We start from the raw sequence: 288,358 nt of genomic DNA, 5'->3' as shown, positions 1-288,358 counted from the left end.
CATAATTCCTTCAGAGTCGATTCCTTCACAGTCACATGATGGTAGACGCAGTTGTCTCGGGGGAGACCAAAAGGGTAACTTTGGCCAATTTCACAGTGGTGTTTGCACAGCTAGCCGTGGATTTGTAGGCTGTGGCTGTGCCTTTTACGCTCCTGCTGTGGCAATCGGACTCAGCACTGTTGTCCAGTAGTTGAGAAGTACCCCTGCATGTCTGACAGATGTTAAGAAAGGCCAGGCGCAGGTCCTTACTCCTCAGGGCGTAGATGATGGGGTTGATGGAGGAGTTGAGCAGGCAGAGCATGCTGCAGAAGGCAAAAACCGTCTTGATAAAGTTGTTCATCTTCCAGAACAGGTCGTAGACCATGATGGCCAGCACAGGGCCCCAGCAGATGACGAGGACCACCAGAATCATCACTAAGGTCTTGGCCAGGCGGATGTCCATGCGGGCCTGCTCGGGTCGCATTGTCTGTACCTTGGTGCCATGCGCTGTGTAGACGATGATGCTCTTCTGGGAGTGGCGGCTCATCATGCGCACGGCGTGGTGGTGGGCCTTCCACAGGATGAACATGTAGGCATAGATGATAAACAGCAGCAGCACACTGGTCATCCCTATCCAGAACATCAGGTACTTCACATCGATGAGTGGGAAAATGTCAGAGCACACTGAGTTCAGTTGCTTACAGTTCCAGCCCAGTAGGGGGAGCACCGCGATGACGATTGAGATAGTCCACATCATGCAGAAGGCGATGACAGCCTTTGTCTTGGTGACGATCCGCTTGTAAGCCATGGGCCTGTGGATGGAGATGTAGCGGTCTATGGCTGTGAGAAAGAGACTGCCCACAGAGGCACTGAAAGAGGCGATGACCCCACCAAGCTTAAAGAGAAACACATTGGGGCTGTCCTTCCGGTGTAGCACATGGAAGTCCAAGAAACTGTACACAAATATGACACTGCCCAGAAGGTCGGCCACAGCCAGGCTTCCTATGAAGTGGTAGGAGGGCCGACAGCGCAGGGTGCTGGAGTAGAGGATCACACACAGTACGATAAGGTTCTCCAGCACTGTGAAGGTTCCCAGGGTGAGTGCCATGATCGCTACTACCAACTGCTGGCTGGGGGTCAGAATCATGAAGCACTCCATGTCCACAGAGTTCTCCCCGCATTGGATAGAATCCCCGCTGTCCACAAAGGTCCCATTGCCAACCAGATCAGAGAAGTTGGTCTGGTAAATGGAGTTGCCATTAAAGATGAGCTCCTCGTCTCTAGCTACTCGAGGAAAGTAGTTTCTAAGTGGGGCAGAGTGAGCCTTCTGTAAATGGAATCCAGTCTTGGCAAAGCCAGACTCTATGGATGGGTCACTGTAGCTCACATCGTTGGAGCCAAGGTATTGCAAACCATTAGTTATTGTTCGGAAAGTGGTGTCAGCTATTCCATCCAGAGCAGACTTCATGGCTGTCCAGTTGGAAGGTAAATTATGTAACATAAGATGAGTATCTAGAGAAAAAAGTTCCAGACAATTTAGAAATGATCAATACTTTTTATTATTTAGTTTAATTGTGACGTGGGGGATGGCAAACGTGTATGTATTTAACTGTGGGTGATGTGGGTAGGTTGCTGGGTGACATTATTGACATCCCTGCTGTATCAGCCAGCTGACTCTCCAGCAGATGCGTCTCAGACAATAATGAGAGAATTAACAGTCGATGACAAATTAATGAGACCCATATCTAACCTTCTGTGCTGCCCCCAGGATAAAAACATTGCATTAAGTAGCCTATGTAGGTCAATCTTTCCTTTCAATTAGGGGGTAATTACGTTTCAAAATTACGATTCAATTAATTATGCATCAAGGTAGTTATATTCTCTCAAGACAAGATTGATTTGTTGAATCAATCTGTAGAACTGTAAATGACTATGTTTTGCTCTCATAGATAAACAGTACATAACCCTTCCATTTGATAATTAATATATCTGTACATTTAGTAAAAAAATTACAATAATCTAACAATTTTTTCAGAATGGCACAAATTCCCCGATATCAGGGTACTCATGTCAACATGTTTGCTTTCAGAGCATATTTGATCCCAAATTATAAGGGGGAGAGATACCCATGCCTATTCGACATGTTTATTTTTCATTAATAAAAAAGTACAGGCTATTGAGAATAATTGTGATAACATTTTCATGCAGATGTTTATAGATAAGCAAACCATTTACTGGTTGTGATATAGAATATACAACAATGTGACGATGCCCCTTGTCCCACTCATGAACGAATAAGAAAGACCAACAATAAGTAGGGTTGTAGAGAGGCTGCAGGCAAGTAATTAGACTCACATAAGAATATACACTATCATAAGGTTATAGCGAAATCAATGAAGTAACACATTTGACTATGCATTAATGCAACATTTGATTTTATTAAAACAAAATGTGTTTTTACCTTCACATTCTTTGCACAAATAACTTGCGTCGATCCATATGCCAGATTTAATTTATTACATGAAGACAAGAGAAAGTGTATCCACATATCCACTCTCAGGAATCGTAGCCTATTGATGTCAACAGTTGCTTTTTCAAAGTGCATCAAAAGTAGTTTTTATTTCGAATTTTCGTCATGATGAGCCTCGCATCATTGTTTAGTAAAGCCAAGAGACAGCGATGTGTCTGTCTGAGGTATGGGATTATTATTTATAAGGAAGGGGTCGCTTTGTGCGCTTCTGTGTCACGTGCTCCGAGGTGCCACAACGCCTTGGACCAGTATAGTGCGCTCGCATCGCATCCCAACATCCACGCTCGCTCAATAATGAGACACTCCATCATTTTGATCACCCACCCAACCATTATCGATGTGTTGAGGAAAACGAAAGCATGAGTACCGTTGTTGTAATTAATGTTAAAACACTAACATTTACTTGGCAAACCACTTTTTTATTACTATTGTGTTTAGATTCTCACTTCAACCTATAAGAAATGATGACATCCTCTTTTCTTGGGTAATATGTCTGTATGATGTGTTCTTGTATGTATGCAACCATCACTAATGGTAGAGTGTGCCATTTATTGTGACTGGAAAAAAGGCATGATGTGTTCTATAGCCTGGAAGGAAGAGTGGGTAAATAAAAAATATCCAGCCAAGTGTGATATATTTAACCACAGGTAGCAGTGTGTTGAAAAATATATAATATCAGGAGCTGCAGAGGTGTTAAAATGAGGTTGTGGGCGTGTAGTGGGACAACTGCAGAGAATAGGCTATATGTCTCTGGTAAGTGGGCTATTAGAGTCAGCTGCCCATCATGTGAATTCAGTCTGAGGATTACTTCGCATTGAGGAAGTTAATTATTTATTCTTTATTTATTCAGGGAAAAACCAATTGAGACCAGGGTCTCATTCACAAGTGTGCCCTGATCCCAGTAACATAACAATCAAATACAATATGAAAAAAAAACTGCGATCAATACAATGTAAAATAAAAATACAGCACAACACAACATTAAAAAAAAATGGTTACATGTCCTCAATCAAAAACTTTAAATTACCTGAGTGGCACCAGAATATTTGGCTGCCTCTGATCTAGTCTCGAAAATCGAACCATAGGCAACAATGACTAGGGTCTGGTTTCAATAGAAAGCAATAGTAGGCTAAAGGCATCTTTTTGTAGGCACAAACTCTGCCACGGCTCGTTGGGCAAAGCCTAAGGGGAAATTCACGTTTTTTTTGTTGTTGTATTTTTGGATAAACGCCCAAAAAAGGTATGTGGTAAACACAGGCTTTATACCTTTTCTTTATACGTTTTGTTTCCCTAACCCCAACGAAAATTATCCCTGTAATTCTCCTTTGTTGTTATGACGTAGCAAGCAACCTGGTCTCAATATAAGACGTATAATACTATACCCCCTCGGAAGGCATATGATAAATTACATCATCCAATTCGTATGTTATTGTACGACCGGGTAAGATGTATGATACTATACGTCCTACAATTTCTATGATATTGTACTATTCCTTTCATAATGTAACCTAACATTACATCATGGCGCCAGAGAAAATGGCTGGTTTTACATGCTCCTAACCAAATATGTTTTTTGTTCGTTTTTTTGCGTTGTTTAACTTATTTTTGAACTTATTCTCTACATAATGTTGCTGCTACTATCTCTTATGACTGAAAATAACTTCTGGACATCAGAACAGCGATTACTCACCACGAACTGGCAGAAGCTTTTTTTTTCTTTAACGAGTCCGACGAGCCCTACGTGAAAGACATACTGCCCGATCCCTGTCATTTGCGTGACGAGAAGACGGAGAAAAAGAGGACAGAGGTCAGGCTGCCTTCTGAGAATTTCATAGGCGAATAAACCCCCACTGCCTTCCGTTCTACTAGCTAACATGCAATCATTGGAAAATAAAAACAAAGACCTACGAGGAAGATGAAACTACCACCAGGACTTTCAAAACTGCAATATCTTATGCTTCACGGAGTAGTGGCTGAACGACGACATTATCAGCATACAGTTGGCTGGTTATACGCTGTATCGGCAGGATAGAACAGCGGAGTCTGGTAAGACAATGGTGGGCGGACTATGTATATTTGTGAACAACAGCTGGTGTACGATATCTAAGGAAGTCTCAAGGTTTTGCTCGCCTGAGATGGAGAATCTCATGATAAGCTATCTACCAACAGAGTTTTCATCTGTATTTTTCGTAGTTGTCTACATACCACAACAGACCGATGCTGGCACTAAGACACTCAAAGAGCTGTATTCCGCCATAAGCAAATAGAATAACGCTCATCCAGAGGCGGCGCTTCGAGTGGCCGGGGACTTTAATGCAGGGAAACTTAAATCCTTTTTTACCAAATTTCTATCAGCATGTTAAATGTGCAACCAGAGGGAAAAAAACTCTAGACCACCTTTACTCCACACACAGAGACGCCCTCCATTTGGCAAATCTGACCATAATTCTATCCTCCGGATTCCTGCTTACAAGCAAAAATCTAAGCAGGAAGCACCAGTGACCCGGTCAATAAAAAAGTGGTCAGATGAAGCAGATGCTAAGGTACAGGACTGTTTTGCTAGCACAGACTGGAATATGTTCCGGGATTCTTCCGAGGGCATTGAGGAGTACACCACATCAGTCACTGGCTTCATCAATAAGTGCATCGATGACGTCGTCCTCACAGTGACCTACATACCCCAACCAGAAGCCATGGATTACAGGCAGCACCCACACTGAGCTAAAGGCTAGAGCTGCCGCTTTCAAGGAGTGGGACTCTAACCCGGAAGCCTATAAGAAATCCTGCTATGCCCTCCGACGAACCATCAAACAGGGAAAGGGTCAATACAGGACTAAGCTCAAATCGTACTACCATGACTCCGATGCTCGTCAGATGTGGCAGGGCTTGTGAAATATTACAGACTACAAAGGGAAGCACAGCCGAGAGCTGCCCAGTGACACGAGCCTACCAGATGAGCTAAACTACTTCCATACTCGCTTCGAGGCAAATAACACTGAAACATGCATATTCCGGACGACTGTGTGATCACGCTCTCCGCAGCTGAGACTTTTAAACAGGTCAACATTCACAAGGCCAGACTGATTTTTGTTTTGTTTTGAATTTTACCCCTTTTTCTCCCCAATTTTGTGGTATCCAATTGTTGTAGCAATGAGACAAGATAGTAGCTACTACAACTCCCGTACGGGCTCGGGAGAGACGAAGGCTGAATGTCATGCGTCCTCCGATACACAACCCAACCAGCCGTACTGCTTCTTAACACAGCGCGCATCCAACCCGGAAGCCAGCCGCACCAATGTGTCGGAGGCTACACCGTGCACCTAGCAACCTTGGCTAGCGCGCACTGCGCCCGGCCCGCCACAGGAGTCGCTGGTGCGCGATGAGACAAGGAGATCCTTACCGACCAATCCCTCCCTAACGACGCTAGGCCAATTGTGCGTCGCCCCACGGACCTCCCAGTCGCGGCCGATTACGACAGAGCCTGGGCGTGAACCCAGGGACTCTGATGGCACAGCTGGCGCTGCAGTACAGCGCCCTTAACCACTGCGCCACCCATTACCAGGACGTGTAATGCGAGCATGCGCTGATCAACTGGCAAGTGTCTTCACTGACATTTTCAACCACTCCCTGTCCGAGTCCGTAATACCAACATATTTCAAGCAGACCACCATAGTCCCTGTTCCCAAGAACACTAAGGTAATCTGCCTAAATGACTACCGACCCGTAGCACTCACGTCTGTAGCCATTAAGTGATTTGAAAGGCTGGTCATGGCTCACATCAACAACCCAGAAACCCTAGACCCTAGACTTATCCCAGAAACCCTAGACCCACTCCAATTTGCATATCACCCTAACAGATCCACAGGTGATGCAATCTCTATTGCACTCCACACTGCCCTTTCCCACCTGGACAAAAGGAACACCTATCTGAAGAATGCTATTCATTATCTACCACTCAGTGTTCAACACCATAGTACCTTCAAAGCTCAACAATAAACAATAAGGATTCTGGGACTGAACACCTCCCTCTGCAACTGGATCCTGAACTTCCTGATGGGCCGCCCCCAGGTGGTAGGGGTAGGTAACAACACATCCGCCACCAACAGAATAATATAAATTGCCCTGAGACCACATTGCTTTTGCCTAGGGTTGGGTTTTGAGACTGACTTTGAACAGACAAGTCTATGGGGGTTTATGAGGGTGACAGGGTTTGTGAGGCTGGCTATTTTTGCCAGCATTATTTGTGTGGTGTGAGTGTGCCTTTTACCACTTTTTTTGCCCATAAATATTATGAAATAATATGTAAAGATTGAAGTAGTTCCTCTCTGTGTTGCACAGCTGCAAAATTACTTCCACCGTGAACTCTGACACCAAACACCCCCACCGCCAAATGAAAAACAACTTTTCAGGATAATAACATACTATTTTTAGATGCGGCATTTTGGAAAATGTTCGGACACTTTTCATTGTGTATGTGACCTCTACAATATAGCAAAGATGGAATTCAGCACTTACTCTTGGACTGTCACAGAAACTGTGTCCAAAAGCAACACCGTATTTAAATGCCAATGAGAATGTATTCATAACACTTTATCAGGCCCATTAAGTATAATCTGTTCCATGTCTCTGCATTTGTAAGACTGCATTCATTTGTTTCTGCGTGTCTTTTCTGCCTCACAAATGTAGCCTATGAGACATGGACAAAACAGAGTAACATAGCATTGATGAAAATGCTGTCTCTCCCGTCATATGAAACAATATGAAAGAAAACATTAGTCTTTCCATCCAGCTCTATTACGGCCATACATTTGAAGTGTCATTACCAAGGAAAAGCACCATCAATGCAAACGGACATCCAGGGACGGACTGGGACAAAAATGTAGACCCCTGGCATTTCAGCAACACCAGCCCACATCACCACGCGCCAGGGGTGAAAGTAGATTTAATTTCTTACAGGTACCCATGCAGGCACGCAAACTTTTTTTATAACCTAGGTTTAATCAAACAATTACATATAGAACCCAAATAAATGTAATATGATCTCTGTGGGCCTAGTAGCCTATTACCTTTTTAATGTGGCATAAACACGACCAGTCATCCTGTTTTCATTTAATTGTCAAACAATCACCTCCAAAGGCGCTCCTGTAAGCTACCTGCACATGTTGGTCCACTCAAAATAATTATAGCATTCAAACAGTGCACTGTGTACCCGCAATTTGATGAATGGAAAGAGACATCTGTTAAAAAATAATTAAACGTGTATTGTAATGACATTCTGCGGTTGTTGTCTGCCTGTGTCTCGGTCTCGACCACTCATCTCTGCTTGGAATAATATAAGTGTTCTCTTTGAACCACAATGCAATTTGTAGCATTTGCCATTTTTCATTTGGCTGATATGAGGTAATGTTAAATAATAAATAGCCTCAATTTTTCTTGGCATTTTGTGTTAATTATTGTGATAGGTTCACTATTTTGCCGGACCGGACCGGCTTACTTTCATCCCTGTCGCGTTCAAACAGTAATGACACACCCATTGACTTTTTCCACATTTTGTTGTGCTACAGCCTGAATTAAAAATGGACGAAATTGGATTTTTTTTGGTCACTGGCCTACAGACAATACCCCATAAGGTCAAAGTGTAATTATGTTTTTCAACATTCTTACAAATTTAATAAAAATGCAAAACTGAAATGTCTTGGGTCAGTACGTATTCAACCTCTTTGTTACAGAGTGAAAAGAAGGAAGCTTGTACAGAATAAAAATATTCCAAAACATGCATCCTGTTTGCAACAAGGCGCTAAAGTTTACTGCAAAGAATGTGGCAAAGCAATTCACTTTTTTGTCCTGAATACAAAGTCTCATGTTTGGGACAAATCCAATACAAAACATCACTGGTTACCACTCTCCAGATTGTCAAGCATAGTGGTGGCTGAATCATGTTATGGTTATGCTTGGCAAGGACTAGGGAGTTTTTCTTAGGATGAAAAGATACGGAATGAAGCTAAGCACAGGCAAAATCCTAGAGGAAAACCAGACACTGGGAGATGAATGCACCTTTCAGCAGGACAGTAACCTAAAACACGAGGCCAAATCTACATTGGAGTTGTTTACCAAGAAGACAGTGAATGTTCCTGAGTGGCCGAGTTACAGTTTTGACTTAACTCTACTTGAAAATCTATGGCAAGACCTAAAAATGGTTGTCTATCTACCAATGATCAACAACCAATTTCACAGACCTTGAATAATTTATGAATACTTGTATGAATACTTTCTGAAGGCACTGCAATTGTCTTCATAGTCCTCCGAATATGAATGCTTAAGGACTTTTTAAGGCATTTTTTTTGTCCTCAAGTTTGCCTTTGACGCCCATTCTGTGTATATCATAGCTATCATATTTGTGACTGGCTCGTATTCTTTGTACGGCAATTGGAAACAGGCAGCGCAAACAAAGATGATTGATGATTATTGTCATGAAAACGGCTGTCTTCAGCTAGTAGGCTAATGGTTCCAGTTGCAGGCTGTTTGTGGGAGGCTAGGGGACAAAAGGAAGAAATGAGGCCTATCTCTGCATATACTGTGTGTTGTGGTGATAAGGTCGCCAGGGGACTTTGGGCTTCTATACGCAATATAAAAAGCCCACAGCAGAAAATGTATAATTCATTTTGTGGTCTCACATTACAATAAATCTCTGTGCACACCAAACCGACATGATCTCCATGGGCTAAGAGGTGACAGAGACGGGTACAGTTTGTGAATGGTGATTCGTGGTCCTATGCAGGGTCCACATTGTGAGTTATGTTTCACCTGAGGGTTTTCATCTTCCCAGTCATTTTGGCCAAATGTAAGCAAATGGGTAAACGTCACAAGTTTTTGAAATTAAGGGGTTATACTTAAAAACATACCAGCAGTGTGTCTTGAATGGCATAATTCTGCGTCATTCTGCCCTGTAAAAGGTCTTGAAAACACTTTGGTTATGTGACAATATCACAATGAAATACATGTTTTCAAGACTTACTTTTATTTCAAGACCTACTTTCTATTTTTAAAAGACCTACTTCCAAGACATTTTCTTCTTTCCTGGAAAGTGCCCTATGCCCTGCCAAGTCATCTCCAGCGACCGCAGTCTGTATGACCAGAGATGACCCTCATACATCACTCATCAGTGGTTGACCTCACATAAGGTGAAAGGCTGTTCCATATGTATACATCCTGGGAAACAGAGGTATCAGCTCTCCTTGACCACAGACTGAACTGAATGACTCTGAAGTAAAGCATGATATTCTTGGAGTCATATCACTCCTGGGATGAATCCATGCCTCCCAGAGGAAACAAACCCCCCCCCCCCCCGCGACATGGCACTAGATCTTTACCCTTATCCCTTTTTCCCATACCAGCAGAATAGTACTGTTGATGTTTAAGATAAGTAGCTAAAGGATAATTGCTTTTCCTACATAGATTATTTATCTTCACCCATAGTAATGGAAGATCCACGTGGAGACAGACTGGGATAGGGGAGTACAGTCTTACCTCAGAGAGGTAGAGATGGCATACAGGTGCCTACATGCAAGCAGTGAGAAAGTGATTCCGTTGTTAGTATCTTACTGTACAGCATTACTGCTCTCTCACATACCCCGCAGAACATCAGATATGTACGCATTCTTGTGTAAATCCCCTCGTGTTTTCATGAGGTGTCCCCAAATCACACCATTTTGATGTCGGGTTCTTACTGTACATCTGGGTATAGTATGTGTAACAAGTATGCAACATGTGTGCAGATGTGTGGCAGAAACACAATCTTTCCATCTTCATACAAAAATAATGAAATGAATGCAACTTGACAATGTCATAATGGGTCGTTCTTGAATCGCGGGGGCATTTGCCTCCCTTGCCTTTGCAACTATCAATAACACAATGACAAATTGTTACACATCATACATGTTTTTGTTTATATTGAACTGTTGATAATTGATAAAACATAATGCCAGTCCTTTAAACTGCAAAACGTTATGTTTATGCATTGTTTAAAGTACTTAGGGTCAAATTGGCTTGTCTCAGTAGTAGTAGTATGTGATGACATGCTTTGGGGTTTTTGAGATATCTATTATTTGGAATGCCAGAAAGTGAACAAAAGTATTTCATGTATTTTATAAACCAATAAAAGCAAAGGCCATTTAAACAGTGACCATGGCAAGTCTACTTTGAACTTGAACTTGAACTTTTTTCACATTTTGTTGTGTCAGTGCCTCGGAGTTTCATACATTTAAATAAGGATTTTTCCCCCCCCAAACACACCATACTCCACACTTTAAGGATGTTTTTTTTATTATTGTGAAAAAAACAATATATTCAAAGCACAAAGCTTAAATATCATACTTGTATAAGTTGCAATCACCCTGAGTAAAAACTTGGTGGAAGCACCAATGGCAGCAATTATAGCTGTGAGTCTGTTGGGATAGGTCTCTACCAACTTTGCACACCTAGATTTGACAATATTTGACCATTCTTCTTTACAAAATTGTCAAAGCTCTGTCAAATTCTTTGTGGAGCATTGATGGACAGCAATCTTCAAGTCATGCCACAAATCTTCGATTGGATTTAGGTCGGGGCTCTGACTGGGCTGACAAGGATGTTTATATTTTTATTCGTTAGCCACTCCACTGTAGCTTTGGCTGTGTGCTTCAGGTGGTAGTCATGCTGAAAGGTGAACTTCCGTCACAGTTTCAGCTTTCTTTCTTGATCTAGGTATGGTCTTAGTGGTGCCATACACCTTCCACTTCTTAGTCTTAACTGTGCTCCAAGGGATATCCAAGGCCTTAGAAATCTTTTTATACTCATCCCCTGATCTGTGTCTTTTCACAACGCAGAGTTCTTTTGAAAGCTCATTGGTGCTCATGGTTGACTGTTTGCTTTGCATTTCATTACCCAGCAGAGGGAACCTATAGGAACTGCTAAATTCATTCTGAAATCATCTGAATCGATACATTTTAATACAGGTGTTTAATACAGGCCAAATCACTTGGTGTGTGATTTTGAAAGTGATTGGTTACACCTGAGCTAATTTAGGATTGCTATTAAAAGGGGGTGGACACTTATCCAAGGAAGCTATTTCAGTTTCGTTAACTTTTAGATTTTCAAAAAAAAGAAGGGCCTTGGTCAGGGAGCTGACTTATTTACTTAAGGTATTTCTGTTTTCGCTTTGTCATTATGGGGTATTGTGTGTAGATTGATGAGGGAAATGCTTTACCCATTTTAGAATAAGGCTGTAACATAAAATGTGGAAAAAGTCAAAGGGTCTGAATAATTTTCGAATGCACTGTATGTGTATTAAAGCAGTAAAAAGTTAAGTATTTGGTCCCCGTATTTATAGCACGTAATGACAACATCAAGCTTGTGATTATTTTGTGACGAATAGAAATTAATGATCTTTTTTATTTATTTTTTATTGTGAATATAATATGTTTATAAACACTTTTATATTAATGTGGATGCTACCATGATGTCCCAATACTTTTGGAGCTCACTGTATGACCTTCGGTGGGCCACAAATTAATGTGAGGCACCCCGCACTGCCTGTGTCAGATAGTGACAGACAGTGTGAAAGCCGGCTGTGGGGTGATATTGCTGGCCTGCTTAACAGAGCTGCATGATAACACATATATGCCAAAAATATCCAAAATCCATTTTAGCAGTGTCCATTCCTTGAATCAACCTTATTGATGTGTTTTTTTCTAAAGAGAGGTCTCCACATCGCTCTATCTGGGATATTCTCCTGTCCTACACTGTGCCGACATCAATGATTTTCCCCATGACTACTCTCGCTCAGTTCAGCTAAGCGACACACTATCTTTAAGTCCCTAAAACACTGGAAGTGTATCACAGGCTACGGGCAAACAGCAGATGACTAAGGAGATATAGGAATGTAAACAGTAGGAGATGTCTGTGTAGCTTCGAGGAGAGAGTGCTCCTCACAGGACCTGAGTTCAGAGAGGAAGTGTTAGGCATATAGAATGTTCTAGACATTTTGTTAGAATCCCCTCCAGAGAGAAAGCACTTTGAACATACAGGGCAGTAAGGAGAAAAATGGACAGTACATTTGTATATCTCTAGTTTCAGGTTGGAGGGGATACTCTGTGTCAAATGTAAGCAGAGAGGCACATCATACGAAATACTTACAGTACCAGTCAAAAGTTTGGACACAGCTACACATTCATGGGTTTTTCTTTATTTAGACTATTTTCTACATTGTAGAATAATAGTGAAGACATCACAACTATGACAAGTGCTCAGCATATGTGGGAACTCCTTCAAGACTGTTGGAAAAGCATTCCAGGTGAAGCTTGTTGAGAGAGTGCCAATGTGTTTAACACTTGTTTTTACACGATTCCATGTGTTATTTCGTAGTTTTGATAGCATGCAGTTTATTAGGCTCTAGATTAAATACGTTTTGATGAATTTCACAGGGTGGTGAAAGTGCATGATAATTGATGCTCCTTTGAATATCGAGGGTCTTATTCTGGTGACATCATGATCGATGCTTGGCTGCCTTCTGACAACAAAAAAAACATCTTGCTCTTTTGTCCATAATCATCTCATTATGTTGGCAAGCCTTCCTGCACTGTCTGCCATGGCGATTTTAGCATGTAAATCTTGGTGGGGCAAACTCACTTAAAAAATATGTTGCATGCCAGCAAAGCCACTACACAACACTAACCAATACATGAATTGCGCTATAACGGTGACAAACTGAGCCTACAACCTGTTAGGGCCTTCATAAAGCTGTCCCAAACAGCAGAGTTTTCTTTTCAGCCCAATGGAGTGTCCTTACCACCGCTACACCTGGCTATCAGCGGAGCCTTGTCTGGCAGTGAAACAGTTCATTCAGCCTGATTTACTGCCTTTTTAAGAAACATAGATGATTTGGCTGACTTGCTTAACAAATGCGGTTTCTACTGACTATTGAGATGTACAAACTATGGCATGAGGGAACAATGAGTGGATAAGAGGCAATCCATAATTTTGATTAAGAAATGAATGACCGAGCTAAGACGGACATAGTAAATATAACTATTTGTTCAGCACTTTTGAAATGGACAGCGACAGGATTCAGAACATGGTATTCAGTATTCTCAGTAATCTTCCTGTACACCAAGTTAGAACCATAGGATACATAAAGGGGGCTTATAAGCACACAATGAAAGCTCTTACAAAATTCAATGATGACATTTCTCTAAAACAGGCTATAGGCTACATGTGCACCACCAAGTCCGAACAGTAGGCTAAGTTATGAGGGGGAAAGGGACAAAATTATCAGCTTAATACACAACATACACTTAGTATTACTTTCTTATCTCCCTGGCATATTACATCATTTATGCAGCATCATGCAAGACATTTTTGGACTCACCGTGTTGTGCTGTGCTCTCTTGAACAGGAAGGTGGTGCAGCGGTTCTTATGTGGGAAAATTTTGTTATCAAACTTCATCATCAAAGTTTTGGCATTCTCTGGATTTATGGTGCTTTCAAGACAACTGAGAACTCGGGGAAAAAAACAGGTCGAAACATGGCATCAGTGATCTTCAGGTCGGAATTCAGAGTTGGATGACCATTCAAAACGTATTTTCCCAGTCGGAACTAGTTTTTCTCAGAGTTCCCAGTTGTCTTGAACTCACTGAAGTCGGAGATTTCCCAGTTCCGAGTTACCAGTTGTTTTTAACGCGGCAGAAGTCATGCTGGATTGACAGCATGGCCAATGTATTCAACTTTTTCTGGCCCATGGTGTTGCATGTGAATGTTTATCCTTTTAAAAAGGAAAATAATTGTACCACACACCCACTCTACTGAATAGCAGGCTAGTGATTGCTTTGCAACGCTTGCAGTTAGTCACTGATTCCAATGGCCGATGTTTATGTCCAATGGCCGATGAGCACCGATACCTTTTTATCTATAATTTCTCTTCATATGACAAGGATTGATAATTAAAAACAGGTTCAGCCCCTGGTTCGACCGTGATCTTGCAGAGTTACTCCACCTCAACAATTGCATTTGGCGAATGGCTCGGCACACGCATACTCAGGCTGACTGGCTATCGTTCAGGCAAATGAGAAATAAGTGCACTCAGGTTATCCGGAAGGCCAAAGTTAGTTACTTTAAGGAGCAGTTCTCTCTCTGTGGCTCTAACCCCAAGAACGGGTAAAGACCTGGAGAATAAACCCTCCTCACACTTGCCCATGTGTGAAAGACCTGGAGAATAAACCCTCCTCACACTTGCCCATGTCCCTTAATGTTGATGATGTGGTTGTTACTGACAAGAAGCACATGGCTGAGCTCCTTAATCACCACTTCATTAAGTCTGGATTCCTATTTGACTCAGCCATGCCTCCTTGCTCGTCCAACATTTCCTCATATCCCACCCCTTCTAATGCGACTATCCCCAATGCTTCTCCCTCTTTTTCCCCTGCCCAGCTACAAAGTTTGTCCCTGCAGGCAGTCACTGAGTCCGAGGTGCTAAAGGAGCTCCTTAAACTTGACCCCAAAAAACATCTGGGTCAGATGGTTTAGACCCTTTCTTCTTTAAGGTTGCTGCCCCTATCATCGCAAAGCCTAACTCCAACCTTTCTTACCCGTCTCTTCTTTCTGGGGAGGTTTCCATTGCTTGGAAGGCAGCCACAGTTCATCCTTTATTTAAAGGGGGAGATCAAGCTGATCCTAACTGTTATAGGCCTATTTCTATTTTGTCCTGTTTATCAAAAGTGTTGGAAAAACTTGTCTAATCAACTGACTGGCTTTCTTGATGTCTATAGTATTCGCTCTGTTTTGCAATCTGGTTTCATCTCAGGTTATGGATGTGCTACTGCAACCTTAAAGGTCCTCAATGATGTCACCATTGCCCTTGATTCTAAGCAATATTGTGCTGCTATTTTTATTGACTTGGCCAAAGCTTTTGAAAAGGCAGAGCACTCCATTCTTGTGGGCCGGCTAAGGAATATTGGTGTCTCAGAGGGGTCTTTGGTCTGGTTTGCTAACTACCTCTCTCAAAGAGTGCAGTGTATGAAGTCAGAAGATCTGCTGTCTCAGCCACTGTCTGTCACCAAGGGAGTACCCCAAGGCTCAATCCTAGGCCCCACGCTCTTCTCAATTTACATCAACATCATAGCTCAGGCAGTAGGAAGCTCTCTCATCCATTTATATGCAGATGATACAGTCTTATACTCAGCTGGCCCGTCCCCGGATTTTGTGTTAAATGCTCTACAACAAAGCTTTCTTAGTGTCCAACAAGCTTTTTCTACCTTTAACCTTGTTCTGAACACCTCCAAAACAAAGGTCATGTGGTTTGGTAAGAAGAATGCCCCTCTTCCCACAGGTGTTATTTCTACCTCTGAGGGTTTTAGAGCTTGAGGTAGTCACCTCATACAAGTACTTGGGAGTATGGCTAGACGGTGCACTGTCCTTCTCTCAGCACATATCAAAGCTGCAGGCTAAAGTTAAATCTAGACTTGGTTTCCTCCATTGTAATCGTTCCTCTTTCACCCCAGCAGCTAAACTAACCTTAATTCAGATGACCATCCTACGCATGCGAGATTACGGAGACATAATTTATAGATCGGCAGGTAAGGGTGCTCTCGAGCAGCTAGATGTTCTTTACCATTCGGCCATCAGATTTGCCACCAATGCTACTTATAGGACACATCACTGCACTCTATACTCTTCTGTAAACTGGTCATCTCTGTATACCCGTCGCAAGACCCACTTGTTGATGCTTATTTATAAAGGCCTCACTCCCCCCTATCTGAGATATCTACTGAAGCCCTCATTCTCCACATACAAGTTCTGCCTGTCACATTCTGTTAAATGTCCCCAAAGCACACACATTCCTGGGTCGCTCCTCTTTTCAGTTCGCTGCAGCTAGCGACTGGAACGAGCTGCACAAAACACTCAAACTGGGCAGTTTTATCTCAATTTCTTCATTCAAAGACTCAATCATAGACACTCTTACTGACAATTGTGGCTGCTTTGTATGTTGTATTGTTCTCACTACCTTCTTGACCTTGTGCTGTTGACTTTGCCCAGTAATGTTTGTACCATGTTGTGTTGCTACCATGTTGTTATCATGTTTTGCTGTTATGTTGTCTTCAGTCTCTCTTTATGTAGTGTTTTGTCTCTCTTGTTGTGATGTGTGTTTTGTCCTATATTTATATTGGATTTAAAAAATAATATTTTTTTTGTCCCAGGCCCCTGTCCCCGCAGGAAGCCTTTTGGTAGGCCGCCTGACTTGTCTAGTTAAACAAAGGTTAATAAAATAAAATAAAAATTGAAAAGGATTTGCCAGTAGATTGTCAACTTGATTCATGATGATTACTGCTTGTTAGCTTGCTAGCTAATATATTGAAAGTATGATGTTGATATGATCAGTCCAATCAAAGCTATATAAAGTGATTTGATGTAATTTTATCTTTGGCCAATGACCTTGGGCCTTCTTGGATGTGCACTTCTAATGTAAATCTAAGCCCTAAGGGGCTTGATCTTTCAAGCTGTCCCCATGAGTGACAGAACACTGAGCCAATCACAGCGCAACTAGAGAACATTACCAACCCTTACACTGTATTTTCCGCTGGCTGCCCCACCACCACAGAAAGCACTGAGCTAGGCTGAAACACCTGCATTGTGGAGTTGCCTTACTCAAGAAAGAAAAAATGAGACCATGTTTTATGTGGCTTTATTAATTCAAGGATTTACATTGATTGCTAAACAGTTAGTAATCCATCCAATTGGTGCTCCAACTAGTTTAATGATTTATAAACCTGTGGAAAGTACTAGCTATGTACAAAGACCATTCGATTTTTGGAGAGAACAGAAGTTTTGAATTAGTAATTAGCAGCTTGGTTTTGAAATCTGTTTTCTAATATCTAATTCTTTCAGTGTTTTGAGCAGTAAACAGCAGCACAAATACTATATCACAAGCAGTTGAGAGGGAAATGAGATTAGTTGTGAGACAGTTCTAAACTTTTGCCTGGTGTCTGAGGATTGAATGTACACTGGCTGTACCATTTGACCGTTTCTAGGCATAAGCGACATAAGTGGCCGTTGTATTCGATTTACCCTAAATAACACAATGTATTCAGGACAAAAAGTAGCAATGTTGATCCATCCTCAGTTTTCTCCTATCACAACCTTTAAACTATGTAACTGTATTAAAGTCGCTATTCGCCTCATGGTGAAATTCTTAAGCAGTTTCCTTCCTCTCCGGCAACTAATTTAGAAGGGACACCTGTATCTTTGTAGTGACTGGGTATATTGGTACACCATCCAAAGTGTAATTAATAACTTCACCATGCTCAAAGGGATATAATGTTTTTTTTACCCATCTACCAATTGGTGCCCTTCTTTACAAGGCATTGGAAAACCTCCCTGGTATTTGTGGTTGAATCTGTGTTTGAAATTCACTGCTTGACTGAGGGACCTTACAGATAATTGTATGTGTGGGGTACAGAGATAAGGTAGTCATTAAAAAATTGTTAAACACTATTATTGAGGGCCTCGAGTGGCAGGGATGTCCTTGTCCCATCGCGCACTCACGACTCCTGTGGCGGGCCGGGCGCAGTGCACGCTGACATAGTCGCCAGGTGCACTGTTTCCTCCCGACACATTGGTGCGGCTGGCTTCTGGGTTAAGTGGGCTTTGTGTCAAGAAGCAGTGCGGCCTGGTTGGGTTGTGTTTCGGAGGATGCACGGCTTGATACCTTCACCTCTCCCGAGTTGCAGCGATGAGACAAGACTGTAACTACCAATTGGATACCACAAAATTGGGGTGAAAAAGGGGTAAAAAAATCTCTATTTTTATAACAATTTTAAAAACGCTATTATTGCACCTAGAGTGAGTCACTGCAACTTATGTGACTTGTTAAGCACATTTCTACTCCTGAACTGTTTTATACTTGTAACGGCTTTCTTCGGTAGAAGGAGAGTCGGACCAAAATGCGGCGTGGCTATTGAGATTCATGTTTAATGAAAAAACACACTAAACACAAACACTACCAAAACAATAAACGTAATGAACGAAAACCGAAACAGCCTATACTTGCGTAAACTAACACAGAACAAGGACATCAGGACACTAAGGACAATCACCCACAAAACACCCAAAGAATATGGCTGCCTAAATATGGTTCCCAATCAGAGACAACGATAAACACCTGCCTCTGATTGAGAACCACTTCAGACAGCCATAGACTTCACTAGAACACCCCACTAAGCTACAATCCCAACACACCACATACAAAAACCCATGCCACATCCTGGCCTGACCAAAATAAATGAAGATAAACACAAAATACTTTGACCAGGGCGTGACAATGCTTGCCATAACAAAGGGTTGAATACTTGTTGGCTCATGACATTTCAGCTTTTCACTTTTTAATTAATTTGTCAAAATGTCTAAAAACAATAATTCCACTTTCACATTATGGGGAATGTGTAGGCCAGTGACACAACATCTCAATTTAATCCATCTTTAGTTCAGGCTTTAACGCAACCGAATGTAGAAACAGTCACCCCCCCCCCCCCCAATCCGCCCCAGTCCAGTACCTCTGATCAGCTCACTGCATGTAACATATTTGTTTTCATGAGAGTGATGGGGGTGAATGTGTTGACCTTTCTTGCTGTATTGAGCCTGGTCAAAAGAAGACGACAAAAGGTCAAAAGGAGTTCAAATCTTCAAATAGTCTTAACCTTTCTGTGATGATTACCATCATCATATTATCCAATGTGTCTGTATAGCTGTCCCAGTGCTGTAGTAATTCACACATTCCTACTGTTTCTATCCCTCTGGCAATTGGCTCTGACTACTATCCATGTCCCCAATCAAATAACATCTAGACAAATGCAATTATCAATCCCCATTTGAAATTACATTTAGGGAGATAATGAGGAGGACTAATACAATTTTACCTGCATTGGAGGGCAAATCACCATAGCAACTTCACCAAGACTCTTTGACCATATTGTACCAGACACTCTGATACTCATTATGTCACGTGTGTAAATCTTCCCAAGAGGCATACAGTATACAGTACAGAGCTATAGCAGTCATTGGCTGAGGTAGTATTTTCATACAGTACCATGGTAGATGTCAAGATGAGGGCAGAGCTTCTCCAGTGAAGGCCAATGCCACATGTCTTGTCAGGAGACGAAACTGATCTCCCATTGTCTTCTATCCAGCCCATACGTCTAAATGGTTTACCTTTTAACTACATTGAATCTCTCTCACTCCAACTTGTGTCCATGCCCAAGGTCAAGGGAGTTCATTGTTAGGTTTTGATTGATTAATGGCACTGTCAAACAAGGACACCTGTTCACACAGGAAGATCAGCATATTATACTTTTCATCAAGCCCGAATGTGAAATTGATGTCTCAATATATTGTTTAAACGTGGCCTCTGGAGCACATGGTCATTATCAGCCTCCCTTCATTCTGTTTGAGGAAGCAGGGGTTTCAGAATGGGAACATTGATTATGTCATTGATGAATGAGCTTTAAATATATCCCTGATAGACAAGACTTGGTTCCGACTGGCTGGGACAAAGTCAGTGTAATGTCACAGGAGGTAGACATCGGGGGATCTCTATCTATAATCATAGGATATTACAGTGTTTTGTCTTCTGCTTTTCATCTGATCTGTGCCATTATTTTCCATCCACTGTCCCTTTCTATTCTTTCAAAGAAGATAAATCCCTCTTCATCAACGGAGACTGTTTCATTTTCATCGTTTGATGCTTTAAGGACATTGCTTAATAGAAACGCAATCTTCCCATGTTTAGAATACTGATACAGGATGTTCTAAAGCTAACAAACATCTCTTGAGTATGGGTGCAGACTCTGCAGAGTGATATACCGTTTGGATTCAGTATTGACATTTAATTTGGGATGATGCCATTCCATCAACGATGTCATGCTCCGAAATAGTGTATTAGGAACCAATATTATCTGGTCATGTTGAACAGAACCATTATAGAAGGGGAAATAGTAGGTTCTTCTGATTAATTTGTGTCTGTACTATCATGGATGGCATTTTCTTTGGCAAACATCTCATCCACTAACATGTTTCTGATTGGAAGTAGTGCTGTTGATTATAGTAGGGGTGAAGTCTGCATTTTGCATTCCTTTAGTCAGAGCATGGAGTGAAGCCATCATTAATTAAGCTTTTTTTTTTTTAGAAATGACTGATTGCAGAAAGTGAAGATACTCTTTATCATTTCCTGTGAAATTATTTTCAGATTTTGTGATAGTATACATTTTATAATAGTAATCAAATCTGAGCTGATTGGATCTCCATATGGAAAAAAATGAGTCTTTGTAAAGCAACCATGGCAGATATTTAGATTTTCCCAATTTCTCCTCCACCAATAATTAATGAACAATCCTGTGAGAACACTTGTATTACTGTAGAAAATGTCATGACAGGCCTAATGGAAAAATACAATTTGTCTGCTAACTTTGTCGACTAAATAAAATACGCTAGACAATATATTTTTGTGTCGATGAGATTAATTATGTGACAAATGTTGCTGGAAATGCATTTATGCACAATATTGATATAAAACCATTGCATCGAAATTAACTTGGGAGTCATGCGATGACATGTTGTGTGGCCCTCCCACTAAAATGTCTTGAAAGCAGGGTTGCCAGGTCAAACAATTGATAGTCCAATGACCACTCAAAACCCGCCCAATAGGCCTGAAAACTAGCCCAAACCCCGGGGGTGCCTTATTGCTATTATAAACTGGTTACCAACGTAATTACAACAGTAAAAAGTAATGTCTTGTCATACCCGTGGTATATGGTCTGATATACCACAGCTTTCAGCCAATCAGCATTCAGGGCTCGAACCAGGTTGATAATTGTAAATAAATCCCCTTTGCGCATGTGCATAACTATAGATAAACCCGACAGGAGAGTTTGAGGGATGAAAATTGGACAGAATATTTCGAAATCTCTGATCAAGAAAAACTTGAATCAACATAAAAACTAATGTTAGGCTATTTTCTGGCAATTGTGCTGTTATGTGCCAAATATTAAGATTACAAATGACCCATTTCAATAGTCATAGGCTGCAGACTCAAATCTAGGTTTTTGATTGTAATTCAAATTTGCCATGGTTTGCTTGGATAAAGGCAAGTATTCTATTGCCCCTGATAGGCCTACATCTAATTTCCGATAGTATACAGTAGCCTAGACAAGATGTAGGCAAGATGTAAACTGAACGATTTAGCAACTTGCTTATTTCAAATTATCAGATTAATTTATTCAACATGAATAGCGAGGCTATTAAGAGGTAAGAAGTGTTTCCCAATAGCCTGCTGGAATAGGCTACTGAGGATGGGGTCATAATTTGAATCACTGAATTAAATATAAAACATATGTATATGAACCGAATATGCTTGTCAGATTTTTTAGAATTTGTTTTACCTGTAGCCTAATCTCCTCTCGCTCACATGACTCAGCGAAGAGCTGTGTTGCTCTCTCACACCAGATAACACGGTAAACTGAGTTTGTTTCTAGTAATCTCTCCTCCTTCAGGCTTCTTAGGACTTTATATGGTGGTTGGCAACCAACTTTAAGGTGCATTACCACTCCGACTGGACTGGAGTGTGGATCTCAGTTCATCTTTCAATCCCCCATGTGGGTATATGCTCCTAAAAACCATTGAGATGGGAGCGGCGGGACTTGCAGCACGTCACACGTCATAAATAGAACCAAGTTCTATTTTAGCGCCTGGTTACGTGCGCAAGCAGTGTGGGTGCAAAGATTGAAAAACGTGTTTACATTTATTTTGCAACAAATACATTTTCACCCGTGACATCATTTTCAAAGTAGCCCAATTTCACAGGAAAGCCGTGAACATGGCAACACTGCAGGAAAGCATGCAATTTATTAGTCTACAGATTAAATAAATTATGATGAACTTCACAGGGTGGTGAAAGTGCAAGGTGATGGAATGATGCTACTTTCCAATAAATATTGAGTGTCTTATTCTGGTGACATGATCATCAATGCCTGTCTGCCGTTTGACAGTTAAGCAATAAGGCAGAGGGGTTGTGGTATATGGCCAATATACCATTGCTAAGGGCTGTTTTTATGCACGCATCACAGCTTGCCTGTACTCAGCCATTAGCCATCGTATATTGGCCATATTCCACAACCCCCGAGGTGCTTTATTTAAACTGGTTACCAATGTAATTAGAGCAGTAAAAATAACTGTTTTGTCATACCCATGGTATAAGGTCTGATGTACTACGGCTATCAGTGTCACGGTCGTCGTAAGGAGGAGACCAAGGCGCAGCGTGATATGCGTACATACTTCTTTAATTAAAGACAGAACACTGAACAAACTAACAAAAACAACAAAACGAACCGTGAACCTAATATGGCTAGTGCAGACAGGCAACTAAACATAGAATAACAACCCACAAAATACCCAAGGAAAATGGCTACCTAAATATGGTCCCCAATCAGAGACAACGATAAACAGCTGCCTCTGATTGGTTCTCAATCTAGGCAACCATAGACATAAACACCTAGACTAGCAAAACCCCTAGACATACAAAAACTAAACAAACCACCCTTGTCACACCCTGACCTAACCAAAATAATAAAGAAAACAAATATAACTAAGGTCAGGGCGTGACAGTACCTCCCCCCCAAAGGTGCGAACTCTTGGCCGCAAACCTAAACCTATATGTGGGCATCTAACCTCGGTTCTGGTTCTGGTTCTGGATGCCGCCCCCCCTTCTTTACCCTGAGTCCGCTCTTGTAGCACTGACCCGTGGATCATCGCCGGAGGCTCTGGCCTGCGGATCCTCGCCGTAGGCCCCGGGCTGAGGCCCGTCGCTGGAGACCCCGGACTGTGGCCCGTCGCTGGAGGTTCCGGACTGTGGCCCGTGGCTGGAGGTTCCGGACTGTGGCCCGTCGCTCTGGACTGGGCGCTGTCGCCGGACGCTCTGGACTGCCAAGGCGCACTGTAGGCCTGGTGCGTGGTGCCGGCATTGGTGGTCCTGGCTGGTGACACGCACCTCAGGGCGAGTGCGGGGAGGAGGAACAGGACGTACCTGACTGTGGAGGCGCACTGGATGTCTGGAGTGTAGAGCTGTCACAACCCGTCCTGGCTGGATGTTTATTCTCGCCCTGCAAATGGAGGGCACTGGCACAGGACGCACTGGGCTGTGCAGACTCACCGGAGACACAGTAGGCAGAGCCAGTGCAGGATATCCTGGTCCAAGGAGGTAGACTGGAGACCAGGAGCGCTGAGCCGGCACCCTCCTTCCTGGCTGGATGCCCATTCTAGCCCGGCCAATGCGAGGAGCTGGAATAGAGCGCACCGGGATAGAATCTGCGTTTCACTGCATAACAAGATGCCTGACCAGTAACATACAGTGCCTTGCGAAAGTATTCGGCCCCATTGAACTTTGCGAGTTTAGACAAAATAAAAAGACATTTGTCCATAAAAATCTCATCATGTAGGCTGGCCTGCCTGCACTCTTATCTGCAAACTGTTGTCTAGAGCGTATGTGTCAATACCAGAGTGGGCACACTTGCTATATCACGCTACATGTTTTTGTTGTTGTGAGAAAACCATCGGAGTTGAAAATGCCATGGAAACCCATTTAATTTGTATGTGCATTATGTCAACCTTTTACAGTATCTGCAACAAATCAATTTGATGGAAACACATCTCTGATGTGAAAATGCGCATATTGTTTTTATGTGGATTTGGACACGTTTGCATGAAAATCTGTTGCCAATTGGATGAAAACACAGCTACTAATACAAATAAGAGTTGAATATGAAATGTAATCACACCCTACTTATTATGTAAATATTATACTGTTGAAGGGCCAAATGTGACCTAATGGGTATGATGCATTGTGCATTAAATCATCCAAAATGTATGTGCATTTTGTGATGTGAATACTGATGTTTGGCTGATCAATACAGTCAAATCCATCAAGTAATTTAATCATGACTCTGGTTCAGTTGCTATTAATAATGAGTAGCTCCTTTTAATTTCCTATTCATGATATTATGGTATCATTCTTGTATGACTGTGTCCATGAGCAGAAGACAAACCATGTAGAGACAACATTATTCTTCAGTCAGAAAAATAATTGCGTCATCACTAGAGGTTACAATTTAAGTGATCAAGCACATGACATTCATTACATTTAATTAGTTCTGCGGGACATTTCAGTAGTATACATAGTAATTGAATCAAAGTAAATAATTTTACTCATACTCATACTTTTTCATACTATAGAAACATTACCTAACAACATTTATCACACTAACAGCCAGGGAATGCACAAAGTAAATGCATCAGTAAACACTTGCAATAAATCAAATCACACACTAACAAGTAACCATGTGGACATGGTCTCTAGTGTGTAACAACAATACATATTCAAAATGTGTCAGGTCTTGATTTAAACACCCACTTCTATTTTCTATGGACAACAGGTCATGATAAAACCCTTTCTTTAAAGAGCGAATGTTAAGTATGTGCGTTATTCAAGGAGTGTGAATCCAAGGCAGCCGTGGCCAATCACATTAGCTCATGAACACCAAGGACAAGGAAGATGCCCCAGAGTTCCCATAGGAGAGTTACCAATTACTCTAGCTCTCTGGCTGATGCGTTGGAGTGAGTGAGTGCGTGCCTGAATGCGTAAGTGTGGGCATGTATGCACGTTTGTAACTGTGAAGTTAGAGATCCAACCAAAAATGAAAGAAATAAGTTTGAAATCCCCAGATGGTCATATTTGATTTGTTTCTTTAAACCTTCTTAGATAACATTTTCGACATATAACTTGGACAAAAACAAAACCTAATGTTACCTCTGAGAGACCCTGTTTATGACTCACATCTACTTGTATCCTCCAAGTGGCTGTGACCAGTCCACACTGAGGTAGTGGATATGACCATTTGTGACTGCAGGTGTCTCAGAGAGAGAGAGTTCACCTGAGGACAATGACACTCCTATCTGATCCTCACCCTCCCCCCACACCTCACGCCTACTACGCTAAATCACAGCAGATCCATTTCATGGCAACAGCTTGACTTTTGAGCTACAGTTTCACCTTTTTTAATTGAACCACTGTGAGGAGAATACACCAGCGTTCTTAGTATTCAGAGTGAGGCAACGCAGCATTTGTGATATCGATATGTTTTCATACTCGACAGATGCACTCCAGTCCACAGGGGGCTGGTGAGGGGAGGACGGCTCTTCATAATGGCTGGAATGGAGTGAGTGGAACTGTAATAGCGTGTGTGTAGGTGGCAGGGAAGTCAGTCGCAGGAGAATCGAACTTGGTATAAATGGAGTCGTTTAATAGACTTAACAAAACTCCAGAACCAAAATTACAAGATAAATAAAAGTGGGTACAAGAACCCGTCGCGCACCAATACATAATACACAAACATACAAACAAACAATCTCCGACAAGGAGATGGGAAACAGAGAGTTAAATACACAACATCTAATTGATGGGATTGGAACCAGGTGTGAAGGAAGACAAGACAAAACCAATGGAAAATGAAAAATGGATCAGTGATGGCTAGAAGATCGGTGACATCGACCGCCGAACACCGCCCGAACAAGGAGAGGGACCGACTTTGGCGGAAGTCGTGACAGGAACGTTATCGAACACATGGAAACCATGTTTTTGATGTGTTTGATACTATAATCCATTAGCTCCGTCCCAGCCATTACTATGAACCCATCCTCCTCAATTAAGGTGACACCAGCCACCTGTGCTCAAGTCTCTCGTCACCAGACCATGTTTTATTTATCCCGCTTTTCAAAGACCTATAACCCATCATCTCAACAATGAATGCACCAGAGGAACCATGTCATGATGAATCTATCTGTGAGGTCAAATGGACTATCTTCCTTAGTGATAAGTCAACTGCTGTAATTCAAAGGTCATGGCAAAGAACATGTTAAACTGGTGAACTAAATCAATAATAAAGATATGTGGCATCATTATGATGAAAATAGCAGTGGAAGGATGCACAGATACGAGATAAATTAATCACGGACCCAAAATAAAAAGCTAATCTTCAAAATATTAATAGATCCAAATATCTTTGTCCTTACCAAGTGGGAAATATCCAACAAAGATCTTTCCATTGGGGAATGCACTGCGGTTGTAGCTTCTGTAGCTTTCACGTCTCTGTGAATACACATGCAGGGTTCAGTGTTTGAACTTTCAAGCCAGTAGAAGACATTCTAGTTGTAATAAGCTCTCACTGAGAGGAGGTATTGTAGGTCCTCTACCAAAATGTAAAATGTTTGTAAAGCCACGGTTGAACTCTGTGAACGCTCCACCAACACGGACTTATTTAGAAAATGTGTTTGCCTGCTGGATTATTGTCGTCTGTATGTATTAGTTTACACTTTGTCGCTTAGTATTGGGGACTATAGGTTTGATACAGACAGACACACAGACCAGTTCCAACCTTAGTTCCAATCTCATTGTTGGTACTTTTGTAGCATTGGATGCATTTGTTTGAGAAATGTCTGATGTCCTAATGTCTAATGATTATTTTTCTCCTCATGACCAGGATGTAGTTGTCTCTGCACTGCACTCAGACGGTATACTACAATGCCGTTTTAGCCTCTCAACAGACTTAAGCACAGCATGCGGTCAACCTTCTGTGGACAGAAAAACCATGAGACTGTGCTAACCTTTGATTCTCTAGACCTCTCCACCCACCCTGCTGATAGGCTATTCTGCGGTAGGAGGAACAGCTCACTCGCAACAAAGGCTGACATTATTCAGACTGGCAGCAGCCTTTTCTGTGGTGTCACAAAGGAACTATAAGCTCCTCCAGTGGAATATTGGGGAGTAGCTGGGCAGTTGTATGGGCTCTCTGTGTGAATCTTGAGAATCACAATCCACTGACTGACAGAACTGAAGTAGGCAGAAGAATAGAACCCCCGTGCATAATTTATCTAAGGAGAGAAATGCATTACAACATTGTTTTGTATTACAATGCTGGGGAAGAGCTTTTAGAGGGAATATTTGTGTTTTAGCAAGCATTTATATACTGTATTATGTTTTACCTAATAGACAAAAAAGTACCTGGACAATATTTTGTAACAGTTTTTGTCATTCGGTCTTCACAAAACCAGGACCATCACTGAGAGAATCCCACCCAACCTCCTCCTAGACCTACAGGAAGAAAAAACAATTGCATTGAAGGTGTCTACCACAGCAGGAGTGCTGTGATTGTGTGTGCAGTGTGACATAAATGACAAGAAGGGCTGTCAAGCAGCATGCGAACAGACACCCTCAAGAGGCCCTGCGGCCTCTCCTCCAATTAACAGAGCTCTTGGCCTGAGGAGCAGTGCATGCTGGGGTGTGCTTTTTTTTCGATAGTGGTATTGAGATCCCATCTTTCCAGAAATAATGACAGAATGACAGTTCACCTCAGTCGACTGAAACCTCATGTTTTAAAACCGTCTGATCAGTACTGTCTGAGTGTGTCTCTGAGGACATCACTGGTTGTGATGAGAGTCAATGACACACACACACACACACACACACACACACAACAGAGGTAGCACACAACACATGCGACGCAGTAAACACAGGTCTTTGTTATCCAATCACTAATTTCATTGAAATGAGGAGCACATTTATTCTGCCTAGCAACACACTATTCCCTAAGGAATTCCTGTTGTTGTGATGCCTGTATGTGCACATTACATCACTCTACTTTGGATTGATGCCAATTCGCTGACGGATTGCACTGATCAAGTCATCACGTCAAGGGTTTACTTGAAATATTGAACATAGGAAATGTCTCTATGTTGCCGCAAGAGAAAACTTTATGGATTTGGCAAGGATTCCTGGCACCTTTATTTCATATGAAGACACGAGTTGAAATGTATTCTACACTATTGAGCTGATATCGTACCGTCTGTTTTAGTAGTGCAATAACATAGATATTATGTTTTATCCACCACTGAGAAACAGAGGGAAAGCTGACGGAAATGGTTTGGCATGGAACAGTCTTGATCCTCTCAGGGTAGATATTAAAGGGTAGGAAGCACTACTAGGTAATCAGGTGGAATTAAACAGCGGTCCACAAACTAAATCAGTGATTAAGAAAATAGGAAAGCAAAAAGGTTATTTCCCTCATGTCAGTTAATTGACAGACAATAGAGAGTGACACCGGTGGTGTGTAAAGTAAACTGAGTGACAGGCCCTGTCAGAGAGGGGTACTGGTGACAGCGTGCTCTGCACTGTCCAACAACATCTCCTCCTGTGGCTGACAAAGACCCCAATTAACCCCCCAACTCCTACACGGCAGCCCCTCTATACACACGCGCGCATGAAGAGTGCGCACACACATACACACAGCGCATGCACACAATTGCTCTCTCTAACACACACACACACACACACACAGACGCACACACACTTGAGTCCTCTGTCGTAGCGTGACAGCCATATGGCCTTGTCTTTATTCATTTGGCAGTAATTGAGCTCGCTCCGCTGGGTCAGACCTTGCTCGCAGTTGTGTAGCCCCATCCCAAGGTACTTCCTTGTTTCCTGCATGAGTGTTTTATTATTCAAGTGACCATGAAAAAAGTATCTTGACATTCGAAAAAGGAGGGGGGAATCATTTATTCCTTCTACGCTTTTATTATTAATTCAAGGTGAGAGACAAATGTTGTATTCAATACAGTGTAGTGTCTTTTTCACAAAATGGATTCTGAAATAATTGTTGCTAAACCCTCATTCTGTCAAATAATAGGATTTTAAGTGCTGTAGGATTTGATATATAATACAGTAATAACAACCATGAAGCGTGTTGCTTGCATCGGCACAAACATATTACTTTGGGTCCCTCTAGTGTAGTAAGAGTGAAAAACAACCTCTTCATATTAATTGAAATGCAGGAGGTTGATGGACTTCACTCGATTCGCTTCTCGTTTAGCCTACATATGTGAGATTGCAAAAAGGACACAATTCAAAACAGTCTCAGCCTTGCTTATGACCATCTATAGATGAAAACAAATGCTTTTCAGGCCTACTTAAATTTCAGGCCTAGTTAATTTCAGAATGGTTTAAATTATAGCCCCATAATAATTACAGCCTTCCTCAGATACCTCACATTGAATACGTGCACATTCTTACTCCAGACAGTAGATGGCAACCTCTGCCTATCTGAAAATCAGTCTGCCACAGAGAAATAAAAAACATAAACAACTTTTACTACGCAAGACTATTACGAGTTTGCTGGACTGCAAACAAAAAAAAAGATTATGGCACTAGGCTCTCAATCGCATGAAAATCGAATGCAGTTGAAACACAATATTGGAACCTGCATAGACACAATTCAAGACAAGCTGTTCATTCTAAGCCAAGACATATGGAGGTGTCCAGAGCTTGCATATGGGGAGAAACAGTCACACGACAGGCTCGTTCGTTTTCTCTCTGATGATAACTTATGGGAGGTTGAAAGTCACTACAAACTGCCTACCGCAGTTAGGGCGACATGGGGCCCATTTGGTGGCAAAGACGGCGACAGAGTTTTGAATGTGGGATTCCTATGCGAGTACGACGCGTTGCCAGGTATTGGCCATGCATGTGGACACAACCTTATAGCAGAAGTCGGTGTGGCTGCTGCACTAGGGCTGACGGGTGCATTAGGATTAGTAAGAGAACCAACAGACTGTCTGACTCCTCTCCGTGTAAAGGTACATTTTTCCAGCAGCGAGTGCATATATTGTGGCATTAAAGGTGTGTCCATTTGTCCACTTACTAATTTATTGTGCATGGATAAAATGTCACCATCTGCCATTTGAATAAATTATCGATTGACCTACTGATTGATTACATTGCCTCAGTAAACACAGCCATGTGTCATTGCCATAGGTGACAGTTCTTGGGACCCCAGCAGAAGAGGATGGAGGAGGGAAGGTTGACCTCATCCTGGCTGGGGCATTTGAAGACATGGATGTTGTCTTCATGGCTCACCCTGCTCAGCAGGATGTTGCCTTCCTACCCTGTGTATCCATCACAGAGTGAGATTCTGTTTCTGCCGTCTGTATCCGGTTCCAGTTTTACAACATTTTAACTGACCGTTATATATGCTTCCATTTTGGGTTCCATCTCTGTTAATCTATTCTCAGTGTGACAGTGAAGTACCATGGGAAGGCGTCACATGCTGCAGCGTACCCCTGGGAGGGGGTCAATGCCCTGGATGCAGCAGTGCTGGCGTACAACAGCCTGTCAGTTCTGAGGCAGCAGCTGAAGCCAGACTGGAGACTCCATGGTAAGTGACGAATGAGAGATGCTCCTACTGTCATGTGCCTGCATGCAGAGGCGCCAACTTTCACTGGGGACGGGAGGTGTACAGTTGAAGTCGGAAGTTTACATACACTCAGGTTGGAGTCATTAAAACTCGGTTTTTCGACCACTCTGCAAATTTCTTGTTAACAAACTATAGTTTTGGCAAGTCGGTTAGGACATCTACTTTGTGCAGTGATTTTTCCAGCAATTGTTTTCAGACAGATTATTTCACCTATAATTCACTGTATCACAATTCCAGTGGGTCATAAGTTTACATACACTAAGTTGACTGTGCCTTTAACAGCTTGGAAAATTCCAGAAAATGATGTCATGGCTTTAGAGGCTTCTGATAGGCGAATTAACATAATTTGAGTCAATTGGAGGTGTACCTGTGGATGTATTTCATGGTCTACCTTCAAACTCAGTGCCTCTTTGCTTGACATCATGGGAAAATCAAAAGAAATCAACCAAGACCTAAATGTCTACAATGTTTTATTTTTTTACCTCCACAAGTCTGGTCAATCCTTGGGAGCAATTTAAAAAAACCTGAAGGTACCACGTTCATCTGTACAAACAATAGTACACAAGTATAAACACCATGGGACCACGCAGCCGTCATACCGCTCAGGAAGGAGACGCATTCTGTCTCCTGGAGATGAACGTACTTAGGGGCAAATCAATCACAGAACAACTGCAAAGGACCTTGTGGAGATGCTGGAGGAAACAGATACAAAAGTATCTATATCCACAGTAAAACAAGTCCTATATCGACATAACCAGAAAGGCCGCAAAGCAAGGAAGAAGCCACTGCTCCAAAACCGCCATAAAAAAGCCAGACTACGGTTTGCAACTGCACATGGGGACAAAGATTGTACTTTGTGGAGAAATGTCCTCTGGTCTGATGAAACAAAAATAGAACGGTTTGGCCATAATGACCATTGTTATGTTTGGAGGAAAAAGGGTGAGGCTTGCAAGCCAAAGAGCACCATCCTAACCGTGAAGCACGGGGGTGGCAGCATCATGTTGTGGGGATGCTTTGCTGCAGGAGGGACTGGTGCATTTCACAAAATAGATGGCATCATGACGAAAGAAAAATTCTGTGGATATATTGAAGCAACATCTCAAGACATCAGTCAGGAAGTTAAAGCTTGGTCGCAAATGGGTCTTCCAAATGGACAATGACCCCAAGCATACTTCCATAGTTGTGGCAAAATGGCTTAAGGACAACAAAGTCAAGGTATTGGAGTGGCCATCACAAAGCCCTGACCTCAATCCTATAGAACACTTGTGGGCAGAACTGAAAAAAGCGTGTGCGATCAACGAGGGCCTACAAAATCTTACTCAGTTACACCAGCTCTGTCAGGAGGAATGGGCCAAAATTCACCCAACTTATTGTGGGAAGCTTGTTTTGGCTACCCAACACGTTTGACCCAAGTTAAACAATTTAAAGGCAATGCTACCAAATACTAATTGAGTGTATGTAAACTTCTGACCCAGTGGGAATGTGATTAAATAAATAAAAGCTGAAATAAATCATTCTCTCTACTATTATTCTGACATTTCACATTCTTAAAATAAAGTGGTGATCCTAACTGACCTAAGACAGGGAATTTTTACTAAGATTAAATGTCAGGAATTGTGAAAACTGAGTTTAAATGTATTTGGCTAAGGTGTATGTAAACTTCCGACTTCAACTGTGATATACATATATATATATACAGTGCCTTGCGAAAGTATTCGGCCCACTTGAACTTTGCAACCTTTTGCCACATTTCAGGCTTCAAACATAAAGATATAAAACTGTATTTTTTTGTGAAGAATCAACAACAAGTGGGACACAATCATGAAGTGGAACGACATTTATTGGATATTTCAAACTTTTTTAACAAATCAAAAAATGAAAAATTGGGTGTGCAAAATTATTCAGCCCACTTTCTTTCAGTGCTGCAAACTCTCTCCAGAAGTTCAGTGAGGATCTCTGAATGATCCAATGTTGACCTAAATGACTAATGATGATAAATACAATCCACCTGTGTGTAATCAAGTCTCCGTATAAATGCACCTGCACTGTGATAGTCTCAGAGGTCCGTTAAAAGCGCAGAGAGCATCATAAAGAACAAGGAACACACCAGGCAGGTCCGAGATACTGTTGTGAAGAAGTTTAAAGCCGGATTTGGATACAAAAAGATTTCCCAAGCTTTAAAAATCCCAAGGAGCATTGTGCAAGCGATAATATTGAAATGGAAGGAGTATCAGACCACTGCAAATCTACCAAGACCTGGCCGTCCCTCTAAACTTTCAGCTCATACAAGGAGAATACTGATCAGAGATGCAGCCAAGAGGCCCATGATCACTCTGGATGAACTGCAGAGATCTACAGCTGAGGTGGGAGACTCTGTCCATAGGACAACAATCAGTCGTATATTGCACAAATCTGGCCTTTATGGAAGAGTGGCAAGAAGAAAGCCATTTCTTAAAGATATCCATAAAAAGTGTTGTTTAAAGTTTGCCACAAGCCACCTGGGAGACACACCAAACATGTGGAAGAAGGTGCTCTGGTCAGATGAAACCAAAATTGAACTTTTTGGCAACAATGCAAAACGTTATGTTTGGCGTAAAAGCAACACAGCTGAACACACCATCCCCACTGTCAAACATGGTGGTGGCAGCATCATGGTTTGGGCCTGCTTTTCTTCAGCAGGGACAGGGAAGATGGTTAAAATTGATGGGAAGATGGATGGAGCCAAATACAGGACCATTCTGCAAAAGACCTGAGACTGGGACGGAGATTTGTCTTCCAACAAGACAATGATCCAAAACATAAAGCAAAATCTACAATGGAATGGTTAAAAAATAAACATATCCAGGTGTTAGAATGGCCAAGTCAAAGTCCAGACCTGAATCCAATCGAGAATCTGTGGAAAGAACTGAAAACTGCTGTTCACAAATGCTCTCCATCCAACCTCACTGAGCTCGAGCTGTTTTGCAAGGAGGAATGGGAAAAAATTTCAGTCTCTCGATGTGCAAAACTGCTAGAGACATACCCCAAGCGACTTACAGCTGTAATCGCAGCAAAAGGTGGCGCTACAAAGTATTAACTTAAGGGGGCTGAATCATTTTGCACGCCCAATTTTTCAGTTTTTGATTTGTTAAAAAAGTTTGAAATATCCAATAAATGTCGTTCCACTTCATGATTGTGTCCCACTTGTTGTTGATTCTTCACAAAAAAATAGTTTTATATCTTTATGTTTGAAGCCTGAAATGTGGCAAAAGGTCGCAAAGTTCAAGGGGACCGAATACTTTCGCAAGGCACTGTATATAATGTCCCCACCCCACACTTCTAAAACCAAAGTTGTGCCCCTGCCTGCATGTGTGGGCATAACCATTGAAAGTAAAGTGATATTTTGGTATTCACCTGTTGCGCCTGTGCAGTAATGTATCAAGTCTTTGTGTACACCATTGATGGCTTCATACTGTAACAGCTGTTGAGCAAACCACCATACCTGGCTGATCCACAGTCTCTGTGTACACCTCTTCCTTATCGGACATAAAGGTTCAATTGGTTTCTTCTTTGTTTTCTTCCACAGGCATCATCAAACATGGTGGAGTGAAGCCTAACATCATCCCAGCCTACACCGAGCTGGAGTATTACTTGCGCACTCCACTGGTCACGGACCTGTCTGACCTCAAAGCCAAGGCAGAGGCCTGCTTCAGGTCAGCTGCCATGGCAACTGGTTGTCAAGTAAGCATGCTCAAAATAGCATTTTCTTCCGTTGTCCCTTGTTTACCATCAAGGTTGAGGGAAAATATGTTGGTGGTTAAGTCGTGTAAGTTTATTTCCCATAGGTGGAGATAACTTATCCAAACCACACATATTCCAACATCCTTCCCAACACCACCCTTGCACAGCTCTACGAAGAAAATGGTAGAGCCTTGGGGATTGAGTTTGTGGAAGTGCAGAACAATTTCTCAGGTAGCAAAAATGAAATAATAATAATAATTGTAGAGGGAGTAATATTACTGGAGATGAGCACATGTCTTCATAGTCTTGTCTATGTCTTGGCAGGTTCCACTGACTTTGGCAACGTGTCATTTGTCGTCCCTGGGATACACCCTTTCTTTTACATTGGCACCGATGCACTGAACCACACTGAGGAGTACACCGCAGCCGCAGGTAGGATCCAGTAATAAAAAGAGATGGGTACTGCTCAACTTGATTTCAGCCTATTTTAAGCTCTATAAAATGGATACAAAATGGACCCTGGTACAGACTGATTTTCTGACCATTATGACATTATTCACATCAGTGGAGGCTGTTGAGGGGAGGATGGCTTATGAGCCATCCTCCCCTCAGCAGCCTCCACTGATTCACATATGCCTATTCCATTGAACGGTCCAGGTGCAGAAAAGGCCCAGTTTTACACACTCCGGACGGCCAAGGCCCTGGCCATGACAGCTGTGGATGTGCTGTGCTGCCCTGAGCTGTTTCACAAGATGAGGGTGGAATTCTCTGAGGCCAAACTGAAGCAGGAGCAAGGACCGAAAGACAAGGACACTACTGGCTCCACACATTCATGAAAAAAAAAACATTGATGACCTCGTGATTAACAAGTATTGATTCAAACTACCTCTAGTCTGCAATCAGTGCCAAGTTGCTCATGATTTTCGAAGAATGGTAATCATTGTTATCAATGAAGCAATTCTAATACACCATAAAGCAAAGTTTCTGAGACGCTGCAGCATTGCAATTACTGTAATATGTCAATTTCCATGTCTTTAGGCTAGTTCAAAACATGTTCTTCCATTTCAGATGCAATGACTTCCTCTTTCTCAGAAAACAGCACATTTATTAAATATGTTTAACAATGATCACAACATAGCTTTTACATAGGTGTGTTGAGTGATTTCTGCTCATATTGATTATAAAAAAGAAGGGGTATTTGGAGACAATCTCTCCTAGTAAGACAATAATATATCCATCCTGTAGCTATATATGAGGTCATCTACGAGGTTATTTATTCAAACGGATTCAAAGGGGAATCAACTCTAAAACCCGAAACAACTAATACAGTGAATCTCACATAGATAATAATATACACGAAGAGACATTAACTTCAAAAGTCTCAAAATAGAGGAAAAGAAAACAGCCTAAAGTGATTTGTACATTTTGGCTTCAAATAACCTAACCGGTTTGTTTCTTATCTATTCGTGTCACATGTAGTTGTGCTATTGCTGTGAAAATTAGCACAAAGGTCAAATGGTTGCTTATTACCAACAAACTAGTGTTTAAGATCAGAAGCAACGATACATAACATCCAAATAGTGTGTTCATATTTTAGAACTGCAAATACGAAAATGTAAAGATATCACCTGAAATTCAGGCTTTAGAGTTTAAAGGGATAGCACTCTCCGGGGCACTGTCTAGTCATAGTCATGCTAAGTCACTAATATATACACACGTCATGTCAAGGCCCTTCACCCAGTGGGCAAGCATTCAGATCTAAAACCTATCAATGTTGTTTTTCAGTTGCTTAGTTGTCCATTGGTCACAATCAATATGACACAATCCCAAAAAGTTTGAATTAATGGTGACCATAATAAAAAAAAACATCTCAATGTCAAACATATAATCAACAAGGGGCTATACGTTCTATGGAAAATAATTCACATGTGTAAACAACATTGTATTTCAAAATTTGACACTCCCAGAACATTGCAATCAAAAATAGTTTTTCAACCCCGATGCGCCAGTTATCAATATTAATTAGTCTGATGTTTGAGAAACCATATTGTAACTGAACATTTTCAGTGGATGTTTAAATAAAAATACTGCACCCAATTTTGTAATGCTTGACCCGGTGGCTCAGTGGAAATGACGATAAACCCTTATAACTGTTTTCTTGAATACACATGGAAAGAGTACATATTTAAATAAGTCCATTTAAGAGGCTCGGTCAAGAAGGCAATGTTCCTTGCATTTTATGAGCCATATCTCAATCTCTTTCGCTGTCTTGAAAAACAGACAAAAACATGTTCTCTCTGTGGCCACTATCCCTGTTAATAGAGTCACAGTGGAGTCCTGGGTCATATTCATTAGGGCACACTCTAAAAATCGACAAGTTCATGTAGTCCCACTCCCTCCCTGTTTGAGTCAGTTCTCTGCCCATTTAGTGCTTAATAAATATGACCATGTTGTGCTCTAACTGCAGCATGTGAGTGTGATAGGGTAGAAGGGTCCTTCCCCATTTGTGGCACAGGCCAGGCGTTAGGAGTAGATAGACCAGTAGATGATGTTGAACAGGGCATAGGAACCAGGGAATAGGACCCGTGAGTACTTGTCTATGGCGTGGGTGTCTATCCAAATGTTCACATAGCCTGGCCTCTTTACCTGGCCCGTGAGCTGGGGATCCCCCAGAACCACCTGGGCCAACATCCTCTCCTGCCTGCCGCCGTTCTCTGGCATCCCATAGTTCCCTGCTGTGCCATAGTTCGCTGTGCGGTTGACGTCCATGGTGGTGTAGCCGGAGATCTGGGGGTCGCACGTCATGTCGTCCGGGTTGCCAATGCCACAGGTACAGGGCAACTGCAAGTAGGCGGAGGTAAAAGGTGAATTAACGGACAAGACTTAAACTACAAAACCGAAGTATTTGAAGTGGCTTTATAGACACTAATATGTAACTTATTTTGCATAGGGCTTCTAAAGAAGGTTGTTTGAGGCAAGAAAAGTTTTCGGGGACTTCCTCCTAAGGCTACTTATGCAGTTTAAGCTCCATATGCCACAACATTTGGCATATGGAGCGATATGAGCAATGCACCAGATGTTGCCCCTAAAACTAAATGAATACAGAGAAGCAGAAAAACATTTCATGTTATTGAAATTAAACAAAATGTACCCTTTCTCTTAGCTTCCTCTCTTTCCGTTCCTGCACGGTCGAGAGGTAGTTGACCGCTGCATACTCTATGACCGAGAGGAAGACAAACACAAAACTGACCCACAGGTAGATGTCTACTGCTTTGATGTAGGACACTCTGGGCATGGAGGCGTTGACTCCAGTGATGATGGTGGACATGGTGAGCACCGTGGTGATACCTGGACAGAGTCAAAACAGAGGGTTCAGCAACCTAGGTGACTTGACACCGCTCTCCATTGAAATAGCTTTTTAGTTTACAGTTCATTTTAAGCCTCATTGGGGCCACCATTGAGAGCAAACATCACAATCAAACACATGAGCATCAAGACTGTACTACATCTCAAATAGAAAACTGAAATATCCATTAAACCTAGAGCTAGAAACTTTCTTGTCCTTCTGGCAAGGGCCTTTCCTACCCAAGGGGACCCTAGCGGGGACAGCCCTGCGGTCAATCCAGAAGGAGACCCAGGACAGCATGACCATGAGGGTGGCAGGGAAGTAGGTCTGGAGCAGGAAGAAGAAGACGTGGCGTCGTAGAGTGAAGTGGATGTACAGACGGTTGTACCAGCCTGGGAAGGAAAAAGAACACAGTTGATATTCTACGCAGATCCTGTCCCTTTCATTTGTTTCCATTCCCACAGTGGAGAGGTCTGAAACTCACGGACCCGCTGGCTAAATGCGGCCCGCATGGCAGTTTAATGTGGCCCATCTGGTTGTCTTAGTAAATATGTGACTTCAGGGTTACCTGTACTGCTATAAAAGGCCAGCTTTGTAGTGGTGTGGAACTTCTGGATGAGGAACTGAGATAAAGATATCCTCTCGTCTGTGTTCAGTGACTCGTTGCCTTTCTTCCAGTACAGCATGAGGTCATCGTCCGTGTACGCGTCTGATGAGAGAACGTTAAAACCCCCCCAATGAATACCTCACATGATTGCGATAAAACTGGATCAAATGTCATCAGAGATGTGTAGGTAAATGGTGAAGTTGAGAGATGCACTCACAGCTTTCTATCTCCAGCGAGCAGGTCTGTGTGTCCAGAGGGAAGCGACTCAGGTCCATGTTGCACATGGCCGTGACTGTGATTCTGTTAGAACAAAAGTGACACCATAGCCTGACTTATGTCAATTTAACGTCTAGTTTTGATTTACATTTGGTTGAGTTTTCAACTAACGTGAATTCAATCCAAAAAATGTCACTATGTCATTGGGTGAAAAAAAGACGACAAAATGCGATTACTATTTGCAAAGCCAATCAGTTTTCCACATTGATTCAACGTCATGACATGATTTTTTGGGATGATATTATGTGGAAACAGTGTTGAGTCAACCAGTTTTTGCCCAGTGGGATGTCACTGAAGGACTTATGTATAACATGGGTTACATGAGGTCTCTATTTGGCTGGGGAAGGGAAAGTGTGTAGCATCCATTTCAGTGTTGTCCATCTGTCTCATAAAATGGAAAAATTATGTCACGCACTGTATATCTTTCAATGTACATAATTTATTCAATGGACAAAATACGTGTTAAGATAACTCATTCAAGTGTCCCAGGTTGTCCAATTCAACAACCCAGGAAGGTTTCTCGCACCTGATCAAACCTTTCCCATATGGTAACATTACATGCTTACTAAGTAGCATTTTCAATAACTTTGTTTAGCAGTACAACAAATTGGCCTTCTTCATATACCTTGATAAATCAGTTTGAACATGAGCTCAGCGCTAAATCCAATACCCTTGAGGGTAAGTCATGTACCGAGGGGAGGGTCGTGTTCAGCTAGCATGAAAACGTTCGGAAACGGGTGTACTATCGGAACCTGTCCAATAAGAAACGCTTGTTTTAGTGTTCCGTTCCGTTGTGTCCGTGCCCTAATGGACACGGACACGGCTCAGTTCTCATCATTCTAATACAGGAGAGCTGAGCAGCTACCTTAGACTGTAGAGCACGTTTCCGTCAGGGTGCACCCTCAGCATGACGTTGTCCGTGGTTGTGTCGTGGATGAAGGACCTCTTGGAGTGGACGAAGAACATGTCAGGAACCCAGATCTTCTTGGCCAGCCTGCTGTCGAAGGTCATGCTCTGGTTATTGGTGCTGGGGAAGGACAGGCGCTCGTCTTTCCAGTAGTGCCGCAGGTACAGGGTCATGGTGAAGTCCTGAAACAACACAACAGGGGCATGTTATGGCGGTGGTGGTGCCCTCTGTTGGGGGACAATGACACCTATCGATGAAGCTGCTTTTTTGTATTGAATGTAGGTACAGCATGTGTTGGAGGATTCCACATATGAGATATCTGATTTGAGTGAGCTTCATTTTTTGTGCTTACGTAATATTCATGAAAGGCTTCTCTGGTTGAAACATTTTCTAGATAGTGGAATACTTTTGCAATAGTATAGGCCAAAGATTTAGCTTGGTCAAGCAGACTCATTGCTGTGCTCACGTTTCCTTTCGCTTCGAGTGAAACAGAATGTGACCTATCGCGCTATGAGGCTTGTTACACCAGGCTAGGAACGATTACTCTTCACGGTGTAATAAAGAGACTCAAATCCCACTCACCATATCCACTTCAGAGATTGTGTCCAGACTTTCAACCTGAACATCTACCCCAACTGGAATAGGGGGCCCTGTAATTAAAGACAATCATATTAATAGAAAGTTCAGTGAGAGAGTAGATTTTCAGATTGAATTTACTATATTTGACCTCTTTTCAAAATCAAAGAAATGTAATCAGAAGAGCACTACAGTTTTTCCTTAATTCATTCATTCATGCATTGCTGTAATGGATACTCATTGATTCTACCACAGAGAACATCATGTGTCAGGTACACCACCCCGTTCACCAAAATGGTTCACTCCTACAGACAGTGAGTCACATGGCCGTGGCTTGCTATATAAAGCAGGCAGACAGGCATCGAGGCATTCAGTTACTGTTCGATTGAACGTTAGAATGGGCAAAACGAGTGACCTAAGCGACTTTGAGCGCAGGTTCCAGTATCTCAGAAACGGACGGCCTCCTGAGCTTTTCAAGCATGACAGTGCCTAGAGTTTACCGGGAATGGTGCGACAAACAAAACACATCCAGTCAGTGGCAGTCTTGTGGGCGAAAACAGCTCTTTGATGAGAGGTTCGAAGGAGAATGGCAAGAATCGTGCAAGCTAACAGGCGGTCCACAAGCAGGAAAATAATGGCGCAGAACAACAGTGGTATGCAGAACAGCATCTTGGAATGCACAATTCGTTGACCCTTGTCACGGATGGGCTATTGCAGCAGATGACCACACCGGGTTCCACTCCTATCAGCTAAAAACAAGAAGAAGCCGCTCCAGTGGGCACACAATCACCAACGCTGGACAATTGAGGAGTGGAAAAACATTGCCTGGTCCGACATCATGCTGATGGAAGAGTCAGGATTTGGAGTAAGCAGCATGTGTTAATGCCCCCTTCCTGCATGGTGTCAACAATACAGGCTGGTGGTGTAATGGTGTGGGGAATGTTTTCCTGGCACACGTTAGGACCCTTGATACCAATTGAGCAATGTTTCCATGCCCTGAAGAATTCAGGCTGTTCTGGAGGGAGGGGGGGGGGGGGGGGGGGGGGGGGGGGTCTGCCTCGAAACTAGATGGGTATACCTAATACACTGGCCACTGAGTGTATTGTGACTAGGCTTGTGTGTAGTATACAGTAGTTTTATTCAAATACAGTGTAGGCCTATTAATAGGCTGGATTTGATTGTGCCATGACTGGCTATTTTTTTTAACCTATTTTAGCCTTTACTCGCCATCATCCGCCATCATACAGGAATACAATTAGGTCACAATGGATCAATTTGTTGCAGCGTCAAACATCTGGAAGCTATTGAGATTTTTTCTCTCTCTTCCAGACAGATTTGGAGCTGGTGTGGCAAAAGGAGACATTTTTTGCCCACTTAACCCGGAAGCCTGCCTGCCGCACCAATTTGTCGGAGGAAACACCGTGCACCTGGCAACCGTGTCAGAGTGCACTGCACGCCACAGGAGTCACTAGTGTGCGATGGGACAAGGACATCCCTGCCGGCCAAACCCTCCCCTAACCCGGACGACGCTGGGCCAATTGTGCGCCGCCCCATGGGTCTCCCGGTCGCAGCCGGCTGCGACAGAGCCTGAATCTCATGTAGCACAGCTAGCACTGCGATGCAGTGCCTTAGACCACTGCGCCACTCGGGAGGCCTAATAGTAGACATTTTAAAGGAGGATCATTCATAGTGTGATATTTTTATCACTCAGATTACTCTTACAGTCTGTTATTGTTTATTTTTATATATTCATAAAACACATAAAACAATATATATTTGGCCATTGTTCTGGTCAAAAATATGACATTAATTTTCAGCAACCCACGTTGCTTGATCCATGGGCTTGTGTGAAACACATTTTGTCATTTGGCCTAGATCATTGATGTATCTCTGACCTGAGATGGCCGCCCTCGAGGTATTATGGATTCCAAACATGTAAATAACTAAAAAAAGAACACGTTACTTTAACATGAGAACCCATTAAGCCTCTCACTAATACAATAGATCCCACATGCAGGGCCTTTAATCCCACAACAGCAAATTCCTGTACATTGACCATGGAACCACAAACACTCTGTCAACATCCCTGTTAAAAGAAAGAGTACTAGCATGCCAATGTACAGCTTGTCATGTTGCTGATGTCATAAGGGCTTTTGGAGGCCTGAGCTGATAAGACCATTGGATAGATTGGACGACCCCGTTCGAGGGAAAAAATTATGCTCTAAGCAACAATATATATATATTTTTAAAAGCAACTACAAACAACTAAAAGGAGCGAATAAACTATTTGTACATTGCCCTCAAAGTAATTTGTGCATCACTGTTGATGCACAGTACGCACATTGATGAAGTGCACCTTCAAATCTTATGTGGAGCATGTTTTTCACATACAGTTGAAGTCGGAAGTTTACATACACTCAGGTTGGAGTCGTTAAAACTCGTTTTTCAAACCACTCCACAAATTTCTTGTTAACAAACTATAGTTTTGGCAAGTCGGTTAGGACATCTACTTTGTCCATGAAACAAGTCATTTTTCCAACAATTGTTTACAGACAGATTATTTCACTTATAATTCACTGTATCACGATTCCAGTGGGTCAGAAGTTTACATACACTAAGTTGACTGTGCCTTTAAACAGCTTGGAAAATTCCAGAAAATGATGTCATGGCTTTAGAAGTTTCTGATAGGCTAATTAACATAATTTGAGTCAATTGGAGGTGTACCTGTGAATGTATTTCAAGGCCTACCTTCAAATTTAGTGCCTCTTTGCTTGATGTCATGGGAACATCAAAGAAATCAGGCAAGACCTCAGAAAAACAATTGTAGACCTCCACAAGTCTGGTTCATCATTGGGAGCAATTTCAAATGCCTGAAGGTACCACGTTTATCTGTACAAACAATAGTACGCAAGTATAAACACCATGGGACCACGCAGCTGTCATACCGCTCAGGACGGAGACGCATTCTGTCTCCTAGAGATGAATGTACTTAGGTGTGAAAAGTGCAAATCAATCCCAGAACAACAGCAAAGGATCTTGTGAAGATGCTGTAGGAAATGGGTACAAAAGTATCTATATCCACAGTAAAACGAGTCCTATATCGACATAACCTGAAAGGCCGCTCAGCAAGGAAGAAGCCACTGCTCCAAAACCACCATAAAAAAGGCCAGACTACGGTTTGCAAGTGCACATGGGGACAAAGATCGTACTTTTTGGAGAAATGTCCTCTGGTCTGATGAATCAAAATAGAACTGTCTGGCCATAATGACCATCGTTATGTTTGGAGGAAAAAGGGTGAGGCTTGCAAGCCGAAGAACACCATCCCAACCGTGAAGCACGGGGGTGGCAGCATCATGTTGTGGGGGTGCTTTGCTGCAAGAGGGACTGGTGCACTTCACAAAATAGATGGCATCATGAGGAACGGAAAATGATGTGGATATATTGAAGCAAAATCCGTCAGGAAGTTAAAGCTTGGTCGCAAATGGGTCTTACAAATGGACAATGACCCCAAGCATACTTCCAAAGTTGTGGCAAAATGGCTTAAGGACAACAAAGTCAAGGTATTGGAGTGGCCATCACAAAGCCCTGACCTCAATCCTATAGAAAATGTATGCGAGCAAGGAGGCCTACAAACTCGACTCAGTTACACCCGGTCTGTCAGGAGGAATGGGCCAAAATTCACCCAACTTATTGTGGGAAGCTTGTGGAAGATTACCTGAAATGTTTGACCCAAGTTAATCAATTTAAAGGCAATGCTACCAAATACTAATTGAGTGTATGTAAACTTCTGACCCACTGGGAATGTGATGAAAGAAATAAAAGCTGAAATAAATCATTCTCTCTACTATTATTCTGACATTTCACATTCTTAAAATAAAGTGGTGATCCTAACTGGCCTAAGACAGGGAATTTTTAATAGGATTAAATATCAGGAATTGTGAAAAACTGAGTTTAAATGTGTTTGGCTAAAGTGTAAACTTCCGACTTCATCTGTACTAACCCTGATGATTTCACTAGGTAGAAATATACAAATGATATGACTCCTGTAAAGTCTTACCTCCAAATGCTGGTCTCATGGTAAAATCATGGTCATCTATTCTTAGGAGCTGCTCAGATTTTGTCATGGGAGATTTTGTCATGTCTGAACTTCGCTTTAGAATTGGTCTGTAGATAGGAAAATGTGTTATTTTATAGGGTTAGGCTATGAGATGATCTCTTTTTTCAATGGGCAAAGACATGTTTTACACTGTCAAGTAGGGTATCAAATTACAATATCAGCTTTACTGTATTTACAATATCAATAGTATTGATAACACCTTTCATGTTGTGCTATGAGTTTGCAACCTACTTTTTCAGATCAGCGTTTTGTACAATGACAATGAACTCTAACCTTTCAGAGTTGCTATGAGTTTCTCCATCCATTCTTGACGTTTGTCTCCTGGATCTGTTGATGGAAAAATCACAAGATGTTTGTTGTTTTTAGGAAATAAATAGTGGCATTCACCTGGGCATAATGAAAAGATCACAAAATGATTGCAAACAACTTCTGGTCAAAATGTCAAGACGAATTCCAGTATAGGTGGTAGAAACAGGAGAAGTGACAAAGGAGCATAGAAGTGTAGTAACCCTGTAATGACCTGTCATCTTGCTGAAGACCATTGTATGACAGTATTGTGAGGCTGAATTACAGAGGAAGTTTGGTGCAGCAACAACAACAAACAAATCACTCAAAGCAAAAAAATACAAAAGCTTAGCCTACAGTGAGCTACGAATGTATTGAGAGTGACACATTTTGTGTTGTTTTGCCTCTGTACTCCAGCACTTTGGATTTGAAATCATACACTGACTATGAGGTTAAAGTGCAGACTGTCAGTTTTAATTTGAGGGCATTGTCATCCATATCAGGTGAACCGTTTAGAAGTTGTCCATACAGTGGTAACCCCCATTTTAGGAGATCAAAAGTATTGGGACAACATTTTAGTATTTGGTTCCATATTTCTAGCACGCAATGATTACGTCAACCTTGTGACTCTACAAATGATGGTAGCATCCATATTAATGTAGAAGTGTTTATAAAAATATTGTATTCTTATTTACAATAAAAGTGACTCCAAAATAACACAATACATTATTTGCCATTCATTTCTATTGGACAAAAAATATTCTGAAACAACCAAAACAAACAGAAAATGCATCCAGCATTTTTTTTGTAGAGCCACAAAATTGATGCAGTCATTGCGTGCTAGGAATATGGAACCAAATACTAAACATCTGACTACTTTAATACCTATAAGTGATTTTGTCCCAATACTTTTGGTCCCCTAAAATGGGGGGACTACAGGAAGGACAAAAAGGGCTGTAATTTCTAAACGGTTTACCTGATATTGATGAAAATACCCTCAAATTAAAGCTGACCGTATTTAACCTCATAGTCATTGTATCCTTCCAAATCCAATGTGCTGGAGTACAGATCCAAAACAAACAGATATGTCACTGTCCCAATACTTTTCTAGCTCACTTTTTATCATGTTTTCTTTTACAGCTAAGCAAAAATGTCTCTTTTACTTTCAACTTGGCTCAGGGAGATAGATCAGGCTGATTCATTGCCATTTTTATCCCAAAAGATATGAAGGGCATGAAGGCATTCAGAGAAACACTCTATTTCAAGAGAACACACTCATCTCTTGACAACGTTCAAAGAGATCCTACATCTGAATGAATTGTCTCTTTGATTGCATTATCCCAGTCAGGGCATAAACATTTGAAACAGAATACAAAAATAGATTTCCCCCTAAAACCCTAAACTGGATTAATGGGTAGCCTAGAGGCATGAGTGCATGTGTTGACATGCCCCACAGGCGTGCATGGAGAGAGAACAGCCGACAGCGTTATTATCTACCGTGACAATCAGAGAGAGAGAGCTACTGGGTGCTAACTGCTGTGGGCTGATGGGTAATGGATGCTATTCCTCTCTGTACGCCCCAGCAGCTAATCCGCTTGACAGAATCCCCTCCACGAACCAGAGACTAGAACAGTCTGTCAGTGTGTGTGTATGCATGTGTGTGTGTGTGTGTCTGTGAGTCTGTCTGTCTGTCTGTCTGTCTGTCTGTCTGTCTGTCTGTCTGTCTGCAGAACACTGCCTTTGGGCTTCCTATAGTTCTGCTGCTGCTATACAGCTGCCTGCATTTTCTGGACAGACGGAGTCAACAACATGATCACTAACCGACTCCTGTTAAGTGCACATAAGAAGTACAAACTCAGTTAAAAGTGCATCGCAGTTCACAGATCCCAATTGAAAATTGCTCGGTCCAGAAATAGGTTTGCTCAAGTTTTGTGATTGGAACCACAGTAAGCCAACACGCCATTGCATTTCTCAGAATCGGATTGTACTATTGATTATTGTTGTTATTTGGTGCCATTCAAGAGGACAGGGGATGTTTTTCATGACTTTTGGAGAAACACCTTCGGGGTGAGAAGTCAGGGTTAGTTAGTATACCATCAGTGTCTGTTAAACTTAGCTAAGCTGGTCTGATAGTGTTTTTGTTGTACTCTGTTCGCTTGTTTTTTATAGAGAGAAAATAACACATGTTCAAGTCTAAGCCATATACAGTATGTACAGTTTATAGGTCTGGTTCAAGTTATGTGTCACTAACAATTGGTATCACCCACAACAATCCGCTATGTTTCAATTGCAAAAATGTGTGGCATCTATGACCATACAATTAATCATTTCCAGTCTACATGAGAGAGAAATTGGTGATCTACAACAATATTTGAAGAGTAATTTCCAAACGCTATTTATCAACTGGGTGGTTCAAGCCATGAATGCTGATTGGCTGACAGCCGTGGTCTATAATGCGAAGAATTGGTGGATATAGCATTTTGGAAATAAACTCTTCATTTGAATAACTTTGAAATAAAGAACTTTACATTTTCCCTGAAACATATAATTGTGATTCACTATCTTAACACAATGTTTTTTCCTTTAAATTTAAAACATGGTTGTCCTGTAAAAGTATGCGTTGCCTAATGCCTATTGATAGACTATATCTCTTGTGAGAGGTCCGACTCCACAACAGGGAGATATGTTTATTTTTGAACCATTCCATTGTAGATTTTGCTTTGTTGGAAGACAAATCTCCGTCCCAGTCTCAGGTCTTTTGCAGACTCCATCAGGTTTTCTTCCAGAATGGTCCTGTATTTGGCTCCATCCATCTTCCCATCAATTTGAACCATCTTCCCTGTCCCTGCTGAAGAAAAGCAGGCCCAAACCATGATGCTGCCTCCACCATGTTTGACAGTGGGGATGGTGTGTTCAGCTGTGTTGCTTTTACGCCAAACATAACGTTTTGCATTGTTGCAAAAAAGTTCAATTTTGGTTTCATCTGACCAGAGCACCTTCTTCCACATGTTTGGTGTGTCTCCCAGGTGGCTTGTGGCAAACTTTAAACGACACTTTTTATGGATATCTTTAAGAAATGGCTTTCTTCTTGCCACTCTTCCATAAAGGCCAGATTTCTGCAATATACGACTGATTGTTGTCCTATGGACAGAGTCTCCCACCTCAGCTGTAGATCTCTGCAGTTCATCCAGAGTGATCATGGGCCTCTTGGCTGCATCTCTGATCAGTCTTCTCCTTGTATGAGCTGAAAGTTTAGAGGGACGGCCAGGTCTTGGTAGATTTGCAGTGGTCTGATACTCCTTCCATTTCAATATTATCGCTTGCACAGTGCTCCTTGGGATGTTTAAAGCTTGGGAAATCTTTTTGTATCCAAATCCGGCTTTAAACTTCTTCACAACAGTATCTCGGACCTGCCTGGTGTGTTCCTTGTTCTTCATGATGCTCTCTGCGCTTTTAACGGACCTCTGAGACTATTACAGTGCAGGTGCATTTATACGGAGACTTGATTACACACAGGTGGATTGTATTTATCATCATTAGTCATTTAGGTCAACATTGGATCATTCAGAGATCCTCACTGAACTTCTGGAGAGAGTTTGCTGCACTGAAAGTAAAGGGGCTGAATAATTTTGCACGCCCAATTTTTCAGTTTTTGATTTGTTAAAAAAGTTTGAAATATCCAATAAATGTCGTTCCACTTCATGATTGTGTCCCACTTGTTGTTGATTCTTCACAAAAAAATACAGTTTTATATCTTTATGTTTGAAGCCTGAAATGTGGCAAAAGGTCGCAAAGTTCAAGGGGGCCGAATACTTTCGCAAAGCACTGTAGGTATAAACCATCTGTAAGATTGGTCTAATGGTGAACAGATTTCTAGTTGCTGTTTTCAGATCAGACCTAAAAATAGCTCAAAGGGCCATGATCACATGAGAGTGATACTGTCTAAAGGAGACATGGTTTGTGGGATTATGATATGAAAGGGCCTTTGGAATACATTAAGTGGGTATAAATCACTCAAAGCTGATAAAGGCACCCTGCACTTTGGATAGGAAAAATCCTTATCATCTTTACCAGAGATTAACGGGTGCACTTGTCATTGTACTGTAGAATTCAGCTACCACGTTTAATGAATATTTCATAGTTTGCATGCTGTGGTATTTGTTATGGTATTTGCAGCTAGCAATTAATCCATCAGTCCCGCATAATTACTTATGTTTGTTGTTAAGTGTATGCATTTCATACAAAGTATTCATTGAGCCTAGCCTGGTCCCAGATCTGTTTGTGCTGTCTTGCCACCAGCTATGGTCGTTGACATGCCAAAAATAGGTGACTAAACACCACAATACAGCACAAACAGATCTATGACTAGGCTAGGTTGAGCTAGGGCTCCATAAACATGTATCATAAGCTGATCAGAATTACATACATTATATCTGCCAATAGTGCCACATCCAGCACACCATGGAGCAACAGCCACAACATCCACCAATAGAACATAAATAGATACTGGAATATAGGTGCCCTCTCTTAATCCCATTTCTGAATCAATCTGAATTCACCTGGTGGGGTGAGGAAACAGGTGAGGAAAACAGAACAGGTGACACATTATTGTCACCAAGTGGACCTCACCCAGGCACTCAGCACCAATCAAATATGTGTGCACGCATGACTATACATCGCTTTGGATGAAAGAGTCTGCTAAATGGCTTATTATTAATACTATTACATTAAATGAAATCACTTTTAAAACAATACAGAGTCTATACATAAAATAAATGTTAAAATGGCATGAAATGTATAATTTGATTCACATTTTAGATCTGGGCATGGGTTAAAATGTGAATCAAATTATACATTTCATGCCATTTTAAAATGTATTTTATGTATAGATGCCAGGATGTAAGGTGAATTTACCTGCTTTGTTTGTAGGTCTCTAGCTTTTGGCCTCTTTGATGAGCTGATCTCCCAGCAACCCCCATGAGGCAGACGCAGAACAGCACAAACACAGTATCCACTTGCATGGTGCACATACCACCGTGGACCCCTCAAATTCCAGTTAAATTCCACACCCCACTAGGGCTAAAACCTCTCTGCGTGGGTCCTGGGACATTGTCTTCAGCAGAACAGCTTCGGGCTGGGTAAGAAGCAGCAGCTCTGGCCTGACCAACAAAACATCCCACGGTACTTAATCTCCACAGTGGAGAAAAGCAATTTTGACTAAACCTATAAATCCTTGAGCGTCAGATTGCACAGATTAGATCCCTCCAGTGGCGGATGTGGCTCACTCGCTCTGCTCTGCTGCTCTACTCTGCTCTGTACCGCCCAGACCAATTCTCATAATGATGCGGCATGCTCGTTGGGGAGGTCAATGGTGAGAGATATTGCAGTCAGACACAGAGTCTTTGATGTGGAAGGCTGTTAAATCCCTTAGCTGTGTATTTATAAGTGCTATTCAAAGTGTCTCCCGAGGCTATTTTGCTAAGACGTCTTCGAAGGCTGCAAGAGTATGCTGCTAAAATATGGCTTCAGCCTGAGTTTTGCTAACATAGTTATGTGGGATTGGCCTACATACACGCTCTAAAGAGATTGGTGTCTATTGGATGAGCCTAACCTATTTAAACAAATAGTTCATTAATATATAAATTAATCATATTCATCAATGAAGAGTATATCAGTATAGGCTGTCATTCATTATTTTAGGACGTCAGCTCTGTTTCTGAGTAGTTATTTTGATAATCCACATAAACTCAGCAAAAAAAGAAGCGTCCTCTCAATGTCAACTGTGTTTATTTTCAGCAAACTTAACTTAACTTAATGTGTAAATATTTGTGTGAACATAACAAGATGGGGGAATGGCCCTAGCCCTCACCCTCCGATCCAACAGGTCCCAGACGTGCTCAATGGGATTGAGATCCGGGCTCTTCACTGGCCATGGCAGAACACTTGCAGGAAATCACGCACAGAACGAGCAGTATGTCAGGATGAGCCTGCAAGAAGGGTACCACATGAGAGAGGAGGATGTCTTCCCTGTAACGCACAGCATTGAGATTGCCTGCAATGACAACAAGCTCAGTCCGATGATGCTGTGACACACCGCCCCATACTATGACGGACCCTCCACCTCCAAATCGATCCCGCTACAGAGTACAGGCCTCGGTGTAACGCTCATTCCTTTGACAATAAACGCGAATCCAACCATCACCCCTGGTGAGACAAAACCGCGACTCGTCAGTGAAGAGCACTTTTTGCCAGTCCTGTCTGGTCCAGCGATGATGGGTTTGTGCCCGTAGGCAACGTTGTTGCCGGTGATGTCTGGTGAGGACCTGCCTTACAACAGGCCTAAAAGCCATCAGTCCAGCCTCTCTCAGCCTATTGCGGACAGTCTGAGCACTGATGAAGGGATTGTGAGTTCCTGGTGTACCTTGGGCAGTTGTTGTTGCCATCCTGTACCTATCCCGCAGGTGTGATGTTCGGATGTACCAATCCTATGCACATTACAATTTATTGCCCTGGCCACATCTGCAGTCTTCAAGCCTCCTTGCAGCATGCCTAAGGCAAGTTCACACAGATGAGCAGGGACCCTGGGCATCTTTCTTTTGGTGTTTCTCAGAGTCATACAAGAGAGAGTGAACAAGGGTTTCTCCTCAGGGAAGTATGTTTAGTCCAGTGTCGTTCACCCTGATGATAAATGATATATTTAAGGAGGTGGGAAAGGGAGTGGTTGTGGCCTTGTATGCTGATGATGGGGCTGTATGGAAAAGAGGTGGGAATGTGAAATATGTGATGAGGAAGATGAGGAAGATGCAAGCTGTGATGAGGAAGATGCAAGCTGTGGGAGTTGTGGAAGATTGGTCTCTTACATGGGGGTTAATGGTGTATTCTAGGAGGAAATATATGCAAATATATGGTCAGGATATAAGTAGGGTGTCTGAGTTGAAGTATTTAGGTATGTCGTTTAATGAGGGGCTTACATGGAAGAGACATGTTGAGCATATTGCAATTAAGTGTAGGAAGGTGCTGAACCTGATGAGGGCAGTGGCAGGATATGATTGAGAGTCAGATAGACATACACTGGTGTATGTGTACCAGGCATTGATCAGGTCATATTTGAATTATGGATGCTTTGTATATGGATCGGGAGACAAAGTGCCTGAATAGGATACAGTCAAGGGCCCTGAGATTGTGTGTGGGTCCCTTCGGGAAAACACCTGTTGAGGCATTGCAGGTGGACAGTGGGGAACTGCCACTGAGGATAAGGTGGGACAAACTTGCATTAATGTACTGGGCGAGATCGAAAGGGAGTTCAGAAGGACATCCTGCGGTCACGGCAACTGGGGAATGCTGGGAGCGAGGAGTGGGTAAGCAGAGGGCGTACTGTACAGGTGGACTATCGGGCAAAAGGTGGTAGAATATGGACTGGGGAAGAGAGAGATAGGGCAGGCAATTGCATTGAGGAACATTCCTCCGTGGCTGTTTCCGAAACCAAGTGTAGATGTGGACATGATTGAGGGTAGGAGTGAATGGGGTGAGGATATATGTGTGGAGAGATACAGTTGAAGTTGGAAGTATACATACACCTTAGCCAAATACATTTAAACTCAGTTTTTCACAATTCCTGACATTTAATCCTAGTAAAAATGCCCTGTCTTAAGTTCAGTTAGGATCACCACTTTTTTTAAGAATGTGAAATGTCAGAATAATAGTAGAGAGAATTATTTATTTCAGCTTTTATTTCTTTCATCATATTCTCAGTGGGTCCAAAGTTTACATACACTCAATTAGTATTTGGTAGCATTGCCTTAAAGTTGTTAAACTTGGGTCAAACGTTTCGGGTAGCCTTCCACAAGCTTCCCACAATAAGTCACGTGAATTTTGGCCCATTCCTCCTGACAGAGCTGGTGTAACTGAGTCAGGTTCATAGGCCTCCTTGCTCGCACACGCTTTTTCAGTTCTGCCCACACATTTTCTATAGGATTGAGGCCAGGGCTTTGTGATGGCCACTCCAATACCTTGACTTTGTTGTCCTTAAGCCATTTTGCCACAACTTTGGAAGTATGCTTGGGGTCATTGTCCATTTGGAAGACCCATTTGCGAACAAGTGTTAACTGATGTCTTGAGATGTTGCTTCAATATATCCACAGAATTTCCCCTGCCTCATGATGCCATCTATTTTGTGAAGTGCACCAGTCCCTCCTGCAGCAAAGCACCCCCACAACATGATGTTGCCACCCCCATGCTTCACGGTTAGGATGGTGTTCTTCGGATTGCAAGCCTCCCCTTTTCCCTCCAAACATAATGATGGTCATTATGGCCAAACAGTTCTATCTTTGATTCATCAGACCAGAAGACATGTCTCCAAAAAGTTCAATCTTTGTCCCCATGTGCAGTTTGTCGTGGTAATTTCCTGTATTACTAAACATTGAGAGAGCAAACCACACACAAGTCAGAGTTATATTATAGAGTCCATCTTTAATTATATGAGTTTCACCATAGCCCTTTTTGACTCTCAGATCAATTCAGTGTCTATAAATGAATTCTCTGAGAGTGTCAACATAATGGCAACTGAGATCCTTTATAGCAAAGATCCACCCCCTAGTCGACATGACAAACCACAGGTCTTAGGAAAACTGCACAAATGAAGAATTTTACTTGAGAGAGGAGTATCCCATCCAGATAGCATTAGCTATAAATTATCGTTCAGTTTGGTCTCTTTAGACGAGATTCTAATCTCGTTCTTGGTACCACTTAGGACCAAAACATTACCTCATCTAATGGCATATATCAATTGTCAAATCTAGATACTCCCATCTCAAATACACCCCCTCCTGGACAAGCTCAGAAAAGACAGTGAACCTCTTAGGTCATATACTAGGTCAAGATAAGGGCAACCTCAGAGAGGACATACAATGGTTCCAAACACTGCCATACTCCTCCCCCCAATGGGAAAATTAGGGAGTGACTGGTGTACAGATATTGTGGAGCCCTTCACATGGTTTAACAGATACCCTCACATATGAAGACAATCCTGATCTCTCCCCTCTCTGGGCCCCAAGTGACTAAGTCCAAGCTAAGAAGGGATAACTGCAACTGCCAACAGTATTATCCAAAAGAAAACATCCTAATGACAAATATCTCACATAAGCATTATTATGTAAATAAAACATCTTATTTATCAATGTTACCTAACTAATTATGATTCTGCTACGTCAAGTTGCAAACCGTAGTCTGGCTTTTTTATGGCGGTTTTGGAGCAGTGGCTTCTTCCTTGCTGAGGGGCCTTTCAGGTTATGTTGATATAGGACTAATTTTACTGTGGATATAGATACTTTGTACCTGTTTCCTCCAGCATCTTCACAAGGTCCTTTGCTGTTGTTCTGGGATTGATTTGCACTTTTTGCACCAAAGTACGTTCATCTCTAGGAGACAGAATGCGTCTCCTTCTTGAGCGGTATGACGGCTGTGTGGTCCCATGGTGTTTATACTTGCGTATTACAGATGAACGTGGTACCTTCAGGCATTTGGAAATTGCTCCCAAGGATGAACCAGACTTTTTTTTCTGATTTCTTGACTGATTTCTTTTGATTTTCCCATGATGTCAAGCAAAGAGGCACTGAGTTTGAAGGTAGGCCTTGAAATACATCCACAGGTACACCTCCTATTGACTCAAATTGTGTCAATTAGTGGTAGGCTTGATTACCAACAACGACGAGACGGCCTACAGGGAGGAGGTGAGGGCCCTCAGAGTGTGGTGTCAGGAAAACAACCTCACACTCAATGTCAACAAAACAAAGGAGATGATTGTGGACTTCAGGAATCAACAGAGGGAGCACCCCCCTATCCACATCGATGGGACAGTAGTGGAGAAGGTGGAAAGTTTTAAGTTCCTCGGCGTACACATCCAGGACAAACCTAAATGGTCCACCCACACAGACAGCGTGGTGAAGAAGGCACAACAGCGCCTCTTCAACCTCAGGAGGCTGAAGAAATTTGGCTTGTCACCAAAAATGTCACAGATGCACAATCGAGAGCATCCTGTTGTGCTGTATCACTGCCTGGTACGGCAACTGGTCCTCCCACAACCGCAAGGCTCTCCAGAGGGTAGTGAGGTCTGCACAAAGCATCACCGGGGGCAAACTACCTGCCCTCCAAGACACCTACACCACCTGATGTCACAGGAAGGCCAAAAATATAATCAAGGACAACAACCACCCGAGCCACTGCCTGTTCACTCCGCTATCATTCAGAAGGCAAGGTCAGTACAGGTGCATCAAAGCTGGGACCGAGAGACTGAAAAACAGCTTCTATCTCAAGGCCATCAGACTGTTAAACAGCCATCACTAACATTGAGCGGCTGCTGCCAAAATATTGACTCAAATCTCTAGCCACTTTAATAATAAAAAATTTGATGTAATAAATGTACCACTAGTCACTTTAAACATTGCCACTTTATATAATGTTTACATACCCTACATTACTCACCTCATATGTATATACTGTACTCTATACCATCTACTGCATCTTGCCTATGCCGTTCGGCCATCGCTCATCCATATATTTATATGTACATATTCTTATTCATTCCTTACATTTGTGTGTATAAGGTAGTTGTTGTGAAATTGTTAGATTACTTGTTAGATATTACTGCATGGTCGGAACTAGAAGCACAAGCATTTCGCTACACTCGCGTTAACATCTGCTAACTACGTGTATGTGACCAATAACATTTGATTTGAATTAGCCTATCAGAAGCTTCTAAAGCCATGACATCATTTTCTGGAATTTTCCAAGCTGTTTAAAGGCACAGTCAACTTAGTGTATGTAAACTTCTGACCCACTGGAATTGTGATGCAGTGAATTATAAGTGAAATAATCTGTCTGTAAACAATTGTTGTTTGTAAACAATTGTGGTTGAAAAACCGAGTTTTAATGACTCCAACCTAAGTGTATGTAAACGTCCGACTTCAACTGTATACAGATGGTTCAGAGGATCCAGTCAGTGGTACAGTAGAGTGGGGGTAGGGGTGAATATCCCAGAGTTCAATGTTAGAGTATGTAAGCAGTTAACTGATTATGTGTCAGAGTATGCGGACAAGTTGATGGCCATGATTCTAGGTATGAGATGGGTGGAGGAGGTGAAACCACTCAGAGTGGTGATCTGTTCTGATTCTGATGCAGTGTTGAGTAGTGTGAAGACGGGCAGGTCGGATAGGATATGATGGTGCTGTTAATGGGATTTGAGAGAATGGGAGTGGTGGTAAGCTTTTGCTGGGCCAATGTGGGTGTGGAGGATAATGAGAAAGACAATGCTGTGGCTAAGAGTGCTGTGAGTAGAGAGGGAGTAGATATTAAGGTCCCGCTGGGCTGCAGGGAAGTCAAGTTCTTGATCCGGGCAAATGGGCTCGATCTTTGGCAAAGGGAGTAGGATGCTAGAAGTAAGGGGAGGCAATTTTATCCTCTGCACCGGTCAGTAAAGGAAGAGGTGGGGAGTATGGCATGTAGGAGAGAGGAAGTTGTGTGGAGTAGACTACGGTTTGTGCTCACAGGTTTGAATGCCACGTTATGGATGATAGGGAGACATGAAACAAGTCTACGATTATTAGTGTTTAGTGGAGGAAACGGTGCAAGTGTGTTGATATTTTGTGAACTGTATGACGTAGATAGGGTGAGATTGGGTGAAAGAGTTAGAGAGGCTGGACGGGTTTGGGTGGTGTAGTGCAGGGAGGGAAGTGGTGTCTAGGGCTCTGTTTTACTTTCTTAGAGGAACAGGAATAATGAAGAGAATTTAATGTCGGTAGGCCGTGGCTAGCCTCACACTCCATTACAGTAGGTGGCGGTGTATGCACCTGAAACGTTGGATGTGATCTGCCAACCCAATCCCGAAGAAGAATAAACATTGGCGGGACTTTATGGAAAGGTATTGAGACGACAACAAATGATTTTAGCTACAAAAACGGATAAACGTTAATAATCGGATTATATAGGAACTATGGATCGTGATCAAGAAAAATGTGAGTGTAGAAAGTCGTATAATGAGGTAGTCAGTAAAGTCTAACAGCAGACAGAACAATAAAAACGGTAGCTGATGTTAGTGTCTTCACAATCACTCCTAGTTAGCCAGCTAATTTAGCTAGCAAGCCAGCCGGGTAACGTTAGTACCTTACTCTGTCAATGAAAGCTAGCTAGCTTGCAGATCTTCGTTTTATTTTGTCAGTTCTGCCTAACGTACGCTTTCAAACGGGACAAGATGAACACTGCCCGGGAGGTAAAACGTAAGTTGCTCACCTTTACTCCGATCATGTAATGATGAGTACTAGCTAGCTAGTTGCCAAAAGCTGCATTGGCTGTTAGTTAAACATGCCAGAACGTTTTTTATATATATATATATATATATATATATATATATATATATATATATATCTCATGATTGCCTGGTTGTTGACGTGATGTTGAAGGTATGGCAACGCGAGACTATTGTTGACCAAACATACCCTCATACCAAGGCATTCAGGCAATTGTCTTGTGTGTGTGTATATTACACACAATGCATTTTCATATTTTTACCCACAGAACTACAGAAAGCGAAGAGTAAAGCTCAGAGCAATAATAATCTGAGCGAAGAGGCCAGTCTGTGCAATCAACTGGGAGAGGTGCTGTCACGAAATGGTAATGTGGTCATCTTTGTATTGTATTGCACAGAGAACGTGTCAATTTAGTCATATCTGTTCTTTATGAAACTCGGACATAAAAAGACCATGAGTTTTGGTGTTTTCACAAATCCATAGAATAGTCATTTTGTAGGAAGGATTGTTGACATATGTGTGTATTAAAATTATTTCTCAGTTATGCTTTTAGGAAAGTTGGCATATTTATGACATTTTGTCCTTTTCCCAGGCCTACTTTAAGACTCCATGGGGTTTAATCTTTAGGTGGTACGAAGCAAATATTGGTTTCATATGAAAATGTACCGCTTGCTCTGTAATATGATAGTATTTTGACTTCAATAACCTTCTTATATTAATATTGACAAGTATAAACATGAATATTGAAAATAGAACATTTTAGATTTTAATGTTTGTATATATTACTGAATAGAATATACTCTAAGGGAATATCAATGTTCCAGATTGGAGTCTCTGCTACTTTTAGAGTTATGATCCAATTTGTCAGCATTACCAACAGAGTGAATGTGAAAATGGAGTGAAAATGGCCACCCTCTGTTGGTGATCCCACTCTGCAACTTTGATATGCAATAGAGTATTATGTTCAACAATATATTGAAACATTTGCCAAATCTAAGATTTGGGATTTCAATATTCATGTTTATATTTTTCAATGTTGAAAAATTAATGTTTATTTGATTCAAATCAAAATACTACTCCTATTACAGAGCAAGCGTTAAGCTTCATATGACCCCAATTTTTGTTTTGTAACATCTACAGATAAAACATTGAGTCTTAAAGAAGGCCCGGGTAAGGCCAAAATATAATACATTTAGCAATTTTGAGTAATTATTTCTCAATCATATTTGACATTTATATCTAAAAGCATATGTCAACAATCCTTCCTCCAAAGGACTATTCTATGCATTACATTTCGTGAAAATCCCCCAAGTCATGTTCTTTTTTTTTTGTGTGTCAGGGTTTCATGAGGAATCATTTAATCATCATCATTTTTTTCTTGATTCATCTCTACGATTCTGCACATTTCTGTTTCCTATCAGGCGATTACGGAGCTGCCATTGAGGAACATCGGCAGGAATTGCAAATTTCCACGGCAATGCATGACGTCATTGGACGTGCAGTGGCCAATCGTAAGATTGGGGAGTGTTATGCGGAGATGGGGAACATTGAGGCGGCTTTGAAGGTCAGTGAACAGCTCAAGCTTTACTCTCTGATCCTCTACCTGCTTTTGTTTCAGATGGGCACATTACTTGGGATGCCAACTGTCTGCAGGACTGGAACTTCAGATTGGGCTTGTGCTACACATTTTGGATACTTTTTTGTGACTAACTATGCAGCCTGAAAGGCACAACAAGAACAGGCGAAATGTTTAATACAATCAGATTCTGTACTAACCAACAGTTTATTACAAGAGTATCCCCACCATTTCACTTGTTGCCAATCATACACAAGCAGAGTATATTAATTAAGAGTGTGTGTTTGGATTCAGCACCAGCGGTGTCATCTTGATCTGGCTCGCTCCGTCAATGATCATGCAGAGGAACAAAGGGCACTGGCCACCATTGGAAGAACCTTCCTCTTCCGCTACGAGTCTGACCAATCGAGGGACAGCTTGAAGCAGGCGGAAGATGCCTTTAGGAAGAGCATGGCTATTGTGGACAAAGAACTGGAAGGTGTGTACACGTTTTGCTATACTTGTGAGTACCACAAGAACAGCAAACCAACAAAAATTCTGAGAATTGAGGACATTTTGCCGGTCCTCACTTGTAAAAAGTGTTTTCCCATATTATTTGTAGAAGAATATTGAAGACATCAAAATTATAATGGAATCATGTAGTCACCAAGTGTTAAACCAATCAAAATATATTTGAGATTCTTTGAAGTAGCCGCTCTTTGCCTTGATGACAGCTTTGCACGCTCTTTGCATTCTCTCAACCAGCTTCATGAGTAATACTTTTCCAACAGTCTTGAAGGAGTTCCCACATATGCTGAGCACTTGTTGGCTGCTTTTCCTTCACTCTGCGGTCAAAATCATTTCAAATGGGTTGAGGTCGGGTGATTGTGGAGGCCAGGTCATCTGATGCAGCACTCCCATCACTTTTCTTCTTGGTCAAATAGCCATCACACAGCCTGGAGGTGTGTTTTGGGTCATTGTCCTTTTGAAAAACAAATGATAGTCCCACTAGGCGCAAACCAGATGGGATGGAGTATTGCTGCAGACTGCTGTGGTAGCCATGCTGGTTAAGTGTGCCTTGAATTCTAAATAAATCACACACTGTCACCAGCAAAGCACCATTACACCACCACCTACATGCTTCACAGTGGGAACCACACATGTGGAGATCATCCGTTCACCTACTCTGCGTCTCACAAAGACACGGTGGTTGGAACCATAAATCTCAAATTTGGACACATCAGACCAAAGGACAGGTTTCCACCGGTCTAATGTCCATTGCTTGTGTTTCTTGGCCCAAGAAAGTCTCTTCTTATTATTGGTGTCCTTTTAGTAGTGGTTTCTTTGTAGCAATTCGACCATGAAGGCTTGATTCACGCAGTCTCCTCTGAACAGTTGATGTTGAGATGTGTCTGTTATTTGAACTCTGTGAAGCATTTATTTGGGCTGGAATCAGAGGCTGGTAACTCTAATGAACTTATCCTCTGCAGCAGAGGTAACTCTGGGTCTTCCTTTCCTTTGGCGGTCCTCATCAGAGTCAGTTTCATCATAATGCTTGATGGTCGTAAAGTAATGATGGACTATCGTTTCTCTTTGCTTATTTGAGCTGTTCTTGCCATAATATGGACTTGGTCTTTTACCAAATAGAGCTATCTTCTGTATACCACCCCTATCTTGTCACAACACAACTGATTGGCTCAAACACATTAAGAAGGAAATAAATTCAATAAATGAACTTTTAACAAGGCACACCTGTTAATTTAAATGCATTCCAGGTTATTACCTCATTATTATGTTTGAGAGAATGCCAAGAGTGTGCAAAGCTGTCATCAAGGCAAATGGTGGCTACTTTGAAGAATCTCAAATCTAAAATATATTTGGATTTGTTTAACACTTTATTGGTTGCTACATGATTCCATATGTGTTATTTCATAGTTTTGATGTCTTCACTATTATTCTACAATGTAGAAAATAGTAAAAATAAATAAATAAAGAAAAACCCTTGAATGAGTAGGCTTGTCCAAACTTGACTGGTACTGTGTGTTTGTGGGATGGCTTTTATATATGAATCCAAGTGAGGCAAATACATGTGTGAACAGAAAAGTCACATTTTTGGGCATATTTGGGGCACAGAGTTTTTCCTGAACACTTGATCTGATCAGGATAAACCCCTGGGCCTATTCATGAGGTAAGCCAAAGGGTTTTCCGTCTTTCTCTTCCTCCTGTACAACGCTTCATCTCCTCTCCCCCTCAGGATCCGTGTCTGCTCTGGAGCTGAGTGAGATGAGGGCTCGTCTGTACCTCAACCTTGGGCTGGTGTGTGACCACTTGGGGGAGCCCAAGCAATGCAGTGAATACATCCGCCTCAGCGTCTACATTGCAGAGTAAGAGCTCACCTCAACCTGGGCCCGTATCCACGGCCTTTCACATCATAATTGATAAGATTATATGAACAGGTGGGATTCTGATCCTAGATCAGCTCTCCTACCGCTTTGTGGATGCTAACACAGTTAGCACACCATGACACCAACGTGTGCTGTTCAATGGCATCGGCTAGACTACAGATACACCTGCAATGCCACACATTTAATAGCAGACCGAACATGAAGTACAGCGCAATACAATGCCACACTCTGTAAATATACACCTAGGTCTAACACACTTTGAACTAGGACCTAGAGTAAGGTTCAAGCCATGGCATCCTTGTACAGTAGATAATACCTTTCCTAATATCTCACCATTAAGTGAGTTGGTGTCCCTCTGCCTTGTCTGTATAGGAAGAACCAGCTCCTGGAGGATTTGTACCGTGCCAACTTAAACCTGGGCAACATCTACTTCCGCAACGGGCACCACTCCAATGCCCTGCGCAGTCTCGAGCAGGCCAAGGAGTGTGCCCGCAAGATCAAAGACAAGTTCAGCGAGAGCGAGTGCTTCCACTCCATCGGCAAGGTAAGGAGTGGAAATTCTCATGGCGTTCTATTTTTCATTTTAAATTAACACACTAATTCAGTCAGTTATAAAGCATTACAGTTTTATGTTATAACTGACTTCCCATTAACAGTATAAGCTAGTGTGTGTGTGTGTGTGCGCATTTGGCTGTGCATTCGAGCATGCGACAGGGTTCGAACCTGGGTCTCCACCTGCCCATTAATTGCCTGGGTATTGACTCGCAATGCAACTCTTCAGATCTTGAGCAGGGTTTCTCAAGTGATCACGAGAGGGTGGTCACTCAATCACCTCTGTTACATGTGTCTCTATGTACGTTGTGTGTGTGTGTAGGTGCAGCTGTCCCTGGGGGACTTTGTGGCGGCCAGGCGTTCCCTGAAGAAGGCCTTCTCTCTAGGCTCCCAGCAGGATGTGGACAGGGAGGCTGTGAAGAAGGCCTTCAAACAAGGTGAGAGAGAGAGAGGCTTGTTTGTTTCTCTTAAAACCACAGAGATGGAGAGAGTGGAGCTGGGCCACACGTGTCAACCTGGACTGGGCTTTCTGTGTCTGGGGGAAAATGTCATTTTCATAGATTCAATGCTTTTTCTTACTCTTGCAGCAACTTTGAACTCTCTCTGTGTGTGTGGTTGCCGTAGCGATTCGGGGCAGTCAGCTGGAGGAAGCAGCGGGGGAGCTGGGTGACGAGGGGCGTTCCCAGGAGGCTGTGGGACTGGCGGAGCAGCTGGGGGACCTCTATTGTAAAGTGGGATGCTACCGCAAAGCCCTGGACGCCTACCGTACGCAGGTGAAAACATCACACTCACTTAGCCCCACACAGTCACCACTTCCGGTGTCCATTTTCACTTCCTGTTTGTTAAAGTTTAACTATTGAAATCACTTACACGTCCACCCAAACGTATCCCCACTTCCCGCCCCATCTATACCTGTCAGTCTTGTGTGTCGTGAGCTGCATGAACAATCCATGTATTTATTGTGTAACCTTGACCTATCCAATGACATGACACTTGTCTGTCGCCGCTGTTTGGTAGCTATCCAGTGCAGAGGCGTTGGGGAAGCCTGCTCGGGAGCTGGCTGTCATTCACGTGTCCCTGGCGGCCACCTACACAGACATCAGGCAGCATGACAAGGCTGTGGAACATTACAGACAGGAGCTGGCCCTCAGACAGGGCAACCCCAAAGAGGTACGACGTGCCTGGGACTGGACAGAATGGGGGTTGGATTTCTTAGTCTGGGCTTGTCATATAGTATGCACCAAAGGAAACTTTTCTATCTTAGCATTGGCTGTGCTTCTTTTAATCCATGCTCGTGTCATTTTGTGTGTGTGTGCCAGGAGTGTAACACGTGGCTGAACATCGCAGCAGCCCAGGAGGAGAATGGGAGGACCGTGGAGGATGTGGACTGTAGCTACGACACTGCCCTGCGCTGTGCACAGAGGGCTGGCCAACCCAAACTACAGGTACTGTAGGTTGCAGTGGCCCACTCTGACTGGGCTCACCGTAGAAATATGCTCATTGTTTTTCTTCTCTTTTTTTCTCTCGGTTAAATGAACAGCACTCGGCCTGTATGGATCAAATATTTTATTCTGCGGACAGCAGATTTTATTTCTATCTTTCTTGGTCTCTTTCTCCTTCCTTCTGTCGCTCTCTTCACCAGAGGCGAGTGCTGAAGACGTGGCTGGCTGCCCAGAGCCGCGGGGGCTCGTCGCAGACTGATGACACGCAGGCCAGGCTAGAGGAGCTGTGTGCCACCGAGGGCTGGAGTCCTGAGGGGGGGAGCGAGGGAGAGGAGGACGAAGAGGAGATGGAGAACAGTGAACCCATGGAGGACAGCGATATCCAGTTCTCAGACTCTGGTGAGTGAGACTACGGTCTCCACCGCGATGTTTGTCCTCTGCGGGCATCTGTCATATGACGGAATAAACACTTTTTTTTACCTCAGTTTGAGCCATCCAGTCATTTAGTTTAGCATACAGGATGTTGCTGAATAAAGCAATGAAAATTGACACTGCTTTGGCAGATTATTTTAGTCTGGCTAATTGTCTTTCTCTTGTCTCACCGTAGAGGACGATGACAAGATGGTCTGTAGCGGCAAGAGAAAGCCGGCTCGGGTAAGTGCCAGATTTGTCAATGATGGCTTTGTTTTTGATTTGTTTGGGATATAAAAAATAAAAAAACTTGTGTAAAAGCAGTCTGCATTCAAGTTACTGAAAGAAGCAGAGACTCATGTCTGTCTGCCTGGATTTCAGTGGAACAAGAGGAATGAGAAAGGGGAGACGTCTCTCCACAGAGCCTGTATAGATGGGAACCTGAAGCAGGTCCAGTACCTGGTGGAGCAGGTGAGTGGAACTGGGTTTATACTCCTACTACTTTGTGGCCATGGTACTGTCTGTGGTAGTATTCAGCCAGTATGTCTGTGTCTCAGGGTCATCCTGTCAACCCCAGGGACTACTGTGGCTGGACTCCTCTCCACGAGGCCAGCAACCACGGACACACAGGTAACAGTTAAAAGTATGCAGAAATAAATAGGGCCTGATTTAAAAACTAATAATAATAATTTTAGCACGTTTTTTGAAATTGTATTTTTACATTTTAATAAATAAAAAAAATACACTGAGTAAATCGAACATCCCGATTCTCGAGCTGCAACACACAGACATGTAAGGGGTTTTGTCAACGGACATGGAGATTAATACATCATTATTCGACGTAGCTGCCCCACGTAGCTGCCCCCTGTTTGTTTTGATGCTGAGTTTGCCGACTGTCAGCTGTACGTAAACACATGGCCAAAATCCCTTTTCGACTCCGTGTGTTGTGGGAAGGTGAACACTGATTGTTTCAAGCGAACGTTAGCGAACATAAGATGGACATTCAGTGGGCTCTAAGGTGCCGGCAGTTCACTCGCATTTGCTAGTGAATGAAATGAAATGCAAATACAAACAAATAACTGGTCACGTTTGTGCGAGTGTGATATACGTTTAATTCTGCATCCCAGTAGTTGTATTTTCCACGTAACATTACGAGGATCACGCAACCTGATAGACTGTAACTGTAATTATGATCCACGTCACATTACGAGGATCACACAACCTGATAGACTGTAACTGTAATTATGATCCACGTCACATTACGAGGATCACACAACCTGATAGACTGTAACTGTAATTATGATCCACGTAACATTACGAGGATCACACAACCTGATAGACTGTAACTGTAATTATGATCCACGTGACATTACGAGGATCACACAACCTGATAGACTGTAAATGTAATTATGATCCACGTGACATTACGAGGATCACACAACCTGAGACTGTAACTGTAATTATGATCCACGTCACATTACGAGGATCACACAACCTGATAGACTGTAACTGTAATTATGATCCACGTAACATTACGAGGATCACACAACCTGATAGACTGTAACTGTAATTATGATCCACGTGACATTACGAGGATCACACAACCTGATAGACTGTAACTGAAATTATGATCCACGTGACATTACGAGGATCACACAACCTGATAGACTGTAACTGTAATTATGATCCACGTCACATTACGAGGATCACGCAACCTGATAGACTGTAACTGTAATTATGATCCACGTCACATTACGAGGATCACACAACCTGATAGACTGTAACTGTAATTATGATCCACGTCACATTACGAGGATCACACAACCTGATAGACTGTAACTGTAATTATGATCCACGTCACATTACGAGGATCACACAACCTGATAGACTGTAACTGTAATTATGATCCACGTCACATTACGAGGATCACACAACCTGATAGACTGTAACTGTAATTATGATCCACGTGACATTACGAGGATCACACAACCTGATAGACTGTAACTGTAATTATGATCCACGTGACATTACGAGGATCACACAACCTGAGACTGTAACTGTAATTATGATCCACGTCACATTACGAGGATCACACAACCTGATAGACTGTAACTGTAATTATGATCCACGTGACATTACGAGGATCACACAACCTGAGACTGTAACTGTAATTATGATCCACGTCACATTACGAGGATCACACAACCTGATAGACTGTAACTGTAATTATGATCCACGTAACATTACGAGGATCACACAACCTGATAGACTGTAACTGTAATTATGATCCACGTGACATTACGAGGATCACACAACCTGATAGACTGTAACTGTAATTATGATCCACGTCACATTACGAGGATCACACAACCTGATAGACTGTAACTGTAATTATGATCCACGTGACATTACGAGGATCACACAACCTGATAGACTGTAACTGTAATTATGATCCACGTCACAAAAAGCATTACAAAAGTAGAATCAAAATAAATATAAACATCTTGGCATTAAATGGAGTCGGGAGTTTAGAAGACGGCGCGATGAAGAATGAATGAGTATTAGCTATAGATGGAGGCAATGCTTCTAATGTGCCTTTGCACTAGATTTGAGATTTCAATCAATTTCAAAGATCTGAAATGATCTATGCGTTGCAAAGAAATCCAATAGGCGTCTTTACATAGGCTGAAACAGCAGACACTCTCTGAAACAGCGCTCAAATTCCCTTTGCGGTAGACTACTGAACAGCGGTCAGATTCCCTTTGCGGTAGACTACTGAACAGCGGTCAGATTCCCTTTGCGGTAGACTACTGAACAGCGGTCAGATTCCCTTTGTGGTAGACTACTGAACAGCGGTCAGATTCCCTTTGTGGTAGACTACTGAACAGCGGTCAGATTCCCTTTGCGGTAGCCTACTGAACAGCGGTCAGATTCCCTTTGCGGTAGACTACTGAACAGTGTCCAGATTCCCTTTGTGGTAGACTACTGAACAGCGGTCAGATTCCCTTTGTGGTAGACTACTGAACAGTGTCCAGATTCCCTTTGTGGTAGACTACTGAACAGCGGTCAGATTCCCTTTGTGGTAGACTACTGAACAGCGGTCAGATTACCTTTGCGGTAGACTACTGAACAGTGTCCAGATTCCCTTTGTGGTAGACTACTGAACAGCGGTCAGATTCCCTTTGTGGTAGACTACTGAACAGCGGTCAGATTCCCTTTGCGGTAGACTACTGAACAGCGGTCAGATTCCCTTTGTGGTAGCCTACTGAACAGCGGTCAGATTCCCTTTGTGGTAGCCTACTGAACAGCGGTCAGATTCCCTTTGCGGTAGCCTACTGAACAGCGGTCAGATTCCCTTTGTGGTAGACTACTGAACAGCGGTCAGATTCCCTTTGCGGTAGACTACTGAACAGCGGTCAGATTCCCTTTGCGGTAGACTACTGAACAGCGGTCAGATTCCCTTTGCGGTAGCCTACTGAACAGCGGTCAGATTCCCTTTGTGGTGGCCTACTGAACAGCGTTCAGATTCCCTTTGTGGTAGACTACTGAACAGCGGTCAGATTCCCTTTGCGGTAGACTACTGAACAGCGGCCAGATTGCCTTTGCGGTAGACTACTTAAGCTTTGTGTAGCCAGTTTGCGGTCTGTGTCGATGTGATCATTTGTTTTTATGTTTTCAAAATGATTTTGCTTTTAGTGTTGATTAGGAACCGTGTCTAAAAAGCCAAGGACTTGTGAGCTGGCCCTAGTGATTGGTCCTGTTTTGAGAGGTGACAAGCGTTCCTCTACTATAGAGACTAAACTTGGGGGGCCAAGGCAAGGTGGATCTGAAGACCTTTGCAGATGTCAGAAATATATTTTCTTCTGCAGTAGACTACATGAAATGTCCATTTGGAGATGTGCTCCTCCAGCATGCAGTGGTTGTTGACATTGTTCAAGTTCTCATCCCTCAACTTTTTCATGGCAGGCTTTGGTGGAAGATGAGTTTCGACTCTATCAGGCAACAACCTTTGAGCGGAGTCTGGGCAACATGAGCACGGATCAGGCCTGGAGAGAAATCGGCACAATGAGAAGGGGGGGCAGCCTGGTCTACTCCCACCTTTCGGCTGTGATGCTGGGCATATTGGTCATATTCCACAGCGATTCAGACTGCGAACGAATACTCAGTCTCGTTTCCAAGAACAAAACCCGGTACAGAGCCTCCCTCAGTACAGACATTCTATGCTGTACGTGCCCTCGTTACCAAGTAGGTTTCAACGATTGCCAGAGGAACTGTTTGCCACAGAGAAGTCTACACTGATGCTCTGCTGCGTAGGGCTAAATCTGCTATATTCCAGGCAAATCTATCTCCAGATGATTTGTTCTCACCCACTGTTTCCTATCATAGCTTTTTCGTTTTTATTATGGGTAACATATTTATTTGATACTGATGCTCTGCTTCAAACATTTGTTCTTATCATATCAGAGTTTTTTATTTATTTTTAATTTTAACATCGTGGATAAGACGTTTGTACATTTTGTACCTAAACAAATAATTTTGTTATTATTTGTTTAATACATTTTTTTTTTAACTCCTAAGAATAAAGGCCCTTTGTGTGTTTTCTCTCATTAGATCTTGTTAGGGACTATTACCATATGTGTAAGTGGAATGCTGTCAAGAAGAAAGTACTCCAACCTTTTAAAGACTAGATTTGGTACAATTCTAGAATTGCGATCAGTCTCACAAACAGAGCGCGCACGAGCGTTGCGGGGGGGGGAGAACCCAAATTCGGTGCGTGAGTTGAAACCCCAATTTGCCGCGCGCGTCTGGTACTCTAAAAAGCTGGACAGGGTGGGCAGGTCTGGACTTAATCAGCATTTTAACCCTCATCTGCTTCTCTCTCCCTCTGTTCTCTCTCTCTCTCTCAGACGTGGTGGCTCTGTTGCTAGAAAGGGGGGCTGACATTAACGACCCAGGGGGGTCACTGTGTGAGGGCGTCACCCCCCTGCACGACGCTCTCAACTGTGGACACTTCCAAGCGGCCAGATTACTGGTGGAGAGGGGGGCCTCAGTCACTGTCCGCAATGCCAAGGTCAGGACAAGATGTGTGTGTGTGTGTGTGTGTGTGTTTTGGAGGACTGTGCACATGTTTGTTTGGGGTGGGGGGTGCATGCACCTGTGAGTGTTTGTGCAAGTGGCTCATGTATGTCTGTGTCCCCCTCAGGGTGAGACACCCCTGGACAGCCTGCGTCTGTGGCAGAGGATGTACAGAAGAGAGCTGGACCAGGAGGCCAGACATGAGCTGTCCAGCACAGAGGAACTGCTGAGGAGGGCCCTAGCAGGGTTAGGTGAGGCCTACATACTTCCTCTGATTGGGTGTAGGCCTATGCAATACAAGAAGGCAGTATAGAGTGGTTTATATAATGAAACTGTGTGGTTATGAGGCCTTTATGTTTGGGTTGGGGTCAATTCCATTGAAATTCCAGTCAATTCAGAGAGTAAACCAAATTCAAAATGTTCCTCAGTGAAAAGTGTTAAAGAGAATTGGAATGTCAGTGCACTTCCTGAATTGACTAGAATTCAAATGAAATTGACCCCAACCCTGTTGTGTATTCAATGTGTCACGGTTAGTTGTGTTGTGTGTAAATATACTCCCGTACATATGAATTTCCAAAAACAAAACCCGGTACAGAGCCTCCCTCAGTACAGACATGCTGAGTGCCCTCGTTACCAAGTAGGTTTCAACGATTGCCAGAGGAACTGTTTGCCACAGAGAAGTCTACCCTGATGCTCTGCTGCGTAAGGCTAAATCTGCTAGCTTCCAGGCAAATCTGTCTCCAGAAGATTTGTTCTCACCCACTGTTTCCTATCATAGCTTTTTTGTTTTTATTATGGGTAACATGCTTATTTGATACTGATGCTCTGCTTCAAACATTTGTTCTTATCATATCAGAGGTTTTTTTTTTTATATTGTGGATAAGACGTTTGTACATTTTGTATATTCAATGTGTCACAGTTAGTTTGTGTTGCGTGTAAAAATACTCTGTACATATGAATTCATCATCTTACACACACACACACACACTGTTTGTGAGGCCTAAAATCTGCTTAATTAATGTCCAGAAAATATGGCGTATCCCACAACATACATTCCTGTTGCTGTAAGGACGTCAACTATTCCACTGTGCACTTAACTTTTCTACACTCTCTGTACCACAGTCCCCACCGCTCCTGCGCCCCCCAAGCCATTTGTTGCTCTGCAGGACAGTCAGCTGTTTGATGCTGAGAACTCAGAGCCTCTGATCCCCACCGGAGGGCACCATTCGTCCACCAACAACCAACCCAGAACCAGGAGCCCCAAGGAGAGCGCAGTACCACCTATCCCCAAACCGAGGCACTCCAACGGCACAGCGGGGCCCCAACAACGACACAGAGGGACAGAGGCCTCCATCCTCTTTGGGGTACTAGTTGATTTAGAACATATGAAATTAGATGTCTGTCATAAGTTTGAAACCAATTCTCAATGACCCAGTACTTTACGACTGTCATAGAATGTCAGTCAAGAGCAGCGTTCATAAAGTTAGCTGTTGTGAAGCAGATTTGCAAGTGAGACACTGTTCCTATTGACAAACAATCTCCGTCTTTCTCAGGATGACAGCAGCTCCTCCGACCACAGTGACTTGGATGGCGCGGTTAGCCCTCTGCGCCCTGTCCGACCACGCCGACGTTTCCGAGCAGCCCCAGCTCCACAGGAAGTTCCCCCCAGCCAGGAAACAAGCTCTTCTGTTCCTAAAGCGAGAGAGTCTGCGGTACCCTCTGTCTTTGGCAGGGAGGAGTACCACAGTGCCATTCGCAGCCTAGGCAGTGCCAAGACCCGCCTTCTCTCCCAGAGCCTGCCACAGTTCAGCAGCACACCGGCGGTGTCGTCCAATAGCAGGCCAGCACTTGTTCCTGAGGAGGAATATCTGATAGATGATTGGCTGGAGAATGACATGGGCAATGTTCACCCAAAGAAGAAGAGGAGAGTGGGGGAGGAGCAGAATGGAAGGCGGGACTTGAATATGATGTCATCAGGGGTCAGGAGTCAGAACTGTCGTTCAACCACGACTGAAATGGCTAGCAGAGGTGTGTAGCAGCTGCACTGATTACACACACGCACGCGCACGCAGCCCCATATCTGTACTTCAATGTAGAAACCATATGGAAGCTAACAGAGGAGCACAAGCATATCCATGTTACTATCTATGAACTATAAGGGGCAGTATTAGCCAGTGGAATCACAACCTGTTTTTTTTTTCTTTCTCTATCTCTCTCTCGTCCTGCAGTGTCAACCTCCTCCAGTAGGGGTCCCCCTCTGCGCGGCATGCCGCGGCAGGTGAAGATGACTCAGCTCTCCGGCATGGTAATGCTGGGCCGCCGAGAGGTCAGCAGGCCACAGAGTCCCACCGTAACTGACGACGACGACCCTCAAGCTTCCACGCCGCCTCAGACCCGCTACAGCACTCAGCAGGTCAGAGAGATCAAGTGAAATCCGACCTGGGTTCAAATACTCTTTCAAATCTTTCAAATAGCTTGAGCGTTTGATTTAGTCTGCCAGGTGGGCGGGTTTGCCCTTTTGGACCTTTTCTGTACATAGTCCATTGGTAAATAGCCCACCCATTTTCACCTACCTCATCCCCATACTGTTTTTATTTATTTATTTTTCTGCTCTTTTGCACACCAATATCTCTGTATATACCTGTACATAACCATCTGATCATTTATCACTCCAGTGTTAATCTGCATAATTGTAATTATTTGCCTACATTCTCATGCCTTTTGCACACAATGTATATATAGACTCCCCTTTTTTCTACTGTGTTATTGACTTGTTAATTGTTTACTCCATGTGTAACTCTGTGTTGTCTGTTCACACTGCTATGCCTTATCTTGGCCAGGTCGCAGTTGCAAATGAGAACTTGTTCTCAACTAGCCTACCTGGTTAAATAAAGGTGAAATATTTTTTTTTTTTTTTTAAATTGGTTCAATTTTAACAAGCAAGCTCCATCAAGCACAGCGCGAGAGACAGAGTCAAGTCACATCATTACTGTAGCAGGACATATTAGGCTGTTACCGGAACATTGTTCATCAAGATTCTGTTTTGGACTGTCGGGGATGGCAGTAGGGAGATGAAGGTCCTAAAGAGGTGAACGGACTTGCAAAGATATGTCGCAGACTCAGTTCATGGGTAGTTCATGGTTTGTAACGTAGAAATATATTTTACTAGACTGGTTCACCCATCACGGATCATTGACTTGAATGGGGATTTTGTTCTAGTAGTTCTATTTTTATCGTTTCTAAAATTGTATTTCTCTGCCTCTCAACCTCAGGTCCCAAACCAGACAGTCGCTGCGCCAATGCTTGCACCAATCAGAATGCGGGTCAGGGTTCAAGCTAACGTGTTTCTGATACCAGTACCACATAGGTTGGTGTATTTGTCTTCCTGCATGTATGTGTGAAAGAGAGTGAATGTCTAAAGTGGTACATTTAAATTGAAATGTTTGTCATTTAGCAGACGCTCTTATCCAGAGTGACTTACAGGAGCAATTGGGGTTAAGTGCCTTGCTCAAGGGCACTGGCAGATTTTTCACTTAGTCGGCTCAGTGGTTCGAATCTGTGACCTTTCGTTACTTGCCCAACAATCTTAACCGCTAGGCTACCTGCCGCACTTGGGGGACCCTTTTGGCCTTGCTTGAGATTCAGCTTCTATACTAAAATCAAATCAAACTTTATTTGTCACATTCGCCGAATACAACAAGTGTAGACTTTACCGTGAAATGCTTACTAACACGCCCTTAACCAACAGTGCAGTTCAAGAAGAAGAAAATATTTTGTAACTGGGGGTGTGTGTTTGTGTGTGTCACTGTGTATTCCAGCGAGGCAGACTCATGCACGGTGTCGTGGCTATGTGAACAGGCGGCCCAGCGCTACTACCAGGCCTGTGGCCTTCTGCCACGCCTTTCGCTGCAGAAAGAGGGCGCTCTGCTCTCTCCCCAAGACCTGCTACTGGCTGTTCTCCACACCAATGAAGAGGTGAGGCCAAACACTTACGATAGTGTGGAAATACACATAAAACACTGGAGGTTGGAATAATTGTGTGAGAATGATAATGTACTTTTAGTGTAAGAGCTGTTTGAAAAGACCGCCTGAAATTTCAGCCTGTTTTGGTAGGATGGAGTAAATTAATTAATAGACCAATAGGAAAGAGTTCCAAACTTCTCAAATCAAATTATATTAGTCACCTGCGCTGAATACAACAGGTGTAGTAGACCTTACAGTGAAATGCTTACTTACAAGCCCTTAACCGACAATGCAGTTTTAAGAAAATGCAAGGCAATGCAAATAGTCTGGATAGCCATTTGATTAACTGTTCCGGAGTCTTATGGCTTGGGTGTAGAAGCTGTTTAGAAGTCTCTTGGACCAAGACTTGGCGCTCCGGTACTGCTTGCCGTGCGGTAGCAGAGAGAACAGTCTGACTAAGGTGGCTGGAGTCATTGACAATTTTTAGGGCCTTCATCTGACACAGCCTGGTATAGAGGTCCTGGATGGCAGGAAGCTTGGCCCCGGTGATGTACTGGGCCGTACACACTACCCTCTGTGGTGCTTTGCGGTCAGAGGCAGAGAAGTCGCCATACCAGGCAGTGATTCAACCCGTCAGGATGCTCTCGGTGGTGCAGCTGTAGAACCTTTTGAGGATCTGAGGACCCATGCCAAATATTTTCAGTCTTCTGAGGAGGAATAGATTTTGTCGTGCCATCTTCACGACTGTCTTGGTGTGCTTGGACATGTTAGTTTGTTGGTTATGTGGATGCCAAGGAACTTGAAGCTCTCAACCTGCTTCACTACAGCCCTTCGATGAGAATGGGGGCGTGCTCGGTCCTTCTTATCCTGTAGTCCTCAATCATCTCCTTTATCTTGATCACGTTGAGGGAGAGGTTGTTGTCCTGACACCACACTGCCAGGTCTCTGACCTCGTCCCTATAGGCTGTCTCATCATTGTCGGTGATCAGGCCTACCACTGTTGTCATCGGCAAAGTTAATGATGGTGTTGGAGTTGTGCCTGGCCACGCAGTCATGAGTGAACAAGGAGTACAGGAGGGGACTGCGCCCTCACCCCTGAGGGGCCCCCGTGTTGAGGATCAGTGTGGCAGATGTGTTGTTACCTACCCTTAACATCTGGGGGCGGCCAGTCAGGAAGTCCCGAATCCAGTTGCAGAGGGAGGTGTTTAGTCCCAGGGTCCTTAGCTTAGTGATGAGCTTTGAGGGCACTGTGGTGTTGAACGCTTTGCTGTATTCAATGAACAGCACTCTCATATACAGTGCCTTGCGAAAGTATTCGGCCCCCTTGAACTTTGCGACCTTTTGCCACATTTCAGGCTTCAAACATAAAGATATAAAACTGTATTTTTTTGTAAAGAATCAACAACAAGTGGGACACAATCATGAAGTGGAACGACATTTATTGGATATTTCAAACTTTTTTAACAAATCAAAAACTGAAAAATTGGGCGTGCAAAATTATTCAGCCCCCTTAAGTTAATACTTTGTAGCGCCACCTTTTGCTGCGATTACAGCTGTAAGTCGCTTGGGGTATGTCTCTATCAGTTTTGCACATCTAGAAACTGACATTTTTTCCCATTCCTCCTTGCAAAACAGCTCGAGCTCAGTGAGGTTGGATGGAGAGCATTTGTGAACAGCAGTTTTCAGTTCTTTCCACAGATTCTCGATTGGATTCAGGTCTGGACTTTGACTTGGCCATTCTAACACCTGGATATGTTTATTTTTGAACCATTCCATTGTAGATTTTGCTTTATGTTTTGGATCATTGTCTTGTTGGAAGACAAATCTCCGTCCCAGTCTCAGGTCTTTTGCAGACTCCATCAGGTTTTCTTCCAGAATGGTCCTGTATTTGGCTCCATCCATCTTCCCATCAATTTTAACCATCTTCCCTGTCCCTGCTGAAGAAAAGCAGGCCCAAACCATGATGCTGCCACCACCATGTTTGACAGTGGGGATGGTGTGTTCAGGGTGATGAGCTGTGTTGCTTTTACGCCAAACATAACGTTTTGCATTGTTGCCAAAAAGTTCAATTTTGGTTTCATCTGACCAGAGCACCTTCTTCCACATGTTTGGTGTGTCTCCCAGGTGGCTTGTGGCAAACTTTAAACGACACTTTTTATGGATATCTTTAAGAAATGGCTTTCTTCTTGCCACTCTTCCATAAAGGCCAGATTTGTGCAATATACGACTGATTGTTGTCCTATGGACAGAGTCTCCCACCTCAGCTGTAGATCGCTGCAGTTCATCCAGAGTGATCATGGGCCTCTTGGCTGCATCTCTGATCAGTCTTCTCCTTGTATGAGCTGAAAGTTTAGAGGGACGGCCAGGTCTTGGTAGATTTGCAGCGGTCTGATACTCCTTCCATTTCAATATTATCGCTTGCACAGTGCTCCTTGAGATGTTTAAAGCTTGGGAAATCTTTTTGTATCCAAATCCGGCTTTAAACTTCTTCACAACAGTATCTCGGACCTGCCTGGTGTGTTCCTTGTTCTTCATGATGCTCTCTGCGCTTTTAACGGACCTCTGAGACTATCCCAGTGCAGGTGCATTTATACGGAGACTTGATTACACACAGGTGGATTGTATTTATCATCATTAGTCATTTAGGTCAACATTGGATCATTCCGAGATCCTCACTGAACTTCTGGAGAGAGTTTGCTGCACTGAAAGTAAAGGGGCTGAATAATTTTGCACGCCCAATTTTTCAGTTTTTGATTTGTTAAAAAAGTTTGAAATATCCAATAAATGTCGTTCCACTTCATGATTGTGTCCCACTTGTTGTTGATTCTTCACAAAAAAATACAGTTTTATATACAGTTTTATATCTTTGTTTGAAGCCTGAAATGTGGCAAAAGGTCACAAAGTTCAAGGGGGCCGAATACTTTCGCAAGGCACTGTAGGTGTTCCTTTTGTCCAAGTGGGAAAGGGCTGTATGGAGTGCAATAGAGATTGTATCATCTGTGTATCTGTTGGTGCGGTATGCACATTGGAGTGGGTCTAGGGTTTCTGGGATAATGGTGTTGATGTGAGCCATGACCATCCTTTCAAAGCATTTCATGGCTACAGAAGTGAGTACAACAGGGTGGTAGTCATTTAGGCAGGTTACCTTAGTGTTCTTGGGCACAGGGACTCTGCTTGAAACATGTTGGTATTACGGACTCAGTCAGGGAGAGGTTGAAAATGTCAGTGAAGACACTTGCCAGTTGGTCAGTGCATGCTCGGAGTACACGTCCTGGTAATCCCTCTGGGTCTGCAGCCTTGTGAATGTTGACCTGTTTAAAGCTCTTACTCATATCGGCTGCGGAGAGCGTGATCACACAGTCGTCCGGAACAGCTGATGCTCTCATGCATATTTCAGTGTTATTTGAATCGAAGCGAGCATCGAAGTAATTTAGCTTGTCTGGTAGGTTTGTATCACTGGGCAGCTCTTGGCTGTGCTTCCCTTTTGTAGTCTGTAATCGTTTGCAAGCCCTGCCACATCCGACTAGCGTCGGAGCCGGTGTAGTAGGACTCAATCTTAGTCCTATATTGACACTTTGCCTATTTGATGGTTCGTCGGAGGGCATAGCGGGATTTCGTATAGGCTTCCGGGTTAGAGTCCCGCTCCTTGAAAGCAGCAGCTCTACCCTTTAGCTCAGTGCGAATGTTGCCTGTAATCCATGGCTTCTGGTTGCGGTATGTACGTACGGTCACTGTGGGGACGATGTCCTCGATGCACTTATTGATGAAGCCAGTGACTGATGTGGTGTACTCCTCAATGCCATCGGAAGAATCCCGGAACATATTCCAGTCTGTACTAGCAAAACCGTCCTATAGTTTAGCATCTGCTTCATCTGACCACTTTTTTTATAGACAGTCACTGGTGCTTCTCTGCCAATAACAGCTAATTTTCCCCTGCCCACTCCGACATTCCTAGCAACATTTTTGTTGCTAAGAATCTATTTTTGTACCCTTTGACCATTTTTATCGTAAACAATCACACCATACCTAATTGTTACCCAGAAATGATTTGATATTGAGATGATAACTGCTGCATTGGACCTTTTTAACCACTGACACAGGATCAGATCTTATTTAATCCCTCAGTCTAATGGTTAACATTTAAGAGTGAGGATAGGGTGATCCTAGATCTGTCGGTAGAAGAAACTCCTACCTTGAAATAGGCATAAGTAGGACTGTGATGGCAAATTCTGTTACTTGTGTTGATCATCTGGAACAGTGCCACCTCCGTTTTAAATGGTGATGTGAAGGATTGCAATATTAGAAACACAAATGTGTAATCTGATGATTATGTCCACTGCAGGTCCTGGCTGAGGTGTGTTCGTGGGACCTCCCCCCTCTTCCTGAGCGCTACAAGAAGGCCTGTCGCAGCCTGGCAGTGGGTGAGTATGTGAACAACTGATACCTCTCTGGTTAATTTCCTGCCGCGGAAATGTGCGAATATGGGAAGGAAAGGGGGAACCTAGTCCGTTGCGCAATTTAATGCATTCAACCTAAATGTGTCTTCCGCATTTAACCCAACTCCTCTGAATCAGAGAGGTGCGTGGGGCTCCCTTAATCAACACCCAGTTCATCGGTGAATAACAGAATTCACAGTTTTGAGCGTGTATCCCTAAATTACTGGTATTTGAATACCTGAAGTGCATTGTTAATCCATGCCATGTGTTTCTGTGTGCGTGTGTGTGTGTTGTCTCTAGAGGAGAACAAGCGTGTGGCTCGTCTGTGTGAGGTGCAGGACGGCAGTCCCTCTGTGTCAGTGTGTGGCCTCAGCCTGCCCCCCTCCTCCCTCTCCCCTCTCCTCCGTGCCCTCAAACTGCAGGCCAGCCTCACCCAGCTACAGCTGTCTGGCAACCGTCTACACGATGACCTCTTCCCTGAGTTGGTCGCCACTGCCGTCACCATGCCCCGGCTCCGCCATCTGGATGTGTCCTCCAATCACATCACGGGGGAGGGGCTTAAGAAGGCGGCGAACGCCTTGGAAGGGCAGACTCAACCTGCTTTCCCGGTAACTACAATGAACAAAAATATAAACGCAACATGCAACAATTTCAAGAATGTACTGAGTTACAGTTCATATAAGGAAATCAGTCAATTTAAATAAATTCATTAGGCCCTAATCTATGGATTTCACATGACTGGGAATACAAATATGCATCTGTTGCTCACAGACACCTTAAAAAAATGTAGGGGTGTGGATCAGAAAACCAGTCCGTATCTGGTGTGACCATTTGCCTCATGCAGCGTGACACGTATAGAGGCTGTTGATTGTGACCTGAGGAATGTTGTCCCACTCCTCTTCAATGGCTGTGTGAAGTTGCTGGATATTGGCGGGAACTGGAAAACGCTGTTGTACACGTCGATCTAGAGCATCCCAAACATGCTCAATGGGTGACATGTCTGGTGCGTATGAACTGGGACTTTTTCAGCTTCCAGGAATTGTGTACAGATCCTTGCGACGTGGGGCCGTGCATTATCATGCTGAAACGAGGTGATGGTGGCGGATGAATGGCACGACAATGGCCCTCAGGATGTCGTCACGGTATCTCTGTGCATTCAAATTGCCATCGATAAAATGCAATTGTGTTCGTTTTCCGTAGTTGAAACTGGAGCAGCAGCACATCCAGGTGGACTGGGGACAGCAAGGAGTCATCATGTCAGGTAGTCCTGGGGCATGGTCCTAGGGCTCAGGTCCTCCGAGAGAGAGAAAGAGAGAAGGAGAGAATTAGAGAACGCACACCTAGATTCACACAGGACACCGAATAGGACAGGAGAAGTACTCCAGATATAACAAACTGACCCTAGCCCCCTGACACATAAGCTACTACTGCAGCATAAATACTGGAGGCTGAGACAGGAGGGGTCAGGACACACTGTGGCCCATTCCGAGGACACCCCCGGACAGGGCCAAACAGGAAGGATATAACCCCACCCACTTTGCCAAAGCACAGCCCCCACACCACTAGAGGGATATCTTCAACCACCAACTCACCATCCTGAGACAAGGCTGAGTATAGCCCACAAAGACCTCCGCCACGGCACAACCCGGGGGGGGGGGGGCGCCAACCCAGACAGGATGACCACATCAGTAACTCAACCCACTCAGGTGACGCACCCCCTCCAGGGACGGCATGAGAGAGCCCCAGTAAGCCAGTGACTCAGCCCCTGTAATAGGGTTAGAGGCAGAGAATCCCAGTGGAAAGAGGGGAACCGGCCAGGCAGAGACAGCAAGGGCGGTTCGTTGCTCCAGAGCCTTTCCGTTCACCCTCCCACTCCTGGGCCAGACTACACTCAATCATATGACCCACTGAAGAGATGAGTCTTCAGTAGAGACTTAAAGGTTGAGACCGAGTTTGCGTCTCTGACATGGGTAGACAGACCGTTCCATAAAAATGGAGCTCTATAGGAGAAAGCCCTGCCTCCAGCTGTTTGCTTAGAAATTCTAGGGACAATTAGGAGGCCTGCGTCTTGTGACCGTAGCGTACGTGTAGGTATGTACGGCAGGACCAAATCAGAGAGATAGGTAGGAGCAAGCCCATGTAATGCTTTGTAGGTTAGCAGTAAAACCTTGAAATCAGCCCTTGCTTTGACAGGAAGCCAGTGTAGAGAGGCTAGCACTGGAGTAATATGATCAAATTTTTTGGTTCTAGTCAGGATTCTAGCAGCCATATTTAGCACTAACTGAAGTTTATTTAGTGCTTTATCCGGGTAGCCGGAAAGTAGAGCATTGCAGTAGTCTAACCTAGAAGTGACAGGTCCTGGCCTAGCGTGTCCACACGTGCTCTGCGTTTGTGAGGCCGGATGAATGGACTGCCAAATTCTCTAAAACAAAGTTTGAGGCAGTTTATGGTAGAGAAATTAACATTAAATTATCTGGCAATAGCTCTGGTGGACATTCCTGCAGTCAACATGCAAATTGCACGCTCCTTCAACATTGTGTTGACAAAACAGCACATTTTAGTGGCCTTTTATTTTCCCCAGCACAAGGTGCACCTGTGTAATGATCGTGCTGTTTAATCTGCTTCTTTATATGCCACCTGTCTAGTGGATGGATTATCTTGGAAATTGACAAATGCTCACTAACAGGGATGTGAACACATTTGTGCACTAAATAGAGAAAAGCTTTTTGTGAATATGGAGAATGTCTGGGATCTTTTATTTCAGCTCATGAAACATGGGACCAACACTTCACATGTTGCGTTTATATTTTTGTTCAGTATAAATAGTGATTGATTTTGTATTTACTTAGTTCGTTTGTATTTACTTAGTGTAATTTGTAAGAATAGTTTCTTATTTTCTAGTGAAATACTCTCAGCTGGAAAGCAAGTGAAGCTATGAATGTTAGAAGTCCTTTTTTGTTATCCTTGAATGTTTTAGCATCCCAGAATGTTGTTTCAGAAACATATGCGCCCCTATGGGACTGAAGTATAATACTCACCTGTAAGACTCTCGCTGTGCTGTGCCCTTTATATGGACGTGTAGGGGCCCAGGATTCTGTACCTTATCTTCAGTGATGGTTTACAGTACACCGGTCTGTGTCATTTTATATTGTTCTATTCTGCACAGAGGTCATGTTATTTAAGAATAGTATATGACTGACCAAAAGTTTGAATCAATAATGTGGTATGTATGTGTTCACTATTGTTGCTCACCTATAGGTTCAGCAATGTGTAGATTATTCATATCTAAACTATAAGAACAGGACGACTATGTAAAGGATGGCGTAGTGCGGCTACATCACGTCCGCCTTGCTACATATGGATGGATGTGTTGATGGCGAGCTAAACAAAATGGTCGTCTCTTCCCTCCCATCTCTCTCTAGTGTCTGGAGGAATTGGACCTGAGTGTGAACCCGCTGGGTGATGGTCTGTCCCAGGCCCTGTCCTGCCTGCTGTCAGCGTGCCCCCTACTGGCCAGCCTCTCCCTGCAGGCCTGCAACCTCACAGCCCGCTGCCTACAGCAACACCGTCTCCTACTGGCCAGAGCCCTGGCAGGTAAACAGGCTCATTAATATACCCTTTTCACACTGATATTCTAAATATTAGCATCAGCCACTCCAGAGTCCCGGGACCACCCATAGATAAAATGTATGCATGCATGACTGTAAGTCGCTTTGGATAAATGGTATTTTATTATTCTTATTATTATTATTATTAAATATAATGTATATAAATGGTGAAGGAGACAACTCCAAATGGACACATTGCTATCTGTTTGAGGTAGTTTGAAATGTTCCAGAAGAATCAGTATCATCTCATCATCCTACAGGTACAGGGCACCTGAAGTCTGTGAATCTATCCCATAATGCTCTGGGCTCTACAGGCTTTGAGCTGGTCCTGAAGACTCTGCCTCTCCACTGTCTCACACACCTCCATCTGTCTGCCATCCGCTGTGGATCCGCTGACCACCCTGCTTTAGAACACCTGACGTCAGTCCTGTCCCAGGTACACAGCACATGCAAACACACAAACGCACGCACACGCACAAATTAAAAAACTGCATCATTAGAATACTTGACATTAATTAAGCATTGTTTGGCGAAAGAACTGCACAAACTATCATATTCTCTAAGTAGCCTTAAGTGGGTGTAAATTTGTTCGTGAATGTACACGAAAAGAAACTGCTGTGCAATTAAAATAAATGAATTGGTAAATGCTATTATTGGATATTGGCCAAACAATTGGTTAGGTTTCTGGTAACTCTTGTTTCTCTCTAACCAGTAAACCCATACAGGTTACTGCCAAAATAAAGGAAACACTTGAGTAAATAATGGATATAAAGTATATATAATGCAGGTGCTTCCACACAGGTGTGGTACCTGAGTTAATTAGTATAAAAATGCCCAGCACTACCGTGTCCCATCTTGGCCTGGATGAGGGCAAGGTTCTTGGCAGTCTGGCGAAGGACACTTCCAAGCAAAGGCTTTGGGATGGAGATGCAATATGGCAGTCGTGCCAACATATCTCATCAGACACCTGGTGGAGGGACTTTGTGGATCTGAGGCTCTTTCCCCTGTTGCCTCGATCATCCTACAAATCCCACCACCAGCAGCCACCTCAAAGTGCAAATGGTCCTTGTTTGGACCAATACAAGGGTTGAAAAATTGGTGGCCATTCGGGCAAAATTTGAGGCTTTTTGAGCCTGACAACGAGCAATCCGCAACAAGGTTGGAACGTGACAGTAAAGATAAGGCCTCAGAGTCTGTTCAAGAGGTGGACATTGAGGAGGTCCAGGGAGAAGACATGGAAACCTGGGAGGAAGATAACCAAAGCTTTAGTTTTTAGACTTTTACAGATGTATGTTGAAAATGTTTTTGGGAGATGCGATGGATCATTCAATAGTCCCTTTCTTTTGTTGTTCAGTGAAATCATCCCATGTGAAGAGTGAACTCATTTAATTAAAGTTAAATTCGTAACTAAATAGTTTTTTTCTATTGGAAGGATTTAATCATTTGCAATTATGTCTACTTCTGATAAGATAAAAGGTTTATGTCTCCATATGATATGGTAAATATATCCAATGCAAAAAAAACATCTACATTTAAATGGTATTAATATTAATTTGCATATATTCCCATTAATTCCCATGTATTCCTGTTAATTCCCACAAACTTTCCACCTCTGAATGTTCCCCATAATGTGCAACCCTATACAGGATTATGAGATCTTATACATTTTCTTCTATGAGATCTCATCAGCTAACATCACTTTTTGTGGTTTTTGTAAAAAGCTAACATCTGTGCTAACCTGTAAAAAAATAAAACCCCTCTGGTCGCATGCCTTTGACGTCTAGCTAACAGACTTAGATTACTTATTAGGCGGACCCAAAGTCTCCTCGGGACAACATCGTTCGAGAAATGATAAAATTAGCACCTTCCCGCTGAAGAGATATGGTTTGCAGCCTGGAGCAAAACAATATACCATCCTTGTATTTTTGTTTGAGCTGGTAAGCAGAAAGCTAACTTAACCATCTACCTTTTTGGCGTAATGTAGCGTAGACTAGTTTGCGTGGTCGCTGTAGTGATTCGGAAATGTTGCGACTAATGTTGTAGTTCCATTTCTCAGACGGTTAGTGACTCGTTAGCAACTTACTTATTCTGAGCACATAAAGGCTCTCCTAGAACAAAATGTATAAGATATCCTTAGCCTGTGTTAACCTCAGACCTTATTTTTGGCATATCTCCCTTATACCCTGTTTATTTTCCCCATTCGTTTCCCCTTTAGGAATGCCCAACGGAACGAGAGGTAGAAAATGCTAACTCATTTCCGCATTTTTTAGGACGACAAGCTGGCGAGTTCTATAGAACACTTATGGAAGATTCTGGAGTGGAGCCTGAATTTTTTTTTCATCTCAAACATGAAACACCTAATGATGGTATTTATCATGGAAGAAGGGTGTCACATCCCTCTAATATACTTCCAGCCACTTGTAGAATCTATGCCACGGTGCATTGAGGCTGTTCTGGCCGGCTCGTAGTGGCCCAACTCCTTTTGTTGGTGTTTCCTTTATTTTGGCAGTTACCTGTACCACAGGTCTGAGGCAGGCGCAGCTGAAAGCGTGCGGAAATAACATTTCACAGGTTGAAAAGGAAGCATGTCATTCACACTTATCTGCTGCACAACGTTGCCGTTTGCTATTCAGGCCAAGAGACGTGCTGATATGTTAAGGAAGACACAATGGTTGTATCTTAAAGTGTATATAGCATTTGACTTAAAGGGGAGCTCTGGCAAGATTGTCTTCAATAGAGGAACAAATGTGGTGATGGTCCCCCTGTTAAGTAGTGTTCATGTCGACTAATGTATTCAGACCCCTTGACTTTTCCCACATTTTGTTACAGCCTTATTCTAAAATAGATTAAATGGAAATTCCTCAACAATCTACATGAAATAACCCATAATGACAAAGCAATAACATGTTTTTAGACATTTGCACATTTATTAAAAAGAACACATTTATTGAGACTTGAAATTGAGGTCAGGTGCATCCTGTTTAAATTGATCATCCTTGAGATGTTTCTACAACTTGATTGGAGTCCACCTGTGGTAAATTCAATTAATTGGACACGATTTGGAAAGGCACCTACCTGTCTATACAAAGTCCCACAGTTGACTGTATGTCAGAGCAAAAACCAAGCCATGAGGTTGAAGGAATTGTCTGTAGAGCTCAGAGACTGGATTTATGTCGAGGCACAGATCTGTGGAAGGGTGCCAAAACATTTCTGCAGCATTCAAGGTCCCCAAGAACACAGTGGCCTCCATCATTCTTAAATGGAAGAAGCCACTCCTCAGTAAAAGGCGCACAACAGCAAACTTTGAGTTAGCCAAAAGGCACCTAAAGGACTCTTAGACCATGAGAAACAAGATGCTCTGGTCGGATAAAACCAAATTGAACTCTTTGGCCTGAATGCCGTGTCATATCTGCAGGAAACCTGGCACCATTCCTACGGTGAAGCATGGTGGTGGTGGATGTTTTTCAGCGGCGGGGACTGGGAGACTAGTCAGGATAGAAGGAAAGATGAACGGAGCAAATTATAGAGATCCTTGATGATGAAAACCTGCTCCAGAGCGCGCAGGACCTCATACTGTGGTGAAGGTTCACCTTCCAACAGGACAACAACCCTAAGCATACAGCCAAGACCACGCTGGAGTGGCTTCGGGACAAGTCTCTGAATGTCCTTGAGTGGCCCAGCCAGTGCCCGGACTTGAACCCGATCAAACATTTCTGGAGAGACCTGAAAATAGCTGTGCAGAGACGCTCCCCTTCCAACCTGACAGAGCTTGAGAGGATCTGCAGAGAAGAATGGGAGAACTTCCCAAATAAATCAAATCAAATTTTATTTGTCACATACACATGGTTAGCAGATGTTAATGCGAGTGTAGCGAAATGCTTGTGCTTCTAGTTCCGACAATGCAGTAATAACCAACAAGTAATCTAGCTAACAATTCCAAAACGACTACCTTACAAGTGTAAGGGGATAAAGAATATGTACATAAAGATATATGAATGAGTGATGGTACAGAGCGGCATAGGCAAGATACAGTAGATGGTATTGAGTGCAGTATATACATATGAGATGAGTATATAAACAAAGTGGCATAGTTAAAGTGGCTAGTGATACATGTATTACATAAAGATGCAGTAGATGATATGGAGTACAGTATATACATATACATATGAGATGAATAATGTAGGGTATGTAAACATTATATTAGGTAGCATTGTTTAAAGTGGCTAGTGATATATTTTACATCATTTCCCATCAATTCCCATTATTAAAGTGGCTGGCTTGTAGTGTCATACCCAAGAAGACTCGAAGCTGTAATCCCTGCCAAAGGTGCTTCAACAAAGTACTGAGTAAAGGGTCTGAATAGTTTAGTTTTTTTATTTTTAATAAATGTACAACATTTCTAAAAACCTGTTTTTGCTTTGTCATAGGGTATTGGGTGTAGATTGATGAGGGGAAATAAACGATTTAATCAATTTTAGAATATGGCTGGTACGTAACAAAATGTGGGAAAAGGCAAGGGGTCTGAATACTTTCCGAATGTACTGTATATCACTCCCCCCTGAGGTGTGTTATTGCTATTATAAAAGTAAATGACAGTTCTGTCATACCTGTGGTATACCACGGCTGTCAGCCAATCAGCATTCAGGGCTCGAACCACCCAGTTTATAATAAGCTCTACATGTCTGATAGCTGTGGAATATGAGACCGTATACTACGGGTATGACAAAACACTTATTTTCCATTGGTAAACAGTTTATAATGGCAATAAGGCACCTCTGATATATGGCCAATATACCACTGCTAAGGATTGTGTCCAAGCGTTGGGCCTTCCTCTGACAGCGTTGCCGTGGTATATTGTCCATATACCACACCCCCTCAGGCCTTTTATTGCTGAATTATTTCCATACAATTGCGCGGTATAATTCAAATGGCTATGAAGTTCATTCTTACATGTTCTATTTTTGAGCTGCTTTTGAAGGCAAAAGTTGAATTGAAGACATTGGCATTGTTTAATTCGATTTTCATAATAGCAAGCCCAGGATGATGGTTTGGTTACCAAGGCAACTACTGCAACTATCTAGCCAGTAAACTTGCTAGCTACTTCCGTGGATGTTGTCACATTTTCAACTGGCAAATTAATAAATGCATTATTTTCCAGAAAACACGTTTTTGGAAATCCACTTGAAGTATTGGCATGTATTTGAAAAAATAATTCACTGACTCAAATCCATTTAACCACTAGAAGTAGTTGATTCGGGACACATTTATTTGAAAATTCTCACACATAAAATAGATATTTAAATAAATGATCAAATACACACCCAGGTCTGGTACAAAGACGTACTACTAATACATCGTTATAATTGCCTGGTCAAGGGCACACCATGAGATCCGGGATTTGATTGGTCCCTTGCTGAGTCACGGAGGACATGGTTCTGATTGGTTCTTTGTGTGTTCCACAGGATGACTGCTCCCTGACCCATCTAAGCCTGGGGGGAAATGGACTGACGGACAACAGCGTGGCCACCCTCGCCAGGTGTGTGTGCATTTTTGTGTTTTCTCTCTATTCATGTCACCCTTGTCCTTTAGTTGAGCTGCCTGTGCCTTTTCCAAGTGTCCGCTCTGTACAGTACCTCTGATTTATGTGACTGAATATTGAGATCCGTATGTTCTGTGTGTCCAGATGTCTGCCTGTCTTTCCCTCCATGGTGTCTGTGGACCTGTCAGGGAACCCAGCGGTGACCTCAGCAGGACTCTACAGCCTCCTCTCCGCCCTCCGTGACGCCCAGAGACCTTTGACCCATCTCAACCTCCAAGGTACATTAGGCCTATAGTAGTCTATTGGTTCTCAGTCTGTATTTGTCTCTCTAAGTCCCTCTAATTTGTTCCATCTCTCTTTCTCAGGTTGTCAGGTAGCCGGCCCCTGGGACAGCTGTAGTTTGGACGGCCTGTCAGAACAGGTCCAGGACCTGCGGCTGTGCTCCCAGAGGCTCAACAAACTGGACCGCGAGGTCCTGCAGCAGACCTGGGGCCAGAGGACTCCCGTGGGCCACTTCCTCTCCAGAGATGCCAAGTGCCTGCTCACTGTTGCCCCCTCACTGTGAGGACGCCTCCTTGAGTTCTCACACCGTTAAAGACTAGTGTCACTTGGATTCCAATACATACACTTGAGATGATTTACACCCTTTGGTCGTCGTATTTGTGGCATATTTTGGTGACACAGGCTGCAGAAGGATCTCCGAATGAATGATCTTGTATGCATAATGTAGATATAATTTTCTGTGTTTGTGGGTGCGTTTATATATGTCTATGTATTTGTATGTATTCAATGGAAAACAACAACAAATAAAGTGAACATGATTGTCATTATTTTTGGGCTGTTTATTTCCATGGTGCTTTTTTCCATGCAACCTCACAAAATTAGCTGATTTTACGGTCAAACTGTGAAATGATTAAATCCCTCGCTTCTGTCTCCTAGTCTCTTTCCTTAGCCGCTGTCTCCGACACAACTCTCAGGGTGGAGCATCATGAGTCTTGCAAACGGGGCTGTTCCCCGCCTACTTGGTGTGAGCTTCTGAAGACACAGTTGCACACTGTGGTTTCCAACCTTGTTAGTTAACCCACTGACTGGTCTTCTCACTGTTGAATGGTTCCGCAGAGGATGGTGTTGGGTGGGCTTCAAGTAGAGGTAGGAAGAGCTATAGGAGGTCCGGCTCATTGTAATGTCTAGAATGGAATTAATGGAATGGTATCAAACATGGAAACCACATGTCCTCCTATAGCTCCTCTCACCAGCCTCCACTGGCTTCAAGATCATGTAGGAAAAGTGCCTACTCACACCACACACCTCAGTGTTCCACAATATGACTCAGCGATTGGGCCAAGGTGATTATGGTTAGAACTAATTTCTTTACTAGTTATTGTCATTTCCAATTTATAAAAAAATCTGTAAATGGTTTCTGATGGTGCTACTGCCACCACCTTGTTAACTGTTTGTAAGTAGACCCAAACAGAAGCCATGGATTACAGGCAACATCCGCACAGAGCTAAAGGGTAGAGCTGGCGCTTTCAAGGAGCGGGACTATAACTCGGAAGCCTATAAGACAAACCATCAAACAGGCAAGCGTCAATACAGGACTAAGATTGAATCGTACTACATCGGCTCCGACGCTTGTCGGATGTGGCAGGGCTTGCAAACAATTACAGACTACAAAGGGAAGCACAGCCACGAGCTGCCCAGTGACACAAACCTACCAGATGAGCTAAATTACTTCTATGCAAGTAACACTGAAACATGCATGAGAGCACCAGCCGTTCCGGACGACTGATCACGCTCTCCGTAGCCGATATGAGTAAGATCTTTAAACAGGTCAACAGTCACAAGGCCAGAGGGATTACCAGGACGTGTACTCCGAGCATGCGCTGACCAACTGGCAAGTGTCTTCACTGACATTTTCAACCTCTCCCTGACTGAGTCTGTAATACCAACATGTTTTAAGCAGACCACCATAGTCCCTGTGTCCAAGAGATGATTGTGGACTAAAGGAAAAAGAGGACAAAGCACGCCCCCATTCTCATCGTCGGGGCTGTTAGTGGAACAGGTTGAGAGCTTCAAGTTCCTTGGTGTCCACATCACCAATTAACTATCATGGTCCAAACACACTAAGATAATTGTGAAGATGGCACGACAAAGCCTATTCCCCCTCATGAGACTGAAAAGATTTGGCATGGGTCCTCAGATCCTCAAAAGGTTCTACATCTGCACCATCGAGAGCATCCTGACTGATTGCATCACTGCCTGGTATGGCAACTGCTCTGCCTCCGACCACAAGGCACTACAGAGGGTAGTGTGTACATCCCAGTACATCACAGGGCTAAGCTTCCTGCCATCCAGGACCTCTATACCAGGAGGTCAGAGGAAGGCCCTAAAAATGGTCAAAGACTTCAGCCACCCTATTCATAGACTGTTCTCTCTGCTACCGAATGGCAAGCAGTACTGGAGCGCCAAGTCGAGGTCCAAGAGGCTTCTTAACAGTTTCTACCCCCAAGCTACAAGACTCCTGAACAGCTAAACAAATGGCTACCCAGACCCCTCTTTTACGCTGCTGCTACTCTGTTTATAATCTTAAAATCTTAAAATGTTTTCTTAACACTTCTTTTTATTTATTTTTCTTAACTTTTTAAAGCATCGTTGTTAAGGGCCTGTAAGTAAGCATTTCACTGTAAGGTCTACCTACACCTGTTGTATTCAGAGCATGTGACAAATAAAATTTGATTTGATGTGTAAACTGTTGCAAACTACAGTATTATGGTATAGGACAGTGTTGCAAACGTGCAGCAAGTGCATATCTGTGGTCATGTTCTCTTCCCACAGCTGCTGTGCTAACCTTTAAGTGTAAGGCAAGCCAGAGTTAGACATGTCAGATATGAGAAAACTGTGGTTATGGTGCAAATTCACGAAGTATGACTGACAACCAGGTATTTTTCACAATTAACAATACTTTATTTGGGAAAGGTAGGAAGTGTCTCTTAAAAACAAGGGCGTACTGGGACAAATTCCGCTCTCTCATTTTACAGTTCCGGTGACTGGTGAAACATCATCCTTTTTTTTAACCAGCTCATGTTTAATAAAAATACAACAGGTAAAAGCACCACTGGAGATACAACTCACCAGTTTAACTGTGCCTCTGTTGCCTCCCTGGTATGCAGTCTGTCTCTGTCTGCCTGTCACTGTCTTTCTGTCTGTGATTCTCCTTGTGCTCCTCTGTTGTCACTCTGTCTGTCACTGTCACTCCTAAGTGTTAATTGCTATTACATATAGAGCCAACATATTAACTGACATTACATCTGTGTGTCTCTCTTCTCCTATATCTACTGTACTTACTTCTGAGCTGTCTCTGCTAAAACTAGTATCCCTTCCCACTGCACTGGTACCAGAAGAACAGGGGACCACACTGCATGTGCTGGGCCCAGCAACTTCCTACTTATGAATGAATGAACACATTTATTAGATATAGAATTACTATTACTGAATAAATGCCTAATAGATGACCGTTGGCTTATATAATACCTTATAACAGCCAAACTACATATTTCAGATTAGTGCATTTCAAGTGTTCCCCCCTGCCCACTTTAGATAAGTGTTTAAGTATTAGGCTACATATGATTCAATACAATAAAACAGAGCGAGAGAAGGAGAGGGAGAGACTGTAGCCAATTGCTACATTAAGGAATTGGCAGTCTCTCTCCCCCTCTGTTTTCTTCTATTGAATTAAATTTACAACCTTCTGTGTTTGTCAAAGAACAATGCCGGGACTAGTTCATGTGGATGCAGATAGATTTCCAGCGTTGTGCTTCATTTGACAGTGTGATAGGCGGGACTTTCCAGCCTCCAGAGTCACTTCTTTACGACAGCTAATAGCCTCACTTGCTGGGTTGAAGAGACTGAGACTCAGAAGCGAATACACATTGATAAAACAATTCAAATAAGAACAATTCTTATTTACAATGACGGCCTACCCCAGCCAAACCTTAACCCGGACGACGCTAGACCAATTGTGCACCACCCTATGGGACTCTCAATCACGGCCTGTTGTGATACAGCCCAGGATCTATAGTGATGCCTCTAGCACTGATGCAGTGCCTTAGACCGCTGCGCCACTCGGGAGCCCTGAGTGGGAGCCCTAAAGCTGTCATCAAGGCAAAGGGTGGCTACTTTGAAGAATCTCAAATATAAATACATTTTGATTTGTTTAACACTTTTTTACTACATGATTCCATACGTTTTATTTCATAGTTTTGATGTATTCACTATCATTCTACAATGTAGAAAATAGTAAAAATAAAGAAAAACCCTTGAATGAGTAGGTGTTCAAACTTTTGACTGGTACTGTATATATTTAATTCAATTTCATTTGGATTTTTACTTCATCTTTACGATCATTTTTATGATCTTTTGATTGAAACTCTTCAGTTTTTGTTGGAAAGAGAATGGTTAATACTGAAGAGAAAAAAATATCCAATCAGGATTTTCTTTGATGGTCTCAAGCCTTCCCACATCCGTCTCCCTACCAATTTAATATCATTTACGAGTCAAGGTTTTCTCGTGTAGATAAGCATTCTAGCCAGTCTGATTCGTTTGTACCACGGAACAGACAGTCATTGTTCTAACTCTTGACCACATTCACGCACACATTATATTCAGTACTGGGATCAAGAAAGAAAACTCATACATTTACAGCAACATAATAGTATTCGGATTAGTACATATACAGTAACATAATAGTATTCGGATTAGTACATATACAGTAACATATTAGTATTCTGATTAGTCAGTCCTGATTGTAATGTATACATAATTAGTCACCATTGATAAAAATTCCCTTAACAGGTTGTGGACAGGTGTCTTTTATACTGATAACTAGTTCAAACAGGTGCCATTAATACGAGTGGAGGACAGAGGAGCCTCTTAAAGAAGAAGTTACAGGTCTGTGAGAGCCAGAAATCTTGCTTGTTTGTAGGTGACCAAATACTTATTTCCCACCATAATTTGCAAATAAATTCATTATCTGGATTATTTTCTCATTTAGTCTGTCAAAGTTGAAGTGTACCTATGATGAAAATTACAGGCCTCTCTCATCTTTTTAAGTGGGAGAACTTGCACAATTGGTGGCTAACTAAATACTTTTTTGCCCCACTGTATAATACCCCACATAGCCCAGGAATGATTTTACCTGACTCACTGTGGTAGGGGTAACCCATTCCTTTACTGCTTCGACCTTACCAGGGTCTGGTGTCCCCCCCTGGGTGCCCACCACATGCCCAAGGTAAGTGACCTGCCTCTGGAACAGGTGACACTTCAGGGGTTACATCGTCAAGGTAGATAACCAATGATTCTCCTACCTGGTTCCGCAGACACCTTTGCATCAGGGGCTGGCAGGTAACACAACCCGAACGGCATCTGTTTAAACTCGAACAGCCCAGCGGGGTGGTGAAGGCATTTTACTCCCGGTCTCGGGGGTCCACCTCCACTTGCCAGTAGCCACTGGCGAGGTCAAGAGTGGAGTACCAGGCATCCTTTTTCAGGTTAAGGAATAACTCGATCCTGGGGTGTGGGTTACTGAGTTGCACTTTCTGTAATCAACACAGAAACGCCATGTACCATTCTTCTTCTTGACCAGGACAATAGATGCAGCCCAAGGGCTAGCACTCTCATGTACCACTCCTTTGTCCAGCATCTGTTTCAAAAGGCTGTGAATTCCTGGTAGAGTGATGGGGGATTGAACGGAACCGTTCTCAGCTGGGTGGGGTGGTGCCTGTGGGGATGTGGTGGAGCACTGAATCTGTATGGCCAAAGTCTTCTTCGTAGATGCGTGGGTTGAAATATTGTGTGACTGAAGGACGAGTGTGTGGTGGGTTGAATGAAGAGAAAACAATGCATTAAAATCCATAAATGTGTCATTCTTGTGAAATTCATTCTATAGGCTTCCACTGAGGATTTTCATTCAGAATTTTTCTCTGTCGTTAGAACTGTAATCCCTCCAAATACACTGAGTGTACAAAACATTAAGAACACCTGATCTTTCCATGACATAGACTGACCAAGTGAATCCAGGTGAAAGTTATGATCCCTTATTGATGTCACATGTTAATCCACTTCAATCAGTGTAGATGAAGGGGAGGAGACAGGTTAAATAATGATTTTTAAGCCTTAACACAATTGAGGCATGGATTGTGTATGTGTGCCATTCAGAGGGTGAATGGGCAAGACAAAATATTTCAGTCCTTTGAACGGGGTATGGTAGTAGGTGCCAGGTGCACCGGTTTGTGTCAAGAACTGCAAAGCTGTTGGGGTTTTCACGCTCAACAGTTTGCCATGTGTATCAGGAATGGTCCACCACCCAAAGGACATCCAGCGCAACTCAATATTAGGAAGGTGGTCCTAATGTTTGGTATCCTCAGTGTACATGCCAATTAACAGAAGCCTAATCTTTGTTCAATATTTGGTGAAGTGCTAAAGGAGGATGATCGCAATTGTGTGATGATTGTGACAGTCACAAGACGTGACTTCAAAATGGCACGTGAAGGGAACTATAGGCTACTTTTCAGATTTTTTGTTGGATTTTATTAGTATACTCATTAGCTGTTGCAATAGAAGCAGCTACTCTTTCTGGGGTCCACAATGGAATAGTAGCCTGAATGTTGGATACTGACTGTAGGTACAGTCGTGGCCAAAAGTTTTGAGAATGACACAAATATTAATTTTCACAAAGTCTGCAGCCTCAGTGTCTTTAGATATTTTTGTCAGATGTTACTATGGAATACTGAAGTATAATTACAAGCATTTCATAAGTGTCAAAGGCTTTTATTGACAATTACATGAAGTTGATGCAAAGAGTCAATATTTGCAGTGTTGACACTTGTTTTTCAAGACCTCTGCAATCTGCCCTGGCATGCTGTCAATTAAATTCTGGGCTACATCCTTACTGATGGCAGCCCAATCTTGCATAATCAATGCTTGGAGTTTGTCTGAATTTTGGCGTTTTGTTTGTTGATAAGAAAATGTTGTTCACCAGGTACATACGCCAATTTAATTATATTACTCAGTCTGCAAACCAGAATTTGTAAGATCCTGGTCGAATGAAACAGACGGAGGCCCAGCTACAATAGATAGTCTAAAAGGTTTATTCACGGGAACGTCCTAAAGTCAGGAATACAAAACAATTCATGTTATACTGACTTCTCACACCCACACATTCCCACAACCATACACACACACACACACACACACGCACATGCATACAAACAGACGCACACACACACACACACACATGCATACAAACAGACACACACACATGTCCTGCTACCCAGCCGCCAGAGATTAGTGACCTTGTCCTTGAGACATACTCCCTGTTCTTCTCCCAAATCTCTAGTCAGGTCGGCACCAAGCTCAGACAGTCTGTGTTTATAATACCATAAAGACATATTGTCTTTACCCTACTTCTGACTAGACTACACATTTATTGATTATGATGTTATGCATTCTAATCACTTCCATACAATTATATGTTTCAGGGCGGAATATTCTAATCATTCAATTAACCGATAATTCTCACCTAACATTTGTCCACCCACCTCTTGAGGATTGACCACAAGTTCTCAATGGGATTAAGGTCTGGGGAGTTTCCTGGCCATAGACCCAAAATATCGATGTTTTGTTCCCCGAGCCACTTAGTTAACACTTTTGCCTTATGGCAAGGTGGTCCATCGTGCTGGAAAAGGCATTGTTCATCACCAAACTGTTCCTGGATGGTTGGGAAAAGTTGCTCCCGGAGGATGTGTTGGTACCATTCTTTATTCATGGCTGTGTTCTTAGGCAAAATTGTGAGTGAGCCCACTCCCTTGGCTGAGAAGCAACCCCACACATGAATGGTCTCAGGATGCTTTACTGTAGGCATGACACAGGACTGATGGTAGCTCTCACCTTGTCTTCTCCGGACAAGCTTTTTTCCAAATGCCCCAAACAATCGGAAAGGATATTCATCAGAGAAAATGACTTTACCCCAGTCCTCAGCAGTCTAATCCCTGTACCTTTTGCAGAATATCAGTCTGTCCCTGATGTTTTTCCTCTAGAGAAGTGGCTTCTTTGCTGCCCTTCTTGACACCAGGCCATCCTCCAAAAGTCTTCGCCTCACTGTGCGTGCAGATGCACTCACACCTGCCTGCTGCCATTCCTGAGCAAGCTCTGTACTGGTGGTGCCCCGATCCCGCAGCTGAATCAACTTTTAGTAGACGGTCCTGGCACTTGCTGGACTTTCTTGGGCCCCCTGAAGCCTTCTTCACAACAATTGAACCGCTCTCCTTGAAGTTCTTGATGATCTGATAAATGGTTGATTTAGGTGCAATCTTACTGGCAGCAATATCCTTGCCTGTGAAGCCCTTTTTGTGCAAATCAATGATGACGGCACGTGTTTCCTTGCAGGTAACCATGCTTGACAGAGGAAGAACAATGATGCCGAGCACCACCCTCCTTTTGAAGCTTCCAGTCTGTTATTCCAAATCAATCAGCATGACAGAGTGATCTCCAGCCGTGTCCTCGTCAGCACTCACACCTGTGTTAATGAGAGAATCACTGACATGATGTCAGCTGGTCCTTTTGTGGCAGGGATGAAATACAGTGGAAATGTTTTTGGGGGATTCAGTTCATTTAATTGCAATTCATCTGATCACTCTTCATAACATTCTGGAGTATATGCAAATTGCCATCATACAAACTGAGGCAGTTGAGTCATTCTCAAAACTTTTGGCCACGACTGTATATAATGTCTCACATAGCCTAATATTAACTCCAGCAGAATTAACCATTTCATGCATTAAAATTATTCTCCAAATGTGGAGTGGAGAAAGACTATTTCTTTCAGCATCTTGAGATAATGTGCGTTCAGGGACCATCTGTAAAGGTGCTACCTTTATCACCTTCATAAAAGCTGATAGTATTTCAACCACATACTGTAAAATATGCATCCAAGCCAAACTGAAATCTTAGCATAAACAGAAGTCAAGCACATTGACGGTACTGTCTTCAGACGAGTCCCATGACACTTGTGGGGGTCGTAGTGCAAAAAGGAGAACACCATCGTGTTCGTGAGAATCTCCCCTTTCCACAGTTTGTACAAACAGAAGTTGGCACATCGAAAGATACTGACTTTGGACGCTTTTGACCGATTTTCGGGATGTGTCATGGTCTGGCAAACACCGGGATGTCTCATGTTTTGAAAAACCTTAAACTGACAGAATTTTACTTAGAAAGACGCACCTAGAATACTAAATCGACTCTACTGGGTTATTTAGTATTCTAGGGCAACAAGTAATTACAGAAAAGCAGCATGTCTCTTTAGACGAATTGACTAACAGTCTACAAACATATAGGAAATTATAAGCAAAAACATAGGTCTACACTCTTAGAAAATGGTGCTATCTAGAACCTAAACGTGTTCTTTGGCTGTCCCCAAAAGATAACCCTTTGTAGAACCCTTTTGGTTCCAGGTAGAACCCTTTTGGTTCCAGGTATAACCCTTTTGGATTCCACGTAGAACCCTTTCCAGAGAGTGTTCTACTTGGAACATGAAAGGGTGACTACCTGGAACCAAAAAGGGTTCTCCTATGCAGACAGCCGAAGAACCCTTTTGGAACCCTTTTGAGTGCATCTAAAAAAAATGCTCTGACATCTCTGATTGTACACCACATTTTCTATATTTTGCGGGTTGATTAATGTTAAGATTGGAATTTCCGGTGGAGACAGTGAGGGAAGGTTTTGTCACGTAATGGTCACATTTAATGGTACCCAATTCTGCCTGTCCTCAATATGTGCACCTAATGTGTTCAACCCCTCCTTTTTATGGTCTAAAGCTAAAGTTGTAGGATTTCTCAGACTATGTTCTCATCCTGGGAGATGATTTGAACTTACTAGTTGACCACACTATTGATTCTACCCTGACATCTCTGCAGGAAGGGCTTCATTGAAAATGTTTGATGTCTGGCGTCTGAGAAACCCAACTACCAAGGACTACACCTTCTATTCCTCTCGCCACCATTCATTTTCTCAAATGTATTATATATATATTTTTTAATGGATTACCCATGCAACTATTAGATTCTCTTGTCGGATCATGCGCCTGCCCTGATTTATTTTTAACCCCCCTGGACCTTCTAGGTTTAAGAGGTGGCATTTCAATGTTTCTCTCACACAAAATAACAACTTCTTTAACCAAATTAAGAAAGGCGGTCAAGATTTCTTTGAGGTTCATTCTCAATCAGATGTCAATTCACACTCCTTATGGAAAGTAACAAAGTGTTTCATAAATGGAGCTTGCACACAATTTTCCTCACATCGGAATAGAGAACCTAACTGTAAGTCATCTTCCCTTGAGAATAAAATATCTCGCCATGAATCTTTACAAAGATCCAACTATACAGATGACAGACAGAGGGAACTGTCTACTGTCAAATCTGAATGCAAGTCTCTGTCCTCCAAGGCAGAATTTCTCAATTTCTCCAACCTGTCAAAACAACTATGAAAATGCAGGCTGAGCAGACTTTTGGCATTGAGACTGAGGCAATCAGACCAATTAGCATCCATTGATATGATAAAAAATGAATATGGTGACTTATGTACCTCTCTAATCAATCAAGCCTTCACTTCCTTCTACTCAAAACTGTATTCATTGGAGGCTTTGAAGGATAACAGCAATTCTTTGGAGCTCCCTACACTCAGAGAATCATGCAATCAAATGACATGCTTCCATGACCTTGGGTGAATTGAAAGATTATTTAGACTCAATTTCAAAATCAAAATGGCCAGGGCTGGATGGCATACCACCCAAATTATTCACTGTATTATGGGATACTGTTGGTTCTGTTCTTCTGGACTCAATTCATTATTCACTTGAGGTTGGAACTTTTCACAGATAACAGAAAACTGCACTTATTTCCCTTCTTTTAAAAAGTGTAAAAGATTCTGTGGAATGTTCCAGCTACAGGGCCTTGTCAAATTTGAATTGTGATTTCAAGCTGTATGCAAAGGTTCTATCAAGAAGATTGGACACTTGTATTTCATCCCTGGTAAATTTAGATGAGGCAGGATTCATAAAGGGCCGTATGGCTTCGGATAATATCCGTTGTTTACTACGTACAGTTTTATTGATGCTGCCCATGCTCAGCAGCAGTCTTGTTCAGTCTTTTCTTTGGATGCAGAGAAGGCCTTTGACGGCGTGGAGTGGGACTATCTATGTCCAGCTTTGTTTGCGTTTTGGCTTCGCACCCTCATTTATCCATATGGTTCGTACCCTCTACCGTGGTCCCACTGCATGCATCCAAATAGGAAACCTGGTCCGCCTGAGTTGTATTGCATAGGATGTCAAAACAGGGATGCCTATTTGAACTCTCACTAGAACCTCTAGCGCAGGCTGTAAGGGAACATCAGTATACACTGAGTATACAAAACATTAGGAACACCTTCCTAATATTGAGTTGCACCCTCCCCCTTTTACACTCGGAACAGCCTCAATTCCTCAGGGCATAAACTCTACAAGGTGTCGAAAAGCATTCCATAGGGATGCTGGCCAATGTTGACTCCAATGCTACCCACAGTTGTTTAAAGTTGGCTGGATGTTCTTTGGGTGGTGGACAATTCTTGATACACACCGGAAACTGCTCAGTGTGAAAAACCCAGCAGCATTGCAGTTCTTGACACAAACCGATGCTCCTGGCACCTAGTACCACTTAAATATTCACTCTCTGAATGGCACACATATAAAATGCATGTCTCAAAGCTTAAAAATCCTGATTTAATCCATCTAGCAAAGGGTGGCTACTTTGAAGAATCTCAAATATAAAATATATTTTGATTTGTTTAACACTTTTTTTGATTACTACATGATTCCAAATGTGTTGTTTCATAGTTTTGATGTCTTCACTATTATTCTACAATGTAGAAAATAGTAAAAATAAAGAAAACCCCTTGAATGAGTAGGTGATTCCAAACTTTTGACTGGTCCTGTATATCGGGGAGACAGCTCTGACACCTCTGAATTTTGATTAAAATATTTTTTTTTGGGGGGGGGGTGTATCATTTGATTTCCACAACATGCCTACCACTTTGAAGATGCAAAATATTTTTTCTTGTGAAACAAACAAGAAATAAGACAAAAACTGAACATTTGAGCGTTCATAACTATTCACCCCCCCCAAAGTCAATACTTTGTAGAGCCACCTTTTTGCAGCAACTACAGCTGCAAGTCTCTTGGGGTATGTCTCTATAAGCTTGGCACATCTAGCCACTGGGATTTTTGTCCATTCTTCAAGGCAATACTGCTCCAGCTCCTTCAAGTTGGAAGGGTTCCGCTGGTGTACAGCAATCTTTAAGTCATACCACAGATTCTCAGTTGGATTGAGGTCTGGGCTTTGACTAGGCATTCCAAGACATTTAAATGTTTCCCCTTAAACCACTCAAGTGTTGCTTTAGCAGTATGCTTAGCGTCATTTTCCTGCTGGAAGGTGAACCTCCGTCCCAGTCTCAAATCTCTGGAAGACTGAAACAGGTTTCCCTCAAGAATTTCTCTGTATTTAGCACCATCCATCGTTCCTTCAATTCTGACCAGTTTCCCAGTCCCTGCCGATGAAAAACATCCCCACAGCATGATGCTGCCACCACCATGCTTCACTATGATGGTATTCTCGGGGTGATGGGAGGTGTTGGTTTTTCACCAGGCATAGCGTTTTCCTTGATGGTCAAAAAGCTCAATTTTAGTCTCATCTGACCAGAGTACCTTCTTCCATATGTTTGGGTAGTCTCCCACATGCCTTTTGGCGAACACCAAACGTGTTTGCTTATTTTTTCTTTAAGCAATTGTTTTGGCCGCTCTGCGTATAGCCCAGCTCTGTGGAGTATGCGGCTTAAAGGGGTCCTATGGACAGATACTCCAATCTCAGCTGTAGAGCTTTGCAGCTCATTCAGGGTTATCTTTGGTCTCTTTGTTGCCTCTGATTAATGCCCTCCTTGCCTGGTCCGTGAGTTTTGGTGGGCGGCCCTCTCTTGGCAGGTTAGTTGTGGTGCCATATTCTTTCAATTTTTTAATAATGGATTTAATGGTGGGATGCTAAAAGTTTCTGATATTTGTTTTATAACCCAACCCTGATCTGTACTTCTCCATAACTTTGTCCCTGACCTGTTTGGAGAGCTCCTTGGTCTTCATAGTGTTGCTTGCTTGGTGGTGCCCCTTGCTTAGTGGTGTTGCAGACTCTGGGGCCTTTCAGAACAGGTGTATATATACTGAGATCATGTGACAGATCATGTGACACTTAGATTGCACACAGGTGGACTTTATTTAACTAATTATGTGACTTCTGAAGGTAATTGGTTGCGCCAGATCTTTTTTAGGGGCTTCATAGCAAAGTGGGTGAATACACATGCACCACTTTTTTTTAATTTATTTTTTTAACAAGTTATTTTTTTTATTTCACTTCACCAATTTGGACAATTTTGTGTATGTCCATTACATGAAATCCAAATAAAAATCAATTTAAATTACAGGCTGTAATGTAACAAAATAGGAAACACGCCAAGGGGGGTGAATACTTTTGCAAGGCACTGTACATGTGAATTGTGTCTGTTTGTATTGTGTCTATGTATTTGTATGTATTCAATGAAAAATAAAATTATTTTTGGACTACGGTATGTTTATTGCCATGGTGCTTTTTTCCATGCAACCTCCCAAAATTTGCTGACTGACTGAAGTAAAGGTCAAACCCAAACATTTGCCTTTCATTCTGCTATGTCTCCCCTAGTCTCTTCCCACAGCCGATATATCTCCGACAACTCTATGGGTGGAACATCATTAAAACTATTTCCCCCCCTACTAGGTGTGAGCTTCTAAAGACACACAGTTGCACACTGTGGTTTCCTTCGTTCTCAGGGTGTTTTCACACATGTAGTGGAAGACTGAGAGAAGGTGATACTCGCGATTTGCGACTGGCTGGTGTGGCAGCAGAGTGTGATGACTTAATCACGATTTACGACATTGTTTGAGTGAAAGACCAATCTGTGGGTTATCACGGGTCAAACACACCTGATCTGTGGCAATCTCGATGAAGAGACATTCTCACGGAAGCCCTCGGGTCACTGACTAAATGAATGATATTCTGTGAGTTCAATTGTCATGTTTGGATTGTTTGAAGAGTTCATGAAGAGCAATAAATGTTGATATGTTTCACTGTACTGTAAGTGCTATGGCCGTATTGTTACAGAGAAACTGTGTTATTCTGTACGGCAGATAGTTCAAAGAGGAGCGACACTTATTATACAGTGTTGAGGTGTGTGAATGCGTGTGAAGTTTCATGCCTTTGTTTCAATGTTTAGGTCCATGCAAAGTGATGTTAATTAGATGATAGGAGATATTGGGAGTTGGTGATCTTGGAAGAATCAAAGCTGGATTTAAACTTAGATCATGAAGTCATTGGTAAACCGATCTCCTGATGTACGTTTGTATATCATAGTATCGAATTTTCTATGCTGTTAAGACTTAGGATATTTTGTATTCGAGAGTTTCAAGTTCCTTGGTGTTCACCAACAAACTATCATGGTCCAAACACACCAAGATAGTTGTGAAGAGGGCACGACAAGATCCTCAAAAAGTTCTACAGCTGTACCATCGAGAGCATCCTGACTAGTTGCATCACCGCCTGGTATGGCAACTACTCGGCATCTGACCGTAAGGCGCTACAGAGGGTAGTGTGTACAGCCCAGGACATGACTGTGGTCAAGCTTCCTGCCATCCAGGAACTATATACCAGGCGGTGTCAGAGGAAGACCCAAAAAATTGTCAATGACTCCAGTCACCAAATGCAGTTAATTATTATTCAGCCTAATCTTTACACATCGACATAATGGAGACCCCTCATCCTCAGTTGATGGGGATTTCCACCAACCTACATAATGGTTGGATAATTTCCACCAAACTATAAATGGTGACTCATCCAGTTGATGGGGATTTTCTATATTACACTGCATATATAGTTCTGAGCTATAGTTCATATTAGATTTAGATTATTTGCTACATTGTATTTTTTTCATTTGGTGCAGAGAGATTTTTCCTACTTTGATATATGAAAACATTTCATTTTTTTCCGATCTCGAGTATCATCCTTCCCGACTATCAACTGTCAATTTATAGATATGTTTACGAATACAAGTATGGCCATAACGGCACACACCTAGTGTTCACACCAGTCCAACCGAACTAGGGCTTTTTTCACACATAGTTTTGAGCTATATTTCAAAATGGAGTTCAATTATTTGTCACATTATATATTTTTTCATTTGGTCTGGTTGGTTTGACATTGCCAAATGTCAAACAAACAAACATTCCTAAACAAAGCCACATGTCCATGCTCAAGTTAAATCCATCTATGGTTATCATGAAGCATTACTTGTCTGTCCCAATCTTAATATTACTTTGGTCTTCCAACAACATGCAGGAATAGCCGCTCTAACTACAACGTGAATAGGCTATATTCAGTAGCCTATATCCCCGGTATAGCCCTGTCTCCCCTAATCTGCATCAGATAGCCCCGTCTACCCTAATTTGCATCGGATGTGCTCATAAATGCGCTGCTACTCACAGAATGTTTCAGACATCTCAAGTTACGGTCGGTTACGACACAGCCTGGGCACGAACCCAGGGACTCTGATGGCACAGCTGGCGCTGCAGTACAGCGTCCTTAACCACTGCGCCACCCGGGAGGCCCTATCACAAGTATGTTTAACATTCAATTGATCAAATAACATTTTATTCAAATCAAATCAAATCAAATTTATTTATATAGCCCTTCGTACATCAGCTGATATCTCAAAGTGCTGTACAGAAACCCAGCCTAAAACCCCAAACAGCAAGCAATGCAGGTGTAGAAGCACGGTGGCTAGGAAAAACTCCCTAGAAAGGCCAAAACCTAGGAAGAAACCTAGAGAGGAACCAGGCTATGTGGGGTGGCCAGTCCTCTTCTGGCTGTGCCGGGTGGAGATTATAACAAAACATGGTCAAGATGTTCAAATGTTCATAAATGACCAGCATGGTCGAATAATAATAAGGCAGAATAGTTGAAACTGGAGCAGCAGCACAGTCAGGTGGACTGGGGACAGCAAGGAGTCATCATGTCAGGTATTCCTGGGGCATGGTCCTATGGCTCAGGTCCTCCGAGAGAGAGAAAGAAAGAGAGAATTAGAGAGAGCATATGTGGGATGGCCAGTCCTCTTCTGGCTGTGCCGGGTGGAGATTATAACAGAACATGGCCAAGATGTTCAAATGTTCATAAATGACCAGCATGGTCGAATAATAATAAGGCAGAACAGTTGAAACTGGAGCAGCAGCACAGCCAGGTGGACTGGGGACAGCAAGGAGTCATCATGTCAGGTAGTCCTGGGGCATGGTCCTAGGGCTCAGGTCCTCCGAGAGAGAGAAAGAGAGAAGGAGAGAATTAGAGGACGCACACTTAGATTCACACAGGACACCGAATAGGACAGGAGAAGTACTCCAGATATAACAAACTGACCCTAGCCCCCCGACACATAAACTACTGCAGCATACATACTGGAGGCTGAGACAGGAGGGGTCAGGAGACACTGTGGCCCCATCCGAGGACACCCCCGGACAGGGCCAAACAGGAAGGATATAACCCCACCCACTTTGCCAAAGCACAGCCCCCACAACACTAGAGGGATATCTTCAACCACCAACTTACCATCCTGAGACAAGGCTGAGTATGGCCCACAAAGACCTCCGCCACGGCACAACCCAAGGGGGGGGGGGGCGCCAACCCAGACAGGATGACCACATCAGTGACTCAACCCACTCAGGTGACGCACCCCCTCCAGGGACGGCATGAGAGAGCCCCAGTAAAGCCAGTGACTCAGCCCCTGTAATAGGGTTAGAGGCAGAGAATCCCAGTGGAAAGAGGGGAACCGGCCAGGCAGAGACAGCAAGGGCGGTTCGTTGCTCCAGAGCCTTTCCGTTCACCCTCCCACTCCTGGGCCAGACTACACTCAATCATATGACCCACTGAAGAGATGAGTCTTCAGTAGAGACTTAAAGGTTGAGACCGAGTTTGCGTCTCTGACATGGGTAGGCAGACCGTTCCATAAAAATGGAGCTCTATAGGAGAAAGCCCTGCCTCCAGCTGTTTGCTTAAAAATTCTAGGGACAATTAGGAGGCCTGCGTCTTGTGACCGTAGCGTACGTGTAGGTATGTACGGCAGGACCAAATCAGAGAGATAGGTAGGAGCAAGCCCATGTAATGCTTTGTAGGTTAGCAGTAAAACCTTGAAATCAGCCCTTGCTTTGACAGGAAGCCAGTGTAGAGAGGCTAGCACTGGAGTAATATGATCAAATTTTTTGGTTCTAGTCAGGATTCTAGCAGCCGTATTTAGCACTAACTGAAGTTTATTTAGTGCTTTATCCGGGTCACATACATACGGTTAGCAGATGTTATTGTGAGTGTAGCGAAATGCTTGTGCTTCTAGTTCTGACCGTGCAGCAATATCTAACACGTAGTCTAACAGTTCCACAACGACTACCTAATACACACAAATCTAAGCAAAGGAATGGATTAAGAATATATTCACTACCGTTCAAAAGTTTGGGGTCACTTAGAAATGTCCTTGTTTAAAACATTTTTAAAAAAAGGAAATGTATTTGTCCATTTAAAATAACATCAAATTGATCAGAAATACAGTGTAGACATTGTTAATGTTGTAAATGACTATTGTAGCTGGAAATGGCAGATTTTTTATGGAATACCTACATACTGTAGGCGTACAGAGACCCATTATCAGCAACCATCACTCCTGTGTTCCAATGGCACGTTATGTTAGCTAATCCAAGTTTATCATTTTAAAAGGCTAATTGATCATTAGAAAACCCTTTTGCAATTATGTTATCACAGCTGAAAACTGTTGTCCTGATTAAAGAAGCAATACAACTGGCCTTCTTTAGACTAGTTGTGTATCTGGAGCATCAGCATTTGTGTGTTCGATTATAGGCTCAAAATGGCCAGAAACAAAGGGCTTTCTTCTGAAACTCATCAGTCTATTCTTGATCTGAGAAATGAAAGCTAGTCCATGCGAGAAATTGCCAAGAAACTGAAGATTTCGTACAACGCTGTGTGCTACTCCCTTCACAGAACAGCGCAAACTGGCACTAACCAGAATAGAAAGAGGAGTGGGAGGCCCTGGTGCACAACTGAGCAAGAGGACATGTACATTAGTGTCTAGTTTGAGAAACAGACACCTCACAAGTCAACTGGCAGCTTCATTAAATAGTACCCGCAAAACACCAGTCTCAATGTCAACAGTGAAGAGGCGACTCTGGGATGCTGGCCTTCTAGGCAGTATATAGTGTGTGCGTATATATATATATATATATAGTATACTAATACAGTATATACATATGAGATGAGTAATGCAGATACGTAAACATCATTCAAGTGGCATTGCTAAAGTGACTAGTGATCCATTTATTGAAGTGGCCAATGATTTCAAGTCTGTATGTAGGCAGCAAACTCTCTGTGTTAGTGATGGCTGTTTAACAGTCTGATGGCCTTGAGATATAAGCTGTTTTTCAGTCTCTCGGTCCCAGCTTTGATGCACCTGTACTGACCTCGCCTTCTGGATGGTAGCGGGGTGAACAGGCAGTGGCTCGGGTGGTTGTTGTCCTTGATGATCTTTTTGGCCTTCCAAAAATGTTTATTGCTCTGCCAAAGTACTATATCTAAGGGTCTAGATATAGTACTTTGGCACAGCAATACATTTCAACTATAAAATGTATCAGTAAAACACATTTAGTCATAAATGACCATTACACTGTAGTGACCTTGTATCTTACAGTTCACCACCGCAGATAGTGTCATCATCTGGGTGATAACTGAAGTCATCGCTGGAATAGTCCACTCTTGGCGTTTTCCCTGGAATGCGAGTATGCACTGAGGCTTCAGGTATGCATACCAATGTTGCTGTATCGCAAGACACACGCACATTTTCGCATATACTGGGTTGGTTGTAAATGCAGAAAGACAACGCAGATTGTGTCGTGTCTCAGTGGTACTACGATCACAGCCTGCGATCCACATGCAACTCTTTGGGATGATAAACACGCAAATGACAGGTTTGATAATCTGTTGAACTGTAGGCTCCAGAAGTTGGGCTGTTTATTATCTTATTCTCATTGGCAAGCACATTCAAACTGTTTGCCCCCAAAGAGATTCCCTACCCCGAGTGCAGCCCTTTCCCTAGGCTTTCACAATACCCTGACCCAGCTACAGCTCCACTGAACCCTACCTCAGAAAGAAAGCACATAATGTGTGTTGATATTGTTCCTCTGTCTTTCAATTGAGCTGCATATTTTCACAGTATAGGCCTGTATTCTGTTCGAGATCATCAGAATGTCAAGCATGTCAGTGACAACAGTAACATGAGGTTAACATTACACCGGGGTAGGTGGGGCAAGGCAAAAGGAATAGCCAAGTCAACTAGTTAGTTAGCTAATTATTCTGGTTGTCGATCTGCTGTTATAAGCACCGTTGTAGTTTCTAGCTATTTAGGTAGCATAAACTCACCATTGCATTACACTGGGGATGCTTATGCTGAGAAATCGAAAACCTGCAGTCTGCCAATCTCTCATGTTATAGAAACCTGTAAATAGATGTAACTATGACCTCTCACTTTATTCCGAAGTTCTGATACCAAAACATTACACATTTAGTACAGCTAACGTTAGCTAGATAGCTAGTTGCATAAGCATTTCAAGAAACTCATTCCCTACTATGGAAACAGGTACAAAAGTATCTATATCCACAGTAAAACCAGTCCTATATCGCATAACCTAAAAGGCCGCTCAGCAAGGAAGAAGCCACTGCTCCAAAACCGCCATAAAAAGGCCAGTCTACAGTTTGCAACTGCACATGGGGACAAAGATCATACTTTTTGGTGTCCTCTGGTCTGGTGAAACAAAAATAGAACTGTTTGGCCATAATGACCATTGTTATGTTTGGATTTTATTGTGCTACAAAGTGTCAACAATCTACACAAAATGCTCTAATGTCAAAGTGGAAGGAAGATGATTATTATTATTTTCTGATTAAGCTAGAGATATCAGTTTTTTTGTTGCATGGGCTGCGTCTCATTCTACCTCATCCGCCAATGGCGACCTAACTCATTGACCATCTGTTGTTCCATGTATGAACCTGTTATTCAATGCATTTCTATGGGCTAATAGCAGTAAGGCCAAATTGAATGTTTCATCAAAAAAATGTTTTTATACTTAATAGGGAACTAAAATTCAAAATGAAATAACTAAATGATTCTTGGTATGACCATCTTAAAACAATTTCACATGTTAGCTTAGTGGAATAGAATAGATTTTAAAGCAGATATAAGTCAAAACTGTAACTTGGCCATTCAGGAACATTCACTGTCTTCTTAGTAAGCAACACACATTTAGATTTGGCCCTGTGTTGTAGGTTATTGTCTTGCTGAAAGGGGAATTTCTCTCCCAGTGTCTGGTGTAAAGCAGACTGAACCAGGTTTTCCTCTAGGATTTTGCCTGTGCTTAGCTTCATCGCATTTATTTATCCTGAAAAGCTCCACCAGTATTTGCCAATGTCAAGCCTACCCATACCATGATGCAGCCACCACCATGCTTGAAAATAAGGAGCCAGTTTCTCAGTGATGTCTTGTGTTGGATTTGCATCAAACATAAGGATTTGCATTTAGGCCAAAAAGTGAATTTTTTCTTCAGTATTACTTTAGTGCCTTGTTGCATACAATATGCATGTTTTGGAATATTTCTATTCTGTATATTTGTATTCTTCTTTTCACTCTATCATTTAGGTAATTATTGTGGAGTCACTACTATGTTGTTGACCCATCCTAAGTTTCCTCCCATCACAGCCATTTTAAAGTCACCCCTGAGCAGTTTCATTCCTGTCCTGCAGCTTAGTTCAGAAGGATGACCGTATCTTTGATGTGTCCGGGTGGTTTAATACATAATCCACAGCATAACTATTAACAGTGAATGTCTGATTTGTTATTTTTACTCATCTACCAATCGCTACCCTTCTTTGTGAGGCTTTTGAAAAGCTCCCTGGTCTTTGTAGTTGTATCTGTGCTTGAAATTCAATACTTGTCTGAGGGACCTTACAGATGTTGAACGTAAGTGGGACAGAGGAAGGGTTAGTCATTCAAAAATCATGTCAACCTCTACTCTTTCATACAGAGTGAGTCAATGTAACTTATGTGATTTGTTAAACCATTTTTTTAAAATCTTGAACTAATTTAGGCTTGCCTGAACAAAGGGGCTAAACACTTTTGTAACGACTATATTTTAGTTATCACATTTTGAGTAGATTGTTGAAAGAAATAATAACAATGTAATCCCATTTTGTAGCACAATAAAATATGAAGAAATCCAAGGGATATCTGTAATTGACAAATGAAAAGGAAGATAAGACAGTGGAGATGAAAAAGAGATTAAAGGTCGTCGTGGGTGGGGGTTGTACAGGGGGATGTGGGTAGACAGGCCTCGGTGTATAAAGGGGCTTGTCTGAATCATAAGTCACTTTACCAAACCCCACCACAACTTTACTCTTCACATCTCTTACCACCACAAATCATGAAGACATCTCTGGTCCTCCTTACCCTCGGCCTACTGGCTTGTTCAGGTGAGCTTTCATTTGTTAACTCAAGTAGTAACTGCTGTAAATGGAGCAGATGCATTCGATTGGGTCACGGTGTACGATAATCTGTAAAGGGGGGACCTAAAATCCACTCCAAGTTCACCTTTCGTTTCAGTACAATATAATGGAATGTTGTACCATTTTTACTTCACAGTTTGGGACGTCTGTGGACAATGCCAAGAGGTTAACCTTGATGACCAGGAAATAGTGGAAGCACAGCCAGAAAAGCACATGGTAACAGTAACAGTATATGGTCAAAATTGTATGAACTAGCAGTAGACATTTCTGCAACGTTCTATTGGAATACTCAACTAACCTGCTACTGTGTAACAGCACTTAACCAAAGACATGAATGCAACCAAGACATTGATGAAACTCTCGTCCAACCTGACTTTCATTCTTACATTACGTATTCAAATGTACCATAATACTGAATACATCACACCATGTACATTATTGTCTGTTTATGCTTTCCAAAGGTGCAACAGTTAAAGGGAACATGCTGGGCGTGTATGTGGGCACTGAACAAAGTGAAGAAACACATATCCTCTTCCTCTAGCGAGGTAACTATCCAATAGCATTACAATTCATGTGTGTCCCTTCAAGAAATTTGACTATTTACTGAAATATTTCTCAGAAAATTTCAATTTCAACTGGTGTTGATGATTTCTCTTCAATAGGTACAGATAAAGCAGAAGCTATTGTCTGTTTGCGATAAATTGGGCCTCCTTAAATCTCTGTGTAAAGGCATGGTGAAAAGGCACTTGTGGGTGTTGGTTGAGGAGCTTAGCACCAACGATGACGTGAGGACCATCTGCATTAACATTAAGGCCTGCAAGTGAGTCGAAGAAACTGCTCTGGATACTCTTTAGTGACTGTTCAGATGACCTAATAGTATAGAGATTATCACCTGAGCTTGTTAATTGAAACACTATTGAATAGAATGTATTCATTAATACATAATATGGGGTTATGTCTTTTGATCTTCCACTCATGTCATCTTTTTGTGTATTTTTTAGACCAAAATACATTTTGGATCTGAGCTACTGACCAAGCAGCCAGTATCCAGATTCCAAAGTGAGAAGATGGATGTTCAGGTGTCAAGACAATGCTATGCTGCCAGCCTCTTGCCTTTTCTCAAATTCGTCACGACACAAGAATGATATGTTATTGGAATGATATGTTCTGAAATAATGTTTTTGGAACATTATTATAATAGTGTATAGTCATTCTTAAATTGCAGTACATTTTTTAACATGTCATTTTTGTTCACTTTTTGCTATTTTAGTATAAAATAGTCTATTATTCTCAGAATTTTTAATGTTTGTGTGAATTTTTTGGTCAGCAAAAAATAAACTTAATTTAATATAGAGTACAACTGCTACCCTTCTTTGACACCAACTTCTTTATCCAAAAGAAGACCTTTGGCATCTGAACCCATTTTTACTCATCCGAAGTAAAAAAATTCAATGATAACACAATGATAAAACATTTCATGACAATGTCTAAACTCATGTTGACATTTTTATTTAGAATCTCATCTTTCTGTAAAGAATCTTGATCGCTTAGTAGGAAATTACATCCAGCAAGGGCTGTCGTCTGAAAAATGTATAGAAATATGAATTATTAAGATTGTGATTAAAAGCTATTTTCACACCTTTCAACTTTTTCACAAAGATTTGAGGAAGCACATTTCACCACAGACTGCCACCAGCTTCTGTTTAATCTCTTCATGTAGAGTATAAACACATGACATACATTGCATTCAGAAAGTATTCAGACCCCTTCACTTTTTCCACATTTTGTTACGTTACATCCTTATTTTAAAATGGATTCAATTGTTTTTTCCCCTCATCAATCTACACACAATACCCGATATTGACAAAGCAAAAACAGTTTATAATATTTTTTTTTGCAAATGCATTGAAAATAAAAAAAACGGGAAACATTACATTTCCATAGTATTCAGACCCTTTACTCAGTACTTTGTTGAAGCACCTTTGGCAGCGATTACAGCCTAGAGTCTTCTTGGATATGATGCTACAAGCTTGGCACACCTATATTTTGGGGAGTTTATCCCTTCTCTGCAGATCCTCTCAAGCTCTGTCAGATTGGATGGGGAGCGTCGCTTCACAGCAATTTTCGGTCCCTCCAGAGACTTATCCCAAAGCTGCGTTGTCTTGGCTGTGTGCTTAGAGTCGTTGTCCTGTTGGAAGGTTAACCTTTGCCCCAGACTGAGCAGGTTTTCATCAAATATCTTTCTGTACTTTGCTCAGTTCATCTTTCCTCAATCCTGACTAGTCTTCCAGTCCCTGCTGCTGAAAAACAGGGGGACAGATCCTGGGGGGAATCCAAGGTAATGGTGGTGAGTAATATCCAGAGCAAGGTGGTTGGTGGTGAGATGGGAAACAGGAGACAGAGCGGTACTGCAAGGAGAGGACAAAAATGATGTAAGTGAAAGAGACAAGCACAGCAGTGCAAACAGGATCTAGAGCAAAGACAACAGGCTAGAAACATAACTGACTGGTAGAGATTACAATCTGGCACTGTGAAGATGGCAGGCTTGAGTATATGTAGAGGTCTTGATTATGGGACGATATGCAGCTGGTAGGGATTGCTCTGACTCCAGCACACCTGTCTCCAACCACACAATCACACCATGAGAGAGAGTATACCGGGAGAGAACTGAAGGTTAGGACAACACCAGATGGACACCAGAGGGTGTAGTGGGTGCAGATGTGACACAAACGAGAGTCATCTTGGGTTATAGATAGAAATTATAGATAAAATGTATCGGAGCTCATCAGCTGTTGGACATAAACATTACACAACAAGTTGGAAATCGCAAATTCAACAATGAGTTATTTGGAAGGAATAAGTGGCTAACTGCAAGCATTGCAATGCAATCCCTAGCCTGTAGTTCGGGGGAGTGGATGTGTGGTCCAATTCTGGGTTTAAGGGTCTCTTTTCCAAGCTTAAATGGATAAACATTCAACATTGGCCATGCTGTCAATGCAATGCTCTGACTGGGAAAACATGTTTTGAACGGTCATCCAACACAGAATTCGATGTCGGAACTTGGGCCTCTTTCTAGAGCTCCGACCTGAATATCACTCATGTCACGATTCAACCTTGCTTTTTTTCGGAGTTCCCAGTTGTTTTGAAATACAATATTCCAGAGAATGGCAGACTTTGATGACAAAGTTAGAAAATTTGCCCACAAAGGACCGCTGTGCCACCTTCCTGTTCAAGTGAATAGCCTATAGCCTGTTTTAGTGAAATGTCATAATCGAATACTGTAAGAGCTTTCATTGTCTGCTTATAAGCCCCCTTTATTTATCCTACGGTTCTGACTCGGAGTACAGGGAGAATAATGTATGAATTGCCTATGTTCTGAATTCTGTCGCTGTACATTTCAAAAGTGCTGAACAAATAGTTATATTGACTACGTCCTGTCCTACCTCGCTCATTAATGTCTTAATCGAAATTAAAGATTGCCTCTTCTCCGCTCGTTGTCCTCTTATGCCATAGTTTGTCAGTAGAAACCACATTTGTTCAGCAAGTCAGCCATATCAGCTATTTTTTTATAAGGCAGTAAATGAGGCTCAATGAACTGTTTCACTGCCAGACAAGGCTCCACCATGTGTAGCGGCAGTAAGGTGTTGGGACTGCTGTAGGGACTCTGCTGTTGGGACAGCTTTATGTAGTCCAATTCATGTATTGTTTGGTGTTGTGTTGTGGCTTTGCTTGCGTGCATCTACATATTTTTTTGTTTGTTTGCCCCACCAACATTTACATGCTAAAATCACCCAATGGTTAATACTATATATAGCAAATTGTTTCCTCAAGCTAATGTTAGCTCATCTAATGTTGTAACAACAGCTAGCTGTCTGTCTGACTTCGTTAGCCAGGAAATTTTCACACCATAAACTCAATTTGATCAGCTAAGTTTCCCTGGCAAGCTAATGGAGAAGCTAGCAAGATACTTAACAATGCTAACAATTCTTGTTCCACCATACTAGTTCCCTCACCTCAAACTTTCCAAATGGCAGATATTTTTCAGTTACAGCTCATGAAGTACGCTTCATCACCTTCTCACACCCGGGGGAGAGAGAAAGCCTGCCTGCTGGGCTGTCGGGGGGAGCTTTAGCTGCGTGGACTAAGGCTGTGTTGGATACCAAGTTGTGAGGCTGGGAGAGAAGCCAGATCTGGAGCTGGTTTGGGGACCTCGGTCAAAGTCTTTTAGGCCTGATCTGAGGCTTGGCTGAATGAATATGCAGCAGTGGAGGCCCTCGAGGGCCCTCGAGTGCATGGTGCCATCATGCGGTAGGCAACATGGGTGGAGGTGGATATTGTTGTGGTCCCGGCAGAAGGGTTAGCCATAATCATCCGACCAAAGAGAGGGAGAAGTAGTTAGTGGAAGAAAAGGCACGAGGGAACGAGCAAAATAACAAAAAAAATAACAATCATGGCTGGATGGACGCCATGCAAAGACATGAAAATGGCATGTTTCTCTAGAGTGAGAAGGAAGATAGTATGAGAAGGATGATAGTATGTGGCCAATATGGTGAATTTGCAACAAATTGATGCAATCTGATACTATGTGTGGCCTGCCATCACATGGACTGTGGCACACTTGACCCTGGACAAGCTTTAATCGGGTCCACCGAAGAGCGGGGCATGCGGCTTTCATCTGGCGGGAGATGCGCTGGTGCGTTTGGTGAAGCAAGGCCGTGGATAGTTGGGAAATTCGCTTGGGAGAGCACACTGTGAATTGGCTGTGGAGCTGGCAAATCTTGGCAGAGAGGAAATGTTGTGAAAGCTGGTTTGGTCTGTGATATGAGAAGAATGAGGGATATAAAGAGCCTGAAGATGGAAATAAAAAAACGAAAGAAAACTCTATAGCATGAGGTTGAGAGATGAACGAAGTAGAGGTTAGTAGTGATGAGATGATTGCTACCGGAGCTCCGACGCAGTTTTTAAAGCACTATTGATCCGACAATGTACCAATGCTTGTTTCAAAGTAACATTATCATGTGATCAATGACATCCAAAGCTTTGTATGATCATGGGCTACACAATTGATAGTACCTATTGATGGAAGCTGAGTCTGGTGCTTGCCAGTTTTTTCAGACTAAAATTGTCCGCTCCGGTTCCAATGAGGACAAATGGTCCCCACTTGACATCCCACAGCAATTCTCTACGCCTCTCTCAGCTATGTTGCCTCCCGAGTGGTGCAGCGGTCTAAGGCACTGCATCGCACAGCTGAGGTGCCACTTCAGTCTGGGGTTTGATCCTAGGCTGTGTCACAGCCTGCCGTGACCTGGAGCCCCTTAGGGCGGTGCACAATTGGACCAGTGCAGTCTGGGTTATGGAACGGTTTGGCCGGGGTTCATTCCTTGGCTCATTGCGCTCTAGTGACTCCTTGTGGCGGGCTGGGTGCCTACAAGCTGACTCAGTTGTTAGTCGAACTGTGTTTCCTCTGACACATTTGTGCGGCTGGCATCTGGGTAAAGTGAGCAATGTGTTAAGAAGCAGCGCAGCTTGGCGGCCTTGCCTGATCCCTTTGGGGAAAAATGGGGTTAAAAAATGTTGAATAATATTCATTTTCTTAAGGGTTGGAACTGAAATGATTTTACAATCGTTTCGTTCTGAACAGAACCATTATTTTAAGACATTCTGTTCCACTGTTCCGACCAGCAAAATGAAGTTATGAACAGGTCAAAACACAAAAAATATAATTTTATATAGCTCCTTTCTCTTCCTTTTTAAACCTCTAAAATATTTGGGGTAGCAGGGTAGCCTAGTGGTTAGAGCGTTGGGCTAGTAACCGAATGGTTGCAAGTTCAAATCCCTGAGCTGACAAGGTACCACATCTGTCGCTCTGCCCCTGAACAAGTTAACCCACTGTTCCTAAGCTGTCTTTGAAAATAAGAATTTGTTCTTAACTGACTTGCCTAGTTAAATAATGGTAAACAATAATATTGTATTTGTTCATTTAGGGCAACATTACATTACATCAACAGGAGTAGTAGAAAAAGTATTTGTGTTTAGTGAGTCCGCCAGATCAGTGGCAGTAGGGATGACCAGGGATGTTCTCTTGATAAGTGTGTGAATTGGACAATTTTCTGTCCTGCTAAGCATTCAAAATGTAACGAGTACCTTTGGGTGTCAGGGAAAATGTATGGAGTAAAAAGTACATAATTTTCTTTAGGAATGTATTGAAGTAAAAGTTGTCAAAAATATAAATAGTAAAGTAAAGTACCCAAAAACACTACTTAAGTAGTACTTTAAAGTACTACTTAAAGCGGCTTCTATGGACGAACTTTGAATGTCTTTGAACTTCGGAGTTGGTTTTAACATTGGACCAGAGAAAACGTTAGCTAGTTAGAACAAAATAATAGCCCTCGCCAGTTAGTAGGTGGAAAAGCCAGGCAAAATCAGTGAAGTTAGCACCAGCAACAACAGATAACATTAGCTAGCTATATAAGTTAGAAAGCTAGCTTTCTAGCTACACTGACAGTTGTCAGTGTTGTTGTTTCTCCATGTAGAATTCACCACATTTCGTGTATATGTATTAGTAGCCTACTTCATTCTTTGGAGGTGGAACCTAAACAAGCATTTCCTCTCTAGGACAGGATTATGTCGAAATAGGGGCGGCATTTAAAACCTGTTCAGCTAGCCCTGCAAACAAAAATGAGTCGTTAGGGTGTCCCCGGAACTTCACAAAATTGTTGCCTAAAGTTGTATAGACATTGTGTAATGGTCCTTTGGAGATTTTGTCTAGTTCCTGGTTAGTTCCTGGGACGTCCCCCAAGGATGATTTTAGGATGTTCTTGGGATGTATCTTGACCCTGTGGAGGTTTTGTCTAGTAGGGGAGAGTGGCTAAGCCAAGCCAAACAGTTAGTTGTGCCACCCCTTGTTTCTAGGAAACCATACACATAATTAATAATGTGACCAGATTTTTAGGAAGAGGTCATCATTTCATGGAGTCTGTGAAGGAAGAAACCAGATGGAAAAAGTGGTAAGCAAGTTGCGTCCCAAAAATAATATGTATTGTGTTATAGGTTTCATGATGCTTGCATCTAAACCAAAGTAGATCATTTTAAGATTGTTTTATACATCAGTTGGGGTCTTTATAAGCTACAATATGAGGTCCTAAACCTAGCATGAATGTCACGCGGAGCGGAACAGGTGAACCCAAGAGCAGACTCAGACGAGAAGATTGGGATGAGGTAACCAAGGTATTTATTGAAACACAGGGGGAAGATGGGGTGCAGGCCAGGGGAAGCTCGGACGGGTTGCAGGAAGCCAGGTGCGGAGGCTGAGGCTGGAGCAAGGGGAGTTGGACTGGGTAAGCAGGTCCGGAGAGGAATCCAAGGATGCCGTGGAGTGGGGGGTCCAGGACAGAGTAGCAGGACTGACGAGATGTGGGACTGGAGACAGGGGCCAAAGTCAGAGCGGGCATAACTGTAGCGGAGAGGAAAACCGCGTCAGGCAAGGGTAAACAGGCATAACATGAAAACAGGATCTAAGCAGGAACAAACGGCTAAAAACCACCGACTGATTGAGCAGAGGTTACGATCTGGCAGCGTGGAAGTGGCAGGGCTGAGTATTTGTAGAGGTCTTGATTATAGAACAGATTGCAGCTGGTGAGGATCTGCTCTGCCTCCAGTACACCTGTCTCCGCCCACACAATCACACACACACACATAAAGAGGAAGAGGGAGAGAGCACTGGGGGAGTGGCAGCAGGTTAGGGAGACACAGGATGATAAGTAGAGGGTGTGACAGGAGCAGATGTAACAATGAAAGTCCATCCTTGTAGCTATCTTTGCTAATAACCTCATCAAAAAAAGAAGCGTCCTCTCACTGTCAACTGCGTTTATTTTCAGCAAACTTAAAATGTGTAAATATTTGTATGAATATAACAAGATTCATCAACTGAGACATAAACTGAACAATTTCCACAGACATGTGACTAACAGAAATGGAATAATGTGTCCCTGAACAAAGGGGGGGGGGGTCAAAATCAAAAGTAACAGTCAGTATCTGGCATGGCCACCAGCTGCATTAAGTACTGCGGTGCATCTCCTCCTCATGGACTGCACCAGATTTGCCACTTCATGCTGTGAGATGTTACCCCACTCTGCCACCAAGGCACCTGCACCATCCTGGGAATTTCTGGGGGGAATGGCCCTAGCCCTCACCCTCCGATCCAACAGGTCCCAGACTTGCTCAATGGGATTGAGATCCGGGCTCTTCGCTGGCCATGGTAGAACACTGACATTCCTGTATTGCAGAAAATCAAGCACAGAATGAGCAGTTTGTCTGGTGGCATTGTCATGCTGGAGGGTCATGTCAAGATGAGCTTGCAGGAAGGGTAACACATGAGGGAGGAGGATGTCTTCCCTGCAACGCACAGTGTTGAGATTGCCTGCAATGACAACAAACTCTGTTCGATGACGCTGTGACACACCGCCCCAGACCATGACGAACCCTCCACCTCCAAATCGATCCCGCTCCTGTCTCCCTGTAGCGCTGTCTTAGGCGTCTCACAGTACGGACATTGCAATTTATTGCCCTGGCCACATCTGCACATCTGCCTCCTTGCAGCATGCCTAAGGCACGTTCACACAGATGAGCAGGGACCCTGGGCATCTTTCTTTTGGTGTTTTTCCAGAGTCAGTAGAAAAGCCTCTTTATTAGGGTCCTAAGTTTTCATAACAGTGACCTTAATTGCCTACCGTTTGTAAGATGTTAATGTCTTAACGACCGTGCATGTTCATTAATTGTTTATGGTTCATTGAACAGGCATGTGTTTAAACCCTTTACAATGAAGATCTGTGAAGTTATTTGGATTTTTACAAATTATCTTTGAAAGACAGGGTCCTGAAAAGGGGACGTTTCTTTTCTTGCTGAGTTTATTTAGTCAACATGTTTGACTTGGGGTAAGTTGATCCAATGGCCACCATACCCCATACAAATTAATTACAAATTATGATTTTATGCACAATATGCATAGTATTTTTGCAATTTGTCATGCATATTAACTCATTTGTATTATTACAGAGCAGACATCATCAAGCCCTGTGTATACAAATGTAAAACAAGCAGGGGTTTAGCTCCCTTTGAGGTTATTGAGAGAGCAGCCAAGGAAGTGAGAGAATGGAAGGAAATAAATCCATTCGAGCAGCAGAAAGGGATGAAAAAATTTACTGAATGACACTGAAGAGCAGGGTTGGGGAGTAACATGTAATCTTATTTAAAACTGTAATCAGTTACATTACCAGAATAAATATTGTAATCAGAATACAGATACTTTTGAAAAACTAGATTACTTCTTGGATTGCTTTTAAATGCAATAACCCACAACATGATACATTTCTGTTTTCTCAACGACATTCTCAACGGCATTGAAAAAATATGCAAGTTTAAGTTTGTTCCATGTGATCGAGTCTAACCACAAGTCAGAGATCACTATGATGACACACCAAATGCGTTTGATGGATCCTTTTTGTCTTCTTCTATTGACTCTTAAGTAGCAAAAAATAGTAACTTAAAGTCATCAGATTACATTACTGATTGTGGGTAACTGTAACAGATTACATTTAGAAAGTAACCTAATAAACCCTGCTGAAGAGGTACATTGACAAAAAAGAAAACAAACATATCTGTGCGAAAGAGAGGCTATGAAATAGTAGCAGAGGCACACAAGGTCTGATACCTGTCACATGGAGTCGGAGCTTGCGGACCAGTTTAATGGGCTTAGTTGCCCCAAATGCAGAGAACTTGCCTACGAATTGCTACATCAAAACAAAATCCCAGTCCCAGACAACTGGTCAAGAAATGGAAGGGTAAGTAATATTGAACAGAGATCTATATCTGAATGAAGGCATACATTTAAGATATACAATATACCACACCCCATTCCATGAATTATCACCTACCAGCACCATCACCCACTGTCACAGTACACCATTACCCATGTACCCCAAGGCGGCTCAATTTACGCTGCCCCTATATTCAACTTACCCCATGTCAAGAGACCGCTTTTTTTGGACAAGATATGTTTTCAAAACGTATGTTTACATGAATTATGATTACTCCCAGGGATACACAACATTCAGAAATATATGTAGATATCTTTGTTAGAAATAATACCATATTTCCCTTGATGTAGTGATGCTGAATGTAAAGATTGCTGAACATACCCCACTCACCCCTACCCGGTTTGTTCTGGGGACGTCCCCAAGGATGTTTATAGGATGCACTTAGAACGCTCTGTCATGGTCACCTGGAGGTTTTTGTCTCGTTCCCGGCTTGTTCCGGAGATGTCAGCTGAACAAAACAAAAACTCTACCCACGGCACATGAACCCTAGTTTTATTACACGTGGTTAAATTATCCGCCCGGATACTAGAAGGTTGAGTCATACCATAGACTCTTATATTACTGGACAACTGAGGGAAATGGACCAAGTGGATAGAATGGACGAGGGCATTGTAAGACAAACAGGCATCATGTTGAGCTACAGGAGAGTTATGATTGTTTGAGGGGCCAGCTGTTGAAGGGTACCAGCCAGGAGGCCAATGCCAGTTTTCACAACGGGCACTGACACACAGCTCATTGGCATGACAACTGGGAGAGTGCGAGTTATTAACGTCAGCCTCATGTTCATTCAACGACTAAAACGACTCTATGGGGAACCTCAGTTAAGCTACAACCTGCAGCTCTTAATATAATCCTCAACACACTTTTGAGGCAACTTCCACTAATCATTTCATAGGTCAGTGATTTATTAATAGTTGTATATAAATCCGGGGGATGAATCAAATTATTGTTTTGACAAATTGTGGCACCTGGCATGCTATATACCTGTGAGGAGTCTTTTGTTAATTAAAGTATTTCTGTAACTTCGGTAGAAGGTTGTGTTGAGATGGCATACCTCAAGCATACCTGAAGCAGCCTATTTTCTTCTTAATTTCACCGGCAATCTCACTGAGTATCTGGAGATAGTCCAGGCATTCCTAGCTGAGGCGAAGCAATGAAGCGGCCAAGTGGGTTTTGCTGTGTCACAGCTCATTTTTGCTACAGTTTCCCTTTTGTTCTTCTGTCAGTGGCTTCCTTTTTCTCGTTTTAATTTTGCCTTCCAAAACGAGCCAAGTGACAAACTACTACCACAGCCTGTCTATTATGGCTTAGAGCTAGACACGTTTTTTTTTAGCACCTCTTTCTTTCCCACGACACGCACGCACGTGCGCAAGCACACACACACCCACCGACACACACACACCCACCGACTCACACCCAACCACACCATTGTGCGACAAAGTGTACATTGTGTGATATGTCAAAAATGTCAAAAAAACAGCCGTTGGATTCACCAAGCTGGGTAGCACTTTTGTTCATGCTGCAACACTCTAAATGCTAAATGTTGCCAGTGCAATACAGGCTAATGTCAGGCTAACATCAATGTAGGATGTCATGACAAAGACAGAGAACAGGGGAGCAAGACAAGGGCACGTCTTTAGAACGGTCTCTGCCTCCTGCCAAAATAATAATCCAGCAGTCACAGCCACCACACTTCTGAACAGCTGCCTTATGGGGCAACTGAACCTGAGAGCTGCAGTAAAACCATCTCCTAATAATGGACCTCATGGTTTATCCTCTGCTGCAGTCAAGGTCGAGGGGACTGAACATGAACAGAGTGGTTTCCTAACATGTGCACCGGATAGGAAAGTGGACTGATCACAATAAGGTTCAGTCAGAAAATAGTTAATACCACTTCACCCTGAAGTAACATTCTTCAGATTGACTGTCACAGTTATTTTTTTGAATTACTGCCACACAGCTCGGACACCCATGCATACCCCACAAGACATGCCATCAGAGGTCTCTTCACAGTCCCCAATTCCAAAACAGACTATGTGAGTACAGTACAGTACACAGTACTACATAGAGACATGACTACAGTACATGGAACTCTATTTCACATCAAGTAAATAATGCCAGCAGTAAAATTAGATTTAGAAAACAGATAAAAAAACACCTTATGGGACTGTGAAGCAACATAAACACATGCATTCAAATTCATGGTAACATACACACTGTACACACATGTACACATGGATTTTGTGTTATAGATATGTGGTAGTAGAGTAGAGTCCTGAGGGCACACCCTTAATATGTTGTGAAATTTGTTATGAATGTATTGTAATGTTTTTAAAACGTATAGCTGCCTTAATTTTGCTGTAATCTAGGAAGTGTCACAGATTCCCCCGGTACTGCTGCTCATTCTGTTCACCAGCTCTGGAGGTCTACCTCACCGGCCTTCTAGGCGTCACTGAACTTGATTCATTATCACCAACCCCAGACTGTCTTGTCTCATTACGCACACCTGGTTCCCATTCCCCCTGATTAGTATGTGTAGTATATGTGCCCTCTGTTCCCCATTGTCCTTGTTGATTATTGTTCCATGTCCGTTGGTCTTGTACCTGTGTACCTGTGCTCTGTTTTATCGGCTTGTGTGCACTTGTTATTAGAGGGGCCTCGTCCCTTGTATTTATTAGAGGTACACCTCACTCTTTGTTTGGGTTATAGCCCTGTGTTTTATATATATATATATATATATTACACACACACACGTGTGTTTGGGTTTCATCCCCGTCATGACGTACGCTATTTTGGGTAGAGAAATTTAAAAAACTATTTTTGTATTCCTGTCTCCTATTCATTATACATGACAGGAAGTGTAGCTGCTGCCTTGGCATCAGCTAATGAGGATCCATAATCAATACAAATATATATATATATATTTTTGTATTTTAACTAGGTTAGTCAAGAACAAATGTTTATTTACCATGATGGCCTACCCTGGCCAAACCTGGACGATGCTGGGCCAATTGCGTGCCGCCCTATGGGACTCCCAATCACAGCTGGATGTGATAAAGCCTGGATTTGAACCAGGCTTGGCCGCTTCAAGCACTGAGATACAGTGCCTTAGACCACTGCGCCACTCAGAAGCCCTCCAAATACAGTCCCTGGGATGCTGTGATAGACATTATGAAAATACTTATAGAATCCTGCTGCATTATGTGTGGGAGCCACAATACAGCGGTTTTCATTAGCATACAAATCATAACAGCTTGATGGGGCGAAGATAATTCAAGTGGTCCAGTTGAGCAAATGATGAGCCAATTAGCATAAGCTAATTCACGTGTGGGTGCAAAAATTGGAGGCCCGGCTATCTGTGTGGGACTTTTATGAATAATTTGTGACAGATGTATAAAGAGGAATGAAAAACTGTGAGTCAGTGACTTGGTGACCATATTGCTTATTGATGCTATGTATAATCATGAGAAAAATGTTCACTATGCTGTCTGTAGATGGTGCTCTTCTGCATAGAATGTGTGAGCAATCTCGATTGCCATATTGCATGTAGTTAACAGTTCCAATGTGTGAGCTAATGAAAATGGCAATTATTGCATTACCAGAGACTTCAAAGGGGGAAAAAAAGGGATTCCAATTCCCTCATAAGAAACCAGAAGATTATGGGTATCACGTTGATCTTTTCTGGTAATATTCATGCTCTACCTTTTACATACCATTGGATACACTGTCTTGTTTCTCATGTGGAAAATCTGTATGGTGCTCGAGAAGGAGATGAGGACGAGGGGGATCGCAGTCTCTTCGTCACAGTGAATTTTCACCTCACTGAGTATACCAAATATTAAGAACACCTTTCTAACACTGCGTTGAGTGCCCTGTGTTTGAAGAGAAAGCTATCGAGACCGAGTTAAGGTCAATGTGCTTTATATATTCTGTGAATACTTTCACAAAATGCTGACAATAAATTGATCAGAAATAGATGTTTGATTCTGTGCATACAATACAGTGGCCTTTGCCATCCAATAAAGCCATGTTTCAGTACAGATTAGATTAGTTTAGAGACAGATTTACTAAAATACCTTTCCTTTAACAGTTCATTTTATAACGATATTTTAAAACAGAAAACAAATATGAATGTGGATGAACAAGAAATCTTAAAAGAACATCTCAGCGAAGAGAAAGGAATAGCCCCGGACTGTGATAACATTGACATTAAAAGGGATAAATAGATTTAAGTTACATCTCAACAAGCATGTCTTGATCTGACATTAAATGTTGTTCAGCATTTGCTAGAAAGTTTACATTGGAATAAGGCTATAGCCATATCGGAGTGACCATTTAGTGCAATTGGAGTAAGCATACATGAATGTAAATCAAAGCCAAAGGTCATGTACCTCATGCTCTGAAGATACTGTATCATTTCTATACTCTAGATGTCCTATACTCCCATTAACTTGAGTTTCACTGAAAGGATTGTGATCAAATACCTTGAAATAACAGGTATGCAGATTTGACGACATACATTCAAATACAATGTATCTAACCACTTATGAAAGGTTGCCCACTTACTATAGTAAATTCCCATCCTCTCTTTATCAAATCCATTATCCTTTACAAATAAAAACAAGAAACTATATATCATGACAAGCTACCTGAAGAGAACATTATCATCAGACTTCAACTAGCAAATTAGGTATTCGTTGTTTTCAAATATTCAAAGAATCTCTTTGACAGGTTTTTAGAATGGTGTTTTCATGAGTCTGAATTTTTTATGCAAAGCTCTGTCTTACGATGGGTAAGCAGCTAGACTAGATACATCACTAGCTAGATTTGTGCAAAAGACTACAGCATTTCTTTGAAAGAAAAAGGAATTCCTCTGATTCCGTCTGACTCCTTTGAATAATACTCCCCTCAGAATCGACACATTTCTGCTTCGTCCGATTATTTTTGTTGTTCCTCTCCAGTGACAAAACCATTGAATTCTTTGTGTCAGAGGGTCTGATAAAATAACTCTGTCTCAGGAGAATGAGCTTTTAATTGTGAGCTAGAGCCTATCAAGGCTCAGTGGAGCCATTGCACAAGCATAGAAGAAAAAGGGATTTATCCTGTTTGTAACCTCAACCGCTTTCATCAAAGTAATGTAAATGATTATCTAGGCCTATAGGCAACTATTTGATATAGAGAACAAGTGTTTGAACATTTGGGCATAGGATAAACAGGTCATTGAAACATACTGCAGCTGACGCTAAAAAAGCAAAATTCAGTAAATTCATGCATGATGTGTCAGCTGTATTCTCCAATGGGAAGTCACACAAAGAACAAACGATGTACGGCAGTTCTTTAAATCAAACAAAATCAAACCAAAAATCCCAAAATCCAAATCAAACCAAATTCAGTGATACAAGGAGGGAGAGTGGGGTCATTGTGACCAGAAATTCAGGTTATTTGATCCGTCTCAACATGTTCCCATTCAGACTTAAAGGAAATGGGGAAGGTTGGCTTTGACTTCTGACAAAGCCATTCCCTTAATGCCGCCAACAGCAACATTTTGGAGTTTAGAGTCCTAGCTCAACAGAGGGCTTCCTCCATGGTCTCAGATGGCCATTTTGTAATTACAATCGTCCTCTTCGCGCCAGGGAGGTTGGCAGCTGATCAAAACTACTGTCAGAGCCATCCCTGTACACCAATGGAGTGTGTGACTGTGCCTCTCCTCCCTCCACTCTCTCCTTCTCTTCCTCTCGTCATCTCTCTCCGGCTCTTTCTATTTCTCTCTCTCTCTCAGATGTTCTCCAGGACATCACAGGGCACGTAGCCTCTCTTCTTTCCACTGGCCACTCGGATGAAGCCGCTGTGTTCATCCTCACCGCTTACACAAATCTGGTGAAACAGAGACGAATACTCTCGTGATTTGGTTGCTCTCGTGTACAAGCAAAATACATTTTAACACATTCAATAAACAATGCACATTGACCCTAAGGGGCAAAGTAGCTTTAGGACCACTGTAATAAATATATAATTTCCCCCACCATATAACAATGACACCTGACTGTAATTGGCCTGATAGTCTTCAATACAGCTGCAGAGAGGTAGTGTGAATGGCTATGTGACTAGAGAGAGCAGATGTTGCTACTCATTGGGGATCGAGGCAGAGCTAGGAGGTCACTGACTCATCTTCAAAGTGTTTGGAATGAATGCATCTCCATTTGGCGTTACTAGCCTGAACTCTCCTCTGAATCCCAAAATGCCCATGCAAAGCATTGTGGGAAAAGGATTTGAGACAGCAAAGCCATTTGCCATGCCAAAATGGTAATGCCATGGAAACTGCTGAGAGACGGGTGACTCCCAATTGGCCAGCTCAGGTCAATCCTTTGAAGTTAATGTTCTGGGACTGAATCTGTGGACTGAGTGCTCAGGATTCCCATTTGCCTATGAGAATTGGTGGGAGGAGGAACTATGTCCGATGCCCACTTTTTGCTGGGGCTTGATCATGAACTGCGCCAAATAAAGTAGTACATGGAAACAATTAAGGGACTAACAATAAACATTCTTTAACAATGGATAATAACATTCATGTTTGCTTGTGTATCATTTCAAATGGGCATAAGTGGGTCCTTTTTTGTTGCAAAGTAGTTTGCCATATTGTATTTTTATAACAGTGGGATCACGTACCTGTCCTTCCTTCATGGTGATCTGGCCTTGCTCCTTGCAGCCGATGAACGTCCGGTGACACCTGAACACTCTGTCCCCGGCCTTCACCTGGTGAGCAAAGGCTGCTGGGAAGAAACCAATCCTGTCCTCGATTACGCCCTGGAACCATCATCCAGATGAAATGTAATACACCATGACAACTACTACTTATACTATCATGGCAGCAGACTTGTGTGGTGTAGTGGTTTAAGTGTAAGTACTAGGTGCACTGTAAAAATAGGACTCAAAACACCATGATTGTGTAATGAAACCATGAAAAGTAGTGCACCTAACCTAAGATCTGGTGTTTGGAGGGGGTAAACCCAATGTAAGTGCTTTGATACACAGAAAGTGTTTTAAAACATATACACTACTGTTCAAAAGTTTGGGGTCACATCCTTGTTTTTGAAAGAAAAGCCCATTTTGCACATTAAAATTACATCAAATTGATCAGAAATACAGTCCTGATTAAAGAAGCAATAAAATTGGCCTTCTTTAGACTAGTTGAGTATCTGGGGCATCAGCATTTGTGGGTTGGATTACAGGCTCAAAAGGGCCAGAAACAAAGGGCTTTCTTCTGAAACTCGTCAGTCTATCCTTGTTCTGAGAAATGAAGGCTATTCCATGCGAGAAATTGCCAAGAAACTGAAGATCTCGTCCAACGCTGTTTTCTACTCCCTTCACAGAACAGCGTAAACTGGCTCTAACCAGAAAAGAAAGAGGAGTGGGAGGCCCCAGGGGCACAGCTGAGCAATGGCAATGATCACAAGAGAAGCTGCTCACTGATTTGACGGGTCCAACGCAGCTCCACCTTCGACACCGCCAAAACATCCGCTATGCGGGTGTCTGCCATCGCCGGTTAACGCTTGATCTGATTGAATTTAAGCCTTCATAAAAATCAATGCCAGTCATTTCTATGATTTGTTCATTTAATTTTACCAAAGAAATTCTGAATAAATCCCACTTAATATGTTGCTCAAAATGTAAGTATATTTTATGAGGATTACCAAAGATATACAAAATTGCGTGATTGAACTCATTGTAAGTCTGGATTTAATCTCCTTGCTCTTCCTATCTTGCCACATGGCTCTCTTTTTAGAGGATTGTGAGTCATTCCAAATGTTTTGACTTGATGATTCTTATACACAATGTTGTATGCATGTTTGAAGAAAGAAAAGTATACTTCTATATTAGTATTAATCCGCATGTTGTGCTATGAGGTGTAATTGGTCATGATGAACAGATATTAAAACAGTCAGGAAAAAATTACATTCAAAGATGAGACGACCCATTCCCACATTTCCAACTTTTAATTGTAGAGACAAATACAGCATCCTGCAATGTCTGCTGTAAAACATGTAGTTATTGCTGGTGGATTGAGTACTGTGCTCAACAATGCCTACCATAATGGGTTAAACTGGCAAATGATCAGATTCATAAATCAATGTTAAACATAAAAATACTGTAATAATACTGTCATTCTGCATTAGGCAGGATTTGAAACACCATTATAGTGTTTAGAAGCTATAGAGAGAGGGAACGTCACCAAAGGAGAAGGCATCTAATTCTGCACTAAATACAACAAAAAGTGTTTTAACCGTTTCTGTCAAGGTGTTGCACGACACTTGATTAAGGGGTGTTACAACACACCATGTAATGTTTCAAAACATCTCGGGATGATGTGTTTCAATACTACAGCAAAGTTAAGGTTTCGTCTCCTTCGTGTTGGTGGCAGCTCAGTTGCCACTAGTGTTCTGGTGTTACAAAGCACTTAATTTAAACACTGTGTCTTACAAAAGTGACACCCTTTCATACATACCTTCCACCAATCATCATTGGAGTCGTCCGCCAGTACGATTCTGTCTCCGGGTCTAAATTGGAAATAAATTGCGTATTAAAAATCAATGTCACAGGAACAGCCACATACATACATTGAATGTACAAAACATTTAAGGACACCTGCTCTTGCCATGACATAGGTGAAAGCTATGATCCCTTATTTATGTCACTTCTTAAATCCAATTCAAATCAGTGTCGATGAAGGGGAGCAGACAGGTTAAAGAAGGATTTTTAAGCCTTGAGACAATTGAGACATGGATTGTGTATGTGTGTCATTCAGAGAGTGTAAGTGCCTTTGAACAGGGTATGGTAGTAGGTGACAGGAGCACCGGTTTGTGCCAAGAATTGCAACGCTGCTGGGTTTTTCATGCTCAACAGTTTTCCATGTGTATGAAGAATGGTCCAGCACCTGTGGGAAGCATTGGAGTTAACATGGGCCAGCATCCCTGTGAAACGCTTTTGACACCTTGTAGAGTCCATGCCCTGATGAATTGAGGCTGTTCTGAGGGCAAAATATAGGGGGAGGGTGCAAGTCAATATTAGGAAGCTGTTCCTAATGTTTGGTATACAGTGTATAATCTAAAGCATATTGCTGTTATGTCAGTATAAATATTGGTGGACAAAGGACTGTTGGATATTCTGGAGTACAGAATATGGTGATTCAGACACATGCTACTGCTGTTCCCTACAGGGTAGCTGAAGTCAGTGAAAACAGACTCTGCTGCCTCCTCACACTGTTCAATGACACTCCATTATTGTCAGTTGTCAATGGCCATACAAACGATACCTCAGTTTTCACCTATTGTTTTTTCTTCCTTATGTGTCCAAATTGTTATCCATTCAAAGCCTATGTAAAGCCTTGACAAATATTTTTCAACCAATGAGAAACAACAGTCAGTGTAGTTGTTTCCTGCTTGTCATTCATCTCTTGTGGTCTAATTAGAGGACTGGTACTGAAAATGCTCTCTGAGTTACTCAAAGAGAATAGAGCTCTGGTGCTCTAAATGAGATCTCATCTGACAATAAGAAAGACAAACATGAAATAATGTTGTTTCAATTACCACTTGCTGCTTCCTGAAGTCATATGCCTCTTTTAAACATGCTGTCTATTGAATTATGACTAGGGTTGCTTTTCATATCAATTGTCCATATATCCTGGTTAAAAGATTCCTGGAATTATGAGGGAATAAGCAGGAAATCTGTGAATCCTCCTACCAGGATTTTGGGAAAACATCGGAATTTGGGGAAATTTCTAGGAATTTTCTTACCCTAAACAGGACTGTTTAGTTTGAACATGATACAAATGAATGCATTTTAGATGGTTTCCCTATTGAATTATATCAATCATTTTTACCCAAACTAATTGAGCCTATGCAGTATGTTTAATTATGCCATAGAGACAGAAAAGCTCCCAGACACACTTGAACAGGCACTGATCACAGTTTTGTTAAAACCTGGCAAAGATCCTCTGCTTTGTGGGTTGTATAGACCAATATCTCTATTGAACACTTCATATAAGATTCTTGCGAAACTCATAGATAGCTCATAGGTTCTTCTGGACTTGGTTGATATGGACCAATCAAGCTTTGTAAGAAACCGCACATCTCCTGATAATATCAGAAGATTATTTAATGTTATGCATTATGTAGTGAATGACCAAGAATCTGTAGTGGCGGCTTCATTAGATGTGGAAAAAGCTTTTGACCGCATAGAATGGAACTACCTGTTTGAACTTTTCCAGAGGATGAATTAGAATACTGTACAAATGTCCGGTAGCTCAGATCCTGACTAATGGAAAATTTTTCTCACAGTTCTCTCTATCACGTGGCACAAGACAGAGTTGTCCCGCTAGTCCTCTCCTTTTTTCTTTGGCTATAGAGCCACTGGCAGAAGCTTTCAGATCTTATCCATCCATCCATGGTGTTCGTATAGGTGGGCGTGAACATCTGGTCTCGCTATATGCCGATGACATTTTGCCTTACCTCTCTAAACCAGAAATTTCACTCCGAGCATTAGTTGACATCCTGAAAGAACATGGGACCTTTTCAGGATATAAAATAAACCTATCGAAGAGTATAATTATGCCTTTTAACAGGGCAGCTGTGCAGAACCCAATCTTAGACCAGCTGTTTCCTTGGAAACCACAGAAAATGACATATCTTGGATTGCAAATTACTTCTGAAACTATTAAGACATATCAACTGAACTATACTCCACTTCTCAAAAAGGTTGGGGAAGAATTGGATAGATGGCGGGATTTACCAATTTCTCTTATATGGGGCGGGTCAATTGTGTAAAGATGTGATATTACCAAAATGTTTTTACCTTTTTCAAACCTTGCCCTTTCCTAATCCCAAAGCTTTTTTCAAACAACTTAATAGGAAGGTTTCTTCATTTCTGTGGAAAGGGAAACCCCCCAGAGTGAAACTCACAACTTTATGCAAACCATACTCAGAAGGGGGACTTACTCTACCTGACTTCCAGTTGTATTACTGGCCATCTCAGTTAAAGGCTGTGTGGGTATGGCAAGATACAACAACAAGTTCACCCTCTTGGAGACAGATAGAGGAGGAGTGACTGACCCCTGCTACATTGGCATCTAAACCTTATATTAGCCCACCTAAAGCTTTGCTAGGTCTCATAAACAACCCTTTCATTAAAAACACTTTAAATATATGGATAGAAGTCTGTAAACAAACAGAAGAGCTTCGATCTATATATGAACAAACACCTTTCTATAATAACTCCCATCTTACCCAAAGTCCTGAGAGATGGTATTACATTTTCTTGGTTCAACAAAGGAATTAAAACATTTGGTAATTTCTATAGAGAAGGTGAACTACTATCCTTTCAACAACTGGCATCTCATTTTCAGTTACCTCAAACTAATTTCTTCAAGTACCTACAGGTTAGGCATTACATTGCCACTCAGCAGGGAGGTAGGATTCAGCTCATGAGTAAAGCTAAAACTGATCAACTGTGGCTGGAGAGGAAAGAGGTAAAATGTTTCATTTCCTACATGTACTCTGGTCTTCAAGCTCTGTTGGGGAACGATGAACCTTGGAAAGCTTGCATGAAGTGGCATGATGACCTTGGTCTCATCGTTGAGGATGAGAAATGGGGAAAGCTCATTTTAGATGCTCAGCGTCTTTCATTTAACACAAGGCACAAGTTGATGCAATTCAATATTTTACATAGGGTCTACTTTACACCAGAGATACTGTATAAGATCAATTCTGAATATTCAAAATGTTGCTCTAGGTGTAAAACAGGAGTGGGCACATTTATGTATATGTTTTTGTCCTGCCCTGAACTAAGCTATTATTGGAAAGACATTATTCAGATCTTATCACAGGTCACTAATATGACGGTACCACTAGATCCTTCCCTTATACTTCTTGGAGATGATTCTGTTCTACAAGTTAATATTTGCAGCAAAACCAGATTCATTACATTTGCAGTCATTGCAGCCAATAAATAAACAGCTATTATATGGAAGAGTGACACTCCGCCAAGCAAGCAAACGTGGCTAAAATAACTATCTTCCTATATTCCATCTGAAAAAAGAACATACAATTAACGCAATAAACCCTTATTACTTTCTTCATGAATGTATTATTATTATTTGTTTTTGTGTTGAATAATGTATTTTCTAGCATGGAATGTGAAGGTAATTCTGTTTCTTTTTTTTGTTGATAATCAGTGAAGCTAATACCGGTAGAGTGGAGGGAGGGGGGTGTTCATGTGTTGGGGGGGGAGGGTTTTGCACGATGTGCCCCCATGTAGCATGGTGTTTTGTGTAGGTGGAAGGGGCATTATCTGTGTCATATTTTGATGATTGTTAAATAATAAAAAATATTTTAAAAATGCCAATAAATATATTGTACAATTGTTTTTTGATTTTGAACAATTAAGTATATAGCCAATCCGATATGTTTGGAAACATGCTTTTAGTATTCATAATCACCATCATAATCATGGTGCAATAGGCTCATCAAAAAATGCCAAAGAAAGTTATCACAAGCCAGGTGTAAAAAGTTCACAAAAGAGATTGAAATGTTCCCGCTTTTGATGAGGCATTGTGATGACATTGTGAATTTTTTGTGTTCGTCTGTTGTATTGATTAAGGTCTGTATTAGAATCCTGAGACCTTGATCATGTCTAGTTTGGTTTTCATTGGAAAACATTTACAACAACACTTGGAGCAGCGGGCAACTGTACAGCAGCTAATTGTGGGCTAGGAGTCATGCTGTTCTGTGGGTATCAATTAGAGGTCGACCGATTATGATTTTTCAACGCCGATACCGATAGCGATTATTGGAGGACCAAAAACCCCGATACCGATTAATCGGCCGATTTAAAACACTTTTTTAAAATGTACAACAATACTGAGAACACTTATTTTAACTTAATATAATACATCAATAAAATCTATTTAGCCTCAAGTAAATAATGAAACATGTTCAATTTGGTTTAAATAATGCAAAAACAAAGTGTTGGAGAAGAAAGTAAAAGTGCAATATGTGCTATGTAAGAAGGCTAACGTTTCAGTTCCTTGCTCAGAAGATGAGAACATATGAAAGCTGGTGGTTCCTTTTAACATGAGTCTTCAATATTCCAAGGTAAGAAGTTTTAGGTTGTAGTTATTATAGGAATTATAGGACTATTTCCCTCTATACCATTTGTATTTCATGAACCTTTGACTATTAGATGTTCTTATAGGCACTTTAGTATTGACAGTGTAACAGTATAGCTTCCGTCCCTCTCCTCGCTCCTCCCTGGGCTCGAACCAGCAACACAACGACAACAGCCACCATCGAAGCATCGTTACCCATGCAGAGCAAGGGGAACAACTACTAGAAGGCTCAGAGCGAGTGACGTTTGAAATGCTATTAGCGTGCGCTAACTAGCTAGCCATTTCACTTCGGTTACACCAGCCTCATCTCGGGAATTGATAGGCTTGAAGTCATAAACAGCGCAATGCTTGACGCACAACAAAGAGCTGCTGGCAAAACGCACGAAAGTGCTGTTTGAATGAATGTTTACGCGCCTCCTTCTGCCTACCACCGCTCAGTCAGATACTTAGATGCTTGTATGCAAAGTCAGATTATATGCAACGCAGGACATGCTAGATAAACTAGTAATATCATCAACCATGTGTAGTTAACTAGTGATTATGATTGATTGTTTTTGATAAGTTTAATGCTAGCTAGCAACTTACCTTGGCTTACTGCATTCGCGTAACAGGCTCCTTGTGGAGTGCAAACAGAGAGAGGCAGGTGGTTATAGCGTTGGACTAGTTAACTGTAAGGTTGCAAGATTGGATCCCCCGAGCTGACAAGGTGAAAATGTGTCGTTCTGCCCCTGAACGAGGCAGTTAACCCACCGTTCCTAGGCCGTCATTGAAAATAAGAATGTGTTCTTAACTGACTTGCCTAGTTAAATAAAGGTATAAAAACAAAATCGGCAAATCGGTGCCCAAAAATACCGATTTCCGATTGTTATGAAAACATTAAATTGGCCCTAATTAATCGTCCATTCTGATTAATCGGTCAACCTTTAGTGTCAATACATTTCAAATTAAGTGTGGGATGATTGAAATCTTTCTGGGGATCTCATATTGGAGCGTCAAAGAGTAGACTATCAGGATTACTGAGGGAATGATGTAGTAAAATGGATACTAGGGCCAAGGGCTGTTGAGAGAGAAACCCTTATTTCGTAACAGCGAATCAAAAAGTACATTAAAAAAGGTTTACGTTATGGTAGTCCAGACAATTGTCAGTTTACAAAAGGTTTTAGAAAATCTCAGAGACACAGAGACATTGTCTCATAACTATCATATTGTCATCGGGTCAAATTATATCTTTATAATCTTTTTTCAGTTAATGTTTGGTTTACACTCCGTGAAAAAAAGGGTACAGTTAGGGAACATAATGTACCTTCAGAGTAATCTCACATCAAAAGTGCCTTTTCCCCAAGAACACTAAGGTAACCTGCCTAAATGACTACCAATCCGTGGCACTCACGTCTGTAGCCATGAAGTGCTTTGAAAGGCTGGTCATGGCTCACATCAACACCATCATCCCGGAAACCCTAGACCCACTCCAATTTGCATACCGCTCCAATAGATCCACAGACGACGCAATCTGAATCACACTCCACACTGCCCTTTCCTGCCTGGACAAAAGGAACAACTATGTGAGAATGCTGTTCATTGACTACAGGTCAGCGTTCAACATCATAGTGCCCACAAAGCTCGTCACTAAGCTAGGGACCCTGGGACAAAACACCTCCCTCTGAAACTGGATCCTGGACTTCCTGACGGGCCACCCCCAGGTGGCAAGGGTAGGCAACAACACATCTGCCACGCTGATCCTCAACACTGGGGCCCCTCAGGGGTGAGTGCTTAGTCCCCTCCTGTACTCCCGGTTCACCCACGACTGCATGGCCAAACACGATTCCAACACCATCATTAAGTTTGCTGACGACACAACAGTGGTAGGCCTGATCACCGACAACGATGAGACGGCCTGTAGGGAGGAGGTCAGAGACCAGGCAGTGTGGTGCGATGACAATGTAAGCAAGACAAAGGAGCTGATCGTGGACTACAGGAAAAAGCGGTCCGTACAGACCCCCATTAACATCGACGGGGCTGTAGTGGAGCGGGTCGAGAGTTTCAAGTTCCTTGGTGTCCACATCACCAACGAACTATCAGGGTCTAAACACACCAAGACAGTAGTGAAGAGGGCACAACAACACCTTTTCCCCCTCAAGAGACTGAAAATATTTGGCTGGGGTCCCCAGATCCTCAAAAAACTATACAGCTGCACCATCGAGAGCATCCTGACCGGTTGCATCACCGCCTGGTATGGCAACTGCTTGGCATCTGACCTTAAGGACCTACATAGGGTGGTGCATTCAGCACAGTACATCATTAGGACCAAGTTTCCTGACATCCAGGACGTACAGTTGAAGTCGGAAGTTTACATACACTTAGGTTGGAGTCATTAAAACTCATTTTTCAACCACTCCACAAATTTCTTGTTAACAAACTATAGTTTTTGCTTGTCGGTTAGGACATCTACTTTGTGCACGACACAAGTCATTTTTCCAACAATTGTTTACAGACAGATTAGTGCACTTATAATTCACTGTATCACAATTCCAGTGGGTCAGAAGTTTACATACACTAAGTTGACTGTGCCTTTAAACAGCTTGGCATATTCCAAAAAATGGTGTCATGGCTTCAGAAGCTTTTGATAGGCTAATTGACATAATTTGAGTAAATTGGAAGTGTACCTGTGGATGTATTTCAAGGCCTACCTTCAAACTCAGTGCCTATTTGCTTGAGATTATGGGAAAATCAAAAAAATCTGCCAGGACCTCAGAAAAAAATGTGTAGACCTCCACAAGTCTTGTTCATTCTTGGGAGCAATTTCAAAATGCCTGACGGTACCACGTTCATCTGTACAAACAATAGTACACAAGTATTAACACCATGGGACCACACAGCCGTCATACCGCTCAGGAAGGAGATGCGTTCTGTCTCCTAGAGATGAACATACTTTGGTGCGAAAAGTGCAAATCTATCCCAGAACAACAGCAAATGACCTTGTGAAGATGCTGGAGGAAACAGGTACAAAAGTATCTACAGTGGGGCAAAAAATTATTTAGTCAGCCACCAATTGTTATTCACCCTTCCTTATTTCTTTTGTGGATTGTGTTTCTGTGTACCAATGGAAAGTCTACAAAACTATGAGCAAACCAGTCTCCAGTCATCTATTGAATGCATGGATTTGGATTGTGATGATACCGAAGAATGAATCCTTTACAAATTGTGCTTTTTGCTTCTTCTTAAAAAAAAAAAAATCTGTAATAATATTTAATGTGTATGAAATAGTTTGGTGAAATATCCATAAAAGGAGTGTGATTGCCCATAATTCTGCACCTTTGGATAGTTGTACTTCCAATTTTGATCATCATGATTTAGTGACCTCCACGAAAATGTATCTACTTGTATTTTTAACAAACTTTTTGTTTTGTCTGCTTGGACTCAAGAGATAAGTACGGTTGCGTTAATCTTTTTGATGGATCTTTTTGCAATTTTGACGGTGTAATATTGTTTTTGATGGATGTATTTATGTTTTGAGAAGGCAACTACATTTTGAAAACACATGTACTGTTTCGCAAAAGGCCACAGAGTTCTGTGTCAACAACATTGTTCCAAAAAATGCTTGTACACGATTGAGAAAAAGTACAAGTACAATTCTATACCTTGTTTTTCCTGAGAGTGTATGATTAGGAGACGGTTTAATGGTCGTTTAACTGAGCAGGTATAAACGGAAGATCACACACATATCACAGACAATTCAATTATAATGTGTAACAAAAAAATACAATGTTTGTACATGTTGTATTAGAGAAGAACTCTGACAAATATCTATTGAGCAGTGATTAGAGCATGCATTCAGTGACGCCTGCCTGCTTATCTAGGTAAACACAGTATATGTTAGTCATTCAAAAGGAGCATAGGTAATTGTTAACACAATGGGATTACAAAGAGAATGCAGGAAAGGTTCAGGCAAAGCCAAGGCCCTTTAGAAACCAATCAAACATCCATCCAGTTCTGACAGTGAGCTGCTAGGAGCTTTTGGCCTCTGCAGATAAGAGACTTTTAACTAAGCAATCCCACGAATTAGTCTGACCATTGATTAGTCTGTTTTTTGTTAGTGTGTGTGTGTGTGGATCCCACTGACCTCATCTCCAGGTCTTCACTTTCCTGGGGTGTGAATGTGAACAAAGCCACATAGGTGTTGAGCTGCAGTATGTCCTTCTGCAGCAGTCTCCTCTCCTACAAAACACACACACACACACACACACACACACACACACACACACACACACACACACACACACACACACACACACACACACACACACACACAGAAGCTGTCAGCACAATCCACCAAACAGGTTGTCTGAGCATAGACATGCAAAAAACGACAACAGATTTTTGTTATTCATTAATCGAATCAAAAAACGTTTTTTGTAATTTGGCACACAGAAACTTTGGACACATGGTGTAGAAAATAAAACTATCACTATCTATCACTGGTATTTTAGATACTAATGCTCGGTCATAAGTGACTATCCTTTTTTCTCTCTTTCCTTTCTTGTATGCTAAGCTATTTTGGAACACAAATCAGTCAACTATTTATGTTGAAATTGTACATTGTGTAGATGTACAGTACCAGTGAAAAGTTTGGACACACCTACCCATTCAAGGGTTTTTCTTTATTTTTACTATTTTCTAAATTGTAGAATAACAGTGAAGACATCAACACTATGAAATAACACACATGGAATCATGTATTAACCAAAGAAGTGTTCAACAAATGTAAATATATTTGAGATTCTTCAAAGTAGCCACCCTTTCCCTTGATGACAGCTTTGCACACTCTTGGCATTCTCTCAACCAGCTTCACCTGGAATGCTTTTCCAACATTCTTGAATGAGTTCCCACATATGTTGAGCACTAGTTGACTGCTTTTCCTTCCCTCTGAGGTCCAACTCCTCCCTTCTGATCTGAGGGCCTGACTACACCAGACCAGTAGGCAGCACTATAGATGTCATTGGCAACAGTGGCACCATAGGATAGTGGACTTTGTCTCATGGAAATTAATGTTAGATTTCAATTATGCAGATGAACAATGTGAAATATCGTGACTAGTATATCATGATTAATATAATCAAATATTGTTGCCATATTATGTGGTCTGAATATTATGTGGCTTTGTTATCTAACTAATCTTGTGTCCTTTCTGCCATCCTGTGAACCCCAATCATTGCTGTTCGGAGCTATGTTTCCTTTTGATTATTCCAAGATTATAATGAGCTGTTGTTCCAATCGAAGGAAGGAAAATTGCTCAAGTCGTTCTGCCACCTGCTACTGTAAAGTTTCCACAACATTATATCATCAACATGAGTGGGAGGAAGCATTCCCTTGTTTAGTTGTTCTGTTTTCATAAGCGCCCAGGAAATTAAAAGACAACAAAAGCGGGGGCGGAGAGGATGTTGTTAGAGAAGAGCTAACCCAATTATTGCAGACACATTTTGTTAATGTAATTGCACACACCCACACCGAAAAGCATTTTTCTACTTTTGTCACAATTAGTCGCGAGTTCACAATGACCTAAAATATTGCTGCAACCAGTCAACAAACTTGTTCTCATTGTAGTTCTCATACAGGAGAAAATACTTTGGCTATATGAATTGAGGGAGAATCATAGCAAAGTAGAGACCGCAATGTACTGTACATTTGCTAAACGGTCTTATTCCATTCCAACAGAAATAACAACATCACAAGGTCCCTCTCCTCCCAGACTGCAGTTATGGTACTGCATAGCTATGATGTGTCGTGTCTTGGGATGACGTGTTCCAAAATGGTCAGCATGCGTCACCCAGGTGGGCAACTGATATTAGTGGTGGATGAGCTGAGTTACTCTCTAGCAATGCTCTGTTGGCTCTGGGTTAAAATGCAGTAAGGCACAGAAACTTTAGGCGATCCATTATGGCAAAACTACAGCTCTCTGGGGGCCTTTCGACTCTGATGGCTAGCGCTAGGTGATAATATATGTACTGTATGTGTCTGTATGGTGGTCATTACATTGGGAAAGTGGAGATCACGGAAGAAAGACCAATAAGAAATAGTAAAGCATTAGAGGTTATATGAGGAGCAGCAAATAAAGTCTACAAGCTCACATTTTAGTGTGAGAAGTACAAGCCATTTGATTAGTTCTCAATCGTTCAATACATGGGGACATTACATTTCCAGGGAACAGGTGTGTTCAGAATATGGGAAAATAAATAGGCTGCAAATTTAAAAAAGGCCAGCCGGTTGTTTGTGGCTCTTATTTCAGATAGGACAGGAGGCACCATGGGGCAATCTGCTCCTGCAGTGTGTGGTTAATTCAAAGTCAGAGCCTGTGTCTCTGTGCCAGGCTTTTATAGACCTGCCTTCAGACAGACAAATGACCTCCACCCAGCTGTGCTAAGCTCAGCCAGATAAGAGTGGAAAATACCACTTTACATGTTTCAGCGAGCTGGCCAGGAGAGATTGCATAGTGTATGCGTGTGCAGCGTGTGTGTTTCAAGTTTTATTTCAAGATCCAAGTTTTATTAGTCATTTTTAGAGGATACACATGGTAAACACTGTCCAATAAAATGCTTACTTGTAGGTTCCTTCTCAACAACGCAACAACAATAAGAAATAATAAAATATAAGAATACAAACATAAAGTTATAGGAGTATTGTAAGAGGGTCCTGAAAATGATTTTTATTTGGGTTCCAGGCAGGTATTAACCCTGCCTAAAGGAAAATAGTAGGATAGATAGAGACCCACTACCAGATGCACGCATATCAGAAGAGACTGCCTAGAGGGTAGCCTGTTTTCCAGATAGCCAGTGGAGAGAAAGGATAAGACACACCATATAAAACACGTCACAGCACGGCGGTAACCCAAAACAATAATACCTCATAAAAGAATAATGCCAACAATTGACAAGAATAAACCCAGTCATAATTTGCAATATTCTGTATTACCTCCCAGTGGAGGAGTGAGGGGGGAATTAATGGGTGTGTAGGGGTGTGTTCATAGACAAAAAAGGCCTTAAAATGTCCAAAATCGTCTCGGCCAAATGTTAATAGTACCACACCAAATCAATACAGTTCAAAGAACAAAAACAAACTTGCACGCAACCTCCCTTTAACTAAAATGTCAACCCAAATGTCAAATAAAATTAAATAGTATTTGTCACATGCACCGAATACAACAGTTGTAGACCTTACCGTGAAATGCTTACTTACAAGCCCTTAACCAACAATGCAGTTTTAGGAAAATAGAGTTAAGAAATATTTACTAAATAAACTAAAGCAAAAAAAGTTACACAATGAAATAACAATAATGAGGCTATATACTGCCTCTGCCATTGCTCTAATTCTGTGAAGGGATACAGAATACAGATACAAAGTCCAGATACAGGACTCCAGACCAAATTCTCTCTGACCAAGGTCCGCAGTTCATCTCAGAATTTACAAAGAGCTCTGTACCTATTAAGGTGTAGTTGCCAAGCTGACCACGGCCTACCTGACCGAGAGGGTACACCTGAAGGGGATGATTGCTTCATTTGTGGGGGATCAGCACACAAGGTGGGATCAGCATCTTCCTGAATTTCGCTTTGCACTGAACTCTAAAAGGTCCGATGGACAGAGTCTTGCAAAGTTCCAACGTTTCATCTGACTGCTCAGCGTTTGATGCAGTCCAACACCACCATACCTTGCTAGCCAGAGCAGAGGCCAGCATAATCTTTTTATTTTATTTAACTAGGCAAGTCAGTTAAGAACAAATTCTTATTTTCAATGACGGCCTAGGAACAGTGGGTTAACTGCCTGTTCAGGGGCAGAACGACAGATTTGGGGATTTGAACTTTCAACCTTCCGGTTGCTAGTCCCCCGCTCTAACCGCTCTAACCACTAGGCTACCATAGCCAACACAACAACAGCTCAGAAACTATGACAAACATGGACGAGACATGTGGTTCCCAAACCAGTCTTGTGTCTGAATCCGTTCTAATCATCTGTCAAAGGCGCCCAAGCAGTTCACTGCCAAGCTAGCTTCGAGATTGAAAAGGTCCCTCCCTACTGTGTGGTGCAGCAGTTGGGGTCGGTGAACTACCTGGTCTGTTTGGAAGACACTGGGAAGATGTCAGGACGGTGCATGTTGTGGACCTAAAGGCTTGCTACCCTATGGCAGAAGAGCTGGATCGCAGGCAAAAGCAACATCTGCAGGAACTCTTCTTGGAGGACTCCGATGATGAGAACGTCCCTGATATTGTGTAGTGGGAACATGAACCTGCCAAAGCCTGAATCCTCTCTGTTTCTGGGGGGAGGAGAGTGTGACAAAATCCTGCACGGCGCCTTCACTGTGCGCTGCCACTTTAAGAGCGCATCAGCAGTCAGGAAGGAGAAAAAAAAGATAGCTCTTCCGGCTCTGTGTGGGAGCTCTCGGTTGGCGCGGCAGTTTGATACTGTGTGCAACTCTGCAGAAGTCTATTTTGAGCGTGCTTAGTTTGTAAAGTGTTTAAGTCGATCGGCGGTGTTACCGCTCTAGGTAGTAGTTGTAATCTTTCGGGACCGCTCCTGTTATTGATCGCATGGATTAGTAGCAACATTGTTGTAAAACTTTAACATACAAACCATCAGACGGACAGACAGTGCAACAGCTAAGACTTAGTTTAATTTTCTCTCTATCATTCCAGTGCTTTATACTGCAGCAGACTTTCTTTTTTTCAATATGCTCCCTTTGATGTTCAGTGTCGCTGGAGTATTATTGCCATTCCAGATGTATTTGGGTTGACATTTTAGTTAAAGGGAGCTTGTGTGCGAGTTGATTGTTTATTGTTGCTTGAACTGTATTGATTTGGTGTGTTACTACTGACATTTTCCCGAGAAGATTTGGGACATTTTAAGGCCTTTGTTTTGTCTGTGAACACACCCCCACACACCCATTCATTCCCCCCTCACTCCTCCACTGGGAGGTAATACAGAATATTGCAAATTCTCTAAGGGTTATGACTGGGTTCATTCTTGTCAATTGTTGGCATTATTCTTTTATGAGGTATTATTGGTTTGGGTTACCACTGGGAGGTAATACAGAATATTGCAAATACTGGTACCGAGTCAATGTCAATGTATGGGGGTACAGGTTAGTCAAGGTAATTTGTACATGTAGGTAGGGGTAAAGTGACTATGCATAGATAATAAACAGTAAGTAGCAGCAGTGTAAAAACAAATGGGGGGTGTCATTGCAAATAGACCAGGTGGCCGTTTGATTAATTGTGGCTTGGAGGCAGAAGCTGCTAAGGAGCCTTTTGGACCTAGACGTGGTGCTCTGGTCTGCTTGCCTTGTGGTAGCAGAGAGAAGAGTCTATGACTTGGGTGACTGGATTCTGACAATGTTTTGGGCCTTCCTCTGACACCGCCTAGCATATAGTTGCTGGATGGCAGGAAGCTTGGCCCCAGTGATGTACTAGGCCGTACGCACTACTCTCTGTAGTGCCTTACGGTTGGATGCAGAGCAGTTGCCATATCAGGCGGTGATGCTCTCGATGGTGCAGCCGTATAACTTTTTGAGGATCTGGGGACCCATAACAAATATTTTCAGTCTCCTGAGGGGGGAAAGGTATTGTCGTGCCCTCTTCACGACTGTCTTGGTGTGTTTGGACCATGATAGTTCATTGGTGATGTGGACGCAAAGGAACTTGAAAGTCCACTACAGCCCCGTCGATGCTCCACTACAGCCCCGTCGATGCGAAATGGGGGCGTGTTCGGCCTGTAGTCCACGATCTTCTCCTTTGTCTTGCTCACGTCGAGGGAGAGGTTGTTGACCTGGTACCACACTGCCAGGTCTCTGACCTCCCTATAGGCTGTCTCATCGTTGTCGGTAATCAGGCCTACTACAACTGAGTCGTCAGCAGACTTAATGATGGTGTTGGAATCGTGCTTGGCCACGCAGTTGTGGATGAACAGGGAGTACAGGAGGGGACTCAACACACACCTCTGAGGAACCCCCGTGTTGAGTATCAGCGTGGCAGATGAGTTGTTGCCTACCATTACCACCTTGGGCGGCCCGTTAGGAAGTCCAGGATCCAGGTCCTTAGTAATGAGCTTTGTGGACACTATGGTGTTGAACGCTGAACTTTAGTCAATGAACAGCATTCTCACATAGGTCTTCCTTTTGTCCAGCTCCTTGAAAGATGCAGCTCTAGCCTTTAGCTCCTGGGCTCCCAAGTGGCACAGTGGTCTAAGACACTGCATCTCAGTGCAAGAGGTGTCACTGCAGCACCTGGTTTGTATCAAGGCTGAATCACATCCGGCCATGATTTGGAGTCCCATAGGGCGGCGTACAATTGGCCCAGCATCTTTTGTGAAAGTTTATCGTCGACTTTTTTAATTTTAAAAAATGACGCAGCGTTTAAAAACGATATTTTTTTCTGAATGACACAGCTTCCATAGAAAGCTATGTTGGGTATATATGGACCGATTTAAACAAAAAAAAGACCCAATAGTGATGTTTATGGGGCATATAGGAGTGCCAAGAAAGAAGCTTGTCAAAGGTAATGAATGTTTTATATTTTATTTCTGCGTTTTGTGTAGCGCCGAATAAGCTAAATCTTTGTTTACGTCGCATTCAGGCATTTTGAGGTGTTGCATGCTATCAGATAATAGCTTCTCATGCTTTCGCCGAAAAGCATTTTAAAAATCTGACTTGTTGGCTAGGTTCACAACGAGTGTAGCTTTATTTCAATACCCTGCATGTGCATTTTGATGAACGTTTGAGTTTTAACGAGTACATTTAGCATTTAGCGTAGCGCATTTGCATTTCCAGGTGTCTACTTGAGACATCTGCGTCTCAAGTAGGAGCAAGAAGTTAATATTAGACACCGCGCACCAGCAGTTATTGACAAATAGATACACACCCCCAATCCTCGTCTTACCGGACATACCTGTTCTGTCATGCCGAATCACGGAAAACCCAGCCAACTGTATATTATCCGTGTCATCGTTCAGCCATGACTCTGTGAAACATAAGATATTAAAGGTTTTAATGTCCCAAATGGAGCTCATCCAGTTTATTCTCCAGTGATTGCATGTTGGCTAATAGAACGGATGGTACAGGCGGTTTACCCGACAAATTCTCACAAGGCACCCTGATACCTGCCCCTAGTATTTCCTGCTTTTCTTCATGCGAATGACAGGGATTTCGGCCTTGTCTGGGAGCAACATTATATCCGTTGTGTCTGACTCATTAAAGATAAAATCTTCATCCAGTTCGAGGTGAGTATTCGCTGTTCTGATATCCAGAAGCTCTTTTCAGTCATAAAAGACGGTAGCATCAACATTATGTACAAAATAAGTCACAAACGATGCGGAAAAAACACACAAAATAGCACAATTGGTTAGATGCCCGTAAAACGGCAGCCATCCCCTCCGGCACCATTCTTCATTCAAATGCATCTGGCAGGGCAATAATAGTTCAGTGGCACTGAACATCAAAGTGAGCACATTGAAAAAAGGAAAGTCTGCTGCAGTGTAAAGCACTGGAACGATAGAGGGAAAACGAGAGTAAGAGAGAGAGGGGGGTCTTAGCTGTTGACTTCAGGCTTGCAATAGCATTGTCTGTCCATCTGATGGTTTGTTGGTTTGTATGCTTCGCAATAATGTTGCTACTAATCCATGCGATCAGTAACAGGAGCGGTCCTGAAGGATTACAACCACGACCTAGAGCAGTAACACCGCCGATCGATTTAAACACTTTACAAACTAAGCACGCTGAAAATAGACTTCTGCAGAGATGCACACACTATCAAACTGCCGCGACAACTGAGAGCTCCCACACAGAGCCGGAAGAGCTATCTTTATTTTCTCATTCCTGACTGCTGATGCGCTTTTAAAGTGTCAGCGCCCGGTAAAGGCTTCGTGCAGGATTTCGCCACAATGTAAATGGCTCAGTAGAATAGAATAAACACTTGCTGTGTTGCAGTGTGTGTGTGTGTGTGTGTGTGTGTGTGTGTGTGTGTGTGTGTGTGTGTGTGTGTGTGTGAAAAAAAGCTGTGTGTTTGTAGTGCATGTTTGATTGTATATCTTTGTGTTTATCTGATCTTTTCCAAAGTTGACATTAAGGATAAACATGTCAAATATTTATAAATAGAGACTGGATAGAAATATTACAAATATGAACGTTCTGATACTACAACTTTGTCATTCTACCATTGTAGAAGCCAGAGAGGGTAAAATAAATATGTCTAAAATTTGCCCATAAAATGTTTAATATTATAGTGGGCAATATGGAGTTCGCACAGGTTTGCCAACTTTCACTGAGACAAAACTATGAATTCTGTAACATGTCAGCTGCACGCAGAAAATAAATATTGCACAGACCAGAGCTGGAGATATAAACATTAGGGTCAGAGTCTATTCACATCTGTGTGTGCCAGTGGCCAAGGCAGGAATACCATTTGTCTGTAAGGGAGATAGGTTTTTCTCCCAACTCCTGGGAAATTCAGAAGTAATGGGAGTCTGGCCAAGAGTAGCACACTGATGGACACACACACAGCAAGAACTGGCTCAGGATCAGTTCTCAGGCTAAAGAGTAGAGTACAGCTCGCCAGCAAGCACAGTACAGACACATTTCTCAGAGGCTTTCAATAGCATACTGTTCTTAGCTCCAGAGCAGTTGGTGCTATACTTAGAATTCTATGATGTCAATGTGTTAGTCCGAAGGAGAAATGGGCACTGGACTAAGGATAGCTGTGGGCAAAAAATCCTGCAGCATGCACAAACAATAGGGGCTGAGAAAAAAATCTGTCACAGGGCTCCATTTTCTATTTCCAGACCAGAAGTTATTATGATTTGTCATGATCATCTCTCACAGAATTTATTTATACCTGTGTTCAATGTGCCAGCAATCTTTTTCAATGCGTTTGTGCTTGGTCATAAAAGAGCGCAGCACCCAAGACAAAAGGGCTGTCAATGAGGCAGGCGTCTCGCGAGAGACGTTATTTGTGACCTCATAAAACAGTATGAAAATCAAAAGAATCCTTATTTCTGTTTGTGTGTTCTACTCTGTTCCACTAGAATAAGACAGACAGGCCGCTTCACACACCCACATGTGCCACACCGTACCATTTCCTCAACCATTTTCTAGTGTTACATCCATTTTCTCTTTCTACTGGCCCTGATTAAAGTATCTGGGTGTTAAGTGGCCTCATGGATGAGTAAAAAGCACAATCAAACATTTTTTTTTAAAACTATAGCATTCCAAAGATATACAGTGGATTCGGAAAGTATTCAGACCCCTTGACTTTTTCCACATTTTGATACGTTACAGCCTTATTCTAAAATGGATTTTAAAAATATATAGCCTCATCAATGTACAGACAATACCCCATTATGACAAAGTGAAAACAGGCTTTTAGAAACTTTTGCAAATTAATGAAAAGTAAAAAACAGAAATACCTTATTTACGTAACTATTCAGACCCTTTGCTATGAGACTCGAAATTGAGCTCAGGTGCTTCCTGTTTCCATTGATCATCCTTGAGATGTTTCTACAACTTGATTCTACTCCACCTGTGGTAAATGCAATTGATAGGACAGGATTTGGAAAGGCACACATCTGTCTATATAAAATCCCACAGTTGACAGTGCATGTCAGAGCAAAAACCAACACATGAAGTCAAAGGAAATGTCCGTAGAGCTCCGAGACTGGATTGTGTCGAGGCACTGATCTGGGTAAGGGTTTGGCCTCCATCATTCTTAAACAGAGCTGGCCGTCCGGCCAAATTGAGCAATCGGGGGAGAGGGGCCTTGGTCAGGGAGGTGACCAAGAACCCGATGTTCACTCTGACAGAGCTCCAGAGTTCCACTGTGGAGATGGGAGAACCTTCCAGAAAGACAACCATCTCTGCAGCATTCCACCAATCAGGCCTTTATGGTAGAGTGGCAAGACGGAAGCCACTCCTCAGTAAAAGGCCCATGACAGCCTGCTTGGAGTTTGAAGGCACCTAAAGGACTCTCAGACTGTTAAAAAACAAGATTCTCTGGTCTGATGAAACCAAGATGGAACTCTTTGGCATGAATACCAAGCGTCACGTCTGCAGGAAACCTGGCACCATCCCTACGGTGAAGCATGGTCATTGCAGCATCATTCTGTGGGGATGTTTTTCAGCGCCAGGACTGGGAGACTAGTCAGGATTGAGGGAAAGATGAACGGAGCAAAGTACAGAGAGATCCTTGAGCTCCAGAACACTCAGGACCTCAGACTGGGGTGAAAGTTCACCTTCCAACAGGACAACAACCCTAAGCACATTACCAAGTCAATGCAGGAGTGGCTTAGGGACAAGTCTCTGAATGTCCTTGAGTGGGCCAACTAGAGCCCAGACTTGAACCCGATCAAACATCTCTGGAGAGACCTGAAAATAGCTATGCAATGACATTCCCCATCCAACCTGATAGAGCTTTAGAAGATATGCAGAGAAGAATGGGAGAAACTCCCCAAATACAGGTGTGCCAAGCTTGTAGCGTCTAATGTAAATGTGATATTTCATTTCAAATTTTTTATACATTTGCAAAAAATTCTAAAAACCTGTTTTTGCTTTGTCATTAATGGGGATATGCGTCCCGCTAGCGGGACACCTGTCGACAACATCCGGTGAAATTGGAGGGTGCGCAATTCAAATAAATAATCGTAATATTAAACATTCATGAGCATACAAGTCTTATATCATTTAAAAGCTTTACATTCTTGTTAATCTAACTGCGTTGTCCGATTTACAATAGGCTTTACAGCGAAAGCAGACCATGCGATCGATCGCCTGAGGCGCCCCACATCAACATATTTTTCAACCAGCATAGGCTACACAAAATCACAAATAGCGACTAAATAAATCCCTTACTTTTGAAAATCTTCCTCTGTTTGCAATCCCAAGGGTTCCAGCTACACCATGAATGGTTGTTTTGTTAGATAAAATCCTTCTTTATATCCCAAAAGGTCTGTTTAGTTGGCGCCATTGATTTCAGTAATCCACTCGTTTAACGTGCAAACAAAGGAATCCAAAAAGCTACCGCTAAACTTCGTACATACAAGTCAAAGAGGTTTCTATTTAATCCTCAGGTACCCCAAAATGTAAATAAACTATAATATTTCAATACGAAAGTAAAATTTGTAAGCACGTGCCCTCATCCTCGCGCGCAGAAAGACTGATATTGTTCTCTTTACAAAAACTCAAACTTCTTGCTCGTTTTTGAAGAAACAAGCCTGAAATCTTGAATAAAGACTTTTGACATCTAGTGGAATCCACAGGAAATGCAATCTGGGAGCTGGAATTACATAGGAACAATAGCTTTCCATTATAAGAGCCTGGAACCTTAACAAAAAATGATTCTGGTTGGTCTTTCTTCGGATTACCGCCTGCCATATCAATTCTGTTATAGTCCCAGACATTATTTTAACATTTCTAGAAACGTCAATGTGTTTTCTATCCAATGCTACCAATGATATGCATATCCTGGCTTCTGGGCCTGAGTAACAGGCAGTTTACTTTGGGCACGTCAGTCAGGCAGAAATTCAGGAAAATAGACCCTAGCTCTAATTAAGGGGTATTGTGTCCAGACTGATGAGGGGAAAGCATTTTTAATCAATTTTTAGAATAAGTCTGTAAAGTAACAACATGAGGAAAAAGTCAAGGGGTCTGAATACTTTCCGAATGCATTGTACTTTGGCAGGAATTAAAGGGCAATTCCGCCAATTTTCAACATCATATTCATAATCTCCAGCATCCTACATACAGTGCTTTGAAAAAGTATTTGCCCCCTTTCCAATTCTCTCTACTTTTGCATATTTATGATACTGAATGTTATCAGATCTTCAACCAAAACTTAATAGTAGATAAAGTGAACCTGAGTGAACAAGTAACACAATAATTGCATACTTATTTATTTTATTTCATAAACAAAGTTATGCCACACCCACTGCCCCTGCGTGAAAAAATAATTGCCCCCTTACACTCAAGTCTCTCATGTCGCTGTGGAGGAATTTTGGACCACTCTTCCATGCATTAGTGCTTTAACTCAGCGACATTTGTGGGTTTTCAAGCATGAGCTGCTCATTCCAAGTCCTGCCATCTCAATTGGGATTAGGTCTGGACTTCGACTAGGTCATTCCAAAACTTTTTTAGCCATTTCCATGTAGACTTGATGGATGGCCTGACATTCTCCTGTAGAATTCTCTGATACAGAGCAGAATTCATGGTTCATTCTATTAAGGTAAGTCGTCCAGGTCCTGAGGCAGCAAAGCATCCCCAAACCATCAGACAACCAGCACCATGCTTGACCGGTTGTATAAGGTTCTAACTGTGGAATGCAGTGTTTGGGTTTTCACCAGGCATAATTGGACCCATACCATACAAAAAAGTTATACTTTTGACTCATCTGTCCATAGAACATTCTTTCAAAAGTCTTGATGATCATCCAGGTTCTTTTTGGCAAACTTGAGTCAACTTCTTAGACAATATGGGTCCCATTGGGTGTTGCATAACTTTGGAATTGGGCGTTGCATAACTTTGTTAATTAAATAAATGAAATAAGCTTCAATTTTTTTTGTTATTTGTAAACTCAGATTCCCGTTATCTAATATTGGGTTTTGGTTGACGCTCTGATAAAATACTGTCACGCCCTGACCTTAGTTATCTTTGTTTTCTTTATTATTTTGGTTAGGTCAGGGAGTGACAAGGGTGGTTTGTTTAGTTTTTATATTGTCTAGGGGTTTTTGTATGTCTAGGTGGTTATATGTCTATGGTTGCCTGGATTGGTTCCCAATCAGAGGCAGCTGTTTATCGTTGTCTCTGATTGGGGACCATATTTAGGTCTATGTGTGCCTGTCAGCACTCGGTTTATATAGCTTCACGTTCGTTTTGTTATTTTTTGTTAGTTTGTTTAGTGTTCTTTGTTTAATAAAGAATCATGTATTCATATCACGCGCCTTGGTCTCCTCGTTATGACAAACGTGACAGAATAACCCACCAAACAAGGACCAAGCAGCGTGAAAAGGAGGAACAGAGCTTAATGGGGAGATTGACCTGGGAGGAAATATTAGATGGCGCAGGACCCTGGACACAGCTGGGGGAGTATTGTCGTCCTAAGGAGGAGTTAGAGGCAGCGAAAGCGGAACGGCGATACGGCGACGATATGAAGGTACACAGCTAGCACGGAAGCCCGAGAGGCAGTTCCAAGATTTTTTTTTGGGGGGGGGGCACACGAGGAGATTGGCTGAGTCAGATAGGAGACCTGAGCCAACTCCTTGTGCTTACTGTGGGGAGCGTGTTACTGGTCAGGTACCGTGTTATGCTCCTCGCAATTGTCGGGCTAGAATGGGCATCCAGCCAGGATGTATTGAGCCAGCTCTATGTTCTGGATCTCCAATGCGTCTCCACGGTCCAGTGTATCCTGTGCCTCCTCCCCGCACTCGCCCTGAGGTGCGTGTCACCCAGTACCACCAGTGCCGGCACCACGCACCAGGCCTACCGTGCGCCTCGGCAGTCCAGAGCGTCCGGCGACAGTACCCAGTCCAGAGCGTCCGGCGACGGTACCCAGTCCAGAGCGTCCGGCGACGGTACCCAGTCCAGAGCGTCCGGCGACAGTACCCAGGCCAGGGCGTCCGGCAACAGTAACCAGTCCAGAGCGTCCGACGACAGTTCACAGACCGGAACATCCGGCAACAGTTCACAGACCGGAACCTCCAACAACGGGCCAGAGTCCGGAACCTCCAACAACGGGCCACAGTCCGGAACCTCCAAAGACGGGCCACAGTCCGGAACCTCCAAAGACGGGCCACAGTCCGGAACCTCCAAAGACGGGCCACAGTCCGGAACCTCCAAAGACGGGCCACAGTCCGGGGTTTCCAGCGACGGTCCCCAGCCCGGGGCCCCTAGCCCGGGGTCTCCAGCGATGGTTTCCAGCCCGGGGTCTCCAGCGACGGTCCCCAGCCCGCGGTCTTCAGCGACGGTCCCCAGCCCGGGGTGTATGGCGAGAACTCAGTGTAAAGAAGGGGGGCGGCGTCCAGAACCAGAGCCGCCACCGAGGTCAGATGCCCACCCAGACCCTCCCATATAGGTTTAGGTTTGCAGCCGGGAGTCCGCACCTTTGGGGGGGATGGGGGGTACTGTCACACCCTGACCTTAGTTATCTTTGTTTTCTTTGTTATTTTGGTCTGGGTGTGACGAGGGTGGTTTGTTTAGTTTTTGTATGTCTAGGGGTTGGTGTATATCTAGGTGTTTATATGTCTATGGTTGCCTGGATTGGTTCCCAATCAGAGGCAGCTGTTTATCGTCGTCTCTGATTGGGGACCATATTTAGGTAGCCATATTCCTTGTGTATTTCGTGGGTTATTGTCTATGTGTAGTTGCCTGTCAGCACTCGGTTTATATAGCTTCACGTTCCTTTTGTTATTTTGTTTAGTGTTCTTCTTTTAATAAAGAAGAATGTATTCATATCACACTGCACCTTGGTATCCTCGTTATGACGAATGTGACACATTCAGTATAAAAAATGGTCCAAAATAGAGAAAATCAGAAAGGGGGCAAATACTTTTCCACGGCACTGTATGTGAAAATGGCAAGTTTATATCTTTATTCTTTGGTGCCCCTGCACATTGACTCTGTACCGGTATCCCCTGTATATAGCCTCGCTACTGTTATTTTATTGTTGCTCCTTAATTATTTGTTATTTTTCTTTTCTTTCTTTATTTTTTACTTCAGTTTATTTTAGTAAATACTTTCTTAACACTTATTTTTCTTTAAACTACATTGTTGTTAAGGGCTTGTAAGTAAGCATTTCACTGTAAGGCCTGTTGTATTTGGCGCATGTGACAAATATAATTTGATTTGATGTTAGGCCCTGTTCTGACTGCCATATGGCTGTGGGCTACACTAGTTTATTTAGCAGACAAAATTTGCTGAATAAAATAGAAAGGATATTTTCTCCAAACGATTTCAGGGAGGGCGCACATGCGGCTATTCTGTGTTGAGCGGTTAACAAAGAAACAGGTATGCTTAGTTTAGAGTTATTTATGTAACTTTGGTTGTAACATAAATGTTGGGCTATATGTTTAGATTTTTTATACATTCTAAGGCTGCATGATGCGACTCTAATGATGATTTGAACAAAGCCGCATGAAAGGTATGAGCTCTGCTTAGTTTTTGCGCAGGCTGAACACACTTCATCAGTATCTCATTCACAATTTGACATGCACTCGATAATTCCTCGAATTTCCCGGCTTTAAAAAAACCCATAACATAAAGCATAGCAGTGTGAACAGATAACACAGAGTTACAATTGGAGTAAACAATTAACAAGTCAATAGCACAGTAGAAAAAAAAGAGAGTCTATATACATTGTGTACAAAAGGCATGAGGAGGTAGGCGAATAATTACAATTTAGCAGATTAACACTGGAGTGATAAATGATCAGATGGTCATGTACAGGTACAGGAGATATTGGTGTGCAAAAGAGCAGAAAAGTAAATAAATAAAAACAGTATGGGGATGAGGTAGGTAAAATTGGGTGGGCTACTTACCGATAGACTATGTACAGCTGCAGCGCTCGGTTAGCTGCTCAGATAGCAGATGTTTGAAGTTGGTGAGGGAGATAAAAGTCTCCAACTTTAGCGATTTTTGCAATTTGTTCCAGTCACAGGCAGCAGAGAACTGGAACGAAAGGCGGCCAAATGAGGTGTTGGCTTTAGGGATGATCAGTGAGATACACCTGCTGGAGCGCGTGCTACGGGTGGGTGTTGCCATCGTGACCAGTGAACTGAGATAAGGCGGAGCTTTACCTAGCATGGACTTGTAGATGATTTGGAGCCAGTGGGTCTGGCGACGAATATGTAGCGAGGGCCAGCCGACTAGAGCATACAGGTCGCAGTGGTGGGTGGTATAAGGTGCTTTAGTAACAAAACGGATGGCACTGTGATAAACTGCATCCAGTTTGCTGAGTAGAGTGTTGGAAGCTATTTTGTAGATGACATCGCCGAAGTCGAGGATCGGTAGGATAGTCAGTTTTACTAGGGTAAGTTTGGTGGCGTGAGTGAAGGAGGCTTTGTTGCGGAATAGAAAGCCGACTCTAGATTTGATTTTAGATTGGAGATGTTTGATATGAGTCTGGAAGGAGAGTTTACAGTCTAGCCAGACACCTAGGTACTTATAGATGTCCACATACTAGGTCGGAACCATCCAGGGTGGTGATGCTAGTCGGGCGTGCGGGTGCAGGCAGCGAACGGTTGAAAATCATGCATTTGGTTTTACTAGCGTTTAAGAGCAGTTGGAGGCCACGGAAGGAGTGTTGTATGGCATTGAAACTCGTTTGGAGGTTAGATAGCACAGTGTCCAAGGACGGGCCGGAAGTATACAGAATGGTGTCGTCTGCGTAGAGGTGGATCAGGGAATCGCCCACAGCAAGAGCAACATCATTGATATATACAGAGAAAAGAGTCGGCCCGAGAATTGAACCCTGTGGCACCCCCATAGAGACTGCCAGAGGACCGGACAGCATGCCCTCCGATTTGACACACTGAACTCTGTCTGCAAAGTAGTTGGTGAACCAGGCAAGGCAGTCATCAGAAAAACCGAGGCTACTGAGTCTGCCGATAAGAATATGGTGATTGACAGAGTCGAAAGCTTTGGCAAGGTCGATGAAGACGGCTGCACAGTACTGTCTTTTATTGATGGCGGTTATGATATTGTTTAGTACCTTGAGCGTGGCTGAGGTGCACCTGTGACCGGCTCGGAAACCAGATTGCACAGTGGAGAAGGTACGGTGGGATTCGAGATGGTCAGTGACCTGTTTGTTGACTTGGCTTTCGAAGACCTTAGATAGGCAGGGCAGGATGGATATAGGTCTGTAACAGTTTGGGTCCAGGATGTCTCCCCCTTTGAAAAGGGGGATGACTACGGCAGCTTTCCAATCCTTGGAGATCTCAGACGACATGAAAGAGAGGTTGAACAGGCTGGTAATAGGGGTTGCGACAATGGCGGCGGATAGTTTCAGAAATAGAGGGTCCAGATTGTCAAGCCCAGCTGATTTGTACGGGTCCAGGTTTTGCAGCTCTTTCAGAACATCTGCTATCTGGATTTGGGTAAAGGAGAACCTGGAGAGGCTTGGGCGAGTAGCTGCGGGAGGGGGGGGGGGGGGGGGGTGGAGTTGTTGGCCGAGGTTGGAGTAGCCAGGAGGAAGGCATGGCCAGCCGTTGAGAAATGCTTGTTGAAGTTTTCGATAATCATGGATTTATCGGTGGTGACCGTGTTACCTAGCCTCAGTGCAGTGGGCAGCTGGGAGGAGGTGCTCTTGTTCTCCATGGACTTCACAGTGTCCCAGAACTTTTTGGAGTTAGAGCTACAGGATGCACATTTCTGCCTGAAGAAGCTGGCCTTTGCTTTCCTGACTGACTGCGTGTATTGGTTCCTGACTTCCCTGAACAGTTGCATATCGCGGGGACTATTCGATGCTATTGCAGTCCGCCACAGGATGTTTTTGTGCTGGTCGAGGGCAATCAGGTCTGGAGTGAACCAAGGGCTATATCTGTTCTTAGTTCTGCATTTTTTGAAAGGAGCATGCTTATCTAAAATGGTGAGGAAGTTACTTTTAAAGAATGACCAGGCATCCTCAACTGACGGGATGAGGTCAATATCCTTCCAGGATACACGGACCAGGTCTATTAGAAAGGCCTGCTCACAGAAGTGTTTTAGGGAGCGTTTGACCTTGACGAGGGGTGGTCGTTTGACTGCGGATCCATAGCGGATACAGGCAATGAGGCAGTGATCGCTGAGATCCTGGTTGAAGACAGCGGAGGTGTATTTGGAGGGCCAGTTGGTCAGGATGACATCTATGAGGGTGCCCTTGTTTACAGATTTAGGGTTGTACCTGGTGGGTTCCTTGATGATTTGTGTGAGATTGAGGGCATCTAGCTTAGATTGTAGGACTGCCGGGGTGTGAGAGACTTATTTCTGGAGAGAGTAATTTTTAAAATTAGTAGTTCGAACTGTTTGGGTATGGACCTGGAAAGTATGACATTACTTTGCAGGCTCTCTCTGCAGTAGACTGCAACTCCTCCCCCTTTGGCAGTTCTATCTTGACGGAAAATGTTATAGTTGGGTATGGAAATCTCAGAATTTTTGGTGGCCTTCCTGAGCCAGGATTCAGACACGGCAAGGACATCAGGGTTAGCAGAGTGTGCTTAAAGCAGTGAGGAAAACAAACTTAGGGAGGAGGCTTCTGATGTAGACATGCATGAAACCAAGGCTTTTTCGATCACAGAAGTCAACAAATGAGGGTGCCTGGGTTTACCTCCACATCACCCGCGGAACAGAGGAGGAGTAGTATGAGGGTGCGGCTAAAGGCTATCAAAACTGGTCGCCTAGAGCGTTGGGGACAAAGAATAAAAGGAGCAGATTTCTGGGCATGGTAGAATATATTCAGGGCATAATGCGCAGACAGGGGTATGGTGGGGTGCGGGTACAGCGGAGGTAAGCCCAGGCACTGGGTGATGATAAGAGAGGTTGTATCTCTGGACATGCTGGTTGTAATGGGTGAGGTCACCGCATGTGTGGGTATGAAGAGTGGAACTAGGGGCTCCATTGTAAACTAAAACAATGATAACTAACCTGAACAACAGTATACAAGGCATATTGACATTTGAGAGAGACATACAGCAAGGCATACAGTGATCACAGGTGTTGATTGGGAGAGCTAGCTAAAACAGTAGGTGAGACAACAGCTAATCAGCTAGCACAACAACATCAGGTAAAATGGCGTTGACTAGGCAGAGAGGGTCGGATTAACTACACACAGAGCTTGAGTGCGGCTGGAGCCGACAGATAAACATAAACAAACAGAATGGAGTACCGTGATTAATGGACAGTCCAGCAGGCATCAGCTATGTAGCCAAGTGATCACAGTGTCCAGGGGGCAGCGGTGGATGGGACAGGGAAGCTAGACTGGCGAGTATTATCCAGGCTAAAAAAAACTGGCTGGCTGTGCAGAAGGTAAAAGCCGCTAGCAGTGGCTAACAATGACTAAATAGCTTGTAGTTGGTTAGCTTCTGTAGGTTCTTGAATGTGTTCTAAAAATAAAAAATAATAGCGATTCCGTATCACATTGGGTGAGGCAGGTTACCGGAAGGTATAATCAAATTAAAAATCGAAAAGTGTTGAAAGTAAATATGGGTCTAGTGAGTGGTTGGGCTGGCTGGGGACGCGGCGATTCAGACAGTTAGCAGGCTTGTGCTAACAAGCTAACAGTTAGTAGGCCGGGGCTAAACAAGCTAGCAGTTAGCAGACCGGGGCTAAACAAGCTAGCAGTTAGCAGGCCGAATTAGCAAGCAAGCAGATAGCAAGGGCTAGACAGTTAGCCTTTAGGGGACGTCGCGATGGGGTTAAGTCTGTTTATGCCTCTTCATGCGGTGACATCGATAGACTGGTCGTGGGTCCGGATATTGTAGCCCAGGAGTATGCTTCGGTGGTAGCACAGGAGCTCTGGACGGGCTAGCTTCAAGCTAAGTGGATGGAAACGCTAGCCTGGAGTAGTCATCCGGGGTTGCGGTTAGCTAGTTAGCTAGTTGTGAAGATCCAGATGAAAATGTTCCGTTTGCGGTGGGAATCCGGGGATAAAAATAATAGGTCCGTTATGCTCTGGTTAGAGTCGCGTTTTTCGAACTGGCGAGAGCTTTCCGAGCTAAAGGTTACCTGATGACCGCTAGCAATGGTTTGCTGACTGGTAGTTGGTAGTTAGCTGGCTAGCTTCAGTTGAGGGGTTCCGGATCCGAAGTAAATATAAATACTTTAGAAAAAAAAGCAGATCCACGCTACATTGGTTGAGGCGGGTTGCAGGAGAGTATTTAGATGTTGAGGTTTAGCAAAATGTTTTAAAAGATATGCGAAGAAAAATATGTAAAAAAAACGATATATACAAGGGACACGACAAGATGTCTGACTGCTACGCCATCTTGGATACAAGTGGCTGTAATGCCCCCTAAAAAAAATCCATGCCTTTTGCGTCCAGTGGCCGTTGTGCCCTTGAGTTGTGTGCCTCTCACTCACATGGCTTTCAGTCACGTGATTGGGTCTATCTCAAAGGCTACAAGTGAAGACAGACACATCGGGGACACAACTTCACGCGTCCGTATCCAATTCCGAGGCACATATTGAATATATTGGAAGAACTGTCCACATTTACTTTTCATCAGCCAACAAGATTAGTAGGCCTAACGAACAGCAAAAGCACTAGCATATGTCAATCTACTATCCCCCATAGAACAAAAGTTGACCTATTCTGTGTGAGAAATAAATATTCAAAACCATCTCCGGGACAGTAGATCCCAAATGAATACAACCACTAGCATCAAAAAACATGTTTTAAGCAATGAGCCTAATGCAACAGATGAGAATGTTTAGCTTAAAATGTTGATAAACTATTAGGCTATTTCTTCACATTATAAGCGCAGCAATGTGCACACGGCAGCAGGCTATAAGCGTGAATGTTCCATAAGTTGGAAAACACCATGTTATGGTGAAAATCATCTTTCCCAAATTTGAAACTCACACGCAGCTTATGTATGCCAGTTAGGCTCTATATCCCTTGTAAAGCGGATGAATGCTTACTTTTAAGAAGTTATTTGCCAACTTTAGTTGTGATCAAAACATATAGGCCTATGGGCTAGGCTAGGTGTGTGACTATGATTTGAAAAAGTCGCAAAAAAAAGCTGGGCATCATTCACAAGTGATAATATATCATTCACAAGTGATAGGCTAATATTGTCAACCATCACACTATTGATTCAATCTTGTCTTTACATATACAAATTAATAAATGGGTGAAATTTGTTTTGATTTAGAATGGACCATTATCACGCACCTGTCTTGAAACAGGTGCAGTGGAAAAAAATACATCTATGCACTTAAATAGCGAATAGAGAGCGCTTTTCCCGTGGTTCATTTTCATACCAGTGAGGTAGGCTATACTCCTGTTTTAAAGAGAAGGAATGTGCTTAATATTAGGAAAGTTGAGAAATAAATAGTAGGCCTAGCCTATAGAAAGGTAATGGGATCCTCCTCTTTTTAATAGAGGCCATCACTCTGTTTTCTCACGCAATTGCAAAGCCTATAGAAATGTTGCATAACATGAGCTCATGGTTCTGCTATGAAGTGTTTGATTTACATTTGCATTGACGTCAGAGTGGTTAAAGGGAGTACCAGGCAGTTAGTGTAACGGTTTTCTTTAGGCGAAGTAGAGTCGGACCAAAATGCAGCGTGGTTGTTATTCATGGTTTTTTAATGAAGGAAAACTATACATGAATAAACTACAAAACAATGAAATGTGAAAACCTAAACAGTCCTATTTGGTGCAAACACAGAGACAGGAACAATCACCCACAAACACACAGTGAAACCAAGGCTACCTAAATATGGTTCCCAATCAGAGACAATGACTAACACCTGCCTCTGATTGAGAACCATATCAGGCCAGACATAGAAATAGACAAACAAGACATCCAACATAGAATGCCCACCCAGCTCACGTCCTGACCAACACTAAAACAAGGAAAACACACACGAACGATGGTCAGAACGTGACAGTACCCCCCCTCCAAGGTGCGGACTCCGGACGCACAACCTAAACCTATAGGGGAGGGTGTGGGTGGGTATCTGTCCGCGGTGGCGGCTCTGGCGCTGGACATGGACCCCACTCCATAATAGTCTTAGTCCACCTCCTTAGCGTCCCTAGATAGGCGACACTCGCCGCCGATCTTGGCCTAGTAGTCCTCACCAAGGGCCCCACTGGACTGAGGGGCAGCTCGGGACTGGGGTAGCTCGGGACTGTGGGGTAGCTCGGGACTGAGGGGAAGCTCGGGACTGAGGGGAAGCTCGGGACTGAGGGGTAGCTCGGGACTGAGGGGTAGCTCAGCACTGAGAGGAAGCTCAGCACTGAGAGGAAGCTCAGCACTGAGAGGAAGCCCAGGCAGGTAGTTGGCTCTGGCAGATCCCGGCTGACTGGCAGTTCTGGCAGATCCTGGCTGAATAGCGGATCCAGGCTGACTGGCGGATCTGGAAGATCCTGGCTGACTGGCTGCTCTGGCTGCTCCATGCTGACTGGCTGCTCTGGCTGCTCCATGCTGACTGGCTGCTCCATGCTGACTGGCGACTCTGGCTGCTCCATGCTGACTGGCGGCTCTGGCTGCTCCATGCTGACTGGCGGCTCTGGCTGCTCCATGCTGACTGGCGGCTCTGGCTGCTCCATGCTGACTGGCGGCTCTGGCTGCTCCATGCTGACTGGCGGCCCTGGCTGCTCCATGCTGACTGGCGGCCCTGGCTGCTTTATGATGACGGTCGGCTCTGGCATTCTCCATGCAGACTGGCAGCTCTGGCTGCTCCATGCAGACTGGCAGCTCCTTGCAGACTGGCAGCTCTGGCGGCCCCTTGCAGACTGGCAGCTCTGGCGGCATCCTGCAGACTGGCAGCTCTGGCGGCTCCTTGCAGACTGGCAGCTCCTTGCAGACTGGCAGCTCCTTGCAGACTGGCAGCTCCTTGCAGACTGGAGACTCCGGCAGCGCTGTAGAGACGGAAGGCCCTGGCAGCGCTAAACAGGCTGGAGACTCCGGCAGCGCTGGAGAGAAGGAAGGCTCTGGCAGTGCTAGATAGGCGGGAGACTCTGGCAGCGCTGGACAGGCGAGGCGCACTGTAGGCCTGATGCGTGGTGCTGGCACTGTTGGTACTGGGCCGAGAACACGCACAGGAAGCCTGGTGCGGGGAGCTGCCACCGGAGGGCTGGTGCGTGGAGATGGTACTGGGTAGACCGGACCGTGCAGGCGCACTGGAGCTCTTGAGCACCGAGCCTGCCCAACCTTACCTGGTTGAATGCTCCCGGTCGCCCTGCCAGTGCGGCGAGGTGGAATAGCCCGCACTGGGCTATGCAGGTGAATCGGAGACACCGAGCGCAAGGCTGGTGTCATGTACGCCGGCCCAAGGAGACGCACTGGGGACCAGATGCGTAGAGCCGGCTTCATGGCACTTGGCTCGATGCTCACTCTAGCCCGGCCGATACGCGGAGCTGGAATGTACCGCACCGGGCTATGCACCCGCACTGGAGACACCGTGCGCACCACAGCATAACACGGTGCCTGCCCGGTCTCTCTAGGCCCCCGGTAAGCACAGGGAGTTTGTGCAGGTCTCCTACCTGGCGTAGCCATACTCCCTGTGAGCCCCCCCCCCAATACATTTTTGGGGCTGACTCTCAGGCTTCCATCTGCGTCGCCGTGCTGCCTCCTCATACCAGCGCCTCTCCGCTTTCGCCGCCTCCAGTTCTTCTTTGGGGCGGCGATATTCTCCTGGCTGAGCCCAGGGTCCTCTTCCGTCTAATTCGTCCTCCCATGTCCAGTACTCCTCGCGCTGCTCCTGCTGCCTTTCACCACGCCGCTTGGTCCTGTTGTGGTGGGTGATTCTGTAACGGTTTTCTTTAGGCGAAGTAGAGTCGGACCAAAATGCAGCGTGGTTGTTATTCATGGCTTTTTAATGAAGGAAAACTATACATGAATAAACTACAAAACAATGAAATGTGAAAACCTAAACAGTCCTATTTGGTGCAAACACAGAGACAGGAACAATCACCCACAAACACACAGTGAAACCCAGGCTACATAAATATGGTTCCCAATCAGAGACAATGACTAACACCTGCCTCTGATTGAGAACCATATCAGGCCAGACATAGAAATAGACAAACAAGACATCCAACATAGAATGCCCACCCAGCTCACGTCCTGACCAACACTAAAACAAGGAAAACACACACGAACGATAGTCAGAACGTGACAGTTAGCAAGTTTAGTAGGCTACTAATGACCATCAGCAGCATCAGAACTTGGAGAATCCTAATAACCGTGACTAAACTGTCACCTGGAATTTGAATGCCGTCATGACTCATGACCACCGGTGTGGCAGTAATACGGTCACCGTAACAGCCCTACCCCACACTCTTGTCATTGTAATGTTGAAAATTGGGTCGGAATTACAGAAAGGGCCCAGTGCAGATTAGTTGAAGTCAAAGCCGATATTGAGGTAATTAACTGCCAATCTGATGTTCAAAAGTTCTTGTTGGTTGTAAGAAATGATAGTGGATACATTTCATGAAAATAAACTAAAAATAAACTACAAAATCACAAAATAGCAAAGTTGCGTCGAAAGCTTGCAAAACGGCAACCATCCAGTACGGCGCCATCGCCATCTTCATACTATACTGTATATTAAGTGCTTGGGCTCCTTACCGGTGAATCATCAGGTTTCCTCTCAGCCACATGGCAATAGGGAATGGGCTCCGTCCCGTTCTCAAGTGATGTGAACACTGGAACACAAAACATTCAATAAATCACCACATATCAATGACAAATACTTAAATTATCAAAGCTATAGAAGACAGAGAAGCTTGGTTGAATCTCTACGGCAGTGGGATTTTATCTACTGAATGTCCTGGAATAAACCTAAGCATTCATTTTACAAGCTTTGGTAGAGAAGCTATTTCATGAATAAATACATATTTCAGAAAGCCACAGGGTATTCGGATGGGACTACGAACGGGGCAGATTCTCATACTTTAAGTTTGGGTCATTTTTTCCCTACTGAGCCCTGTCCAGATATTCAAATATGGTTGAGTAGAAATTCCAGTCTCTACATGTGGCAAGCAGAGAGGAATACAGCACTATTTCTCTATCCTTATGGGACAGATGATATTCTTTGTGTGGAGCTTCAAATGGCATTTTGAATAGTGTGCTTTCTTTGACTTCATTGTTCTGGGTGAATGCTACTGTAAGCAAAAGGTCAGGCTCATTGGCTTATTTCTCCTATAATTAAATGTGTCTTTGAGATCTTACTCTGAGTACTGTACCCATACATAGAACTGAGATGCAAGTAGGGGAGAGTGGGGTAAGTTGAGCAGTTCTTTAATTCCACATCACTCTGTCAAGGGAAATATAGTATTATTTCTAACAAATATATTTACATATACTGTAGTTCAGGATGTTTTGTATCCCTGGAAAGAATCAGAATTCATGTAAACATTACAATTTTGAAAACATAGCTTGTCCAGAAAAAGGGGTCTCTTGGCTCAACTTCCCCTGGGTATGGGGTAAGGAGAGTGGCAGGACAGGGTAAGTGAAGCAACATACACATTTCTGTACTGAATTCATTTGTACCACTACCTTTTAAAGACCATGTCTATCTTTATTTCCGAAACACAATTCAACACAATCGCTCTTTTATCTTTTAATAATTTAAAGCATATTTTAACTCAGGCTTAACACCTAACAAACACTTTGTACTTATAATTGTATTAAACCTCTTAAGGATCAGACCCTTTTTTCAATTTATAGGCCCTGTTGTTACCTCATATCCCAGCAATAATGCCTTGCAATTTGCTCGACTTGCCATTGGCTCAACCACTGGCTCAACTTACCCCAAGGCAAACATTTTGACTATATTAGCCGACACAGCTACATGGATGCACTTTCATGCTAGGTTTAGGACCTCATACTTAAGCTTATAGAGAATCCAACTGATATATAGAACAATCTTAAAATGATCTACTTTGGTTTAGATACAAGCATCCTGAAACTTCTAATAAGGAAGAAACCATGTGGTTTCTGCCTTCACAGACTCCATGAAATGATTACCTCTTTTTTTTACCAAAAATGTAGGACACATTGGATTTATTTTTTATTTTTTTTGCATTGTAATTTCAGAAAATGTCTGTAATACACTGAGTATACCAAATATTAGGAACACCTTTCTGATATGTAGTTGCCTTCAGAACAGCCTCAATTTGTCAGGGCATGGACTCTACAATGTGTTGAAAGCATTCCACAGGGATGCTGGCCCATGTTGACTCCAATTCTTCCCACAATTGTGCCAAGTTGGATGGATGTCCTTTGGGTGGTGGACCATTCTTGATACACATGGGAAACTGGTGAGCGTCAAAAACCCAGCAGCATTGCAGTTCTTCAGACAAACCGGTACGCCTGGCACCTACTTCCATACCTCGTTCAAAGGCACTGAAATATTTTGTCTTGCCCTTTCAACCTCTGAATGGCACACACACAATCCATATCTCAATTGTTTCATGGCTTAAAAATCCTTCTTTAACTCCCGTTCATCTACACTGATTGAGGTGGATTTAACAAGTGACATCAATAAGGGATCATAGCTTTCACCTGAATTCACCTGGCCAGTCTATGTAATGGAAAGAGCAGGTGTTCCTAATCTTTGTACACTCAATGTATGTAACATACATGTTTGGTGTATTGGTCAATTGTTTTGCAAGGCCTTCTACGGATTCTACAGAAAAGCTCAGTCAATGTCACCTCCCGGGTTCTGTAAGATTCATTCATACATTGATATAATTGATTTTCTGAAATACTGTATGTTATACAATCATGATAAACTTTTCACTACAGTCCAATTCCTATTCTGGCAATACTTTCACCTTGAAGTTCTATAATTTTCTTAATGTTTTGTATACTCAGTGTATATCTGCAGTAATAGCGGAATGATAGTGTTTCACAGTATTACTTACTCGCCAGTGTTGTAATTGGCTGTGATATTTGGCTATTGATTTTTCAGGCCGGAGCGGCATCTGTTGTTAAAATGGGAAAGCTGTTTTGACTTTGTGGCTATGTTATCTAGTGGAAATCGGGTCAAGTGGCCAATGTAGAAATCGCACTGTTATTTCCTGGATGCTAAAATCGCTCAATTTCCGTTTACATGAGAAAACAAGCACTGAAAAGTGTAGAGAATCATTATACCATCTAGATTGCTATAAAAAAAAATTCAATAACAAAATATATTATTTTTTACAGCCCTTTGAAGCTGGTGGACTAAAGCCTAAAGTAAAAGGCTCATGTGCGACCCTCCGCCATGTTAGAAGAAATAGGATGCATGGGATGGGGAGATTTGTTTCACCTAGCTTCCACTTTAGGGGTGACATTCTGAGAAATTCTAGGTATAGCATTTTTAAGATTATGGAGATATCATTAAGTAGTCAGTAATGTTTCATTCATAATGTCTATGCATAACAGAAGTGCATTTCCCAGTGCCACTAATGGCTGCCTCTTGGTACACCCAGTGGTAGAAAAAGTCAAAGTGAAAGTCACCCAGTAAAATACTACTTGAGTAAAAGTCTAAAAGTATTTTGTTTTAAATATACAGTACTTAAATATCAAAAGTAAATGTAATTTCTAAAATAAAATATACTTCAGGATAAAGTATAAATAATTTCACATTTCTTATATTAAGCAAACCAGATGGAACCATTTTTTTTTTTTTTTTACAGATAGCCAGGAGCACACTCCAACACTCAGACATAATTTACAAACAAAGCATTTGTGTTTAGTGAGTCCGCCATCAGAGGCAATAGGAATGACCATGGATGTTCTCGTGATAAGTGCGTGAATTGGACTATTTTCCTGTCAAATCAAATCAGATTTTATTGGTCACATACACATGGTTAGCAGATGTTAATGCGAGTGCTTTTAGTTCCGAGCCTGGTAAGCATTCAAAATGTAACGAGTACTTTTGGATGCCAGGGAAAATGTATGGAGTAAAAGGTACATTATTTTCTTTAGGAATGTAGTGAAGTAAAAAATAAAAAAATATAAATAGTTAGTAAAGTACAAATAACCCCAACAACTTAAGTAGTACTTTACAGTATTTTTACTTAGGTACTTTACTCCACCGAGTACACTGTGTACAGTACTCACCATTATCACTGTGCTTCCTGGTGAGTTCATGTTGACTGCTGTGAGCGACGGCCTCTTCTGGAACCTGGGCCAAGTCACTGGTCTGTGGGAGCAGATAGAAGCTATTACATCTAACTGACAGATTGATACCAGTCATTCAGATCACCTGTCATACAGTAGATAGGTACCCAGAGCATGCACACACTGAGGAACACTGCTTTCTACAACATCCTAATGTTTGCCACACTTCTGAGAATCGTAGAGGGTGGTCTAGATGTTGGACCACTTTCAGGACCACCATAAAAGCTTTGATGTTATCTTGAATTTACAAAAGCTGCTCAATGGAGCTCCAAAACATTGACTAATATTATGACTGGGCTACAGTTGAAGGAATCATAACAACACTGATGATCCAATCAACGGAATGTGGAAGTAAAGTAATATGGGCTCAAAATCTGCAGTCGGTCATTATTATTGTATGTAGTGGTAAACAAAAGGGCTGGGTGAGCTGAGTTTACTTGAGTTTGCCCTCTGCTATCATTGATGGTAACCCTTGCTGTGATCACATTGTCCCAGTGTCTAAACACATAGTATTTTAGACCCACTCCGTAGCAGTTGCCGTTGACAGGACTGCCCTGGTTGCTTTGAGACATCCTTGTAGAAAGGGCTGATTCAAGTCGCAGTACAGTTAATGTGAGATTTACACAGATAAACTGCAGGAGATAAAAGGTGTAATTTTAATGCTTTGAGTCTTCGAGTCCTCCTCTCTGTCTAAAAGCTCTGTAATCTGAGCGTTTTTCATGAGCAGATATCTCTCCTGGAGTCGTCATTCCAATCCCCCCTAGATTTCCTTTATTGGTCATATTTACTCCTTATTGGCTGTAATTGATTACACGATCAACTGTGGTGTAAAGTACTTAAGTAAAAATACTTTAAAGTACTACTGTACTTAAGTCATTTTTTGGGGTATTTGTACTTTACTTTACTATTTCTATTTTTGACAACTTTTACTTTTACTCCACTACATTCCTAAAGAAAATAATGTACTTTTTACTCCATACATTTTCTCTGACACCCAAAAGTACTCGTTACATTTTGAATGCTTAACAGGACAGGAAAATGGTCCAATTTACACACTAATCAAGAGAACACCATGCTCATCCTGATTTGGTGGACTCACTAAACACAAATGCTTCATTTGTAAATTATGTCTGATTGAGTGTGCCCCTGACTATTCATAAATTAAAAAAAACAAGAAAATCGTGCCGCCTGGTTTGCCATATTTAAGGAATTTGAAATTACTTATACTTTTACTTTTGATACTGAAGTATATTTTGAAATATTTACTTTTCATACTTAAGTATATTTAAAATAAAATAATTTTAGACTTTTACTCAAGTAGTATTTTACTGGGTGACTTTCACTTTTACTTGAGCCATTTTTTAAGGTGTCTTTACTTTTACTCAAGTATGACAATTAGGTACTTTTTCAACCACTGACGATCAGATATTAAAGAGCTGGAGTAAGCATACAACAAGGACACCTGTATTGAAGCTGCTGTACTGTAGCTTTTCATACTGTTCTTTGTTTCAATTGTACAATCATTGCATTCCAATCATTGCTGTAAGAAACAGAGCACGCTAGTTTTGGCACGTACTTCAATGTGTGTCTCTCATCTGTACCATTAGTCCAGCTGAATATAACAGAATATATAAAGTACATAATGTATTAACTTGACCCGTCAACCATGCTGCCAGGCTAAAATGAGTGATTGAACTCTAATCAATTAAGCCAGTGTAGCAGCAGCCACGCAACTGTGCCGGAGCACAGATACACCACCATGCTTCCTAGGTGCCAGTATCTGTCCTAATGTACTGAGTCCCTACACTTATTCACTGACTCAGAGGAGTTAAATGCGGAAGACACATTTCGGTTGAATGCATTCAGTTGTGCAAATGACTAGGTATCCCCTCTCCCTTTCCCTTCCCTAATGCTGAGCGATTATTCCAAAATGTCCAGTTATTTTTCGTTTTTTAAACAACTAATTGCTTAAATTATTTGAATACCATTTCGTTATGTTTTTTTCTTTCTTCTGTGAGCTGTTTCTGTAGAGATAAATCAGATCAAGGCTGAACTGTGCAATGTAGCAGGGAGTTGTAGTTTCAAACCATCCAATATTCGACATAGTTTAGCGCAGAAAATGTGGTAAATAACTACAATGACCATAATCCATTGTGCGCCCGCTTAACACTAGATCCGCATGGCCTTTCAGCATATACAGTGCCTTGCGAAAGTATTCGGCCCCCTTGAACTTTGCGACCTTTTGCCACATTTCAGGCTTCAAACATAAAGATATAAAACTGTATTCAACAACAAGTGGGACACAATCATGAAGTGGAACGACATTTATTGGATATTTCAAACTTTTTTAACAAATCAAAAACTGAAAAATTGGGCGTGCAAAATTATTCAGCCCCTTTACTTTCAGTGCAGCAAACTCTCTCCAGAAGTTCATTGAGGATCTCTGAATGATCCAATGTTGACCTAAATGACTAATGATGATAAATACAATCCACCTGTGTGTAATCAAGTCTCCGTATAAATGCACCTGCACTGTGATAGTCTCAGAGGTCCGTTAAAAGCGCAGAGAGCATCATGAAGAACAAGGAACACACCAGGGAGGTCCGAGATACTGTTGTGAAGAAGAAGTTTAAAGCCGGATTTGGATACAAAAAGATTTCCCAAGCTTTAGACATCCCAAGGAGCACTGTGCAAGCGATAATATTGAAATGGAAGGAGTATCAGACCACTGCAAATCTACCAAGACCTGGCCGTCCCTCTAAACTTTCAGCTCATACAAGGAGAAGACTGATCAGAGATGCAGCCAAGAGACCCATGATCACTCTGGATGAACTGCAGAGATCTACAGCTGAGGTGGGAGACTCTGTCCATAGGACAACAATCAGTCGTATATTGCACAAATCTGGCCTTTATGGAAGAGTGGCAAGAAGAAAGCCATTTCTTAAAGATATCCATAAAAAGTGTTGTTTAAAGTTTGCCACAAGCCATCTGGGAGACACACCAAACATGTGGAAGAAGGTGCTCTGGTCAGATGAAACCAAAATTGAACTTTTTGGCAACAATGCAAAACATTATGTTTGGCGTAAAAGCAACACAGCTCATCACCCTGAACACACCATCCCCACTGTCAAACATGGTGGTGGCAGCATCATGGTTTGGGCCTGCTTTTCTTCAGCAGGGACAGGGAAGATGGTTAAAATTGATGGGAAGATGGATGGAGCCAAATACAGGACCATTCTGGAAGAAAACCGGATGGAGTCTGCAAAAGACCTGAGACTGGGACGGAGATTTGTCTTCCAACAAGACAATGATCCAAAACATAAAGCAAAATCTACAATGGAATGGTTCAAAAATAAACATATCCAGGTGTTAGAATGGCCAAGTCAAAGTCCAGACCGGAATCCAATCGGGAATCTGTGGAAAGAACTGAAAACTGCTGTTCACAAATGCTCTCCATCCAACCTCACTGAGCTCGAGCTGTTTTGCAAGGAGGAATGGGAAAAAAAATTCAGTCTCTCGATGTGCAAAACTGATAGAGACATACCCCAAGCGACTTACAGCTGTAATCGCAGCAAAAGGTGGTGCTACAAAGTATTAACCTAAGGGGGCTGAATCATTTTGCACGCCCAATTTTTCAGTTTTTGATTTGTTAAAAAAGTTTGAAATACCCAATAAATGTCGTTCCACTTCATGACTGTGTCCCACTTGTTGTTGATTCTTCACAAAAAAATACAGTTTTATATCTTTATGTTTGAAGCCTGAAATGTGGCAAAAGGTCGCAAAGTTCAAGGGGGCTGAATACTTTCACAAGGCACTGTAAGTATCCGCTAGGGAACGTTACGAGGCGTCCTCTTTAGCATATGCATCAGATGCATATCAACCCGCAAAGTGCGCAAACATGCTTGATAAATAAATGCTTAATAAATAGTGCATAAACTATTGTAAAGGATTAATTAAATAAATAAATATGCGTGGAAATATATAAAATATATAAATGTTTAGATAGAGTCAAGGAAGTGTTTTGTATAATGCTACAAAGTCCTAGAAAAAACATAGGCCTATAGCCTATTTTAATTTCCCTTGCAATTAAAACATTAAAGTTTAATCCATTTGATCAACTTTATTTGTATATTTGATTAGTAATAGAGTTATAGTAATTAATAATGTCCAGTTACAGCTTGTTTAGACAAAGAAGAAACTAAAATTATAATAATTGTCCAGGTGTCTTCCCCATTATCCCCAGTGTATTTATACCTGTGTTTTCGGTTTGTCTGTTGCCAGTTTGTTTTGTTCATCAAGCCTACCAGCGGTTTCCCCTTGCAGCTGTCTTTTTTCTAGTTCCTGTTTTCTAGTTTTCCTGGTTTTTACCATTTCTGCCTGCCCTGAGCCTGCCTGCTGTTCTGTACCTTGTCACACCACCCTGGATTATTGACCTCTGCCTGCTCTGACCCCGAGACTGCCTGCCGTTCTGTACCTTATGGACTTGGATCTGGATTACTGACCTCTGCCTGCCCTTGGCCTGTGGTTTTGCCTGCCCCCTGTTCTAGTAATAAACGTTGTCACTTCGACACTGTCTGCATCTGGGTCTTCTCCTGAAACGTGATAAATAATAATAATACAAACAGCCAGCTGCGCAGGTGAAATAATTTGCTGTATTCCTAAACAAAAGCACCAGTGCATGAACAATTGCAAAGGATTAATTGCATGAATAAATATTTGTGGAAATATATTCATGACAAGATATAAAAACAATCATTTGTTGATCGTATCAGACACTGTATTATGCCCTTCTACCAGTGCCTTTACACATGAATCAATCGTGTCTTCTCTTTATGCTTCGGGTCCACAGTCAGCACACAGCTTCGGGGCTTTGTGTGAACAAATGTGCCTCATTCCGCATGCACCTACTTGACATTGTCTTCTTTTTCCCGAGTGGGAACTGTGGTGCTTGGGGAAGAGGGAGAGCAGGACCTGCTGCCTTGGCAGCCTGCTTGACGGCTGTAGCCTCTTTCTTGGCGTTCATGTGGTTCTCACAACGCTCACATGCCAGATCCATGATGAAATCTCTCCTGCTGACTGTCTTATCAAGGCATTGCTTGTACAACACGTACGCGTTGATAGCACCCATGTCGAGCACGTTGTAAAACACCACAACAGGAGAGCTGCGAGTACCTCCTTTTACAGAGCACAGTCTTGCCATCTGGTCGAGTGCACCCACACTAAACTATTACATAAAATAGAATAGGTTAGAATTATATAGAATAATAATACTAATAGTAATAATATGAATGTAATATAATAAAAGGGGACCATATTTGATGTTTGGCAGGTGGAAAGGCTATCTGTATATGGCAGAGATATATACCATTGTGCGATTGCAGTCTGTCACCATCTCCGGTTTCTTCTTCTGGTCACTGCCGATGGCAACAATGGGATGCATGGTGCTGAGGATGCAAACACTTATTTATTTTACATCTATACCCCATGAGTGTTGCTTTAACACAGCTCCACTGGTATGTTGTTTTGCGCAGAGGGGGGCAGCTCCCGCCTTTGTTTGTTCACTGTTCCAAGCAGGCTGGTCTTATTTGCAATCAATTTGTCTGCCAGGGAAATTGATGTGAATAAGTTGTCCATGGTCACATTTTTGTCTTTGCCCATGGAAGGCTCCACGAGTCTCAAACCCACAGTCTCAGAAAATCGCTCACCCGCTGGCCTGGTTTCATCTTTCTCCAGATATGGAAAGCCATTGAGCAAGTACTTGGCTTTGACATCTAACCAAAACTGAACTAAAGAGACATGCACCATTATCAGTTTCTATCTGGTTTCTATCGCCCATTCATCCACTGACTTCAGGAAACAGTAAAGGGAGCACCCCCTATCCCCTATCCACATCGACATTGACATCTACAGCTAACCAAAACTGAACTAAAGTGACATGCACCATTATCAATTTCTATCTGGTTTCTATCGCCCATTCATCCATTGACTTCAGGAAACAGCAGAGGGAGCAGTGGGAGCACCCCCCTATCCACATCGACGGGACAGCAGTGGAGAAGGTGGAACGCTTCAAGTTCCTCGGCGTGCACCTCTTCAATCTCAGGAGGCTAAAGAAATTTGACTTGGCACCAAAACCCTCACAAACTTTTACAGATGTACAATTGAGACCATCCTGTCGGGCTGTATCACTGCCTGGTACGCCAATTGCACCGCCCACAACAGCAGGGCTCTCCAGAGGGTTGTGCTGTCTGCCCAATGCATCACCTGGGGCAACCTACCTGCCCTCCAGGACACCTACAGCACTTGAAGGCCAAAACAGGAAGGCCAAAAAGATAATCAAGGACAACAACCACCCAAGCCACTGCCTGTTCACCCTGCTATCATCCAGAAGGCGAGGTCAGTAAAGCTGGGAGCGAGAGACTGAAAAACAGCTTCTATCTCAAGGCCATCAGTATGTTAAATAGCCATCACTAGCGCATTAGAGACACAGACTTTAAACCACTGGCCACTTTAATAATGGAACACTAGTCACTTTAATAGTGTTTACATATTTTGCCTAACTCATCTCATATGTACACTACCATTCAAAAGTTTGGGGTCACTTAGAAATGTCCTTGTTTTTGAAAGAAATGCACATGTCTTGTCCATTAAAATAACATCAAATGTATCTGAAATACAGTGTAGACATAGTTAATGTTGGAAATGGCTATTGTAGCTGGAAACAGCAGATTTGTTTTTATTGAACATCTACATATAGTAGGCGTACAGAGGCCCATTATCAGCAACCATCACTCCTGTGTTCCAATGGCACGTTGTGTTAGCTAATCCAAGTTTATCATTTTAAAAGGCTAATTGATCGTTAGAAAACCCTTTTGCAATTATGTTAGCACAGCTGAAAACTGTTAAGATCTCGTACAATGCTGTGTCCTACTCCCTTCACAGAACAGCGCAAATTGGCCCTAACCAGAATAGAAAGAGGAGTGGGAGGCCCCTGTGCACAACTGAGCAAGAAGACAAGCACATTAGTGTCTAGTTTGAGAAACAGATGCCCCACAAGTCCTCAACTGGCAGCTTCATTAAATAGTACCAGCAAAACACCTGTCTCAACATTAACAGTGAAGAGGTGACTCCAGGATACTGGTCTTCTAGGCAGTGTTCCTCTGTCCAGTGTCTGTGTTCTTTTGTCCATCTTAAACTTGTATTTTTATTGGCCAGTCTGAGATATGGATTTTTCTTTGCAACTCTGCCTAGAAGGCCAGCATCCCGGAGTCGCCTCTTCACTGTTGACGTTGAGACTGGTGTTTTGCAGGTACTATTTAATGAAGCTGCCAGTTGAGGACTTGTGAGGTGTTCTGTGAAGGAAGTAGTACACAGCGTTGTACGAGATCTGCCTTAATCAACAGCCATATCTTTGGCACCCCGGGAACAGTGGGTTAACTGCCTTGCTCAGGGGCAGAATGACAGATTTTTACCTTGTCAGCTCAGGGTTTCGATCCAGCAACCTTTCGTTTACTGGCCCAACAGTCTAACCACTAGGGGATGGCTGCACAGCCAGAGCACGGACATTCTTGGAAAATATTAGATTTGGAAATAGAGCTGCACCTCTTGAATTTGGAGAGTTATTTGAAAAAGGTAAGTGTCATAGAAATGCAAATATTTTACCTGCATGAAGGAGGATTTGATAAAGCGATGCTCCTTTTCCTACATCTGTCAATTACAAAATGCGCCCATCTCTTCATGTACAATTTGACAATTTATAGGCTTAATATTGTCACTCGTCAGATTATTGTAAATGTAATCTTGTCTATTGGCTAACTCTTATTATGTGTGAAATTAGTTTTGGTATAGTTTAGGTGTAGTTTCGATGGGCCTGCTGTGCCGGCTGACTGGCATCGTTTGTTTCCCGCTCATCAACTTGGATAGAGTCAAGGATATGTTTTGCATTATTCTAAAGACCTACTGCAACACATAGCATGTCTTCCTTTACCTTACAATACATTTGATTAGTAATAGAGTTACAGTAAATAAAACAGTCCTTCAACAGCTTATTTTTACAAAGTAAAACGTAAAAGAGAATGGTATCAACCTGCAAGGTGCGCGGTCAAATTATTAACTGAGTGCCAACGCTGATAAATAGGCATAACACAAACTCATCATTACACTATTGTCTTTCTAAATTAAATCAACCTCTTCACCTTCCTAATCATTCACCCTCCTTATCATTCAGTTAGGCCTAATTTAAATTCAATTGTGAAGGTGCATAATTATTGCCCATTCATCCATTTGTCGTTCATTCAGTGAGGAAAGAGAGTCGCATTAGCGCCTGGCTGGGTACCAACGACCTACAGCACATTGTCTTGGGGGATTAAGTTGGGAATAGGTGTGACAAAAATGGGTAAGAAGGCTCAAAATACTTTTCTGTTTGTGATTTAAAAAATCTGACAAACGAGCAGTGTAAAATAAAAACATTTAGGGAAAGTCAGGAAAGGGGCAGGACATTGTTTTTTGGTGGGGAGCAGATTTTTTTATTTACAAAATCAAACGCCAGTGGCCGTTCGGCTATGGCGGTTCTAGTGTTAAACTTGTCCGGTCTGTGAGGAGCAGACATGGAGACTGAGAGAAGAGAGAACCCACGATCTAGAGGGATGGAAAGCAGTTGCTTCGCGAGCCTGAAAATACATGATCTAAGTGACTGATAGTTGGTATTCAGCAGCCATAAAAGTATGCCTTAATTACTTTGAAAAACTCCTAAAACAGTGATTTTGTCAAACAGCATAGGCTCATAGTCATAAAATAAAACAAATATTTGATTTAAAGTAAAGGAAATGTAATATATGATGGTTAATAAGTGATGAGCAGTAATGGGCAGTCACTAACATCATGGGACTTGTATTCATTATTTTATTCATTGTTACAGCATTCAACCCACATAATGCATCGAAACCCGTGATCATTTTTTTATAATCAATCCGAACCGACCTCAAAAAGCACTAATCGCTCGGCATTAAAGATGAAAGAGAAGCACCAAAGCACAGAACTTCATGACATAAACACATTAAAATCACCTGCTTAATGATTGTTATGTTAGTAGCCTAGCCACTGGTTTGACATACTGTAGCTATTAGTTAACTAGTTATGAATCACTATGTGTTGCTGATGGGCAGTGGATTCAAAGGGAAGCCAGGCGTCCCCAAATATTTAACCAATAAAAATTCTAAAATCATTTATCTTTCGTCTCTCTGTGTTTTCATACATTTCCATGAATTAGCAAGTAGCTGAATCTCAGTATGTGTAGCCCATGTATCTGATGCTGTCTGGAACAAAAGTGTATAACATGTTGCCGCAGTAGCATTTGATTGATTGAGACCTGTAAGCATTTGGCCATTTGGTATTTGGCCTAAAATAATTAGCCAGTCATCGTTGAGCTGAGCTGAACTGTGGGTTGTCTTGGTGCAGCAAAATGCCCGACCAAGGGAAGCCAGTTTGGATTTGGCTTCAGAGCAATCAAAACACTTCCTAAGCAAAACGTCATTTTCAAACTTGTCTGTTTCTGATCTGCTGTGTTGATGTCCTGCAGTAGCTAGCTTGCTAAATCGGGCCTTTCCTAAGCCATGGATGGAGATGGGGATTTGGACTTGTGTTTTTGGCTTAATTCTCTGTACAGACCAATGATTATGATGGCAATTCTGATCTAACAATAAATTCATATTTTGTGCCACTGGCCTGAGACGATTGAAGTTCAATATGTAGCCTAGATGTATCCCAGTAGGCTCACGTTAGCTAGTTAGCTAACTTAGCTGGTTCATTGTTGCCCATGCGAGGAACTGAAGCTAGCAAACATTTTAGCTAGGTAGCCTATGACAACAAAAATAAAAGTGTACTGTATGACTGAGCCATAAACCATTTTGCCAACATGAAAGAGAGGAGGATGGCATTGGCGTTCAACTAGTCTACAAGTAGGGTGAGTCAAAAAAAAAATTGTTTTACTTGCATGAGCACGGACGCACACACGCACGCACACACACACACACAGATAAATCAGTACCATGGACAGCCACATGATATTTAGCCACACTGATTGGACTAAATTGTTTTTGGTATCTTTAAATTTGTTTTCAGTGTATTAAACTAAGCATATATAGCCTTGTTGATTTGATGATGTTTAAACGTTTACGTTGAAATAGTGCTTGAATAGCGGAGGCAGTGCTCCTGTTGTCTTTGTGGCGACTTGCGGTAACTCTGTGGTTCAAAATCAGTAGTTGTTTAGTAAACTGTCGAAAGGATGAACTCATTGACCATGCTACAGGGGAACGCATAACGTATAACAGGTATAACGTATTACATGCAATATTTGCTTTGTGAACTTCACCGGTTTTGTGATGAAACAAACGTATGTGTAGTTGAATATATTCCGCCACTGTGAGACTGTTGTCTTTATGGTCACGGCCTTATTATTGTATATCTCGGTTGCGTATGAACGAATGGGTTATAGAGCAAACAACGCAATTATCAAAACAGGTTGTAATATGGCTTTTTAACTGGCTTGGCTTGGCTTCCTCAGTGATTTTACCCACACACTGCTACTGTTGATGGAGTAGTTTCCTAAATGACTGTCAGCTGTTGAGTTGCTGATGAGGTTGTTTCATTAATACATTGTGTTGTTGTTGTTGTTCTTACAGAGTTTCTGTGGGGGGACTCAAAGCCACTGGCCCTCTTGTTCTTCTGTGCCAGAGACGTCCCGAACCGGAGAGCTTCATACACAGGGTCCACTTTACTGCCACAAGCTGGGAGGAGACATTGAGAAAACCTATTTTCAGTCAAAGCAATCACACAACAAGAACCCCTACATGACAGTCTAGCTGCGTATCAATGTAACCTACTGTTCATGTTGTCCTTTTGAAAGGAATATAAAGTCCTTTGTCTTGTCTCAGTAAATGATGGAGGCATTTGACGAAACGTGTTGGTTTCAACAACAAAATATACTTTTCTTAATAATTAAGGAAACTTACCAATAATAGCTGAGTATCTTCTGTTCATGCACATTGGTTTGTAGTGACATCTCTAGAGTATTGTCAAGGCAAAAGGAAAGAGAGTGCGCTTACCAATGGGCATGACTTCTTTGATGTAGCCAAACTGCTCCGTTATCAGCAGTGGGGAGCTGTAGTACCGTCGAAAGCCCTTTGGCTGTGGAGGGGGGAGAGAGAGGTTAAGAGAGGGCAGGAACATCATAGTGAGTGATGGATCGATACGTCAACAGACAGCACAGCACACCACCAGCAAAATACATTAGAGCCACTGCATAACCTAATTTCTCTGTTAAGTTTCCACATGCACTGTATTAATCAAATCAAATTGTATTTGTCTATACTGTACTTTAGTCTGGGTATCAGAGTGTTTCTGCATTCAACCACGCAACATCATTGTTTGTCTTGACAATGAGTTGGCCAAAGCAGAGGAGCCATTTTAGACATATCCCAGGCGAGAAAAACTGGTTAAAACCTACCACTTCAGACCACTGTGACATGTCCTTCCTATTTCCCCCCCGTAAACCACCTGCTGATCACTCTCCCTACATCAGCCATGCTAAACAATATTACCTAATGTTTAGTTTAAATTTCTTAATGAGGGTTGATTGAAGAAGTGCATCTGGACCAGAAGCAGATTAGTCCAGCATCAATTCTGTTACTTTAAGTAGCTTGTGTACAGTTTGAACAACTAAGCTGGCAGAGTGCCATACAGCAGATTTCATAGCCCGTATTCACAGAGTTTCAGAGTAGCAATGCTGATCACGGATCAGTTTAGCCTTTTAGAGCATAATCAATAAGATTCTATGGACAGGAGGGGGACCTGATCCTAAATCAGCACTCCTACTCTGAAACCCTTTTTGAATACAGCCCCAAAGTCATTAAGAAGATGTATACCAGTCTCTTTGCTGTTAAGTCCCGTCCCATTCCCCACATACCAAGTTCTTACAAGGACACTCCCCCAGACTATCATTTATCTAACCATGACATTTCTGTGTTTACTGCTTCCCATACAATCAATATTTCCCATCAGAGATGTGTCCCTCGTATATCCAGAAAAATGACAGTAGACAGCCTCAATTTTCTGAATCAGTATCTCACCCAAGAAAGAGTAATCTGAGGTAAGGATGGTAATGTCAGTGAAATACATGCTTGTATAAGACAAGTAGGTGGAATAACAAACCTTTTACTGCAGTTGGCTAAAATCAGGCTCATACAGTGTTTCTTGTTTAGTCTTTTTTTAAATATATATATATTTTTTTACCCCATTTTCTCCCCAATTTTGTGGTATCCAATTTGTAGTTACAGTCTTGTCCCATCGCTGCAACTCCCGTACAGACTCGGGAGAGGCGAAGGTCGAGAGCCGCGCCGCGTCTTCCAAAACACCCCGCCAAGTTGCACTGCTTCTTGACACAATGCCTGCTTAACCCAGAAGACAGGCGCACCAATGTGTTGGAGGAAACACCGTACACCTTGTCAGCATGCATGTGCCCAGCCCGCCACAGGAGTCGCCAGATCACAATGGGACATGGACATCCCGACCGGCCAAACCCTTCCCTAACACAGATGACGCTGGGCCAATTGAGCACTGCCTCAAGGGTCTCCCAGTTGCAGCTGGCTGCGACACAGCCTGGAATCGAACCAGGATCTGTAGTGACACAGCTAGCACTGCGGTGCCTTAGACTGCTGCACCACTCGGGAGGCCTTGTTTCTTGGTAGTCTTAAACAAATCTACTTTGAAACAAATGTATACACCTCACACATGGTTATGGGCTTAAAATAAGAAGACACCTGTACCATGTCAGATATAGAGTTGAAATGTATTGCGTTTTGAGTTTGCATCCCAATATTACACTTTATATACATCACAGACGACTGAAATATAACAAAACCGCTTTACATAGAAGCACAGGATTTTCAGCGGGTTTTTAAAATAATGTTTATCATGGAATTATGAAAATCTAAATATCATTCCATCCATGAGGCCACTAGGTCATTTGACTGCAGGAAAGGGCTACATCAGGTGTTTATCAATAACTACGTTTATCAAAACAAAGAGATTCAACTCAGCATAATATACAGTGAAAGGTAATTTCCTTACTGGGATAATGATCTGACAATGAAATCTACTTGTATTGTGTTTCGGGTTTTTGGCAGCTACACAGACGATGCATTAGTCCTACAATTAGCACAATCATTCTGCCTCCACTGCACAAAGGAGGAGAGGCCTCCTTTTGTTTGTTTACATTTTGCATGATCAACCGTGTGTTCAAGCAATCTGCATAAGTAATCTGCCTTGATTGATTCTCAATGTGCCGCGGCTGATAACGAGAAGCTGAAATAAGCAACTCTCGAACTCTATAAGCACCTCTCAAGTGCAGCCCAATAGTCACAGGTTCACTGTTATATTTTTATCTTCAACTCAAACATCGCATCATTATATATATTTGGTTTCAAGATAGCCCCAAGCAGCAATGTATTCTCTTTTTACTCAGACCAAATGTTGTTGCCAAGAGAAATAAGCAGGGTTGTAGAAATACAACCTGCCAAGTTTAGAGAAACCTTAATTTAGAGGCGAGCCCCACTGGGAGTATATTCTCTTTTTATGCTTGACCCTTCAACCTCATTTTCCACTCCTGAAAGCTGATCCCTATCTCCACAAGGCTCATCCTCAAGGCATTGGGCAGCTCATGGAAGAAGAAAAAAGGAGGGCAAAGGGAACACGTGTCTCCCTGTATCCAATATATTCTCATGGTTCACAAGGTTCACTGAACCTCAGTTCAATCCTGATCATTTTCATTTAATCCTACCCAGTACTCCATTTAAACTCAGTAATGTACAGTTATTCCCAATAATTTCCTGTCAATCCCAGGAAAACTCCCTCCCATGCAGGCCAGGGACAACCTGGACTCTGGAGGAGTTAGTCACTGGAGAGCCAAGGCAATCACACATGACAGAACCGAATATACAAGCTGTATATTTCCTGCGTGGGACGTGTGATTCGATATGAATGACTAAAAGCCCCTGTGTAGTCGTGACTGCCAGTTCCCTTGAGTACAGTGGACGACGGCAAAATGATGGATGGGTGTTCGTATTTTCTGCAACTACCCCCCCCCCCCTCCCCCTTCTCACAAACTGTATCCTTGATCATCCTGTTGCTGAATTCTTTTTACGAGCTGCCTATTGACGCAATATGGCAACTGCAGTGGACTTTGAGGTCCACCATGATTATTCAATACTGTGTTTGCAGTGCCACATTACTAATCTATCTTTCCTGTCTTTGTGATGAGTACATTAACCTCTGTGGAGTTGTGCCTCGCTGCACAATATGTTCCACACCATCTTTAATCTGGTATTCTGTTGGGACTTTTGAGACGAATATATGAACATGTGAATAATACTAAGCGACAGGCTTCGATCCCGATGGTGTACTTCTAACAGAATGGCATGTATTGTAGGGCATCAATAAATTACATGTAATGAAAAGATGCCTCGAGGGTAGACCTATTGACTTTGGATTAATGCTTTATGCAGGGAGACATTCTGTACTGTAGGCATGAAGAGAGGTTGATGGTCCTGATGATGACGTTAATACAATATTTTCAATATGTTCTTTGGCTAGCTGGAGAGAACGCTGATGATTACTCTGATGATGTGTGATAGAATATAGTGTATGTATCTCTATGGATGATGACAGTTTTGTAATTGATGATGACATTGATGACGACAATAATGACGACACTGGTGATGATGTCCATAGAGATACAGTATATACCATAGAGATACAGTACATACAGTATTATACTAGTATAGTACTAAATTTAGTTCTATACTGAACAAAAATATAAATGCAACATGCAACAATTTAAACCGTGGAAAAAGTAAAGGGTTTTGAATACTTTCTGAAGACACTTAATAGAAACATATACACTGAACAAAAATATAAATGTAACTTGCAACAATTTCGAAAATGTACTGAGTTACAGTTCATATAAGGAAATCAGTCTATTGAAATTAATTCATTAGGCCCTAATCTATGGATTTCACATGACTGGGAATACAGATATGCATCTGTTAGTCACAGACACCTTAAAAAAAGGTAGGAGCGTGGATCAGAAAACCAGTCAGTATCTGGTATTTGCCTCATGCAAGCGAGACACATCTCCTTCGCAAATAGCTGATCAGGCTTTTGATTGTGGCTTGTGGAATGTTGTACCACTCCTCTGTGCGAATTTGCTGGATATTGGTGGGAACTGGAACACGCTGTCGTACACGTCAATCCAGAGCATTCCCAACATGCTCAATGGGTGACATGTCTGGTGAGTATGCAGGCCATGGAAGAACTGGGACATTTTCAGCTTACAGGAATTATGTAAAGATACTTGCGACATGGGGCTGTACATTATCATGCTGAAACACAAGGTGATGCGGGTGGCAGATGAATGGCACGACAATGGGCCTCAGGATCTCGTCATGGTACGTATGTACATTAAAATTACCAGCGATAAAATGCAATTGTGTTCATAGTCCGTAGCTTATGCCCCCATACCATAACCCCACCGCCACCATGGGGTACTCAACGTTGATATCAGCAAACCGCTCGCCCACACTGTGCCATACAGGTGGTTTGTGGTTGTCAGGCTGATTGGACGTACTGACAAATTCTCTAAAACGACCTTCGAGGCGGCTTATGGTAGAGAAATGAACAGTCTGGCAACAGCTCTGGTGGACATTGCTGCAGTCAGCATACCAATTGCACGCTCCCTCAAAACATGATACATCTGTGGCATTGTGTTGTGTGACAACAGCACATTTCAGAGTGGCCTTATTGTCCCCAGCACAAGATGCACCAGTGTAATGATCATGCTGTTTAATCAGCTTCTTGATATGCCACACCTGTCAGGTAAATTGATTATTTTGGCAAAGGAGAAATGCTCACTAAAAGGCATGTAAAACAATGTGTGCACAACATTTGAGAGAAATAAGCTTGGGATATATTATATCAGCTCATGAAACATGGGACCAACATTTATTTACATGTTGCGTTTATATTTTTGTTCAGTGTACCAATTTTGTGACGATGTTAAGGCTCTTACCAGCTTGCCTTGGCAGCGTTGCGATCCCACTCCTTTCTCACACTTGTGGTGGATGCTCATCTTGCAGGCTTTGCAGCGAAGGCCATGCTTGGCTGTGTTGCCTGCCAGCATCACCACATGCTTGGAGGTGGTGCCTGTTGAAAACATTCATCTTTAATCTTTATGTGATGTATTCAGAAATTATTTGGCTGAATTATCTAAATTTTCCATTACACAGTTCATTCGGCAATTCCCATGGCAGAATAAAATTCTAAAACACAATGACACAGTACAATTTCATGACTCAATTCACTCAGCATTTTTTATGACAGAAGAAAGGGGATTCAATCACTAATACAGTACCATGCCATGTCAAATCAAACTTTATTTATCACATGCGCTGAATACAACAAATGTGGACCTTACCGTGAAATACTTACTTACAAACTCTTAACCAACAGTGCAGTTCAAGAGGACTTAAGAAAATATTTACCAAATAAACTAAAGTATTTAAAAAATAATAATCTAAAGTAACACAATAACATAACTATAACGAGGCTATATACAGGGGGTACTGGTTCCGAGTCAGTGTGCGGGGAAACAGGTTAATTTGTACATGTAGGAACGGGTGAAGTGACTATGCATAGATAATAAACAGCAAGTAGCACAAAACAAATGGAGGGGGGCGGGTGGTCAATATAAATAGTCCGGTGGCCATCTGATTAATTGTTCAGCAGTCTTATGGCTTGGGGGTAGAAGCTGTTAAGGAGCCTTTTGGTCCTAGACTTAGCTCTCTGGTACCGCTTGCCATGCAGTAGCAGAGAAAACAGTCTATGACTTGGGTCACTGGAGTCTCTGACAATTTTATGGTCATGATTGGTTTTACCGGCCTACATGCAGAGGAATTCAGGACAGGTTAGTTGACTATCATTCTGTTGTAATCAGTCATTGCTACTAAGTACTACTAAGACATTGCCCATTTGCAGTGCTGTCAATCTCAGCCACAGCAGCGTTCACCTTGAGAGTGCAGTGGACCAGACTTATCTAGACTTGTCCGTCTTGCTAAGGTAAATAAATCAAGTCTTCAACAAACAAAGGGAACAAATATGACCTCCCCCAAGCCCAAACCATTTACCCCAAACTTCCTTTCTTAAACTTTGATTAAATTGGACCCAACTTAATCTAATACTCTTACTCTTCTCAGTGTCTAGATGCGCTTCCATTGACATTCAAAATCGTTCCCCTAATCTGGCTACAACAAAAAAAATCCCCATGTGGAATTATACCTCCTGCCTCTGTGTCTAAACTGCAGCATTTCATTGATGTTTGAGTCACAGACATTGGCATAAATTAAGATTAATTAGGCTTCGTTGCGTTCGGGAGTTATGAAACAGACAGTGTGACTTTCTGTAAGCGAGAGAGAGAGAGAATTGTTTGGGTGAAGGAGCCCTGGTGATGATAGCAGATGCTTGGCACCATCTTTCTGACTCGCTTCCAAATTTTTATGAATGGTATTTTTTGGGTCGGGAATTTTCCACTGAGAACCTTATCACAGGGCTCTCATTTTCAACCTTTGACCCTTGGAATGTCAGAGCAGATGTCATGCCCTGACCTTAGAGAGCCTTTTTATGTCTCTATTTGGTTTGGTCAGGGTGTGATCTGGGTGGGCATTCTATGTTATGTTTTCTATGTTTTTGTATTTCTATGTTTTGGCCGGGTATGGTTCTCAATCAGGGACAACTGTCTATCGTTGTCTCTGATTGGGAATCATACTTAGGCAGCCTTTTCACCTTTTGCCATTGTGGGAAGTTATCTTTGTTAGGGGCACTATAGCCCTTGTAAGCTTCACGGTCGTTTCCTTGTTTTGTTGGTGACATTTTACAAAATAAAATACCACCACGTTGCACCTTGGTCTCATTCCGACGATGGCCGTGACAGCAGAGGGTTGTTTCAGCCTCACTGGGGTCAGTTAAACGTTCACGCTTTATCTTTAGATTTAACATAGAGGGTTAGTACTTTTAAATGAAGATATAGATTAAATCCTTGCCACATATACCATTCCAATGACATGTAGCATGTGGCTGGCCTGAAAAACTGCAGTTAACTACCACTGATTAAACTAAATGTCCTCAATATTTATTTATTTTATTTTTTAATTTCATCTTTATTTAACGAGGTAGGCTAGTTGAGAACAAGTTCTCATTTGCAACTGCGACCTGGACAAGATAAAGCATAGCAATTCGACACATACAACATCACAGTTACGCATGGAATAAACAAAACATAGTCAATAATACAGTAGAACAAAAGAAAACAAGAAGTCTATATACAGTGAGTGCAAATGAGGTAAGATAAGGGAGTTAAGGCAATAAATAGGCCATGGTGGCGAAGTAATTACAATATAGCAATTAAACACTGGAATGGTAGATGTGCAGAAGATGAATGTGCACGTAGAGATACTGTGGTGCAAAGGAGCAAGATAAATAAATAAATATATAAATACAGTATGGGGATGAGGTAGGTAGATAGATGGGCTGTTCACAGATGGGTTATGTACAGGTGCAGTGATCTGTGAGCTGCTCTGACAGCTGGTGCTTAAAGCTAGTGAGGGAGATATGAGTCTCCAGCTTCAGAGATTTTTGCAGTTCGTTCCAGTCATTGGCAGCAGAGAACTGGAAGGAAAGATGACTAAAGGAGGAATTGGCTTTGGAGGTGACCAATGAGATATACCTGCTGGAGCGCATGCTACGAGTGGGTGCTGCTATGGTCACCAGTGAGCTGAGATAAGGCAGGGCTTTACCTAGCAGAGACTTGTAGATAACCTGTAGCCAGTGGGTTTGGCGACGAGTATGAAGCGAGGGCCAACCAACGAGAGCGTACAGGTCACAATGGTGGGTAGTGTATGGGGCTTTGGTGACAAAACGGATGGCACAGTGATAGACTGCATCCAGTTTGTTGAGTAGAGTGTTGGAGGCTATTTTATAGATGACTGCACCGAAGTCGAGGATAGGTAGGATGGTCAGTTTTACGAGGGTATGTTTGGCAGCATGAGTGAAGGATGCTTTGTTGCGATATAGGAAGGGGTCTGGATATTGTAGCCCAGGAGTGGGCTTCGGTGGTAGCACAGGATCACTGTCCAGGCTAGCTTCAGGCTAATTTGTGCTTGCTTCGGGATGGAAACGTTAGCCAGGAGTGGTCACGCGGGATTGCGGTTAGCTAGTTGCGAAGATCCAGATGAAAATGTTCAGAGTTTGCAGTAGGAATCCGGGAATATGGCGAGAAATAGGTCCGTTATGCTCTGGTTTGAGTCACGTTGTTCGAACTGGCGAGAGCTTTCCGAGCTGAAGGTTAGCTGATGACCGCTAGCAATGGTTTGCTAACTGATAGCTGGTAGGTAGTTAGCTGGCTAGCTTCAGTTGAGGGATTCCAGTACCGAAGTAAATAGAAATACTTTAGAAAAAAGCAGATCCACGCCACATTGGGTGAGGCGGATTGCAGGAGAGTATTTAGAAGTTGAGTTTTAGGAAAATATTTTTAAAAGATATGCAAAGAATAAAATAAAAAAGATATATACAAGGGACACGACAGGACAAAAGACAAAGACGTCTGAATGCTACGCCATCTTGGAATACTGGATTTTATTATCTGTTATCTGTGTCTATATTTCCGTATCAACCCCTTTTCTTCCCTTTTCTGCCCATGTTATTGATTGGCTTTGTAGAGTAGACTTCACAATAGCGTGTTCCTATGAAACCTAACTGATCATTAATTCCATCGACAATGGTGATCACGTAATAATATGCAACATATGAGTCTGTGATAGAAAAATTATGTAAATACCTGGGTTATTTGATATTAATGGTTAACAATTAATAATTAACTAATAGAAAGAGATTTCTGTCCTGTTAGTGTCTCCACTCTAGTTCCCTGGAGCTTATCTGGGCGTATGGTCACCAGAGATGGCTTGAGCTGACAAATTAGTTAAAGACTGCATTACATAAACAAGATGTGGCGGGTGTAACCGAGATAGAGATAGCCAGGAGGAGTTTAGAACAATTCCTAATTTTCTCTAAATCCTCCTTGCATCTGGGAAACTAAGCCAGGGTGGGGTTAAGACAACAACCGACGTGCAGATAACGACAGGATGAACCCAGTGGCTTATGATGCTCCTTGGTCTGCATGAGGGGGGTTGAACCAACCATGAATGAGCATTGTTAGTGTCAGCTATGTACTGTGCATTTGTGTAAATGTTTGGTTACTCGGTCCAACACTCAAGGGTGGGGGGTCGACCAGCCTCATTATTGCAATAAATAATCAATATTAAATAAAGATGATTGTTTGAAGAAATGACCAAATCTCTTTCAGTACTTTCCATGACAAGCTCCACTGCCATTTGCCATTTGTCTGGCAAAACGATTTGTTTCCAGTAATTGATTAATCAATGAGCACGTGCCCATGCAGCCCAGACACTGTGTGTGTGTGAATATGTGACACACAAAAGCCTGATCGATTCCTTCACATCGCACCGAGGCAGAGTGAGCCCGGGTTTGTTTGAGTTCTGTTAGTGTCCATGTTGACTTACTGCACAGCCATCATTCATAATTTACAGTGGAATCTGGATTAGTGGTGAGATGTCATACAGGCCCAAATTACAGCAGTAAAACCTGATCCATAGGATGAGAGCTGAATATACAGCTGACATTTGGAGAGGCCCTGTCCAGGCTAGACAGATGAGACTGCCTGTGTCTCTGCCCCCTGTCAAACTGAAATGATCCTTAATTAATGACTTGTTGACGTGACTCTCAACGCATCAGTGCTTGAATTGAGCTGGTGCACACCGATATGGACTACATTGGCGTACCAGCACCTAAAATGTAGAACTCCAAGAGCAGGAATGAACAAAACTGCAAAGAGCAACAGCCATAGTTCCCATTAAAAAACAGTCATATAGGTACACAGTAAAAGCAGTACTTTCATACAAAGTTGTAAAGTACTGTCTATGAGCACCGACCTATAAAAAAGGTTAATGATGACGCAATTATCATCATAAATTACTTTTTTTCTTAACAGGTCATGATTGACTGAGCACACCTTCATATCCCCCATCCGTCCAAAACAACTTTAACCAGAGGGAAAAGATAGGTTCTTATCCTGCAGTCTGCCCTGTGTTGTTTGACTAAGCCTCATTAATAGAAAACAGGAGTTGTTAGTGATACTGAGATGGAAACCAGAGGAATAGGATCCTTGTCAGATCACAATCAACAACAAGGCAACAAACAAACCAACAGCAACTGTAAACCAGAGGGGAACATAAGCCCTATAAACCTACACCTGTAGAGATTTTGTTCAAGCAAAGTCAGGTTATTGATAGTCTTGTACACTACAGTAGACTTCATAGGCCTGGTGACAAGGTTAGGTTACTGCTAATGTCAAATGTCAAGGTTACAACAAAGTGAACTCATACTAGTATGACTTGGAAGGCAATAGATGACTGTTTCTACTGCATTTACTGTGTACCCTTTACGACTGTTTTTAATAGGAACTATGACTGGCCTATATTGTGATCACTGCAATATCTATCTGGATAGCTAAGAGTGCCTGATTGACAGCATAGCAAACCTGTGTAGCCACTTGGAGACAATGAAACAGTAATCATTCACATCTCTTCCTGTTGAACACGGAACGAGGGAGAGCTTGGTTTGTTGTTTTAAAAGTGTATTGAAAAGTTTCTTAGTAGCTAGCTATCTTTTGAGTTTGGATCCCGCAACCCGGTTGGCATTAGTTGCTGGGACTGCTACTCTCTGTCCAGCACATGAGGTTAGTGGCACCTTAATTGGGGAGAACGGGCTCCATTCCAGCCATTATTATGAGCCGACCTCCCCTCAGCAGCCTCCACTGCTGTCCAGTGATCTTGCCGACCAAGGCCGGATCTGAGGAGCTGTTTGGTGTAGCTAGCAGGGTTTTCATGAGGGGTTGAACGCAGCCCACGACGTGGTTAGCCATTGTGGCTGGGACCACGGATTGTCCCGGGCTTGTGGCTATGTAGATCCCTGCTGTTTATTGTTTTCAATCTTCCCTGTGACCTGACCTGTCTGGAACTGCGAGGAGTAACAGCGCAACCTACTTTGCTACCATAAGACCAAAGCTGGCAGGAGTACCATTGAGGACAGTGGTGTCTCTCTATCCCAGGTGAAGGATCTTTTAAACAATCAAAAATAGTTCTACAAGCAGTTGTTACAACAACAAGAAAATAGCTTGTGTTTTGTCCAAATACTGGTGGAGTCAACTAATAAAATAATGCACAACCTGACCAGAGAGGTCCAGGACCTGAAGAAATGTTTGCAGTTCTCCTAAGATGACAGCAATCTGTAAGTAATTGAGAGAGGACATCAGTTCTGTATGTGAATCCATGATAACAATGACAGATAAATAAGGTTATCTCGAGGTACAATCAAGGCGACACCACATGGTCGTGGACGGAATTGCAGAATCTCCACATGAGACCTGGATGGAGTCTGAGGACAAAGTGAGGGAAATTATCTCAGAGAAACTGAAGATGGACCACAGGAAGATTGAGGTAGAGCGCACCCACAGAACTGGAAAACCCACCACCGGCCCAGGTGACAGGTCCAGGCCGATAAGTGGTCAAGTTCCTGAGGTTCAAGGACAAGGTAGCTATTCTGGAAAGAGCCAAGAACATGAGAGGAACCTACATCTTCCTCAATGAGGAAAGCTGCCATAGTGTGTGGGGTCATTGCTTGAATCCGCTATGACAGGCTCATTGCACACCCTGATAGAGCCAAGCTTATGGGTTCATAGCTTCAACCTGCAGCACACACACACCAACTGATTAATGGAATGTATATTTTGTTTTCTTGCTTTGTTTTCTCTTTTCCATGTTATTTCTTTCTCTGATAAGCTACACAGGAAAGGGCTGAAAATAGCCCATATTAATATACAGTGCCTTGCGAAAGTATTCGGCCCCCTTGAACTTTGCGACCTTTTGCCACATTTCAGGCTTCAAACATAAAGATATAAAACTGTATTTTTTTGTGAAGAATCAACAACAAGTGGGACACAATCATGAAGTGGAACGACATTTATTGGATATTTCAAACTTTTTTAACAAATCAAAAACTGAAAAATTGGGCGTGCAAAATTATTCAGCCCCTTTACTTTCAGTGCAGCAAACTCTCTCCAGAAGTTCAGTGAGGATCTCTGAATGATCCAATGTTGACCTAAATGACTAATGATGATAAATACAATCCACCTGTGTGTAATCAAGTCTCCGTATAAATGCACCTGCACTGTGATAGTCTCAGAGGTCCGTTAAAAGCGCAGAGAGCATCATGAAGAACAAGGAACACACCAGGCAGGTCCGAGATACTTTTGTGAAGAAGTTTAAAGCCGGATTTGGATACAAAAAGATTTCCCAAGCTTTAAACATCCCAAGGAGCACTGTGCAAGCGATAATATTGAAATGGAAGGAGTATCAGACCACTGCAAATCTACCAAGACCTGGCCGTCCCTCTAAACTTTCAGCTCATACAAGGAGAAGACTGATCAGAGATGCAGCCAAGAGGCCCATGATCACTCTGGATGAACTGCAGAGATCTACAGCTGAGGTGGGAGACTCTGTCCATAGGACAACAATCAGTCGTATATTGCACAAATCTGGCCTTTATGGAAGAGTGGCAAGAAGAAAGCCATTTCTTAAAGATATCCATAAAAAGTGTTGTTTAAAGTTTGCCACAAGCCACCTGGGAGACACACCAAACATGTGGAAGAAGGTGCTCTGGTCAGATGAAACCAAAATTGAACTTTTTGGCAACAATGCAAAACGTTATGTTTGGCGTAAAAGCAACACCCTGAACACACCATCCCCACTGTCAAACATGGTGGTGGCAGCATCATGGTTTGGGCCTGCTTTTCTTCAGCAGGGACAGGGAAGATGGTTAAAATTGATGGGAAGATGGATGGAGCCAAATACAGGACCATTCTGGAAGAAAACCTGATGGAGTCTGCAAAAGACCTGAGACTGGGACGGAGATTTGTCTTCCAACAAGACAATGATCCAAAACATAAAGCAAAATCTACAATGGAATGGTTAAAAAATAAACATATCCAGGTGTTAGAATGGCCAAGTCAAAGTCCAGACCTGAATCCAATCGAGAATCTGTGGAAAGAACCGAAAACTGCTGTTCACAAATGCTCTCCATCCAACCTCACTGAGCTCGAGCTGTTTTGCAAGGAGTAATGGGAAAAAATGTCAGTCTCTCGATGTGCAAAACTGATAGAGACATACCCCAAGCGACTTACAGCTGTAATCGCAGCAAAAGGTGGCGCTAGAAAGTATTAACTTAAGGGGGCTGAATAATTTTGCACGCCCAATTTTTCAGTTTTTGGACACTTACCACGCCGCATTTTGGTCTTCCGATCCATCTCGCCTCTCCTCTTCAGATGGTGGTAGAAAACAGCGACGACAGCAGCAGCAGCAGCAGCAACAACAGCGGCCGGTATCACAGGACTCCTGGACATGGGAGGAGATACTGAACGGAGAGGGACCCTGGGCACAGGCTGGGGAATATCGCCGCCCCAAAGCAGAGCTGGAGGCAGCGAAAGCTGAGCGGCGGCGATATGAGGAGGCAGCACGGCAGTGCGACAGGTACGAGAGACAGCCCCAAAACATTTTTTGGGGGGGGGCACACGAGGGGTGGAGCTAAGCCAGGTAGCAGACCTGTGCTCACTCCTAGTGCTTATTATAAGCAGCGCGTTACTGAGCAGGCACCGTGTTATGCGGTTAAGCGCACGGTGTCGCCAGTACGTGTCCATAGCCCGGTGCGCTAAAGGACAGCCCCCCGAGAGTGTCATGCGAGTGCGGGCATCGAGCCAGGGCGTATGGTGCCTGCTCAGCGGGTCTGGTCGCCGGTACGCAGTTTTGGTCCAGGGTATCCTGCGCCGGCTCTGCGTGCTGTGTCTCCGGGGCGCTGGGAGGGTGCAGTGCGTCCTCTGCCTGCGCTCCGCTCGTGCCGGGCGAATGTGGGAATGGAGCCGAAGGGAGAGGTGCGTGTAGTAAGCACTAGATCTCCCGTGCTTACCCACAGCCCGGTTCAACCTGTGCCTGCACTCTGGAGGGTCCGGGCTAGAGTGGTTATCCAGCCTGGGGAAGTGGTGCCAAGGTTGCGCACCAGAGCTCCAGTGCTCCCCCACAGCCCGGTCCTTCAGGTGCCTCCTCCTAACCCCAAGCCTCCTGAAGGTCTCCCCAGCCTGGTGGTTCCTGTGGCAGCCCCACGCACCAGGCTGTCTCTCTGTCTCCTCCCTGCAGGTGTGCCTGTCTGTCCGGCGCCGCTGCCGGAGTCTCCCGCCTGTCCGGCGCCGCTGCCGGAGCCTCCCGCCTGTCCGGCGCCGCTGCCGGAGCCTCCCGCCTGTCCGGCGCCGCTGCCGGAGCCTCCCGCCTGTCCGGCGCCGCTGCCGGAGCCTCCCGCCTGTCCGGCGCCGCTGCCGGAGTCTCCCGCCTGTCCGGCGCCGCTGCCGGAGCCTCCCGCCTGTCCGGCGCCGCTGCCGGAGCCTCCCGCCTGTCCGGCGCCGCTGCCGGAGCCTCCCGCCTGTCCGGCGCCGCTGCCGGAGCCTCCCGCCTGTCCGGCGCCGCTGCCGGAGCCTCCCGCCTGTCCGGCGCCGCTGCCGGAGCCTCCCGCCTGTCCGGCGCCGCTGCCGGAGCCCCCCGCCTGTCCGGCGCCGCTGCCGGAGCCCCCCGCCTGTCCGGCGCCGCTGCCGGAGCCCCTCTGCCCAGAGCCGCTGCCGCCCCTCTGTCCCGAGCAGCTGCCCCTTTGTCCCGAGCAGCTGTCCCTCTGTCCCGAGCAGCTGCCCCACCTATGTCCCGAGCTGTCCCTCTGTCCCGAGCAGCTGCCCCACCTCTGTCCCGAGCTGCCCCTCTGTCCCAAGCAGCCCCTCTGTCCCAAGCAGCCCCTCTGTCCCAAGCAGCCCCTCTGTCCAGTGGGGTCATTGAGTAGGGTGGCCATGGTGAGGAAGCCACGGAGGCGGACAACAAGGCGGACTAAGACAATGATGAAGTGGAGTCCGCGTCCCGCGCCAGAGCCGCCACCGCGGACAGACGCCCACCCAGACCCTCCCCTATAGGTCAAGGTTTTGCGGCCGGAGTCCGCACCTTTGGGGGGGGGTACTGTCACGTTCTGACCTTTATTTCCGTTGTTTTGTATTTATTTAGTATGGTCAGGGCGTGGGTTGGGTGGGCAGTCTGTTTGTTTTTCTATGTTTTGGGGCATTTCTATGTTTTCGGCCTAGTATGGTTCTCAATCAGAGGCAGGTGTCATTAGTTGTCTCTGATTGAGAATCATACTTAGGTAGCCTGGGTTGCACTGTTTGGTTGTGGGTGATTGTCTATGTCAGTGGCTTGTGTCAGCACAGGTCTATTTTGTTAGCTTCACGGTCGTCATTTGTTTATTGTTTGGTATGCAGTGTCAGTATTTTCTTTATTAAAGAGTTACCATGGACACTTACCACGCCGCATTTTGGTCTTCCGATCCATCTCGCCTCTCCTCTTCAGATGGTGGTAGAAAACAGCGACGACAGCAGCAGCAGCAGCAGCAACAACAGCGGCCGGTATCACAGGACTCCTGGACATGGGAGGAGATACTGAACGGAGAGGGACCCTGGGCACAGGCTGGGGAATATCGCCGCCCCAAAGCAGAGCTGGAGGCAGCGAAAGCTGAGCGGCGGCGATATGAGGAGGCAGCACGGCAGTGCGACAGGTACGAGAGACAGCCCCAAAACATTTTTTGGGGGGGGCACACGAGGGGTGGAGATAAGCCAGGTAGCAGACCTGTGCTCACTCCTCGTGCTTATTATAAGCAGCGCGTTACTGGGCAGGCACCGTGTTATGCAGTTAAGCGCACGGTGTCGCCAGTACGTGTCCATAGCCCGGTGCGCTATAGGACAGCCCCCCGAGAGTGTCATGCGAGTGCGGGCATCGAGCCAGGGCGTATGGTGCCTGCTCAGCGGGTCTGGTCGCCGGTACGCAGTTTTGGTCCAGGGTATCCTGCGCCGGCTCTGCGTGCTGTGTCTCCGGGGCGCTGGGAGGGTGCAGTGCGTCCTCTGCCTGCGCTCCGCTCGTGCCGGGCGAATGTGGGAATGGAGCCGAAGGGAGAGGTGCGTGTAATAAGCACTAGATCTCCCGTGCTTACCCACAGCCCGGTTCAACCTGTGCCTGCACTCTGGAGGGTCCGGGCTAGAGTGGTTATCCAGCCTGGGGAAGTGGTGCCAAGGTTGCGCACCAGAGCTCCAGTGCTCCCCCACAGCCCGGTCCTTCAGGTGCCTCCTCCTAACCCCAAGCCTCCTGAAGGTCTCCCCAGCCTGGTGGTTCCTGTGGCAGCCCCACGCACCAGGCTGTCTCTCTGTCTCCTCCCTGCAGGTGTGCCTGTCTGTCCGGCGCCGCTGCCGGAGTCTCCCGCCTGTCCGGCGCCGCTGCCGGAGTCTCCCGCCTGTCCGGCGCCGCTGCCGGAGCCTCCCGCCTGTCCGGCGCCGCTGCCGGAGCCTCCCGCCTGTCCGGCGCCGCTGCCGGAGCCTCCCGCCTGTCCGGCGCCGCTGCTGGAGCCTCCCGCCTGTCCGGCGCCGCTGCCGGAGCCTCCCGCCTGTCCGGCGCCGCTGCCGGAGCCCCCCGCCTGTCCGGCGCCGCTGCCGGAGCCCCTCTGCCCAGAGCCGCTGCCGCCCCTCTGTCCCGAGCAGCTGCCCCTCTGTCCCGAGCAGCTGTCCCTCTGTCCCGAGCAGCTGCCCCACCTATGTCCCGAGCTGTCCATCTGTCCTTCTGTCCCGAGCAGCTGCCCCACCTCTGTCCCGAGCTGCCCCTCTGTCCCAAGCAGCCCCTCTGTCCCAAGCAGCCCCTCTGTCCCAAGCAGCCCCTCTGTCCAGTGGGGTCATTGAGTAGGGTGGCCATGGTGAGGAAGCCACGGAGGCGGACAACAAGGCGGACTAAGACAATGATGAAGTGGAGTCCGCGTCCCGCTCCAGAGCCGCCACCGCGGACAGATGCCCACCCAGACCCTCCCCTATAGGTCAAGGTTTTGCGGCCGGAGTCCGCACCTTTGGGGGGGGGGTACTGTCACGTTCTGACCTTTATTTCCGTTTTGTATTTATTTAGTGGTTAAGGGCGCTGTACTGCAGCGCCAGCTGTGTCATCAGAGTCCTGGGTTCGCGCCCAGGCTCTGTCGTAACCGGCCGCGACCGGGAGGTCCGTGGGGCGACGCACAATTGGCCTAGCGTCGCCCGGGTTAGGGAGGGCTTGGTCGGTAGGAGTGTCCTTGTCTCATCGCGCACCAGCGACTCCTGTGGCGGGCTGGGCGCAGTGTAAGGTGGCCAGGTGATGGCACGGTGTTTCCTCCGGCGCATTGGTGCGGCTGGCTTCCGGGTTGGACGTGTGCTGTGTTAAAGAAGCAGCGGCTTGGTTGGTTGTGTATCGGAGGACGCATGACTTTCAACCTTCGTCTCTCCCGAGCCCGTACGGGAGTTGTAGCGATGAGACAAGATAGTAGCTACTACAACAATTGGATACTACGAAATTGGGGAGAAAAAGGGGTAAAATTCACAACAACAAAAAAATAAATAATAATACCAAAGGTCAAATTAAACCCTTGTCACACAGTTGTTGAATGGGGGTGCTTTCACTGACTCATTGTGATAACATGGAAGAATGATGAGAACCCCTCACGCTGAATGAGATGAGTGCAGCTATAGAATGAGCAATGGTGCCCAAGTGCCTAGACACTTCCATCTGACAAAAGCCATCCCCACTGCCCTTTCAGCTGGGTAATGACATACGGTGGTGAATGGTGGCTGGTGGGGTGAGTTGGCAAGAAGCTTCAGATTATAACAGGAGAAGTGATGGCACCATGGCAACCGCAGTAATAGTTTGGACATGTGACAGACCTGTATTGTCACTTTCTGAACTTTTTTCGCATTTTGTTGAGTTACAAAGTGGAATTGAAATAGATTTGAGCCATATGACCATGCCTCAGGACTTCCTGGCATGTGGACTCCTTGCTGTCCCCAGTCCACCTGGCCGTGCTGCTGTTCCAGTTTCAACTGTTTTGCCTGCGGCTATGGAACACTGACCTGTTCACCGGACGTGCTACCTGTCCCAGACCCGCTGTTTTCAACTCTCTAGAGGCAGCAGGAGCGGTAGAGATACTCTTAATGATCGGCTATGAAAAGCAAACTGATATTTACTCCTGAGGTGCTGACCTGTTGCACCCTCGACAACTACTGTGATTATTATTATGACCATGCTGGTCATTTATGAACATTTGAACATCTTAGCCATGTTCTGTTATAATCTCCACCCGGCACAACCAGAAGAGGACTGGCCACCCCTCATAGCCTGGTTCCTCTCTAGGTTTCTTCCTAGATTTTGGCCTTTCTAGTGAGTTTTTCCTAGCCACTATGCATCTACACCTGCATTGCTTGCTGTTTGTGGTTTTAGGCTGGGTTTCTGTACAGCACTTTGAGATATCAGCTGATGTAAGAAGGGCTATATAAATACATTTGATTTGATTTAATTGTACTTTCTTGTCATTGATCTACATACAAATAATATATCATGTCAAAGTGAAAAGAACATTCTATTAAAAACAATAATATATATATATTTTTTTTTAAATAGAATGTTCTTTTCACTTTTACATTATATAACATTATATAAAATAATATATAATAATATAATATAACAAAATAATATAGAATGTCAAAGTGAAAAGAACATTCTATTTAAAAAATATATAATAATATATATTTTAATAGAATGTTCTTTTCACTTTGACATTATATATTATTTTATATATATATATATATATACAGTACCAGTCAAAAGTTTGGACACACCTACTCATTCAAGAGGTTTTCTTCATTTACTATTTTCTACATTGTAGAATAATAGTGAAGACATCAAAACTAATATATTTAAATAACACATTTGGAATCATGTAGTAACCAAATCTAAATATATTTGATATTCTTCAAAGTAGCCACCCTTTGCCTTGATGACAGGTTTGCACACACACACCTGGCGTAGAACATTCGGGAGAAGCTTAGTAATGTCATTTACTCGAGCTCCGGGATAGGACAGTGTTTTTGCACCAGGAACAGTGCCATTTCTTACCATGGAGCTGCCCAAAATCACGGCTGGCGAGAAGGACGAGGAAATCTGCCCACTTCTATGCTTCACAGGTTTCGGAGAACCCTTCAAGGACAGGTGAGAGGCAGGATAACTTGAGCCCAAAGCTCCCAACGCCTGGTGCAGGCCTCTGACAGATGGAGAAGCTCCGCTCGATCCAGAGCAAGGACGGAAGGTGGCCTACGTCGACTTGGATATTGTAGGGGAAGGAGTAGGCACAGCGTTCGCAGACACGGGTACCCCTAGCGACGAAGGAGTAAGAAGATCAGGCTCCAGGGCGGCGAAACTATTCATTGTTTGTATCCGCTCCGGGCCTCTCGTTGGGAGTGTAGACTACTTTGCGTGAGGACGGTGTCTTTGGATTCCACAGCTCGTGACATGCAACCATAGTTAATTGGCATGCTCCTCTTGCTGTGCTCCTTCGACTCCACTATCACATGGGGGAGGAGAGGCAGGAGATGGCTCCCCTGGCATTGAACGCCGGGCAACACCGGCCTGTTGGACAATGACAAATGGCAAGGCAGAGATGCAGCCAACAAGCTTGAACTCCGTCCAGCTACCGGTGTAGCTAAAAAAGGTAAACATTCCACTCTGCGTTTTCCCCAGTTTCTTACGTAGACTGGCGACCTGCTTGATCAAGGAAGCCACTTCAATCGTCGGCAAGCAGACAATTGCTGCATGGGAACTTCGAGTGATCCAGCTTGTCCCAAAACAAAGCGTAGTAGATACAGCTCCTACAGCACTGGAACCGTTCATTTACTCCTCCAGACAAAGAGGGCTCCATTGCACATCTGGGACTAACTTCTTTAGCTTGATGGCTAGCTAAGGCTTCAACCTGCCTGTTAAGTGGGATTCCGGGACAAAAAAATAGCGTTTCTAACTGTTAAAAGCTAACCGCATCGCAGAATCTATGCAAAAACATGTTCCGCATTTATATCTAACGAAGATTGGTTACCTTTAGTCAAAAACAACAAACCAAGTTTTTCCAGCATAGTGTTCAGCTGCGCACTGAGGGGGTTTTCAGGATATAAATAAATGGGACGAAGCTAAGCACAGGCAAAATCCTATATGAAAACCTGCTTCAGTCTGCTTTACACAAGACACTGGAAGTGGAACCAAGAAGTGGATGTTTCTGAGTGGCTAAGTTTTGACATAAATCTGCTTGAAGATCTATGGCAAGATTTGAAAATGACCTTCTAGCCATGATCCTCAACACCATGACAGAGCTTGAATAATTTTGAAAATAATAATAGGCAAATATTGCACAATAGGTGCAATAGGTGCAAGGTGTCTCTTATGAGACATACCCAAGAAAATTCTGCTTTGAAAATTGATACATTTGCAAACTCACTTTTGAGAAAATGGCCTTTGAATGTTTTGTTATCAGGTGAAGAGGTCGAATTTGCCACCACCCATTCAGCATCATTCACCCCCTCTTATTAAGCTTTAGCCCCAACCGACTTGTTTCGCTCTGGCAACGTTTAGAGTGCACACTTGACGCTCTGGCCGATGATTTGTTTACCTCTGGATAACATGAAAACAGCCTAACCAGCTCTGCTGTCAACAATTTCATTACGCTTTTTTACAGACGTTTACTGACACCAACCATATTCAACGATTGTTGTACACTTTAGCTTAAGACGTGTAGCTAGCCAGCGAGGTAAACAATGTGTAAGATCACACATGTCACATAACGTCGACGTTAGCTAACGAGCCAGCCATTTAACATTTAGCTAGTTAAACAACAATGAACATAGTGCCAATCATGTTGTTACTACCCTGCATGACTATGCTGGAGGCTAACCAACCAGGTTCAATGTTAGCTAGCTAACTGTAGGCTCAAACTTGCAAAGAAAACAGCTCTGGGATACAAATAATAACGTCATACACGTAACGTTAGTTAGGGAGCCAGCCAGCTAACGTTAGCTAGCTAACAGTACACTTTAGCTTAAAATATGTAGCTATCTAGCTAGGTTAACAATGAACCTAGCTAGGTAAACAACGTGTAAGATCACACGTCACGTAACGTTAGCTAACGAGCCAGCCAGCTAACATTAGCTTGTTAAACAACAATGAACATAGTGCCAAATCACGTCGTTACTACCCTGCATGAATCTGCGGGCCCTAACCAAGCAGGTTCAATGTTAGCTAGCTAACATTAGGCTCTAACTAGCAAAGCAAATGGTTCTGGGATACGAATAATAACATCATACACGTAACATTAGCTAACAGTACATTTTAGCGTGAAATGAAACCACTTACTGTCAAAATTAGAAAAGTGCAATATTTGAAAATATAGCTAGCTAGACTATCTTACCTGTCCCTATACATCATCATGCATGATGGACGCGTCCCCCTGTCACGGATGCCATGCCATGGTTGCCCTTAGTTTGAAGATGTAATCCGGAGACAGGTGTTTTCTCCATCTCTTTAGCTATCAAACTCTAATTCCACTGATTTCGAAACTCGATCCTCCAGAAAGTGGAGAGCAACACTTAGGCAGCTCCACTACACAATACATTTTTTTAAAAGCAGCATTCGACAGGATTACCAGCACAGACAGACCAGCTCAAATAGACAGAAGTGTTTACAGATGGCATACACGTTTGTTATTAAGGCACATGAAAGTTCACATGTTCCAGAAGGCAATTTTGCCAAAAAACACATTTTGATACCAAAAAACATATTTTTATTTTTAAATGGCTCTCCTGTGAAGTTGTGACTTGCGACATACGCCTAGTTTCCTGAAATGGGTCACAAAAGTGTTCAACAAATCAAAATATATTTTAGATTTTAGATTCTTCAAAGTAGCCACCCTTTGCCTTGATGACAGCTTTGCACACGTTTGGCATTCTCTCAACCAGCTTCACCTGGAATGCTTTTCCAACAGTCTTGAAGGAGTTCCCACATATGCTGAGCACTTGTTGGCTGTTTTTCCTTCACTCTGCAGTCCAACTCATCCTAAACCATCTCAACTGGGTTGAGGTCAGGTGATTGTGGAGGCCAGGTCATCTGATGGAGCACTCCATCACTCTCCTTCTTGGTCAAATAACCCTTACACAGCCTGAAGGTGTGTTGGGTCATTGTCCTGTTGAAAAACAAATTATAGTCCCACCAGCAAAGTACCCCCACACCATCACACCACCTCTTCCATGCTTCACAGTGGGAACTACACATGGGGAGATCATCCGTTCATATACTCTGTCTCACAAAGACAAGACGGTTGGAACCAAAAATCTCAAATTTGGACTCCAGGCCAAAGGACAGATTTCCACCGGTCTAATGTCCATTGCTCGTGTTTCTGGGCCCAAGCAAGTCTCTTATTATTATTGGTGTCCTTTAGTAGTGGTTTCTTTGTAGAAATTAGACCATGGAGGTCTGATTCACACAGTCTCCTCTGAACAGTTGATGTTGAGATGTGTGTTACTTGAACTCTGTGAAGCATTTATTTGGGCAGCAATTTCTGAGGCTGGTAACTCTAATGAACTTATCCTCTGCAACAGAGGTAACTCTAAGTCTTCATTTCCTGTGGCGGTCCTCATTACAGCCAGTTTGATCATAGCGCTTGATGGTTTTTGCGACTGCACTTGAAGAAACTTTCAAAGTTCTTGAGATTTTCCAGATTGACTGACATAATTTTTTAAAAGTAATGATGGACTGTTGTTTCTCTTTTCTTATTTGAGCTGTTCTTGCCATAATATGGACTTGGTTTTTACCAAATAGGGCTATCTTCTGTATACCACCCATACCTGAACTGATTGGCTCAAACGCATTAAGAAGGAAAGAAATATCACAAATGAACTTTTAACAAGGCACGCCTGTTAATTGAAATGCATTCCAGGTGACTACCTCATTTAGCTGGTTGAGAGAATGCCAAGAGTGTGCAAAGCTGTCATCAAGGCAAAGGGTGGCTACTTTGAAGAATATCAAATATAAAATATATTTAGATTTGTTGAACACTTTTTTTGTGTTATTTCATAGTTTTGATGTCTTCACTATTATTCTATAATGTAGAAAATAGTAAAAATAAAGAAAAACCTTTGAATGAGTAGGTGTGTCCAAAATTTTGACTGGTACTGTATTTATCACCCCAGAATGGCCGTTATTCCAGAAGCTCAATATTTTTTCATGATGCATTTGGTGATGATCAATTAATTCGCACAAAACGTATAAACAAAAGCATTCACTGTGAAAGTTGATACATGTAGGCCCTTCATATGCGCAGCACATTAAATGTATTGAATTCTATAAAACAAGACTTGTGACTGTCGAAGTTGTATAGAGCCTCACAATCATCACACACGACATAACACTGCTATCATCCTCTTTTACCACTTCACCAAATCTTTTCCAAATATTACTTTTATAGCTCTCCTTTCTCTTTATTTTCAACTCTCCTGCAGCTTTTGCAGCTTTTGTTTTATTGAATTATTAAACTTCGATAATGTCCTTTTTGCATCCGTGGATTGACGTTAACTTTTTCTGCTTATGCAGTAATACCAGATAGCCTAAAGTAATGAAAGAAAAACCTCAATGTAGCCTATGTAAATTGCACAATAATTATACTTTTTAAAAATATGTTTTTAAGGTATTGTTTCTCTTTATTCAACCCATCTGCCACCCACCCGCCCTTTAGCCCCACAATATTTATTGACCCTAAACCCGTCTGCCCAGCGACTGCAGGTTATGAGGCAACCCGCGCATAATTGGCCTCCATACATGCCTTATAAGCTGTATAAAGTATATTTGTTCAATACTCAGAAACACACGCATACACACATAGCTTACAGCTAGAAAATTATTCATATCGAGGCATTCAGTAAAAGCTGGACGATTATTTATCACCTCTTTTCAACTGTAAATTACTTTCCACCCTCTGTCACCCCCCTATAACTCTCCTATTCACTCCCCAGTAACAAGGTAGACGTTTATTTAATAGGTCATTTGCAGCAAGGCCCTTTAATCAATAACCGAGTAATGTGCGGTGCTCAATCAGAGGCAACGAATCTGCTGTGGAGTTCCCATCACGTTCAATAAGAGAGACTTTTATGGCCTTCCAGTTGATGACTTGTGTACTTCCTTGTGTGTACTCCTCCTTACTTGTGTACTTCCTCTTGCTCAGTTGTGCACCAGGGCCTCCCACTCTTCTTTCTATTCTGGTTAGGGCCAGTTTGCGCTGTTCTGTGAAGGGAGTAGTACACAGCGTTGTACGAGATCTTCAGTTTCATGGCAATTTATCACATGGAATAGCCTTAATTTCTCAGAACAAGAATAGACTGACAAGTTTCAGAAGAAAGTCTTTGTTTCTGGCCATTTTGAGCCTGTAATCGAACCCACAAATGCTGATGCTCCAGATAATCAACTAGTCTAAAGAAGGCCAGTTTTAGTACTGTTTTAATGAGTACAACAGTTTCAGCTATGCTAACATAATTGCAAAAGGGTTTTCTAATGATCAATAAGCCTTAAAAATGATAAACTTGGATTAGTTAACACAACATGCCATTGGAACACAGGAGTGATGGTTGCTGATAATTGGCATCTGTACGCCTATGTAGATATTCTATTACAATCTTCTGTTTCCAGCTACAATAGTAATTTACAACATTAACAATGTCTACACTGTATTTCTGATCAATTTTATGTTATTTTAATGGACAAAAAATGTGCTTTTCTTTCAAAAACAAGGACATTTATAAATGACCCAAAAATGTTGAACGGCAGTGTACGTAATAACAAAGCACTTTTTACATAATAATAAAGCACTATTGTTCCTCAAACTCAGAGAGGAAACAAATGGTCCATTCTCCTGGTACTCCCATCTCCCCGACACATCAAACAACACCAAAAGCACGTGGTCCCTACCTACCGTCTGTTTTGTTTTATTGGCTGTCAAACACTGGCTTAGCAGATGGTCTGAAGCGACCCTCATTACTACCTTGTTACATAAGCTCCCGGTGGTCCCTGCCTGCATGGTGCCTAACAAGGGGGCAAGGAAGGTGGAGCATCTGTTTGGGGACCGCCATATGGAACTGTGCTGCCTGTCAGACACTGAGAGAGACCGACTGACCTCTTTCACTAAGCACCCAGTTCATACTGCAGCTCCTGGACAACTCTGACACATTTCCGCTGTCGGGCTGTTCCTACGGGAATGAAGCTAGTGGTTAAGTATGACTCTATGACACTTGTGACCGACCGCCTGACACATTTTGATGGATAGAACTACATCTCACGAGAAAGGGGTGGTTTCATAACAATGCTTTCTCTTAATCATTGAAATACCATATGCAGTAATTACAGAGGAACATTTCAAAACATCAACGAGAGTCACTGGATAAGTGACACCTTCCAGATCATCTGCATTTATTTTTTTTCTGCAATACAATGCGGTGCAAATGTTTATTTGGGTTGGAAGGGTGACCATTACCTACGATCATGTGGTTGCAGACGTCGCAGAAGGTGGGCTTCTTAAAGATGTGCTCCATGAAGCCGTGTCCGGTGGGGTCGATGGCGAGGGGGTGGCGCCCCGGGGAGTAGACCAAGGAAGGGGGGGCACATGGGATGGCCGGGGGCGCATTAGAGATCACCAGGTTGGAGGTTGAGCGAGGGGGGGCATGGTGGACAGGGTGGACGGGATTGGCCACCGTAACCCCGATGATGCTCATTTGGCCTGTGATGCTGCTGTTGTCCGAGAGCAGCTCTGTCGACAGCTTGGCGTCACTGTTGTTGCGCTGGAAGAAATTGTCTGCGCTCTTGCTGCGCATTCTCTTGGTTTTGAAGGAAAAGGAGCGCTTCAGCTTCTGCATCTGGAGAGAGAGAGAGAGAGAGAGAGAGAAGCTTGAGAAGAAATTGACTATAGTCCCATCATAATATATTAAAGCATGTTTATTACATACTGTACAGTATGTATCAAATTCAGTCAATCTTGCTCATGACTGTAGTATGTATGGGTATCTTTGCTCCTGAAATTTCCATCACTATACGCATTACATCTGTACAAGGTTCCGTAAAGTCCTGTTCTGCACTATTACTCCATATGACTTCTCATTGGGCTGTTCCAAGAAAACTCACATTTAGTCTTGCCTCAACTGAAAGAGACAACCATTCATAAATTTTCATTTATTTGTAGCTTTCTGATGCTCAATATTGCCCACTTACATTGCCAGGGCAACTTGATTTTGTTGTTGTTGTGAAAACTCTGTATACAGTAGGTCCGGTCCCCCATCTCGAAAGGAAATGCAATTTCCTGGGTTAGGCTATGCATCATGGAGGGAGCTTATCATTTCTACCATGCTGGGCGGCAATTCCGTGCCACAACCTGAATCAATTTCATTACTGCTTCTCTTTTTTAAACTATAATTTATAGAGCAACCCTGGAGACAGGAAACAGCTCCTCTACAACCTCTAGAAAATGTATTTCCTAATCTTGAAGGACTTATCGTTTACTATGCTCCCACTTGGGTAGTGACAAAGTCTCAACCGAATGATTCTCCAACAAACGATCATTTCATTGCTTCCGTATCTGTCCAGTCAGTGCCTGCAGCGTCACATTGTAAATAATAATTTGTTCTTAACTGACTTGCCTATTTCAATAAAGGTTCAATCAAATGTAAAAAATAAACATTGAAGAACATTTCTTTATAAATGATGGTGAATGACGGTCATAGAATGGTCTCATAAAAACATGATGTTCAATTACACAGGACAGGGCTGGCTCTGTAATGGGGACCCAACACCAGGGTGAATTGAGTGCCTATTTTCTGCTTGCTATTTAGGTGCATTTGTCCCTGCTGTTCAATCGAGTACAGGCTTAACTGAACGAACAACAAAGACGGAATGCAATATGACATTTTATTAAATAGTTTGGGGAATGACCTCGTTTACGATGATGTGATGGCAGGTAGCCCTATGCAGGGCTGCTGGCATCGAAGCCCCCCGCCCGCTGGGGTAAAGGAGTTCCAGTGGCGGGCCCTAAGATTATTATAGCTGGTGGTGGTGGGGAAGTGGATGGTTGTTGAAAATTGTTGCCAAAAAACAGCAAGTGAGAGAACATGGGTAAGTTGACATACAGTATAAATACATCCCAATAATTACACCCATTGGTTGAGAAAGAGGAAGGTGATAATTGCAAGGTTAAACAGCAGGTGTGAGGAATGTGCATTATTGTGCTGTGTTATAGGCTATAAGGTAAGTAGGTGAATGACATTCTGCACATGGCTAATAGGAAAGAGGAGAAGAAAGAAGACGCTCTTTTGATGATGATACATTTGTATTCATTCCCAATATGCCCGTGGAATAGGAAACAAAAGTGAATTATGTTATGCTTCAGACCAGCCTTCATGATCGAACTTTCGTAAATTACATTTGATCTGGTTTTATTAGATTGGCCTCAACAATGATTTCTAGGTTACATGACTGGAAAGTGTTGAGGTTAACACACATAAGCCTATACAGTCAGAGGATCATTAATGTTTTGTTAAGTTGAAATCACCTGGGGTGATCAATGATTGTATAACAGTTCAAATCAACTGAGTGGAGTTGTGGCAGCAAGTGTATGATCAGGAACTATTGATTACTCAGGTCAATCTGGAAACAATCAATCCAGCCCTCTACCACCTACACATCACGGTACTCTGGGAATTCACTGAAGCTTTGATGTAGCCTAGCCTTCACTCTAGGAGATTAGGAAAGAAAATACCTATCAATAATGTTCAGAAACACACAGCGTTCTCACTGAGAAACGCTGCCTTTTCTGTTTGTTTACCTTCTTAGTAATGAGATGGAAATGAAACTACGGTCGAGATAAAAAATGTTGGCATACATTGTGGCATCTTGAAAGTCAAATTGTAACGTTATCTCTCTTTCCATTTCGATTCAAGTCTAATTGAATTAAACAGGTAAGGTGGGGTAAGACATGAGCTGATAACTTATCTAAGGAATACCTGTTCTCCATTTCAATAGGGCCTGGCTGAGAAGTAGAATTATAAAAGCAATCCCTAACATTGTCTAGCTACAGGAGCATTATCATTGAATTTTGCACTTTTTTTCTCTACTAAGACCAGAGAGCGACATAATACACTAGACATCAGTACTTTATGAGCATACAGTGCATGTGTGTTATCCAAGAAAAGCACATTAAAATAACATCAAATTGATCGGAAATACAGTGGAGACATTGTTAATGTTGTAAATGACTGCTGTAGTTGGAAACGGCTGATTTTATATGGAATATATACATAGGCGTACAGAGGCCCATTATCAGAAACCAGCATCCCGGAGTCGCCTCTTCACTGTTGACGTTGAGACTGGTGTTTTGCGGGTACTATTTAATGAAGCTGCTGGTGGAGAACTTGTGAGGTGTCCGTTTCTCAAACTAAACACTCTAATGTACTTGTCCTCTTGCTCAGTTGTGCACCGGGGCATCCCACTCCTCTTTCTATTCTGGTTAGATCCAGTTTCTTCTCACACGGAATAGCCTTCATTTCTCAGAACAAGAATAGACTGACGAGTTTCAGAAGAAAGTTCTTTGTTTCTATCCATTTTGTGCCTGTAATCGAACCCACACATGCTGATGCTTCAGATACTGAACTAGTCTAAAGAAGGACAGTTTTATTGCTTCTTTAATCAGATCAACAGTTTTCAATTGCAAAAGGGTTTTCTAATGATCAATGAGCCTTTTAAAATGATAAACTTGGATTAGTTAACACAACATGCCATTGGAACACAGGAGTGATGGTTGCTGATAATGGGCCTCTGTACGCCTATGTAGATATTCCATAAAAAATGTCCCGTTTCCAGCTACAATAGTCATTTTGTCACACCCTGACCTTAGTATTCTTTGTTTTCCTTGTTATTTTGTGACAGAATCACCCACTAACCAAGGACCAAGCGGCGTGGTAACAGGCAGCAGCAGGAGAGGCAGCAGCAGCAGCAACAGCAGCAGGAGAGGCAGCACTATGTAGAGACATGGACTTGGGAGGAGATCCTAGATGGGAAAGGACCCTGGGCACAGCCAGGAGAATATCGATGCCCCAAAGAAGAGCTGGAGGCAGCGAAGGCGGAGAGGCGCTAGTATGAGGAGGCAGCACGGCGGCGCGGATGGAAGCCCGAGCATCAGCCCCAAAAATGTCTTGGGGGGGTGGCACACAGGGAGTGTGGCGAAGCCAGGTAGGAGACCTGTGCCAACTTCCTGTGCTTACCGGAGGGTGAGAGAGACCGGGCAGGCACCGTGTTATGCTGTGGAGCGCACGGTGTCCTCAGTGCGGGTGCATAGCCCGGTGCGGTACATACCAGCTCCTCGTATCGGCCGGGCTAGAGTGGACATCGAGCCAGGTGCCACGAAGCCGGCTTTACGCATCTGGTCTCCAGTGCGTCTCCTTGGGCCGGCGTACATGGCACCAGCCTTATGCCAGGATCCACCAGAGCCGCCTGTCTGCCAGGATCCGCCAGAGCCGCCAGTCTGCCAGGATCCGCCAGTCAGCCAGGATCCACCAGAGTCGTCAGCCAGTCCCGAGCTGCCCCTCAGTCTCGAGCTGCCCCTCAGTCCGGAGTTGCCCCTCAGTCCGGAGCTGCCCCTCAGTCCAGTGGGGCCATTTAGTAGGGTGCCAATCCTAGGTTGACAGCGAGGGTCGCCGTTCCTACGAGGAGACTAAAGCGGACAAAGACTATGATGTGGTGGGGTCCATGTCCAGCGCCAGAGCCGCCACCATGGACAGACGCCCCACCCAGACCCTCCCCTATAGGTTTAGGTGTGCGGCCGGGAGTCTGCACCTTTGGGGGAGGGGGGGGGGGTACTGTCACACCCTGACCTTAGTATTCTTTGTTTTCCTTGTTATTTTGGTTAGGTCAGGGTGTGACATGGGTGATGTATGTGTTTTTGTCTGTTTCCTTTCTAGGTATATTGTATGTCTATGGTTGCCTAGATTGATTCTCAATTAGAGGCAGCTGTCTATCGTTGTCTCTGATTGGGAACCATATTTAGGCAGCCATATTCTTTGGGTACTTTGTGGGTGATTGTTTCCGTGTCTGTGTTTGTTTCACCACACGGTATTGTTTCGGTTATTCAAGTTTCGTTTATTGTTTTGTAGTGTTTCGGTTTATTCATTAAAAACAACTATGGAGACTTACCACGCTGCATTTTGGTCCGATCCCTGCTACACCTCTTCAGACGAAGAGGAGGAAATCAGCCGTGACACATTTACAACATTAACAATGTCTACACTGTATTTCTGATCCATTTGATGTTATTTTAATGGACAAAACTGTGCTTTTCTTTCAAAAACAAGGACTTTTCTAAGTGACCCCAAACTTTTGAACGGTAGTGTATAAAAAATATATTGTCCACTCTCTCCCTCCCTCAGTAAGGGGATGATCTGTCTGTGTTATCTTTAAGTTACAGAGCTACTATGGAATTAAACAGAACATTTACTGTACCTCAATTCTAAAATGATTTGACATGCATTATATTGTATAGAAAACATTTGCACCTATATATTGCTTTCCAACGATGAAAAATAAAACAAACTACTTTCTGGATGAAGAGCTTTCAGCTATTTCTAATTCTAAACAATGAAGGCTCAAGGATGCAATGTTCTCTTTCTCAAGACTGGAAACTAACATGAAGGTTGTCAGCATAATAAGAAAATAAATGCATCAAGCAACACCAGACTGTGGGTGCACCATTGGGAAATAGCTGGCTGTTGATACGGGATCTATCACAAGAGCAATAGCCACATGGACAAGCTTAAAAGGAGCCATGAGAGGGGGGGGGGGGGGGCTAAACCTAATTTACCAAAAACACCTCAGGGAAAATGAAATGATGAATTATGATTTTCCCAAGGAAGCTTATATAGTGTTTGTCATTAAGACTATATAAAATTAGAGTTTTAGCAAAGATACTGATGCAAGTTTTGATAGGGCACTTAACTTTTCTTACTTTATGAATCCCAACTTTTCCTTAAAAGGAAAAACCATAAAAGTCACATTCAAATGATTGAAAGAGTCCCTATATGGTGTTTTCAAAGAAATAGCCTAGCTTCTTTCTCTGCGACTTCATGAACATGTATTACAAATGGTTTATTATGCATTTTGAGTGAAATCAACAGTCTGTGCCATGTGCATTGTTGAATCACCCATGTGAGGTATGGTTCCATGCACTACTCTGACCTTCTAGAATGCCCTAGAACCCTCAAACTCAACTCTGGCTGTCAAAGCCAGTTCCACAGTGTTTATTTTATTGTTCCCCTCTAATCAGGGACTGATTTAGACCTGGGACACCAGGTGGGTACAATTAATTATCAGGTAGAAAAGAAAACCAGCAGGCTCCGGACCTCGTAGGGTAAGAGTTGAATACCCCTGCCCTAGAGTATCAAGGGAATTCTGGGAGCAGGCCAGTAACCGAAAGGTTGCTGGATCGAATCTCTGAGCTGACAAGGTAAAAATCTGTTGTTCTGAGCAAGGCAGTTAATCCACTGTTCCCCGGGCGCCAATGTCGATTAAGGCAGCCTTCTCTGATTCAGAGGGTTTGGGTTAAATGCTTTTGCCTTTCTAAGATATTATTTCTGATTATCAAAGAGTATAATGACACCTGGCTAAATAGCTCATTATCCATTTAGAAAGCAATCAACATTCTCAAAGTCATGCACCTCTCTCCAAGGAACCCAACCATAGCATCCCAACTGAGACACCTGGAAGCAAGTAGTACAGTTGCTTTCCCACAGCTGCTAACTATGCCAGGATACCTGCCACGAATCCCTTCTAATCGCACAGTCTAGTGACCACATTTACTGATGTGTAGGGATAGGGAGTGCTACAGTAATGTAACAATGAAAGGGAAAGAGTTCTCATTTTGCCATCGCCGGAGCAACTGGCTGCCATGGAGAGGAAATGGAAAAACTGAAATGAAAACAGGTCAGTGATGAAAGAAACTCAGAAGCGTGTCTAAAGTGTCCTGCTTAAGCCCGAGAGCTTTGGGACAGGAAGGGAGCGTAACTGGTTTAAAATCTACAACTGTAGTGATAGTGATTGGTCCAGTATTTTACATCTAATTGAAGTACTTACACAGGGTTACATGTGACCCAGATAAATGGGTGTGGACTACAAAACTACAGATATGGGATATTAATTTGATCACTCTATTGTTGCTGAGAATATTCCTGCGGGGCAGGAAATGCAAACGTATAGTTATGAGTATAGTGTAAAAAAAAGGCTTCTAAAGTTTGTAAATTCCACTTTGAAATTTCAGACTTGATTTGCCCTAATGAAAAATGTATCAACCCCTATAAAAATGTCCTGCAACCGCAGTTTCATGTTTTTGTTGAAAGAAGTGGAACTCTGTAAGGTTGTTGGCTGCCATACCCCCTTCATATCAAGGTATTGATGAGCTGTGCATTCTTTTATGGGTAATTTCCTGTTGCTGTAGGGTTATTTCCCTTCTGTTCATGATTATTTTTCTGCTGTAGCAAACTGGCTCAAATTAAGAGTTTACATCTGTAGACAAAATGCCAATAGCAGAGCTGGAACAATCCTATAGTTCCCACATGTTGCAACCCCCAAAACGTTTAAGGTCCATCTGTCTGTCCTATTCATACATATTAAGCTGTTTATGATACTGTACTTTCATTGGCAAGGTTGAATGTCATAAATTAATATTATTGGCTGAAAACAATAAGTGCAAAAACTAAATTCAGACTAAATGAACTCAGGAACAAACAATGTTGTTATGAAAGGATATTAAGCTATAATGCCAAATAGTTGCCTAGAATAGCATTTCAGAGTACAGGCTGAATTTTTAAATCATATAACTCTACTTCAATAATGCCTATTATGATACAGATACGTTTTAATTAACATTTTTGGAATACATAACTGAATACATTAAATATGTATGAATGGATGGAATATACAGTGTGAATATCTTTTTGTTTCCACCATAGTGCATAAGTGAAGTATGACCTTGTCCAATATATGAGCCATCAAAAATATACAACATATGTCAAATACTTGTCAAAGCTTTGGCTGTTCCAGACTGAGAGGCTGCATATTTAAAATATATAATTAATTGAACAGGCTAAATTTGTAAAACACATGTCTAAGCTTTGGCTGTTCTAGATTGAGAGGGAGTCATGCAGCCTCTTTATCTATTTCATACCCTTTCACGATTTACTGATTAATGGAATGGTCGCATCACCTAAAAACGACCTTCTTGGGTACACTACCTTTGTCTCCTGTTGACTAGCACTGGGCGCTGGTGACTGAGGTGTCTTGTGCTGATCGCGCTCGTTCTTGCCCAAACTCTCGTCCTGCATGATGTTAGCAGGTGGAATCATTTTCTCTCCTCTAGAACAACAAAAAAAACTGAAAGAGCAGCTTCGTGTTGCGTTGAGGAAGTTTTCACACTCTTAAATATCCCTGTTGGCTACACATTTCAGTGTTTTCCTGTCTTCGTCGTGACTTCTTCAACTGTCGTTTGTGAAGAGAAGTCTTTCTGATGCCGGCGGTTCTGGAATACCGTAGATGATGCCTGGAATTCCGTCGAAAGGGAAAGGTAGGCTACATAATCGACTCTGATGAAAATAAAACAATTTGGTGTGTAGAATAAGGGTTTAAAATTACATTTAGGTATGTGGACACACACTTGTAAGCCAAATGTGTTATAATTCGCCCACTATCGACTCTATCGAGTACTTTCCACCACTCTTGTGCTGCGTAATGTTGCCAACAACACATCCGTGTCCATGCGCGCTGCCTCTGGTCTCGAGCTGTTCTTGCCCTTGCTGTCCTGTCAGTGATCAGCTGGATTCTGCTGTCGTCTTGTTCATCCGTGGATAGCTGAGCTAGAGATCTGTATATAATGACGAGATGATAATGCCTCCGCCCTAACAATGGGAGTCCTTGTCCCGAGGACGGGAAGGCAGGCAACAAGTTGAGGTGCAAAATAAATGGAAACGCATTGGGCTTATTTTGGACAGATTTTGGCTAAACTAAAACCTCTCGCTTACTCTCTGTTTGAGCGCTTGCCTCATGGTGGATGTGGAGGGATGGGGTCTTTCTTGTCAATGTAGTTTGGTAAGGCAGTCCCAGACATCCTTCTATTTTTGTCATCATAAATGTCAGAAAGAATATTACATGAATTTGGTTATTATTCTTGGGTCAGATTGAAGCAGGCAGCAGGCAGGCTATCATATTTAATATACAGTGAGTTTACAAAACATTAAGAACACCTTGCTAATGTAACAGTATAACTTTAGATCGTCCCCTCGCCCATACCCGGGCGCGAACCAGGGGCCCTCTGCACACATCAACAACTGACACCCACGAAGCATCGTTACCCATCGCTCCACAAAAGCCGCGGCTCTTGCAGAGCAAGGGGAACTACTACTTCAAGGATCTCAGAGCAAGTGATGTCACCGATTGAAACGCTATTTAGCGCGCACCGCAAACTAAGCTAGCCGTTTCACATCCGTTACACTAAGTTTGAGTTGCACCCCCTTTTGCCATCACAACAGCCTCAATTTGGTGTTGAAAGTGTTCCACGGAGATGCTGGCCCATGTTCACTTCAATGCTTCCCACAGTTGTCAAGTTGGCTGGATGTCCTTTGGATGGTGGACCATTCTTGATGTTTTTCCAAATCTCTATTCAGTGTTTTCATTCCTTAGCCCACTGCAACCGCAGTTTTGTGTTTTTGTTGAAAGAAGTGGAACTCTGTAAGGTCATCGGCTGCCATATTCCCTTCGTGTCAAGGTATGATGACTTGTGCATTCTTTTATGGGTCTTTGGGCAACAATGCTGTACTGGACTGTCAGTTGACTAACTGTAGCCCGTCTGTTGCTCTGTACAATTCGTGTCAGCCTCCTTTGTCATCTTTCATCAATGCCTGTAGTTGGCTGGATGTCCTTTGGGTGGTGGACCATTCTTGATACACACAGGAAACTGTTGATAATTTTTTTTAAACAGCAGCATTAGAGTTGTTGACACACTCAAACCGGTGCACCTGGCACCTACTATACTACCATACCCCGTTCAAAGGCACTGAAATATTTTGTCTTTCCCCCATTCACCCTCTAAATGGTATACATACACAATCAATGTCTCAATTGTCTCAAGGCTTAAAAATCATTAACCTGTCTCCTTCCATTCATCTACACGGATTGAAGTGGATTTAACAGGTGACATCAATAAGGGATCATAGCTTTCACCTGGTCAGTCTATGTCATGGAAAGAGCAGGTGTTCCTAATGTTTTGTACACTCAATGTATACTGTATATTATAAACTGGGTGGTTCAAGCCCTGAATGCTGATTGGCTGAAAGCCATGGTATATCAGACCACGTACCACGGGTATGAAAAAACAGTGTATAATAGCAATAAGACACCTCGAGAGTTTGTGGTACATTGGCCATATACCACACCCCCTCTGGCCTTATTGTTTAAATATACGTGTTTGGTATGTTGGGCAATTTGTTTGCAGGGCCTTTGGATTCTATGGAAAATCTCAGTCAATGTCACCTCCCGGGTTCTGTAAAATTCATTCATACATTTATATAATTTATTTTCTGAAATACTGTATGTTATACAATCATGATAAACTTTTCACTACAGTCTAATTCATATTCTGGCAATACTTTCACCTTGAAGTTCTATAATTTTCCTGTCACTCTCCAGATCTAGCATATCTAGTTTAAATTAGAAGACTTGATGAAACTCTTTCAAGCATAATTAATTTGTGTTTCTCCATACCTTCAACATTACTTCTACAGTAGAGCAGAAACAGAATTCTGCGCGAGACAGTCAATACAATTAGACAGACATGCGTCTTTATTGCCAATCAGTTTGGTATTATTCCCCAATATGTTGTAGCCACAAACAAATTATGCATATATTTGAGATTTTTTCTCGTGTGTTGTCATTATGTTTAAAATTTACTTGGTTTGTAGTGCATGACTATAATGAAAAGCAAATTTACTCACAAAAGAATCCCTGTCTTGTGATCCTAGTAGTGACAGATCACTCTGCCTCCCCCAAGGCTCCTCTGTGAGGTGATGTCCTTGAAATAATAGCAGAGCGAGCTAGACTGCAGCCTCTCTGTGACTTGAATACAAACACCACAACAGAGCAGGGTATGAAATACAGATATTATGCTACTGATCTTATATCAGGATGCATTAATGCAAAAATAGTAATGGTCAGAAATAACAATAATCTTAACATCATAGCATTGTCTATATTTTTGTATTTGTTATTTTTATTTAACTAGGCAAGTCAGTTAAGAACAAATTCTTATTTACAATGACGACCTACCCCGGCCACAACGGATGACACTGGGCCAATTGTGCGCCGCCCTATGAGATTACCAATCACGGCCGGATGTGATACAGCCTGGATCCGAACCAGGGACTGTAGTGACGCCTCTTGCACTGAGTTGCAGTGCCTTAGACTGCTGCGCACTCGGGAGCCCATATGTCTGAAATCAATTCTGATATGTAGTTTACTCTACAATTCTTGGTATTGTCTCCTGCAGGCCTAGTGCTGCTTGAAATGAATGAAGACAGCAAGCCCTAAATAACATGGCAGGTGTGTATATTCAAGGATGCCAAGGGAAGTTAGGCTTCCCAAAAACATTTACCAAAAAAAAAAAAAAAAGCGTAAAATAATGTATCTTTCGTCTCTCTGCGTTTCATAATTTTCCTTCAATTCGCAAGAGGCTGAATTTGTCTCACAGGTGAATGCATCCGAGAGAGCAAAACAGCGCCCCTCTGTCTCTCTATGTGTAGGCCATCTATCTGATGCTGTCTGGTCCAAACGAGTATGACATTGTTGCCGCCTGTTGCATTGAAGGCAAGGGAAGCCAGCGAGCCTCTGTCCTCCCTTGACAAAAAAAGTATACAAGATTAGCATTGAGCTAAACTGAGCAAGCTCAACTGTGAATGGTCCTGGCGCAGCAAAAAAAAAGTGTCAAGGGAAGCCATCTTGGATTTGCCGTGACTTCTATCAAATCCAATTGAAAGCATAAGTAATTTACAGAAAAACTTGAATTGTTGAATCTCGTTGTGTTGTTGTCCTCCAGTGGCTAGCTAGCAGGCTAGCTAAAATTGGCCCTTTCCTAAATTAGCCATGGATGGAGATAGGGATTTGGACTTGTGTTTTTACTTAATTCTCCGTACTGGTCAATGATAATGCCGGTGATTCCAACCACAAATTCATACATTGTTGTGCCCCTGGCCTGTGAGGATGGAAGTTCATTTTGGCCACAAAGTCTTTCTTTCATCAGCATAATGACTCAACTGTGTCAGATCAACAGGTTCATGACACTTCATTATCCCTAATGAAATCAGTCACAAGTGAGTGAGAAGAACTCACACAAGTGAGTGAGCGTGACTCAACCAAGATGGTGGGTTACCGAGAACCAACTCATCAGCGATTAAGACGAAAATGCATCACCACTTGCAGACAGGAAGTGGGAAAGTGAAGGAGAAGAAACACTATAATTTCTACTCTCAGCTGCTGGTCATGACTAAGAGCCAAAGGGCTAGGAGAGATGCAGGGTTAATTATATCAAATTAAGGGTCTAGGCTGAGGCACTGTGACGAGCTGACTTGTGTAATTTCATGGCTGACAGACTGATTATCACAGATTATTTATTTTCTATCAGTTCTTTCTTTTTTTCTTTCTTTCCTTAAACACCAAGACTCTGCTTAAAGAAAACAAAGGCTACAGCTTCACCTCTGCCATTGGGAAAATTTTAGTCCAATTTACCCCATTGTTCTCTCAGGCAAGAGTTCAGATATGACAGTTTGAAGTCTTCCATGGTTGGAAACTAGATTTATTTCGCATTATAACTCCAAAATGCAGTTGCGGTTTTAATCCAGGGGGTTTACAGTTTTTGCCAGTCTCTGGAAGATATCCAGTGAGATTGTTTGCGTGTTATGGAACTTCACAGTATAATGTACATCCTATCAGGACAGGATCTACAAAGACATTTCGTAACACTTCTCCTTGATTTAGCAAACAGCACTATTGAAGTGCTAATCTTCAATGACCTTGTCAGTGAATGTTCACACTCTATTCTTGGTACCAGAATCATAGTGCCAGGCAGCCACTTTATGGAATTATATTTGCTAGGTGGAATGAGGGATGATAAATACATGAATTAACTTGAAATGACCTTTTAAGCATTGCATGACTGAAAGTCTTGAATAATGAGAGGTCGTGATCATTAACTTCTCAACTGGATATAAATGGGTGCCAGCTTTATTTTTCACATTGGGGGAATTCCAAAGCACAGAAGAAACACTTAAAAATGACAAATATCCACTTGAAATAGTGTTGACATTCACAAGTTGACTGTTTGAGAGCCCAGTGCATGTGGTTCCCCTGGCAACATTTCAGACTATTCCCCCAAATTCGATCACATTCCCCACTGTCCTTTCCCACCTGGACAAAAGGAACACCTATGTGAGAATGCTGTTCATTGACTACAGCTCAGCGTTCAGCACCATAGAGCCCACAAAGCTCATCACTAAGCTAAGGACCCTGGGACTAAACACCTCCCTCTGCAACTGGATCCTGGACTTCCTGGAAGTAAGGGCAGGCAACAACACATCTCCCCTGCTGTGCTCCCTGTTCACCCACGACTGTGTGGCCAAGCACGACTCCAACACCATCATTAAGTTTGCTGACGACACAACAGTGTTAGGCCTGATCACCGACAACGATGAGACAACCTATAGACAACCTAATATTTGATTTGATTTGATTTGAGTTAATGCAAAGTTAAAGATAAAAAATGAAATAGAAATAGTGACACGAGAAATAAACACACATTGAATAACGAATAACAATAGCAAGTAAAAATAACATAGCTATATACAGGTAGTACCAGTACGAAGTCGATATGCATGGGTACGATGTAATTGAGGTAGCTTGTACATATAGGTACTGTAGGGGTAAAGTGACTAAGCAACAGGATAGATAATAGACAGGAGCAGCAGCTTATGTGGTGAGTGTGAAAGTGCATGTGAGTGTGTGTGTGGCGTCATTATGCATGTGTGCACATGTTATGTGTGTGTGTGTGTGTGTAATGCCCGGGGTGTAGTGGAGGAAGAAGTCAGGCGCAGTAAACAGAGAGTTCAGGGTAGCGATACTTTTAATTCACCACACCGGTGAAAACAACGCCAACGCAAACAAATCCCCCAAAACACGGGGAACTAAATAGTCGGTGACGACGACCGCCGAGCCGGTAACGACGACCGCCGAGCGCCACCCGAACAGGAAGGGAAGCCACCTTCGGTAGGAGACGTGACCTCGCCGTCCTGCAGGGGACCAGCTACCACCGGCCTGAGGAGAGACACATGATACAAGGGGTTAATACGATAATAGGAAGGGAGTTGTAATCGATAACACACATCGTTTATCCTCCTCAGGACTTTGAAGGACCCCACACACTGCGACCCCAGCTTCCGGCAGGGCAAGCGGAGGGGTAGGTTTCGGGTCGAGAGCCAGACCCTGTCCCCCGGTACAAACACGGGTGCCTCACTGCGGTGGCGGTCAGCACTCCTCTTCTGCCATCCACTGGCTTGTTTGAGGGATTCCTGGACGGCCATCCAGGTCTCCTTGGAGCGCTGCACCCACTCCTCCACCGCAGGAGCCTCGGTCTGACTCGGATGCCAAGGTGCCAGGACCGGCTGGTAGCCCAACACACACTGGAACGGAGATAGGTTTGTTGAGGAGTGACGGAGTGAGTTTTGGGCCAACTCCGCCCATGGGACGTACCTAGACCACTCGCTGGGCCGGTCCTGGCAATACGACCGCAGAAACCTACCCACCTCCTGGTTCACTCTCTCCACCTGCCCATTACTCTCGGGGTGATAACCGGAGGTCAGGCTGACCAAGACCCCCAGACATTCCATGAACGCCCTCCATACCCGGGACGTGAACTGGGGACCCCGATCAGAGACAATGTCCTCCGGCACCCCGTAGTGCCGGAAGACGTGGGTGAATTACGCCTCCGCAGTCTGTAGGGCTGTAGGGAGACCGGGAAACGGGAGGAGACGGCAGGACTTAGAAAACTGATCCACAACCACCAAAACCGTAGTGTTCCCCTGAGACGGGGGGAGATCGGTCACTGATAAGTGAGACCATGGCCGTTGTGGAACGGGGAGGGGGTGTAACTTCCCTCTAGGAAGGTGCCTAGGAGCCTTACTCTGGGCGCACACCGAACAGGAAGAGACATAAACCCTAACGTCCCTAGCCAAGGTGGGCCACCAATACTTCCCTCGGAGGCCCCGCACTGTCCTCGCCACACCCTACCTCGGGATGACCCGAGGAGGGTAGGGTGTGAGCCCACCGAATCAGTTGGCCCCGAACACCAAGCGGCACGTACTTACGCCCAGCCGGACACTGAGGAGGCGCAGGCTCTGCCCGTAACGCCCGCTCGATGTCCGAGTCCACCTCCCATACCACTGGTGCCATCAGCCTCGAGGCTGGAAGGATGGGAGTAGGCTCGGTGGACTGATCCGTGTCATAAAGACGGGACAGCGCGTCAGCCTTTACGTTCAGGGAGCCTGGTCTATACGACAGAGTAAACCTGAATTGGGTGAAGAACATGGCCCACCTTGCCTGACGTGGATTCAGTCTCCTAGCTGCCCGAATATACTCCAGATTCTGGTGGTCGGTCCAGATGAGAAAGGGGTGCTTAGCCCCCTCAAGCCAGTGTCTCCACACCCTCAGGGCCTTGACCACCGCTAACAACTCCCGGTCCCCCACATCATAGTTACGCTCCGCCGGACTGAGCTTCCTCGAAAAGAAAGCGCAGGGGCGGAGTTTTGGTGGCGTACACGAGCGCTGTGATAGCATGGCACCCGCCTCTGCCGACCACCGCAAACGCACCGGCCCCCCCTTCAGCAGTGAGGTAATGGGGGCCTCTACCTAGCCAAAACCCCGGATAAACCTCCGGTAGTAATTGGCAAACCCCAAAAACCGCTGCACTTCCTTCACCGTGGTAGGAGTCGGCCAATTACGCACAACCTTAATGCGGTCACACTCCATCACCACCCCCGAGGTGGAAATGCGATAACCCAGGAAGGAGACGGCTCGTTTGGAGAACACACACTTCTCAGCCTTGATGTATAGGTCATGCTCCAGCAGTCTACCAAGCACCTTGAGTACCAGAGACACATGCGTGGTGCGGGTGGCGGAATAGATCAGAATATCATCGATATAAACAACCACACCCTGCCCGTGCAGGTCCCTGAGAATCTCGTCTACAAAGGATTGAAAGACGGCTGGAGCATTCTTTAACCCATACGGCATGACGAGGTACTCATAGTGGCCTGATGTGGTACTAAACACGGTTTTCCACTCGTCTCCATCCCGAATACGCATACACGCTCCTGAGATCCAGTTTTGTGAAAAACTGTGCTCCGTGAAATGATTCCACTTTTTTCTTCACAACAAAGAAACTCGAGGAGACGGGTGAGATGGAGGGCCGAATGTACTCCTGTCCCAGAGATTCCGTGACCTATGTCTCCATAGCCAACGTCTCCTCCTGGGACAATGGGTACACGTGACTCTTGGGAAGCGCATCGTTTACCTGGGGATTTATCGCACAATCCCCCCCCCCGGTCGATGAGGTGGTAATTTAGTCGCTCTCTTCTTACTGAAAGCGATTGCCAAATCAGCATATTCGGGGGGGATGCGCACCGTGGAACCCTGGTCTGGACTCTCCACCGACGTGGCACCGATGTAAACTCCCAGACACCTTCCAGAACACTCCTCTGACCACCCCTGGAGAACCCCCTGTCTCCACGAAATCTTAGGATTGTGACTAGCCAGCCAGGGAATCCCCAGCACCACTGGAAACGCAGGCGAATCGATAATGAAAAGACTAATTCGCTCCCTATGATTCCCCTGCGTCACCATGTCCAGTGGAACCGTGGCCTCCCTGACCAACCCTGACCCTAATGGCCAGCTATCTAGGGAGTGCATGGGGAAGGGAGAATCTATCGGCATGAGCGGAACACCCAGCTTGATGGCGAGTCCGCGATCCTTAAAGTTCCCAGCTGCACCTGAATCGACTAGCGCCTTATGCTGGGAAGAAGGGAAAAAAATCAAGACAAACATGTGACCAACAGGTGGTTCTCGGTGGGTTTGGTGCTGACTCACCTGGGATGACCGAGAAGTGTTCCGCCTGCCATCTCGACTCCCAGACGGACCCCCCAGCACTGATCGGCCGTGTGTCCTCTCCGACCACAGCTGGTGCAGGGGGAGCCTCCTCCTCCGGTACCCCTCGCCCGTCTGGGAGTTGAGATGGCAGGCCATTCAAAGGATTGTATTTACTATATGGATGTTGTGTGATACATAGAGAATAGAGAAACAATAGAGAAACAATCGGTTTGGCTGTGATGGATGCGCCTTTTGCGATAACGGTCAATGCCTTGGGAGTACCTTTCATGATTTAGTCCTTGTACTTTGCAGTCATATCTACAGAATCAGTGCTGTGCTGTCAGATCCACTGCCTACAGAGAACACACACACACACACACCACACACACATAACATCCATTAGAGCCCACAGATGCTACTCATTAAAGGGAGGTCATTTCAAGTCTCTCAGCGGTCTCATCACCTACTGTGTGTGGCTACAGTCTAGTATAAAAACTCGCTCAATATTCTCGAATGCATTCAAAAGCCTGCTTTTTACCATTATGACATTACATTTATAGTCATCACAAAGGAACAAGGTAGCTGGTGTGTTAATAATAATAATAATAATACAAGTAATAATCATATTTGTTCAATTGAGAGCGCTTTTCTCAGCGTTTTCTCAGCTCTCAATATACGAACATCTACACAGTCTGGTACAAGAGCACAGCCTTTCCACCAGTCCCTATGATCCCAGAACCATTCTGTGGCTCACACCATTCTGTAGGCCTATGAAAAGCCTGAGCACCTCCCATTAGATATCACTAATCTCTTAAAGGCTGTGGTCCTGATGGGAGCCTCTTTCCTGGGTTAAGCCACCCAGTCCTGAATGCTGTCCTCTACTGCGTCCATTATCCATGCATTAGCCTCTGGGAAAGGGGCTAGCTACCAAGAGACCTGTTTTTATTTATTTTGAGTGTTTTTTGTCAGTATTGTTCTTCCACAAGCATTTGGCATTTAGCAGCTTATTGGTAATGTTGACTCTCCCAAACCACATGTTACACGTTACACATGTACACATTAAAATGATGTCATTGTCGCTGCCAAACCACACCCAATTCAAACACGGTATGATAATTATGGAGGCAAATGGAGATGTTGGCTACAGAATCAAGGTTTTGTCTATGAGCCATCTGCATCTGTGATTACCATGCTAATCCTTATATAGCAGATGATGATATAGGCTACTAGGTTTCAGAAGCACTAAATATACAGAAGCCTCAACATTCTCACTACCTTCACCAGGTTGTCAGATCTTCTGGGTTTATTTAGGGACCTGTCAAGTTAAGCATGTGTGAATAATGTACTGGGGTGCTCACTAGCTGTCTGCAGGTTGGCATCAAGGAGCTGAGAATACTACACTGAACAAAAATATAAAGGCAACATGTAAAGTGTTGGTACCACGTTTCATGAGCTGAAATATAAGATCCCAGAAATGTTCCATGCACAACATTTGGCCACAAATGTGTTTAAATCCCTGTTAGTGAGCATTTCTTCTTTGCCAAGATAATCCATCCACCTGACAGGTGTGACATATAAATAATATGGTTAAACAGCATGATCTTTACACAGGTGCACCTTGTGCTGGGGACAATAAAAGGCCACTCTAAAATGTGCAGCTTTGTCACACAACACAATGCCACAGATGTCTCAAGTTTTGAGGGAGCGTGCAATTGGAATGCTGACTGCAGGAATGTCCACCAGAGCTGTTGCCAGAGCATTTAATGTTAATTTCTCTACCATAAGCCGCCTCCAACTTCGTTTTAGATAATTTGGCAGTATGTCCAACCGGACCACGTGTATGGCATTGTGTTGGCGAGCGATTTTCTGATGTCAACGTTGTGAACAGAGTGCCCCATGGTGGCGGTGGAGTTATGGTATGGGCATGCATAAGCTAAGGACAACGAACATAATTGCATTTTATCAATGGGAATTTGAATGCACAAAACACTGTGACGAGATCCTGAGGCCCATTGTGAGGCCCATTTTTTTTTTTAAGGTATCTGCTACCAACAGATGCATATCTGTATTCCCAGTCATGTGAAATCCATAGATTAGGGCCTAATGAATTAATTTCAATAGAATGATTTCGTCATATGAACTGTAACTCAGTAAAATCAATGAAATTGTTGCATGTTGCATTTATATTTTTGTTCAGTATAGATATACACAGTTCCAATTCCACACGGAATATTTAATTATTTCACACAAAAATGTGCTATATTGAAATAATATGATACATCTGCTTGGTTCCCTCCCTATAATGCTCTACAATTGACCTAGAGTTTGCCACTAGTACTGACATAGCATATGCAGAAAGGCTTTTTATGGCTATTTGTTTGACTTTTGTTGGAGATTATTTTGCGTTACAGTAGAACACATCTCCCTATGCCGGCTGCTAAATTCTCATTCCACACCAAAAACAGTGCCAGAGTGAGGTAAGATGATAAATATAACTGTAGATTGGAAAGGGACTCTCTGTCTCTCTCTGCTTCATGAATTGCATTTGACTTGGTGCTGATTAGAATGTCAGGGTACCATTTCTTTCTTAATGCATCAGAAGCTTTGTCACCCTTGTCTGCCAAAATCTCAACATCCCTTTTTTTGGTTCTCAGCTCCCCTGAGAGACTAAACATGTCAGCCAGTTATTCTTAGAATGTAGTTTCCTTCATCCACACATGGTGTTAACTGTTTTGATGCCAACAGAAAAATTATAAAGGTAGCACTTTACATTACAGGCCTAATTATCACTGTTTATCAGGTGAGAATGTACTGTACTGTACTTAAAAATATTTATGCCGTAATACTTCTATTTTTAAATAACCACTATATCAACAAGTTCTTACGTAAGATGTTCTTTGGATGTTACCCTGATGTGATACCACGGTAATGTATTGTATCAGGCCATCGGCAAAAATGTAACAACAAATCATTGTTTTGAGTGAGGAGGAAAATCATTTAACAATGTCTAAATCATGCTGACACCACCCTGTAAAAAACTTCCTCGTAAAAATCCAGCAAAATTGACCTTTAAAGGTGAAGGGCTGCAAATGTATCTGTATTTTAGTGAAATTTCAAAGTTATGGATGAAAGATGGCTAATTCTTTGGCATAATCGCCTTTCTTTGGCATGAATTCTCGCTGATGGCCACATTACCTATTACAGGCTGTGGGAATGTCAGCACTGCAGTTATTCTAATGGGATTTTGATCAGGACGCAAACAAGCTTTGACTCTCACACGGACAGAGAAGACCTCAACCTAAGGATGTTGAAAACAAAAATGTGACCTGAAATATACTGTGACCCCACCCCACATGACCTGACACACACCTCCCATACTGTCTGTACTGACTGGAGTATGGCGGAAAGAGGCACAGCGTGTGTTTGAAGTAATGGGTAAATGGATTCCCTAAGAAGCTGTGCACTGGCACCGGGCTAATTAACCCAACTCATAATGAGGAATCCAAGGAATGGTCTCAGCAGGGAGGTAGACTGATAAGAGATAAAAGACAGAAACTATTAATGTAAGTGAATGTTGCTTTTAAGATAATGATAATCGATGGCGGTGCACAGTATCACTTTTTTAAACAGGATAATATTGATACCATGGTCAGGGTGTTGTAGTGCCTGTGGAGCACCAAATTGCACTTCCATATCACCATTTGATATCAATTATGATTATGTCTGATGTGAGAGCGGATGTGTCTTATATCACAACAACTCAATAGGTGTTACTCAATATCACAAAAACTCAATAGGTGTTACTCAATATCACAAAAACTCAATTTATTGAAAATGTAAAATTCTAAATTCTTAGAATGGAGAAAATATAGTTTTCCCTTTTCATTGTCTTGGCCAAGTGTCACGTTTTGAACTTTTCGTCCTGTGTATTTCATCCGGTGACGCAAACAACTGAACCCCTAAGACCACGATGCTGGTCTCCAGCTGGTCACTCTGTCTCTGTGTTCACCAGCCAGCGTTAATGAGGCTGCAGACTTGGGCTGAAAACAGCACGCAACAGTAACAGCAGCCCCCTGCCTCACTGAAAGCATCTCTCTCCTAGAGTGGCACTGTGGTAAAGGCTGCCTAACCCCAGGGAGAGATGCAACACACATTGAGGGCTCACACAGTGAAGATGGTCTGGTTGTATTTTACCCCTCTACAAATGTTCTAGCGCGTATTCCTCTCATTCCCTCAATACACACATGTCTCATTCTTAGCTGAGGTGATACCTCTATATGAGTAATAGTTGTCAGAAGGTATTATGAGTGTAGCAAAATAACACCTGTCACCTGTCAGTAGGCACATACAAAGATGATGCCATTTCTTCAACATATGCCGCTGTGCTGAACAACGTTTTCACCTAAAAGCAACACACTCACCTAACATACCTAAGAGAAAATGCCACAACACGTTAGAGGAAGCTGTCCGTTGTTTAACTTTCATGAAAGGTTTTTCTTACTGTACTGTACAGGAGGTCTACAATTGAGTGGCTCAGTCGTGTATGTCTGAACCTGACATGTTGGAATATGGCTTTAAATAGCACAATGTGTGGCCCCAGGTTTTTGGCGAACTCTGGGGCTGTGTGCTTTAAACTGAATGCCAGGGGGAACGTGCTCATATCTCTCCCATAACCTCTACCTAGCTAATGTGGTTATTAGTTAGCATAGTGTTGCGCACAAGGTCTTATCGCCAGCGCTCAAGACGTATGTCATACATGCTGAATGTATATAAAAAGGCTGAAAAGCGTTGCTATATTATATATTATATATATTATCTGTCATACCTTTCCTCGGTTGTTTACTGTGATGGTAAACCATTCTCTTTTTGATATTCTCATAAATGTTAAGATATTGTGTTATGGCAGCCGATAACTCAGTTCTGTTTGCTTCATATATCTTTCAAGAAAGCCATCACATGCAAAAAGCATTGCTTTTATATTTGAACAATTTGAATTTCCCTTTGATCTATATGGGGAGAGCTTAGATAAGATGTTTCATATATAAACAGAGATGTATCATTTGACATGAAAAAGGGCAGTAACACTTTATGATAAAGTTGTTTATAAATATGTGAATAACTAGCTTACTAACATTTACAATATGTGGGACTAATGATTAATAAATGGTAAGCAAACGTTTCTTAAATGACTTATAAATGGTTTGTTTCTGAACATTATTATAAAGTGTAACCAAAAGGGCGTTGGCATACAGCATCAGTATTAAGAGGATGTTTTATGAAACCATGTTATATCACATGTACATTTTCATTCATTTTTAACATTATTTACAGTACTGTATATTCTGATTGTGTCATTTTGGTCATGATCACTTTCAGTGTGAGACACCCCGTATTTATTTGTGGATAAGTAGGTTAGCCACCATTGCTAAATCAAGCACATTGTTTTTGTGAAGGCAGGCACAAATACTAATGGAGTGGGCAACATCACAAAAGCATGAATCATTTCTGACTGAAAATGAATTATTTGTGTTCTGATGCAAGACATTTCCAATTGCTCACCAGTAGTTATTACACTATATATACAAAAGTATGTGGACACCCCTTCTAATTAATGGATTTGGCTATTTCAGCCACACCCGTTGCTGACAGGTGTATAAAATCGAGCACACAGCCATGCAATCTCCATAGACAAACATTGTCAGTAGAATGGCATGTACAAAAGAGCTCAGTGACTTTCAATGTGGCACCATCATAGGATGCCACCTTTCCAACAAGTCAGTTTGTTAAATTTCTGCCCTGATAGAGCTGCCCCAGTCAACTGTAGGTGCTGTTATTGTGAAGTGGAAATGTCTAGGAGCAACAACGGCTCAGTCATGAAGTGGTAGGCCGCACAAGCCCACAGAACGGGATCGACGAGTGCTGAAGCGCATAGCACTCACTGCCGAGTTCCAAACTACCTCTGGAAGCAACGTCAACACAATACAGTAACTGTTCGTCTGGAGCTTCATGAAATAGCTTTCCATGGCCGAGCAGCCGCGCACAAGCCTTAGATCACTGTGCACAATGCCAAGCAACAGCTGGAGTGGTGTAAAGCTCGCCACTATTGGACTCTAGAGCATTGTAAACACATTCCCTGGAGTGATGAATCACTCCACTAATCTGGGTTTGGCGGATGCCGGGAGAACACTACCTTCCCGAATGTATAGTGCCCACTGTAAAGTTTGGTGGAGGGGGAACAATGGTCTGTGGCTATTTTTATGGTTCGGGCTAGGCCCCTTAGTTCCAGTGAAAGGAAATCTTAACGCTACAGCATACAATGACATTCTAGACAATTCTGTGCTCCAACTTTGTGGCAAAAGTTTGGGGAAGGCCCTTTCCTGTTTCAGCTTGACAATGCCCTCGTCTACAAAGCGAGGTCCATACAGAAATGGTTTGTCGAGATCTGTGTGGAAGAACTTGACTGGCTTGCACAGAGCCCTGACCTCAACCTCATCAAACACCTTTGGGATGAATTGGAACGTCGATTGTGAGCCAGGCCTAATCGCCCAACATCAGTGCTCGTCCTCACCAATGCTCCTGTGGCTGAATGGAAGCATGTCCCCGCAGCAATGTTCCAACATCTAGTGGAAATCCTTCCCAGAAGAGTGGAGGCTGTTATAGAGGCAAATGGGGGACCAACTCCATATTAATGCCCATGATTTTGGAATGAGATGTTCGACGAGCAGGTGTCCACATACTTTCGGTCATTTAGTGCATTTATATTAGACTAAATGGGTTTATTTGTTCGTATGACTCCAGAAGCTATGACGGAATCAACAGGCACTCTGCTACATGTACTGAATAATCAACATTTGTTAGGTTGCTGAAGAAAGCAGCACAAATAATTACAATTTTCTCCTGTAATTGTTATTTCATTAGCTCACTTTACTCTCATTTCTTGTTTCTAGGCAGCATCAATTCTCCTCCCAAGTCATCTTCTTACCATATGAATCTCATTATTGTTTTGAAAAAACGGGTTAATCCTATCTAACAAAAAATAAACTCAGTGACATGAAACACATTCTTTTGGTTATGAACCCCAATAACACTTCAATTATACCCTATAAAGTAAATATTTAATAGAGACAGAGAGACACTTCAAGAATATATGATAATTCTCATATTCCCCCCATAAATGTGATTGGTTTCTTCATTTGGCCTTTAGTGTTACAGCAACATAACATGTCTCCGCTAACACAGAAGCCTTGTTACCAGAGTGCCATCTGTGGAAGACAACTGCCTCGCCTCAGTTTCTAATCAAAACGTGACCCTGAGGGGAAAAAGACTGCACAATTACTCCCCTTCTCTCCCCCCCCCCCCCCCCCCCCCTCTCCTTCGCTCTGATTCTCTCTCTTTCTCCATCTCTTCTCCCTTTTATCAGCTATTGGAGGCAGCTGGCGGTGGAGGCAGGCTGGGAGTAGGCCAGCCAGGATGAAAGAACTGTGCCCCAAATCATACCCTTTGTTACAAAGGTGTCATATTAACTCCAAACCCCCCACACAAGAAGACGGCTGCCTCGAACAGAACTATGTTGATGGCTTTCTCCAATTAACGGTTAACTGATGATTTTGAGCATCCCAAAAATATCTGGGTTTGTATTGTTTTCAAACAGGACCGATCCTCAGCTTCTCTCACTCTGTTCGACAATCCCTAATCCATACAAAAAACAAATTAAGGGTCATGAACACATTTGTGAATCTAACTTTATGCCCTTGGGGTCAATTTCGTCTCAATCAAATTCATTTTAGGAATGTAATCACACTATGATGGGATGCCATGTCCAGAATAACTTGGAATGATTTCTCACCTGTACAGAAAAGACAATAAATATGGAATACATGTTCAAAATACTTTCAAATGAGCAAAGCCATAAATCTATGTAGTGAAGAAAACACTGTTAATTTCTGATAATTCAGCACAATTAACAGGTCATGAGATTAGTGGAGCTCTTAAGAAAAAACAGTGAGTTAGCGAGGCAGCTTTCAGCCAAGACTGATTCACAATAGGTAGTTTGAAGGTCAACAACATTAGTGTTAAACTACAAAGCTATATTGCGTGATAGTTCCCTAGTGTGAGTCCTCCTTCATTTCCCGAGTGCTATCTGAGTACCATTAAGGACACACTTTATTTTCCATTACAAAGCATCAAGAGGAGAGGCCAAACATATTTTCAAAAGCAGGAGAAATCAGAATGCTGAAAATAGATCCAAATGAATATACAGTACATCCGATAAGGAGACCCTCTTTGTTGTTGAGACTTTCTTGTCTTGGCTGTGAATCATAAGCATTTGGTGTATTTGAGGCGACTGAGGTGGGATGTGGGGGTGTTCCCCAAGACTCTTGTCCTCCATTTAGTTTAACAACACCTAATTGGCTGTTGCTACGATACCTCCCGATGCGTGATGTCAGGAGGCAAGAAATGACTCCCCAAGTACACGCAAAAAAGATTTCCAACTTTTTATACTCATCCTGGGAAACATTTATTGCACTGCAACAGTCACGCCCAGCTTTGACTAAGTCATACACTCTTAGAAAAAAGGTTTCCAAATGGGTTCTTCGGCTGTCCCCATGGGAGAACCCTTTGAAGAACCATTTTTGGTTCCAGGTAGAACCATTTCAGATTCCCTCTGTGGAAAGGATTCAGGTAGAACCATTTCAGATTCCCTCTGTGGAAAGGATTCTTGAACCCAAAAGGGGTTCAAGAAATGGAACCAAAAAGGGTTCTTCAAAGGGTTCTCCTATGGGGACAACCGAATAACCCTTTTTTTTTTTTTTTTGAATTTTACCCCTTTTTCTCCCCAATTTCGTGGTATCCAATTGTTGTAGTATCCAAGATAGTTCTTGTCTCATTGTTACAACTCCCGTACGGGCTCGGGAGAGACGAATGCTGAATGTCATGCGTCCTCCGATACACAACCCAACCAGCCGTACTGCTTCTTAACACAGCGCGCCTCCAACCCGGAAGCCAGCCGCACCAATGTGTCGGAGGCTACACCGTGCACCTGGCAACCTTGGCTAGCTCGCACTGCGCCCGGCCCGCCACAGGAGTTGCTGGTGCGCGATGAGACAAGGAGATCCCTACCGACCAATCCCTCCCTAACCCGGACAACGCTAGGCCAATTGTGCGTCGCCCCACGGACCTCCCGGTCGCGGCCGGTTACGACAGAGCCTGGGCGCGAACCCAGGGACTCTGATGGCACAGCTGGTGCTGCAGTACAGCGCCCTTAACCACTGCGCCACCCGGGAGGCCCCATAACCCTTTTTTCTAAGAGTGTATTCGTTTGAAGTAAATGCGAGAGTGATCAAGATTCAACCCAGTGTCCATAGTGTATATTCTTGTCATTATAACAATCTAAAAGTTGTTAGAACCCCTTTGAAAGATGGCACAGTTTTAGTTGTAGTTCTGGTACTTTAGATATTGTTAAGTGATTGATTACTTCATAAAACCTATGAATGATAGCACTGTATATTCCTGCACCTCCATCTAACCATTTAGTAGACAGTTGGGCCTCATAAAGCAATCATAATAAGACAGAGGGCAGGAGCAAGGTGCTGTCAGAGAATTTAATTAATATGAAATACTGGCGTAGGGTGTGTTCCTAAAGGTAATGTTCTCTTGCTAATATGTTGCTATGGGTATGGTTGAGACAGAGTTCAGGCACTGTAATGCTCATTAAGCTGTCAGCTATGTGCTCTCAGCTTCTGCTATTTTCAAATTGGCAAGTCATTCATACTCATCTGGACAATGGCATCATTACAGGAGCTTTGGATCCTATGGCAACAGATACACTACATTCCCAAAAGTATGTGGACACCTGCTCGTTGAACATCTCAATCCAAAATCACAGGCATTAATATGGAGTTCTTCCCTCCTTTTCTGTTATAACAGCCTCCACTCTTCTCGGAAAGCTTTCCACTAGATGCAAAACATTGCTGTGGGGACATGCTTCCATTCAGCCACAAGAGCATTAGTGAGGATGGTGTCAGAAATAATAATTGTGGCTAGTTGCCACATTTTGCCCAAAGCAAAACTTCATCACTTTGCTGACGAAGTGTCTTGTTCCTGGGTCACTTTGAAGACTGACAACTAACAATGCTAGTCTGTGACTGGAAAAAATGGAAAAGTTATAAATGGTGATGGCAATGTCTGGGAAGTGAAGAGAACTTTAAGAGCATTGGGAAAGTTCTGTGCTTAATGACTTGTCTGTTTATAAAGAGTTTCCGGCAAACAAAAGAAGAATTGATGAAAAGTTGAAAAACCCTGTTGGTCAAGCCCATATGACAGATAGGAGCACTCTATTAATGAAACCACTACCATTTGCGGAAGCTAGCAGCCTAGTTGAAATGGCAAAGGGAGTGTAGGAACTCTAATTATTTATCAAAGCCTGCGGTTACCTAAACATTTTTGCCAAAATTACTTTGGATCCCATATATAACATGGTGTCAGAAGTGGGAGCTACAGTCATTTTGACAAAATTGTTATATATGGATGAGGCTGAGAGACATTAGTCAAATTAAGATGTTTAGGACCTGAACACGGATTATCTGAGAGGATAATATGGCAACAATACAGATGATGCATCCAAGTATTTGATCTTGAGCAATAGCGAATTAACCCTTTACAGGACAAGTTGTGGCAGTAAGGGAGAATTCAAAAGGGCCAAAACTCCATGTCACATTATTGCATCCACTTACTGTGGAAATGTTACTTAGACCAAGGGAAAGAAAACAAGTTTACTATTGCAGACACAATCTCTCATGGGGGTTCTCATGTCATGGTCCTTTTATTTGCTCTTAGAAGCACAGTAACCTGTTTTGAGGAGCTTTACTTATATCTTGGATGACAAAACAGTCTCAATGTCACCCTAATGTCTATATTAACAGTTAACAATGCCACGTCGTTACACTGACCTCTATTTGATGAACTCTCCACAGACATCTCCCAGCATCTAAAATAGGCAGGAAGCTCTTGGTGGAAGTGAGAGACAAAGTATGCCAAGGACTCACATGGAAAAACAGAAATGGCCTGGATCATCTTGGGCCTTCGAGAAAGAGAGTAGAAAGGAGAGAAAAAATGAGGTTAACTAGAATCTTCAAAGTTATTAGCCTCCCAAGAGAAGGAAGGAGAGAGAGGAGCTTTTAAAGATTTTGAAATAACTGAAGGTATCATGGAGGATAGGGCCAGGGCAGGTGACCCCATCTTAACAAAAGGGCAACAAGATCTGAGCAAATGACACTGGCTTATTATGATTTATTTTTATATATATTTTTTGTGCTTCTCCTCTAGTGTGCTACTGTAGCGTGAACAGAAACCACAGGATACATTTTTGCTTGGGGCCCTGCCATTTCAGAATAAGTCTGAAGGATGTTTTTATAGAATGGTACTACTGTCACTATTTTGAACTGAAGCATTGTGTATAACAATATAAAATGCCTACACACCCAAGAGACGAGAAAGGGGTTGCACATTATAATACAAAGAATGTGCTCTACCACTTTGTTACATATGCAAAAAATGTAAATCAATTTAATGATTTAATTCTTGATAAAGTATAACAATTCAGTCAATAGTGAATCTACACTGCAACCCAGTGGTGATCTAGTGTCACTTTTTGGGAATGCACAACTACTTAATGGTGGTAATTCTGGCCTGTTCTGTGTTTACAATCAAAATATAGCCAATCATACCATCAACTGTTGACACTATTTACAGCAATGACAACTTGTAAGGATTTAAATTACAGCATTGTGAAAGTCAGTAAGACTTTTAAAAGAATGGTCTGTTATCAAGCAGGAATTATAAAGAATGAGTCTGGAGTTTAACATGTCAGCCCATCTTTATTTAAGTTTAAACACAAAACAAACAAACACAGCTCTTTCTTCTATTTGGCAGCATACAGACACATGGCATGCATTTAATCAGAGACCATTAGATGGCATGGTCACTAGTTAGCCAAAACAAAAATGGTGACAAAGTAGAATACAAACACAAAGCTGGTGACTGAAATGTCAATAAAGATCCCTTTTTATCAATGAGAATGTGGCGCACCAAGAATAATGATAACTGCACTGATTCCGTTCCCATAAACTCTTGACGAGAAATGAGCAAACTAGCCACAATTATTATTTCTGACACCATCCTCACTAATGCTGACCTTAAAAAAAAACAAATTCTTAAACGTACTTCTTTGTGAAATGCTCTGCTCAAAGCTTAGCTTTGTTGTCTCGATTTTGCACTCAAATAAATGCCTATTTGGTGAGCCAGACACTGAAAATAACTCAGTAACAGAGCGGGGCAAATCCTTATCCACTTGATATATATACAATATATACAAAAGTATATGGACACCCCTTCAAATTAGTGGATTCGGCTATTTCAGCCACACCCGTTGCTGACAGGTGTATAAAATCGAGCAAACAGCCATGCAATCTCCATAGACAAACATTGGCCTTACTGAAGAGCCCAGTGACTTTCAACGTGCCACCGTCATAGGATGCCACCTTTTGAGAAAATCAGTTCATAAAATTCTGGCCCTGCTAGAGCTGCCCCAGTCAACTGTAAGTTATGTTATTGTGAAGTGGAAACGTCTAGGAGCAACAATGACTCTACCTCAAAGTGGTAGGCCACAAGTTCACAGAACGTGACCGACGAGTACTGAACACTTATATTCACATCTACAAATCACCTGTCCTCAGTTGCAACACTCACTACCAAGTTCCAAACTTCCTCTGGAAGCAACGTCAGCACAATAACATTGAGCTTCATTAAAATGGGTTTCCATGGCCAAGCAGCCAAGCACAAGCCTAAGATTACCATGCGCAATGCCAAGCGTCAGCTAGAGTGGTGGACTCTGGAGCAGTGGAAACGCGTTCTCTGGAGTGACCGATTTCAAATTGGGATTTATTTCTCTGTATCATGTTGCACAGCGTCCATCTATCAAGCTAAATTCTGAGAGTTATTACCCTAAGGACAGCGATAACACTGGTAACACTGGTACAATGGGGTTATGAGTAGGTTAAGAGCTATGTGAAGAAGATTGGTTATTTGCAAACTTATGCTGTACACATTGACCATGACTAACAAACTTGAACAGATGTTTTGCTGTAAATGAACAAAGAATTGTGTAGGTATTGCAGTACTCTGTTACTTTCTGCAGTCTTATTTGTACATACAAGGACTATACAGAAATTAAAAGATAAAAAAATAACTATTCCACTCCAACAAATGCGTTCATCCACAACTATTCTGTTGAAGCTTGTCGGGGAAAAAAGGGGGGAATGGTTTCTCGCATGGTACCAGGACAGGCACTATACCGAAGAGAAAAAAGTTACTAGGCAGCACTGGAGACAGATGGTGAGCAAGAGACATCAAAGTAGGTGAAATCTGAAGTGGAAGTTGTACAGCACCCACAAAATTAAGTTGCTATGACATTGCTTTTGAACCAATGGGATAAGGAATCCTCCTTTTGGGGAGGTGTGTGGGCCCAGATAGTGAGCGTACGGGGGAGTGTTGATTGAATAACAGGAGATGTCGTGCCTGGACATCATGGTTTCAATTTGGTTTGGTTCAGACCGAATTGGCCTGCTGGGAGGTGGTTGCTTGTTTTTCCAGACATGTTGTTTAGCCATTGCCATGGTTGATGAGGTGCATCCGGGTCTCCATGGGAACTGGGTCCTTAGGCACAGGCCTGGCAACAGAAGGGAGAGACACGGAAACAATGAAACAATCCTCTGTAGACCAAGAGTAAAATCCTGGCATGCAGCACACATAGGAGTGTCCACTGGCAATTGTCATTTTAAAAGTTAAGCTTGATAGATAAATGTTTATTTATGTTTCAGTCTAATCTTGCGTATTGTCTATGAATGTCTGTCGACATGGACTACTTTCTATGTGGCCTGACTTACGTGGGTAGGTGGAGTTGGGTGGAGGTTGAGGACTACGGAGCCTCTACTTGAGTTTCTTCATCCCCACAATGTCTTTATCCTTCAGGATAAAGTTCTTCCTCAGGGCCTCTGAGATCAGCGAGGCAGTGTCTGACTCCCCCCATTAGGGAGGTGCAGCCTCTGTTATACCTGCATGGACACACACGTTAAAAGCATGGTCTGGTACAAAGACATAATCTGAAACGTATTACCTAATAATTGTTTCCTCTCGTAGATTTTTTACCTGTGGAAAACAGGATGACAGTCAGCTGCCAATGCATTATCACACACCTTCTGCTAACATGATATTTAGACAGTGTGTGTGTGTACTAATGGAGAGGGAGGCATTTTCCTCAGTGTCCTGACTCGCCCTTTAAACCTACCTGTCTCTGCTCATCTTCATGCGGTTCATGTCCTTCAGGATGTCCCTGACGTCGGCAAAGCTGGTGGACTTGGAAAGCAACACCATGTCCTCCTCCGCCTCCCGGAAGTCCATGCTGGGACGGTCCAGGTCAAAGGTCATCATGAAGGCCGACATGTTCGCAAGTGGCAGGGGGTCTGGCATCAGCTCCGATACAATGGACACCACGTCCTCCTCATCCTCCTCACCACGTCGCTGATGACGAAGGAGGCAGAGGCAGCGGGCTGGTAGGGCGCCATCTTGAAGGCCGCCATTGAAAAGCTCATGCTGGTGTCGTCGGGGGAGAGGGGGTCAGGTGTCAAGGGGTTTGAGCTTGAGTGGTGAAAACAGAGAAGAGCAGTCACAGGCAAGTTATTGAACTTGTCAGAGTTAATTTAGATAACATAATTTTCCTATTAATAAACCTCAGAATTGTGACAGACGGAGCCTTAAAAAAGGGACACAGATTGGCAATCAACTCGTCTCCTGCACTGTTGTCACATGCAATGTTCCCTCTAAGCTGCTCGCGGGCACGCAGTAGCCCCGAGACTGCCGCGCAGCTCTCCCAGGACTGCCAAGCAGAAGAAATATCAGCCCACTGAGAGAAGCATGAGATTGAACTTCACTTTCTAGAGTTTTCCCTGCGAGTTATTAGCCCAGTTATAGTTCATTTGTAGTCTGATTGCTTCCTACAAGAGCATAAAAAGTGTACTTTTCTACACCTCTTTGAAAAGTGAATCAGGTAAAGAGCTTTTTTTGGCTTAAAATAGGCAGTGTTGTATTTTGATGCAGGCTTGAATAAGCTAAGTAGCCAATAGGTAGAGGTGTAGGCTCATTTGTCTGATTCTCTGTAATAATGGTTTGGAAATAATAACGCATTTTATTTTGTAAAGTAGTTTCTTGCATCAAACGAAAAACATTTGCAGTCACCTCCTTGTCTGAAGGACAAGTGGATAAACAGGTTCATTTCAAACCCTGCATTTGTATTTATTTTGTGTCATGGAATGTAGGCCTACCTTGAACACCACACATTGGCTGCTACTGTAGACTGAATGATAGAACATGTTAAAATGTTATGGGATACATTTTCTTTTTTTGGTAGGCCACACTGGTAGGTCTACATTATAATTATTATTTAGATTTTTTTTAAATTGAACCTTTATTTAACTAGGCAAGTCAGTTAAGAACACATTTTTATTTACAATGATGGCCTACCCCGGATGACGCTGGGCCAATTGTGTGCCGCCCTATGGGACTCCCAATCACGGCCGGATGTGATACAGCCTGGATTCGAACCAGTGAATGTAGTGACGCCTCTTACACTGAGATAAAGTGCCTCAAACTGCTGCGCCACTCGGGAGCCCAAATTATGATCAAATACACACACAAGCCTACTAAGCCACTTAAAACTGTAACTTAAAGTGGGTACAGCCTCAGTGTTCAGAGTAAACACACTGGAAGTTGCACAGTTTCACAACATTCAAGTTTGCGCTCAGCAGACCTGAAATTTGTTCAGTGGCAAATTTTGTTTTTGGTAACATTGGTCACATAGTCAGTCTATTTTTAATACAATGTCCTTGATGAGTTTCTGAGGCATGGGTGGGTCAGTGTTTTTTCAGTTTCAATTCCAAAGCCCATCACTTTAAGAAGACAAGCCCTATGCTTGTCTAGGAAAAGCGCATTGGCTAGAGCATTTGAAACAGGTCATCATAATCTCTGCAACAATGACATGACTTTATGCCACAGAGTTCCTGTGCATATCCATGCAGAAAGAAATACAATCTTAATGACCAATAGACAAGCCTACAAAAAAATATACACACAGTAACAAATAAAACAACATTTTATTGATCACATGCGCCAAATACAATATATGATGACCTTACCGTGAAATGCTTACTTACAAGCCCTTAACCAACAATGCAGTTCAAGAAATAGAGTTAAGAAAACAATTACAAAATAAATAAAAAATAACAATAAAAGAACAATAACGATGCTATATACAGGGGGTACCGGTGCTTAGTCAATGTGTGGCGGTACAGGTTAGTCGAGGTCATTTGTACATGTAGTTAGGGGTAAATTGACTATGCATATATAATAAACAGCAAGCGTAAAAACAAAGGGGGGTCAATGTAAATAGTATGGGTGGCCATTTGATTCATTGTTCAGTCTTATGGCTTGGGGGTAGAAGCTGTTAGGTAGCCTTTTGGACCTAGACTTGGTACTCCGGCACCGCTTGCCCTGTGGTAGCAGAGAGAACAGTCTATGACTTGGGTGACTGGAGTCTTTGCCAATTTTTTGGGGCCTTCCTCTGACACCGCCTAGTATATAGGTCCTGGATGGCAGGAAGCTTGGTCCCAGTGATGTACTGGGCTGTACGCACAATTTTCTGTAGCACCTTACAGTCGGATGCCGAGCAGTTGCTATACCAAGCGGTCAGGATGCTCTCGATGGTGCAGCTGTAGAACTTTGAGGATCTGGGTACCCATGCGAAATCTTTTCAGTCTCCTGAGGGGGAAAAGGTGTTGTTGTGCCTTCTTCACAACTGTCTTGGTGTGTTTGGACCATGATAGTTTGTTGTTGATGTGGACACCAAGGAACTTGAAACTCTCGACCCGCTCCACTACAGCTCCGTCGATATGAATGGGGGCGTGTACGTCCCTACTTTTCCTGTAGTCCACGATTAGCTCCTTTGTCTTGCTCATGTTGAGGGAGAGGTTGTTGTCCTGGCACCACACTGCCAGGTCTCTGACATCCTCCCTAAAGAGTGTCTCATCGTTGTCGGTGATCAGGCCTACCACTGTTGTCATCAGCAGACTTAATGATGGTGTTGGAGTTGTGCTTGGCCACGCAGTCATGGGTGAACAGGGAGTACAAGAGGGGACTAAGCACGCACCCCTGAGGGGCCCCCGTGTTGAGGATCAGCATGGCAGATGTGTTGTTGCCTACCCTTACCACCTGGGGGTGGCCCGTCAGGTAGTCCAGGATCCAGTTGCAGAGGGAGGTGTTTAGTCCCAGGGTACTTAGCTTAGTGATGAGCTTTGTGAGCACTATAGTGTTGAACGCTGAGCTGTAGTCAATGAACAGCATTCTCACATAGGTGTTCCTTTTGTCCAGGTGAGAAAGGGCAGTGTGGAGTGTGGTTGATTATTACAGGAGGCTCTTATAACACATCAGCATTGCACTAAAGCCATATTGAAGGTGATGACACCTTAAAGCAGAAATCTGCAGGTCTTCGACCTATGCCGCCCCACTTCTTGTGTAGGGTTTTCACTTCGAACGAAAAAACAAGGGATTGAGCCCTGATCTGCCTTGGGCTCTCCTTCTGGGCAAGGTATATCTTTGCGTTAAATCCCATCTACTTGAGAATGACCCTGCTGCCATGGCCCCGCAGCGGAAATGAAAGCCAATTACAAGCTAACAGCCCCCAGAAACAAACAGAGCCAACGAAGCCAACAAGCTAGCTAACTTGTTTGCAGATAAACAGTCATTGTAGCAGGGAGAAAAGAAACATGCAGCATTCTCAGTTCTTGAATCTGAATCAACTTCACCCCAAAAGAGAAAAAGAAGCGAGAAAAATACTCCTCGTGACCAATCCAGAAACTGGATAAATGTTGGAATTAATTTTTAACAGAAGTGTGACACTGAAATGGCCCAAGTTCTCATGGACTGATCCCAGCTAGCAATGAGGAATCCGCCCAGAAGTAACCCTCTTACGGGGGGCCAAAAGGAAAAGGAACACCTATGCGCCTGGACCACTACAGGAGTCACTACAGAGCGATGAGACAAGGACATCCCGGCCAGCCAAACACTCCCCTAACTCAGACAACGCTGGGCCAATTGTGCGTCACCTCACAGGTCTCGAACCAGCATCTGTAGCAACGCAGTTTGCCCTGCGATGCAGTGTCTTAGACTGCTGCACCACTCTGGAGGCTCAATCCAAAGTTTTTGATGCTGATCAATTAGAGGTCGGACGATTAATTAGGGCCGATTTCAAGTTTTCATAACAATCGGAAATCTGTATTTTTGGACACCGATTTGGCCGATTTAAAAAAAATGTTTTTACACCTTTATTTACTCTTTATTTAACTAGGCAAGTCAGTTAAGAACACATTCTTATTTTCAATGACGGCCTAGGAACGGTGGGTTAACTGCCTCGTTCAGGGGCAGAATGACAGATTTTTGCCTTGTCAGCTCGGGGTATCCAATCTTGCAACCTTACAGTTAACTAGTCCAACGCTATAACCACCTGCCTCTCGTTGCACTCCACAAGGAGACTGCCTGTTACGCGAATGCAGTAAGCCAAGGTAAATTGCTAGCTAGCATTAAACTTATCTTACAAAAAACAATCAATCAATCATAATCACTAGTTAACTACACATGGTTGATGATATTACTAGTTTATTATCGTCTTGCATTGCATATAATCTGACTGAGCATACAAGCATACAAGTATCTGACTGAGCGGTGGTAGGCAGCAGCAGGCTCGTAAGCATTCATTCAAACAGCACTTTCGTGCATTTTGCCAGCAGCTCTTCGTTGTGCGTCAAGCATTGCGCTGTTTATGACTTCAAGTCTATCAACTCCCGAGATGAGGCTGGTGTAACCGATGTGAAATGGCTAGCTAGTTAGCGGGGTGCGCGCTAATAGCGTTTCAAATGTCACTCGCTCTGAGACTTGGAGTGGTTGTTCCCCTTGCTCTGCATGGGTAACGCTGCTTCGAGGGTGGCTGTTCTCATTGTGTTCCTGGTTCGAGCCCAGGGAGCAGCGAGGAGAGGGACGGAAGCTATACTGTTACTCTGGCAATACTAAAGTGCCTATAAGAACATCCAATAGTCAAAGGTTAATGAAATACAAATGGTATAGATGGAAATAGTCCTATAATTCCTATAATAACTACAACCTAAAACTTCTTACCTGGGAATATTGATCTGAGCAAGGAACTTAAACGTTAGCTGGCACATATTGCACTTTTACTTTCTTCTCCAACACTTTGTTTTTGCATTATTTAAACCAAATTGAAAATGTTTCGTTATTTATAATAGGCTAAATTGATTTTATTGATGTATTATCTTAAGTTAAAATAAGTGTTCATTCAGCATTGTTGTAATTGTCATTATTACAAAAATAAAAAATACAAAAAAATACAAACAAAAAAAAAATCGGCTGATTAATCGGTATCGGCTTTTTTTTGGGGTCCTCCAATAATCGGTATCGGCGTTGAAAAATCATAATCGGTCGACCTCTATTATCAATTGCCTTGCATTTGTATTCAAAGGAATCTAATAATAGCGTCATGCAGCTACACTGCATAAACCCCACAAGATGCCATACCTTCATTTAAACTAGCTAACTTTAGCTAGCTAAAGCTAGAAATGCAAATTGCTAACATAACGTTAGTGTGTTTGGTTTGTAGATGATAATGCTACCTAGCTAGGTGGTCAAACACCAGTCTCAATGTCAAGAGTGAAGAGGCGAGTCCGGGATGCTGGCCTTCTAGGCAGAGTTGCAAAGAAAAAGCCATATTTCAGACTGGCCAATAAAAATAAAAGATTAAGATAGACAAAAGAACACAGACACTGGACAGAGGAACTCTGCCTAGAAGGCTAGCATCCCTGAGTCACCTCTTCACTGTGGATGTTGAGACTGGTGTTTTGCGGGCACTATTTAATGAAGCTGCCAGTGGAGGACTTGTGAGGCGTCTGTTTCTCAAACTAGACATTCTAATGTACTTGTCCTCTTGCTCAGTTGTGCACCGGGGCCTCCCACTCCTCTTTCTATTGTGGTTAGGGCCAGTTTGCGCTGTTCTGTGAAGGGAGTAGAAAACAGCGTTGTACGAGATCTTCAGTTTCTTGGCAATTTCTCACATGGAACAGCCTTAATTTCTCAGAACAAGAATAGACTGATGAGTTTCAGAAGAAAGTCTTTGTTTCTGGCCATTTTGAGCCTGTAATCGATCCCACAAATGCTGATGCTCCAGATACTCAACTAGTCTAAAGAAGGCCAGTTGTATTGCTTCTTTAATCAGTACAACAGTTTACAGCTGTGCTAACATAATTGCAAAAGGGTTTCCTAATGATCAATTTGCCTTTTATAATGAGAAACTTGGATTAGCTAACACAACATGTCATTAGAACACAGGAGCGATAGTTGCTGATAATGGGCCTCTGTACGCCTATGTAGATATTCCATTAAAAGAAAATCTGCCGTTTCCAGCTACAATAGTCATTTACAACATTAACAATGTCTACAATGTATTTCTCATCAATTTGATGTTATTTTAAATGGACAAAAAAGTTACTTTTCTTTCAAAAACAAGGAAATGTCTTACGTGTCCCCAAACTTTTGAACGGCAGTGTACATGTACAAATTACCTCAACTAACCTGTACCCCTACACAATGACTCGGTACCGGTACCCCCTGTATATAGCCTCGTTATTGTTATTTTATTGTGTTACTTTTTCTTTTCTTTTTTACTTTAGTTTATTTAGTAAACATTTTCTTAACACTTTCTTGAACTGCATTGTTGGTTATGGGCTTGTAAGTAAGCAATTCACGGTAAGGTCTAAACCTGTTGTATTCGGCGCATGTGACAATTGAAATTTGATGTCTCCAGATTGACTTTAGAAGCAGTATAACATTAGCTAGCTAGCTAGGATTGAGGGGAGACCACCGGTTTTGAGTTAGTTAACATTAACATTGGTAGCTATTTTGGACAAACTTTGCTAGCTAATGACAGCATTGTCATCTGTCTAAAGCAAATTTGACAACATGATAATGGAAAAGCTTATTCCTACTAAATAGTTGCCTATTTTAGCAATGCCATCATATTTCCAGATCACTACCATGTATTTTAGACTAAACAGTCATTAGCCCCCTTTCAGAATACTGTGATTCACAGGACGTTTGGGCAACAATATGGCCACGGCGTTGGTAGAATGTTCATAATAATGGCAACTACGTGACAGAGGTGCAACCCATGAATAGGCCTAATATAGCTAACTTGGCCGGAAAAAGAGCCCCTTTCACTGGGGAATTGAACTTAATGTAAACAATTCCTTTACAAATTCCCGACCAGACTCTGTGGCAATGGAGAGAGTGGAGTCTCCTCAGCTCGTCCTGCAGGGAGCTGGTGTGGTTCATAGCCGTCACCGCGGGTTTCCTCAGCGTCTCCACCTTCTTGACGTAACTGCGGAAGTAGGGCACAGAGGAGTTCCATTGCATAACCAGGAAAGACACATGGGCTGCCACTCGCGGGCGTGAGTCGCTTCTGAGAAAACACAATGGACCATAAGAAAACACTCTTGCATTAACAGAACAGGAAGCTTATTGACAGACACAAACACAGTGGAATCTTCCAAATTTGGAAGAGTCCCTTGCCACCACGAATGCTGACATAACCAATATTGTTGTGGCTGCTTCGCATGATGTATTGTTGTCTCTACCTTCTTGCCCTTTGTGCTGTTGTCTGTGCCAAATAATGTTTGTACCATGTTTTGTGCTGCTACCATGTTGTGCTGCTACCGTGTTGTTGTCATGTGATGCTACCATGCTGTGTTGTCATGTGATGCTACCATGCTGTGTTGTCATGTGATGCTACCATGCTGTGTTGCCATGTTTTGCTGCCATGATATGTTGTCTCTTAGGTCTCTCTTTATGTAGTGTTGTGGTGTCTCTTGTCGTGATGTGTGTTTAGTCCTATATTTTTAATCCCAGCCCCCGTCCCCGCAGGAGGCCTTTTGCCTTTTGGTAGGCCGTCATTGTAAATAAGAATTTTTTCTTAACTGACTTGCCTAGTTAAATAAAGGTTTAAAAAAAAACATTCACAAGCCAATCATTTAGACCCCAACGATAGCTGCCGACAATTTTTGCTGCCCCACTAAAGGACTATCCTCGAGATTAGCAGACCGTTATTCTGCACTGTGGGTGAGAGAAGCACGTTCTTACCGCACTCTGACATAGGTCTCAGACTCCTCATCTGCTGCGATCCAGGCAATGTCTGCCAGTGTGGGCACCATGGGGCCATCCATGGGCCGCAGCGGAGGGAGGCCTAGAAGTTCCTGGTAAACAGATGCAAGTACTCTTGATTAGCACCTTTAATGAAATTTGGCAACTACAGTGCCTTGCGAAAGTATTCGGCCCCCTTGAACTTTGCGACCTTTTGCCACATTTCAGGCTTCAAACATAAAGATATAAAACTGTATTTTTTTGTGAAGAATCAACAACAAGTGGGACACAATCATGAAGTGGAACGACATTTATTGGATATTTCAAACTTTTTTAACAAATCAAAAACTGAAAAATTGGGCGTGCAAAATGATTCAGCCCACTTAAGTTAATACTTTGTAGCGCCACCTTTTGCTGCGATTACAGCTGTAAGTCGCTTGGGGTATGTCTCTATCAGTTTTGCACATCGAGAGACTGAACATTTTTCCCATTCCTCCTTGCAAAACAGCTCGAGCTCAGTGAGGTTGGATGGAGAGCATTTGTGAACAGCAGTTTACAGTTCTTTCCACAGATTCTCGATTGGATTCAGGTCTGGACTTTGACTTGGCCATTCTAACACCTGGATATGTTTATTTTTGAACCATTCCATTGTAGATTTTGCTTTATGTTTTGGATCATTGTCTTCCCCCAGTCTCAGGTCTTTTGCAGACTCCATCAGGTTTTCTTCCAGAATGGTCCTGTATTTGGCTCCATCCATCTTCCCATCAATTTGAACCATCTTCCCTGTCCCTGCTGAAGAAAAGCAGGCCCAAACCATGATGCTGCCACCACCATGTTTGACAGTGGGGATGGTGTGTTCAGCTGTGTTGCTTTTACGCCAAACATAACGTTTTGCATTGTTGCCAAAAAGTTCAATTTTGGTTTCATCTGACCAGAGCACCTTCTTCCACATGTTTAGTGTGTCTCCCAGGTGGCTTGTGGCAAACTTTAAACAACACTTTTTATTGATATCTTTAAGAAATGGCTTTTTTTTTGCCACTCTTCCATAAAGGCCAGATTTGTGCAATATACGACTGATTGTTGTCCTATGGACAGAGTCTCCCACCCCAGCTGTAGATCTCTGCAGTTCATCCAGAGTGATCATGGGCCTCTTGGCTGCATCTCTGATCAGTCTTCTCCTTGTATGAGCTGAAAGTTTAGAGGGACGGCCAGGTCTTGGTAGATTTGCAGCGGTCTGATACTCCTTCCATTTCAATATTATCGCTTGCACAGTGCTCCTTGGGATGTTTAAAGCTTGGGTACAAAAGTATCTCGGACCTGCCTGGTGTGTTCCTTGTTCTTCATGATGCTCTCTGCGCTTTTAACGGACCTCTGAGACTATCACAGTGCAGGTGCATTTATACGGAGACTTGATTACACACAGGTGGATTGTATTTATCATCATTAGTCATTTAGGTCAACATTGGATCATTCAGAGATCCTCACTGAACTTCTGGAGAGAGTTTGCTGCACTGAAAGTAAAGGGGCTGAATAATTTTGCACGCCCAATTTTTCAGTTTTTGATTTGTTAAAAAAGTTTGAAATATCCAATAAATGTCGTTCCACTTCATGATTGTGTCCCACTTGTTGTTGATTCTTCACAAAAAAATACAGTTTTATATCTTTATGTTTGAAGCCTGAAATGTGGCAAAAGGTCGCAAAGTTCAAGGGGGCCGAATACTTTCGCAAGGCACTGTAAGTCTGCCTTCTGACAAAGTCAATGTCTGTACTATGTGTACTATTATGGCATGTGTTGAATTTGGAAAATACCATATTTACCTGGAAACATGCCCTGAGATGGGGTTTCATGGGCACAAGGGAGCCTATTCTCCTCATCACACATCGAGTCGATCCATGAGGCTTGTTCTGCCAAATAGGAATAACCTCCTGAATAGTGGTAAGAAACGTGATGTTACTTTTTCAAACATACACAAACTTAGCATGGTCCCAGATCTGTTTGTGTTCTTGCCAGCTTTGCTGTTATTGTCAAGCCACACATGACAATTCCGTCAGGAGTTGGCAGGAGAGTAGAAAACAACTGGCGCCCAGGGCCCAGGCCACCACAAACTCTTGTTAGTAACCTTACTCTGCAGAATGCATGCTTTTAATCTTTAGAAATAGCTAGCTAATAGCTACAGTGTATATACAAAAGTTTGTGGATTCGGCTATTTCAGCCACACCTGTTGCTGACAGGTGTATAAAATCGAGCACACAGCCATGCAATCTCCATAGACAAACATTGGCAGTAGAATGGCCTTACTGAAGAGCTCAGTGACTCAACATGGCACCGTCATAGAATTCCACCTTTCCAATAAGTCAGTGTGACAAATTTCTGCTGGAGCTGCACAGGTCAACTGTAAGTGCTGTTATTGTGAAGTGGAAGAGCAACAACGGCTCACATCTAAGAGCAACAACGGCTCAGCCACGAAGTGGTAGGCCACACAAGCTCACACAACGTGACCGTCGAGTGCTGAAATGCGTACAAATAGTCTTTCCTCTGTTTCAACACTCACTACTGAGTGACAAACTGCCTCTGGAAGAAACGTCAGCACAATAACTGTTTGTCGGGAACTTCATTAAATGGGTTTCCATGGCCGAGCAGCCGCACGCACACAAGCCTAAGATCACCATGCGCAATGTGAAGTGTCGGCTGGAGTGGTGTAAAGCTCGCCGCCATTGGACTCTGGAGCAGTGGAAAAGCTTTCTCTGGAGTGATGAATCACGCTTCACCATCTGGCAATCTGATGGAAGAATCTGGGTTTGGCGGATGCCAGGAAAACGCTACCTGCCCCAATGCATAGTGCCAACTGTAATGTTTGGTGGAGGAGGAATAATGGTCTGGGGCTGTTTTTCATGGTTCGGGCTAGGCCCTTTAGTTCCAGTGAAGGGAAATCCTAACACTATAGTATACAATGACATTCTAGACAATTATGTACTTCCAACTTTGTGGCAACAGTTTGTGGAAGGCCCTTTCCTGTTTCAGCATGGCAATGCCCCCGTGCAAAAGGCGAGGTCCATACAGAAATGGTTTGTCGAGATTGTTGTGGAAGAACTTAACTGGCCTGCATAGAGCCCTGACCTTAACCCCATTGAACACCTAAGGGATGAAATGGAACGCCAACTGCGAGCCATGCCTAATCGCGCAACATCAGTGCCCAACCTCACTAATGCTCAAGTGGCTGAATGGAAGCAAGTCCCCACAGCAATGATCCAAAATCTATGGAAAGCTTTCCCAGAAGAGTGAAGGCTGCTATTTCAGCAAAGGGGGTAACAACTCCATTATTAATGCCTGTGATTTTGGAATTACATGTTTTCCGAGCAGGTGTCCACATACTTTCGGTAATGTAGTGTATCTAGCTATCTAACTTTCTGCTTCGGTTTCCATGGTGATTGATCTTGCTTATTCACTGTGCAGAGGACACCTAATCAGTGCTGGGCTCAGTTGGCTACTTGTGTGTTTAATAAGCAGTCTTCAGACTCTGATAGTTAGGTCTTCCAACATCTGTAAAGGAGACAAACACACATGTTAACAATGAGCATTGAGGAGCAATAGATTATCAACAGAATGGGTGGTGGTATTTACTAGCAACCAAACGAAAACAAACGGGACGTTTTGCAACTGTATGATACAGCGTGCACTAAAGATTACACCCCAGACCACACACAAACACCTGGAAGTTATAAAATTATTATTTTGCTTCATAGCCGCTGGAAGTTGGGGGGTGTGGTTACTGCAATTATTTCGCACTACAGAAGGCTATATATGTACGCTAATACAGGACTATTAAAGGCCCAGTGCACTACTTCTGTGACAAAAACATTCCCCCCAAAAAAACATTTTTTATTGATGTAATAGCGCAGTGAAGCTGTCTTCGCTTCACAAGTCAGTAGGCTTGTAGTGCTTTCAATGTGAGAATACACAGAACCCTTTTTTAATCAATTATAAATAAATGATATTTAATTAACACACAAAATCCATGAAAAACAATAGAATGACAACCAAATAATGGTTGTTTCTTCCCTGTCTTCTCTCCGGCAAATTATGAATAACTGTAGAGGCCTGTTGGAGGCTTGACAACTTCAGAACGTCAGAATGTCTGCCTTGATATTCATAAAACTCCACCGACCTGCTCTTGCTCAGTTGAACCCAGAACGATATGTGACCACTTGGTTACAGCAACAACGTTCTGCCGAGGACGGACACCTAAACCAGTGTGGCCACCGCAAAGCCCAAGAGCCTGACCCTCTCTGGAAGTTGCTGTAGGTCTACTTGGGATATTTAGCCTATATTGGCTATTGGTTGAGACTCATGGCCCGCTCTAGCTTGGTAGGCTATGTCGGAGTGGGAAATTGGAAAAGTGAATTGGGCCAAGTTGGAGGTAATACTGCATTTAGGTTATGGTTTATTGAAGTGCATGAAACTACCACACCAAAAGCTTGATTTTATGGCTGTTTTAAAACAAATGTCCTACAATTCTACGTAGTAATTATTTATGTTCACTACTTGGTCAATTGATTTGATACAAGAAAGGCTAATAGTTTATCATCTGCTCTAACACGCTCACAAAACAGTAATTCAAGAAGATCGAAATGCATAGGCTATTCCCATGAAACTGATTGAGATCAATCAAATGATTGGCATGCAGATGCAGTTTCACCGGTAAAACATGAAGAATTATCATTCACGATTGACAGTGATGACGGCCTATTTTGAAAAGAGGTATTCCTAACTTGGTGTTTGAGGGTATTAAAAATAAAATACAAATCTTGAGACAATAGGCCCATGTGTGGGCATAGGCAGACGTTGCAATTGGAGGATGCATTTTATGCATATTTTATAACAGAGCTCTCCAACCCTGTTGCTGGAGCGCTACCAACCTGTAGGTTTTCATCCCAACCCTAATGTAGCACACCGGATTCTAATAATTAGCTGGTTTACAAGATTAATCGAGTGAGTTACAACTGGGTTTGGAATGAAACCCTACGTGATGGTAGCGCTCCAGGAACAGGGTTGAACCCTGTAGTAATAGGCTACATCTGTAAGTATAGACTGGGGAAATTGTGACACCATTTACATTTTTTCCGCTCCCTTACCTAAAAAAAAAGCACTACAGCACTACAAGTAAGATCTGTGGTAGGTCTGTAGCGGGTGGTGTCTGTATGCCGCATGCGTTCCCCGCTGGCTTCTTCCATCTGCGCAGAAGCCAAAATGCAACCGTCACGTACTCATTACGAACAGGGTAAGTAAAATACCTTTAATGACAGCACCATGGACTACTCCTTTCACCCGAAGACTTCGTGTCGCTATTTTGATCTGCCGCTGACCAAGTTTTAGCCTTCTCCATTTACATTGTGTCATAGGCTACATTTGGATTATTTTACTGCACCAACATTGCAATCTAATGTATGCACGATTTATGCAATAAAAATATGTATTACGGCACTGTACATTTTTGGGGGCCTGTGCTACAGACTCCTAGGGCTGGGCGATATGGCCAAAATATAATATCCCGATAGGTCATTTCATATCCCGATAACGATACACATCAATCAATATATAGCACATTTTCTGTAAATTCTATTAATTAATAGTTTATATAAAATGACCTCATGTAAAGGCCTATTATTACATTTCGAATTACACTCAACAAATAAGAGGTACTTACTTACTAATTAGATCATTTCTCCTTCTATTTCGAACCTTTGCAAATGTTCAATTAAGCATGTAAAAAAATTATGTATAAAATCTAAAAAGGTAAATAGAAAACACCAACTATAGTTGCAAACAAAATAAATATAGGCCTAAAATATATACAGTGCTGTGAAAAAGTATTTGCCCCTTCCTGATTTATTTTTTTGCACATTTGTCACACTTAAACGTTTCAAATAGATTTTATTACACAAAGAACTGCATTTTGTGTTTACTTGGGTTTTTAAGTGATGATTTTATTTATTAAGGGGGAAAAGCTATCCGAACCTTCATGGCCCTATGTGAAAAAGTAATTGCCCCCTAAACCTAATAACTGGTTGTGCCACCCTCAGCAGCAACAACTGCAATCAAGCGTTTGCGATAACTGGCAATGAGTCTTTCACATCGTTGTGGAGGAATTTTGGCCCAATCTTCTTTGCAGAATTGTTTTAATTCAGCCACATTGGAGGATTTGAGCATGAACTGCCTTTTTAAGTTCACGCCACATTTTTAAGCCATTCAGGAGGTGGACTTGCTGGTGGTGTGTTTTGGATCATTGTCCTGCTGCAGAATCCAAGTGCACTTCAGCTTGAGGTCACAAACTGATGGCCGGACATTCTCATTCAGGATTCTTTGGTAGAGAGCAGAATTCATGGTTCCATCAATCACAGCAAGTCATCCAGGTCCTGAAGCAACAAAGCAGCCCCAGACCATCACACTACCACCACCATATTTGACTGTTGGTATGTTCTTTTTCTGAAATGCTGTGTTACTGTGTTACTTTTACGCCACACCTTCCAAAAAGTTCAACTTTTGTCTCGTCAGTCCACAGAATACTTTCCAAAAAGTCTTGGGGATCATCAAGATGTTTTTTTTGCCAAAAGTGAGACGAGCCTTTTATTTTTGGTCAGCACTGGTTTTTGCCTTGGAACTCTGCCATGGATGCCATTTTTGCCCAGTCTTTCTTATGGTTGAGTCATGAACACTGACCTTAACTGAGGCAAGTGAGGCCTGCAGTTCTTTAGATGTTGTTGTGGGTTCCTTTGTGACCTCTTGGATGAGTCATCGCTGCACTCTTGGGGTAATTTTGGTAGGCCGGCCACTCCTGGGAAGGACACCACTGTGGAACACCACTGTTCCGAATTTTCTCCATTTGTGGATAATGGCTCTCACCGTGGTTCGCTGGAGTCCCAAAGCTTTAGAACTGGCTTTGTAAATTCCAGACTGATAATGTCAATTACTTTGTTTCTCATCTGTTCCTGAATTTCTTTGGATCGCGGCATGATGTCTTGCTTTTGAGATCTTTTGGCCTACTTCACTTTGTCAGACAGGTTCTATTTAAGTGATTTCTTGATTCAACAGGTCTGGCAGTAATCAGGCCTGGGTGTGGCTAGTGAAATTGAACTCAGCTTTCTAAAAAATGTGATTAACAACAGTAAATTCATGATTTAACAAGGGGGAAATTACTTAGTCACATAGGGCCATGAAGGTTTGGTTAGCTTTTTTTCCCCCTTATTAAATAAAATGATCACCAAAAAACTGCATTTTGTGTTTACTTGGGTTATCTTTGTGTAATGTTAAAATTTGAAACATTTAAGTGTGACAAATGTGCAAAAAAATAAGAGCACTATATTTTGGGGGCTTGCATGTTATTTTGGCATTAATACATGCAACATATCAATTTGCATTTGGTACCTTGGGTCGTTTCTCGACCCTGTAAATTGGAGCCATGTCTTTGCAGATGTAAAGTTGTAGTTGGAAGTTTACATGCACCATAGCTAAATACATTTAAACTTAGTTTTTCACAGTTCCTGACATTTAATCCTAGTAAAAAGTCCCTGTTTTAGGTCAGTTAGGATCACCACTTTACTTTAAGAATGTGAAATAATAGTAGAGAGAATGATTTATTTCAACTTTTATTTATTTCACCACATTCCCCGTGGGTCAAAAGTTTATGTACACTAAATTAGTATTTGGTAGAATTGCCTTTAAAATGTTTAACTTGGGTCAAACGTTTCGGGTAGCCTTCCACAAGCTTCCCACAATAAGTTGGGTGAATTTTGTCCCATTCCTCCTGACAGAGCTGGTGTAACTGAGTCAGGTTTGTAGGCCTCCTTGCTAGCACACACTTTTTCAGTTCAGTTCTGCCCACAAATGTTCTATAGGATTGAGGTCAGGGCTTTGTGATGGCCATTCCAATACCTTGACTTTGTTGTCCTTAAGCCATTTTACCACAACTTTGGAAGTATGCTTGGGATCATTGTCCATTTGGAAGACCCATTTGGCGACCAAGCTTTAACTTCCTGACTGATGTCTTGAGATGTTGCTTTAATATAGCCACATAATTTTCCTGCCTCGTGATGCCATCTATTATGTGAAGTGCACCAGGCAAAGAACCCCCACAACAAGATGCTGCCACCTCCGTGCTTCACAGTTGGGATGGTGTTCTTTGGCTTGCAAGCCTCCCCCTTTTCCTCCAAACATAACTATGGCAAAACAGTTATGTTTTTGTTTCATCCGACCAGAGGACATTTCTCCAAAAAGTACGATCTTTGTCCCCATGTGCAGTTGCAAACTGTAGTTTGGCTTTTTTATGGCCGCTTTGAAGCAGTAGCTTCTTCCTTGCTGAGCGGCCTTTCAGGTTATGTCGATATAGGACTCGTTTTACTGTGGATATAGATACTTTTGTACCTGTTTCCTCCAGCATCTTCACAATGTCCTTTGCTGTTGTTCTGGGATTGATTTGCATTTTTCACACCAAAGTACGCTCATCTCTAGGAGACAGAATGTGTATCCTTCCTGAGCAGTAGGATGGCTGCTTGGTCCCATGGTGTTTATACTTGCATACTATTGTTTGTACAGATGAACGTGGTACCTTCAGGCGTTTGGAAATTGCTCCCAAGGATTGACCAGACTTGTGGAGGTCTACAATATTTTTGGAGGTCTTGGCTGATTTCTTTGATTTTCCCATGATGTCAAGCAAAGAGGCACTGGGTTTGAAGGTAGGCCTTGAAATACATTCACAGGTACACCTCCAATTGACTCAGGCCAATTGACATAATTTATCAGAAGCTTCTAAAGCCATGACATTTTCTGGAATTTTCCAAGCTGTTTAAAGGCACAGTCAACTTAGTGTATGTAAACTTCTGACCCACTGGAATTGTGATACAGTGATATAATCTGTCTGTAAACAATTGTTGGAAAAATTACTTGTCATGCACAAAGTAGATGTCCTAACCGACTTGCCAAAACTATAGTTAGTTAACATGAAATGTGTGGAGTGGTTGAAAAACGAGTTTTAATGACTCCAACCTAAGTGTATGTAAACTTCCGACTTCAACTGTAAGTTGTAACGGCAGCTGTTATCTCCTTCCATCTTTGTGATCCTTTGCTATATGGTGTGCCGCGGGCAAAAGCCTCTTGCAACGTCTGAGTCGGGGGGTTTGATTTGAGCACTCAACTTTACTTTTTTGGGTCTCATCCGTAGATTCCCTCCGTACTGTTCGACATGATTCTTGCGTAGGTGGTAAAAAGTTAGTGGTGTTTGAGCCTGTTGTTGGGTCCGGCCTGCGGCATATTTTGCCGAGGACGGTTTTCTGGTCCGTGTCAGACTTTTCATACCCAAACCATGTCCATGCGACCGACGAAGACCCTTTTTTAGGTACGAGTTCCATGTCTCCATGCTCTGTCAAGTTCACGCTCCATGTTTGTTTGTGTTGCAAAATTCCTTCCACACGCAAACCGTCGTCCAATTTACAAAACATATTGCCCAAAGGAGTGTGATTTGCGACACAACGAAATAAACGATAGCGCGTAATATGAAACAATAGATGTTTTTCTATCGCCACACGATATATATCGTCATATCGCCCAGCCCTACAGACTTATCGGTCCGCTAATATAGTACTAGTAAAGGTCCAGTGCACTAGTTTTGTGCACTTTTATTTTATAGGGTTGCTGCAGCACCCCTACTTCCTGCAGCTATGGTTAGGTTACTAGTTGGTAGCTAGCCCAATGCAATGTTCCCTTAAAAAGGAAGGTGATCGTATGGTCACTGAATTTCTACTCAAAGTAAAGGTTGTAAAAGTATACTACACATTTATAGAATAAATCATACCTAGTTTGATCAGTGAAACGTTGATTTATATAGCTTTAAATGGCCTTTTACAGATGTGTATTTCTATCAAATCAACTGGATTTAAAAAAAAATCCAAAACAAAGGCTGTAAAAGTATGCTTGACATTTATAGAATAAATCAGATCTAGTTTGATTGTGAAAAACTGTGAATTAGTTATTGATTTGTACAGCTTTAAATAGCATTTTAAAGATTGTATCTATTTCCATCAAATTAAAACTGGATTTTGTATTCAAAACAAAGTTAGCTTCGTTGGATGGAGGCACCCATAGCGCTATGGATTAAAACTGCAACATTAAGTATTTGTTTATTTTAAGGATTATTTCTCGTTGATGAAAGATAACGGCCATATGTTTCGAAAGCGATGATTACTGACGTTTCTAAACGTTAACCACAGCGTAGGGGATTCGAGTTCACATGAGGCAGTCGTGGGCGAAGCTATGGCTGTGAACTGTATGGAGAATGCAGAATGCCGCCTAGAGTTTGAGAAAGCTAAAGCACGGCTAGCTAGTTAGTTGTGTTTAACGTTAGTTGCGCTCTACTGTTAGCTGACGACGCTTGCCAGTTAACGTTAACTCGCCCTTCAACCGGTCTTCCTGGCTTTATTGACCCTCAGTTTAGACATCGAATGATACCATGTATTGTAGCTATTGTCGGTTATCTTAACACAAAATAAAGAATGGCGTTGCTTTTCCTAGCAGGTTAGAGTATTTTAGCTAACCCTTTCCTAACCTGCTGCCTAAATTAACCCTTAAAGGAGCTCCATGGGCAATCAGATGTCTGCATTGGCCGTGCAGCATTTACGGTGATACAGCCTCCGCAGGAGTCAGGGCATTCATACTTCTTGCAGAGTTGTCAAGGAAGTGCGTTTGTGTTTATACAGGACCTCCCGCCTTCACCTACCGTCGTCAATCATGTTAATGCGTAGCTATATGGAGCCGTCCATATTGTTACAACATTTGAGAGGCTAATGGCGATGCGGTACTGAGTTAATTTTCGCCTCTACTGTAACGTTACATGCCTCTGTAGGATCCGCTACTGAGTCACACCATCCATATGGCACCGCCGACCACATTTCGGATCAAGCATAAATTGTCTCTAAAATGCGCTGCATGTTCAATCTGAGGTCTGCATTGGCCTTGCAGCATTTACATGACATTGCCTCTGCAGAAGTCAGGGAGTGCATTCATATTTCTGCTTCTCAGAGCTATATGGGAGGTCCTGTAAAACAAACTAACTTAATTGACAATTTATTTTACAACTACTCTGCTCGGCGAAGCGGAAGAAGTATGAATGCCCTGACTTCTGCAGAGGCCGTATCAGCTGCACGGCCAATGCTGATGGCAGATTGACCATGGAGCGCCTTTAACCTGCTACGAAAAAGTTACGTTTGGTTTTAACTGTACCCACTCTAGTCAGAACCGTGTTTTTCTCCAGAATTTGAGCATCAACGAGCGAAGCGACGCAATGAAAGCGCTTCGAGTGGCAGAAGGCATGTGCTAGGCCTTTTGCGGAATGTATTTATAAACTATATATATTTCCCAAAGGTATAAGCCACTCCAGTTTTCTATTCTAAGAAAGGCCATGTTATTTTCTGCGAAAGTTATGTATAGGCTTTTTCTATCTGCAATTAATTAGTTCAACAAACCAAAGTCATTTTGAAAAGTTACCATTGTAATCTATGCTATTTTAAGGCGTTTGTATGGGGAATTTAAAAACATGGGGGTTGGATTGATTATTACAGTGAGTTAACCGTTATTCCAGCCTTGCAATGATTCTGCTCAACCACGGGCCCTTTAAAAAGGATGGAGGATGAGGGAAATAGGCGGAGCATACATGCTCAACGTGTTGCTGTTTGCGCTGCAGTATTGAGCTCTACTCTGCAGTGCTATCACAGTCTACAGTAACACCGCAATATGAAGTCTGCCGAAATCACCCGCTCTCCATCAACATTCCGGGCAGTCTTTGTGACAGGTCAGTCCCCAAATGCTTGTAATATGTTGCTGAATTCAGGGTACCCCACCACTACGTTTTATTGCCGCATCCCCGGATTTTCGATATGGAAGTGGGATCATTCATGTGTAGGAAGACTACAGTAATTGCAATCTTCTCCACGGCATAATGATTTGTCGGCATGCTTCGTACAGTATTGCACGTAGAACCCCTTATTCATTATGAACTTGAGCGAAGTGGCGAAACCGATCTCTTCTGACAATGTGCTAGAAGAAAAAGGAAAATAGATTACATTGAATGCACCAAAATTCCATGCAATATACACTACATGACCAAAAGTATGTGGACAAGGGCTCATCGAACATCTCATTACACAATTACAGGCATTAATATCGAGTTGGTCCCCCCCCCCCCCTTTCTGCTATAACAGCCTCCATTCTTCTGGGAAGGCTTTCCACTAGATGTTGGAACATTGCTGCTTCCATTCAGCCACAAGAGCATTAGTGAGGTTGGGCACTGATGTTGGGCGATTAGGCCTGGCTCGCAGTCAGCGTTCCAATTCATCCCAAAGCTGTTCGATGGGGTTGAGGTTAGGGCTCTGTGCAGGCCAGTCAAGTTCTTCCACACCGATCTCTACAAACCATGGACCTCGCTTTGTGGATGGGCGCATTGTCATGCTGAAACAGGAAAGGGCCTTCCCCAAACTGTTGCAACAAAGTTGGAAGCACAGAATCGTCTAGAATGTCATTCATTGTATGCTGTAGCAAAAAGATTTCCCTTCACTGGAACTAAGGAACTTTTTGTGCTGACATTGCTTCCAGAGGCAGTTTGGAACTCTGTAGCCATGTTGAAAGTCACCGAGCTCTTCAGTAAGGCCATTCTACTGCCAATGTTTGTCTTTGGAGATTGCATGGCTGTGTGCTTGATTTTTATACACCTGTCAACAATGGTGTGGCTGAAATAGCCGAATCCACTCTTTTTTATTTCTTAACCTTTTCTCTGACAATTTTTCCAGCGCAAGGTTATATGCCTGCTAAAATGCTCAGATTGCATCATTGATTCTCCTGAAAGACCTGACTACATTACTTGGAGTATATGCACTGTCTCACTCTCTCATTCTTTTTTATATGTGCACTAACTTACACTCCCCTGTAGGTATGATTACGGGTGCCTAATAAGCATGGGGACCCAACATAGGAGGACGGATGCCAGCTGAGCCCCTCAACTCACCAGACCATCGCTGTTGTCAATATCCCAGAATTCTTAGCTAGGCCCCTGAGAAGGCCTTCTTGCAAACCCTTGGAGCCATGGAACACAAAATACAACAGAGGGACAAAAACAGGTCCAGCTACTTTGGCAACGTCAAGACCAGGTCAGGCCTGTGATTAACTGATTATTGGCAAAAAATGAGGAAAAGCACTGCTTAGAATTGTGACGCGTTTAGTTAATCCCAGAATGCGTCCTATCCTTTTTTGGGTTGCTCTCCCTACATGTTGTGTTGCTCTCCCTACATGTTGCGATGAATGGAGCACAGCAGCTCAAAGTAGAACTTCAACACCTTCTTTGTTATAGTCACTCTTTTGAATTTACTTATTGTTTGAATAAAGGAACACAAACAGTCATGGGCATTACGTGGGCAAGAAGAGTGCAGGTGCTTGCCAGAAACAGTAACAACCCATATCCCTAACACCCACTATCCTATGAATCACAAATGTGATCGCCAATATAGAGCAGTCTTTTTTTAAATGTCAAGACAAAATTATAAAGAATCATAGCTGATTGCCTCGGATGGGTTATCAACTATTTTTACCCTTACGTGCTCATATACTGTAGATGGGGTCAGAAGGCTTTAATGACCATAATAAATGGTGAACTAATAAACATCCCAGTAGTTTTCCCTACTACCAGCATCCCTTTGTTCTTTCTCCCCTCCAGACTGGGGTCCAAGCTCCCTGTTGGGGACACCCAGTCCCCCAGGTTCATTTCCAGACCCTTGGAGACAGGGCCTCAGACCGACTCAACCAAGGAGGCCAGGGCCAACGGTCAGGGCCACCGTGCCGTGGGGCGTCCCCTTGACCACGTCCCCCACATCCGGAACCCCCGACTGCGACAGTATTACCTCCAAGGTGAGGTATCTCTCAACAAGATTATAGCGATATCTCTGGTTTGTTTGCTTTAGCAGGGGCTTGGTAGCTGCAGTAGATCCATAGCCAATTATTCATATGGCATTTATAAATGTGTTGTGTATTTTCGTAGCAAACCATTCTAGAGCCTGACAGAACACACACAAAGGAAGGTTGTTAAGGATAATTCCTCTCTAGATGTAGCGTTATTTAACTTTTGAGGAATTGCAACACTTCAGCAAGGAAGGCTTGAACTTCTGACTGAAAAATGACCTGTTGGCTCCAACACAACAAAATGTGGAGTAAGTCAAGGGGTATGAATACTTTCTGAAAGCACTGTACCCAGAACCACAGATCTGCCCCTGTTAATGTTGACATTTTTATAGAAGGACTTATTGGATCAACATGATTACTCCTCCCGCAAGCTTTCAATTTGATCTAGTTTGCTGACACATGCCATTGAGCCAGAGATCTGACATTTCTATGTCGGTGTGTCAAGGCCAACAGTGCTGCCTCGTTGCACACCTGAGGCTCTCAAAGAGAAACCTCAGTACCTTAATTAACCTCTGAAATGTATGTAATTTCTTGCATGTACCCCAGGAGAGATACACAAAGGTGCCCACACACAGGGCCAGAGAGAGTGGGGGGTTGTTTTGCATGAATTAAACTATATACAGTACCACAAACAAGTTGTAAGTCAGCAGCAGAAAGCAGAGTACTGGTGGAAAGAGTTATCGCTTCTCAACATCATGTTTTTACATCTTGCCTTCATAGAGCCTAGATGGGGAACGGAGGGAACCATGGCCAAGTCCATGGGCAGAGATCACCTGTCAGATGACAAGGTAGACACTATGGTGAGTCACAATCTTATGTCAAATCAAATTTATTTATATAGCCCTTCGTACATCAGCTGTTATCTCAAAGTGCTGTACAGAAACCCAGCCTAAAACCCCAAACAGCAAGCAATGCAGGTGTAGAAGCACGGTGGCTAGGAAAAACTCCCTAGAAAGGCCAAAACCTAGGAAGAAACCTAGAGAGGAACCAGGCTATGTGGGGTGGCCAGTCCTCTTCTGGCTGTGCCGGGTGGAGATTATAACAGAACATGGCCAAGATGTTCAAATGTTCATAAATGACCAGCATGGTCGAATAATAATAAGGCAGAACAGTTGAAACTGGAGCAGCAGCACGGTCAGGTGGACTGGGGACAGCAAGGAGTCATCATGTCAGGTAGTCCTGGGGCATGGTCCTAGGGCTCAGGTCCTCCGAGAGAGAGAAAGAAAGAGAGAAGGAGAGAATTAGAGAACGCACACTTAGATTCACACAGGACACCGAATAGGACAGGAGAAGTACTCCAGATATAACAAACTGACCCTAGCCCCCCGACACATAAACTACTGTAGCATAAATACTGGAGGCTGAGACAGGAGGGGTCAGGAGACACTGTGGCCCCATCCGAGGACACCCCCGGACAGGGCCAAACAGGAAGGATATAACCCCACCCACTTTGCCAAAGCACAGCCCCAACACCACTAGAGGGTTATCTTCAACCACCAACTTACCATCCTGAGACAAGGCTGAGTATAGCCCACAAAGACCTCCGCCACGGCACAACCCAAGGGGGGGCGCCAACCCAAGACAGGATGACCACATCGGTGAATCAACCCACTCAGGTGACGCACCCCCTCCAGGGACGGCATGAGAGAGCCCCAGTAAAGCCAGTGACTCGGCCCCTGTAATAGGGTTAGAGGCAGAGAATCCCAGTGGAAAGAGGGGAACCGGCCAGGCAGAGACAGCAAGGGTGGTTCGTTGCTCCAGAGCCTTTCTGTTCACCTTCCCACTCCTGGGCCAGACTACACTCAATCATATGACCCACTGAAGAGATGAGTCTTCAGTAAAGACTTAAAGGTTGAGACCGAGTTTGCGTCTCTGACATGGGTAGGCAGACCGTTCCATAAAAATGGAGCTCTATAGGAAAAGGCCCTGCCTCCAGCTGTTTGCTTAGAAATTCTAGGGACAATTAGGAGGCCTGCGTCTTGTGACCGTAGCGTACGTGTAGGTATGTACAGCAGGACCAAATCAGAGAGATAGGTAGGAGCAAGCCCATGTAATGCTTTGTAGGTTAGCAGTAAAACCTTGAAATCAGCCCTTGCTTTGACAGGAAGCCAGTGTAGAGAGGCTAGCACTGGAGTAATATGATCACATTTTTGGGTTCTAGTCAGGATTCTAGCAGCCGTATTTAGCACTAACTGAAGTTTATTTAGTGCTTTATCCGGGTAGCCGGAAAGTAGAGCATTGCTGTAGTCTAACCTAGAAGTGACAAAAGCATGGATAAATTTTTCTGCATAATTTTTGGACAGAAAGTTTCTGATTTTTGCAATGTTACGTAGATGGAAAAAAGCTGTCCTTGAAACAGTCTTGATATGTTCTTCAAAAGAGAGATCAGGGTCCAGAGTAACGCCGAGGTCCTTCACAGTTTTATTTGAGACGACTGTACAACCATTAAGATTAATTGTCAGATTCAACAGAAGATCTCTTTGTTTCTTGGGACCTAGAACAAGCATCTCTGTTTTGTCCGAGTTTAAAAGTAGAAAGTTTGCAGCCATCCACTTCCTTATGTCTGAAACACATGCTTCTAGCAAGGGCAATTTTGGGGCTTCACCATGTTTCATTGAAATGTACAGCTGTGTGTCATCCGCATAGCAGTGAAAGTTAACATTATGTTTTCGAATAACATCCCCAAGAGGTAAAATATATAGTGAAAACAATAGTGGTCCTAAAACGGAACCTTGAGGAACACCGAAATGTACATGTATGTAGACCTAATCCTATGCCAATGATCTTAAGACCTGCTGCACCCTCACATTTGATAACCAATACAGTGCATAATATATGGTATAGATAGATTCGGATAATGAGGGTTCAAAGGTCAGACCAGCTGTATTTCAGTGAAACAGTGGTCACAGATCAGTCACAGATCTTCCTTATGTCAATGGGTATGCACGGGTATATTCTGAGGCTCTACAACAGTTATAATGGAAGGACTTTGTATTGCAAGATATGTGTTGAAAATAAATGTTTGTAATTATATCACGTACAGATGAAAAAGCTTCTATTACTGCAGCTTTTGAACGTTATCAGATTTCGTAAAGGGGAAATTGATACAGTAGAAGTCGGAAGTTTACATACACTTGGGTTGGAGTCTTTAAAACTCGTTTTTCAACCACTCCACACATTTCATGTTAACTAACTATAGTTTTGGCAAGTCGGTTACGACATCTACTTTGTGCATGACACAAGTAATTTTTCCAACAATTGTTTACAGAAAGATTATTTCACTTATGATTCACTGTATCACAATTCCAGTGGGTCAGACGTTTACATACACTAAGTTGACTGTTCCTTTAAACAGCTTGGAAAATTACAGAAAATTATGTCATGGCTTTAGAAGCTTCTGATAGGCTAATTGATATAATTTGAGTCAATTGGAGGTGTACCTGTGGATGTATTTCAAGGCCTACCTTCAAACTCAGTGCTTCTTTGCTTGACATCATGGGAAAATCAAAAGAAATCAGCCAAAAAACAATGTAGACCTCCACACGTCTGGTTCATCCTTGAGAGCAATTTTCAAATACCTGAAGGTACCATGTTCATCTGTACAAACAATAGTACACAAGTATAAACACCATGGGACCACATAGCCGTCATACCACTCAGGAAGGAGACACGTTCTGACTCCTAGAGTTGAGCGTACTTTGGTGCGAAAAGTGCAAATCAATCCCTGAACAACAGCAAAGGACCTTGTGAAGATGCTGGAGGAAACGCGTACAAAAGTATTTATATCCACAGTAAAACGAGTCATATATCGACATAACCTGAAGGGCTGCTCAGCAAGGTAGAAACCACTGCTCCAAAACCACCATAAACAAGCCAGACTATGGTTTGGAACTGCACATGGGGACAAAGATCGTACTTTTTGGAGAAATGTCCTCTGGTCTGATGAAACAAAAATAGAACGGTTTGGCCATAATGACCATTGTTATGTTTGGAGGAAAAAGGGGGAGGCTTGCAAGCTGAAGAACACCATCATCCCAACTGTGAATCACTGGGGTGGCAGCATCATGTTGTGGGGGTTCTTTGCTGCAGGAGGGCCTGGTGCACTTCACAAAATAGATGGCATCATGAGGCAAGAAAATGATGTGCGTATATTGAAGCAACATCTCAAGACATCAGTCAGGAAGTTAAAGCTTAGTCACAAATGGGTCGTCCAAATGGACAACGACCCCAAGCATACTTCCAAAGTTGTGGCAAAATGGCTTAAGGACAACAAAGTCAAGGTATTGGAGTGGCCATCACAAAGCCCTGACCTCAATCCTATAGAACATTTGCGGGCAGAACTGAAAAAGCATGTGAGCAAGGAGGCCTACAAACCTGACTCCGTTACACCAGCTCTGTCAGGAGGAATGGGCCACAATTCATCCAACTTATTGTGGGCAGCTTATGGAAGGCTACCCAAAACATTTGACCGAAGTTAAACATTTTAAAGGCAATGTTACCAAATACTAATTGAGTGCATGTAAACTTCTGACCCAGTGGGAATGTGATGAAAGAAATAAACACTGAAATAAATCACTCTCTAATATTATTCTGACATTTCACGTTCTTAAAATAAAGTGGTGATCCTAACTGACCTAAGACAGGGAATTTCTACCAGGATTAAATGTCAGGAATTGTGAAAAACTGAGTTTAAATGTATTTGGCTAAGGTGTATGTAAACTTCCGACTTCAACTGTATGTGGAACTACTGTAAATCTTACTGTAGCCTAAACAACTTAATCAAGGCAAAAACATGTATTCAATAACTTTGTTTTTTCGGTCTAGAAAATCCCTTTACAATGCCTTTCTGTTTAGAAAATATACATTGAAAAGATCTACAGCATATCAAGATGCTTTCAAGGACCAATATTGCTTTGAGTCTGGTGTAGGGGGATAGGGGTGACGTGTTTGTATATTGATTTATGCAACATATGGAGTACTCAGAATGTATGTCTATTTTATACTCTTTGTATTCTTTGCAGTTAATACTTGGTCTATAAACTTCTGTGTTATGAAAATATCAATGAGTTCCATGTATGAAGTTGATTCACTAAACCAGTATTCAAATAATGCCAAACTGGTGGCCTGTATCACTGTCTTGTTTAAAAATGTTTTACACACACAAAAAGCATACAAGCAATTAGGCATGTTCCTACACACTCTCTCATACCCACACACACATACAGTAGCGGAGTGTGAATAATGCCCGCAGACATGGAGTCTCAAGGGTCGGGAACGTAATTTAGGTCAATGGACCATCTATCAATAGCTAAATCCTGTGTTGTGTAGGAGCGGATGGTGGGTTCACATGATATTGGGCTTGTCAGAGGACTGTGGAGCCTCAAATGAAGGGAACAGATTTGCATTTATTTGGTCTGATTTCTTAAAATATTGGAGTACTACCTAAAATGGATTTCTGCACTGCGTACACACAGGCTCACCATGAAGACACGGTGTTCAGTGTCACCTCCAAGTGCAGTAGCCTGGCAGATCAGACTAAGCTGAACAGGCAGCTCTCCATCTCTTCCTCCCTCATCTCCCGGCAGGTAAGAGTCACCATGGTTCCCACCCTTTATCAGATGCTACATCCTGTACACATACATACAGTATCTTCCAGAGCCTACATTTACACATTATACTGTATATGACATGTTCTGTAACTTCTCCTCACTCAACATGTGACTCCTTGAAATATCACAGGGGGAAAAAAGCATTAATTACAGGCCTATGGGTACGATCAACCTCATCATTTGAGCAGACACTGACAAGATGTACATTATCTTTTATATCTGCATATGATTTTCCCAGTATGAAGTTTCAGGGTAGTGACATAATACAATACATGACCAAAAGTATGTGAACACTTGCTCGTCGACCATCTTATTCCAAAATCATGGGCATTAATATGTAGTTGTTCCCCCCTTTGCTGCTATAACAGTCTCCACTCTCCTGTGAAGGCTTTCCACTAGATGTTGGAACATTGCTGCGGGGAATTGCTTCCATTCAGCCACGAGCAGTAGTGAGGTCGGGCACTGATGGGCGAGTTAGGCCTGGCTCGCAGTCAGCATTCCAATTTATCCCAAAGGTGTTCGTTGGGATTGAGGTCAGGGCTCTGTGTTAAGTTCTTCCACACCGATCTCAACAAAGCATTTCTGTATGGACCTCGCTTTGTGCATGGGGGCATTGTCATGCTGAAACAGGAAAGGGCCTTCCCCAAACTGTTGCGACAAAGTTAGAAACACAGAATATTCTAGAATGTCAATGTATGCTCTAGCATTAAGATTTCCCTTCACTGGGACTAAGGGGCCTAGCCCGAACTATGAAAAACATCCCTTCTCCACCAATCTTTACAGTTGGCACTATGCATTTGGGTAGGTAGCATCCTCCTGTGATCCGGTAAACCCAGATTTGTCTGTCGGACTGCCAGATATAGAAGCGTGATTCATCACTCTAGAGAACGCGTTTCTACTGCTCCAGAGTCCAATGGCGTCGAGCTTTACACCATTCCAGCTGACGCTTGGCTTTGCGCATATTGATCTGAGGCTTGTGTGCAGCTCCACCATTTCAGGAAGCTCCGGATGAACAGTTCTTGTGCTGATGTTGCTTCCAGAGACAGTTTGGAACATAGTGAAGGTTGCAACTGATTTGTATGCGCTTCAGCACTCAGTGGTCCCGTTCTGTGATTTTTGTGTGGCCTACCACTTCGCGGCTGAGCCGTTGTTGCTCCTAGACATTTCCACTTCACAATAACAGCACAGGTACTTGTGGGAAAGGTGGCATCCTATGACGGTGCCACGTTGAACGTCACTGAGCTCTCCAGTAAGACAAACCTTGGCAGTAGAATGGCCTATGGCGATTTCATGACTGTGCTCAATTTTCTACACCTGTCAGCAAATTGTGGCTGAAATAGCCGAATCCACTAATTTGAAGCGGTGTCCACATACTTTTGTGTGTGTGTATAATGTGTTTTACTTGTACCTTCCACTGATTTGACATGCAAAGTGAGGGAAAGACTATGTAGCCTTCACCACATAGCCTTCAGAGAAGCTACAGGTAACTGGCAAAATAAAACGCCAACATAAAATGTCTTAATAGGGCATTGGGCAACCATGAACTGCCAGAACAGCTTCAATGCACCTTTGAATATATTCTACAATTGTCTAACTATTTGAGGGATGTAACACAATTTTTCCACAAGACATTCCATAATTTGGTGTTTAGGAAATGGTGGTGGAAAATGCTGTCTCAGGTGCCGCTCAAATCTTCCATAAGTGTTCAGTTGGGTTGTCTGGTGACTGACACTCTCCCCCTATGCTCCTTTGAGACCACTCTTTCAAAGTCACAGATCTCCTCTAGTCATGTTAGCCAAAATAATGGGCAACTCTGCATTTTTATACATGACCCTAAGCATGATTATGTTAATTGCTTAACTCTGGGACCGCACCTGCTTTCAAAATACTTTGTATCCCTCATTTACTTGTTTCCTTAATTTTGGCAGTTACCTGTATTTGCATGGTTACCAAATCAAGCATCCACCCCTCCACTCCAGTAGGCTACAGATAAGACGACAGTAAAGCAGATTTAAAGTTCACAGTACAATGGAAAGAGGAAGTGGGAGGTCTTAGGCTGGGCAGAGTTATATTTACTGCAGTGCACGACTGTGTTGTGATGTTACCCTATGCTTTCATTTGAAGAATCTCCGCGTTCCCAAGAGTAAAGGCTCTGGCCAATGCTCATCTCCCGCAGTGATGCACCTTGACCCCAACCTCAGGCTGGAGCCAGAGTTGGACACTAACCCAGGGCTTGGGCTTTTTCCGGCCCCATCTGCCAGCCCTCACTCCCCGTCACCAGATGCAGAGTATGACAAACTACTGGTAAGGATAATGTGAATGACTTTATTCCACAAATCATACAGAAGAGGAATTACATTTGACAATGTTTTAAAATGATTTAACCATGATGATCTGGCTCCTATCAGGCCTTTAATGGAGTGTGTTCTTGCTTTTCCGATGGTAGAATTGAATGTTCTTGTCAGGAGAGGCTAACAGTTTTTAAATTAGGCTGAAATTGTTCAATAGAATAAGAGCCAATGCAGGACTGGAAAAACTTAGCTAACTGGCTAATGGCAATGATTGATTTCTGTGAGAACGGTTCTTTTAAAACCAGCTAAGTCAGCTCTTTGTATATAAAGCACTGTCTAACGAGTGGCTAATGCCTGCTTTAGACACTAAGTCAAGCGGAGAAGTGCATATTACTGAGCTACGGTTGTGTTTTTGCTCCGTGCTTGTTTTGATTCTCCCAGGATGTGGAGGCGGTGCCAATGCCTGACGGACAGCTCTGCCTACTGGCCCTCCCACCCGAGTGCTCCCAAAGGGAAGGGCAAGCCGCCATGCCATATCTCAAATTGTTCTGCCGCTACATCACTGACCGCAAGGTGGGTGGAGACTAGCGCCATTCTCACTCAACTCTCACGTACCTCGCTCTCGCAATTCTTGCTCATCCATCTCACTACCCGCTTACCTTTCTCACCTCTCTCGCTCTCTCTCACCAGGGTGTGGTTTCTGGTATCTTGCTAGTGACATCCAATAAGATCTTCTTTGACCCGTGTAAGACCCACCCGTTGGTGATGGAGCACGGCTGTGAGGAGTACCTGCTGTCCTGCTCAGTGGACAGCCTGGACTCTGTCTCGTTCTACTCGGACATTTCCCACGTGCACTTCAACACCTCCACACACAGGTCAGCATTAAATGACTATGTGCATGATTGAGATACACATATTTGGTGCAGCTCTTCACAGATCAACATACTGTGTCTTCACATTGCCTGGAAAGGCCTTTTAACCGAGGAGGTCACTAAAATAATCTTATATGCTGGGCAGACCTGTCAAATCGGTAGATCGCAAATACGCACTATGACTGGATCACTGTGGGTGTGTATTCTAATATTCTGTATGTTCTCTGATATCTAGCAGTGCAAATGGAGTATAGCCAATGATATTGGGCCATGGATTTCTATGGTATCGAGGAGTGCTTGCTGGGTCACATTGCAGAACATGCAACATACATGGGTGGTTGTTTTTCTGTTACTAGGTGGAAAGGAACTAAAAAGACCCAGAAAACTGTCTCCAAAACTGGCAAGACGCTCCAGCAGGGTGGGAGGCGAAGCAGCCGTAGCCCACAGCACAAGAGGGAGACTGTCCCAGTGCTGGTCTCTGCTGCTACGTCGGAGCTGAGGTCTGCCCTGGCTCTCAGCCTGGTCCAAGGGTTCGCTGAGGAGGAGAGTAGCAGTGACATGACTCAGGCAGAGAAGCAGCTGGAGGGGATGGGAAGCCCACTGGAAGAGCTGGTTGTGCAGTCATCCGGGGCTGAGCTGAGCAGCTTTTGTTGTGGAGGACAAGTGGCAGCAGGGACGAGAAATCGAGTGAGAATGGAGCAGGTGGACAGAGAGGGGACGGAGAAGGAGAAGTCTGTGAGGAATCAGACGTCAGGTAATGAAAGGAATCAAGTCAATAGTTTTATGTCATTGTTTTATCCCAAGCAGCAGTTGAAGTCTGCTTGATAAGTTTGTAGGAAGATGGTATCATAACAAATGGTTCCCACTCATTTCCTTTGTTTTGCTACACCCTCACTTTCCCTCTCCTCTTCCCTTTTCTCTCTCTCTCACTCTTCCCCCCCCTACTTCTCTCCTTCTCCAGGCCTCTCTAGACCTTCAGGGACTTTTGGGTGTCTCATGTTTGTCAGGCTGCGGCTCCAGGGGTCCGCTGGGAAGAAGGGTGTGGCTGCAGGCGTGCAGCTGGGGACAACAAAAACCTTACCCCGGAGGGATGCCTGGTTCGCCTTTTCCCAGGAGAGGTAACAGTCTGAAGCCACAGAAAGACTGTTTTAGTTTAGCATTAACACTCTACTTACATTCTGTGAACATTAGCACCTCGCACTGACACTGTCTAACATTTACATAATGTTTACTTGTCTTGTTCAGCAATTTCATTGGCCTCCCCTGCTGAGGAATATAGAGAATTTTACAATTCTCACTAGAAGTAAGTCAAAGGTCTTTAACACTAAATCTTTTTGCTCTCATGTCTTGTTGTCTGTAGCTCAGACGAGCTCTACGCCTATCTGAGCCACTGGAGGCCTGACCTATGCGTACTGGAGGGAGGGTCGGAGGAGGGGGAGGGCGACAAAGACGAGTTTGTACTGGTTGACAACGGGGAGGAGGAGGAGGAAGAAGTGTCCAAGAACCACGGACGGACTGGGGAGGACTGGGAGGTAAGTCTGTATATTAAAGTCATCGAGGAAAGTCTTAAAGTCTGTAGTGGCTGAACACAAAAATGGCTATTTCCATTAACTTTGACTAGAGCGTCAGTGGTGACGATGCATCTTTTGCACATCTTGCCCTGGGGAAGTTTGAGCAGTGTTTTAGATGGAGTGGGGTCCGGAGTTGTTGTTTGAGTGCGACGTGTGTCAAGTTTGAGTGCGAGATTAATGGGCTTATAACTAGGTTGTCTCTTGTCTTGCAGATGGTGTCAGTGGAGGATGGTGGCGGGAGACTACCTCTGGTCATGGACAAAGATCCAGAGGGACTGTGTGAGATCGTGGAGCAGAGTCGCATCTTGGACGCAACGCTTGTCAGAGAGGTACGCACCCAACCATAGACATGCATGTCGGCGCTTCACAAAACTCTGTCTGATCTAATCGCACATGCACAAATTCACAATGGAAGATTATTCTCATCCATTATTGGATAAGGAAGAGATAATGACCTCCCCAAGGGGAAGGAAGAGATAATCCCCAAGGGGAAATTAAATTAAAGCTTCTCATGACATGTCACTGGTCAGCACCACACATATAGAAGAAATTGCACACATTCCTCTTCTTGCCTCTAGTTCCACAAATGCATTACAAGTTCAGCATTCCCAGACTGGTCTGGGGTTAAAGATCAATCCAGAGTCTGAGAGACAACCTGACTTTTCTGCCTCGGTCTCCCTCAAGCAGCATTGGCCTTCAGTCATACATACAGAGCCATTCATGACTGAACCTTTGTGCTGAGTAGAGTACTGAAAATACTCAACCCCTACTGTGGTCATGTCTCACAAAGGGGGTTATGTATAAGGTAGAATGCTGGTAGCGAACTCCTGTGTAGAGATTTAAGCAGAGCAGTGCTGTGAGCACTTTGAACCAATACATTAGCTATGGCATCTGCAGGTTGGATCTTCAAATGTCTCATGTCCAGGCTCATTCACTTGTTGGATAGATGATTAGCTCAACAGAGGAAAAGAGTAATACAATTGGATATCAATTATTACCGTTTTCTCCCTTTTTCTTTAGCTCAACAGAGGAGATTTTTGTTAATCTTAATCTCGTAATAAGGGTCTATTCTCCCATTTTTAAAAAAATTCTTATTTAACTAGGCAAGTCAGTCAAGAACAAATTCTTATTTACAATGACGGCCTACACCGGCCAAACCCGGACGACGCTGGGCCAATTGTGCGCCGCCCTATGGGACTCCCAATCACGGCCGGTTGTGATGCAGCCTGGATTCAAACCAGGGTGTCTGTAGTGACGCCTCAAGCACTGAGATGCAGTGCCTTAGACTGCTGCGCCACTCGGAAGCCCACTTGTGCCCCTGCTCTCCAACCCTCTCACACAACTCTATCTCCTTCTCAATCCTTCCCTCTCTCCAGCTCTCAGCCGAGTTGCCTCCCAGGACAGTGGGCCACATGTGGCATCTGGCCTACAGCACTTCTCTTCATGGCTCCAGCCTCAAGTCCCTCTACCGGAAGCTGAACGGCAGCGACTCGCCTGTACTCATGGTCATCAAGGACTCGCTCAATCAGGTGACCTTTTTTATGTTCTCAGATTTTAAATGTAATAGTCAAACTCTCCAATGTTCCACGCACCACCCTCAACACTTTTTTATATCTATCCGCTTTAGAGATTCAACACAAACACGTACCATTAGAGCACTTGCTTTTCATGGCATTTGCACTATTGACTTCAGACACTCACAACTGCTCCAGAAACTATGGTGGGGTTGGTTTGAATAACATATGATTTGCCAGGAGTCACAAGAGTTCATTGGACTTATGGTCACCTATGAAGACCTCCATTGTATGAGCTCGGTCTTGTTTGGTTACCAGATGGTTGTGTTTTTGTTAATGGTAGGTATGTTTCTGTGCCCCAGGTGTTTGGGAGCTTTCTCTCTCACCCACTGAGGCCGAGCGAGACCTTCTATGGCACAGGAGAGACATTCCTCTTCATGCTGCATCCTCGATTCAAGGTCAGACAAGACACACACGCACACACTATGATGCATACACAACCATTGCCAAACAATTCTCTCTCACATTTTCTAATCCGAAATGTGTTTTAAGGTATTGCTGCAGGATTGTTTTGTCAACCTAAGTGAAGACAATACTGTTTGTTGCAAATCTTGCTGATGTAATATTGCAGGAGTTTCCACAGCAGCCAAATTACTATTCACGTCAAGGTCTCTACCAACGTCACATGATCAATTTAATGCATGACTGGATTATGAAAGGTCACGTTTTGCCTTTTTAAGCACAAACAACATTTAAGAAGTTAGGAACTCATTGCTATCAATCACATGAGGTCGGTGGCACCTTAATTGGGGAGGATGTGCTCGTGATAATGGCTGGAGAGGAATAGGGGGAATGGTACCAAGCACACAGTTTCCATGTTGATGCCATTCCATTAGCTCCGTTCCAGACATTATTATGAGCTGTCCTCCCCTCAGCAGCCTCCTGTGCTATAAATAGTGTACTGTATATGCAGAGCATTACAAAGGCCAAGTTCATTGATCTGCAATTCACCTGGTCTGCAATGCGGAAAGGGCTGTCGGAGAGGTAAAGCATTAATCAGATAGGACCCTAAGGTACTCTTGTGTTGGTGTCCCTGACTGACTCTGCCCTTGTCACCTGCCATAGTGTTTCAGATGGACAAGAGAGAACTCCTTCTTCATAAAGGGAGACCTGGACTCTTTTGCTATCGGAGGAGGAAGGTAGAGCCACTCCCAGCTATAGAAATGTGTTACATTATGGTTTTCTTGATGCTTTCTATTTCCGTGACACTTACTGTCCATTGCTTTGTGTTACAGTATGTGCCAATATGTTTAGGAGAACACATTACTTTACTCTAAAACAATGAACTGCATTTCTTTCTCTCTTCCGCAGTGGTCACTTTGGCCTGTGGCTGGATGAGACTCTGTACCTGGGCAGGAGTAGCCCCTGTTACACCTTCAACAACTGCTGCCTCTCAGAAAGAGACGACTTCCACGTCATAGAGCTGGAGGTGTGGACATTCTGGTGAAGGCCTGCCCTCTTCAACTTGCCTAGCAACACCCACTCATGATGTCTGGCTGTCCAATGACTGCTTTAAACAAGACTCTAGAACAATGAGTTGTACCTCACTATTTTGACTTAATTCTGTGGGTTTTGGGCTACGAACTGAACTGTGATTATTCTGAACCCTATCTCTGAATGTGGACCAAACCACTAGGTGGAGGAGGGATGTTGGTGGTTTGGGGCTGAGGTTGTAGCCTCACTGCATTGGAAGTGCAGCCCCACCCCCCCCACACACACACACTCTTTCGCAGGTTGGTATGGTCCTCACGGTCATCTGACTCTGCCTTGTGGATACTGTAGTTCAGTGGTGGAATTCACATCTTCTAGCAATGGATCTCCATCTGAAGGCCTACCTGCATGTGTAAGCCTGCATTTCCACCCCAGCACAATTGGCACTGTTATTCTGGCACCATTTATTTTTTTACACATCTTTTTGCTGCCTGTGAATCGCTAACCTGAAGGTGGCTGTCTCTTTTGTAAAATGGAGGAACTGAAATTCGAAGAACTAGGGGCTCACTATGCCCCTTTTTGCATATAGACCAAATTATATGAACTGGTGTACACATTTAGTCAAAGTGAACAAAAAAAGGACTTGGGGGAACATGGTCTAACCTAAATATCTTTAGAAATGTTTTATGTTACCTAATCAAACAATACATGAAAGTTGCTGTCACTGATCAGAAGTTAGATCTATGTTCCCACAATATAACAAGTAGACAAAATGTGAAAAATGGGGCTAAAATTATTATAACATGTCTTTATCTGATACTTTTTGAGAAACGTCGATTTCATCCAGTGGTCATTGCAAGCTTACGGACTGAAAATAACAATCAAGACTCAATCTATTTTTATTTTGTTTGCACAAATAGTCAAAGGTTATTTCAAGGGGATGACTACCTCTGCAATGCTAACATGTGCCTACATTGCAGTGCTTAAAAGGAAAGATTCAACCATTTTGAATGTTTTATCGTATTTGTGCATCTCTTCAAGCAGGCAAAAAAATACAGCCTGCTTGAACAGCGAATAGCTCAGATACACATGAAAGGACCCTAGGAATTGATAGAACAGTGATGCACATACGCTATAACATTCAAAATGGGTGAATCTTTCCTTTTTAGAGGATGGAGAAATAACATTTTAAGATATTACCTGTTTCAAGTGTCAATGTACACGTGGTAGAACCTGAAGAATATCACTAAGTCCATTTCATCTCGCTCTTAATAACTGTTGCTTGTGTTAGATAATCTTTGGTGTAGTCACACTTTAAATTCTGATCTCATGGGTAAGGTGTTTAATTAACCTGTTGTTCCATAACATGAGATCTACATCAACAATGTTTTTGCTTCATAGGAAAGCAATTACATTACAATTGTGCCAGCATCCAACTTTTTGTGTTTCCATGACAGCTGTTGGTGACCTCGGGAACAGAGCAGGGGTGTTGCCTGCAGAAGTTTTAGCAATGACATCAGGCCTTGGCCAGCCAACTTTGGACTTTCAGGCATGCCCTCACAAACGGCTAAAACTCCAGATGGAACGACTTGACCTGCTCTGCCACTCCAACAATGACTGACAAAGTATTACAGAAATCTATTCTTCTTTACATATTGCAAAACAGTGCTTATTAAGAAAACACTAATTAGTACAATGCATTATGGTGTGTCTGCTTGTTTTGGTGTGAAACCGTTTTAAGTGAGTAAAACAAATTTGAACTCACAACAATTAAATGTGGATTGGTCAATAGTATCAAAGACCAAAGCGACGTTTTAAAAGCTGGCTACTTTTCTGACTGATGAGAAGTATGTCTACTTGAATGTCTAGCTATTGAGTTTAGTTATAGAAAAAACATGTCTAAAGCGTATGTCTTCAGAAGGGCTCAACTGGTATAGCTGCCACGGTCATTTGAAGAGGTTCTTGTAATACTGATCATGTTGGATGCTAATGAAACAACCTGAAAAGTTGCCAGCGCCGAAGGAATCGGATCCCTACACAGAAGTTAAACGTTTAGCGTTTCATTTGATCATTATCCTTCAGAGGAATTACCCTAATTTACAAACACAAAATTGACTGCTGTCAGCCTTTACTGTGCTAGGTATTCCTTAGCTTTCTCCAGCCCCTCTTTGAGAAAATTGCTGTAAGTCGCAGTGGAGGGGTCCCCCCCCCCCAGAGAAGCTAAATGTGGCGTCTTCCTGAGGCTTCATGGACGTCTCGTCCAGGAAGTAATTAGCATCGATGTGGTGGACCTAGAGTCATTAGGGGAAAAATTAATTCATTTTCACACAAACTTATTGGCTTTTTTTTTTTACTTGGGTCTGGCACAGGATCCAATTACATTCCCTTAAAGTGATGGTTCAGTTTTATTTTGAAGTTTTGGCTTATTTTCGACTTCCCTAGGCTGTTGTCGTTTCCTTCAAACCAGTTAAATTTGTTAAGTATCCAAATCAAAGTTTATTGGTCGCACATAAAGATTTGCAGGCAGGGTTGGGTAGGTCACTTTCTAATTGTAAACCGTTAGTCAAGTTTAATCTGATTCCTTTGTTACATTTAGATTAATTTCCCCTTGAGGCATTACACAAATTAATTACAAATTGAATGACATCTACTGCAGGATAAATCCATGTTAGTTTACATAGCTGGTCATAAATGGATGTTGCATTGTACTTTGGGTTGGTTTTGTAGGCTTCTTCTATCCCATTGCTTTCTACTACTGATAATACAATTTAGATTATCTTGACATTAAAAACCAACGTCTGTCAGATTTCCAGTCATTCCAATTCATTTAATACCCCTTGATCTTCAAGAATATGACTTGGATATATGGAAGTATAGATTAGCCAAATTGTTACACCTGAGCATAACCCCAAAATGAAGGACTTATTAGCCAGCCCTACTCTTGTTGTTTATGATTTTGTTTTCATGGAGGACTGATTGGGCTCATTGCTTCGAGTTGAAAAATAAATGCTGCTCTCATGGAATGGAATGCTTTGAGCACTACCGAAAAATGTATACCATGTTCTGCATTTGCTATAGGCCTGTTGTTTACATTTTTGTTGGTGACACTTTGATATCTTGATCATTTGCAGCTGTTTTAAAGGGCGAATCCACAGTTGAAACAATAACAAAGTTGCGTCTTTTGGTTAAAAAGCTGAGGGATGGGCCTGGAGAAAGGTATCCACTCTCAGATTTAGACCGCTATGGATGCAAGGACTGACCATCCATGATATCACAATTATTGTTTTAACCATGTTCTGTGAGGCTATACAGTGTTTGTTTACATTTATGTTTTCAAACATTGGAGAAAAACAAGCTTATATTTTGGGTTCTCATGGGGTGTGATAGTTGAACTAAGCTCATTTAAGCGCATTTATAGGTTTTATTCTTCAATAGGTGTATATATATCATTAATTTACAAGTAACAAAAATGGATGTAGTGTCCTCCCAAGTGGCACAGCAGTCTAAAGCACTAGAGGTGTCAGTACAGATCCAGGTTTGATCCAGAGGCGGTGCACTATTGGCACAGGGTCGTCCAAGTTAGGGGAAGGTTTGGCTGGCTGGGATGTCCTTGTCCAATCGTGCTCTAGCGACTCCTTGTGATGGCCGGGCACATGCACGCTGATTTCGGTTGCCAGCTATACTGCGTTTCCACCAACACATTCGTGTGGCTGGCTTCCAGGTTGAGCGAGCAGTGTGTCAAGAAGCAGTGCGGCTTGGCGGGGTTGTGTTTTGGAGGATACATGTCCCTCGACCTTCGCCTCTCCCTAGTCCCTACGGGAGTTGCAGTGATGGGACAAGACTAACTACCAATTGGATATCACGAAAATGTTGGTAAGTACAAAAAATCGAAAATATGGAACTACAAATTTCCCCTTTGTGTCTATCAAAACTGCTCGAGTTTGAGCATGTGTCCATTAGGCCTGTGGATCATTTTTTTGTTGGCACAAATTAGATTTCATATTAAAATCCCCACTCGTGTTCTTAAATTAAACTCGTTTTTGACCGTATGGAGCACATTATTACCACAGAGGAGTTTAGAAGGTAAGAACTTTTATTCCATAGGCTGGGATCTGCAGCTGTTACAGGGGTAATAACATGGAAACGAGTTTTAAACTCATTGGACTAGGCTTGATGAGGAATCCCAGAGTTTCCTCACCTGAAGACTGTCCAGATAGAAGTCTCTGGCGGCCCGAATGCAGGCCACGGAGCGGCGAAGCGGGACTTGAAAGGCCGTGGGTGGAACATACTCAGCAGGGAGTGAATGAGAACCTGTGGGGAAACAAACACAGTCACTGCTATGATCATGTATTTCATTCAAACAAGTTATAGGACATTTGATACAATTTGCTGCTGATAACACTAGACAGACTATGCTGAGGTAATAATAATGTAGACGTATCATAGTCAATGTAACACTTAGTCTTTGCCAAGGGTTTATGTGAGGATTATTTCTTTAAAAAAAAATCTAACTGAATATGAAAGATCAGATACAGTCACTTCCAGAGACAGTACCTTTTTTCCTCGTGGTGCAGAAGGGTGGTAGCGATTGTTTGGCAGGTACCCAGTGAATATGTTGAGCTCACTCTGAATGACCAACCAGGTGTATCCCAGCTCCCCTGTGTTTTCTGGGGGGCAGGAAGTCCCTGAACTGGCTGGCAGAGAAGGATGTGGAGGTCACAGCAGAATGCTACCAGGATCTCAGCCCACTCAGGGAACTATGGGTAACCTGGTGAGACAGACTTAATTGTGAAATCTGGATCACGTTATAGGGAAGACCCAGATGCAGACAGTGTCAAAGTAGCAAAAGTTTATTACTAGAACAGGGGGCAGGCAAAACGACAGGTCAAGGGCAGGCAGAGGTCATCCAGGGCAGGCAGAATGGTCAAAAACAGGAACTAGAAACATACAGGCGCAAGGGGAAAAACGGTGGTAGGCTTGACAAACAAAACAAACTGGCAACAGACAGAGAACACGGAGAGATGGGAGACACCTGGTGGCGGGTGGAGACAAGCACAGAGACAGGTGAAACCATTTGAGGCTTTCTCTGCTAACTGTTGGAATGCCTATTTGAACCTTATTCTCTTTTTTGTCATTTCATACTTTATAACCCAGTCATAGACAGCAGTAAAACGTTTACAAGGTAGGATGTAATATATTCTTGAGCTGGATTACAAATAACTTTAGCTTAAATCACGGTAAGGCAAAACCTAGTAATTATGTGAGTGTTTTGCTGGGTCTACTCTTCATCATTTTGTCAAGCTGCAGAGGGTGCATCTTGGACTCCAGGGTTAGGGTCTCTCCATTAGGGTCATCGGTCACTTGCTCCTCAAAATCCACTGGATGTGTGATCCCTGCGGGACGGTGCGCAAGAGGTCACCAACAAATGATTGTGTGTGTGTTGGGTTTAATAATAAATGGTATTTAGCTGACACTTTTATGCAAAGCAACTTAGTCATGCATGCATTCCCAGGACCACGTATGGGTGGTACCAGGAATTGAACTCACTATCCTGGCATTGCAAGTGCCATGCTCTACTAACTGATTTACAGAGAACCAGAAAGATGAAGCATATTGGATTTTAACGTGTTAGGATGCATAGCAAGGCTGGTGGTGAACCTGTGAGTTTCTCTGCGATGGTTTGAACTGAGGAAAGGGTCATGGTCTTTGTCCAAGGAGGAGAAGAGAAAGAGGCCCTCTGCACCCAGTGCTTTCTCTGCCACTTCCTGTTGGAGGAACACACAATGAGAGCTCCTTTTGTCTTGTGTCATTTCTCACGCTCCAGTGACATTGAATTTAATGCCCCACACAATATGTTTGGGACAGATCATAGTACATTTTTGTAACCCCAACTTCTAAGAGCTCTACAATTATGAAAACATTGTTTTGGATAAATAAATATTGCACTCGAGCAGCTACAATGTATCAGTTTATTAAAATGTACCAAAGTAGTGTACTGGGAGTTGAAAGTAAACATGGCAAGGAAGTGAGGGGATTCGTTTCTGGCGAGTTGAGCTCCCGAGTGGCACAGCGGTCTAAGGCACTATCTCAGTGCTGGAGACGTCACTACGGACACCCTGGTTTGAATCCAGGCTGTATCACAACCTGCTGTGATTGGGAGTCCCATAGGGTGGCGCACAATTGGCCCAGCGTCGTGTAGGCCGTCACTGTAAATAAGAATTTGTTCTTAACTGACTTGCCTAGTTAAATAAAAATACGGAATGATGCTGAGCCTCTGATTTTTCATCTCAAAATGTATGCCAAACAAAAACCATTGATTGCAATGTTAAACAAATCCTACAACTCTATGCCCAAGGACTATTTCCACTAACAATTTTGCAAAAACACATGCAATTGAAGAACAGTGCACATGTAAAGTTTTGTGACAGAATGACAGTAAAATCTCCCTCAGTTTGTGACCAAGTTTTCCAAAAACTCTTAAATGTCTATTCTGAATTAAGATTCAAAGATGGCTGCAGAAAGAATGAAGTGTCTGTTACGGTTCTCTTCCTGGGAAGGAGAGGCGGACCAAAATGCAGCGTGGTTATTATTAAACATCTTAAATTAAAGACAAAAACGTAAACACTATACAAATACAAAATAAGAAAACGTGGAAAACAGTCCTAACTGGTGCAAAACACAGAGACAGGAACAATCACCCACAAAATACCTAAAGAATATGGCTGCCTAAATATGGTTCCCAATCAGAGACAACGATAAACACCTGTCTCTGATTGAGAACCACTCCAGGAAAACAGACATACCTAGAATACTTAACTAAACACAATCCCAAAACCTACAAAACCCCTAGACAAAACACACCACATAAATCACCCATGTCACACCCTGGCCTGACCAAAATAATAAAGAAAACACAAAATACTAAGACCAGGGCGTGACAGTGTCAGCTATGAAATGACACCTTGGGCTCTATTTTAACAAACCTATAAACACATTGGTAAATCTGGGTGTGTGTCAGAAATATGTTTGCGGAAATTATGAGGACAAGAGCTGGAGGTGGCGTAAAATGGCTGGATTTTGATGAATAAATGAATTATAGGTGTGACAACGGCTTGGCCACCTTCATGGCTCAATACTGCATGTAATTGTCTCAAATTCTGTAGGTTATTGACTATCTTTGCTTTGTCATCAACTTCAATTCATCTGGGGACACGGAATATTCTATTTCTAGTCTGTTGTAGATTGATACAGTTTATTAAATAGCATAGGCTACAGTAACAAGTAAAAAAAGTCACCAGATCATCGTTCAGTCATATGTATAGCCTACATGGAGGGGTTTTTACGCACATCTAAAATACTGTACAATCGCATACGTAGATAAAAAAAGGTGATGCTCCCAACTTGATCTTTTAATAAAGCTTTGGTGATTAAGATTTATTTCAAAGCGGTCTAAGGAGCCAAACCCTTTGACAGTCTTAACTACTTGGCGAATGCATTGAGCAGGACCAAAAAAACAACCTACAAGGAAATGGCACAAAAAGCACAGAAATTCAATTAAATTCAAGGGCTTTTTAGCATGGGAAACATATTTTAACTTTGCCAAAGCAAGTGAAGTAGACAAAACAAAAAGTTAAAAAAGTAAAATAAACAATACAAATGAACAGTAAACATTACACTCAAAGTTCCAAAAGAAAAGACATTTCAAATGTCATATATATACAGTGTTGTAACGGTGTAAATAGTTACAAAAGGGTACAAAAGTACAAAAGGGAAAATAAATAAACAGCAATATGTAAATACAAATATGGGTTGTATTTATAAAAGGTGATTGTTCTTCACTGGTTGCCCTTTTCTTGTGGCAACAGGTCACAAATCTTGCTGCCGTGATGGCACACTGGTATTTCACCAAGTATGTATTGGAGTTTATCGAAATTGGGTTTATTTTCTAATTATTTGTGGATCTGTGTAATGTGAGGTAAATATGTCTCATATATGGTCATACATTTGGCAGGAGGTTAGGAAGTGCAGCTCAGTTTCCACCTCATTTTGTGAGCAGTGTGTACATATCCTATCTTCTCTTGAGAGTCAGGTCTGCCTACTGCGGCCTTTCTCAATAGCAAGGCTATGAACCTTGTTTGAGGTCAGTAGGTCACATGACCAAGGAGACATAACTAGGAATACAAAAATCTGCTCACATTTCCACATGTTTATAAGCTTTGCAAAGCATATTAATGTCCAAATCATGAAAATAAGACCTGTGCAATGTCGTGCGCAAATTTTTCAACATCATGAAACTTATTTGGAGTCAGTGGTTCAAGTGGTTTGAAAGCGCAAATATCCTACCTGAAACTGTCTTTACCTCGGTCAGGCAGCGGCAGGGACAACTGATTTAGTATGAATAGTGTAGCAATATTGTGGAAAAAACTATCACTTCTCTACGGTTTGCAAAAGTGCAGGGACAAGCAAGAGAAACAGAGTCCTGGCAATGGAAAATGCGTCAGCTGACTCAGAGCGGTGAGGATGTTCTGTGCATCACACTAGGGCCAAAGTCAGAGAGCATCAACGTGGTGCAGGAGAAAACCACAGACCCCAAGGCAGCTCTCTTTGCAACCATGCAGGTCAACAAAATGTCAGACTTCAGCTTGATTGTGGTGCTAGTTGTAATGTTATCCCTGCAAACCTCATAAAAGCCAGTCACATAGAGCCCTGCAGTCAGGTATTGGTGATGTATAAACAAGAGCACTCTGACACCACTGGGGAAGTGCACACTTAAAGTGATCAATCCACGCAATAAGAAAACCTACCGAGTTGAGCTCATCTTAGTCAACAAGAATGTGCACAAGCCCATTCTAGGCAGTAAGGCTATCCAGGCAATGGAGTTGATTACTGTGCAGCATCACAACATCCTGGCCATTGAGAAAACAACAGGATCCTGGACTAAAAAGCAAATTAAACAGGAGTACTCTGATGTATTCAAGGGAGATGGATGCTTACCCGGCAAAATGAAGCTGGAAGTGGATGAGCGAGTGGCGCCCGTCCAGCTGCCAAAGAGAAGAGTGCCAGTAGCGCTATATAAACCACTCAAAGAGGAGCTCAGTGGCCTAGAGAAAAGAAGGATGATAAAAGCAGTTGAAAAAAAGCACAGATTGGATTAGCAGCCTGATCGTAGTGAAGAAACCGCCAGGAAAGCTAAGAGTGTGTATTGATCCGAAACCTCTCAAGAGGAGCCATTACTCACTTCCCACTATTGAAGACGTGCTGCCAGATCTGAACAGAGCATGCGTGTTCTGTTTGATGTAAAAAAACGGATTTGGGCATGTGGAACTGGAGGAGGAATCAGCTATCTCACGTTCTCTACTCCCATGTGATGCTACAGGTGGCAGCGCATGCCAATGGAAATCAGTCCAGGCCCCAGAGATCTTTCAGAGGAAGTTGAACCAGGCAATGGAAGGTCTTCCAGGAGTCAAAATCATTGCAGATGACATCCTGATTGTGGGAGGATGAGACAATGATGAAGCGGGGACTCTGGACCATGACAAAAACCTGAAAATGCTTCTGGACAGATGCAGGAAGCTCAATTTCAAGCTGAATCCGGAGAAGCTGCAGCTCAGGCTGAAGGAAGTGCCCTACATTGGCCACCTGCTAACATCAGCGGGGTTGAAAGTGGACCCAGGAAAAGTGACAGCCATCAAACAGATGCCTATGCCTACAGATGTGCAGGGGGTGCAGCGCTTCCTGGGCAAACTACCTAGCCACGGAGCTCTGCGAGCCACTGCGACAGCTAACACACAAGGACTCACTGTGGGAGTGGTCAGAGAGACATGAGCAGGCTTTCAATAAAATCAGGGATAGCATTGCACAGACCCCTGTGCTGAAATACTACAACCCAACAGAGCAGCTTGTACTACCGTGTGACGCTTCAGAGAGTGGGTTAGGAGCAGCCTTGATGCAGGGAGGACAACCAATAGCTTACGCCAGCAGAGCCCTGACAGAGACTGAAAAGGGGTATGCACAGATAGAGAAGGAGCTGCTTGCAGTGATGTTTGGCATGGAGAGGTTCCACCAATTCACATATGGACAAACTGTCAACGTGCAGTCAGATCACAAGACCTCTAGAGAGCATCATGACAAAGCCTCTCCTCAGCACACCAAAAAGACTACAACGCATGCTCATGAGACTCCAAAACTACGAGGTCAGTCTCCGTTATGTTCCGGGAAAACATGTGGTGCTGGCCGACACCCTGAGCAGGGCGTACCTCACAAAACAAGACAACAGAGGCCTTATGGAGGTCGAAGTGGAATCAATCAATATGATACACTACCTGCCTGTGTCAAGCGAGAGACTAAAGCACATCCAGAGAACCACTGAGCTGGACAAGGAGCTCCAGACACTGAAAAATGTGATCCTGCAGGGGTGGCCTGAAGTGAAAGGACATGCACCCTTGGAAGTAGCCATGTATTTTCACAACAGAGGTGAGCTGAGTGTGCAAAATGGAGTTATCTTCAGAGGTGAGCGAGTCGTTGTGCCTACTGCCCTCAGGTCAGAGATAATGCAGAGAATCCATTCCTCACACATAGGAACAGAGGGATGTCTGAGAAGAGCTCGTGAGTGTGTCTACTGGCCAGGCATGAATGCACAGCTGAGAACATGCATGGCACAATGTAGCACCTGCACTGCATGGGGTACGAAGCAGCAGAAAGAAATGTTGAGGCCACACGAAGCACCAAAGCGTCCCTGGGAAAAAAATAGGGACTGACCTGTTCCAGTTCAACGACATAGACTACATGGTCACAGTTGATTATCTCTTCAACTTCTGGGAAGTGGACCATTTGGAGAACACACAGTCAAAAACAGTCATTCGAAAACTGAAGACACACTTTGCACATCATGGGATACCGGACATCCTTTACTCAGACAATGGCCCCAGTGCTCTTCAGACGAGTTCCAACATTTCAGCAAGGCTTGGGACTTTACACACAAAACATTGTCTCCAGGATACTCGCAAAGTAATGGGAAAGTGGAATCGGCAGTGAAAACAGCCAAAAGACTGATGGCAAAAGTAAAGAGAGCAGGTGCTGACCCATACCTGGCCCTGCTGGATCACAGAAATACTCTGTCAATAGGAACAGACAGCAGCCCTGCAATGGTGCTCATGGGAAGACATACAAAGACACTATTTACAATGAGTTAAGAAATGTCAGCTGGAGAAGTTAAAAGAAAGACAACAGAAACAGGCAAAGTACTACGACACCTCCGCTCAGGATCTCACAGAGCTGCAACGAGATGACAGGGTGAGAGTTCAGCCACTCACAGGACAGAAACAGTGGTGGCAGAGGGCCACAGTAGTCAGACCTGTGGAGCAAAGGTCCTACGAGGTGAAGACAGAACAGGGCCAAGTCTTCAGGAGGTACAGGCGACACCTGAGGAAGAGCAGAGAAATAAAGGATTTCCCCACTGTTGAGGAGCCTGGCACAGAGCCAGTAAACAGAGCACCAGCTGACGCCCAGCAGGGTACTGAACACAATCTAGAGTTGAATGCTGCACCTCAACAAGAAGATCCAAACATCTCAGGTCAAGCACCTCCTGATGTAATCAACACTGCCCACACAAGGTCTGGTAGGGCCATCCGAAGACATATACACCTGAAAGAATTTGTGTGAAGGTAAAAAAATAAAATAATAATAATGGACAGTCAGAGACAGTAAACAAACATTCAGTTCACATTCCAATTTATTGCAGACATGGACTTACAAGCCAAAGTTAGGTGGAGTCTGCCTTTGTTGTAAAAAATATTTTAAAAAATAAAAAAAAGAGAACATGTAGCAATATTGATGTTACACAGGAAACGGAAACCAGTTGTTACTTACTTTATTAATGTGCTGGTTGACAATATATGCTTAACTGTGTAATATATATATATATACGGCATTGATTAAATGTCGGCTAAAGGAGCGAAATGTAAACACCGAATTTTCTGTCAATATATTAAGAAACTAACGAGAATGTTGGGGGAGCAAAAAGACCCTATTTCAATATGGACTAAGCTAACAGGTTCATTTCCACCATTCACGGACTACACCCACCTTCCTCTATGAAAAATTGAATGACATGCTGTCGCCCTTTCTTTTCTTTCTCCTGTCTATCCGTTTTTGGAAGCCAGATTTATCTTTAGGAAGCTGAGACATGATGCTCTACCGGCACTCCTCACTAACAATTCACTGCTAGCAAGTACAGTTCGTGCCTGGTTTGGGGGCAGGACCGAACCATTTCATGTAAATAGAGGGGTGAAGGTTGGGCAATACAGAGGCTCTCTGGATGTGTACTTTTTTTTTGCCAAAAACAAGAAAAGAAAAAGAAACCGTTAGTTTTATAAATACATTGTAAATAAAATATTATATTAATGATGATAGGTTAATAATTTAATATTGATTTTTTTTTAACCTAAATGTCATTTTTTAAGGCCCATTTTTAGGGTCACAGGCCCTTAGAATCACCCTAACCCCCGACTGTACTGTTCAAACTTGTAAAAAATAGATGTCTGAATTTCAACATCCATTGACGTTCGCTGTCGGTCAGTGCTTTCGTTCAAGATTCTGCACAGATTTTTGAGCAACTGAAAATCTCCACAGACCTGCGATGACCTATGCATGCTATCTTGAACATGCACGCTTAATATCATTACATAAGAAGACATTTATATTAACGGTAACCTCAAAATGTGGACATGGAACTATTCCTCATTTTAAGGTTGAATGTTACATTAGCTAGCCTTTAGGCTATTTACTATATTACAAAATGAATATTGAATTGTTTAGTTGACAATGCAAGGAGATGTACAGTGCCTTTGGAAAGTATTCAGACCCCTTGACTTTTCCACATTTTGTTACGTTACAGCCATGTTCTAAAATGGATTAAATCGTTTCCCTCCCCCTCAAATCTACACACAATAGCCCAATAACGACAAAACAAATGCATTCAAAATAAATAAACTGAAATACCTTATGTAAATAAGTATTCAGACCTTTGCTATGAGACTCGAAATTGAGTTCAGGTGAATCCTGTTTCCATTGATCATCCTTGAAGATCTTTCCACAACTTGATTGGAGTGCACCTGTGGTAAATTAAATTGATTGGACATGATTTGGAAAGGCACACAGGTCTACATAAGGTCCCACAGTTGATAGTGCATGTCAGAGCAAAAACCAACCAATAAGGTTGAAGTAAATGTCCGTAGAGCTCTGAGACAGGATTGTGTCGAGCCACAGATCTGGGGAAGGGCACAAAAACATTTATTCAGCATTGAAGGTCCCCAAGAACACAATGGTCTCCCTCATTCTTAAATGGAAGAAGTTTGGAACCATCAAGACTCTTCCTAGAGCTGGCTGCCAGGCCAAACTAAGCAATCGGAGAGAAGGGCCTTGGTCAGGTAGGTGACCAAGAACACGATGTTCACTGACAGAGCGCCAGAGTTCTGTGGAGATGGGAGAACCTTCCAGAAGGAAAACCATCTCTGCAGCACTCCACCAATCAGGCCTTTATTGTAGAGTGGTCAGACGGAAGCCATTCCTCAGTAAAAGGCACATGACAGCCTGCTTGGAGTTAGCCAAAAGGGACCTAAAGGACTCTCAGACCATAAGAAACAAGATTCTCTAGTCTGGTGAAACCAAGATTGATCTCTTTGGCCAGAATGCCAATCACCACGTCTGGAGGAAACCTGGCACCATTCCTACAGTGAAGCATGGTGGTGGCAGCATCATGCAGTAGGGATGTTTTTCAGCTGTAGAAACTGGGAGACTTGTCAGGGTCAAGGGACATATTAACGGAGCAAAGAACATAGAGATCCTCGATGAAGACCTCAGACTGAGGCGAAGGTTCACCTTCCAACAGGACAACGACCCTAAGCACACAGCCAAGACAATGCAGGAGTGGGTTCGGGGCAAGTCTCAAAGTCCTTGACTGGCCCAACCAGAGCCCGGGCTTGAACCAGATTGAACATATCTGGAGACTTAAAAATAGGTGTGCAGCGACACTCCCCATCCAACTTGATGAGCTTGAGAGGATCTGCAGAAAATAATGGGAGAAACTCCCCAAATACAGGTGTGCCAAGCTTGTAGCGTCATAACCAAGAAGACTCAAGGCTGTAATCGCTGCCTTAGGTTCTTCAACAAAGTACAGAGTATTTATATAAATGTAATATTTCAGTTTATTTTTTCTACATTTGCAAAATTCATGAGGGGAAAACACTATTTAATTCCTTTTACAATAAGGCTGTAATATTTCATAGGAAATGGGTGATGGACATCCAAAAATTAATAAATACCATACGGAAGTTAGCATACCATACTAAATGTCATGTTTTCGGATTTACATACAGAATAATAATAAATGCTCTGAGACCAGGTTGGGGAGGGAGGAACATGAATTTGTGAGCCAAACAAATAATGCTTTAAGTTGGGGATTGAGAGCTTGCTACCAGCTGTGGTAGACATCCAACCCACTAATAAAACGACGGGTAAAAAAAAAAACAATACGTGGTATTTGTTTCAACTGTTCAATTTATAAAATCTTAGTAAAAAAAATAAAAAATAAAATGTGTCCATTTATTTTAAATAAAGCTAAAAACATTTAACATGTTAGAAGAAAAATAACAATTGTGTTTTTCAGATACAAGACATGTTGAATTTACATTACGTATTAGACAAACGCAGACATGCACTCTACTAGACAATTGGTGCAAAATATTTCTGGGAAATATAGCCACAAATTACGTTTAAAATGTACTCTGTATAAATATTCATTATGTAGCGAGAGGTCCGCACCTTCCCTGTTGCTGCAAGCGTATCAACATTGCTTTCTCATTTTCCAGATCCAATCCATTCCCCAAAGGATTGCGAGCCAGTCTTAACGGGCCAGTGTGCTATTTTGTAATTCGCTGAAATATCTGCTTAGTTCATAATATGTTATATTTGCCAGAGTACATTGGATTTACTTTTCCCAAAATATCTGTGGCTTATTGCTGCTACACATACAGTACATCCATTTCTGACATTGCTGCCAAGGACTATACAAATCAAATCACATTTTATTAGCCACATGCACCGAATACAACAGGCCTTAGTGAAATGCTTACTTATGAGCCCCTAACCAACAATGCAGTTTAAAAAAAATACAGATAAGAATAAGAAATACAAGTAACACGTAATTAAAGAGCAGCAGTGAAAAAAACAATAGTGAGACTATATACAGGGGGGTACCAGTACAGAGTCAATGTGCCGTGGGCCTACACAACACAACTGCTCAATAAATTAAAAGCTACATGACAACACAAAAACATTGAATACGGTTACATGCACACAATAATGCGATCATTGCAGATAGATTCATATATAATAGTTTGATTAAAATGTTTACAAACGATTAAAACCAGGCTGTATCACAGTCTTATAAGGCGGCGCACAATTGGCCCAGCGTCTTCTGAGTTTGGCTGTCATTATAAATAAGAATTCTTATTGTTCTTAACTGCCTTGCCTACTTAAATAAAGGTTGAAATATATATTTATGTTATCTACCTGTAGTACAGCAGGCTTTGACACTAATATACTCTAACTGTGTAGAATTGCAGCGTCTCTGGGAGTGGACTATTTGGGGTATTTTTTTTCAGCAGTATGTGATTGAATAGAATATATAGTCTTTTACAATAAATTAAATTCCTATGCAAAAAAATATGGTGGAACAACAGATGAAAGGTATAGTTACCATAACCAAATGTCATTACCTGGAGCAGTGGTGAGTGCACGCCGATCACATGACAGGCTGCATACGCGCGGTGGCGGGGAGTGAGGATGGCGGATAGTGATGTTGAACCAGCACCCGACTGGAGTAATCGGCTGTCTAATACTGCCGAGGACGCTTTCGTCGCCATGGAAGGCTTGCTGACTACCTTGAGAGCGCTGGAAGCAACGCTCTGGCAACAAGACATTTCGGAAATATCTTCCACCGAATATTGCGACAACTTCTGCCAGGTAACTAGCGTGCACGCAAAACTGAAAGGAAAAGGAACGATGTTGGCTGTATGCGCCAATATGGCCTTTAGTTGCTAACTAGGTAGAACATTTACCAGGATAAGCGAACAATCTACATTAATGCACGACTATAAGCAACGCAAAGTATAACACAGCTGTATTACATGCCTCCAATGTGCAAAAGACAACATGCTATCGTCAGTGGTTCTAACTCTAGCCAGCTAGTTAACACGTTAGCAATGTTGACATGGTTGTTCTACAAGCTTGAGGTACAGTAGCCCAGTGTTGGACTAAAGGAGCCTAACGTTACACCTTAGTCCAAGGACCTTATGTTCTGGAAGCCAAAACAACCAAATAATGCTCCATCTAAACATGAAACGGTTATCAATTGCAGTAACGTTACAGTTCTATAAACATAAATCCCTCTACATTTATATCACATCAAAACTATTTCACAAAGGCAAAAGACACTTACTGTACACTGTTTTGACACAGTTGCAGCCTACAGTATTTTTCTGTCTTCCGTTTACATGCATACATACCTGTGCTAATTTACTATCTTAAGTTTGTTTTCGGAAACAAGCGCTGTTACATTGAAATATGGCCATTTGGGAACCCTTACCCGATAAAGGTCTATCAATTTAACCTTTTGTTTACAAAAAAATACGCGCCAATATGACAGATAAGGTCCTTAATGTTTCCAAAAGCATACGGCAAGCGATGCGTGTTAATGTTCAGGCAGAGCGTCGCGCTCTGAACAATGACTTACACGGAACCGCGCGTGCGCCATCGTGCATAAATGTATTTTGTCTCCCTACACCAAAAGCGATCACGACACGCAGGTTACAATATCTAAACAAACTCTGAACCAATTACATTAATTTGTGGACAGGTCGAAAAGGGTTAAACATGTATGGCAATTTAGCCAATTAATTTGTCCTATTTAGCTAGCTTGCTGTTGCTAGCTAATTTGTCCTAAGTATTTGAACCCCTAGGCTAATGACTTCTTCAAAAGCTAAAACACTCACAAAACTTGAGTTTGCTATTCACAAGAAGCATTGCCTGATGTAAACCATGCCTCTAACAAAATAGATCTCAAATGGTTGACTTGCATAAAGCTGGAAAGGGTTACAAAATAATCTTTAAAAGCCTTGATATTCATCAGTCCACGGTAAGACACTTGTCCCTCCAATCTCGTCACCAAGCTTATGACCCTGGGACTGAACACCTCCCTCTGCAACTGGATCCTAGATTTCCTGACGGGCCAACCCCAGGTGGTGATGGTAGGCAACAACTGTCTGACCTCCAACCTCAACACGGGGCCCCACAGGGGTGTGTACTTAGTCCGCTCCTGTGACTCCCTGTTTACCCACGACTCCGTGGCAACGCACGACTCAAACGCCATCATCAAGTTTGCTGACGACACGCCGGTGGTAGGCTTGATCACCGGCGGCGATGAGACAGCCTGCAGAGAGAAGGTCAGTGACTTGAGAGTGTGGGGCCTGAACAACAACCTCTCCCTCAACATCAGTAAGACCAAGGAGCTGATTGTAAACTACAGGAAAGGGGGAGTGATCACACCCCCATCCAAATCAATGGGGCTGCAGTGGAGCGGGTCGAGAGCTTCAAGTTCCTCGGTGTCCAAATCACTAAGAACTTAAAATGCTCCACAGTCGTAAAGAAGGCACGACAGCACCTTTTCTCCCTCAGGAGGTTGAAAAGGTTTGGCATAAGCCCTCAAATCCTCAGTTCTACAGCTGCACCATTGAGAGCATATTGACTGGTTGCATCACTGCTCGGTATGGCAATAGCACCGCCCTCAATCGCATGGCGCTACAGAGGGTGGTGCGCACAGCCCAATACATCACTGGTGCCGAGCTCCCTGCCATCCAGGACCTATCATGCGGTGTGAAAGGAAGGCCCGGAAAATTGTTAGATTTTAACCACCCAAGCCATAGACTTCTTTCTGCTTCCGCACAGCAAGCGCTACCGGTGCATCAAGTCTGACACCAACAGGCTCCTGAACAGCTTCTATCCCCATGCCATAGGACTGCTAAATAACTAATGAAATGCCTAAACAGACTGAGTTGGCCTCTGTATTTTATTCTTATTTTTGCAATGTCTCTATACATACACAGTGCCCTACACACTATGCACCACAGGAGGTTGGTGGTACCTTAATTGGGGAGGACGGGCTCGTGGTAATGGCTGGAGTGGAACTCTGATACTCCAACACGCATACTAACACTCACTCCATCATCTGCTCACACAATAATATGCACATACACTACCGGTCAATAGTTTTAGAACACCTACTCAAGAGTTTCTTTATTTTTACTATTTTCTACATTGTAGAATAATAGTGAAGACATCAAAACTATGAAATAACACATGGAGTCATGTAGTAACCAAAAAGTGAAGTAACCAAAAAGTGAAATATTCTTCAAATAGTCACCCTTTGCCTTGATGACAGCTTTGCACACTCTCTGCATTCTCTCAACCAGCTTCACCTGGAATGCTTTTCCAACAGTCTTGAAGGAGTTCCCACATATGCTGAGCACTTGTTGGCTGCTTTTCCTTCACTCTGCGGTCTGACTCATCCCAAACCATCTCAATTTGATTGAGGTTTGGAGATTGTGGAGGCCAGGATTTCACTCCTCCAACGGTGTTTGCGCTCACAGGATTCTGTGGGAACGTGCCTCCCCGGAGAAAGACACGGATAAGGTGTGTTTGACCCCTGTGATAGCCCACAGATGGTCAGCCATCCAAACAATGACATAAATCGTGATTGAGTCATCACGCTGGGCCTCGGCGCCTGCAAGTCACCAGTCGCCAGTATCACCTTCTCTCATTCTTCCACTACAGCTGTGAAAACGACCCAACGTTTATGATAAGATTTCAGTTCAGCTTGGATGCATATTTTATGTGGTTGAAATACTATCAGCTTTTATGATGCTAATAAAGATAGCACCTCTACAGATTGTATCTAACTGCGCATGCGTCAAAGAACTCCTGTTCCCAAGTCAAAATGTAGCTTACATTTGGTGTATCATTTTACTGCAAGAAATGCTCAATTCTGCAGTAGTTAATATGAAGGCTATGTGAGAGGTTATTGACCTACAGTCACTGTTCAGTTTCCATTAAACCCATCTGAACAGTTCCCTTGACGTGCCATAGGCTTATTTGAATTCCCCGTCTTGTGACAATCACAACCATCACACACAACATAGCCGACACTGGTACTTTTATGTCCTTCCCTTCTCTTTATCTCTCTATTTCGCAGCTTTTTGACTCTGTAGATTGACAAACCTTTTCTGCCCGCTCCCAAAAGCATTTGCCGATTACAGTGTAGGCAAAGTTTTTTTCTCTCATAAATCTACACACAATAACCCATAATGACAAAGCAAAAATATATATTTTTTAATTTTTAGCTAATTTATAAAAATAAAAAACTGATTTCACATTAGTTTTCAGACACTTTACTCAGTACTTTCTTGATGCACCTTTGGCAGTGATTACAGTTTCGTAGTGTCATACCCAAGAAGACCCCAGATTGGCACACCTGTATTTGGGGAGTTTCTCCCATTCTTCTCTGCAGATCCTCTCAAGCTCTGTCAGCGTCGCTGACGTTCGATCGGGTTCGGGCTCTGGCTGGGCCACTCAAGGACATTCAGAGACTTGTCCCGGAGCCACTCCTGCATTGTCTTGGCTGTGTGCTTCTGGTCGTTGTCCTGTTGGAAGGTGCTCTTGAGCAGGTTTTATCAAGGATCTCTTTTATCTTTGCTCCGTTCATCTTTCCCTCAATCCTGACTAGTCTCCCAGTACCTGCCGCTGAAAAACATCCCCACAGCATGATGCTGCCACCACCATGCTTCATTGTTGTGATTGATTGGCCAGGTGATGAGCAGTGTCTGGTTTCCTCCAGACGTGATGCTTGGCATTCAGGCCAAAGAGTTCAATCTTGGTTTCATCAGACCAGAGAATTTTGTTTCCCATGGTCTGAGAGTCCTTTAGGAGCCTTTTGGCAAACTCCAAGCAGGCTGTCATGGGCCTTTAACTGAGGAGTGGCTTCTGTCTGGCCACTCTACTCTACCATGGTTGTCTGTCTGGAAGGTTCTCCCATCTCCACAGAGGAACTCTGGCACTCTGTCAGTGAACATTGTGTTCTTGGTCACCTCCCTGATCAAGGCCCTTCTCCCCCGATTGCTTAGTTTGGCCGGGAAGTCAGCTCTTGGTGGTTCCAAACTTCTTCCATTTAAGAACGAGGGAGGCCACTGTGTTCTTGGGGACCTTCAATGCTGCAGAAATGTTTTGGTACCCTTCCCCAGATTTGTGCCTCGACACAATCCTGTCTCGGAGCTCTACGGACAATTACTTCAACCTTATTGTTTGGTTTTTGCTCTGACATATGCACTGTCAACTGTGGGACCTTACATAGACAGGTGTGTGCCTTTCCAAATCATGTCCAATCAATTGAATTTACCACAGGTGGACTCTAAGTTTTAGAAACATCTCAATGGAAACAGGATGCACCTGAGCTCAATTTCGAGTCTCATAGCAAAGGGTCTGAATAGTTATGTAAATAAGGTATTTCTGTTTTTTATTTTTAACAAAGTTGCAAAAAATTCTAAACTTGTTTTCGCTTTGTCATTATGGGGTATTGTGTGTAGATTGATAAGGGTAAAAAAAACTATTGAAGCGATTTTAGAATAAGGCTGTAACGTACCAAAATCTGAAAAAAGTGAAGGGATCTGAATACTGTTTTGAACGCACTGTATATCGGTACATTTCTAACAACCTAAACATTACAAAATAAGCCTCACTTAGCAAAATAGCAATTACATTTTTTGTTGACCAAATTTGACACACAGACGTCCCATACAAAAATGTTTTGTCTGCTTATCGCTTTATTGTTGCGATTTTGGTTAATCCTCTTGCTTCGCCTCTTCCTTTCTGACATAATTCGGAAATTAGGACTGTTTTTTTTGTTTTCTACAGAAATTGTAGTATCATAGTTTGCTATGCTTTTTCCTCTATTTTGGCAAGATTGTGAGACCATTGTAACAAAAAAGATAACCCTAAACTGGGTTCAGTATGGCTGCTGAACCATTAATTGGAAAGTAATTGAGTGTTAAGCTAGCTGTAGCTGTTGGCTAAGTCGTTATGTTTATGAAAAAAATAAAAATAAATGTTTTATAACTAACTTGTCATTGGAAGTGTTTTTTTTTTTTTTTTTTTTTACCTCTTTCTTCCATGACTGTCTTTGCAGGCACTGATGCACTATGCTGGGAGCAGGAATTCTGTGGAGCATGGTCTTCCCCTTCTGGAGGTCTACTGCCTGTCCATCAACTGCTTCGCTGCTGCAAGGCCACACCTCACCGCAGACTCTGATAATGTGGCCCTCGTGTTAAAGAGACTAGCATTGTGAGTCAACTCAAAGAGTAATAATGTGTTTGAAACTGTTATGGTTGTACTAACATATACATTTATTTTTTTTTAAACCTCAGCAGTACCACACTTTCTGCTGTGTGCTGCAATACATAGCCTTCTTTTTTTTAAAGACATGTCTTCATTTTTTTTGTGCTGCATGTTAGAAATGGATAACATTGTGTCATGAAGTTTCACAAGTTGTCACTTGTCCCTCATTGTGTCCTTTTTGTTATTTTGCTTTCAGGAGCTGTTTTGAACTGTTGCTGTCTGTGCCTGAAAATGAAATCCCTTATGAGACCTGGGTTCAATTTTACCGTTCTGTTCAGGTAAAGGATGGGGTCTGTTTGATTGAAAAGTAAATGTGTTGAGAGCACATTAGCCGGGGAATTGAGAGAAGTTGAGGAAGTGATTTTTATACCCAATCCAATTCTTGATGTGAGGGCTGTCCTACATGAACAACTTACCACGCCGTCTCTTACATTTGTGGCCCGACCCCGTTCTTTGTGTGTGTTCTCACGGGTTTTGCAGGTGGCCCATGATGCCTTGTTGGAGTATGGGAGCACAGACCTGCAAGCCTTGCTCCAGATCACAGGAGAGGGGGGAGCGTGGAGTAACCCTGTCCTAGGCGCCCTTCTCACTGGTCGCCCCACAAACATAGAGGAAGGTCAGTATCGCCACCTTACTGCATTGACATGGTAATGCTGCACAAAGAAGCAGCAGCGACTAATAAGGCTAATCTTGTGATTTTTAAGTATTGGTATTAGTCATCCAGCTACTGCTGCTCTGTCATTCTCCTTCAGTTGAGGCGTACATCGCCTTGGAGGGGGAGGGCTTCATGGAGATGCGTGTCAAACACCTGGAGAAAGTGGGGGAGGTGGCGAAGGCTGTCGTGCTGGCTAAGTCCTGTGCCGAATGCCACCTTGTCTCCAACCAAACCACCTTCCGGCAGACCTACGTCTCTCTCCTCTGCCACCTGCTGCCCGGTGAGGAGGCCATCATGGAGGTCTGTCAGTGTGTTGTTGTGAGAACAACATCATTTGTCTTTTAGCTCAGCTCAGTTATGTTATTTATACTGCTATTTAAATAGCGTTCAGAGAAAGCTGTTACGAAAGAAAATGTGATGGCATAGTGAATCTGACAGTTGTGTGTTGGGCAATCTTCACAAGTAGAGTATGAACTCCTTCGCCCTTGATG

The 288,358-nt window shown here is 42.9% G+C and overlaps 8 protein-coding genes and 1 pseudogene across 10 annotated transcripts in view; 5 read left to right on the top strand and 4 right to left on the bottom strand.

Moving 5' to 3' along the window:
* LOC139383904 (cannabinoid receptor type 1A-like) overlaps positions 1-1,459 on the bottom strand; it is a 1,606-nt gene extending 147 nt beyond the window's left edge. The window contains exon 1 of the mRNA XM_071128508.1: positions 1-1,459. This exon is cut by the window's left edge and continues 147 nt beyond it. Coding sequence (XP_070984609.1) covers positions 32-1,447 — 1,416 coding nt within the window. The 5' untranslated portion in view covers positions 1,448-1,459 and the 3' untranslated portion in view covers positions 1-31.
* Positions 1,460-29,830: 28,371 nt separating this feature from the next.
* Positions 29,831-35,441, top strand: LOC139383947 (xaa-Arg dipeptidase-like). 2 transcript variants are annotated; one of them, XM_071128567.1, is made up of 7 exons: positions 29,831-30,265; positions 30,444-30,592; positions 30,701-30,843; positions 34,448-34,602; positions 34,707-34,833; positions 34,927-35,034; positions 35,260-35,441. In XM_071128567.1, exons 1-7 carry the CDS (start codon positions 29,831-29,833, stop codon positions 35,436-35,438), a joined length of 1,296 nt encoding a protein of 431 aa, XP_070984668.1. In that variant the 3' UTR covers positions 35,439-35,441. The 2 variants fall into 2 exon arrangements, with proteins under 2 accessions (XP_070984668.1, XP_070984667.1); XM_071128566.1 differs by having other exon boundaries at positions 29,864-30,265; positions 34,707-35,034.
* Positions 35,442-36,561: 1,120 nt separating this feature from the next.
* Positions 36,562-49,911, bottom strand: LOC139383848 (gamma-aminobutyric acid receptor subunit rho-1-like). The gene is made up of 10 exons (XM_071128428.1): positions 49,631-49,911; positions 44,705-44,758; positions 44,372-44,478; positions 40,321-40,388; positions 39,697-39,920; positions 38,773-38,855; positions 38,517-38,657; positions 38,188-38,340; positions 37,754-37,950; positions 36,562-37,443 (listed from the first exon to the last, which is right to left on the bottom strand). The coding sequence occupies exons 1-10, from the start codon at positions 49,744-49,746 to the stop codon at positions 37,126-37,128; spliced, it is 1,461 nt and encodes a 486-aa protein (XP_070984529.1). The 5' UTR covers positions 49,747-49,911; the 3' UTR covers positions 36,562-37,125.
* A 6,734-nt stretch (positions 49,912-56,645) lies between these two features.
* On the top strand, positions 56,646-86,748 carry LOC139383492 (tonsoku-like, DNA repair protein). The gene is made up of 28 exons (XM_071128050.1): positions 56,646-56,985; positions 57,284-57,379; positions 58,437-58,579; positions 58,886-59,069; positions 60,825-60,954; positions 61,348-61,519; positions 61,850-61,964; positions 62,152-62,300; positions 62,545-62,697; positions 62,847-62,972; positions 63,170-63,368; positions 63,577-63,623; positions 63,762-63,851; positions 63,938-64,010; positions 68,288-68,451; positions 68,584-68,707; positions 69,579-69,820; positions 70,010-70,484; positions 70,685-70,869; positions 71,729-71,823; positions 72,275-72,431; positions 76,762-76,840; positions 77,156-77,463; positions 80,278-80,449; positions 80,724-80,899; positions 85,926-85,999; positions 86,147-86,280; positions 86,368-86,748. The coding sequence occupies exons 1-28, from the start codon at positions 56,961-56,963 to the stop codon at positions 86,565-86,567; spliced, it is 4,287 nt and encodes a 1,428-aa protein (XP_070984151.1). The 5' UTR covers positions 56,646-56,960; the 3' UTR covers positions 86,568-86,748.
* Positions 86,749-107,678: 20,930 nt separating this feature from the next.
* LOC139383891 (antimicrobial peptide NK-lysin-like) lies at positions 107,679-108,888 on the top strand. Its single transcript, XM_071128495.1, has 5 exons — positions 107,679-107,727; positions 107,897-107,976; positions 108,222-108,305; positions 108,423-108,580; positions 108,762-108,888. The coding sequence occupies exons 1-5, from the start codon at positions 107,679-107,681 to the stop codon at positions 108,790-108,792; spliced, it is 402 nt and encodes a 133-aa protein (XP_070984596.1). The 3' UTR covers positions 108,793-108,888.
* Positions 108,889-121,542: 12,654 nt separating this feature from the next.
* Positions 121,543-207,658, bottom strand: LOC139383360 (SH3 and cysteine-rich domain-containing protein-like). Its single transcript, XM_071127871.1, has 11 exons — positions 207,119-207,658; positions 199,330-199,708; positions 178,745-178,878; positions 173,727-173,808; positions 173,302-173,408; positions 162,568-162,649; positions 159,085-159,161; positions 134,915-135,009; positions 126,139-126,190; positions 124,302-124,439; positions 121,543-123,509 (listed from the first exon to the last, which is right to left on the bottom strand). The coding sequence occupies exons 1-11, from the start codon at positions 207,227-207,229 to the stop codon at positions 123,411-123,413; spliced, it is 1,356 nt and encodes a 451-aa protein (XP_070983972.1). The 5' UTR covers positions 207,230-207,658; the 3' UTR covers positions 121,543-123,410.
* A 22,051-nt stretch (positions 207,659-229,709) lies between these two features.
* LOC139383275 (mitochondrial fission regulator 1-like) lies at positions 229,710-240,509 on the bottom strand (annotated as a pseudogene).
* A 9,609-nt stretch (positions 240,510-250,118) lies between these two features.
* Positions 250,119-266,350, top strand: LOC139384108 (oxidation resistance protein 1-like). 2 transcript variants are annotated; one of them, XM_071128755.1, is made up of 16 exons: positions 250,119-250,207; positions 251,342-251,558; positions 252,122-252,312; positions 253,084-253,151; positions 257,838-257,948; positions 260,097-260,276; positions 260,705-260,836; positions 260,954-261,138; positions 261,492-261,889; positions 262,097-262,253; positions 262,496-262,667; positions 262,919-263,035; positions 264,083-264,235; positions 264,583-264,678; positions 265,346-265,419; positions 265,592-266,350. In XM_071128755.1, the coding sequence occupies exons 2-16, from the start codon at positions 251,494-251,496 to the stop codon at positions 265,725-265,727; spliced, it is 2,235 nt and encodes a 744-aa protein (XP_070984856.1). In that variant the 5' UTR covers positions 250,119-250,207; positions 251,342-251,493; the 3' UTR covers positions 265,728-266,350. The 2 variants fall into 2 exon arrangements, with proteins under 2 accessions (XP_070984856.1, XP_070984855.1); XM_071128754.1 differs by having other exon boundaries at positions 253,084-253,163; positions 265,592-265,920.
* Positions 266,351-281,535: 15,185 nt separating this feature from the next.
* Positions 281,536-288,358, top strand: part of LOC139383930 (zinc finger protein Rlf-like) — a 13,876-nt gene continuing 7,053 nt past the window's right edge. Inside the window, exons 1-5 of the mRNA XM_071128546.1 lie at positions 281,536-281,734; positions 287,004-287,158; positions 287,409-287,490; positions 287,693-287,828; positions 287,965-288,167. Of these exons, the coding sequence (XP_070984647.1) occupies positions 281,555-281,734; positions 287,004-287,158; positions 287,409-287,490; positions 287,693-287,828; positions 287,965-288,167 (756 nt within the window). The 5' untranslated portion in view covers positions 281,536-281,554. The remainder of the gene's footprint in view (positions 281,735-287,003; positions 287,159-287,408; positions 287,491-287,692; positions 287,829-287,964; positions 288,168-288,358) is intronic.

Source organism: Oncorhynchus clarkii, chromosome 25 (genome assembly GCF_045791955.1).
Source record: "Oncorhynchus clarkii lewisi isolate Uvic-CL-2024 chromosome 25, UVic_Ocla_1.0, whole genome shotgun sequence".
NCBI classification, from domain to species: domain Eukaryota; kingdom Metazoa; phylum Chordata; class Actinopteri; order Salmoniformes; family Salmonidae; genus Oncorhynchus; species Oncorhynchus clarkii.
The sequence above is the reverse complement of the archived record's forward strand: the minus strand, read 5'-3'. Positions and strand labels throughout refer to the sequence as shown.

Coding starts and splice junctions, on each gene's coding strand:
- LOC139383492 (XM_071128050.1), top strand. CDS start 56,961: ATGAACACTGCCCGGGAGGTAAAAC. Junction 63,369..63,576: donor TATCCAGTTCTCAGACTCTG/GTGAGTGAGACT, acceptor GTCTCACCGTAG/AGGACGATGACAAGATGGTC. Junction 70,485..70,684: donor GACTGAAATGGCTAGCAGAG/GTGTGTAGCAGC, acceptor CTCGTCCTGCAG/TGTCAACCTCCTCCAGTAGG.
- LOC139383947 (XM_071128566.1), top strand. CDS start 29,864: ATGCAGTTGAAACACAATATTGGAACCTGCATAGACACAATTCAAGAC. Junction 30,266..30,443: donor TGACTCCTCTCCGTGTAAAG/GTACATTTTTCC, acceptor TCATTGCCATAG/GTGACAGTTCTTGGGACCCC. Junction 30,844..34,447: donor GCCAGACTGGAGACTCCATG/GTAAGTGACGAA, acceptor TTTCTTCCACAG/GCATCATCAAACATGGTGGA.
- LOC139383848 (XM_071128428.1), bottom strand. CDS start 49,746: ATGTGCACCATGCAAGTGGATACTGTGTTTGTGCTGTTCTGCGTCTGC. Junction 40,389..44,371: donor CATGAGACCAGCATTTGGAG/GTAAGACTTTAC, acceptor CTTTAATTACAG/GGCCCCCTATTCCAGTTGGG. Junction 39,921..40,320: donor CAATCTCTGAAGTGGATATG/GTGAGTGGGATT, acceptor GTGTTGTTTCAG/GACTTCACCATGACCCTGTA.
- LOC139383891 (XM_071128495.1), top strand. CDS start 107,679: ATGAAGACATCTCTGGTCCTCCTTACCCTCGGCCTACTGGCTTGTTCA. Junction 107,728..107,896: donor CGGCCTACTGGCTTGTTCAG/GTGAGCTTTCAT, acceptor TTTACTTCACAG/TTTGGGACGTCTGTGGACAA. Junction 108,306..108,422: donor TATCCTCTTCCTCTAGCGAG/GTAACTATCCAA, acceptor TCTCTTCAATAG/GTACAGATAAAGCAGAAGCT.
- LOC139383360 (XM_071127871.1), bottom strand. CDS start 207,229: ATGATTCCACCTGCTAACATCATGCAGGACGAGAGTTTGGGCAAGAAC. Junction 173,809..178,744: donor AACGCTGCCAAGGCAAGCTG/GTAAGAGCCTTA, acceptor CCCCCTCCACAG/CCAAAGGGCTTTCGACGGTA. Junction 124,440..126,138: donor CCAATGATGATTGGTGGAAG/GTATGTATGAAA, acceptor TGATGGTTCCAG/GGCGTAATCGAGGACAGGAT.
- LOC139384108 (XM_071128754.1), top strand. CDS start 251,494: ATGGAACACAAAATACAACAGAGGGACAAAAACAGGTCCAGCTACTTT. Junction 260,277..260,704: donor CAGAGTATGACAAACTACTG/GTAAGGATAATG, acceptor TGATTCTCCCAG/GATGTGGAGGCGGTGCCAAT. Junction 261,139..261,491: donor TTCAACACCTCCACACACAG/GTCAGCATTAAA, acceptor TTCTGTTACTAG/GTGGAAAGGAACTAAAAAGA.